General features: G+C 43.8%; 9 protein-coding genes across 15 annotated transcripts; 5 read left to right on the plus strand and 4 right to left on the minus strand.

The window, feature by feature from the left end:
- Positions 1 to 19052: 19052 nt before the first annotated feature.
- MAP4K3 (mitogen-activated protein kinase kinase kinase kinase 3) lies at positions 19053 to 84595 on the plus strand. Of its 3 annotated transcripts, none has more exons than XM_054290220.1 (34): positions 19053 to 19236; positions 27108 to 27165; positions 29328 to 29418; positions 32092 to 32156; positions 34404 to 34459; positions 37265 to 37312; positions 39409 to 39451; positions 40100 to 40172; positions 42506 to 42637; positions 42924 to 42986; positions 43068 to 43149; positions 43254 to 43364; positions 47314 to 47389; positions 48338 to 48396; positions 51036 to 51098; positions 58490 to 58548; positions 59686 to 59724; positions 60009 to 60062; positions 63099 to 63141; positions 63353 to 63515; positions 64506 to 64615; positions 65563 to 65604; positions 65836 to 65920; positions 66926 to 67005; positions 69500 to 69560; positions 69646 to 69763; positions 71601 to 71659; positions 73527 to 73630; positions 74389 to 74560; positions 76650 to 76718; positions 76832 to 76924; positions 78528 to 78598; positions 81063 to 81118; positions 83185 to 84595. In XM_054290220.1, exons 1-34 carry the CDS (start codon positions 19126 to 19128, stop codon positions 83270 to 83272), a joined length of 2697 nt encoding a protein of 898 aa, XP_054146195.1. In that variant the 5' UTR covers positions 19053 to 19125; the 3' UTR covers positions 83273 to 84595. The 3 variants fall into 3 exon arrangements, with proteins under 3 accessions (XP_054146195.1, XP_054146196.1, XP_054146197.1); XM_054290221.1 differs by having other exon boundaries at positions 69652 to 69763; XM_054290222.1 differs by lacking the exon at positions 51036 to 51098.
- GEMIN6 (gem nuclear organelle associated protein 6) lies at positions 48299 to 195289 on the minus strand. Of its 3 annotated transcripts, XM_054290229.1 has the most exons (4): positions 194301 to 194965; positions 192932 to 193077; positions 190739 to 191129; positions 48299 to 48309 (listed from the first exon to the last, which is right to left on the minus strand). In XM_054290229.1, the coding sequence occupies exons 2-3, from the start codon at positions 193057 to 193059 to the stop codon at positions 190754 to 190756; spliced, it is 504 nt and encodes a 167-aa protein (XP_054146204.1). In that variant the 5' UTR covers positions 193060 to 193077; positions 194301 to 194965; the 3' UTR covers positions 48299 to 48309; positions 190739 to 190753. The 3 variants fall into 3 exon arrangements, with proteins under 3 accessions (XP_054146204.1, XP_054146205.1, XP_054146202.1); XM_054290230.1 differs by lacking the exons at positions 48299 to 48309; positions 194301 to 194965 and adding an exon at positions 195128 to 195289 and having other exon boundaries at positions 190501 to 191129; XM_054290227.1 differs by lacking the exon at positions 48299 to 48309 and having other exon boundaries at positions 190501 to 191129.
- On the plus strand, positions 87820 to 131217 carry SOS1 (SOS Ras/Rac guanine nucleotide exchange factor 1). The gene is made up of 22 exons (XM_054290219.1): positions 87820 to 87906; positions 96484 to 96609; positions 98807 to 98938; positions 99487 to 99651; positions 101101 to 101310; positions 101746 to 101889; positions 103612 to 103722; positions 103832 to 103930; positions 114524 to 114651; positions 115433 to 116088; positions 120430 to 120511; positions 120741 to 120863; positions 121022 to 121125; positions 122309 to 122531; positions 123200 to 123319; positions 123630 to 123792; positions 124130 to 124247; positions 125481 to 125653; positions 126569 to 126685; positions 126845 to 127109; positions 128135 to 128253; positions 129482 to 131217. The coding sequence occupies exons 1-22, from the start codon at positions 87820 to 87822 to the stop codon at positions 129983 to 129985; spliced, it is 3969 nt and encodes a 1322-aa protein (XP_054146194.1). The 3' UTR covers positions 129986 to 131217.
- On the minus strand, positions 136841 to 159678 carry ARHGEF33 (Rho guanine nucleotide exchange factor 33). The gene is made up of 15 exons (XM_054290224.1): positions 159631 to 159678; positions 156339 to 156388; positions 150835 to 150999; positions 149112 to 149233; positions 148138 to 148280; positions 147069 to 147128; positions 146245 to 146460; positions 145501 to 145630; positions 144647 to 144779; positions 143813 to 143896; positions 143005 to 143088; positions 142124 to 142272; positions 141070 to 141228; positions 138617 to 139378; positions 136841 to 137059 (listed from the first exon to the last, which is right to left on the minus strand). The coding sequence occupies exons 1-15, from the start codon at positions 159650 to 159652 to the stop codon at positions 136921 to 136923; spliced, it is 2418 nt and encodes an 805-aa protein (XP_054146199.1). The 5' UTR covers positions 159653 to 159678; the 3' UTR covers positions 136841 to 136920.
- On the plus strand, positions 166105 to 182101 carry DHX57 (DExH-box helicase 57). 2 transcript variants are annotated; one of them, XM_054290217.1, is made up of 24 exons: positions 166105 to 166140; positions 167467 to 167665; positions 168378 to 168530; positions 168804 to 168968; positions 169284 to 170086; positions 171427 to 171617; positions 171748 to 171869; positions 172131 to 172326; positions 173065 to 173189; positions 174265 to 174398; positions 175253 to 175307; positions 175604 to 175800; positions 176234 to 176350; positions 176666 to 176762; positions 177187 to 177360; positions 177900 to 178100; positions 178568 to 178844; positions 179403 to 179498; positions 179598 to 179681; positions 179802 to 179939; positions 180368 to 180442; positions 180837 to 180971; positions 181302 to 181502; positions 181588 to 182101. In XM_054290217.1, exons 2-24 carry the CDS (start codon positions 167472 to 167474, stop codon positions 181729 to 181731), a joined length of 4074 nt encoding a protein of 1357 aa, XP_054146192.1. In that variant the 5' UTR covers positions 166105 to 166140; positions 167467 to 167471; the 3' UTR covers positions 181732 to 182101. The 2 variants fall into 2 exon arrangements, with proteins under 2 accessions (XP_054146192.1, XP_054146193.1); XM_054290218.1 differs by lacking the exons at positions 166105 to 166140; positions 167467 to 167665 and having other exon boundaries at positions 168442 to 168530; positions 168809 to 168968.
- LOC128946450 (serine/arginine-rich splicing factor 7-like) lies at positions 183581 to 189251 on the minus strand. Of its 2 annotated transcripts, XM_054290225.1 has the most exons (9): positions 189161 to 189251; positions 188631 to 188811; positions 188314 to 188490; positions 187281 to 187355; positions 187059 to 187160; positions 186474 to 186527; positions 185199 to 185243; positions 184544 to 184579; positions 183581 to 183882 (listed from the first exon to the last, which is right to left on the minus strand). In XM_054290225.1, exons 1-9 carry the CDS (start codon positions 189180 to 189182, stop codon positions 183858 to 183860), a joined length of 717 nt encoding a protein of 238 aa, XP_054146200.1. In that variant the 5' UTR covers positions 189183 to 189251; the 3' UTR covers positions 183581 to 183857. The 2 variants fall into 2 exon arrangements, with proteins under 2 accessions (XP_054146200.1, XP_054146201.1); XM_054290226.1 differs by lacking the exon at positions 185199 to 185243.
- Positions 195290 to 195435: 146 nt separating the features above from the next.
- Positions 195436 to 203204, plus strand: LOC128946465 (serine/arginine-rich splicing factor 7). The gene is made up of 9 exons (XM_054290248.1): positions 195436 to 195503; positions 195843 to 196023; positions 196156 to 196332; positions 197221 to 197295; positions 197386 to 197487; positions 197857 to 197910; positions 199936 to 199980; positions 200527 to 200562; positions 201485 to 203204. The coding sequence occupies exons 1-9, from the start codon at positions 195476 to 195478 to the stop codon at positions 201537 to 201539; spliced, it is 753 nt and encodes a 250-aa protein (XP_054146223.1). The 5' UTR covers positions 195436 to 195475; the 3' UTR covers positions 201540 to 203204.
- GALM (galactose mutarotase) lies at positions 200586 to 212020 on the minus strand. Its single transcript, XM_054290247.1, has 8 exons — positions 211647 to 212020; positions 211005 to 211159; positions 207995 to 208201; positions 206573 to 206654; positions 205494 to 205635; positions 205227 to 205401; positions 204721 to 204832; positions 200586 to 201522 (listed from the first exon to the last, which is right to left on the minus strand). The coding sequence occupies exons 1-7, from the start codon at positions 211840 to 211842 to the stop codon at positions 204755 to 204757; spliced, it is 1035 nt and encodes a 344-aa protein (XP_054146222.1). The 5' UTR covers positions 211843 to 212020; the 3' UTR covers positions 200586 to 201522; positions 204721 to 204754.
- A 13589-nt stretch (positions 212021 to 225609) lies between these two features.
- On the plus strand, positions 225610 to 250877 carry HNRNPLL (heterogeneous nuclear ribonucleoprotein L like). The gene is made up of 13 exons (XM_054290198.1): positions 225610 to 225928; positions 234738 to 234856; positions 234970 to 235207; positions 238684 to 238769; positions 240721 to 240817; positions 240909 to 240981; positions 244901 to 244972; positions 246479 to 246696; positions 246864 to 246985; positions 247622 to 247823; positions 248700 to 248757; positions 248871 to 248969; positions 250102 to 250877. Exons 1-13 carry the CDS (start codon positions 225719 to 225721, stop codon positions 250155 to 250157), a joined length of 1650 nt encoding a protein of 549 aa, XP_054146173.1. The 5' UTR covers positions 225610 to 225718; the 3' UTR covers positions 250158 to 250877.
- Positions 250878 to 282880: the final 32003 nt, after the last annotated feature.

The following is a 282880-nucleotide window of genomic DNA, read 5'->3' on the forward strand; positions in this document are numbered from 1 at the left end:
TAAAAGCTTAACAGCACTCCATCTTAACAGTGGTTAAACTGGAGCCTCCAGGAGTGGGGCTGTTGGCCCAGGATCCATTGCTGATCAGTGATCCTGCCAGTGCAGCAAACTTGAGAGCTCGCTGCCCCTGAGAGGCCCCACTCAGAGGGAGGTTGCTGCTGGCAACCACTGTGCTCCAGGAGAGCTCCAAGGGCCTCCTTTGCAGCGCTCTTTATGGGCCACAAGAGAGTGGGCCTCAGCCATAAAATGCTTCCTCATGGCCGCACTGGTGGTCAGCAACCTGTCTTGCAAAGTGGGAGAAGGAGAATGCCGTGCCATTCAGGCAAGAAAAGTGGTTTCCAAGGCTGTTCCCAGACACCCCAGGAGCTCGTTAGGCAGCACAGGTTCCTGAGAGCACTCCGTGTCCCTGATAAGCTCAGCAGGAGCTGAGCCCAGGGGCAGTTCAGCAAGGCCCAGGCCTGACTAGCGTTTCCCAGATCACCCTGGGGCCACACAAGACCGGGCCCATTCACCACCACAATCTGAAGCACCAAGTTTTGATGGAGGGTAAAAAGCCAAGGCCCAGTGGAAGTGGGCCCTGTCCTCAGGCCTGTGGGAGAATCACAATGCAGATCCTTGTGCTGCTGATTCCATCTCTCCCCTCTTTTCTAAGTTCTTGATGGCAAGTCACTTAGCTTAGACACACAGCTAATAAGCAGTGCTCCTGCAGCTTTCTGTTCAATGAATTAAAGTGACATCACACATCCCAGATCATGTTCTGTTATGGTTTAACTGACTGATTTGAGGAATTTCTGGAGCAGCAAACTTGCTTCCTCAAATATTTACTGTGTGTGGCACAGAGCACAGAAGAAAGATTTAATGTCAAAGCCATCACCTAGTCAATGTTCTTCTGACATGTTCTGCCCTGAGCTTTCCTTAGGAAGATCCAAAAGCTTCAATGTCACCAGCACAAGCTCCTGCAATGGCTGCTGGCCAGCAGAGCAGGGCTGTCAGCTGTGAAACAAGTGTTGCCACAAGCAGCAGCTCCCCCAGGGCAGCAAATCAAGAGCTGGGAAGGAGCTGATCTGAAGGCCAAAGCTCCTTAGCTCCTTCCAAGAGGGCTGCAACAGTTCTTCATTCCAATGAGCTGCAGTGCTGGACACCACAGCTCTGTGTGAGCACTGGACACAAGTTGCTCCCACTGAGGCCTGTGATGGTTTCTGCAGGAGCTCTGGGCTCTTGTCTGTGCCAGACACAATGAGGAGAGAAGGAGCCAAGTGCACTTCTCAAATTCCAAATGGCCAGGATCTCTCCCAGACCCAACCTGCTACCACCTACAATTCAGGCTGCCCTGACAGTACAAAATGCCTCCTGCAAACTGACAGCAAGAAACTAGTGTGGTGAGTTTTGTTTCCCATGGAAAAGGGCTGGTGTTCATGTTCAGGGGCCTGCACCCTGCCCAGCAGCCTGTGGCCCCAAGTGGCCTTCTGACTGCTAAAATTCTGAATGGCGCAGGATCTCTCCCAGACCAATGCTGCCACCACCCAGAACTCAGGCTGCCCTTAGAGTGCCAAATGCCTCCTCCAAACTGGCATCAACACACTGGGGAATGTGGTTATTTTAACACCGCAAAGGGCCAGCATTTGTATCCAGGGGCCTTTGGCCCCCAGTGGGCTGCCACATCCTCAAACTCCCACAGGATGACAGGAAGACAGCACAGGATGTCTCCCAGACCCCACCTGCCACCACCTACAACTCAGGCTGCCCTGGCAGTGCCAAATGCCTCCTGCAAACTGACAGCAGGAAACTGGGGTGTGAGTTTTGTTTCCCATAGAAAAGGGCCAGCGTTCGTGTCCAGGGGCCTGCCACAGGAGCTGTAATTGAATTTTTTAGGTTACTTTACCCCCCCTGCAAAATGCTATTTATGGCTGAGAAAGAACACAAAAGGATTACTCTGAAAGGAGGCAAAAGCTCAGAAAAATATGAAAGAAACACTCCAATGATGACAACAATACAATGATTTATTTTGGACAGCAAATGAACACCCACTGCCCTCCAGCCCTCCCAGACCGGCAGGCCGAGCAGTGCTGTATCCATGGCATGAGGTGCTGGCAGCCTGGAAAGAGAAACCAGAGAGCCATGGTCAGTCACAGAAGACTCCTGTCCCCCCTCTCCCACCACAGCCTGTTCCCAGGCCAGGCTGCTGGCTGTGCTCAGAGCCCAAACTTTCCAACCCATTCTCTGTTTTTAGAGGAGAGCAGTGTGGCATTCCACGTTCCACCCACTCCACTTCAGCGCAGCACAGCAAACTCCTCAGCTGCAAGAGCAGCTGCAAGAGCGGGATGATGCCCGTGTGCCCGCTGCCGTCTGCCCAGAGCCCTTCTGCCAGCCCAGCTGTGGAGCCAGGTACCCACGTCTGGAGACCTCCTGCCAGGAGAGGAGCTGATCCTGCAGGACATCCTTGTCCTTCTTGAAGGGGATGCGCCCCACAAGGGCAGCACTGGCACTGGACGTGCTCCACGGACAGTTCAGCTGCTTCCCCGTCTAGTCCGGTCACTAGGTGCAATCTTCCTGGAAAAGAAAAAAAGAACAATTGTGTGACAATCAATTCAAAACAAGACCTGGAAACAAGGAAATCTGTCAAAGGTTATCACTGTATCACAGGCCTAGGAAGGTTTGACCACTCCATGTGAGAATTAAACCTCTTCATGGGTGGAGAAAAATCCCACCTTTCCCTCCCATAAACCCACCCCTTCCTCAAGGGCCTGCAAAGCAGAGCAGCTGGGACATGGCTTCAGAACCCGTCCCCTCTGCTGCCCCCCATCCACATGGATGGATGCTTTTGTCAGGCTGGCTGCCCCTGCCCCAGGCTGGCTGGCAGAAGCTGTCAGCAAGGCCAGGAGCCAGTTCCCCTTCCACAACATCCAATCCCCTGTCCTGACAAAAAGCAGCTTGGGGACCAGCAGAAAAATTAATATTCCCCACCGCCACTGAGCAGGGAACCTCCAGCACATGATCCAGCCGAGCCCTGCCATGCCTGGAAGCACGAGCATCCCCCGTCCCTGCACCGGCTGGGGACTCATCTTGATTCCATCGGGGTGCAGAGCATGTCCTCCAGGCAGGGGCCGCAGCCAAAGCCAATCGGCTCTGCCCTGCCAGCAGCCAGCTCCAGGATGGTGTTCCCAGCTGCACGTCGTGCTCCAGAAGAACACGTCAGCTGTGCCTCGGCTTGTGGGGACATCACGATGCCATTGAGCTGCAGGGGGATGCTTCCCCTTTTCCAGTCTGTCGCAACTTCACCACTCTGCCACCAATTCTCCAACAGGACAGGGAGCACTGAGCTCCCTCCACACCTTGCCAGGGACGAGTGGAAGCATTTCCTAGGCTGCACTCTCTCCTTTGTGCCACAGCCACAGGGAAATGCTCCGGGGTTTTCATCCAGGGCCACGAGACACATGCAGCTGGTACTTGCTGCATCCTACCGTGCAGAGGGATGGATCTCTGCTGTCTCCTGGGCCACATGAGGGTCCTGCAGCCAAGAATGCTCAAAAAGGACTTCCAAGGATGGTCTGTCTGTGGGATCCATGGATCCCACCTGATGAGGTGCTGGCACTCTGCACAGACAAACCAGAAACCACTGGCCAGCGGGACAAGGCTCCTGTCCATGCTCTCCTGGATTCAGTAGTGCCCAGGCCACACTAGGAGGGCTCAGGGCTGCACACAAAGCTTCCCATCAATCCTCCCTTTCGGAAGAGAGCAGCACAGAGGCACACGTGCCACGTCCTCCAGCTAAGCCCAAGAGATCAACCTCCTCACTAGCTGCAACAGCAGGACGCTTATGTGCCAGCTGCCCTCTCCCAGTCCTGTCCTTCCTCCCATGCATTGAAGGCGCTGGGCTCACCTGACATCCGGGTGTAGAACGTGTCCTGGAGGATCGTGCCGCACCCGAAGTCGATGAGCTTCGCCTCGCCGGTGGCCAGGTCGACGAGGACGTTCTCCGCCTTGATGTGGCGGTGCAGGACGCCGCGGCTGCTGCAGTGAATGCCGCCCGGCCTCCAGCACCGGGCCGAACAGCCCCCGCGCCACGGGCTCCGTCAGCAACCCCCACTCGTGCAGGAAGTACCAGAGCTCCTGACAGCGCTCCGGACGCTCCATGACCAGCGCGAAGCCCTCGGGCACCTCGAACCAGTCCAGGAGCCGCACGACGCCGCAGAAGCCAGGCCACGCCACCATCCACAGCAACGCCAGCTCCAGGGGCACATGGGCGCCCTTGTGCTGCGGAGGGACCGCGATGCCGTCAGCGGGGCCGCTGCTGCGCCGCGCCCTCGGTACCCCTGCCCGGGACGCTGCGCGGTCCCCGTTCACCCTACGCCCGCTCCCCTCGCAGCGCCCCGGCTCCCAGCCTGCCGGGCCTCGCCTCAGCCCCACCCGGCACGCCCCGCCGGCTGCTCCCGCTGGCCCCGCTCACTCACCAGCCGCGCCCACTCCGAGATGCGCTCCCGGCACACTCGCTTGATGGCCCCCTGCGAGCCAAGGCGAGCGGCGCGCTAAGCTCGGACCTCGCCGCCCACTCCTGTCTACTGCCGCCCCCCTCCGACGCGGCCCCGTCTATTACCGGGATGCCGTCGGCGAGCCGGGTCCCGGAGTAAGGTGCCGGGCCCTTCCGCTAGAGCTGCTCCAGGGGAGGCTTCTCCGCCCGTGCGGGTGGCACCGCGCTCTCGCCATTCTGACCGGGCCACATGAACGCCCCGGGCACCGGCGGCTCGGGGCCGGCGGCTGAACTGACGAGCGGCGGAGCTCGGACCGGGGAAGCTCCTGGGGCAGCTCCCGGGGACGGGGCGGGAGCCGGGCGGCCGCGGGCGGAGCCGCGGGAGGGGCTTCGTTCGGCGCCGGGGCCGGGCCAGAACCCGCACCAGACAGAGCCAGAGAACGGTGCTGCCCCAGCACAGCCAGAGCGAGGAATTCTTCCAGAGACTCTTGCAGAGGCGCCGCGGCCAGTCCGGAGGGAGCCTGGCGGAGGCGAGATCGCGGCGGGCCGGGCAGGGCCGGGCAGGGGCCAGAGCCACCCACGGGCGCCTTGCGGGACGCGGCATGAGCCGGGCTGGGAAAGGCGGAACACGGACGGAACGGGATGGGACGGGACGGGAGTGGAGGGATTGTTAGACGGAGAAGGGGACGGAGAGGGAGCGAAAAGTCAAGCGGAAAACCGATCGAGAGAAGCGCTGCTGCTGCTCCTGCTGCTGCTGCGGAGCCGCCGGAACTCGCGGCCGTTCCTCCGCTGCCTCCGCAAACCCAGCGGAGGAGCCGCCGCGCGTCCCGCTGAACGAAAGAAAGAAAGAAACAGATAAAAACCCAAAGCAATTCCTATGGGAGAAGTAACCAGAGGTCCTGACAGCGGTGTTCCAGCACCTCAGCACCCTCACAATGAAGAGGTTTTTTTCTAAATATCTAGTTTAAACCTACTCTTTTGGTTCATTTTAAAGGCAGTGCTACTGCATATGCAGGTTTCCTTTCTTCAGCTGAGGGCGACAACTGAAGGGTACATGAGCTCCCCGTACCATTGTCCTCCTACCATCCTTTATGCAGAGAGCAGGCAGAGAAACAAGTGGTTGTAGTGAAAAAATTTGGTTTTTCCAACAGCAATGTGAGCTGTTCGTTATGCACACGCAGAACTAAGTGTTCATTGCAACTTGTAAATATCCTGCTCCACCAAGCGTCTGCAATTGGATCTGCAATTCTGGGACGGACACGAAGAGGTTTCGCTGTAATCCCCTCTGCCTGTGACTGCAAACGGATCGTGTCTTTCCCCATCCCGGTTCAGGTGGCAGGGGAACAAACTGCCTCAAGGTACCAAAGGAAAATTACTTGAAACATTTGGCTGCAGTGCTGGATGGTGTTCTGAGGAGAAAGATGGATGATATATTGACATAACGGGAATATGGCACCTACATACACCCTTCAAAAAACGCAGCTGGAGCACTAATGGAACTTGGCAATTTCAGGTTTTTCTTCTAAATCTTTCCTCAGTTCCATGATGGGGCACAAAATATTTTTTTCGTGATATTCCATAACGTTGTGATTGCTTACTTTTTATATACAAAAAGGTAGAACAGCTGTGGCAAAATAAGTATCCTCAAAAAAGTGTTCTCTGATTAAGATTTTCTGAAATATTGAAAATGTCAAAACACTATCATAGTATTTTCTTCTAATATTGAAGATCTTCCCCAGCAGAGCACAGTTATGTACAGATAGTGCAATATGTTCTCCATCCTCACACTGGGGAGGTTTTACACAGAAACCCCAAGACAGCTTTCACGCCATAAAAGACAGGAACTGTGTCTCTGATAAGGTTTTCTTGAGCTATGATAAAAATAATTTAAGCAAACATCTTCATTACCTGTGGTAAGTAATTTCTGTGAGAAAAACTATCATTACTGGTGCTTTAGTCATGATCCTATTTTCACTAGAGTCCTGTTCACATTAAGTCAAAATAACAACATTCATTTCCTGTGCATTACCTCATAGGCTGTATGTCATGATTATGTTTTGTATGGACTTCTAATAGAAGCTTTTGGGGAAAATGCAATAATATATAGGCAAATCTGGTGTTAATGAATGTATTTTGATAGTTAACATTGCTTTTATTTTTGGAGCCCCAGCATGGAGGAGCAAAAAGAGGAGAAAAATGCATCTGCCTCACCCACCTTGCTGGGCAGCTGAGAAAAGCAGCTGCCATAAGGCAGAGCTGATTCAAAGAACAAACTCTCAGGCTGAGAGTGGATCTGTCAACTCTTGCACAAAGTCATAAAGGGAGAAATGAAGAGATGTCCTTTCCTTGAAATTCCCAGGAAGGCTAAGAGAAGCGCTATAAATGGGCTTCTAACACTCAACCCACAAACACAGATGCAAAAGCAACTGCTGCAAACTTGCACCTGTACTTAAGAGGATAAATCAATGTAATTTTTTATCAGACACCACCATGAATTGGAAAAAAACCCTAAACCACTATTCAATTTTAAGCAAAATCTTTATTTTATTTTATTGGCTTGTTTGTATCAAAAGCAGTTATTTCCAAATCAAATTCACATAAAATTCAGCATGTAAATAGGCTGAAGTTGTCATTGGTTAAGACCCATCGCTGAAAGATGAGGGCTCTGAATGACATTTTAACAGCTTTGTGGGGGAACAAATAAAATGGTGAGGTATGTGATCCCATTTTGTGTCTTTCAGTTTTCATGCGGTTAATTAACTTAAGGTTATCTTGAGTGTGGCTTTACGCTCATCCTAGACCATAATGATAAACTTGTAAATATCACAAAAATACATATAATGAGAGGGGTTTTTTCTGTCTAATGAGACCACACACGAGGCAAACCCAGATAAAATGTTGTTTCTAACTTAAATGTACCACATGAGCTCATAAAGCTCGGTGTTGAACTGTTGATGTTTTGCAGTAAGAATACTTTAAGTGAAGAGACATTTCTCCTAAAGGTGGAATCTCTTTTCCTTCATGAGCTGGGTTTAAGGAAATCATTTTATTACCTCATTCTAGACCTTAAAGCCTGTGTCTAGGTGAGTCCTATATAGGAAATTCACAAAATTCAGACAAAAGCAAGGTGTTTTTCCCATGTGCATGGATGATGAAGTATGTGGGGGGTTTTTTGCTATGTTGCAATATTTATTTTTTTATAGGAATGGTAAGAAATATTATTTCCTATTAATAACAATATGTGTAACTTGATTTCTTACTTTAGAGATGTGATTTGCTTTGGTATCAAGGATCATGAGAGTTACTTTAATGTCAAGCTTTTCTAATATGCAACAAATACTTGGTGTCTCTATCACTGGTCAGAAGCTGTTATTTTCGTATGTTTTGAGAAGAACTGTAGGTTATTTGTCCTTCCTCTTGTGGATAAAATTGTTGTGTTGCGAGTGTTGATCCAAGAAGCATCTCTAGTTCTTGAAAGGCGGGCAGAGAATCCCATTGGGGTTTAGGTGAGAAGGGACTGCTGGAGATTTTTCATCCTGTCATCTGGGAGTGAGGCTAACTCCAAAGCTACATCAGGTTGCTCAGGGCCTTGTCCAGTCAGTTTTGAGCACCCAGAGGGATGCAGGACCTTTAATCTTGCCCTTTCCCATGCTGGTTACACTCTGGCCAGTACAGCCTAGCGTGTGACCAGCCTTCCTCATCACAAGGGTGCAGTGTAGCACCATTGTCAAGAGAACTGACAGTTCCCAGGATGCAGAAGCTCCTGGAAAATACATCAGAGACTCTGGCTCTGGCAGATGCCAAGTGGTTTGGGCTGTAGACAGATCCTTGGAAGGAGAAAAAGGGGATGAAGAGAAATTAACATGGGGTTCCTAGGCATTTGTCAGTGTGTATCTGAACATCTGTGCTACGTGCTCTGAAGATTAGCTCTTCATTTTGCATTTTGCTTGCAAAGATGTACTAAATGCAGCAATTAATTTGCAACCATGCAGCCCGCTGTTAGGAATCATACTCTCATAGCACTAATAACAGGGAACCTGCAAGCTAAACCGCGCTCAATGCATTTTTCACTTCCCAGTCTGCATTGGGTTTGTGGCTTTATAGTGTTGTTTGTGAGAATAAGTGAAGGAACGTGAACCTGGCTGTATAACCTATGGAAGAGCTGGCAGGCAGGTTTGCAAGGTGAGCAGGGGCACAGCTGCTGCTGGTTTCTCAGGGTGTCACAGGTAAAGACCTGCCTTTATTCTGCAGCATTGCCATTGCCTTCAGAAAGCTTTGGCTCTGTGACTTTGAATGTTCTATTGGAAAGAAGCTGAAGATCACAAAAGACATACAGCTCCTACTGCATATTGTCCAGGAAATGGAGAATTAAGTGTCACCTTTCACATGCTTGGGGTTTTGTGTAAATGCCATGATGGTCTGTAACATTCATCTATGCAGCTGGGGAAGTCTGAATCCTTTATTTGTCCCGTGGAGGTTGTTGTGGCTTGTCTTGCAAGCTGTAGAAGTGGCAGTGCAAGGTAACAAGAAATGAGCTTGTTGCGTGGGCTACACGCACAAATATTCTTTACAAGGCATGGTAACAACAGAAAGGAGAAAGAGGGAAGGATGACCTAGGCAAGCTTAAAGCATGGCCAGGAAAATAAAGCAATAATCTTTCTTGGCTGAGGTCTACAGAGGTCTTCCTTGCAGATTTACTAGCAGGCTTTCACCAACCCCCCTTGGCAGGAAGGATCTCAGACCAGAAAACAGCTGTCTGCGTTTTCCTTTCTGTTCCTGTATTTTGGAATATCCAGCTCACCACCTGATCTGCTTTTAGATGTTTCCTTTCAGCCCTCACTCTGTCCTTTTGCCTCAGAGTTGAGCCAAGCTAATAGTGTGCTGCTTCAATCGGGCACTTCAAACCATCTGCTCCTTTATTTCATTTCTTGGCTGAAGAGGAGCCCCTTCTGTAGGACTGGTCTTCAGTAAGTGTTGATCAATCTCACCCAGTGCAGGAATCTGATGGCAGTATGGTGAAGGTGAGGCAGCCCCACAGAATGGCAGGAGAATCTTATGTCATTTTGTACTTATCATCCTTCCCTTGGCCCATCCTTTTCTGGTCTTATTTACTCTGTTGGGCCATCCTAAGCAAAATATTTCCTTGTGAAGTTGGAGGTGAGGAAGGGAATTCATCACCATGAATAGCTGGCACCACCAGTAAGACTGTTCAATCCACTTGTCATCAACTGAGCCAGGCTACTCTTCTTTTCATTCCCCTCTTTCAAAGCCAAGTGTAATCCTTCCTCATATACTAGGAAGAGTGGATTGCAAAAAATGTCAATTTTCCCATTTTCTGAGTTTGAAAGCCATTAAGAATCAGTGGAACAGGGAAAGGACAGACCTTTTAAAGTTTCCAAAGCAAAAGCTCGCTTCAGAATTGCCTTTTCAACCTGGGAAATTTTTTCTGCCGTGGGAAGGGTTTTCATTTGCAGACTGGTGGGAGGCTCAAGCAACCCAAAAATGGGGGTTTTTTTGATCCATCTTCCATGGATCATATTGCCTTTGATCCATGGAAGAATACCAAGGCTGAAAAAGCTGGATCCATATTCCTTGCTAAACTGATGAAAAGAACTCCTTAGGTTAGAAATGTTGGGGAGTTAGGTTAGGGCCCATTTATGCCATTTAGGAAGTTATGAAGTTGGTGAGTTTAAATTCCATTTGGAGATTCAGGCTACTGAGTAGAGCCATGATGCGTGACATGCTTAGGTGTTTTATTATTTGCAGCTGGCATCTGAAGTGTCAGTGGTGTTGAGTTCTGCACAGACAGAACAGGCTGAACACCTAACCTTCATAATGTAAATCCTGATATACTCAAAAAGCAGTATGGCAGTGATCCAGTGAAACCCTGCTGATTGGAACAAATCATGTGCCATTTGTTAGCTCACCTGTTTTTCTTTGGGTGTCTTAAGGTACTGCTTTTCTCTCTTTCATTTTAAGGAGAGGTGGAAGATGCCTAAAAGTCTTTAAATTCTTTGTATTGTAAAATAGTGTTATGTGATAAGAGTCCCAAAATCCTTGTTTAGTCAAAGCCTCTTGGTATTGAGAGGAGATTCTTTGGTAAAGAAAGACTTTGCCAAAAGGTTTGTCAAGCATTGGAGTAGGCTGCTCAGGGAAGTGGTTGGGTCACCAGCCCTGGGGTGTTTAAAAGATGTAAAGATGTGGCACATAAGAACATGTTTTAGTGGTGGACTTGACAGTGTTAGATTAATGGTTGGGCTGGATGGTCTTAATGGTTTTTTTTCCAACCTAAATGATTCCACGAAACTGCAAAACCAAATGTGGTAATATTAAACGTAAATGTATTTTCACCTTCAGCAATATTTTTAGAAGCAGATCTAGCCTGATGCAGTTTCCTGCTCTTTTTGAGAACTGGATGTATGTTTTCCCATGTGTTTTGCAGCATTACTTTAAAGCTTATTTCTGGTGAGTTTGAGATGTGGTTATTGAGATCTCCTGGAGTGGAAAATAAACTATTTTCTGTGTTATTTTTTTGCAGCACTTGCATGTGTCTACTGGGTATGCTTTAGCTTTTTCATGTGAAGAGACTTCTAGCAAAAAGAATGTTTTTCCTCACTTGGTAATGTTACTCCAAGGGCACAGGGTGGAAGACAGAAAACTTGCCAAGTGGATGAACAACTAAGAATTATGTCTACCTCCAAAGAAACAGTTGGAAAAATTCTACCAAAAAGAGAGAGCTCTTAGCAGTTCTTTCAGTCTATACAAAAGGTATTTGTGGGGTAGGAGGGGGGTGGTCTAATTCAAGGCTGTCCTATTGCTGTTGGTCTGACAGTGAAGTATTTTAATAGAAAATTACTGCAAATTGCTTTCAGATGCTACATTGGATAAGCATTTGCAACTTGGCAAGCTGAGATGGACTCATGCATTGTGTTCCTCTGCTATGATTAGGATGGAGATACAATTAGTAGTGGTTTTGGGGCTTGGGCTGTTTGTTGCTTTCTTTTGTTTGTTTTTTCCCTTGATTCTGGCAAGGTGCTTTGGGTGGGTAAGTGAAGAGACTTTAAAGGCTAATTGTATTTCAGGAGACTAAAACTTCCTGTTGTTGAGATCTACTTCTGGACCTCCCAAGCTGCATTCTATGGTTGTGATTCCTGCTGCATTGCCTGATGCTGCAGGAGTTTTGCTCTCATGTCTGTCACTGCCTTTGCAGCAGTCACAGGCTCCTGGAAGATGTCCCCTCTGCCTTCTTCTCACCAAACTACACAAGACCAGCTCTCTCTCCTCAGAGGCACTGTGTTCCAGGTCTCTAACCATTTTTGTAGTCTCAGCTGGCTCCTCTCCTCTTTTGCCACATCCCTTCTGAACTGGAGGACCTAACACTGGAGGCAAATCCTGGAGAGGCCTCACCAGCTCTGGACAGAGTGGGTAGAAATCACTCTTCTGGCTGTGCTAGACATATGGCTGCTAGTGCAGCCTGTTTATCTTATCTGTGATGGGAACATATTTCTGGTTAATGGTCAGCCTGTTGTCTGCTGAAACCCCAAGTCCTTCTCAGAAGGGCTGTTGGGCAGATTGAATCTTCCAGCCTGGCTGAAGGCACAGAGTTGTGTCACCCCTTGTGCAGAGCTCTGCTCCTCTCCTCCTTGGACACCACAGGGTGCTACTTCTCATGTTGACTGAGGCCCCTCTGGGCAGCCATTTGTTAGGTGGCCACCCTCCCAGTTTAATATCACCTGTGGCTGTTCATGCTCTTCACCCAAAGTAGAACCAAGATAAACTTCATGTTGATCTGAATCTATAAACCCCCTGGAGGGAGTATTTCTGTCTTGACCTGCGTAGGACAAGACAACCACATAAACAGGAATGAGATGACTCCAACAGGACTTACCTGTTTGCTCAGTGCTCAGTGGTAAAGCCAAGCACAGAAGTCCAGGGAAGGCTGACCACAAAGCTCTGCTTAGTGCCGTTGCTGGTTTCTCCTACCATTGCTTCCAGGCATCTTGATTGTTCCCACATCAATTAATTGATCTGTTGGGTTTTAGTCTGCTTTGTATGGTAGTGCTTCCTAGCCTCATTTGGCAGTGACTTTTTCTGCTGTCGTCTAATAACCATCTAATTGATGGTTATTGCATTAAGGCAATACTTTAGTGTTCCATCACCCTTGCCTCTTACCTCCCCTTCTTTCTTCTCCCACCCCTTTGTCCTTCAACCAACCTTTCTCTCACACCTCCCTTCTTTTCTTCCCAGTCCTATGCTCACAGTGATCTGTACCTGACCCTTTCCCTCTGCCATTCCCTTTTGTGTTCACCTTGTACCATCCACCCTTACTGCTCAATGGACTTCTCTGTTCCATCAACAGAGCCTGCTCCATTCCTGACAGAGCTCATGCCCTCTGCAGGGCAGCCCAGGGCACCTTCCAGGGGCCTGTCCTACTCTTTCCCTGTGTTCCATAGGTGTGAAACACTGCTCCAGCAATGAATGTGTGGCTGCTGTGCATCATGGGCAACGCTGGTGCTTGTGTGATGGGGGGGGGATTGTAACCTTGGGTGAATTCTGACAGAATCTCCTCCCGTCGTGTTCAGTGAAATTTCTCAATGAGCCAGGGCTGAACCTCAAGGATTTTGGTCCTATTATCAGCTTCACATGAGGATTTGCTCGCTCTGAGAGACATCCTGTCCCGGGTAATGAAAAAAGGAGTGGAGTCTCTACCACTGTTGTCTCATTTTGAGACAATTTATGGAGTGGAGACTCCAAACTAAGTTGCCTCCTGACAGTTTTTAACCTCTCTCCCTTCTACCAATAAGACAAGTGCAAAGACATATAAATGAAAAAATAACAATTTACTAAAAGAAAACATAGCAATAACCACAAGATACAAAGGTAAATGGTTCAGCCTCAACCCACAAATGCAGAAAAGGTATTTCCAGTTTGTCTCCAAATAAGGGATGGCACTGTTCCCACTCTGGGCCATATGGCAAACGAGTCTCTGTAGTTTAAAAACTCCCTCCTCCAGACAAACAAATAACAGGGAATGGGGGGAAAACAACCTGGAAAAACTCTTTTTGTCTGAAAGAAGTCAATGTTGCTGAGGTCTCACACTCCCTCACCTCCCTGCTTTTGAGGGAAGAGCCCCTGAACTTCCAGGGGCTTTATGCTGGAAACCACATCCTCCAGCTGTGACATGGTGGCATTAAACACTAAACACTGAAGTTCTTCCCTCCCTATTCCTTTTTTCTTCTAACCATACCAACTGTTTGATTCCATACCACCCACAGCATGGCAGGGGCAGGGTTTTCAGCTCAAAGAGTCTCACTTAGGACCGATGTTTATAGGGTCACAAGGTGATTTGCTTTAGTTTGGCAAATTTCCATCCTGGCCACAATCCAGGTTGGCAGTTAATGGAATTTTCTGAAGCCCACCAAAAATTGTACCACTCCACTTGGGCAACAACTCAGGTAAGTAATATCCCAAGTCTGTAAGGGGATGAGTGATTATCCTGCTCTCACTCCCTGCCTTGGTCAGGCAATAGGAGTTCCTAGTACAGTCAGTGCAGCTCCACCTTTGCCATCAAGAGCTCCTGGTGTGGTCCATTGGATACTGTCCAACACAATACACAAAGGCCAAAGCCTAATGGGAGTTCTTGAGAGCTTAGAGTGGCCTAGAAGAGCAGGAGAAGAAACACCACAGTCAGGAAGAGCAGACCTGCCACACGCTGGATGAGGATTTGCTTCAAAAGAAGCTGTTGGCTGCCAGAACACACCTGCAAAGAACAGCTGCAGACAAGAAATCCAGCCATGATCCTTATCCAGTCTGTTTCTACCAAACCCAAGAAATTAAGAGTGGGCAGAGCAGGAGGAAGTGGAGGAACATCTAGAAATAGCCATGAGGGCAGCTGGCCCGTGCCAGGCAGACCTGCAGTAGGAGTGATCCCACACCTACGAGTGAGTACCTGTAAGTAGAAACTGCTGCTGCAGCAATGCTCCTACAAGCCAGCAGTTTTGTAGTTATGCTATGAACTTCCCACTATCATATGAACCACATAATCCTACAGCTTCAGCCATATGACCTTCAGGATGTGGGTGCAGCATGGTTTTGTGCAGTGATACACTCCTTGTTCTCTCTTTCCTTATAGAGTCCGAATCTAAAGTCATTTGGATGGAAAGAAATGCTCCAGTTTCTAAATTCTGTGGGGTTTCCATGCAGACAGGTCCTGCCATAATTATTTTTAGCATGTGGCTTCTGCTGTCAGTTTCTGACATGGATCCTGCTGGACCCTTCCCAGGGAAATCAGAATGTGGGGCTTCAAGCTGTTACCCTGGATCCACCAGCAGCAATGGCCAGTGCACAGATGGCCAGCAGCACTCATAAAACAAAACCTATTACATGGGAGCTGGATTTCTTCCCTTCACCTTGTCCTTTCCAAAAGGATACTGCTTCTCTCTGAAAGACAAATGAGTATTTCCCAGAAATGTAAAAACATGGGGAAATGCTTACTACTGGGCTTCTGGGCAAAAATGATCAGAGTGTTTCCTCTGACACTATACTTATGCCCCTCCTGGTACAGAAAAACCTTCCTAGACAGGGCTTGTGCTGCAGCAGAAGAAACAAGGCTCTGACTAATGCAAAATTGTGTGCAGGAACTCTGCCTGCTGGGAACTGGCTATTGCTAACTTCCCTCCAGCAGCCCATGCTGGCCACTGGCAGTGCTGGCTGAAACATGAACTTGCAGCAGAGAGAGAAGGAGGCAGGGATCAGGCTGGACCTCATGCAGGCTTTATTTTTGCAAGAGGGGAAGCGGGGCGGGTTAAGAAAAAAGAAGGAAAAAGTGATGCAGGGGTCTGGCTGGATTCCAGCTGCCACACGCTGCACCACCAGCTGGTGTCCCTGCCACCATCTGGCAAATGCCACAGAGATGTCACCTACCTTGCCCCTGCAGCCATTGCTGCCCTGGGGCACCATTTACCTCAAAAAAAGCCATTTTTGCCCTCCATGTTCTTGGCAGAACAAATGCTAGCATGAGCTCTCACTGCTGGCACCTCGCTCCTTAGCTTGACACCATGGAGGTGGCTTCTTTAAAAGGCTCTTAAAAGGCTGTGCAGTCACTTCACACATGAAGCAGGTACTCAGTGCAAAGGGTGCCATCCTGCAGGGTGCTCCTCCTGGAGCAAGGGTGCTGGCTGCTTTGGGAAGTGGAGCTGAGCTTGCTCAGATGAATTGGAAGCAACCAGCAAGAGGCATTTGGGAGCAGACAGGAGTGGACAAGGGATGCTGCAAGGAAAATGTACTGAGGAGGTGCTGTCTGAGGTCAGGAAGGGCTGGGGGTCAGACACTGCTCTGGGAACTGTTAAAACAGGAAGACAGCATAGAAGAAGCCAAGAATTCTGACTGTTGGCATCGTGCTGGAGAGATTTATTGTCTTTTTTTCTGTGAAGTACAACATAAAAGTCTTGTGTTTGAGGAGAGGGGGAAAATTACCCGGCTGTACTGTTGCTTTTTTACAGTCTTAGAGTCATCCCTGAAAGTGTGAGGCTTAGATCTTCCCTCTGGATATCACGAGTGACTGCACAGGGTTATATCAGTATAGGACTTGTATACACCCATCTTCCTTCCTTCCTTCCTTCCTTCCTTCCTTCCTTCCTTCCTTCCTTCCTCCCTTCCTCCCTTCCTTCCCTTCCTTCCCTTCCTTCCCTTCCCTCCCTCCCTCCCTCTCCTCCCTCCCTCCTTTACTTCCCTCACTCCCTCATACCTCTACATTGATTCTTTCCTACACTTTTTGAACCAACCTGCCCTGGCACTAGCTAAAATTCAGCTCTTCTCCTGACCAAGACAACCTTCAGCATTCCAGAAATAAGTTTCCAGCCTCAATGTTTGATCCCACCTGGTTCAAACAGGACCCTCTAAGGACACCTTCCCTCTCACAGCAGCTCCAGTCCCATAAACAAAAGGGACAGGCAGGCCAGTGGCCACTTTCCCTCTGCAGCACCATCAGATTAAAGGTGCCTTGCCCTTTAGTCTGTCATGGAAAGATGCCAGAGAGTTGCAAAGAGGCTTTCTACTGTGACAAATTGCGTTGGTGTCACCTGGCTGGAGCCAGGTGGAGTCTGCCAATGCATGCTGGCGAAAGAACCAGAGCTCCCACTTGAAGCAGTGGCCAGGACCTGGGGCTGTAGAGCACAAACCAGCATTTCAGATCAAAGCAGGAGCAGCAGCAGCAGGATGGATGGATTGTGAGCACAGCTGGAAACAACAAGGCATCCAGCAGGGTATTTTCTGTGGCTGTGGGGTGCCATGCCACTGAGTGCAGCTGGGGCTCGTGGTCCCCAAAGGCACTGAAACTCCTCAAGCTCTGGGCAGTGACTGAACTCTCACGATAATGTCCAATACCCAAATGCAGTTCTGTTGAGTTCATTTGACTTTCCTCAAAGCTACTGAAGAGGAGCCCAGCCTGCCTCTCTGCAGCATATGGCTTGACTATCCTACCACAGCCACATCCAAGGAATAGGAGGAAAAAGAGAAAGCAGGAGAAGTCTTCCCAAAGCGTGGGAAAGCAAATGACGCCTGATACTAATTTGATCTGACCTGTTTCCAAAGGCAGTGGAGGACACACCTCTCAGCTCCATCTGTCTCTTTTACTGAAGAGAAGGGACACAGACACTCCCAGAGAAACCTGTGGGTGTTTTTACAAGAGCAGAGAAGAACAGGCAGCTGTCATGGATAGAAAGCAGGATTTAAGAGGGGAAATAATCCTGCTTTCTTCATTCATAACCATTTCTACCAAAGCAGAACTTGGCAAGAACATAATATGGGAATAACTATAAGCCAGTTCCCCTCTAATGGGATACAAATGAAGACTGAGAGGCAGAAGGGTGACAAGGTTATCAGTGTTCCCCAGCAGGATATCTGTCAGCCTTTCTGGATGGAGCTCAAATTCCCTGGCATTTCCTTCTGTAACTCGGTCAGAGCTCCTGCTACTTCTGAACTTGTCACAGAGCCCAGTCCCCTTGGACTGCCTCTCAGAGCATCTGTGGCAGCCCTGCACAGCTAATCTGTGCCTATCCTGGTGCTTCCGCTGCAGAAAGCAGCAAAGTGTGCCGCAAAAACCTCGGTGATGCGCCAGGAAACATTACTGACCCCCGAATCTGAATCTGGCAGGTTTGAGACCATTTTGCTTGTGAGAGCAAAGGTCATAAAACCAAGCCAAGGACAGTAATGCATGGCCCAGGGTGGTTGGAAGGACAAACACAGCGACAGACAATATGCAATTTCACAGGCATCACCTGCCAGAGCTCAAGCTCATCTCTTCACAGTTTTGTTTCTGCTCTGATAATCACACATGGAAATGAGGCCAATCCCAGCCCCCTGTCCCAATCCTTTTCAGCAGAGAGGGAAGACCCCACACCGGTGTGTTTGGCAAGGCAGCAGGGTCAGTGAGCAGATGGCATATCCTATTGTCCAATGTTCCCCCTCATCCCTCTCTGTTTATTTCACCCATCAGTCACTGGCAGCAGAAGCGCGGTGGTTAAAGCTGTGCCTGATTCACTGGCACAGAGCCCAAGAGGTGCCCTAGCACCCACTCACCACACAACTTCAGGGGCTGCACATCTGGGGACAAGGGTTCCCACAGCTGTCTGGTGCTTGTTCTCCACACAGAGGGGGTTGGGAGCGCAGACAGGGATGGAGGCAAGCACCCCACATGCCTCCTCCGTGCTGGAAATCTCTGTGCAAGAGTGAAAATCTTACAGTGGCATCACTACTGTGAGAGGAGAGGGGGCCCATGCTGTATCCCGTGGGGACATGCACAGTGCTCCAAAAAGTCACAAAACCAGAGGAAGCCATCCCATGGACGAGAGGAAGATGTTGCCCAGACTGAGTGCATGGGATGGGTGTCCAAGAGCCTGTGGCAGGGACCTGGCACGTGCACAGATGTGGGGATATCTGTAACGTATGCCTCCCATATTCCACTGGGGAAAAGCGGATACCTCCCAAAAGCCAGCAAGGGCCTCTGGATCTCCCGCAGGATCCACCTGGGCAGGAGGATGTGGGCAACTGGACAACGCTGGGATTTCAGAGGTGTGCGCTAGGACAAGGAGCGCTGGGTTCCCTCACACCCAGCTGCGGGCAAATGCCCTGTCCCAAGCTGGAGAGCCGGGGATGGATACCAGGGAACAGGGAAGGTGGTCCCTGGTGCACGGGGTCAGCACCGCGGTGTCGTTGTGCTCCGGGGCACGGGGGTTGGTGAATTTGCGAGTCCTCAGCTGCACCCGCGGGCTCCCGCCGCATGAGGGCGGCTGCGGGGGGGGGGGGTGGGCCGGCTGCACGCTCGGGATCCGCCTTAGCGGGAGGGGCGCTGGGTTGCTGGGGCGGGGCGCGGGCGGTCCCGGGCCCGCGGTGCCGCTCCCCGTTGCGGGCGGGCCCGCGGTGCCGTGACGGGACCGGCTCCGCCACAGCCCGGGCCGGCCGCGCGCACGCGCAGGACGCGTCGCCCCGGGAAGAAGGGGGGGGCGGGCGCTGCCCCGCGCCTGCGCGGTGCGGCGGAGGGCGCCATGTTGGCGGGGCGGGCTGCGCGGTGGCGGTGAGTGCTCGGGGCCGCCGCGTTCGCTCCCCGTCTCCGCCCGGGGCCCGGGGGGTCGCGGCCGAGCGGGGCCTCCCCTGGCACCATGAGCGGCGGCGGAGGCGGGCGGGTGTGCGACCTTTCGCGGCGCAACCCCCAGGAGGACTTCGAGCTCATCCAGCGCATCGGTAGCGGCACCTACGGCGAGGTTTACAAGGTGGGCGCTGCACCACGACCCGGCGGGGTAGTCGCCTGTGTCCCCCTCTCCGCTGTCAGGCACCGGTCGTCCAAAATCTGGGAGGGCTTCCGTCGCCCGCCGGCGTGCCCTGGCCCTCCCGAGGGCAGCGAGGCCGCCCCGCTCCGGCGGGGTCTGCGCCGCCGCACCGGCACGGCCCCGGTGGGCGCCCGGCCCTGCCGCCCCCGCCCCGCCGCGTCCCCCGGGCGGCAGAGCCGGGCGAGGGGGCGACCCCCGGGGCCGGCGGGCGCTGCGGAACCGGCCCCGTCCCGGCTTCCGGCGGCCGGCTGTGGCCGCTGCTGCTGGGTGCCGGCTCGGGCGGCTCTGCCACGGGCGGAGCTTGGGGTCGGGTCTCCTCCAGGGCGAGCCGGGGGCTGTAGGGATGTGGGCAGCTTACTAGCTCCGTTCCAGCCCAAATGTCATCGTATTAGTCCCGGTCGCTGCTCTCGTCGCCGTCTTGAGTGGGAATGTCGGTGTATTGTGTTTGTGTCGGTGGGAGACGTGAGCGTGACCCTGCGGAGGGCGAACTGTTGTCGTTTGGATGAGAGTCTTTCAGAATTCCGACCTAACTTCAGCAAACGTAGGAGGATCAAAGCTAAAGCAAAAGCAGCTAAACATAATTTGTTTTTTTTTTTTTTTTTTCGGAGGGGCTCTATGATGCATTTTGTAATTTTTCTCTGCTCTGCCAGTGTATGTTGTTATTTGTGGCTGTTAGGATGTGGCAGGCTCTCCCTGGGATAGGATGACACTGGTTGTAACCTGCTCTTGTGTGGCCTTGGAGCAGAGCGGAGAGCTGAAGTTTGTCGTGAGCAGCCTGGTGGAAGTATTGTTGGAACTATGTACTTTCCAAGCATCTTCTTGGCCTGCTTTTGTCATCACAGGGTTTGTGTGAGGAAACTTGCTTTGGGAAGCAGGACTGTAGGGAAACATGCAGAGCCATTCCACAGTTTGAGTGTGCAGAACTGGTGCTAATGCTGCCTTTCACTTTATGTGAATGTGCCTAGAATGAAGTCTTGTTGGAGTTGGGCTGATTTTGGTTTAATCTCATCTCTTAAATGTCATGGTAGTTTCAGGACCTAAATCCTCTTGTTACTGCACTCTTGGTGTGCTAACTCACTGCTTTATTAATTGTTTAATTGAAAGGGTGTTTTGTGTTGTTTGCCCCACCTTGCTTGCTTTCTTTGAGTATTTGTGTACTGTGCTGACCTTTTACTTGTCCAGGTCTGCTTGCTGTATGCTCTGGGTTTTTGTTTTTCTGAAAACTGTTCTATGTTGTGTGTGTATCTTTCTGCTGCAGTTTTTAGCTGGGATATTGACCCTGATACCTTATCAATTGAATTTTTTTCAATGTTCTGTATGTGACTGAAGGATGTGAATTCACCAAGTCATCTGTCTTTTTGGTTTCATTTTAAGGACATTACCTTCAACCACAGAGTTTGGAATATTTACATATGCAATGCCACTGTGCATGTGAAACCTGTTAAAGATTTGTGAAGGTTTCCTTGATGTTTATCACACTTAGATTGCAGTAACCTTCAGTTTGGCACTGCTTGTGACTTTTTCTTGTTCGAGGCACAGAGTGGATTTGTTGATGCTTACAATGTGCCTGTACCAGCTGAGATAGATGGTGATACAGCAGGACCAGGATGCACTAGGCTGGTATTATAATTGTTTATTCTAGATGAGAGGTAAGTGTTTTCTGATTAGATTGTGGATCCTGGAGGGAAAATGAGAGATGCTTTTCTCTTGTGAGGGTTATTGCCTGTTTCATTCTGAGGTGAGGTCTTGCCAGAGGTGTCTTCAAAGTGAAGCATAAAAGTAGCCCAAAAACAACAATGAAAGCCAGTTACTTGTGGCAAGTAGTAATATTGTCTGAAGTATCATCCACATGTGAGCTTACTAATGCCTTATCTTCTGTTTGTGAGTGGTTTCATAAAGCTCCTTTCTTTTGTCTTCACCTGTCACCTGTAGGTGAACTTTGGGGTGGATGAAATAATTGTGTGGAGCTGAAATCAGCTGTGTGCCAACAGTGCTCATCAGTGGTGGGGTTTCAGCAGAGTGCTTGGGCAGCTCCAAGCTGCAATTTGTGGTTTTGCCCCCTTAGCAGAGAGAGCCACGTAGGAAAGTGTTTCTGCTGTTAGCAAACAGGGATTATTGCCTTAATAAGCTGACAATCTTGTTATGTTGAGTCTTGGTAAATGCTCATTTTCTGCAACCTTATTTCCTGGCAAAGCATTCAGGAGCTGAATGCAGAGCAGAGCGCCATCTACTTCTCTTACTCTGTTCTAGTTGAGCTGTGCTGGGGCAGGCCGTGGTTTAAATGTTTGCTTGTTTAGGAAAAATAATATATAATATTAAAGAGAGGCTGAGTTACTGGTCTGGAGTTTATTGAATTTGACCTGAAAGCTGATGGCGGGGACTGAACTACAAGGGTTGGAAGGAAAGGAGGATGTGGTCAGATGGATACAATCTTGCTGCTGTGATTCCTGCTCTCTAGGCTGGTATCTGGAAAGGGGCATGTCAGTGCCCTGCCAGTGCAGATTTTTGGCTCAAGCCAATATTTTACAGTTGTCTGCACTCCCACCAAAGTTCAGCTTTCAAAAGGGCCTTGGAGCAAATCATAATGGATTCATTGCAAGAAAGGTAATGGGTAACATGTCCTGCCATTAGCTCTCTATCAAATATTCACAGTCAACAATAATGTGTATATTCTAGCTAGCACCAGTGCAAATTTGTTGTAAGAGATGAAGTGTTATGTGTATTTCTTAGTTCTTCATGTATTCCTTGTGTGGGTCATTTCTGGTTTTTGTATTTCTATATTTAACTTTTGCACAGAGTTTAGTTGTATACAGTGGTCAGCAAAGTGTAAGAGAAGAGTTAGGGTTTATTGATTGTGAATCAGAGATAATGTCCTGTCCTGCTCAGTTTCAGGAAATATTCCTAAAGTGAGATGAGGTAGTTGCTTCATTTTGTTTGCTCTGCATTTATCCTTCTCACATTTAGGAAGACTTTTCTGTCTCTTGCTATGACATTGGCATTCCAACAATCTCTAGCCCCAGATACTCTGTAAGTTGTGCCTTTATTTTAAGGTTTGGGTCACAAATGTTTTCACAGAGTTTTCTGACAGAGACGGTCTTGTTAGGTTTCCTGTTTGTCCCTATCCCTGTATGTTTTATTTTGGTAGTAACTGCACAGAGATTGGAAGTATTTTTCTGAGATGATTGTAGGTCCATTTTGCTTGTGTCATTCATTTATATCACAGCATATCTTTTTAAAAAAAAATCATCACTTTGGTTTAGTAAAGGTTGAGCTTCATTTGTCATCTCACAGGTCATTTGTCTAGTGCAGGTGAACCCTTCCAAAGATTTTCAGCACCTTACTGCAAAAAAGGCCCTTCTTTTGCTGAATTTCAAACAGTTGTGACAATTAGTGAGATTATTGTTCCTGCAGAGGTGGTATATTATACTGTGTTTGTCTTCTTTCAGTTCTTTTTGGCATGTATGGCTTCAGCCAGATAATAAATGAAGACAGCACAACTCGTTGGGGTGCACATTGTTTGAGGTCTCATTTTTCAAGAAGGAAAGCCTGGTTTTTGTTCACCAGCCCTTGGGCAGGGAGGTTGGTTTTGGTGAGGGAAGTCGTGTATCCACCAGCTTAACTGCCTCATGCTGAAAACTTCAGGTTCTGTGGGTATCTGTGGGGAGCAGCTGGTGACTATTACTGCTTTCTGCTGCCATCCATATTTTGGGGTTTTTGGTTGCTGATGGAGCTTCTGTGTGTTGCTGGAGGAGAATGTGTCCACATCAGATGAACCTGAATTGTGATGAACTTCTAATTTTTGGTGTCCTCTTCTCTACATGTGTGTGCTCTTGCTCCTCTTTCTCGGGGTGATCCACTAGGGCATCAATTCTTCTTCAGTTTGCTGTTTCTGAAATGTTGAAACAATGCTTTTTGATAGGCATTTTAGTCTTCCATTCTTCCTGATTGACATTACAGCTCTTGAAAGCTTCTTCACTTTGTTAGGAATAAATGTCTATGTTTTGACATCTTTCTGTTCAGCTTTAATTGGTGTTTGAAGCTTGTCAGGCAGAGAGGGAGGTGGATGTTTTGCCATTCTGTTTTTACTGCACTGAATAAGTGCTATAGGGCTTTGTTTCTGGGACTGTGGTTTCCTTAACCAGTAATCTGTGCCTTGCACAGAGATTTTTGTTTAACATCAGCTTTATCAAAGCATTGCTTTCTAAAATTGTCACTCTGCTGGGTTGTGGTATTACACTTTCTACCAGAATGTGGAAGCTAATTATTTTTAGCTGGGGGAGGTGTGAGGGTTTGAGAGAGGCTGAAGAGAAGGACTCTAAGGGCTGGGGAGTTGCTTGGGTGCATTTTCCTGTAGAGTGGAGCTAATCAGGCTCAGGAAGCCTCTTTGTACACTGGGACCAGTTTTCCCATGGAGTGCTAACCTGTTTAGAAATCGTTTTGTTCAATAGTTCACACAGGAAGTGGTCAAAACCAGAAGCCTCTGTCTTAGACTTTTACTTTTTTGGCTTTGTTGCAGCATTATATGCTTTATATTATCAGTTTCCATTTGAAGGATAATCAAAGCCTGACAGTTTTTAGCTTTTATTTCTAGTTGATGATTTTTTATATAATTTTTTTTCTGATATCCTGCTGTTGTTAGAGAGTACACTAGTAATTATTTCCTGTTTAATTAGGTAGTGCTCCTTCAGCTTGGCCTAGCAGTTGAAACTGCTGCTCAATGGCAGTCTAAATCTCTGGAAGAGTATCATTCTTTCAGCTGCTGATAGAATTAGAGTTTCTATAGAGCAGACATTCTATAAATGCTGTATACATTTGGTAAAGTGTCTTTGGATGAAGGCATTGTAGGCCTATCTTTGCTCTGGAAAAAATTTCCATTGACACAGTGAAATGTGCATTTGAAGGATGCTACTCATGGAAATGGGTGATGCTGTAAACCCCAGCATCAGAAAGGCTGGGAATTAGAGCAGGTAAGAGTGTGAGTGGTAACAAAAAATGAGCCAGAGTTTTCTTACATGAGCCTCTTAAAAATTTTAGTTGCATTTTGTCAGCTCAGAAATACTTGTTTGGAATCATTCTTCACTCACCTGCTGCTTATTGATTTTCCAGTCTCAAAATCCATAAGGAACTGGCAATTTCAGTGGGATTTTCCTAAATAAAAGTCTAAGACAGTGTCCTCCACATTCTGAGGTGCTGTGTGGTACCTGCTTAGGCACCCCCAAATTCAGGGTCACAGCCAGCTCCAACATGTGGTGAAAAGCATAGGGTGCTTCAGTCATTCTCAGTCTCTCATTCAAGTGAGCTTGGAGGAGGAATTGCTTCGCAGCTGATTATTTGAAAGGTGTTTGGGATCTAGTAAAACCTGTCAGGGGTATCTTATTCCCATCCCTAGCCTTTAGAAGCTCTTGTGTCACTACAATCAGAATAATCTTTTTATTACTCAGATTAACAAAGACAATTCATATTCCTGCTGTTGATAACACCTTCAATGCTGATAACCCAAATGGAACAAGATGGAAAATTATAACTTATACAGGTTCTCAACTTGGAGTCATGTTTTTTAATCTATGCCCTTAAGCACAGGGCAGCCTGCTGTTGCTGAAGGTGTTGGTGGCCTGCATTAAATCAGATTTTCTTCCTCCTTTCTGGCTTTCATAAGCCCAGGAAAACTTTCTGTCCTGGTGTCTCCATAGGGACCTGTGGAGGCATAGTCAGTGACACAAACTCCTGACAGCTGGACATAGTATTTTTAAAAATAAATAGAACCAAAAAATCATGAGCAGGGGTTCTGAGGCCAGTGAAATGTTTTCATCCTGGCTTGTGCAGAGTGTGTAACTTCAGGATATTCTTACTTTATCCACTACAGTTGTATCTCATTGATCATACTATTAGTACAAGTTTGCCCTAAAACAAGACTGTAAGTGTTAACAAGCCCCCCTGATGATCACTGATCAGCTTTGTTAAAGCTTCAGTAACTTTTCTTCTTTGTCTTGGAGGTTAAAAAATGCTGATGTTTGATTAATGAACATTTTGCTTCTGTTTGTTTCTTGCTGTGAACAGAACATGTTAGGAAAAGAAATAAGGAGTAAAAATTCCAGCTCATGCTTCAGTGGTGGCACTTTCTCATGTGTTGCCTTTATTCTCTGGTACAGATGAAAGGAACTCATGGTTTTGCTGTTCTAAATGTCTGTGCATCTTTTCCACCATTGAGGGTTGGGGATATTGCTGCCATTGGTGGGGTGGATAAATACTGACTTACAGGGAAGGCTGCCAGAGAAAATTTATTTGTTAACTGTTTTTTTCCACAGTCAATCAGGTTTGGACTACTCCTTGAATTTCATAGGATTCCCACTGGTCTCAGAATCTCTCTGCCTGCAAATGATTTTCAAATGCCAGGGCTCCCAGCATTGCAACAGTGTTGCCCCACCAAAGAATGGTGAGAAGCTTGAGATAGCTGTCCAAGGAGTGAGCTGAGTAAATCTCTAAACACAGGAATACCCTCTGCAGTTATTTCCAGACTTTATTCTTGTTTACTTTTTATAGTCTTGGGGATATTTTCCCCTCCACTTTTGCTTCCACAACTAGGTCCCAAGCTGCCATGTAACAAACCTTGCACATACTTGGTGAGTCCATAAAGGCTCTGAGTCCTGACTTCCTGAAGTGACTTAAATGAGACTATTAGCAACTTACAAGGTGGATCCCTGGCTCTATGTGTTAGGTTCTGTAATTCTGGCCTTTGCAAAAGCAGGCTCTGAGCCCTGATTGCCTGGACACTGCAGTCTGTACTCCTACAGGTAGCAAGCCTCCCCTGGGGAGAGAAGAGGCTGTAGCTGGGCATCCTTTGGGAGCTGCTGCTGCTGCTTTAGTGGTGGGAAGCAGCTTTGCTGCCTTCTCTCCATGGCTGGGTGCAGGGGCCAGAAATGCTCTGAAAGCCCTGGGCAAATGGCTTCTTGGCTTTCAGTTAAAGTCAATGGTACAGTTGTAGAAGAGAAATAGTTTTTATAGTAATTTATGTTGCTTCTTAATGGCTTTTCAGAAATGTAGCTTCCTTGGTTGCTCAGTAGAACCAAGGCCTTAGCAGGACAGAGCTCTGTTGGTCAGAGCATGGTGCTGATGGCATCAGAGCTGTGGGTTTGATCCCCCTATGGACCATTCACTTAGGAACTGGACTTGATCCTTGTGGATCCCTTCCAATTCAGAACATTCCATGTGTGAAAATGCAGTGAAGCTCCTGAGTCATTGCTGCTGCAGTTGGCTGCTGTGTGTCTAAAGGGAATGTTTTGAGGGGAATGCTCCCTAACTCCTTCATTGCTGCCTTGCTTTGTTCAACCCTCTGCAGCAAGGGGAGGCTGTTGTTTTTGGGGAAGAAGGTTCAAGGGTTCTTGCACATAGCACAATGAAGAAGAAACATTGCATTGCTCATCTGAGAGTCTTGCAAGTGGTCCCACACACTGCAGAGCACAGCCCTTGGTGTGCCCTGGATCCCTTAGCTGCTGAGAGACCCACGGTGTTACAGCTGCTTTTCAGACTCTCAGTGGTTGGTTTGTTTATGGGTTTTCACACCTAAGCACAGCGCGGTTGAGGGCTTGCATAATTCAAGTGTTGTGTGGCATTGGAGCTTCCTGAGCAGACTTAAAGCTTCAGCTCTCAGGATAAATCAGCTGTTTAGTGTTCCCCAACAAGTGGTTCCACTGTGTTAAACCCTTGTGTGCCTCAGTTGCTCTTTTGACTACTGCTGTCAGAGAACATCAAGTCAAGAATGCAGAGGTGGGTGCTGCATTCTGCTTTCTAAATACTCCTTTTTTGTTTTTTTATAGGCTAGAAATGTCAACACGGGTGAGCTTGCAGCAATTAAAGTGATAAAACTAGAACCAGGTAAGTGGTTTCTTAACTTAAGTAGGACGCAGAAACTAAATATTTTTGTAGTTAAGATAACAATTGTACAAAATCAATCAAGTCCACTTATTGAAAGAAGGTGTAGGAAAAAGTACACTGTTTTAAAAAAAAGTACACTGTTCTTAAAAAAAAAATCATGGCGAACAAGATGTAAGAGGAAAAATGTAATTGGAGAAGAGTTAAGTGAAAGCTGATTAAAATTTCATTGAGAATTGTGGGATTTTTTGTCCTGTGTTCGACCCATGTGTTATAAAAATTTCTGGAACACAAGAAGACAGCAAGACAGAAAACTTGCCTGTTAAAGAGTAGAGGAAGAACTAAAAAGAAGGATGAAATAATAGCTGAACATTAGTATCTGGGAGATTGAGTACATTTCCTGAAAATCTTTTGGAGAGTGTGATTAGGACTTCACTGCTAGATTTATGCTTGCACTGTGCTTCTGTGGTGATTTCACAAAGCACATGTGCCCTACAGATCAGTTCTCAGCTTGCAGTCTGTTCTATTAATAAGAATAGGCCTGTTGAATAGGATTAATCTGGAGAATAAAACATCCAGACTTTTTGTCTAACTTCTAACTGCTGGTGTTCCATTTCTAGATTTAATGTTGGGGTGTGTGTAATATTTTAACTACCTGGTTTGATCCTTAAGGTCTGTTTGGGAAAGAAGGTATTAAGTTTTTTCCATTTTTCCCCTTACAATTCTGGATGGGGTTATAAATACTGTGTTTTCACAGTACATACACATTTAAAAGTTCAAGACAGGACAGTGTGTTACTAAGTAGTTCAAAAAGTGTGTGTTAATCCCACTTCTTTTCCTCACACTGAAAGTGTGATCTCAGATGCTCCTGTCTAGTTCTGCTTCTTTGTTTTTCTTACGTCAGTTCCCATTGCTGGAGTCCCTGGCTGTGCATGATATGAGTTATCAATCCAGCTAGGTGTGCTGTGGGCAGAGCATGGGGATGCCCTGGGGAAACCTGTCCCCATGCTGTGCTGATGGGTGACCAATTGGCATCTTGCACTTCAGTATTTTTTGGCAGCCTTTGGACACCTGAGGGGTGCTCAGAGAGTAAACTTCAGCTGCCCAGTTTTGGAAGTTTTGTAGATCAGTGTGCAGACTGAGGGCTAACAACGTTTAGGGACTTGTTTTAAGGCTTTATGGTACTTTTATTTTGAATGCAGTGAAAATGCTGGTCACACACTGGAGGAATTGTGTCCTTTCAGGGAGGTCCATGTGTGAAAATAAATTCTTCTGTTCTTTAGTGTGTGTGTGTGTGTTTAAAAGTCTAGCCAGGAAGCCATCAGCAACACACCACAGATAGATGTTAACTTGCAGCTTATGATTTGAAATTTGCTGTCAGTTAAATAAAATACATGGGAGTATCATATTTCTGGTTATAAATAACTCAATGGATAGGTCATCAGTATGTTAATGTACTGAAAAAACATAAAACATTCCCAAAAGAAAAACATCTCAGCTGTGTGTTAAGTTTCACACATGATTTTCTCAGTATACACATCTGGTAAGAACCTTTAATAGAAAGACTGGGACAGCCATGGTTGCAAACAGTGAGATTCAGGTAAATGTCACCCCTGTGTCAGTGTTTTCTGGATGTGAGTTACAGTCCATAAATTTACATTCTTGTGGAGTCTGCTGAAATGTTGCAGCAGCAGTCTACTAGTGACTGGTTTTAGGTTGGGTTTTTTTTGGGTTTTTTTTTTTGTGTGTGTGTGTTTTTGTTTGTTTTTTTTTTGCTTAGGAAGATGAGCTAACGAGAATGGGCATGTGGCCAAAAATAGCAAAGTTTTGTTGTGTTTTTAGGAACCCAGGCTATTGGCAGGGCTTATGCAGATGGACACAGTGGGGTCTCAGGGAAAATAAGGACTTGAGAAAGAGCTGTGGCCAGTATTGTAAGAGCTGTCAGCAGATGTGAGGTCCATCTGTCCCAGAATGAAACTTCAGAATATGGTTACTTACTGCTAAGCCCTTGCTAATAAATACTGATTTACAGCTGATTTATGTATGTGAAACTTGCAGATAATTAGTCTTAATTGCTAAGAATGTTTATTTTATAAACATGTGCTGAAAGTTAAGATGTGACTGTAACCCAGGCCAAAGAAAATACTTGTTCTACTGCATTTCAGGAGAAGATTTTGCTGTTGTGCAGCAGGAAATCATTATGATGAAAGACTGTAAACATCCGAACATTGTTGCTTATTTTGGCAGCTATCTCAGGTACAGTTTGTTTCTTTTGTTCACTTAAAAATGTGTCCCTGTCCCCTTGTAAAGGACAAATCTATAAGGTGACATAGGCAAAATATAATTTACCAAGTATTATCCACTTGTGTATTTTTTTCATTCACCTTCAAATCTCTTCTATTTACTACAGTCTCTCTCTAAATAATCTTTCTTCCAGCAAAATTGTTCAGTGACCACATAGTCATGTTTTCTTGCAAATAAGTTAATGCTTAAAAGCTTTGAATCTAATATGTAAGTGGAAAATTAAGCAGAAGTATGTCAAGTCTGTAGTGTATAGAGTATCTTTTAAATCTGTTTCAGTAGAATGTCTGTTTTTCTATGTGAACTTCACACGTGAAGTTCTACACGTGAACTTCTGACCAGAATGTGAAGGTTTTGTGTTTGTTTCTGGAAGTGAGGTTATTTGCATTGTAGAAACGTTGACAAATGTACTCAGCTGTCATACCAGATACTTCTTTTAACCAGTTGTAGTGGGAACAGATTGCTTAGCATAACTAATAAAAAGCTGCTTCTGGTGATATTTTAGATTTCATATGAAAACAGTGCAGAAACAATTACTATTGTTGCACTCAACTTTCCTGACCATTTTTGTATTGAAACACTCTCTCTTCTGTGCTCAAGCTGGAAGTGAGAGTGCTTCTTTTTTTGTCTGGGCAATCAAGTCACTGTCTTTGAGATCTTTTGCTGCCTGACCTTTTGTTTTCCAAGCATATTTCAATGCTAAGAAGAATAAGAAAAAAGACCATTGTCCAATACTTGCTAGTCATCAGCATATTGTTCCCCAAGGATTTCTTCTGTTTGTGTTGGGATTTTTCAGACAGTGACATTTCTGCCTTGCTGTTGGCCTGGGTGTTAAGTTGCAGACCCTCGATGGTGCTGTTGGTCTTCTCTCTGTTTTGCTTGCTGCTCAGGCCATATGCTCTGCAGAAAGACTCTACACTGTTACTCTTGGTTGGTACAGGGATCTTCACCTGTCTCAAAGTGCTTCAGCACAGTGATAAAAGGCTAGATTGAAACTAAGAAATGTAGTCACCTCTTCTGATCCTCTTATGTTCTTTTTCTGTTTTCTGTAGTGCTTTTGCACACTGCGAAGTGAATGCCCAGTAAGCAAGTGAGAATTTGCAACACTTTAATGCTTCTTGTCTCTTTCTTTGATGGGAGAGTTCTGGCTTCTTCCCACTTCCACAGTGCTGCTACTTTTGGCAGCAAACAGGATGCAGTCACATGGGCCCATGAGTGCCCCCAAAAGTGTCCCCGTCTTGAGTCCTGCATTGTGGGGAACAAAGAAGGGACTTGCAGATGTCTCTTCAGTGGTTCTTTCTTTCTCAGCTTTCTTCCATGGGTCATCACAGTGCTTCTGTGCCTGGCTTTGGTCAGCTATTTCAGTGGAAAGTTTTAATATTATTTCAAGCAAGGCTTTAATTGAGCCCTTGAAATGTATGGAGTTAACAGCCAGGGAATTCTACTGCTTAAAACTCCTGTAATGCTTGGACAATACCTTTCCCACTCCTAGAGGAAGCAGCTGGGAATGTAGCTTTGAGGACTATGTGCAGTCTGGGCATAAAAGGGGAGGACATCCAAGACAGACAGAATTCTCCCTGGAGCAGCAGCTATTCTAGCTGTCACCTGCTGCTGAGAGCACTTGCAGTTTGCAGCTCAGGAGATAAGCTCAGCACTTCCACCGTGGCCTTGCAAAAGCCCTGACACAAATGTCTCAGCTGTTCTAACAGAGCCTTATGAGTGCAGGACGTGCAAGGCCAGGTCATCAGGGAGCTGCAGAACAACCATCAGGCCTTCCTTTGGTTCTCCTGTGTTACTGTCTGCTCTGAGGTGGATGTATGGGGTTCTTTTTTTCCACCTGAGTGTTTTGTTGGCCAGGAATGACTAGGCAAGTCCCAGATTTTTTGCTCTGCACAATGCCTTTTTGTGGCCACATCTCACCAATGAAAATTACTGAGTGAAAATAGAGTTAATGGCCATGATAGAAGATACCTTTAAATCCTTCAGCCTGTTGTCTATTCTTGGAAAGCACCTTTTGTGGAGGTACAGTGAATCACACTGAATTGATTCCCTTAGTAAGGGAAGAAGAGCTAAGTAACTTCCCTTCTGACCCTGCCACCAAAAATATCCATGGGTTTTTTTGAAGGAAAAGACTTTATCTGAGCAGGTACTTACCCACAGCATGGGTTGTGCTCTGCCTAGCTTTGACTAAAGCACTACAGTTTCACTTAATTTGCTGTGAAAGAAATTTAGTTGAGACTCCTTGGGCTTTTTGATTTGTATTTTTTTCTTGTTTGTGTTAACTCCTATGCTATGAAAAAAGTGGAGAAGTGAAAATAAGGAAGAAATGAGAACCCACATGTGTTTTGTCTCTACTCTCAGAAAAATGTATTTCAACAAAAATCAGTGTGAATATTTCACTAATACTGTTTTTATTGCCTCATTAAAGTAGAATATTTTTGACTTTTTCATTAGTTATTGTTTAGACAGTGAAGTGTCACATAAGGACTAAATTATACTCATTATTTGACTTGTACTTTCTATAATACAGAGCATATTTGTGCTTTATAGTGTTTGAGTCCTCTGACTTATCTTTTACAAGTGCTCTGCAAATCTGACAGCTAATGAATGGTTTTATTCACTCTTTAGACGAGACAAGCTATGGATCTGCATGGAGTTCTGTGGAGGTGGCTCTCTACAGGATATTTATCATGGTATGTCAAGACTTTATTCCTTAAAATCTAAGTACAGCTTATTTTCAAAAATTGAAATGATTGCAGTGTTTTGGAATTAGAGGAGGAATTTTAGTATCCATAACAATTTATTGAAGGTCAATTTTAGCTTATCTTTTACTTAATTGCTTTGGGTTTTGTAAATAACATTAATGGGGTGGGGCATGGGGATGTGCAGCAGAAGTTATTTCCATCCTTCAGGGGCTCATATGCCCCCTCACTGCTTTTCGAAGGCTGTAAAATTTTTGGCAATATTTGTAAAATATTTTACAATCTTACATTATAAAAAGAATAAAATGTTGTCTTGATGTGCTGTCTTGCTTCATAGCCATTTTGTTTCTGAGCTTTTGACCTTTATTTTAGTGTAATCTATACCACTTCCTACAGAAACCTAGGTATGTGGATTGATTAGCATGGATGCTCTTGTCCTTTGTAAACTGTTTGGATGTTTGCATACCAGTATCGTATTCCATGAGGGTATTTTTAAATTTTTTCAGGGTTTTTTTAGGCTGGATGTGTGACATGTGAAAAGCAAAGGTGGTCTCTATATTTGCTTTAGGCTTGGCTTCAGTGAGCAGTCAAAGAAACAAGGGCTGTCTGTGAATCTGTTGGATAAAGACAGGATCAATCAACTGCTTGCTATTTTTCTAGAGACAAAATCACTTTTGAAGGACTTTATTGCACTGGAATTAAGACCTTTGTAGGAAAGGAGTATGCACTAAGTGAGTAATGGCTCTGGAGTTCTCAGGTGATGTTTTTTATTGAGGAAGTCTATCTATATTCTAACTTGTGAAGATTTTACGTGTGAGGGTCTCTTGTGCGTAAGCAGCTTTTTATGTTTACCTTGGGTGCAATTAAAAGCAGCACCAATTCACACGTTCCTGCCATGTTCCTGTCATAGTCGTTTGAGTGTGGCCTTGGTGATCCTTTAACTCTTTGCTAATTTTGAGAAAAGCATCGTGCTTAATAGGCTTTGTTTTGTGGAACACCTGTAGAGTAGGAAATGAGCTCATGCCACATAAATGCCTGAGCAGATGTCTACAGGAGTGGCTTCCCGTTGGGGCTGATTTTTGGCTTCTCTGCTGGTAGTTAGAATGGAAGGTTCTTTTCTGGTCTTTATTATGTTTTAGAGAGTCCTATTCCAGTTGAACTATAGGCCTCTGTAATCTCGAGTCATTTAAGTTAATCAGAATGAAATTTCTCAAAGCAGAAATAGGTGCCTAGATCCACCTGCTGTGGGTGCCAGTATATATAGTTTTGTGTGGGTTTGGAGCTTTTCTTTCAGAAAAGAGAAGTTGGGTGTAGACTTATTTGGAGATATGTTGTGTGATACTAATATTGTAGAAGCTAAGCAGTTAGATTCTTTAATCTAGATTTGTTCCTAACTTTCTACTCCTTCAGTGTCCTTCGAGAAACTCCATCCACCTTCTGTTTGTTTTCTGTGCAAAACCTGAAAAGCTTACAGTCAGGACTGCATTTCCTGGTCTTAAACCCCTTTAATTTCAGGATCAAAGTCCAGTGACTGGAACGAGTCACAGACCATTCCTTGCTTGCCACTCGCTGTTTTGTTTGCGTGTTTGTTCAGAATTTAATTGTTTTCCTCTAAGAGACTTGAGTGAAGTTGGACCCTCAAGGGAGAGGAAGATTCCTCCTTTCCTTGGGAAAGTGCTGAACCTGCTTACAGGGGGAGTTTGAGAAGGTGCTTGGTGTGGCAGGCCCAGGAGCAGCAGTGCTGCCAGCTGATTTCAGAGAAAGACTGAGAAGCTGGAGGGAGCAGTTTCTCTGGCAGTGGGGAGGATGGAAGGAGAGATCAGGTCACAAATGGTACAAAGAACTGCCCAGGGCTCAAAGAGGACTGAGCAGAGTTGGCTGCAGCTCTGAGTCACTGAGTTGAAAGTCCAGCCCTCTATAGAAGAACACAATGGGTTTGTTCAGGGGAAAGAGTTAGGCTTAAATCATTACTTGTGCTTCTTTTTCCTAAGTACTGGGAGATTTAAATACAGAAGAATTAGTAATTTCCATTCTAACCATACTGAACATTTTTGACTTTAAAAAATGCTGTGATCTTTAGAGTGCTCAGTCTGGGATAAAGACTAAGCATATTAACTTAGAGACTAGTAGTGTAAGGTCCTGTCAGTTTGAATGGAAGTAATCGAGGTATGAATTTGGAATGGGCAGTATCTTACCCAATTTTGAGATTTTTTTTTTTCTTTTTCCCTTCTATTTCAGTGACTGGACCACTATCAGAGCAACAGATTGCCTATGTTAGCAGAGAAACACTACAGGTAGTGTCTTCTCAGGTTCTTGTGGTTTTTTAATGTACTTTACTTTTAACGTAAAAGTATTAAAAGTTAAGAATAAAAGCTACAAATAATACGTGATGCCATGGAAATCTGGTAACTGGATGACACAGCACTTTTCTCAGACTTTTGAGGAGGTCCCATATTACAGCCTAGAAATTTATATAATTGCATAACCTCAATTACCCTGGATCATTTGAAGAAAGCTCTTGTCATCTTTCTGCTGTTACTTTTATTTTTTTTAAAGGGGGGAAGCAACGTGTTTTCTTAATCTGTATTTATGGTATAAATTAGTTACTGCATGTTTGAAGGAAAATTACAACACTCCATTTTGCATATCTAATAATTGATCTGTGCCAATAGGAAAAAAAATGCCTGTGTGCTTGAGAGGTTGAAGTCATTAGCCTCTCCTTGTGGGTTTGCTAGCTTTCATTTTTCTTTCCTAAGTTACAGGTTCAATACAGCAGTAAAACTTAAGCAGAGAGTGCTTTTTTGATGGATGTCTTGCTTCCCTCTGAGAGAGCAGTTCTTAAATTGTAGTGAAGTCAAACCTGTTGAATGCCATCAGCTGAGATCTGCTGCTGCCTCTCACTCTTTGAGGATGGCTCTGTTCCAAGCCATGTCCCTTGGTTGTCACTTAGCATCTCCCTGTGCTATGCCAGACACTGCTGCCTTCTGACTTGCAGGATGTGGCACTTTTTTCACTTACAGATCAGGCTTGTGTGACATCTGGGAGCATTAAGGGGTTTGAGTCTCTAAACCCTTTTGTTTTTAGACACTTGTAGAATGGTTTGCATTAGAAGGGGCCTTTAAAGACCCCCCTGCAATGAGCAGGGACATCTTTAACTAGAGGACGTTGCTCAGAGCCCTGTCCAACCTAACCCTGAATGTTTCCAGAGATGGGGCATCCACCACCTCTCTCTGCAACCTCTTCCAGTAGTTCATCAGCATCACAATAAAAGAATTCTTCCTTATATGTAATCTGAATCTACCCTCCTTTACTTGAAAACCATTACACCTTGTCCTGTCACAAGAGGCCCTGCTAAAAAGTTTCTCCCCATCTTTCTTATGAGACCTCTGCACATTGGCTGAGGATGCCCTTGATCCCACTGTCTTTATCAACAGTGGAGATACTAAAAAGTCTAGTGTGGGACCCTGAGGGACACCACTTGTCACTGTGGACACTGAGCTTGTTTACCACTGCTCTCTGGTTACAATCATTTAGCAATTCATTACCCACCAAATAGTCCATCAGTCAATTCCATAATCTTCTTAGATATGGAGGAGTGAGTAGTCTGGAATGGAATTTATGAAGCCATTTATTTGTATGGGAAGATATCTTGGTTAATATGTATAAATTGTATGTGAGAAAAAAGCTTACTGTTTTGTGTTTTCTAAATGTTATTCATTGACTCATTTTTCTATATTTTAAATTGTATGTAAATACATGTTTATAATACTCTGACCAAATATAATGCATGTAGTTTCAGATATCTTGTTGCAGCTTATAATGGAACACCATTTTCTCATGTAAGAAGTCTGAGAATATAGGCTATTGTCCATCCACTGAAGTAATTTGTCCAACATTAATTTTGCCACCAGTGTCCATGAATCCAGAGTCTCACTTGGATGCTGATGCTAACATTCAGTTTCTGTATTTAGGAGCCCATTGAATCCTCCATTTTCAAAATATACCTGCTGTCCATTTTGCTGGAATCTGTGAGATTTGATTCTGAAAAGATGGGTCTTTAAATATGACCTTTAAAGTAACTGTCTCCAGACATTCAGTTTTGAAAATGGTGACTTCACATTGTTCCAGGGCAGTACTGAAAGTGTGTGAATTAATGGCCTTTGTATGCCAGTAGCATCCAGAGATTTAAGGAGTGTACATGGGACTCTTCTGCCTAATGCCAGTTGTTGCAGTGGTTGGGTGGATGCTTTGATTAATTACAATTTAAATTTTGCAGTCAAATCTCTGATGTCTTGCATGAACTGGCAAGAAATATGAGTCTTCACATGGGTATTTCTCATGAACATGGAGCCTTGTGAAGGTTCATGCTCACAGAGCAAGGAAGATGTTTGTGTGTGATTTTACTTCTGGAAGAGAATTTTAGAGATAAGCTTGGAGTGTCCAAAGTGACACAGTCTCTGATTTGCCATGCAGGGATTTGGTTCTACAGAATTCTTCCAGAATTTAAACTTAATTTCTAATTTGTATTGAGTCTTAAAATGTTTAGGTATAAGACCCAGGGGCCAAATGCTTTTGCAGAAATCCATGAAATAGAGTTGAAGCCTGGTGTTCAACCCAAAGCACTGCCTACCAGCACTTCTAGGCTTGATTGAAAAATGTAATGATACAGGAGGTAGCTTTACTAGTGGTCCAGTGATCTGACTGCTGAGTAGAAGACTCCTAGGCCATTTGCCAGTAATTACTTTGGTCTAAAAAGGTGGCAGTCACCATGTCCAAAGAAAAACTTGTTTGGGGAATATTCTTCTTCCAGTAGGTGTGGTGAATGGTATTACTTCCATCTATCCTGTGTTTTAGAAAAATGTCTAAATATCTTTATACAAAGATGCTTAGGAATGCTGCTTTGTATAAAGATATTAGTTATGCTATATCTATTGAATCTGCAAATTTACAGCAAATTACACTGAAGTATAAAAATGTTCTTCAGTCAGTGAGTCATTTAGATGATAAAATTGGATCCTAAATATATGTGGTAATTAAATAAGAACTGTATGTCAAATGAAAAATGTTGGACTAAATTACTATTTAAATATTTTATGCAGGGACTATATTACCTTCACAGTAAAGGAAAAATGCACAGAGATATAAAGGTAAGTAAAAACTGAAGGTTTCTTTGGTGCTTTAAAAATAGGTTACATCACCTCCAGTGATCTTTACTGTTATGTATCAGTTTTCAGTACATTTCTGAATATGTAGGGATTTTTAATCTATTAGAATGAAATAAAAGTTTCTGCCCAAGGCAAAAAAAAAATCTTTCTTTAAAATATATGCAAGGAAATAGTTTGTTCTTTTCCTTGGAACCACACAAACTGTTTATGTGGACCAGGGCTTTGGAATTTAGCCACAAGCTGGTGTCCAGAGCCGTATGTGTTCAGATGGCTTCAGGCTGTGTGCTCTGTGCAAAAGAAAAGTTTGCTCTTCCCACAGCTTTTCCAGGGAGCTCCATATATCCTTCTTTTTGAACTAGCTAGTGAGAAGAGCTCTTGCTTTGGCTTCTTGCATGGTGGTGAGCAGATTGCAGGGCAGAGGCTGCTGTTCTGTGCGGTTCTTGGAGACTGCTTCTGTCCCCTCCCTCGCATGCTAAAAATAGAGAGGGTGCTGCAAATCAGGCTATTAGTACTGACTTACTTAAATCTCCATCTCAGCAAAGCTACATCAAAAGTGGCTTGTTCAGACTCTTATATTCTGTTATAGTTTCCTTCTGGTGTTTCCTGTTGACTTTTTGTTCCTGAAGTTTTACTACCTAGTCTTTCCAAAGCCCTTCCAAACCTGGCAGGCTTCCTCCTGGAAATTTGACAGTAAATCATCATATTCTTTTGTGGTGTTGTATGCTGGTTTTTTGGCTAGTTTTGGTTTCTTTTTTTCCCCAGCAGCTTTAACTGTACTTGCTTTCATGCAGCCTGATTCCAAGTTGTTCTCAATGACTGCAGAAGAATATGTGGGTTTTGAGCAATCACAAAAGTAATTTGGGTTTTGAGCAATCACAAAAGTAATTTCTGAATGAAAGATTACTTCAGGCACCAAAATTAAATGTTTTCCACTATACTTTATAGAATGCTTGTAAGGACACAGTCCATAGATACTTTTTCTAAGCAGAACTGTGCCAATAAATGCTTACAGTGCTTACATTGTGAAGATTTTTTTTTTTTTAATCTGTTCTCACGAGCATGGAAAAGTACTGTCTTCATCTGCAGATTGCCTGACTGCTGAACTGTGTTTGCTTCTCTCAGTAGCTAAGTTCCATGTTTAGAGTACCTGTCCTGTTAGCTTGAAAGGTGAACAAGGTCAAGAGCATGTCAGCAGGGCTGTTACACTGTTTGCCAAGCTCATTAACTGTGCTTGTGCAGCATGGACCAAGTTAGCTGCATTTTATTGCAGGCCTGACTTTTCCTGCTCTGGGAAAAGCCATAATCTGTAAAAACACACATCTTTGGAGGTTCATCTCTGCTGCCTTTCCATCTACCTGATGGGAGTGCAGTGCTGATGTTTGGAACTGTGTTTAGCCAGCTCTAATCTTCACTCAGCTCAACCTGTACCTGGGTTCAGTCTTCAAATCAGGTTTTTCTCAGTCCTTTTATCTTGAAATTTTGTAATGCAAGCCTCTGTTTGGGTTAATTTTGGTTATTGAGCTGAGTGGAACACACAGCCACACAAAAATGACCTCTCCAAGTCCAGCAGGAACAGAATCTCTGTTGCATAAGGACGGAAGTAGCTTTGCTAAATGCTTGATTATTGAGGCAGGTCCTTAAGGCTGTAATTATAAGCATGGCTCTCAAACAAGACAAAATGAGCTCCTACTTATGAAAAGAAAATGAAATTGTTTCCACTTTGACCTTTTGAGTTCCTGTTTCCTTTGAGTCATTGTAAATAGAAAAAAGTAAGAATTAATCAGCACAGGCAAATACTGTTTATTGAGAGGTTTGTGTGCAATGCAAACTCTGTAGTACTATAGGCTTAACTAAAAATTAATGAAAACCACTGTATGTCCAAGGAGATTTTTTAATAACAGACTGGCAGCTTGATAATTTCACAAGCATTTCCTTGATAAAGCTGCAGGTTTATTGAATGCAATTCTTGCTTTGTCTTCAGCCCCTAATTTGCTGTAAGATCCCACATATTTATTTTTTAATATTGGATTGGAGGAATTGGCATGTTTTAATTCAAGTAAACTTTTCTTTTTTTAAAGGGAGCAAACATTCTTTTAACGGATAATGGACATGTAAAATTAGGTGAGTTAATATACCTTAGTGTTTAAAAATTAATCTTTTTATGTGCTCAAAGAAGCAGCATGCTCTGTTTTGTTTAATGAGGTGATGGTTCATGTAAGGAATTACTGAATTTCAGAATTCTTTTTATCTTGCTGGTGATATCTAACTAAACCATCGAGTTAGTATCTGAGGATTAGTTGGAGTAATTTTGGAACGGTGAGGTAAAAGACCTGATATTGTAAAGGAATTATAAAAGTCAAATCACAGGGGTTTATAAATTTTTAATAACATCTACCATCCAGAGTCCTTAAATGTCAAATCTACCTTGAAAGCTTAGCTGAAAGAATCTCTTTGGTAACACAAAACGAGGTGCTCTGTCTTATCAAAACCTTTCATGTACCTGTTAGGTTTTTGTGTCGGCCTGCTCTTCCTTGTGTGTATGAGGGACATTGGTGTGCATATCTGGCAAGTGACTGAGGGGAGCTGACCAATGTTATCTGAGAAAGACCAAGTTTCTATTATTTGCTTTTGTTTTTTATTTTTTGTTAAATATTTCTAGTATATTTAAGGACCTCTTAACAGTGGGGGAACCAGACTTGTGTTCATTAACAATTAATTACATCAAATCATTTGTTAACTGTCATTTTGTTTTTGCTTTTTTTTTAATAGCTGATTTTGGAGTATCTGCACAGATAACAGCTACACTTGCCAAAAGGAAATCCTTCATTGGCACCCCATATTGGTAACTGTTTTTTACCTGACCATTAATATAATGGTAACACATATAATGCTGTTGAAAAATTGTGATAAAGGCATGCGCTGTCATTCCTGGGTAGACTAACCTCTAAAGGTTGTGTCAGACTTTCTGGTGATCATATCTGTGTTACTTATTCCAAACCCTGAATTAGTTGAGTGTCAGAGAAAAGGCTTTAATGCTCTGAAAAGTTGAAAGGCTTTGTAGTGCGATCACTGTTGACTAATTTGTCTTCATTTAGTAAAACCTAAAAACTAACAGCATTTTTGCTTGCTTTTAACTTAAAGCAAGTTTAAGCTTGCTTTTAATTTTACGTATTTTTTTATTCCCTGATTTTTCATTTTGGTATTTTATGTTATTTCCCCTCCAGCCTAGATGCAGCTTTTCTACTTGATGAGTTTCCTTTGTCCTCACAGATCCACAGACTTTTGCCGCTTGTGAACTGTTTCTCTAAGCCATTTTCTCCCTTTTTTACCTAAACTGATTGAATTCTGAGATACAGTTCTACCTGTGCTGCATCTCTATTCTTCCCCATGAAACTAGTGTGTGTAATTTTTCTTATCTGAAGTTCTGCCTTTCATTTAATCCTTTTCCTGCTGAAAGTGATTGTCCCCTTTCACTTTGAACTACATCAGATACATTCTCTTCTGTAAATCAGCACTTTTGTAATATGTTTCACAGACAAATACTAAAATTCTGTAGTCTGACAGCATAGTAGGTGCAAGATAAAAATACATTTAGTGAAAAAGCCCTATGTTCAAGTATTGACTAGAAATAGCCAAGCATAATATTTTTAGCATTTTTCTTCTCACCAAGGCTTCACTTCCCTTTCAGAATAGCACAAACACCCATCAGTCATGATTATGTGATTGGTTTGTGTCTCTTTCCCAAGAAGTCTGGGTGACCTCAGTGCTTGAAAGTCCTGTAACTTTCAAATCCTGCCAGGCTTCTCAAATGACCTTAAATAATGACTTTGAAAGTATTATATAGGTTAAATGCTGATGAAAAGCATCAGCTGTTCTTTGCAAAGCTTCTGAGAGATTTGAGAGTAGAAGCAAGGAAGCAAAATTTTTGAGATTGCAGAGAAGAAAATTTAGTTGAAACAGGCCATGTGAAGGTTTTAGTGGTCATTAGATCTACATGTGTCTCAGGGTAGGTGAACTGCAGTGCTAGTAACCCTTCCATTTCAATGTTTAACTCATGTTCCCCCTCTCCTGTGGTAACTCCCTCATTTTTGATTAAGAGTGATGGGATTTTAATGAACTCTGGAAGAAATGTATCTAAATATAGTTTAGTTATACAAACATGAAGTGAGTTCTACCAGCAAGCCTGCTGATGCTTTCAGATCTACAGATAAGGAGTGGAAAGGGCCCACAAGGGTCATTGAGTCCAACTCTTAGCCCTGTACAGGACATCTCCAAGTGTTACACCATGTGTGGGAGAGCATTGTCCAAACACTTTCTGAGCTCTGGCAGGCTCGGTGCTGTGACACAGGATATCTGTATTTGAATAGTTCATCAGTTGAGATGCTGCTTGATGATCTCCTGGAGCACTCTCTAAGTGACTTCATCTGTTTTACATTTATGAGTTACTTAGTGCTACTTTGCAGGTGATCAGGACTGATAAAGCTTAAAGCTAAGAAATGCTAACATGTTTGCCACCTTGTAGGGCTACATAGGACAATCAAATTCATAATTCACTTTGGCCATTAAAAACATGTGACAATTCCAAGCGAATAATTTCCTTTAAGTATTCCTATTTATGTGCCAGTTATGTTTGTTCATTTTTGCCACCTGAGAATGTGAAACCACTTTGTTGACATAAAGAGATTACCTGACAAAGTGAGACAGACTTTACAAACAGGGAGTGCTGTATACAGAGGTGACAATGAGTCCTATGTTTTCAGGGTACAAGAAAGCTGATATTTTATTGCTTTTCCTCTTGTTAGAATTCTTCTCTTCAAAGTCAGTGGATCACTTTTTGGGCAATATATAAATTTGGGTATTATTTGGATTTTATTGTAGTTGAATAATTATACTTCAGCTCTTTGGTTGTTGAGTAGTATTTAGTCTGAGACAGATTGATTTCATCCACTTACTCCTGAATGGCCGTTGTAGAAACTGCCTGTTAGTTATCAGAAGATGACTAAGGGAAACTTCAGGTGTACATTGCATAATTTCTTACACATTCACTTGTGTATGTATATCTGTAATATACTGTGACCTTATCAATTGAGATCTTTAAGGAAGAGAATACTATGTGTACAAAGAATGTTTGATTTGTGGTGAGAAGTTTACCTAAAAATGTCTCTTACTGTTCAGGATGGCACCAGAAGTTGCTGCAGTAGAAAGGAAAGGTGGCTATAACCAACTCTGTGATCTGTGGGCAGTTGGAATAACTGCAATAGAGCTTGCTGAACTTCAGCCTCCAATGTTTGACCTACATCCAATGAGGTTAGTGAAGGGTTAGAACTTGGTGGGTAAATGCAGATAATTAAATAATCCATTTGAAGAGATGGCTGTGTGTGCTTGTGGGTTTTGGGTGTGCTGCAAGGGCACTGGGCTGTGAGTGTTCTGAGTGAACAGAAATTGTAACAACTCCTTCTGGTGCATAAATGTATAAAGTCCTGGTTGAATCTCTCAAACTGATGTGGCTTCTTGTCTATTAAATAAAGTGTTTAATAATTTATCTCATGTATTGCAGCATACCCACAGAAATGGTGTTGTTCTTTTTTTTCAGAGCACTTTTTCTAATGACAAAAAGCAACTTCCAACCTCCTAAATTAAAGGACAAAATGAAATGGTAAGTGCTTTTTTGTTTCAGTAGATAGTGAATGTACTGTACTTGGAAATTGATTTTAATGTTTAGCACTTTGTTTTACAGGTCCAATAGTTTCCATCATTTTGTGAAAATGGCACTTACAAAAAATCCTAAAAAAAGACCTACAGCTGAAAAGTTGCTACAGGTATAAATTTATGTATGAGGGGTCTTTTCTAAAGTTATAAAATTAAAATATGCTTAGTGTGAGTGGCTGGAATTTTAATCTCTGTGTTTCCCTCTGTCTTTCAGCATCCCTTTGTTACCCAGCCATTAAATCGAAGTCTTGCCATTGAACTTCTGGATAAAATGAATAATCCTGATCATTCCACTTACCATGATTTTGATGATGATGATCCTGAGGTAGGAATATCTTCTAATCATAGAATCAGAATAAGTTTTTGTTTGCCAGCAAAATTAAATTAATGTGATTTATTGAGCCCCAGAACTTTTTGTGATCTGGTAATAGTCTCAGGGGTTGCTTTTACTTTTAGTTGTGCTGCTTTTTCAGTCATAGAGCCATTTAGCAAAAATAATTATATTTTTGGGAAGGAAAGATTGAAGAAAAAGAGATTTTACTGTTTCAAAATTGTTGAAGAACAGCAATGAACAAAATTTTCAAGCATTTATGTGACATGCTTCTCCAGTCCTGAGTTCTGTCATGCATTCTGCTGTTTCTTTGTGAAGTTATGTTTCCATCTGCAAAGAAAGCATTCATAAAACTGATTCATTAGCCTGTGTAAAGGAGAATGATCCTGTAGTTGATTTTGTTCAATAGTTTGATGTGTGCATTTTGCAGATTGTATTTTTCCATCTTAGAATACTCTGAAACTTGATTTCATGTATAGTTTTATCAGAGTTTCTGATTTTCTGCTCAAACAGCTGGGAAAAAGTAGTCTGCTTATGTAAGATGATAAACAGCACCGGACTGAAGTGTTTAATAAATAAAAGAGATAGATATTCTCTTACTCCATCCTGTCTTCATACTTTGCTGCACATTAGTGAATACTTTTCAAATGTTTACAATTCCCTAACTGATGGCCTTTTCTTTTAAAGAAAAAATCTAATCCTTTTAACACAAATGCCATTGATTCTTTAATTACATATTTTTGGTTCTCTTTAATGGGTAAACTAATCTAAAAATGCCTTCAGAGGAAAAGAAGCTTAAAAGAGGCAACTAATATAAGGAAGTAATTTTCAGATTTTACAAGTTAAAGGAGCTTTTACCCATTTGAACAGCAAAGACCAACTGACTTTCAGCAAGTCTTTCTTAAAAGCTAAAATAAGAAGTGTGGGAAGAAGCCAAAGTGAAATAGATAATTTTTTGTGTTATGGAGTGCAGTGCTTACACATTTTCCAAAAAGTAAAGAGATGAAGACATAAGGATTAAATAATTGTCAGTACTTCCAAAAGCAAATGTACATGGTGGGTGTGGGAGAAAAAATTAGCAGATTTTTCTGATTAAAAAAAATCAAAAGTCAAACACACAAGAACTCCCTTAACGTGGTTGACTTTCAGGTCACTTAAGAGAAAGGTGTCTGATTCCCCATGGAGTCTGACTGAGTAACTGGTTCTTCTCACTATAAGCTCTTTACTGTCCTTTAGTTCTCTCTCTGCTCAGTGATGAGTGAGAGCTGTGAGGCCCTTTAAGAGGTGTTTCTTAGCTTAAAAAATAGTGTTCACTCTTATATGTCCCTTGTGACTTAGCATTAAGAAATCTCTTCTGTTGTCTGCTGTATGATTTATCAACTATCCCATAATAAAGTGTGGTATCAGGAGAAAAGCTGTGCCTTTTCTGGGGAGAAGTTTAGCAAGTTTTGTATATCAGATGATAGGCAGGGCAATCTTGGCACTGTGGTCTTTCTGATAATAAAAACAAGTGAATTAAGAAGTGTATATGCTTCTTTATGCACAATTTAGCATTCTTCAAAACTCACCTGCTCACACAGGCAGCTGGAGATGTTAATTTAGGGATTGGCCAGTCCTGTGCTTGTCACAATTGCCTGAATGCACCCATCAAAAATCAAAAGTGAAAAAATGTGGTACAACATAACATATCCAAAACACTGTTGAGAATTGAGAGCTTCAAACCTACTCCCCAATTTGTTTACAGCTATGGATTTTTTTGGGTGGTGGTGTTTATGTTTTGAAGTTTTTTGGTGGCTTGTTTTTGTGTTTTGGAGATGAGAGAGCTTTTCTTCCTATCAGTGGTCTTTGAAGGCAGGTCTGCTGCCCACTGTGGTGACAGGTCTTTGCTTGGCCTGCGCTGTTTTTGGGAGGATGCAATCTGTTACTGCTTGGACAGTCTGCAGAACTGTGAAGTACATCTGAATTTGCCACCACTTTGAGTACCATGCTACATTTGTAAATAATTCAAAACTCAAAGGTGAAGCATTTAATGTGTGAAAACTAGAACTCATCCCATTATTTGGGTATAATTAAAAAGGTTCTTCTGTTCATGCAGCTGTTGTTCATTTAGCAACTGCATCTGAAACTGGCATTTCCAGTATTTTTCCCTACCCCAGCTCATGGAGGGCTTCACTTAATTTCCCATTCAGTCATGGGCAGGATTGCTGCTTTGGGACTCTGGGCCTAGGAGATGTTGGCAATTGCCTGTTCTCCCTATTTCTATGACAGTGATTCCAGGATGAATGTGATATTAGCTAAAGAGGTTGCAAAAAGGAAGGTGCTTATGTTTTATGCCTAGCACACTACAAATTTTGGGGATAAAATGCTTTTGAGATCTGTGCCATAATGGAAATTGTGCCCAAATGGCATCTGTGTCAGGAAGTTAACCTACATTCCTTTGTTCTCCTGCACAGCTCAGATGTCAGGTGTTTGTATCAGCCTGTTGTCAGTGCAGGTATTTCAAGCTGACTTGAGGACTTTGTCCTCATGACTGAGGGATGAAGATTTGATCCTGAGTGTAATTCTGTGGTCATGGAGAAGATGATAGAAGGACAGGCTCTGTCTGTAGTGCAACACAGGCATCTGTGTCAGGGTGCAAGTGCTCACACAGTATTGCTGCAAAGGTGAGAATACCTCCTAGCCCTGCTCCAGCTGGGCTCCTGGCACTGGAATTGCAGATGCACACACATCAGACATGACCAGACAGTGCCTCTTAATGAAAGATTATAAATGAGCAACCTTTCAGGACATGGTATCAGATCAAACCTTGACATGCTGTAGCCAACCATTTTCGAAGCCCAAAGAGTGCACAATAGACAAAATGGAACTGTGGAAAGGAAAGATTGACACAAGCTGTGAGAAACAAAAAAAAACCTGCTGGTGAGAGTGGAGAAAATGCACATCCACAGTCTGTAAATCTCTGCAGTTTCAAAGAAGAGCAAAGTGAACAAAAATGAGAGGTGAAATACCATGTACATGTGTTGCCTCCTAACAGGAATCAAGGAAGTAGTGTGTGATGAAAAGGGGAGAAGGGAAATCATGTTTGCAGATTGTATTTTGGGAATAAATAGAGTCTCTGAGCTATTCATGACTCTGTGAAAGTACAGCAACAATAGTATTAGCAACAAAAGGGTGATTCACATGCAAAGATGCTCACCACGGACCCTGAGGCAGTGACCAAGGGTGCAGAATGCCCCCACATTTCTAAGGGAGCTTGCAGTGGTGAATGTAGAAAGAAGAGGGAAAATCCAACAGAGGCAAAAAAAAAAAAAAAGCCAGGTCTTAAAGTGCAGAACACTTAATCCTTTAGGAGAAGTAAATGGAAGTTCAGGGAAAAAATAGAAGTGGAATATAAATATGAAGGTGAATTTGTAGAAATTTTGCTATCTCTTGCCACACAGCACAGGAGTACCAGAAATACTCCTTTCTAGTCAGCTTTGAAAACCTCAAGTAGATTTCTCATCTGCTTAAATAACATAAACTGATTTCTAAAATGTCATCAGTTAAGTTAAAAGCTGGGAAAATTATTTCAGTATCTCATGGAATAAAATCTGCCAGTAAGACAGATTTTGTCTTACTGCTTATTTTAAAAACTACCAATACCCTTAAACCGAATGGTGAAAAAAGAAAATGCTATATGAGCAAAGAGAAAAGCTGGCCAGCATTAGCTTTACTTGTTCAAATGCAGTGTTCTAAAATCCCTTATACTGAAAGCACTCAACAGTTAAAATGTCTCCAAATAATTCTAACTTAATATATTAAAAAATACATACCATTTTTACATTCAGCTTTCGCTTGATTTTTTTTTTATGTTATGCTAAAGAAACCTGCTAAAAAGTGTTACACAATACAAGGTTTCAAGTGAATATATTTTGGTATTAAATATTTTATTTTTCCCTTCTAGCCTCTCGTTGTGCCTCACAGAATTCATTCAACAAGTAGAAATGGGAGAGAAGAAAAGACACGCTCTGAAATAAACTGTAAGCATGTGTAATGTGACAATATGATGTATATAATCATTGATATTATTTCAGCTGGTATTTTGGGTATCTGACATACATAGAAAGATTTTTAGTGAAAATAAAAGCTTAGACTGTTTCACTTAAGGATGTAAGATGTGTAAAATATTTTTATACCTTTTGTCAGCACTTCAGCAGAGCTCACTGTTGTTTCATCTTAATTGAACAAGACACAGCCTGAGCTCTTCTGAGAGCTGATTGACATTGTTTTATATGTTACTCCAGGAAAGATATTCAGACCAATGCCAGATTCAGCTGGGTAACAGAATGGCAAAGGATTATCCTTTCTTTCTTAATTTGGTATCTTGGATTTGCTTTTGAATTTAAGCAATCACACAGAGGTCAGGAAGGGAGGATGTTGATCATTGGACATTAAAAGCAGACTCCATTCCCCAGGTTGTAGTAATTATTTTGCTTGAATTAAATACTTAGAGCTTTAGCTGTCTTTTCTTGAGGTAAAATCGAGAGTAGAGTGTTCAAGAAGTCCTGCCAAAGAGTTGTCCTGGAGGATGTGGTTAATTTTCACCCAGCTTCATTCAGTGCTCTTTAGTGCTGGGAAGTCTCTCAGAAGAACAGATCCAACAGTGAATTCACATAATGGATATTTTTTTCTGTAAAGTACAGCTGTATTGCCCCTCTGAAGAGGACACTTTGCTCAGTGGTTTTCCTGTTCCTTCTAGTCAGAAGGTGAGGCAAATGCCTATTGGGCTGCCTTTGTGATAAAAGGGTACTTTCTGTGCCCATTAGGTTTTCTAGCAGTCACAGGTTTGGTTATGACCATGTGTCACAAGTTTCTGTCAGTGGGGATATAATGCATTCATTAAACTGAATTTTTCTTTTTGTTAGCCTTTGGAGCTAAGTCTTTTCTAACTGGAGTCCAACTTCTTGTTTTCCTTTTCTCCTCTTTAGTTGGCCAAGTAAAGTTTGATCCACCATTGAGGAAAGAGACAGAGCCACATCATGAATTTGTGAGTAACAAGCAGCATGGGCTGTGCACTACGCATTATTCCCTGCAAATAGCTGTGGGGGAGGAGAAATCCAAGATGTGTAGCATGTTTTCTTGGTGCTACTGAACTTAGTGATTTTACTGACAAGTTCTAACATAGTGGGATTTTTGTGCCATTACATTCACTATAGGTAGCAAACATCCTTATTTGTAGTTTCTGCCAGGTGTGCTTTATGTGCTAAGCTGTGTTGCAGCTTTCCTCTATCCTTTATCCCTCACTGCCCAGTATACCATTCCCTTTTATTTGCAGAGTTATTTTTTTAATTGTAGAATTCCTCTGTGTACTCATCTGTTTCTCCCCCTTGTTCTTGTATTGACAATGGAAATAATAAAATTGAGAGCTTGGGGAAGAGATATGATGCATTTTAAAAGCCTTTCCTCTGCGAATAATCCTTCTGTGGCCCTGCATCACAGCTGAGCCATGCTGAGTGTGGCAGCTATTTTCTGTCAAGGTGTGGTGCCAATGGTTTTCTCCTGTGGACCCATCAGTACAAGGGGTGTGAGAACTCAGGCTGTGAGGGAAGAGGTGTCTGTGCAGTCTCACAATTGTAGCAGCTTCCTCTCTTCTATGGAGACTGTTGCTTTCCACATTTGTGCACTTGGGCAATTTCTTCAAGATAAAAAGACACTCCTTTGCCTCCTTACTGCAGACTTATGTGTTCTCTCTGTTTTTCTAAGGCAGGTGTTGGGGAGAAAAAGTTGGCTTAGTAAATATGTGGGAGGGACACTGACTTTGCTCAGAGTTGGTTTTTGGAAGGGTGTGTACTTAGGAATGTACTTCTGTAGTCTACAAACCACATGTGAGTTGGATTTCTGACACAGACTTCCTTGTGGTGCTCTGTGGTTGTACTGAAATAATCCTTCCAAGTGCTTTGCCCTTTGGTAGTGGGTCAGCAGACTCTGGGTGTAAGAGGTTGTATTTAATCTTGCTTGTCCTCAGAACTGGCTGGACAGGGAGCCTTAGTTTCTAGTGCCTGTTTGAGATGGAGGAGAGCAGCTTACCAAATGACATAGGATTTAGACAAGTATTTCAGATGTGTTACTTAAACCTTGGCATAACTGCAGAGCAGCATTATTTAGGAGCCCTGGTTATGTAAGTTTTTATTAAGTATGATAATGAAGGCAGTGCTTCCACTATGAACCCATCATTTAACTCAAAATTATTTTTGAACTGATTCCAAGTTACTTTGTCTTTGCTTCCCTGTTGTAAAGAAAATACGATTGGAAGCATTGTATAGTTGAAACTGTTATGGTTTTGCTCATTAAGAGTTTTATTTATACACACACAGAGTTATAATTGTAAAAAGATGTTAGTGGAGAGCTTGAAGTTTTAAAAATACTTTTCCCATTTCTTTCTTTTTATCAGTCACTGATGATACAGTGGATAACTCCATGGAGCAGTGGTGGATAAACCATAGTGGATTACTCCATGGAGCAGTGGTGGATAAACCATAGCGGATTACTCCATGGAGCAGTGGTGCTTTTATTGCACCTTAGGAATTTGACTTGCTAAACTGGAGAGAGATTTTCTAAGGGGTAGAAAGCACAGCTTTTGAGAGCAGTTGTTTGACAGGTGTTGTTGGAAGGGAGGAATTGAGCCTTTTCCTACACTGTGTGTTAGGAGTCAGGACCTTTGTACTTTGGAATCTCAGGAGTTCTTGCTGCTTGGTGAAGGGACTGGAACCATCCAGATGAATTCTGTGATAAGAAAATATCTTAACGTTGTTTGTTCTGGTCAGATGTTGCACATGTGAAACCTGTCCAAGGAACTTACCTCATCTCCCTGTCTATGCAGAACACCTGTAACTGTTAGTTTGAATCTTTTTGAAGAGGAAAATTTACTGCTCCATGCTTTATGTCAGAAAGAAGCATGCAGACCTGATATCAATGTGATGTTGGGTCCAGAGGCCGATTTTAAAACATAATTTATATTTTTTATTTATTATTTATTAATAATTTATATTTATTATTTATTAGCTGAGGAACCAATGGACAATTTAAATTGGCATGGCAAATTGCAAACAAGTGACCTATTCAAAGAATGAAAGCTTTAGCTAAGGGCCTCAGCACAAACCAGCCTGTGGGAGAAGTTTGTAACAATCTGCCCACTCTGGCAGAGGAAGTCTTTGAAATGGAAATGGGAGCAGGAGATTACTGTCTCTTCCTCCAGCAGTAACAGTGTGGATCTGTTTTCATTAAAGCAGTTCTGATGCTTTTGCTTCTGTCTCACTAAGCAGGCTTAAACTTACACTCAGTAACTTATGTGTGTGAGTACACAAAGCCCTGGACCCCTGCAGCATGAGAAGTTACTGTCAGTGCTGCACTGAGATGTTGAACTGGATTCTTGCTGGGACAGTTTGTCACACATTACCACAGCTCAGCTGATGAACAGTAATTCATCATTTTGGTATTTGATGATGTGACCATTCCTTAGCTGTGTTTTACCTCCATTGTGAGAACTGTCTTAACATGGTTTTGAGTTTCAACCAACTAACTTTCAGTATCTCTTTTTTTTTAGCAAGAAAAATTACCTTTATGTGCATCTGGCTTTCAGTCACAATATAAATAATTTGCTTTTCTTGATCTCTATCTAATGAACAGCCTGACAGTAGCGATTTTTTGGACAATTCAGAAGACATATACTACACTGCGAGATCTAACCTGGTATTTTTCGTCTTATACCTTTCTTTGTCAGTGTTAGTTTTGTCTTTGTTTTCCTTTTTCAAAGTTCATGTTTTGTCCTGTTGTTGTAGTAGTGGTGTTTTCATCTGTAAAAATTATTAAATGTAACTATTAGTCTGTATGTGTATTTCTGTAGTGTAGAAAGAAATTCTTATTATCTGCAGCATTGACAGTATTTAACCTGTACTCATGTTTACTTGAATCACTCTTATAGAAATGGCTCAGTGTTATGCATTCATTGTAATTTCTTTACTGCCATACTGTGTGTAGTTTGTTAGTTTTTTGGAGGGTGATTGAATATAGAAGAAACATTTTCTTTGTATTTCTGTCTGGTAGGGTTTTTTTTTTTTAATGATCCCATGCAAAACTATAAAATTATGTAAGTCTGTAAATTCTCCAGATGGTAATTGTGTTACAGAATGAATATACACTTAATAGAAATAACTGAAAACAGTTATGAGGCCAGTTTCTATGGCATTTGGCATCATTTAAAGTCTGATAAATTTTCCAAATTTTCTGTTGTTGCACTGCTAAAAAATTTGATTTGTTAGCATCACACTGTGGAAATTACTCTAGGAAGTAAGTTTTCTTATTTCTCTGCTCTTTGTGTAGTTAAACACAGACTGTTGAGAAAAGGAAGAAACATTCTGTAGTAAATTAAGAGCATAATCTGCTGACTTTCTTGGATTTGTGAGATGTTTAATATAAGTGCACTGAGAGGAAGATGGGAGGCTGGGGTATTTGAGAATGTCTTGGGTTTTTTGTGATGTTTTTTGTTCTTAGGGTTTTTTTGTTTGTTTGTTAGAGCATCTCTTGGCCTGGTGTGACTTGAATCTGCCAGAAACATAGTTAGTGAAAGCTTAGACTGTCTTTGCCTTTCTTGAAAAGAAATTTGTGTATTGCTTCCTTATAAGAACGTTTCACAAATTGTTTTGAGATGACTAACTTAGATTTCCCTACCTGGTGGCAACACCCCCATCCTGTGCAGTTCCTCTTGTTTTGAGAGTGTGGTTTTGGCTTTTCAGTTTGGTTTGCTTTTGGTTTACTCTTTGCAGTTTAACACTTTTTAATTTTTTGTTTGTTTGTTTAAGGCTGTTTTCAGTGTTGTCACATATCTTGCTAGCTATCTGTGAGTCTAAGAGAAGAATGAGAAGATGTCTCATAACTGGATGTTCTTTCCCATCCTTCTTCCTTTCTTCTTTCCTGTTCTTTCCCATCTTTCTTCTACCCCATGCTGTTCAATATTCTCTTCATTAATTGTGACTATTCTGAAACTTACCAAGTAATGTTGTTGTCACAATCGTGAGATGTGTTTTCAAAGTCACTCAACAGCACTTTCTCTGTATCACTGCTTTCTTCACATCCTCCTGTGCTAATTTTGAATCAAAGTGGAGAATTTAAAGTTGATGGTAGTGCATCACCTATTTGTGAGATTCTTCAGTAAGGTCTAACCCTTAGAGGAAATAATTATTAGTTGGTTCATTCTTCTGTAGGATGCATTAATCAGAGATTCTCTCTCTGTCTCCTTCCCCCACTCCTGCTCTGACAGTATTGGTTTCAGATATGTTCATTGAGAAGTGATATGTGAGATTTTCAAATGTTATCAAGAGGAAACAATTACACTTTTTCAGAAGCATGATGTATCACCTACTACTGTGGGGCTCTTTCTCTGCTGTTGTACTGGTTTTATAAAATACCTCGTAAGTAACAACTCCATTGCAGACCTAAGATCATTTAAAAAAATTCCCATAGATGGAGGTGTATTTTGGGCCACATACAGTTGATGTTGAAAGCAAAGTTGTACAGGATTTTGTACAGCTGGATTGATCTTATGGCAGTTTGTGCATATTACATTTCAAACATTTGATGCCTATGATGTGACTACCCTTAAAAATAATTTCTCTCTTTTTCTTCTTCCCCTCCTTCTGCCTGTGCTTTTCTGAGGCACCTACCTGGATCTGCCAAAAGAATGGAGAAATGGAGTACAGGTCTTGTTTGCAGGGAAAATTTTGGATCCAATCCCCAGTATCCCTTAATGCAAATTGCAATCAGAAAGGACGGGATAGTGCTTCTCTTTCATCTTATACAAATATACTCCTTTGATTCATAGCTAAATAAATAACAGACTATTTTGCTCTTCTCTCTTTCAGGATAGATATTTTTCTTTTTTTCTGCAACTAGGCAACAAGTTTCTCAGAAACTTTCTTGGGTACCTTCCATCTTTTGAGATTTTTTTGCACATACTACTTCCTGTCATTTAGAGTCCTTCATGTTCCTATTTTGTCTTCTTAGTCTTACGTGCACATTAGACTTTGCATAAGGTAGATCTTTTCACCATCTTTCTGTATATTTTAAAAGCAATTGTTTGGATCCTAGCTCAAATAAGTTGCAGAGCTGAGCATTGCATTTGCAGTGAGCTCAGGAAATGGTCTAAAGCAAAGTCAGCTTTAAAAATATGTGCTCCTTATTCTGGGACATTTTTAACCTATGCTATTGAACCTGAGTCACAAAAGCTTGTTTTTCTGACTTGAAACAAAATGTCATATTGAACCAAATGAATATATTTTCATTTAGCTTATCCTGGTCTGCAGTGAAATTCTGTGGCAAAGCATTTTTCTTCCCGTTTGTAGTGAGCTGAAAATAATTCTGGTTCATACGTGGAGAACTGTTCTGCGCAATTTAGGTGAGAAATACCATCAGAGAATTTCCCAAAAAATGATGAAGTGGGAAGGAACCCCTGGTGATCTCTGGCTGACTTCTGTTTAAACCAGGGGCCTGGAGTAATTTAACCTGAAGGATATAACACTCAGTAAAAAGTGTGCAATTCTACTGTTAAAGTGACAGAGGAGTTGAATAAAACTTGGCTTTGGTATCTCAGGTTCCAACCTATAATTGTTTTCAGTTGTTACAAGTGTAACATTCATTTAGGACTCCTTTAGCAAAGAATTCAGAGGTTTGCAGCTCCCATGCTGTCTGCACTGTTGTCCTTGCCAGGTGCATTTACACATTTGGTCCTATTTAAATACTTCTGTCATAGCTGGGTTTTGTTTTCTTTTGCCTCATAAATATGCTCTGAGTTTAATAATTTGTGATCATTTTTGGTAGCAGTTACTTTTAGGAATGTAATGTTTCTCATAGCTATTTTAATTAGTTGTGGCAGAAAAGCTAAAATATTGGTAGGAAACGACTGAACTAAAGAGATTGACATAGATAACAGAGAACCTTACCCAGGAGCATTTTTCTTTAATTTAAGTAATTTTTCTCCTCACTACAGATACATACATATGCTTTTTCTTTGCTGCAAGCCATGAAGACTCCTGTCCTACTTTAGCTAACCTAGCTCTAAAAACATGTTGCAGCTATCAGTATTGGATTTCAGAGAGTCTTCATACCTTTTCTAGCTTTAGGCAGTGAAATGGAGCATGCTCCTTGGATCAGAAGAAAATAAGTAGAAATGGTGGAAAAGTACCAGTGGTTTTTGCACTTTTTGTTTTCCTCCCCTGTATGTTTTGGGTATTTTCTGCTTGGAAAAAGTAATTAAGAAAATGAGATGCTCAGTTTTACTGCTAGGAGGCAAGGGGATGTTCACAGACAAAATGCATGGAGAACTGAAATGCAAAGGAAGAGGGGAACAGTGGTTGTGTAGCAGTAATGCACAGTAAAACCTCACTCAGCCACCAGGGAAGAATTATATTTAGCCTGTTCAAAAAAAAAAAATACATTCACTTTGGTTTTTCTGATGCATTAGGCTATCCAGAGAAATTCAAGAATGCACTTTTATTGAAATAAAGACATTAAAATATAGAATATGCCTTAGGTAGTGCTAGGCTCTTTTAAAAATTAACTTCCTCTTTGATGAAGCAATGAGATAGGAGTTGCTTTGTCGTTTTACTGAGATAGAGATGTGTATGTGCCTTCTTACTTGATATGTTAGTAGTCCAAAGGTGATTTGTGTTCTTTGAAATTCAGGTTTACTCCCACTGCATTTTGTATATTTCAAGTCTTAATTTTGCCACTTTGATTGGTCTTGTTAGATTTCAAGAACAGCAAATGTAGGAAGTAGCTGTGAATTCTTGGTTTGCTGTATACATTTTGTTTTTGAAGGCCTGAACACTGAAAAATAGATTTCCAGGACAGCCCAGCCCTATAGAACAAATTAGGATGAAAAGACTGTTAAAGATACAGTAGCAGTTAGCTTACAGTGACATTCTGCAGACATTAAATAGCAGTTTTTTGAACTTAAGCCACAGAAGCTATTGTAGATTTGATTATTCCTTGGGAATTTTTTTCATGGCATGGCCTTACCATCAAACGTTTTGTGGAAATCTCTGTACTGTTTTTAATACTCTATTTAGTCATTGCTTACTTTGCACATGTGATTTATCTAAGGGTATGATGTGGCTTTCTACATGGCAGCTTCCTTTAATGTTACCTAAGCTGTTGAGGAGAACTGGTGATTATTCCCTGTATTACCTTTTTTCCAAAGCAATCCCTACCAGCAAAGAGCACTCTGGTCTTGCACATGGATGAATTGTTTCAGGAATGAGCTGTTGGTAACCTGGGGTTGCATCTTTGATTCAATACCAAGATCATAGACCTGTTCTCATTGCTGCTGGCTGTAGATCTCAAGATCTATTGGAATATATCTGTCTAGTCACTCAGATTTATTCAGTGTCAATTTTGTCTGATCTAAAATCAGAGAATTTGAGTTAACTAACCAGCATTTATGTATGTGTGTTAAGTGACAATATTAATGTAGATTGATGAAGGTGATGGGTAACTTTGCATAAATTAGTAATTAATGCTAATGTGTTCTTCCCAGTAGAAATCCATAACTTACAAGATTTGATATCTTTATGTGTGGCTTTAAAGAAATCTATTTCTACTGGGTGTTTTGGTGCAGTGTAACAGCTCACTGGAGGCTTTGCTGGATACATGCAGTTTTATGAATGCCTCTGTATCAAATATGTAGCTAGAATAGATTTAGTTAATACATAATTATAAATTCTGTGTGTATTTAAAATAGAAGGTAGAAGAAAAATGTATTTCATTTTTAAAGCCTTTCCAGCTCTCAATATTTATCAAGAGATCAAAAGGAGAAATTTCTCTGGTAATGGAGTACTTGACCCTAGCTTTGGAGAGAAAACCAGCAGTATTTAAAGGGATTAGGAAGAGTATACATGTCCAATTAAAATCATAGTCAAATTTATCCTACACAACAGTAAATGGAACCAAAAGATAGATTTTGCCCTTTAAAGCATTTAGACATAAATAATTCTGGCAGATGTCATCTTTGATAAGGAAAATTCTAGTAACTCTTAAAAGATCTGGTGGCAGAGGAGGGCTCCTTTTGTTTTAGGTGAATTTATTTATTTTCTCTTAATATTTTCCTTGTCATTGCTGTACAGTGTATCTGTCTATCTGTATCCATACATTTACTGTGTGTTAATTCAGATGGACAGACATTTTGGGTCTGCCTAGCATTTTGCAACATTGAGGGCTTGTCTCTTCAAGGTGAAAATCTCAGATTTCTGTCACCTCTCAGTAACCCCACTGTTCCAGGGTTACTTTTCTCAACAGTTTCCCAGTCTTTGTTCTCTTACAGAGACTCACACAACCTGTGTAACCTATTTGCTTGTGACTCTGGTGACCCCTTATGTTTTCTAGTCTTGTGTTTTTCTGCTCTATAGCTTGAATCCTCAAAATATCTGTGCTTGCAGGTGGAAGTTTCTGAGATTGCTTAGAAGTAATAGAAATACTTGAAGCAAAGAAAGTTGAATCTGTTTCTTGCTGGTGGATTGTAGAACATCCACTGGTGGTGAGGAGTCAGATCAATAGACATAGATGAAGTTTGATGGTTTGGGGGGATCATTTAATTCTAGAATCAAGATGTATAATAAAGATGATACAGAGATTGAAAAGTCAGTCTCTCCATGGTTCGGGAAATGCCAGCACCAGGCTTGCATTTGCAGCTTTTATTCAGCCCTCTGATCTATATATTCTTTTACCTCATGGAATTATCAGTTACATAGTGTTTTTTCCACAGTATTTCACTTGTTTTGGGAAAATACACAAAGTCACTGAAGCAACCAAATGCTACTGACAGCTGTGGCAGACACACCCATGTGCAAACTACTACTTAGCTTTGCAGGGCAGACTAAAGGGTGCAGTAAACAACCTGAAACTCCTTGGCAAGCAAAAAACAATATTTACAGCTTTGTATTTATGTGATTGCCCTTCAGCCTGGAACTGAGGGCTGTAGTGGTTTCTACTCCATCAGCTTGGAACACTGGCAGATCTGGTGTGAGACTTTTCCTCTGATTTTTAAAAATACCCTTTTGAAAGATCATCCCCATCTAATCCAGATTTATTCCTCTTAAAGCTTGGATATCTGGGCCTCTTGCTGACATACTTTTTGATATGGGTTGCAGCTGAAAGGGGCCTTTTCAACAGAAGGTGTTTGGGAGACCTTTAAAATGTTTCCTGAGAAGGAAGAGTGTAGCTCCATTTATCACTAATTTCGGTGATCAATAATTTGTTTCTCCTGGTGAATACACTCACTATTTTGGGAGCAAATTTATGTTCATATTTCTCCTGTTGTGATCCACCTGAAGAAAAAAATAGACTGCAATTATAGCAGTGTTCTCCCAGCAGATATAGATTTGATTGTGCTTCAGTGGGGTTCCTGTATTCCATTAATGCATTAAATATTTATACCATTATGATTTTTATTTAAAAATAGTGTTGAAGGCCTATTATCACATCTTTTTCTGTGTAGCCTGCACTCCATGACTGCTGGAGCATTTGACTTTGTTAATTCTGTTTTGGCTATTTTTTCCAAAGAAAAGGTGTTCCTAACATATACACATATTGGTATAACCAGAGTAATAAAAACACTTACTGTCCTCTCTGCTTATTTTTTAAATGTTTTCATGTGCTAAAGGATTTCAGACTCCCCGCCAGAACAACTCCCGTTCTGAAATGGCTACTGAATGTTCCAGTGAGGGGTAGCTGGGTTCTCTGTGGAATTTGGTAGTTTGCAAAGTCTTGAATTTTTTTCTCTTACTGTTTATATTAGTTTTGTTGGGGTTTTTTTCCCTTTTATGCAGCTGACTTTATTTGAGCAGAGAATCTCTTGTGTGCAAGGAAGGGGCAAAGGTCAGAGTTAAAAGGAATTACAGGTGGAGCAAACTGGCAGAGAGGAGATTTTTGGGTGCAGTGGGCCTGAGAGTGGTGTTAGGGGGCAGGAAGGGCAGAGAATTCAGCTTATTTGGTATCTCAGGTGTTGCAGAGGGGATAACAGCAGCATGGCACAGGGTGTGTGTTGGTTGCTCACCTGTTTATCTTAAAAGATTCATTCTCTTATGTTTTAGGATCTACAGCTAGAATACGGTCATGGTCCTCAGTGTGGCTACTTTTTGGGTGCAAATAAGTGAGTAAGCAACTGCATTTTCTGTCTTCAATTCTTTCAAGACTATTTTAATATAAAGACTCATTAGCTGAAATGGATGTAGTAAAATAAGTCAAACTTGTTTCTATCAGTTAAAATTCCAAAATCATTTATTTATTTCTAAAATAATAGTAACTGTAATGATACAGAATTGCAGCACTTTGCAGTATGTGAGGCTGTATTAACCATATTGTCTTTGTGGTGGTATAGGCTTCCTTTTAAGAGCTGTTATCTTGGTCTACTTGTTTATGGAATATTCTGCATGATGGGCCCCACAGAGCACAAGTTTACCCCTTCTGGGAACTGCCAGTGCTGCTCTTTGACTTTACTTCATGCCCTTCTTTATCTTGAAGGCCACTAGAACATACAGTTATAAATGCTTTAAAAAATAAAACTTACTTTTCTTAGCAAGCCCTTAAACTTCATGCTTATACCTTTAATCATCTTGATGTATTAATCATATGAAATAATTCTCCATGTAATTTTCCCTTTGCACACAATTATTTAATTACATTTATGCATGCCAAAATTAGGATGCCTACTTTTGATTTGCTAAATTAAATCATACTAAAAATGCAGAAAACCTAAGCATAGAGCATGCTATTTTTGCATAGTCTTTAATTGGGGAAAAAATCAGTACTGATAATTTTTGAAATCCTCTTATTCCTTAGTCCTGTGATTCTTCTCTGTGTTTTCAGACAAAAACATGACTGTGAAGTCCAGAATGTTACAAAAAATTAACCAGGGAAGAATTAATTTATCCCAAGAGTAGTTTCATACTTGACAGTCTGTTTATTTTGTTTAGTGTTATGATTTTCTTATAGATTTCTTTTAAATTGGATTAAAGTAACACAGTCCTTGTTTTACAGTAAGAGGAAGAAGGACTGTTGCACTTAATGGCAATACATTAATAAACACACATGGAAGGGTGTTGTGTGAACAATAAATTTTAAAAATTTGCAGCTGTGTTGGTTTTTATATGGATACTGAATGAATATTCTGAAAGCCAGCTGAAATAACATACTTTGAATTATTTACTGAAGGAATCATAGGTGCTTTTGATAATCATGCTTGTGTACCACAATTAAATCATGTTCTTGTTCTTATTTAATGCTGAAGGAGTCTCTTAAAATCAGTTGAAGAAGAACTACATCAGCGGTAATTCTGTTTCCTTTTTTCCTCTCGTGTGTGTTTCAAAAGTAATTAATGCATTGATTTTATTGTCTGTCCCAACTGCTTCTTGTTTGTTCCTGTGCTTGCTGAGAGCCTGTGAGAGAGGCATAGTTGTCTAGATTGCAGCTGTACTTTAAAGAACAATAATGTTTCTAAAAAGACAGTAAAATTCTATAGAAGAGGTAGATTTTGAGCTCAGAATCCTTCACAACAGTCAAGGTAATTTTAATACAACTCACTCAACCATAGTACTTTGTTCATTTTCTCAGGGGGCATGTGGCACATTTAGAAGATGATGATGATGCAGACGATGATTCTAAACAGTAAGTCCTTCTTGTAAAAATAAATAAAATCACGTTCTTGAATAGATGAGTATTTTTAAAAAAAAAGGTTGAATCACATTCTGTAACAACTCAGGATTCTTTTTGCTGTGGCATTCTTAAAGATAGGTATTTTCATGTTGTTGCTAGATTACATCACCATAAGTCATCGCATTCTGCTGGTTGTTATAAATTGGGAGGAGGGGGAAATTGTGTTTCCTTGAGTGATACAGTTTTCTTTTTATTTTCTATTATGTAACAAAATTTTGGCATCATTATGCTGAGCCAGTAATAAGTCCAACTACAGTCCTAGTGTGCCTTCTTTACAACTGATAAGTGTATATCAAAACAAAGCTCATGAAAAATAGATGAAATATATATATTACAGGCTTCTCTAGATGATTGAGTTTGTTCTATATGTGTTCTCAACTAGGAGGATGCTTGTATGGGTGCTTGGTTTTTGGAATAGAGCTGACTTCCTTTACTCAGAGAGAGCAAATGTGACAGAGAGAACACATGTGACTGCAAAGGCATGTGTCAAATTAATGAGTTCATATTAAATCCCACTGGTATAAATCTTCTTGGGCTCTATTTGATTGATGGATGAGAGCTGAAACAATTTTAAAAGCAAAACCAGTGCATGTAGATTTGCATTCCTAAAGAAATCTGGTGTAAAGACCAAAAGGAATGATGTCATTGAGACATAATTTTTGTTTGCTTTCTGTTAATGGGTAATTTGGAAAGCTGTTGCTTCATACAAGAAACCTTTAAAGCATGTGTTATCTATTGCTGGCATCTCTCTCTTGCAGAGAACCAAACTATAACCTCTCTTTGTTTTTTTTCTTTGAGTCATTTTACTGCTTTTGTGAACCACCTCAGCTTGGTTCCTCCATCCGTATGAACCTCTGGATGGTTTTTTGTGTCCAGCTCTGTGTCTGTTCATTTTTGTTTAATGTTTCTTTTCCCTCCCACACTTCTTGCTCTATTTGCAGCCAGAACCATCAATTCAGTAATGTTCCAGGGCTTGGAGCCTCTTGATCCCTGCTGTCTTGAAGTGCTAGCACTGATTTCTTTGAGTGCTTTGAGATCTTTGTTCCTTGCACAAGCTCCATCAGAACTTTCAAACAGCATTGGCTTCAGCTGCTGTGTGGCTGTTGTGTTTCTGTAGATTTTCTTTTTTAGGTTAGGCAAGAAAGAACCTGAGATAGCTTCTGGAGAGGTTCTAATTCATCTGGCCCTGGGGACCAGTAGTCACTGATTGTCTGCCAGAGTTGTCTTGGTACTGTTTGTTTCTTCTGCTATATCATCCTAAGTACTTGTGCCCTACAGAGGGGGCCTGACAGTGTGTAAAAAGCTTGAATCCCTCAACCTTGGGTCAGACAGATTCTGCATCTGTGCCTTTCTCTTGGTATCTACTGGAGCCCAAAGATCTGCTGCAATTATTGGTTCATCTGCCTGGTCTTGAATACCTTTCTGTGGAATCCATTGAAGATTCAAGGCTTTGGTTTGATTTATATTCTTGAGGTGGAGCTGCAGTTGAGGAACACATGTGGCATCAGTTACGTCTCCCTTCAGATCCAGAATAAAACCAGTGAATCCAGTGTACCTCTTCCAGCCCAAACTGGTGCCACTGCATTAAATGGGTGATAGTAGCAGCAGAGAATCCATGTTTCGGAGAACAATATAAAATTATCACTCTTCATTTAATAATTTTGATGTTTTGATATTTCTGTTTCTCTCATATGCAGCAAGGCTGCCGATACTTGAATTTCCTGGTTATGGAAAGCAGCAATTACTGGGGCACTGCCCTGCATGAATAGCAGTGACAAACTGCACCTAAACCCTCTTGCTGAGACAAGGGCACATGGTCCTTTGTACACACATCTGTCACATGCATGCCAGATTGTTGCATTTTTGCTTTCTTTGGCTGCCCAGTAACATTGATTGTCTGAAATGCAGGAAGAATACAAAAGAAATGGAAATGGAGCTTGAACCTTCATGACTGAGGACTTAAAATTGGCCCCATATTACTAAGAGAAGATAATTTCTTCCACCAAAGCAGCTGTAATGTATGACACAGGGGAACTTGTTCTCAAAATCCCCTTCCAGCTTCTCTGAAATACAAACAACAGATAAGATGCCAGGACAGAAACTCCTGGAAAGAATGGAGCCAAGCAGACAAGTTGTTGGCCTGTAAACAAACAGGCAGATGTCTTACTACCTTGAACATAATTTAAAAATAAGGAAAATACTGTGGGAGAATATCAAATTTCCTAGTTTGTTTAGTGGAAATAATTTTCTGTTCCTGAAAGATTAGGAAACAGGACAGTGGAACCAATTTTTAATTGGTTTTTAAAACATGTAAAATTTCAGGGTTTAGCGTTTTCTTTTTAAATGCAGCATATTTTTTAAACCACAGAGCCAGGAGGGAAAGAGTGTTTGTGATGCTTCAGCTATGTTGTTTTCTGATAATATCTTGTACTGTAGGACCAAACTGCTCTAGCATGAAAAGTTGTGTTTCCCAAGATTTCCATAAAAAAAGAGACTCATCAACCAAAAATCAACCAACCAACCGAAACATGAGGGTAGCTGTCTACTGCAGATGGATTTTATTTTTATGTGTAAGGCTGGTTTAAGTCATCAGTGTAAATTTTCCAGGGAATGGTTTTCATTAGTTTTCTTGTTACTCCCCTTCAGCTCACTGATAGCCTTAACTTTCTCCTCTCAGCAGAGCAAATGTCAGGCCTGTTCTGTTTCTTCCTGCTTTGTTTTGCACAAATTTGTGCATCTTCAACAAATCAGTTCATGACACTCTCTGCTCTCTGGGGGGAAACATGTGATCCTGTTTTCATATTATTTGAGGTTTAACAAAATGTTTGAAAGTATTTGTGATGCAGCTACTTGGATATAATAATATAATAATTGCTCTTGACACAAGTTAATGGTATTTATTTGTATGGCATTTATAAAACCCTGTCTCTTCTTGAAGATTGCTATTTGAGTTTTCTCTCTGTTTTGTTTTGTTTCTTTTCTTTATAGTGCTACTATGAAACCTAAAGTGCCGCCTCCCTTACCACCAAAGGTAAGCGAGGGGGATTTGGTTGCTCAGCAGAAAAATGCACTTTAAATAAACAAATAAATGGAGAATATTTAAATTACTGTATTGGTGGCTCTTTACTTGTGAAAATTTAGAATCAAAATGCTGCATGTGTGTCTTTTTCGTCACTGATAAGTGGCATGGGTGCTTTGAATCTTTTTTTATTATGTTTTGATTATTATTATGTCTCTTTCAGCCTAAATCCATATTTATCCCCCAAGAAACTTACTCTTCTGAAAATGAAAACCAAGGGACAATCAAGAGATGCCCAACATCAGAGAGTCCAGCAAAATCTACATCTCATGTTCCACCCAGACCACCACCTCCTCGGTTACCCCCTCAGAAATCTAATCCTTTAGGTAATAAACATGACCCCAGGGAGTATACAAGTATTTCTTAAATAATCTAATGGGATTTTATTTCTGTGTTCTTAGCTGTGCACACATTAAAAGATATTGAGGCAATTTTTCTATGGTGAGCAAGTAACAAAAAGTGCATGAAAGCCAAAATTCATGAAAAAAGCATGCTTTAACTCTTAAAAGAGTCAAATGTACCTTCTGTCAAAGTCACTGATACAATTCCTGCTGATGCCATTGGTGATGCAATTGCTTTCCTAAGCAACAGGCTTATACTGTAGAGTATCAAGATTGGTAAAGAAGTGTGTTTGTAGGTTTCAGGTTGAGTGTGTCAGCTGTTATTTGTCATGTCAAGAACAGAGTTCTGCTTTCAAAGTTTGCTTTTGTAAGTAATGAACTGGGCTGGGGAGTATAGGAGGTAATTGTGCTTGTTTACTGCCTGCTCAGACTGTTCATTTTACGCCTTTGTCGGTCTGATGCCTTGAGAGAGCTGTCTTGGACAGGCTTCTCTTGAGCAAGCTCAATGTCTGCCTCTCAGTTGTTACTTTGGTAGCTTTTCCTTGCTTCATACTTAGTACTGCTGTTGGTTTGTTAAAGATTTGAGTCTAACAAGGCTGTGTTTCTAATGAATCAATAATTGAAGTGTTAGCTATTGACAAGTATTTCTTTAGGTATGGTCAACACATTTTCCCTCATAGCTGTGACTGCATCCCTTTCTGTGCTCCTGTTAGAGTTGTTAGATTTGAGTTATTATGTTAGGGTTGTTACATTAAATACCAAAAGTCATGGACTGAGTTTGAATGTGGCTTGATGGATATGTGCAGATGTAAGAACATGTATGCTTCAGAAATAAATTAGGGTATTTTACACTATACTGTATATAGTATATGTTCTGACTTAATTGGAAGTTCTGCCCCACTTAAGAGTTCTTAGGCTAGATTACTCTTTGAGGTGAAGGCAGAGGAACACATTCTTAACTATGAATCTTTCTAGGTAATGGAGTCACTTCTGTGCAGTTAAATGGTGAAAGAGAGGAACTGCCATATCAACAGAATGAAGCTAGAGACACTAACTTTTCAATGAAAGAAAAGAAGGAAATGCTGGTAGGTATTTAAGCTTCTGGGTGTCCTCTTAGAGTTGTCATGACTTTTCTGCATGTGCAAGGAAAAGGAGCAGGTGTGCTCTTTACCAAGGAAGTTAGGCTGGATGACATCTTGCTCACTTTGAATCGAAACAGTTTTCCTTGATTGTCTAGCTGTGATACAGCCTTAGTCTGAAGTGTTTAATTTTCCTTAGAGACAAACAATCACAAATATATGCAATTTTCTTGGTCTTTCACACACCTGAGTAACATAATGAGAGCCATGTCTTGGGCTGTACTAAGCAATTGTACAAAAGCGCTTGGACTGTTTAAGCAAACGGGGAAATGAGGGAATGGAAAATGCTGTAGTTAGACTAGATTAAACATAACATGAGACTGCCCTCTTTGAGGGCTCCTTCCTAGTGTGAGGCTGGAAATGTAATTTTTTTGTGAGAAGTGAAGAGGAAAGAGACTAGAAACATGGTAATGAGTCTTTGTTTTGTTTTAAGGAAGTACCAGTAATACTGGCAATACTTCAAAAAGTGGGATTACCTGGACAGCTTTGAACTTGTCATTTGAAATTGTGTGTTTGAAGTTTACCTGTGAAAGAGGTTTGATCAGAAGCTTGTTTGTGCTAGGAGAAATTGATACTGATACAGGAAAGTGCGTGTAGCACTGAGTGGTAACATTTAATGCTGTAATACTGAAGGGTTGAGCAATTGTTACAGTATTGCTTAAATTCTCTGGTACTGGAAATGGCATTCTTACAGGCACCACTGTAGTGTGAAAACGTTGCACAAGACTGTGCAAACATTCAATGAGGAGGTATTAGGGAATCACAGTGGAGATTTTAATGAAAAGAAAATTATGCTTTGTGTTTGTGGTTATGCTGTGTGTGGGGAGAGAATATACATATTCAAGCATAGTGTGCGTGTGAGTGTAAACATACTTTTCAATTTCATTTTCTAGAAACCAATTAGTAATGGCCTTCCTCCCACACCTAAAGTACATGTGAGTATTGCTGAGTCACACAAATGCATGTTGGGGGTGGGTTGAAAAAGCACATTTTTTGAATGTTTGTAGTATTTGCTTTTTAACTTAAAAACTCAATATGACTTAGCAATGCTAAGCCAGTGGTATGACTCTTAACCTTTTGTTACTACTTGAAGTAAAAATAATCCTTTTGGGAAGGTCACCTTTTAATTTTTCATATGTATGTTTTTAATATTTTTACTTCTACAGATGGGTGCTTGCTTTTCAAAGGTTTTCAATGGCTGTCCATTAAAAATTCATTGTGCAACATCTTGGATAAATCCAGATACAAGAGGTATTATATGATGAGTATTTTACCCATTTTGTCCTCTCCTTGAATTTCAAGAGTGCTTAGAAGAGCAGGACTATTCCTTTTAAAACAGACATATATTCATATAAGCAGGAGTCATTCTTTAATTATGCCACTGCTATCTAAAGGTGTGTTGCTTTTAAGATATATTGGATGGGATTTTTTGCTTTGATTAAAAAGAATTACATATTGAAGTTAAAGAGTCTTCTCAACATTTTAGTCCAAAAGATGACAATCCTAATTTATCTGTAAAAAATCTGACTTTTGGAGGTCTTAGCTGAGATTGATTTCTTAGCTGAGATCTTTCTGGCCTTACAGGATTCTGCAGCTTTTTTTTTGCATAAATTTTAGTGCTTTAATATCTAACCTGATATAAAGGAGTAGTTGGTACTATTGTACTCACTTTGCCTGCTATTACACTCTTTGATTATAAGCTATGTAGACATACTAGTGAGCTGGTCAGCAAGAAAATATTGGGGCTTTTTTAGAAACTGGAATTAGGGGAGGGTAAATCCTTAGGAGTTGACATCATCTCAATAGAAGATGTCTGCCTTGTTTGCATGCCTGTGTACAGTACTGGGATTTGATTATGTTCAAGAGGTGAGACACCCACAGGCTACTGAGAAAAGGTTCAGGTCATTACTGCTGTAGAAGTACTCTCAAAGAGGACAATGGATATTTCCATAATATATGGAAATGTCTAAGTAAGATATGCTGAAATTATTCACATGATCTCCTGCTTGTGCTTGAATTGCCTTTTTTTTTTATTAATTTCAATTATTACTCAAAAAACCCCCTGAGCTTTCCTAATGACTTAAAACAGCCCATTCATAATTTAAAGCTTCCTTATAAGGATTAATTTTCCATGCTTTCAAACGCCATAACTATTATAGTTTGATTTGTTTCCGTGTGTGTAGACATTGCTTTTTGGTGAAGGTGTACATACCTTCCTGAATCAAGGTTTCTACCTCTTTTTGTTTGTGTTTGCAGATCAGTACTTGATATTTGGAGCAGAAGAAGGTATTTACACACTGAACCTCAATGAGCTTCATGAAACGTCAATGGAGCAGGTATATTTCTGGTTTAAAAAAAATACGTCACATTTTTAACCCCCCAGATTAATGTTTTATAATCCTTGTAAAAATGGTTCTTACTATATTTACCTGGGCACTGACTACACTGAGAATTACCTTAAATATTTGCTGTTGAGGATACTTTTTAGTCATGTTTGTGTTTGTAGGCTGAACTGTGTTTATATAGGAGATCTTCATCTATCTGTGTTTTGAACTTCAACCTAGTGTGTTTTTCTGCAGTTAAATGATTAGGTAAATAGTGTGGAATTTCCCTGGTGCATTTTGGATGAAAGTTTGTACTTTCCTTAAAACTTCATTACAATGCAGAATTTTTACAACAAACATTGTGATTCAGCTGCAGGGAAGCAAGGAGATCCTTTATTCACAGGAGTCTGTTCTTGTGGTCTTCAAAGCAGCTTTGCTGATGATGCTCAGCTTACTGAATTCCACCTAAAACTCTGTCTTTGCAAAGTCTTACAATAAGAAATTTTTAAAAGGGTTGCTGGGGAGGGGAAAATGCAAGTTGCAGGCCTTTCTGTATTCTCCAGCTCTTTTGTTACTCTCTAAGAGACTTGTTTCTTTCTTGCCTTCTCCCTACCATCGGGAGCTGTGCACCTGCCATCAAGATGGAGGAATTTGCAAGGACAGCCTTCACACTGTAAGCTGGAGGCACTGGTGTTTGTTCATCCTCCATGGGCCCAGACATTTTAGAGATGTCTGTTTTGTTGAGAGGGAGGCCTAGTTGAACTGAGCTCAGTGTAACCCATAATCATACTGGCACTCAAGTTACCTGATTTAAACTTAGCTCAGGTACCACTCTGCTGCTGCACTGCAGTTGTAACAAGTACCCTGAGAAATATCACTAATGTAATAATAATTCTTATAGGCCAGGTAGACCAAGGAAAGGTTTGGATTTTTTCTTTACTGTTTGGGGTTTGGTTTTGGTTTGGTTTAACTGGCAAGGAAGGAGGAGAGCTGTAATGAAAATCATGTGGTGTGTTGCCTAGTGAGCTTTCAGGGAAATGTTTTAATAAGCACTTAGAGACAAGAAGAAATGCTTGCTAACACAGCCAGTCATGTGTGGAGCAAGGAATGATTGACAGGTAAATTAACCAGCTAATTTGAAGAATTGCTATTCTTTAATCCTCAGATCCAAACCTACTGAGTCACAGTATGCTCATGTACCTACAGAAGGTCAATCAACCTTGAATGTTAAATTTTGATACAAGCAGTGTGGTAGATTGTTACCATAGGTGTTTCTTACAGTGTGTTTAGGTTGCGAGAAGACTTCAGGAATAGAAGCGCACCTTCTGTGCTAACCATTTATTGCATCATTAATTATTATAACAGTCAGTAGGGCTTTAATAGCAGTTCAGAGTTTTGTGTTTTATGTCATTGTTCACTCTCACTCTGATACAACTCAGCATAAAAGCAAAAGTACTGTCCTTGATTATTTTTCTCTGTATTTCATTTCACCAGTGGACAAAGGAGACATAATACACATTTCCAGGAGTTAGAATAGCTTCAAGGTTAATATTTTAAATTTTTTTTGAAGAGTTGTGTTTTGTTTTCTTTTGTGGTTGGTTTCTGTGGGTTTTTTTCAAGAGCAAAACAGTTGTCCTCCTGAGTGGTCAATCTAGCCCAGTAGTCTCTTTCCTGAAGTGGCAGTGGGAAGTGTCAATGAGCTTGGTCTCCACTAGAGTCATTGAATCAGGGATGTTAGAGGATCCCTGCCTATTTTTTGTCCCCTTTTGGACCTCTTGAATATGAGTATGTCTAATCCCTTGTTTGTGTTGGTACTTTCCCACCTCCATGCCACCTTGTGTCAATAAGTTCTAGAAGTTAGGTGAGAGAGGGGGGAAAAAAGTATTTGTGGGTTTTCTGGGTTTTTTTAAGGGATGTCTTGTTGCGTTCAACCCCGTCTCTTTAGGAATTGCAGGATTTGACAAAAAACAGCTCCACCTTGAAAATTTGTTGCACTCATTCATTATTTAAGGAAAATATGTAATCATGCAGGTGAAGGTGAAGCATCCCTTCCAAGTGCCAGTTTTAATTGTTTCAAGAGATTTGGACTGTCACAGGCTTTAGGACAGTGTGGTTTGTTTAGAATGGGGTTTCTTGGCCACACTTGGTTTACTGAAGTTTGTTGTTGAGCTTTTCTTCTTTGAAGGAAAAAATTCAATGGTTTTTGAATTTTTTGAAAAAGGATTGATTGATCTTTATAATGACATCTTATGAAATATGACATGAGTATAAAATGTGCTAATTGTCTAAATATTAATTCATATATTAAACATAGTGTGTGTGCCTAAGATTTACTCTGAATTAACTCTGGAATCCAGGTAAACGTTACTTGGCTTAAACTTACTTCTGCTGCAAAAAGCAAGTCAATATTAGCTTTTTCCTGTCATCTAAACAAATATTATTGATAGTTGTCTTGTGATATAATCAAATTCAATGCTACTTCTTTGTTCTTCCTTCCATTTATTAGCTATTTCCTCGAAGATGTACCTGGTTATATGTCATGAACAATTGTTTGTTATCAATATCTGGTAAGTTACTGTGCTATCTTTCAGTGGTAGCACTGGTAAACACTTGGTTTCATATTTGAAGTGTGGTTTGTTTTCTAATTGCCAGGTAAAGCTTCTCAGCTTTATTCCCATAATCTACCAGGACTCTTTGATTATGCAAGGCAAATGCAAAAGTTACCTGTTGCTATTCCAGCACATAAACTCCCTGACCGAATACTTCCCAGGTAAATACACATCATTGGATATATCAGAATATCTTAACTCTGGGAGTTCAGGAGATGCTTGTGAAACTCTGGGAACACCAAATAGTGGGGGGCTCTGTTCACAGATTGCAGTGAATGACTCATGTGCATTGATCGGAGGGGTTGAGCCCTACATTTACACGCATCAGGATGTGAATTACTCTTGTTAGGGAAATGGATTTTGGTACACCTTTCCTTGTGTTTATGAAGGTTTCTTGTTTCTGGGCATAGCTCTCTTCAGGTATAGTCTAGTGTGGTAGATGCTGCTTGTACTTGATGCTGAACAAAAGCTATGGCCATGCCCCTCCTGGCTGCTGCAGAAAGTAACCCTGTCCTGGCCAGAACCAGGACACTGCCAAACAAGCCTTAGCAGTAGCCCATTCAAATCCCAGCAGAAGAAGGTAGTAACACCAATCTAGTTTGCAAAAAAGCCTTTGATTTTTAAAGTGCCTAGGGACACACTGGTTCTTCTAATAGAATAGGATTTCTGTTAGGAAATTGTATTATAAAAAATTTGATTCTCTGCTATCTTTGGTTCTATTAAAGGCCTATTAACATGTAATGCTTGGGTTCAGGAAAGGCTTCTTCTTGTTCAGTTACCTGCAAACATAATGGCGTAATACTTGTCTGAAAATTATGTTCTTCCTAGAGGGTAAATTCTAAATAACTAAGAGATAATTTGTGCTTTGAATTGTTACCTTCTGTGTACGTGCACTATTGTTCTGCTCCTTTCTTCCAAATTTGACTTTGGTGGGTGACTTTGGCTTGAGGACTGAATCAGCAGTGGATTAATAACCATAATTACCTTAAGGATCATGCTAGGAAAACCATACTACATTCTTCCTGGAATGGTACCTTACCTAAGTTGCAGAGGACTCAGAAAATTTCTTGTCCAGTCATGTCACTTCCCAGGAAAAATGCAGCACAACCCGAATGTGCGTGCCAAGCCAGTCATTCAAAGGCAGGAAAGATTAATTTAAATAATCTGTTTTCCTGTTTTACCTCTGGTTTGTAGGGTGTCAGGGTAGTCACATTTAGCCAGGCAGAAGACAGACATTTGAAGTATGTAGAACGTAATTTTTCCTGCCAGACCATAAAGGGTTCTTAAACATTTCTGGATACTGTGATGATGAGTGCTATATGTAAAATGGAAAAAGCAGAGGTTTTGGTAGAGAAAAGACAAAGCAAAATTGGATTTGAAGTAATTTGTGAGGTTTGTATATTCATTTGCAAAATGTTCTAACCTCAATTTATGATACTTGGTAGGCAGACATTCAGTAGCAGGAAATATGTCTGGGATAAGTCTCCTTTCCAGCTTCTTTCCCTGGAGTGTCCTTGAGCAGTTCCTTTCAAACCTCCCATGACTTGTTCCAATGAAAATTTGTGGCCAGTACTCAGTTTTCATGCAGCTCAGTCCTTTTGCATTATCAGTCACTTCTGGATTGTTCCATTTGAAATGTTACACAACTGTTTTCTCAATTCATAGCTTTGAGTGCAGCATCTGTCTATCAATCTATTTATTCCCATCTTTTCTACAGCATCAGATTACTTATTTTGTTAAGAGTACTGTGGCCAGTCTCAATAGTGCCTGTTGTCTTCTGATGCATGTAGAAACTCTGAGTCCTGCTACCAGCAAATAACATTTTGGCTTATCTGCTAAATTTTCACATTATTGTTTCCATGCTTTCACAACAAGTATACAAACTTGTATTTTTTTAGTTTTTTGATGTGGCAGATGTTTTTCTATCCGTGTATGTCTAAAAAGAAAATTCACTCAGTTGTTTTAGTCGATCAATAATTTTGTGTTTATCTTTTGTAGGAAGTTTGCGGTATCTACAAAAATTCCTGACACTAAATGGTGTCAAAAGTGTTGTGTTGGTAAGTGAAGGTCTGGAGAATAAATGTGAAGGGGCATCACAAATGGTGGCAATATTAAGATTATTGAGTCAAGTGTAGAAGGTAAAGGGAGAAGAGACTTTTGTCATTATTGTGAAGCTGTGTGTTTGCAGATGGTGAGCTCATTCAGATTAGTCCTTGGGTTTAAGCAGTAGAAACTTTCCTGTTTAGCTCTTTATATTTAGAGAGAATTTACAAGAAATGCAGAGAACCAGGGTGATGTCAAAATTCAAACCAGTTCTTAAGAAGAACCTAATCTTCCTGGATGGAGAAACTTAGGGAAGTTGCCATCATGATTAAGCCACTTGCATTCTTAGCAGAAGTTTCAGTTATCGATTTGGGTGGTAAAAAGCAAAGGAGTATTTTTAATTCTTTGAGGACAGTGTTGTCTCTGAAGCCTTTATAATGTGTTTAATAACATGCCAGCTACCAGAGTCTCAAAGCTGCAATGTGTTAAGATATGTTCTAGAAGGGAGGCAGATAGGTTAAAAAAAACCCAAACCACTGAGATTGTTAATGAATGCTGCAGGGAACACTCATGGTATGACGGAGGTGAAGTGATAGGGGTCAGAGTATGTAAATACTCTGATTTTCTGACAGAAAAATTAATTTTGGAATCCCTATGTTTCTAGGTTCATAAATTAAGAAGCCTTGTGGTGTGCTCCTCTGTGATTCTGTGATTGCTGTCCTGCCAGGCACAGAATTTAACAGGGGTGCTGGGGTACTTGACATTATGAGGGGAGTCTTCATATCCAGAGATAGCTCAGCCTCCTAAGCCTGGAGCCCTTTGTGCATGATAGGTGTGAGTGCTAATTTGTGAACACAGCAAGGATGGCTCTAAGATTCTTCCTTTTTGTGACTTGAGCCTCCATTCCTGCTGGCACATAAATCTGCTTTTGGCCTTGGGGCAGCAGGAGTGCCACAGGAGGCAGAAAAATACAAGAACTTCTGGTCTTCTTTCTGCACCTTACAGGTGTTGGTGATTGTTTTTTTGTTTCTATTGCTGAGTTCAGTCTTACTCAGGATCACACCAAGCATTATTTGCTGCACTTTGCAGTCAATCTGATGTTGAATGAGAAATTGGATTAATGAAATAAAGCACTGATGTTTAAGGTGCCAAGGGATTGCTGATGAGTTTCTGTGACAATGAGGTAGTGTGAGCATATTTCACTTCTGTGATAGTTCTGGATTATAGAAGCTTGTTATCTAAACTGTGTTGTTTATTGCCTGATGTCCCACAGTCACTTCACTGCACAGTAAAATCTGGTCTTTAGATGTATTTGTACAAAGTGCAAAATAACACTTGTTTGTCTTAAAGGAAATGTTGGCAGCGCTTAAGGAGTGAAATTCTGTCCGTATTGTAGAATTGAAGTTGTGAAACTTCACAGGGCCCGATTTTGCAACTGTATTGTTCTCTGCCAGTTTTTAATTGAGTTCTGACAATGGAAGAGCAACACTTCCTGCTTTTCTATTGTTCCTCAGTTTCAACTGGATTTCCTGATGGTCTAGAATTGTTAGTTAGAATTACAGAGCTCCTGGATTTCACACTGGCTGTGACAGTGCTTGAAAGGCAGCTGAGCTATTCACTGCCTGCTGGGTAACTGTGTATTGTAGAAAAAACCATTCTTTAACAGCTTGCTTGTGGTGATTTTGAGATAGCCTAGGCAAACCATCACAGGAGACCAAAGCACTCCAAATGTGTATGCAATCAGCTATTTTTTAAATACATAAAAAATTAGAGTGGAGGTGGTGAGTATTTTCCAAAAGTAAAGGGACTGTTACATAGTTGGAAATTGATTATAATTTGCATGTGGTTAATGCACTAATATTCTCTATCCTTTCTTGGCAGTGAGAAATCCCTACACAGGCCACAAGTACCTTTGTGGAGCACTACAGTCTAGCATTGTTTTGTTAGAATGGGTTGAACCAATGCAAAAATTTATGTTAATCAAGGTAAAGTTACAATTACTCTCATGTTGTCTTCTAGTTATCTTGTAGTGGCTTGTTAAGAATAAGTATTAGCCATTTCTTAATTTATTAGATTTTTCTCTTGTTTTCTGTTATATTGAAAGTAACTATTTAAATGTGTCATGTATTAACTGACTCAAAATAATTGTTCATGTTTTTGGGGTGCACTTTAGTTAGAGAACCAAGCCCTTTTCTCTATGAAGATTGCCCTTCAGTTGCACAATAGAAAACTGAGGCTGGCAGGCTGAAACATGGGTTAACAGTGGCCTTGCTCCCATACTAGAGGGAAGGTGACCATTTATTCTATGTTTTTTGACACTGAGGTGCCCAGAAATGCTTGTTATCTCCCCCTCTGACATCACCTGAAGAGACAGAGCCAGGGTGGGCTCATGTTTATAAAAAGGCAGCTGCTATAACTTCATCAGCCTGGAAGAGGAGGCTTAGAGGCTCAGTAGCCAGGGAGAGCAGTGATGAGCACTCTTGTCTGTGGGCAGCTGTGTCTTTGGGTAGCTGCAAAGGACACACATGATAAAAGACATGCTATTTTATTTTGACTGAATTGGCATGAGATGCTCCAAGCTTCTTAACTCAGGCCTTTTGTGTTTACCAATTCCTGTTATCTGAAGAAGTAAACCTAACATTACAAAGTATGTAACAAAATTTACCATGCAATTTGAATACCTAATAGCAACTCAGACTACATTTGTTTCCCTTCTAATATCTATTTTTGCTTATTCATCTAGCACATAGATTTTCCTGTACCTTGTCCACTGAGATTGTTTGAAATGCTGGTAGTCCCCGAGCAGGAATTCCCTTTAGTTTGTGTTGGTGTCAGTAGAGGAAGAGACTTCAACCAGGTGGTGAAGTTTGAGACTGTCAACCCAAATTCTACCTCTTCGTGGTTTACAGAAACAGGTTTGTGTGCTGTTGTCATTGCATTCCAAAATGTTCTTTGCTCTTCTGTTATAGCTGAAGCACTATAAGGCAGGTTTCTCTAAGGAAGCAAATGGTTAAATCATTAAGGCTGAGTGATAATTGCAAGTTCTCTGCTTAAAGGAGTGTCTGGTTGAACTACTTGCACATGCACTTCTTTTATTAATGGTTCTCTTTGTTGAACTGATTGGATTCCTTGAGATTTTTGGTATAAGAGGATGGAGTTATGGTTTCTTGCATTTCCATAAATTAGGCAGCACTTTATTATTCCCTGTGCTGTTTTGTGCTTTACCCTGGCACCATGACTTCTGATAATTTAATAGATTTTAGTAAAATTGCATTCTGAGCAATTCCTTTTGACATCTCTGGAAGATGTATTTTGGCTCTCCTGCTATGTCACTATGGTTAGAAATGGTGTTGTCACCTCCTGCTGAGATAGAGCATTGTTCTGGTGTTTATGGAAAGCAAAAAGGATCAGGACAACTGGTAGCAGAAAACCAAGTGCCTGCCTGTCACCAGTGCGGGCACTGTCAGTGAGATGGCCACCATCTGGGCAACAGCAGAAATTCTCTCATGGAAGTATGCTAAGAATTACTTTTTTACAGTTACAGGGTTGCCCCCTGAACCTAGATGCAGTAAGGAACCATTGCTAGTCATAGCTGGCAGGTTCAGCACAGTAAATAGCTTTGGTTTTGCCTGTCACAGATCCCTTGTTGGTTCATGGTGAATTTATACATAGCTCTGTGCTGGCATACACATGTGCATGAGTCCAGATGAATGTGTACTGTGGAATTCACTAGGTAGGACAGTTCCCTCCAGGAAGAGACCCACTGATCTTGCTGCTGCTGAAAAATGCATCAGATTTTGACAGAGTTTAAAGCATAGTTAGAATAACAAAGTGAGCAGTGAATGGCCAATTAACACACTTTACTACTTCAGACAAAGCATTTTATTCTCATCCCTTCCTACCTGTAACTGTGTGAATTTATAGCACAGCCCATAAAGGAAGCACCCTGAAGAGAAATGTCCTGTTCTCATTTCTCTCTTAACAGTTATCTGTATTGGTGCATGAATACAAGAGTACTAATCCCTTCTCTGTTCTTTTTTTGTATTATGCCTTCCACACTTGTTACAATTTCATTAAATTACTTGTGTGTTCTTACGTTGTGTCTGTGTTGTTGTTTTCTCCTATTTTTGTAGATCAAATTTAAACCCTTTTGTTGCATCAGCTTATTCCTGTCCCCTGCTGGCAGGAGAGCAATGATGCAAACAGATTTTTTTTTTTTCATAATTTTAACTGGAAGCTGCTTTTGTGTTCTATATGATGTGCTCTAATTTCTCATGTCTGATGGACTTACTGAGTTTCTCTTGGCTATATGAAACATGCCTACAGAATCTGGCAGTATTGTTGAATTAGTAAGAGTTGCTTTGTATGTAACTTTAATGTTAACAAACAAATGGACCAAAACTACACTTCTCTTTTGAGCTGACATGTCCACTAATCACCTGTGGGTCAAATTTCCATTTGCTGTGATGGAGACTGCTGCAGCTGTAACCCAGAAGAGAAAAAAATAGCCCTTCTTTTGAGGTTTTGGAGAAGGAAATAAGCCCCTATTTTTGGAATATCTGGGGTTGGAACATCTGCAAATAACAGCAAGAATTAAGTAATAATATATAAGTCCCTATCAGGATTTAGAAATAAAGACAGAGGAAAAGTGCAGTGAAACAGCATAGTGTGGACAGTCACATATATCTGGCTTTTTACACAGCAATATTCAATTGCACCAAGAGAGAATAAATGGAGAACAATGTAAATGTCAGTTTTCTTTTGTGACATGGCTCAGAAAAGGCTGAAGGAAATTCATACTTCAGTATTGCAGCTTCAGTTTTCCTGTCACGGCCAACATGTTGGATAAGTGGACATGCATCTCTTAAGAGTGATGTCACTGGTAAGATGATGATTTTAAGTAGATAAAACACACTAATCCATCAAAATGTCTCAATCTCTAGAACTTGAATTTCAAATTTCATGCTAATGTCTGTTATGAACTAAGGCTGTCATTTTTTACAGACACTACGGAGACGAGTGTTGTCCATGTAACACAGCTGGAGAGAGACACCATTTTGGTGTGTTTAGATTGTAAGTTTAATATCAACTAAATATGCCCACATATACATGCATACTGTCTGTCTTCAAATTATATTTTATATTGAAGATAATGCTTGGTTAACATACGCTTGTTTATTGTCTAGGCTGCATAAAAATAGTGAATCTGCAAGGCAGGTTAAAATCCAGCCGCAAACTGTCGTCAGAGCTCACGTTTGACTTTCAGATTGAATCAATAGGTAAGCTGGGTTTCATTATTAGTCTTGAATATCCCTGTAGGTCAAAGAGTTGGGCAATCACCATCTGGATGAAGTTTAACAAGATCAAGTGGTGGATTCTGCATCTGGGATGAGGTAGTCCCAGTTATGCATACAAACTGGGGGATGACAGGCTGGAGAGCATCTCTGCAGAAAGAGATCTGGGGGTTGGGATTGATAGCAAGCTGAAGATGAGTCAGCAGTGTGCTCTGGCAGCCAAAGGTCATGACCAGCAGTAAGGACATGGAATTTATGTGAAGTTCATATGAGAACGCAGGTTGGATATTAGGAGAATACATTTCACTCAGAGGGTGATGGATCACTAGACTGAGCTCCCCAGAGAAGTGGTCGCAGGACCAAGCCTGTTAGAGCTCATGCAACATCTGGATGATGTTCTAAGTGATCCTTATGAGTCCCTTCCAAGTTGAGATTTTCTATGATTAACTTTTTCAATATTACAGTAAATCATTAGGTATGCTACCTGTCTAGTCTGGCATTTGGAGCACTACCTCACTCATTTCATTTTGTGTGAGAAGACTCAGTGAAAGGTTCAGCATGTGCTTTCCTAGGAACAACTGGAATGGAGTAATAATCCTGGAGTCTTCTTAGATTAAGCTAAATATCTTGGAAGCATGATGAAGACTTCTAGCCTCCAAGGGAGTACCTTAACACAACCTACATAAACTCTGAATCACACATGCCTAACTCGTTTTGCATGTGTGTTTGTGCAGTCCATTTTTGTAAAGCAGCTCAAAGACTAAATTATATGATATATCACAAGTTGCATGAATTTTGTTTCCTTGTGTAGAATTTGAATAAGTTAAATTTGTGGAACAGAAAAAATAGATTATTTTGGCAATTGTCCAGTAATTACATACCTGGATTGCACCACCTGCTGTTGAAAGAGGGGTAGGAGAGATGTGTGCACACATGAAGGGTAGCAGCAGAAGAGGAGGAGCAATGGGTTCTAAAATCATCAGAAGTTGCAGGGAGTTTATTTCTGAGGAGAAACTTAAAAGTTTCAGACTGTCCAAAGATAACCTCCCACAGAGAAGAGGAAGAGAAAACGTGGCCACTGAAAACATTACTGTTATGGCTCTTGATGGTTGGCAATGGGGGCAAGGAAGGATTCAATGTACTGGAAGCTTCTCACTCTGGGACCTCTGCATGCACTGTGGTCCTCACCCTGCTTATCACAAAATGAGCTTCCAGTGGCCTTTCCTGTCCTGGCAGTGTCTCCAAAGACACTCCTAGAGCTTTTCTGTTAAAATTCCATATATATTGTCTGCAAGTATTAAAGGGATTTCCTGTTTGAAGAAAATTACACTTTTAGGACTAGACATTTAGAATATTTTCTGGTTAGGTGGAAATGTTTTTAAACCATTAAACAAATAAATGTATAAATGCAGCTACTTTTGAGGCAGGGTCAGTGATTTCTGGGAGACATTCTGGTGTCTGAGTGGGTGGATGTCATACAATGGAACATACATGTACAGATTTCAAAACTATCTTCTTGTGCTTTTGGCCTTAAAAGCAAGGGTTGAATTTATGCCTCAAAACTGATTCCAGTGTTCTTTCTTACCAGTCTGTCTACAAGACAGTGTGTTAGCATTCTGGAAACATGGCATGCAAGGAAGGAGCTTTAGATCAAATGAGGTGAGTACTACATTTTGCTTCAAATTCTGGCTCTAATGTAAGCCACATGGAGGAGAAATGCACAATGCTGTTGTCTGAAAAAGAGTCAAACATTTCAGTAACTTCCTAGGTTAGAGCTAGGAGCTGGCTTCTCATTCTAAGCTTGTTTCATAAGCTCTAAGGCATTGGTGGAGCTCTACAAGAACCCCCTCATATCTGACAAGCAAAGCAGAAACAAGGGACCAGGCCAGAATGCCATAGAAAATATCCAAGTCTAATTCTTGGTGATATTAATATTCACCTTAAATTGCTTTGAAGACCACTGTCAGTTCCTTAGCCTCTCACATATGGATGCAAAAATCTGGACTTTGCCAGTGGTTCCACTGCTAAACTGCAGCTTTTTGTCACAGTGTCAAATGAGTTGCCTGATGTTTTTTAGTCTCTTCCATGTTCTCTTGGTTTACAAATACTTTGAAGAATTGCCCAGCTTTCACAAGAAATATTTTCCCATCTTCAGTAGAAAAATACCAGGTTGACCTAACATGGTTGGCTTGTTTTTTTTTTCCTAAAATCTCCTTGTAGTCACTTTTTTAGCCCATTTGATGTGATTTTTAGACAGAGTTAAACCATTATAACTACCTTCCACAATAGTTTTTATTTTTCCTTGCTGCAAACGTTGTGTACCTGTTGGTGAAACTGCTGTACTTTGTAGGAATTTAATTCATTTGGTTATTAATAAATATTTACAAATATTACCAGTTGTTCCATCAGTGTTTCATTGGCTGAGAAATCGAGCTCATTATGACTAATTGTATTTTAAGGTACACCTGCAGTCACACCACACCAAGCTTAGATATCTCACGTTGTTCCAGCACTACATTGAATTGCACAAAGCCTCAGTTGTGAGACACACACATCCAGTCTGTGCTAACAGTGAGCCTGCTCTGTGTGAACCAAAGGCTGGAGTCAGACTCCTTATTTCCGAGGTGCAGATGTTTATTGTGGCATTTGTGCATTGCTCTAGCCATTGGTGGAGCACTCAGTGGCTCTGCTCCAGCTGGGAGAGGCCATGTCCCAGTGTGCTGCAACCCAAATGGATGCATTTTGTTGTTTATGTCAGGGACACGGCTTTGTTGCTGTCAAGCCAAAGCCAGAACCTAAATAAAGAACTGAAAGCAGAACTGGGCTGTTGACAGAAAAGCAAGCCATCTAGAACTTTTTTTCTGTAGAACACATCTAGGGTAAGCATTTGGGCCTTTTTAAATTCTTTATCTCTACTAGCTGTCCCACTAGCTGCAGCTAAAAGAAATAAATGTATTTTCTGCTGTAATATGGAAAGCCTTCAGTGCCAGGCTCAGGTCTTGACCGTATTTGTTACTTTGGGAGAAATTTTGTGCTACATAGTAAGTAGGAAGTTGTTGTCCCACAGCGTGGGACAAAAAGCTGACTGACTTTATTTGCAGCATTTCTTTCTTTGAGGACATCATTAGTTCAGACTCCCTATTCTAATACAGTTGGCCCAATTGGGGATGACTTGAGCTGCTAGCAAAGTTATTTCCTTCCACAGCTGTGACCTGCCACTGTGGTTTGATCAAGTGTGAAAAATGAAAGAGGGAACTATGAATTCTGACACAAGAAGTTCAAAATTTGGGCAAAGATTTTACAGCCTTAGCTTCACAGAAAGTAGAAATTAATTTTCTTGGAAAAGTGAAGGATATCATTGCTGTGAATTAAAATTCTCTTGCAAGTTCTCTGCACCAGAGGTGAATTCAGTAGGTCAACTAACATTACTAGGGTCTGGGAAGGAGATAAGAATGTCTATTTTCCCCAAGAGTGTGAAATCCAGCTGTGTAGAAGAGGAGCTTTGTAAACAGTGCTGCCTGATCACAAAGTGACTAAATACCCTTTGGAGTATGCACCAGGCTTTGGTTAACTTCATTAATGAACATGGTGATTTTCTGGGTGCTTTGATATTCATATGATCACAAAGATGTATCACACAAGGACAGTGACAACAGAACACACGGGTCTGTTGCACTCATCTGAAATGTCAGAAGATGAAGTTTTCTTTTTGCAGTGGGCATAAGTACCACAGATTAGATTGTTTCTCTGCTAAGGTTTTCAGAATGTGAACTTAATGCATTCTTACTATAATTCAGCATTTCAACAAAATGTGGTTTTTGTCATTTGCCTGACCCATTTTTGGATATAGACTCTAGAGTGACACTGGTAACTCAAGTACCAAGTGAGCCTTGCTGTTCTGCTTGCAGTGGCTACCAGAGGAATTCATGTAATATGAGAGGAATTACAGAAAACTTTTATATCTTAGTTAAAAGTGACAGTTGCATTATAATCTCTATTGGGTTTTAATTGGCAGTCATTTGTTAACATCAGTCACAGTCAGTTCTTTTCTCTTGACTAATGCTAAAAACAAAATGCAAACACTTGTTCTCTTAACATGTAAATATTTCTTTTTATTGTCTAGATCACACAAGAAATTTCTGATAATACAAGGATATTCAGGCTTCTGGGTTCTGACAGGTAAGATGAGAAGTAAACAGGACATACTAAAATAAATAAATAATGTGTTCTCCTACCTTGTAAAAGTTATTTTTGCATGTTTCTTGCAAATTCTTTTTTAGTCATCTTAGACTTTCCTTTGTATACATGTCTCCCTTCCAGTTCTTCACTTATACTTTTCTCTTTCTTAAATTTAAAAAAATAAAAACCTTTTAAAAATGTTTGTGAACTTCTGGAAGTACTCAGCCAGGCAAGAAGCTTTTCCTTGGCTGCAGTCACAATTTCCAGGAGTGTTTTTCTTTTTGTATTGTAATTCTTTTGTTTAGCTTGGTGAAATCTTTACTTTCAGATGTTCTGCAGCAGTAGCTCATCAAAATCTGCTTCTGGAGATAAGTGTGCAAAAAATCCTTAAAATTTTAAGTATCTCACTTTCACCCCAGAAAGGAAATTTACCAGTTCTTCTCCCAACATGACAGTTCAGGTCTTGTAGGAGCTCTTGATAGCTCCTGGTGTAGCTGTTCTGTGGCATCTGCTTTTGGGACCTGTCTGTGTGACCCAAGTGCTGTTTTAGGAGTGTCACTGACTTCCTCAACTTTCTCTGCCCTGGTGTTGAACTTTGTACTTCTGTAAGAGCCACAGAAGCAGCAGCTGTTTTGTCTTCAGGGGAGTGCATGCTGATCTGACAGCTTCACCAGTAATGAATTCACAAGAACTGCAAAGACAGGCTTTAACTTTTCTTTTGAGAATTGCCTCTGTTTACACTGCTTGCAGTAAACCCATGTGGCATCTTAGAATGACACTGCAAAAAATTGCCTTCTAAGAATGTCCTCTTCCCCAAATATGCTCCCATCTATTTCTGGCTTGCTCTGATAGTTTTCAGGTCTAAGACAATGTTTAAAGAGTTTGCTCTGCAACAAACATTAATTCCAATTTCTTCATACACCCTTTTCCTTGACACTCTGTCCTGTTTTGTGTTGAGTGTGAAGCCTTTTTCCAATAACAGGAGTCCTTTCCTAGGCAGTTCATAGGAGCTGGTGTTCTGAGAAGCAAAAGCCCTGATGTCAGTCTAATAAAAGCTTGTGTATTGCTTTTTCATGGGCAGGGAATTGCCTCATTTTGTGAGGTGTCATTCCCTTTGTGGAGCACATTGAGTAGAGGTCAGGTTTTTTTCAGGTTTTTTAGTTTTGCAGCAAGCAAATTTTCCTGTCTGAATCCACAAGAGGGATTTGAGTTTTCCACAATCTGCCTTCACTTCAGGATGTTTGTGGAGGAGAAGTCAATCATGAACCTCCTGGTCTGTTTAGTAGTTTTAGTGGTTCTTGCCTGATGGAAAAAAAATAAATAGTTTGTGGAACAAAATAATTTATCTTCTTTGAAGAGAAAGGTCTGGTCTAGGACACCCCTGATGATCTTTGCAGTTGCAGGCCCCTGTAACCCAGTCTCTTGTATCCAGTGATGGCCAAAAGTGGGTGGCAAGAAAAAGTAAGAGTAAAGACTCTTCACATAGTAGTCCTTTGCTTGAGGATTCTCTTTGCCTGCAAATTTTTGTCTCTGCAACTTTCAGAGCTGGAGGAAGTTTCTGTGGATTAGGTTACACAGGCTCAGAGATTAACTAGAGGTGCTCACAGAACAATCAGCTTTGTTAATCTGTGATTCCTGTGGCAAGAATTAAGCAGAAAAACAGCTCTCAGAAGTGGGGCCTGATGAATGGGTTCACTTTGCAAAGCTCCAGGAAAGTACAAGCCCAGTAGGGGAGTGATGGGCCCTCACTAAAAAGATGAAAGGCAACAGGGATACATTGCAGCAAGGGAATTTCCAGCTGCATAAAAGGGATAATCATGATTGTTGAGGATGGCTCAACACTGTAGCAGGAGCCCAGAGAGGCTCTGGGAGATCCTTGTCTGGATAAGATAAGGAGCTTGCTTTGAGGTTGGCATTGGTTTGAGGGGCTTTTGGACTAAAGGCATCCAGGGAAAGAGAAATAACAACTAATCAGATGGATCCTAGGAAAGAATATTTAATTAAACCTGGAGTTGTTTTTAAATGAAGGACACTTGACACTGTGGCTTTTTAAATTTCCACGTTAGGGTGGTGGTGCTGGAGAGCAGGCCGACGGACAACCCGACAGCCAACAGCAATTTGTACATCCTGGCAGGGCATGAGAACAGCTACTGAGGGCAGCACGTGGCACAGCTCACTGTGAGGAGAGCACTTCTGCTGCAGCAGCACTCGTGACTGGCTGGAATTGCACAAAAGCTGCAGTAACCCCACTTCAGTTACTTTATAATTTATTGTGGCATGAGAGGAAGATGAGAATTGTTTGTGGTATGGACACAGAAGCATTATGATACCACAGAAGTGCTTAATTTACTGTTATGTAATCTTTGTACATATGCAGTATTTTTCAGTGAAACTTCTTGCTGAAGCCCTACACTGACTTTCTGTAGATAGAGGTCCTCCTGTTAAGTACAAGTGTCTTACCTGTACAGATGTAAAAGTCACTGAGGATGCAGAAATTAAATCGGGGTACTATTATAAGGACGTCTCATGTGTTTATAATAAAGTGGGATTCTAGCAACAAATATAGTACATTTAGCAACACTATTGTATTTTATTATATGTAATTTACTAATACAAATAAATATTAACTTTTAGAAATTGTAACCAAGGCTGTAATCAGATTACAATCTTGTTTTAATTTCAATACAACACACTGGTGTTCATGTTTGCACAATGTATTGAGATGTGATGTATTTAGTCACAAAGGTAAGCTGTGACTTTGTGGATATGACTTGGGCTTCAAAGTTCCTTTTTTTATTTTTATTTGGGTAGATTCCTTTGTGAAACAAACCAGTTAAACACCTGTATTTTTATATTTAATTACAACTTTCCTTATGATTACTTCTCTATGCTTGAAAACAATACCTTATGGATGGGTGTCAGTCCCAGACTAGTGGTACCTGGCTGTAATTCTGCAATAGGTGTTTGAATTATTAGTGTATACAATGATAAAAAGTAGTTATTACTGTTTGTCTTACTAAATAGTTTCATATCACGATGAAAAGGAGCAACATTCCACATTGTGGAAATGGCTCAGAGATGTTGCCATTTTGACTTTTTTTTTTTTTTTGGCCTTATAACCATTTTCACACTTTTCTTGATTTTAGGATGTTAACACATGGCCAAAATTTAGTTACTACCTCATTGAAACAATACAATGGTTACTACGCATCACGGGAACTTAGTTTTGATCAGAAGTATTTTTGATTGCTATTTTCCAATGGAGTGTGTAAATGCCAAGTTTTAAGCAAAATGCACACATTTGACTCCTTTTTTTTGTATATGTTCTTTATATTTTATTGTGATAATATACACTAAAACCAAACTAAATTAAAAGTGATTTATGGCCTGCGTTATTGTTGTGATGGGTAATGCTTTGAAATATGTTCCCTAATGTATATAATGTAAAATAAATTTTTTTAACATGTTGTTGTACAATTAGATTATCACCTGCACTGATTTTCCACATAAGAACTAAAATGGAACATACTGAGTTTTCAATTCTGCTATTAAATGGTTGTGCCAAACACAGAAGCTGGGCGTCTCTGAATGTATGAGCAGAGGTTGCCAACTCAGTTTGGGTTGGCATCAATACCCTTTTGACCTTTGGGCAAAATGTAGAGACATGTAGATTTGAGCTAAGTCTTTCCAAATTCCACCTTGTGTGGTTTCTTCCCTCCATTTCCTGCTGTTCCACTTGCAAAACTGATGTTTTTCTTTTTCTTCAGCAGGTTTATTTTTGTGCTTGTGGGCCTCAAGCTCACTGCTTCTGCCAGCCCCATCATGGCTGTTCCTTGTCCTGAGTGTCACCTCACCCTGTGGGGGAAGAGGTGGTGGCACAAGCTTCACTGCTGAGCAGCTGAGTTCTCAGAAAAGCTGAGAAGTTGTGTGTGTTTCACAGCACCCTTGTGAAATCCCCAAGGGCGATTTCCATCCTGCCTCCTGTGGACTGTTCCTCACTTGGACATGCAGAAAGTCACTCAGATTTAGCAGAGTGCACTACAGCTGATGTGCTGTGAATGTGCTTCCTCCTGGGGGGTCCTGCAGCAGCTGGGGCCAGGTTCCCCAGGCCATTGCTGAATTATAGCCACCAGAGGCTAAGGGCTACTGGTTTTTACTCTGCTTGGGCATTTTTGGTACAAGCATGCATGCAGGGATGCAGCTGGAAGGGCTAAAGATAGAGGACAGAGCAGCAGCACGTGGGAAAACGGGAGAATTGTGCTAGGGCATGTTTCCAGTCTATTGGTATAATCAGAACAGCTTTGCTTTTCCCATGCTGTTCTCTAGCCTCGAAGATAAGAAGTGAAGAGTTCTTGCTTTTTTGAGGAATTGTCCTGTGGCAGGATTTGGGGTTTGTGCTACAAAACTGCCTTTCCCACATCTCAAGCTGCTTGCCTACTCTGCTGACAGCCCAGGAGCCTGGGTGTCTGGTAAATCAAAAGGTCTCCTTTGCTAGACCTGAAGCTGCCTTGAAGTAAAGTTCTCCTGAGCCATGCCTGGTAGGAGCTCATGACTGGAATCCTGGTGTAGGATTGGGATCGGGGTGTGGCTGATTGATGGGAGCCCAGTCAGAGCCAGGAAACCATCACAGGCACAATGAGGTTACAGCAAGGCCTCTGCCATGGATGATGGACACAGCTCCTCCAACCACCTCTGTGCTTCCCTTTTCCTCCTCCTGGTCCCTTCTACACTGGCTCCTAGCAATTGCAAGGAGCTGCTGTCAGGCAGGAGGGTTGATGTGACCACAGGATCAGGCACTCACCAGCCTGGCAGCCAAACCTGATCAGTGCAGGGGCTGAGCTTGGGCCTCAGCCCAAACTGAGCTTCCTTACAGGGAACAAAGGAAGCAGTGGCACTGTGTGTGTTACACAAGTGCTCCTGGAAGCTGGGATCACAGAGCAATGAACACTGCTTTTATCTTTTTCTTGCCCATCTCTCCATGAAGTGCTGCCTGCCTGTGTCAGAAACTGGATCTGGTGGCATAAAAAAGGGGGTTCAGATTAAAATTCTGCATCCCACAGCCCTTAACTGAAAGCAAGGGCTGTGCAAGGTGAAGCACAGTGCCTGCTGCCTGCAGCTTTGCCATGGGGAGCTTGCAGTGGGGCTGGGGGAGCCCAGCAATGCCCCACCATGAGCACTGGTGAGGGTGGATGTGTCCCCCAGGCAGGGGACATTCCTTACACCCCACAGGGTTCAGCTTTGGCAATAGCCCTGCTGGCTTTTGAAGGATTGCATGGGAAAATAGCTGGTAAAAATAGAGAATGTGTCCAAACCTCTTGCTTCCCTCCAAGGAAACACATCTAAAATACAGGAAGGCCTGTGTCACCAGTTCCAGACACCAGTTCCTTTAGGATGTGTGGATACATCTCATCAGGTCCCATGGGCTTGTGCACCTTCAGGTGCTTTAGATAGCCTTGAATCCGATCTTCTCCAGCAGGTGACTCTTCAGTGCCCCAGTCCCTGCCTTTCCCTTCTGCAGCTTGGGCAGTGAGGCTGGAGCACATCCTGGTGGAGACAGGGAAAAAAGTCATTGAGCACCTCAGCCTTTGCCACGTCTCAGGTAATCACATCTCCCCTTTCCTTCCAGAGAGGGTCCTCATTTTTCCTAGTGTTCCTTTTATCACCCACACACCTGCAGAAGCTTTTCTTCTTATCCTTGATGTCCCTGGCCACGTTTAATTCTCTCAGAGCTTCATCTCCTCTAACCTGATCCCTGGCTGCTGGGACAACCTCTCTGTATTCCTGCCAGGCTTCAGCTCCTGCTCTCACGCTCCATAGGCCTCCTTTCGGTGTCTGAGCTTGTCCAAGAGCTCCTTGTCTGTCCACACAAGGCCTCCTGGAATATTTGTCCAATTTCTTGTCTCAGTCGAATCCATCCCCGTGTGTCCCACACTGATCCATCCCCGCGTGTCCCACACCGATCCATCCGTGTCCCAGCAGACCAATCCATCTCCGTGTGCCCCACACCGATCCATCCCCGTGTGTCCCACACCGATCCATCCCCGCGTGTCCCACACCGATCCATCCCCGTGTGTCCCACACTGATCCATCCCCGTGTATCCCACACCGATCCATCCCCGTGTATCCCACACCGATCCATCCCGACTTGTCCCACACAGATCCATCCCAGCGTGTCCCACACCGATCCATCCTCGCGTGTCCCAGCCCGATCCATCCCCGTGTGTCCCACACCGATCCATCCCGCCCGTCCCGGCCACCGGCGGTTCCAGGATGGAATGGGCATTCGCCCTCCCGCCGGCAGGGGGCGCGCGCGCCCGGCCCGCCCCCGGCGTCACTTCCGCCAGGAAGGCCGCGGCCGCGCGTGGCGGGGCGCAAGCGCGGGGGGCGCGTCGCGCCGCCGCTCCGCGCATGCGCCGCGGCCGCCGACGGAGCGGGCGAGGACGGGACCGGGGAGGCGGCGGCGCTCGCGCTCCGACCCCGCCCCTCGCGGCCCGCGCGCGACCCCCGTCCCGCCGCGCGCCCCCCCCGCCGCCCCCGCGGCCTCCCCCGCGAGCCGGGGCGGGGAATGCGGCAGCCGCCGCCCCCCCCCGCCGCTGCGGGCCTGCCGCCCCCGCCGGCGGCGGGGGAGCGCCGGGGCTCCCGCTGAGCGCCGCCGGCCCTCCCGCGCGGTCCCGGCCCGCCCGGCCCGCCCCGGCGGCACCATGCAGGCGCAGGCGCTGCTCTACGAGTTCTTCAGCGAGGAGAACGCGCCCAAGTGGCGGGGGCTGCTGGTGCCCGCCCTCAAGAAGGTGAGGGGCGGCCGGGTGCCCGCGCCCCGGGGGCCCGGCCGCGGGGTCGGGCTGGGCGCCGGGCGGGCCGCGGGGCTCCCCGCGCTCCGGAAGCGGCTCCGGGGCTGCCGGGGGTCGGTGGGCGCCGTCCCGCAGCGCAGGCGGGTGCCTCGGTGGGTGCCCCGGCGCGGAGGGGCCCCGCAGCCGCCCCGGGCGATGCTCTGACAGACGGAGCCGTGCAGATAAAAACCGTGTGATGGACGCGGAGTCCTGTCCCCCTCGGCCCGGAGGGACGCGAGTGCTGCTGCCGCGGGTTGCTGCCGGTCTCCCTTGGTGACACGACTGGGAGTAGGGGGGGATTGTTTTGAGCAGCTCCTGAGAGAATTTTTGTTAATTAGTGTTCGTGTCTAATGGCTTTTAGTTAACCTTCTCGTAGTTTAAATACCTTTTTGCTGAGAAGGCTTAATCAGGACAAACTAGCAAGTCTTGCTCCCTCAGGACGGTGAGGCTTGTGCCTGTGGCGTGGAAAGAATTTATTCGGAAGAGAGGAAAAAATTGTGAGGGCTCCTCTTCCATCCTGAACCCAGAAAGTAGAAGGTTTAAGAAATAAGTTTTCTGACACTGTTACCTCAGCTGGCTTCAGATTGCAGAACTTCACATGGTTTCGTCCTGCACGGCAACACTTTCTGAGTTACTGTTTGGTTGCAGCGATTAACTGCAACTTTTGCCTGAGAGGCTCCTTCCTTGTGCTGCTTGAGAGCTCTCGGGCGCTGCAGTTGTACCCATGCAGTATTTCTTCCTAATTTCCCCTTGCAGTGTACTGCCTCTCTTCTCTGGGCATGCTCTTTGAGCTCTCCAGCATTGCGTGGCTTTGTCCAGTTCTTGGAAGTCTTTTTGCTTGTCTCATCCGTAGCACGTGCTGTTAATTTCTTATCCCTGGATAGTTGAGTTGCTTCCTTGAAACTTCAGCGCTAACCACACTCGTGGTGCTTGTGAGCACTTGGACACCCAACCAGCTGAAGCCTGCTTGGAAACTGGAGCTACCCAAGGTCCCAGCCACAGAGAGCTTGTTCCTTTGGAGGATGGTTTATTCCATGGTGCAGCAAATGTTTGGCAGATTTGGAAGGAGTCTGAGTGCTGACAACTGGAATACACAGAGTGAGGATTCAAAGCAAGCAAGCATTAAAACTTTGGGATAACTTGTGACATCTGAAGTGCCAGATTTCTTCCTAGTGGACAAGCCATTTGTGAAGTCACCCTGCTTTAAAGATGCTTGCTGAAGGAGTTGGATGAATTCTGCAGTGGGAAAAGGAATTCTGCAATCTGAGGAGAAGGCCAATGAGGACAAGCAACCAAGGATGATGAGCTGACCCTGCAAGGTACAGTTTGTCTTGGTTTGTCTGCTCTGTTTCTCTTTGTGGGTGCAGGGGTGACAGGAGGCAGGTGGAGTTAGTTCACACTGAAACTTGTGACTGTCTGGCAGGTGTTGGCTCTTTTGACCTCAGCTTTTCATGGGATCACCACCTGTTTCTTACCTTCTCTCAGGCTGCTTACTACTGCTGTTTTTGTAAAGATGGAAGTAAAGAATCTGTCCAGATTGTCACCAGCTTCACTGAGGAGCCAAATACTTGAGTTACAGCAAAACTAAATGACAGATGAAAATTTTAAATTATTATCTTACTGTGTTTTTCGTTAATGGACAAACCACATTGTATATTTTCCTAACATGACAGAGGTACAGATAGTTTTGAGTAGGGTGTTTTGCCCTGATAAAGGCCCCTAAAGTAGTGAAGGCTGGTGCTTGTAGAGGCAGAAGGCCTTGATCACAAGGCAGGTGCAGCACTGCAGTCAGTGACCCCTTGGGGAGCTCTCCAAGGACCTGAGCTGCACCTGCAGGCCAGCGCTGGCACTGGTGAAGTGGAGAGGGTGGCAGCAATTCCCGGTGGGATCAAAGGGCAGGACTGTCCTGGAGGGCAGCTGGTGCCTTGTGACTTTGCTGAATTGCCAGAGCATTGCAGTCTCAGGAGAGTCAGATTTTTGGAAGCTCACAGATGTCCCGTTGTTGCTAGAGGAGAACCTTTCCTTCACTTCTCCCTTAGCTGACCAGATGCTGACACTCATTCTCAGGTAGTGACAGCAGCTCAGCTCCACCTGAAACCAGGTGCTTGTAGAGGCAGAATTGTGATGATTTCACAGCTGGAAATTAGACTTAGCAGTGTGTGGAGACCTGTGTTGAGTTAATAGGTCCGTTGAGGAGAGTGGCGTTTAAGCTAAGGTTGTAAGAGCACATATACCAGGATGGAGTGTTTGCAGCTCTCAGGGAAAGCTACCACACGTGGACTGAATCATTAAAATGCCATTGCCCTTTTGTAACTGTGAGTTGGCTTCTAATGCAGTGCTCAAACTACAGCCTCGGGATTGCTTTCTTTAAAAATGGGTGCTGTTGAATCATTGCAAATAGCTTTCTTTTTCCCAGTGGATTATTTTGATTCTATTTTTTATCCAAGAATATAGAGTAAGGATAAGTCTCTTCCTACATCAGGCAATTCTTAGAGGGGACCATGCCTTGTGTTTCATTAGACATGAACCTTAGCAGTAGAGCTGCATTTGCTTTGAACAGCTGCACTTGCAAAGAGCAGCTCTTGTACCACTCTGATCTTAATGTAATCCCTTTTCTTCTGATTCTTCTTCAGATGCTGTCAAGATAGACTCCAGTGCACTCAATTAGGAAGAAAATTATGTCAGCTGAGATTCTTCTCTGCCTGGTCACAGTTATTTTGAAGCTGCAGAAGAGGAGTGTTGCAGGGATCTTTGTTTGCTGGTGAAAGGCAGTAATCATGGTGATGAGGTACAAGAAAAGGAGGGAAGAAAGAATAACAACAGGTGTCTGAAGTTGTAATTGCAAGGATGGACAGAAGGTGGGATGCTGGGAGATGCTGAAGATGAAGGATTCAAGACATTTGAAACACCAAAGGTCTCGGGTTCCTGGAGACAGACACACCTTGGACACAGCTTTTATTGCACCTTGGAAAACAGACTCAGGAGTGACACCTGCCATGTGATGCCTCTTCCAGCTCTGGTGTTCCTCTGCTAGTGAATTTGCACACTTTATTCTGGTCATAACCTTTTGGATAGTTTTTCTTCAACATCATTCTTCATGACTTCATCTCGTGGGTATAACTTGTTCATGGAATCAGAATTTCTCTGCACATGTATGATGCACTTGTTCCTGATCCATTGGTTTAGTAGGAAGAATGTCATCCTTACTGATGGATACCTTAAGCTATCTGATCATGGAGAAAAACTAAAGAAAGTTGTGCTCTTTGCATACCTCAAGTTGTTTTGAATCAGTTGAATTTGTTGTGGTCAGAATGATTGGACTGGTGTGGCTTGGGATTTGCTTCACAACTGAAGGGATTTGCTTCCAGGGACTCCATGTGTCATCTGGACCTCTCATGGAGCAAGAGACATGGGATTAACTGCTTCAGTCACTACAGAGTTCTGTTGACAAAGATATTTCTACCTGATTTTTAAATACCTGGCTCTTCAAATTGGTGACAAACCAGTTGCCGCTTGCTACTCAGAATGGCACTTCTCACTCTTAGCATTGCTTCACACAAGATGTTGAGCTTTCCTAATTTCTGGTCACTCTGGGTCATCTGTTCTTCTGATGGCTGTGGAGGATAAAACCAAGAACCTCCTGCAGCTGAAGTCTTCACTGCATGACTTTTCTCACCTGCTCAGTGGAGCAGTGTAATACTGCTGCCCTTTTGAGACATCAGCAGAAATGTTAGCAAAAATCTGAGTCCTGGTGAATTGTTGCTGAAGAGTGCATCCAAGACATTTGTATTTGTTTTAATTTCCTGTATTTTTAATTGATCAAGGTAACAAAACATGGTCAAGGTTACCAAATATCAGCAGAGATGTACAAGAATAGGAGAAAAAGCTTTTTAAGGAGTGCTGACTCTATAAAAACACTCATCCATGCAAGGTGTACATAAAGTATTTTGTCCTGGAGTGTTTAGTGGTAAGCCTCTCAGTGGTTTTTTAGTCAGTGAGGGAAAGTAAAGAAAGGATGTGTTGAGTGAAAATGAGAGGTACAGCATTAGTGAAGACTTTCAAAGATGCTGAATTGAAGAAAATTTTGCCAGAATGATCTGCTCTGTTGCCAAATTTGTTTCTACAATGGATTATGTCTACTAATAATCCATTTCCAAAGGTTTAGAAAATTTTCAGTTTAGAAAACTACTTGCAGTCAGTGAAGTGTTATCTTCTGTGATAATGCTTTGGAGGGTGGTGTGGCATGTTGTCTCATTGCAGAACTCCTTCCATGATCAGTATGATGTGGTAAATACAATGCTTTTTCCCTTTAGAGCCTTTTTTACAAGCCCTTCAGCTGCCACCAGGGCAGACTGGCAGCACAGCCCATGCTCAGCAGTGGAGTGCAGTGGTTCTTTAGCAGGAGTTGTTTTTTGATTATAATGTCACTTCTTGCAGTACAGGAGTAGTCTTGCCCAGTTAGAAAAAATTATCTGTAACCTGCAGTTGATGCTTCATTTTTATTTCAGTTTGTTATGTAGCTTTAGAATTACTTTCTTTATAATTCCTTTAGAATTGTTTCCTTTTGTATGCTGTTTTCTGAAGCTGCTGGAGCTTCTGCTGCTCCTGATGGGCTCAGGTCTGATATTGTTTTCTGAAGCTGCAGGATTTGCCTGGTGTGTTTTGTACTTAACAGAACACCTGTGAACCTGATTGTGTTGATTGTTAGTGATGATTTGGGAGCATAAAGCTGGTGTTTATTAATGTGAAGTTGCTTTAAGAAGTCTTGAGCCAGGATTTTTCATCCTGATTTGAAATTTTCCAGCTTACAAGCAACCTGTTAGGCTTTTTCTCATGGCCACTGAGGAAGAGGTAACTGAAAGCTGTTCCTGAGGATGTATCACTCAGATTGTTAAATTCACTGTGTCTTGCTTCCTTATCTATTATCAAACACCTCTTTCTAGTGCAGAACAAGCTGTTGAGTGTCACTCTGGGCTGGGGTTTGGGTCATCTTGTGACCAGCCTAGGAGTTACTGTCTTGGACCTGTTGGGAGACCAAGCCTCTGTCTGACCTGAAGCTGTTAGATCTGCAGTCCTTGAAATGAAACCTTTCTCAGGGTTTGGTTTAAAGTCCCTACTGCTCCCTGTGAGGCTTGTGGGAATGTTTATATTCTAATTTATTATGGAGAGTTTGAAAAAAATGGTTTGAGAGGACTTTATGTAAAATAAGCTGCCATGGATTATTAAGTAAAGATCAGCTATAGTTGTACTATACATTAATCACTTCCTTCTTTGTTGTTGATTTTGTTGAGTTTTTCTGCCAGTTTAGATTTATGGCTGCCTAATTTTTAAGGTTTTGCTGTTCCTTATAGAAATTCTTTGCTTTTGTGGATTTTAAGGGAAGAGGACAAAAAAGGTAGGGGGAAAAAAGCCGCGTGTTCATATTGTAGGATTTTCTTTAAGTGTTACAATTTATTTTTTTTAAGCAGGCACTGTTTGTCTCTGCTGATGTTCTTAAGCAGATCATGAAAAGCTGTTCAAGAAATGCTGGCTCTGCTTATCTTTAAATAAAGAAAACTCTGGCCATTTCTCTTTGGAGAATTAGGAAAGATTGATAAGATTGGATATTCAAAAACGTGAATACATGAGTTGAGTGAAAGCAGCCATGGTGGCAGGGATTTGGAGCTGATGTAGGTTGTATTTGCCCTTTGGAATTTATGGGATATTTTTAAGATTTGAAGCTTGTTTTAAAAGTTTTGAAACTGCTTTTTTAGTAATTTCCCTTATCATAAGTGTGTAGGAGGGAAGGGAATGGTTCTGTCATTATTTAAGGGAGAGGTTAAATGTTTAGATAAGAATCTGATCTAAACATCACAACACTTCAGAAGTTGTTAAGTGTGTTTTTATCATGTGTTTTCCTAAGTGGGATTGAAGGATCTGGTGGGATTCTAGCCATACTCCCCCTTTTCAAGGGTGATAAGGCAGGGTGGCCCAGGTTTTTTAATTTAAAATGTGAGATGACTTTATGAGAAAGATGGAAAGCCCCTGGTAATTCGATCTTCTCTTTTTTTTTTAACTAATCATGTGATGGTTTATGCTGACAGATGTTCCCATTTCTTGTCTTTTACTAAATCTTGCATCTTACCCAGTCTTGCATCATGTCTTAGATAATGGACTTGGGACTTGCACTGAGTACCCTCAGATAACACTCTGTCACTCTCAGCCTGAGCCTTTGGGTGCTACAGTAGTGCAGATACTGAAATGACACATTTCTGTGATAACTGTGCACCAAACCATGCTGTACTTTTCCTTGTTAGTCTGGTTGTTTTCTTTTGTTCACTTGCATGACTTTGAACCCCAGCTGATACTGTCACGTAGCAATGAAGGTTATTTACCATCTACTTAATACAGATAAGCTGTGTTGGCAAGCCACTGGCAACTCATGATGGTTTTCTTCTGCCAAGGTGGATGTTCTGTTCAAGTGGAGCTGGGCAGTGGCCTTTGGGAAGGATGTTGTCACTGTCCCCAGACAGAAATGCTTAGGGAAAATGAAACCTTTATCTCCTGAACTCAGAGTAGGTTATCATTGTTGACTCTGTTTTGGCTGACTGTGGATAATGTTTCAGGTTATGGCCTGATGTGGTATTTTTGTTTGTTTGTTCTTATTCTTGTAGGCTGTGTGTTACAGACCAAAGGAGTTGTAATGAGGTGATTAAAGTCTGGCCTGTTTTCTAAGTGAAGAAGAAAATCTCTTCATCACTCCAGTTCATCATGCTCTGTATTTATAGAGTATTTTTGTTACATTGACTTGGTAATTTAACACTTCTTGAAATACAGAGTGCTGGAGTATAATATAGGGACACTGTAATACAAATCTGTTCAGTTCTGCTTTAAGAAAAGCACACATTAAAGGCAGCATCTTCCAGACAGCTCAGATCAGCTCTGCTCTTTAAGAGAACACTTTGGCAAGTCTGTAATTTCTGGTGTTAAGGTGTTCCAAGCTGGTACAGTATTTCAGATGTCAGTGTTTGAATTGTAAATAATGTTTGGGACTGGCATGCTGTTATTCGTGTAGCTCCACAAACACACTCTAGCTGTGCATAGTGAAGTTCTTAGGAAAAGTGAAACTGTTGGCATAATCAGAATAGTTGTGTTAGCTAGTCAAATGGAGAGAAGTTCTTCTGTTCTATTTTTGCCAGACTGCTTTTAAGTTTAAAAAGCAGTGACTTCTGGAGGTGTTTTTTAAGACCTGCTGAATAAGGGTGTGCAGTCTGCAAGAAGCCAAACGCGTGATCCAGCGCATTTGAATCCCAGCAGCAGTTAAGTGAGCACCAGGACCATGCCCAGACATGAAGCTTTCAGACTAATGAGTGCCTTAGCAGGCAGGTGGATTTCTGTTTGAGGCTGTTGTGTGTTTGAACTTCATTACATTTAGTTCTTGCTATAACTGCAAACAGGAATTAAGACTCAGGTGTGAAATTAAATAATTATGGCAGCATTATTTGAATATGGACATGGATTTAACATTTGGATGAGGCAGATTGTTGGGTTTTGCTTCAGAGTTGTTAGGCTCTCGTGTGTGATTGAGAGAACTGAAGGCATTTTGAGTTGAGTGCAGGGGAACAGTAAAATGATGAAATTGGGGCTTGACAGATGCATTGCGAAAGTCAGCAGTCAGCTTGCTCTGGCATAATATTTGCCATCGGTGTAGAACTGAGATTAAAGTCTGTTTAGGCTCTGAAGCACTGAGCTTTGTGTACCTGAAATTTTGGGTGGTTAAAACTGTGCTAATTTGTGAACTACAGAAGTGCAAAGGAAAAGTATACCTCAGCTTTCAGAAGTTACATGACTGGAAAAAAAATTGAATGAGCAAGGGGGATTGTTCCTTGCTGAATTTGTACCAGTAAAAAATTGGACACACAGGTAAACATATTGGGACCAAATTCTCAAAATCTTTCAGCTGTTACTTAATGCCAGGACAACACTGTGGCCTTTTTGAAGTGGTTTTTTTTTTACTGTAGAGTCTGACATATTTTAAAAAACACTATAGAAACAAACTTCTGAGTGAATCTTATAAGTGCTTACTGAGAATGGATTCAATAATTTGAAATAATAAATGCTGCTGAAACCATTGTTTCTGTAGTGTGCTCTGTGAAAAATGTTCTGTATTTTGTTGTTATGGTTTGTGTCAAAGGGGGAAAACCCCCAGTGCTGAAACTTCTTGCAAAAACAGTGGTTAAAGAGCTAGTGGAGAGAGATAACTATATGCAAAGGCTTTAAAAGTTTTTCTAATTGCACTGTTAAGCACAGTTATTAATTAGCCATTTTCTTGACATTAAATGCAATTTATAGTGATTTGAGTATGTAAAGCATTTGAGATTTACATCTCTGTCAGGTGTGAGGGTTTCAGTCAGGTTTGTCTGATGGACCTTAACAGAGCTACATTATTGTTTTTCTGGGTTGTTTGGCTTGGGTTTTGTCATTTTTTTTTTTCCTGCAAGTAAAGCATGTGGTTTGGGGAAGAACAAAACTCAAATCTTGAATTCTTCTTTCCTTTAGGTTCAGGTGCAAGTCCATCCTAAGCTTTCCTCTACTGAAGATGCATTGCAGTATGTGGAGGAGTTAATTCTTCAGTTGTTAAATATGTTGTGTCAAGCTCAACCGAGAAGTTTTCTGGATGTAGAGGTATAGAGAACACTTATTACAAATGTTATTGCAAATAATTTGAACTATTGCATGAAAGCTACTATATTAACCATTTCACAATGCAAAAAGGAAACCAGTAATTATGTATCTTTATGTAGCACAGCCTTCTGCATAAAGCCTACTGAGTTCCCTAATAGCTCATTTTCATATCATTTTAATTTATTGTTCAATGCACAGCAAAACTGTGTGCTGTATTACTTTTTAGTAGATGGTGAGTGTAAGTTTTGTGTAAAAAGCTGACTGGTTCCTTTCAAAAAACCATTTTTTCCCCACTGATATTGTATGCAAACTACAGCTGCTTAGTCTGGGGCTCTGTGCTGCTTTCTCAGCATGGTAATTTAGGCTGATGTATCCCCTGCTGTCCCAGAAATTAAAACAAAAACAGTTCAGTCACTTTTTCAGAAAGAGTTTAGGAACACTTCTCTCCTCTGTACAGAGACCTCATCTCTTACCATTGCCTCTTCAAAGATCTGCAACCTCTGCTGCTGAGCAGAGCAGATTGATGTTTAAGGAGAGAGGTTGAGCTGAAGTTTTTCCATCTGAGGAACAAATTAGTGAAGCTGGATCACTTAAATTTGTAGGACCATGAATACCTTGGTAGCACTTGGTGCTTAACCATGACTAAAAGATTTTGGTGCCAGGCTACAGAGTCTGTGTGCCTGTTGGTTTCCAGTGCTTGGTGCCAGGGCCTGTGCCAAGGGACTTCCTCACGTTCTGAACAAAAAGTGGACTAATGGCACATAAAACCTCACTCACAAAAAACCCTTAAAAATGTGGCTGTCTTAGAGCTCAAGATTGATGAATTTCATTCTTCCTCTTGCCTTTTGAACACTGACACCTCCAGTGGTGTTCCAGTGTCCTCTTTAATGGCTGACCTGTTTTGCAGCATCATTCTGGTCTGGCAGCTCAAGAGACAAGATCTTTGGGGAAGGTTGTTTAATGCTGTTTTAAACAACAGTGACAAAAACCTCGACACAAAGTATTGTATTATGAGTCTTATGGCTGTGAAGGCAGGAGAAATGTGAAAAGTAGAGACAATCAAGCAACCACCATTCCTGTTCATGCACAGTGATGCTGTTTTTAATTATATGGTCAAACACATTCCTTTTTCCCCTGGGACATCTTCATTGTTCAGTCAACAGACTAGGAGTGTGAGATGGTATTGGATAGTGAATCAGACTTTTTTTTGGTAGGACCTCTGCTCTCCTTCTGCCAAAAATGTTGTGAAGGAAAAAAAAAGCCTGCACTTTGAAAAGTTGGGTATTACCTTTAGAGAATAGTATTGTGTCACTTTTTTTTTTTTGTTAGAAAGTTTTTGTTTGTGTATTTTTTCCTGTGCCAGCTCTCTGTAAGTGGTCATTAACTTCGTCTTCCTCATTTCATGGTTACTCAAACAGGAGCTGTATTTACGTAAGTGAGAACTTGCAACTGAAACAGTCAGTGGGAACTGTGGTCTGAAAAAACAAAATGTAAAGTTACGTGAGAAAATAAATTTCTGGCATCTGTGGGTACTAGGGCTACCAAAAAGAATGGTGATGCTTTCAGACCTCCAGAGACCTGTGTGTGAGTTCCAGCAGGAGAGTTGTTCAGTGCATGGGAGTGTGCAGGTGTCCTCAGGCACTGCTGGAAGGAGTAAATAAACTGGGCCATGTCTGGCCCACCTGTAGCATGAAACTGGTTTAGAACATGTGGGTGCTGTTGGACATTTTCTTCTCCTCTTGTGTTCATTGTCATCATCGGGACAGTTTGCATGTGTTCAGACTGGACCATGTGCTGATCAGTAAAGGCAAAACAAAAAGCCTGTTATCATTTCATTCAGTGATTATCCTGTGCAGGGAATAAAGTGTCAGGTATGTAGTCATATATTGAAATACTGAGTTATCAGGCATAGGCACACGGGAAGCAAACTGTCCCTTCAGTGGCAGCTTAATTCTTAAATTTTGAGCAGTAGATAATTTTCTGATAATGACACCCTGAAACAGCCTTATGCACATGGTGAGCAGCATGTTCCAAAATGATAACATTCGCACATCTTGTATAAGCTTTTATAGTTGAAATACAAATATTAGCAACCATTCCATTGTTAAGTAATAGAAAGCAGTTTGATAACACAGTTACATTGCTGAGATCATTCAGATGGTGCATTTACTCCTTGGTCATGTTTTCTTATCTTAAGGATCGTGTCCAAAAAAGTTTCCCCCATCCTATTGACAAGTGGGCAATAGCTGATGCCCAGTCTGCTATTGAGAAGAGGAAGCGAAGGAATCCGTTATCTCTTCCGGTAGAGAAAATCCATCCCTTGTTAAAGGTAAGCAGTGATGGAATCTTGAATTCAGAACACAGTTAGAGGTCAACTCCTTTGTTGTGTATAATGTCTGTGTGCTGCCTGAACTGTGAACTAAAAGACTTAAGAATATTTGTATTTGTTGTGTAGTTCTAAGTGTTCCACTTAATGGAATTTATTTATTTCTGAGTTAAAAATCACTCAATTATCTCTTGGACAAACAAGGCCAAGAACCCATTGTATAAGTTTGATTTTTTGTATTTCATTTTCCATGACTAAGAAAACACACAAGAAACTCGTGGAAATAGCCCTAAATGTTTAAGTGAGGTTTTTGGGACAGTTAGTTGGCTCTTGGCACTTCCACATTTAATAGAACAGCATCTCCAATGTGACTGTTTCTTGTCTAGGCCTACACACTCCTGTGTTTCTATTTCTAACATAGGCTGTGGGTATGTGCTGAATCTTTATTGAGCAGGGTTTTAAGCTTACTGACTGGTTTGAGTTGTAATCTACAGTGTCTGTTTCATCAATGGAGTAACAGTGGAATGCTTTTTTGTTTTTTTCCTTTTCAGGAAGTTCTAGGCTACAAAATTGACCACCAAGTGTCTGTTTACATAGTAGCAGTATTAGAATACATTTCTGCAGACATCTTAAAGCTGGTTGGGAATTATGTGCGGAATATAAGACATTATGAGATTACAAAACAAGATATTAAAGTAGCAATGTGTGCTGATAAGGTAAGCACAACTCTGGTTTGTCAACTTAACAAACAACTAAATCTATAGGTAATTTTGAGAGGACAATGTCTTTTTCTTAGTGAGTACATGGAATATTATATCTTCTAAGAAAAAATTAGTGTCATAAAATATGGTTCCAGTAATGGAAAAAAACTACCAGAAAGCTAACTGAGCTTATAAAGCTCCTGCTTGTGCTTGTTAAATCTCTCTTTCTCTTGAGTGTACCTGCCTAATGTCAGCAACATGTGAATACTTTAAAAATTACTGTGAAACAGCACTAACTTTAGACTGCATTGCATGTAAAAAGTAGTGTTTCAGTGGGTCAAACAAAACCACCATCTCCTTAGCATCTCAGCCCAATTTTCCTTAGTAGTGAGACAAGGGGCCTGGTGAATACAGCCTGGAATCTTCTAGCAGTGTGCTAGACCTGTATCTGTGAAGGAAAAGTTAGAAATGGTGGGGTCTCCTTGAATACTTGGATTATTCCATGTGATTTCCTACAGTGGTGATGCTGTAATGTCCCCTTCCCCAGAATTAGTTAGGATTCTCATTTTAACCCAAGTTCTGTGTACAGTCACTGACTCTGAAACATGAATCACCTTCTGTTCTTAGAGCTTCAGAACAGGGCTTCGTGCAAAATGTCCTGCATTTTTCTGCTTGCAGAGAGTCATTGTAGTGACTCCTGGCTCACAACCCACATTTGGAGGAAGTGTTCAGTGATCCACTTTTCTTGAGAACTTTAGGTTACTGATTGCTTGCTAAATCTTGCTTGGGTATGAATTGGGACTACTCTGGTAGTCCCAGTAAGTACTACCAGAGTAATTCTAAACTACTCTGGTAGTCAGAGTGTTTGGAATTCCTGTTGTGAGTGTAGTTCTGCAACAGGACTGCTTTCTGAAGCTCTGCCCTTCCTCAAGGGTTCATTTTAACAAGAGACTTCAGCAGTTAAGGACGGAAACTGGGCCATGTGCAGCCTGTGGACAGGCCAGTGTTCATTGCAGGTAGATCACAGGGCTCAGAGCATGATCATGTTTGAGTTCCTGGTGAAGCTAAAGCTGAAAAGCCAAAATACACACAACTTTTAACTTCAGACAGTATCTTCAGAAACTTAGATTGTGTACTGCTGATTCAGAGCAATAGGACACAGCTAAATGCTAATTGGTTTTGTGTACTTCACCTTTTAAAATTGCAATTGATTTTAGGACCATGTTCTTGGAGAGATGCCTGGATTGGTCTAAGTGACTGGGAGTCTTCAGAAATTGCCACTGCAAATAATGACTTGCAAATTCATAGCAATGGATGTTGTTTTTGTAATGCTCACCTGATTGCAGAGTGATAATACATCAATCTTACTGCTTATCAGTCTGATTTCATGGGAGTAAGTCTGCAACTTAACTAGTCAATCTTGAGAAGATTCTCATTTTGTGGATTTCCCTCTCTGCTTCCTAGGTATTAATGGATATGTTCCATCAAGATGTAGAAGATTTAAGTGCACTAACTTTATCTGATGAAGAACCCTCCACCTCAGGGGAGCAAACCTATTATGACCTAGTGAAGTCATTTATGGCAGAAGTTCGACAGTATATAAGGGAACTGAATCTCATTATCAGAGTTTTTAGAGAGCCATATGCCTCCAACTCCAAACTGTTTTCATCTCATGTAAGTATTGTACCAACCACAGACACAAAAGGCACCTACTATCATATCTATAAATATAGGTGGATACTTCCCAAACTTAACTGTTGTTGAGTTTAATGTATCATAGTAGAAAAAGCACTTTTCTTGAGTTCTGATATGGAAATAGTAAAAGAGCACTTGCAGGTTTTGTAGGGCTATGGAAGAAACCTTCCCATTTACTTATGTTCACTTACAGGCCTGTAATTTTAATATCTGTCACTTCTTTGTCATGTTTCAATAGTGTACATTTGATATTTTTCTATATATTCATTATTTTAAAAGTACATTTTATGATCTTATATAAATCACTATATTATAAAATTACTGTAAAATCTTGTTCTATTTAAGGAAGTTCTTGACTTTCACATCAGAACAGAGTAGCTTTGCACATTTGACTTCTGTCATGTTTTGTTGCAGGATGTGGAAAATATATTTAGTCGTATATCAGACATCCATGAACTTAGTGTGAAGTTACTGGGTCATATAGAAGACACTGTTGAAATGACAGATGAAGGTAGTCCTCACCCACTAGTAGGCAGCTGTTTTGAAGATATGGCAGAGGTAAGAGAATGGTGTTGTGTGTTTTGGTGGGGTTTTTTGCTATTCATATTTTAATACTTGCAATTAGATCTCTGTTCCAGCTGACTTTCTTCAGTTTCAAATCTTTTCTTACAACCCCACTGTGATGAAGGGACTGTCCATTTTTTAAAGTGCTCTTATCTTTTTAGTCTCTAAATCTCAGTTTTTAGAGTGGCAGTTTAAAGTTCAGAGAGTGGAGGTGAAAAAACCTCAACATTGATGATGCGGAGGTTCCTGTAAAAGTAGAGGCTGGTCAGCCTCTCCTCAGGGCCTGAGAAGATCAGCACATCTTCCTGGACTTCACATCCAGCCATGTGAAGGACTAGAAGGTGGTTGGCAGAATCCAGCACAGATTTCCTAAGGACAAACTGTAGCTGTCCAGCTGACTGCTTTCAGAGTGATGGCTGTGTCCATGGACAAAGGGAAAAGCAGTTATTATCTCTTATCTTACCTAAGCAGGGCCTTCAGCACAGTCTGTCATAGCATGGGGGAGATGCAGCCTGGATTGTAGAGCATGGGCAGTTGGCTGAGCTCTCAGGCTTTTAAAGGATTGTTATCAGCAGCACAAAGGTCACCAGCATTCCTCAGGGTTTGATACTGTTTAATGTCTGTATTGGTGTTGTAGAAGGAGCTAAGCCTTATCTAGTTGGTAGGTGCTGCCAAATTGTGGGGGGACACACAGGAGGACAGAGCTGCTGCTTGTGGGACCTGACAGGCTGGAGAAATGGACCTATGGGAGCCTCTTAGAGTTGAGTAAAGGCAAATGAAATTCTGCACCTGGGAACAAACCCCATGCAGTGTCTCAGCTGAGGAGCAGCACTGCTTGCCAGGGCTGGGAGATCCTTGGAGATTGGATGTGAAGGCTAGCTAGCTCCTGGGTTGTATCAGGGAATGTGTCACTGGCAGTTCTGTGTAGAACTTGAGACCAAATCTGGTGTACTGTGTCTGGTTTTGGGCTTTCTGGTACAGGATAGGCAAGATAGCCTTGTAGTTTAAGGTTGCATGGTGTGCATGATGATTAAGGAGTTGAGGCCCACAATGCAGAAAGAGGGTTGAGACTGCTAGGTTTGTTGATTCTTGAGAAGGCTGAAGCAGGAGATCTCACTGCTGTCTTTAGTTACCTGAAGGGAAGGTGTGAGGATGGCCAAAGCAGATTCTTCTCAGTTGTGAACTGCGAGATGAGTGAGAGAACATGAAAATGGCAAGAAGATTAATCCTGATTAGATACTGGGAGGAGAGGGGGAAATTTGCAATGAGAATAATTGAACATTGGGATAGGCTGTCCAGAGAGGTTTTGATGCCTCTGTTCTTAGAGTTAGAACTCAGCAGGATGAGAGACCCTGAGCATTGTCAGCCAGCTTGAATGATGGATCTGTCTTTGGCCCTGAGGTTGGCACTGCTTTGAGCAAAGAATTGGACCACTTGACTTCCAGAGATCTCTTTTAGGCTGATTTAATCCATGAGTAAAAGTATGGATTCTTCTCTATAGGTGTTTTGGAAAAAGTATGCAGAAAAGTCTCTCCTATATAGGATATGTATTGTCTATAAGAAATATGGAAGCTTATCTGTTAAACCAGTTTTGTAAACTGATGGCATGCCTGCCCCTGGGAGAGGGGGTTGGAACTAGAAGAGCTTTAAGGTCCCTTCCAACCCAAGCCATTCTGGGATTCTGTGATTGTAAAGTTATTCTGTGTCTCTTTTTAGGAACTAGCATTTGATCCATATGAATCATATGCACAAGATATTTTACGACCCGGGTTTCATGATCATTTTCTAAGTCAATTGTCAAAGCCAGGAGCAGCATTTTATTTACAGGTAACTTGCCTTTAAATAAGACATGTTGTTGATATTACTGTGTTAATTACATTGTCTTATTGCTTCAGTACATGTATTGCTTTAAGACTGAAACTTATTTTGTTTCTAGTCAATAGGTGAAGGCTTTAAGGAAGCTGTTCAGTATGTTCTACCCCGGCTCCTCCTCGCCCCTGTTTACCACTGTCTTCATTATTTTGAACTGCTAAAAGTAAGAATATTGTGTAAATCTGATGTGTTTGGGGATTTGGGGTTTTTTTTCATGGTTCTCAGTGTTAAGTGAGAGCTTTGGATACTCAGGTGTAAAATCTTTTACTAGAATGTGAATAATTAAACTGCTGTGTTGGGAGAAAAGCAGGCTGTGTGCTCTGCAGGTGGATGCTATAATTAACTGAATATCAGCTGATAATTATTTCTGTTAAATTATCTATCAGTCTAGAAAGTAGTAGAGATCTACACACTCATATTCTTGGAATGACTGTTTCAACAGTGCTAGGAGGTGATGGCACATGGCTGTATTATAGAAAATGTCAAGCTGTTACTTTGTAACAGCAAGATTCCCCTTCAGACTTCATTTAATTTTAATAAAAGCTTCAGTGTTCTTGCAGTGCACTTCCCACAGGATTGTAAAGGTGATATCTTTCCTTCAAAGGGAAGGCTTGGTTAATATTTATACTTGGGCTCTTTGTAATTAGACCTTGCATTGATAGGGTAACAATAACATACACATATAATAGCTGCAGAATGTTACTCTGGGTCACCTGTCAGTATTGCATAATGATCCTTAAGGACTGTAAAGCATTTTGAGGAAAATGTTCCCATAGGAGCTTCTTTTGGGCTTAATGGAAATTCATAAGGTATACAGTGTTCCAAAGAAGTAGTTATGAAAATTTGGATCAGAAGTAAACCAAAAAACTAGCAAACAAAAAACTAAAACAATTTTTAAGAAATGTGTTGTGTTTCCTTGAATTGTTTGGTTGTCTTTGGATAAGTCAGTAGTTCATCTTTGAGCATAAGTGTCTACAGTTGTAACTTCATTTTTAGTGATTTAGACCTACATGTACACCTTTGGCACGTAGCACATCTTGTATAACATGCTTTTTGAAAAATTTTGGGATGCATGCTTGATCTGTTTGTCTCATTCATGGGTTTGGTCTGACTTCAGACATCTTTAAAATATGAAGCATTTCCTTTTGTGGCAGTCCATTGGAAGGGAGGTTTGACACAGCTTGTTTGTGTTTTGTACAATAAAGACGTGCACAGACATAAGGTGTCTGCTCATGCTGTTATCTCACAGTGTCAAAATGCAGTACTGAAGGCTTTGCATACTTCCATGTGAACATGGCACTGTATTACCTAATGGACAAAGCATGAAGGATTAGTGCTGTGTGACATCCAGGCAACTGCCTTGCTTCTTGCCACTGGCAACTTCAGGGGGGAAAGGAGAACATGTGTGCCTATGGAATAGGGAGCAGCCTGTTTGCCTTTTCTAGGGCAGGCTGGAGTCTAAGCTGACCCCTCTCCTCCAAAGTTTATCAGTCTTCTTGCAGCTCATCACCTCTGCTGTGTGAAAAATTCTTCTTTTCACATTCATGCTCTACACACAGAAACACACAGAACTCCTGTACCCTGTGTCAGTCTGATGTTGTGCTGGATTTTATTCTGTATCTGATAACAAGCTCCCAGGTTTTCTTCCCACCATGTTGCTCATGTCACATTTTAGTTGGACACCTGTCACTGTGGTCTGTCAGCACACGCATGTCATGTGCACAGGGAGGGATAGAGGGGTACATGAAGAGAGAGGTGTCATCTCTGGTGGCAGCATCTTCAGCTCTCAATGAGTACATCAGTGTGCAATCTAATACGAATCCCTGCCTCAAATAGTCTATGCTAGCAGTTGCATTTTCTTCCTTATATCTGGAATCTTTGAACAGATTCCAGCTTGATTTTTATATGCCACAGAAGGATATTTGTGCAATTATATCATCCTGACAGTTCCACTGTTACAAGACATTGAATTCTCTTGTGTGATGAGAGGCCCGAGTTAGTGATTGCAAGCATGTCTATGAATAATCAAGTCAAAAATGCTATGATAATGGACCTCAGGTTATGAAGAGACAAAATGTTGGCAAAGTAGCATGTGGAAAAACATTTGATTCCTCTTGAATATAGATATACTTAAGGATAGAGAGGTTAGCATTTATCTTTGAGATGTGTTCTATAATGTTGCATATTTTGAAGTTATCTATTTAAAATGCATTTCAGTTACCTTCTAAAAAGTAAATTTCTATTCACTAAAGGTTATCCTATTTAGAAACTAAAGCCTTCCTGAAGTTGGACAGTGTACCAGGAATGCACAAATGCATGTTCTATTTTTAGCTGAATATTCTTGCTGTTACATTGTTGGGTAATTACCATAGGACTAAGAGCTGTGTTTTCCTTCAACCAACCTGAAAGTCCTCAAACTTTTATATAGGAACTATATAAAATAGCAGCTTTGTGTGAAGCTGCACTTTTCTGCAGATGTTCAGATAATAAATGAGCATAGAATCATTATTATGATATTTAGTAATTGAAAAATGAGATTTTCAAGACCTTTGAATTGGGCACTGTTTCAAATGCTGCACATATGTATGTATGTATGATACATACATTGAGTGAATTGATTACTTTAAAATTCTTTTTTTTTCCAGGTAGAAATGCTGCAAAGCATATATAAACTTTGCTTATATAAAACAATATATTTTGGGTAACAGGAGAACTTGGTAGGGGTTTTGTGTGGTTGGGGTTTTTTTAAGCCAAGTGCAGACTTGTGTCCCATGTCTTAGGAATGGTAACTATCATCTCTTTGCTAATATATTTTAATATTTTTAATTAATGCTAATGGGTTTTTTATATTTCTATTTTAATTGGAATTCTGTCTATAATATACTAAAAATCTCAGGATACTTTCATTTCACAGCAGCATCTATTATGTTTATTTATTTTTTCTCAAACTTTGTTCTTAGATGATAACTAACTTTTCAGATTTTACTGACTGGCAAATCAGCTGAAGTAGGAATACTCCTCACTTGAACATTTTTGTCTTCCTCTTCCACCATGCTAATGGTAAAAATAATAATTCTGCTTTGGCAAGGTCTTTCAAGATGATAACCTCTCAATTTCCCAACCTGTTGGTGTTAAATTTGTTACATGTTGCTGAAGGGGGCACAAGGTAGTACAGTGTTAGTTTAGGACTAGAGTATCTTGAGTTTGATGCCCTGAGTTTCTTGCTGTATGTTTTATTGGGCAGCACATCCCAAAATATTTTGGGCTTTGACTTCACTTTAATTCTCAGCCTTGTTTCACCGAGTGTTGTGTTCCAGAGTATAACAAATTGAGTGAATTCAGTTTGCAATGCCATCTGTAAGTGGTGTAACCCAGCCCAGGGTGGAGAATCAAAGTCTTAATTAGTTGAACTTTGTCAGTCTGCAAAGGTTTTACAATATCTGCAATTACAGATCATTGTCTCTCAACACTGTCTGGACTGCTTGTCTTCAGTACAAGCACTGTGATTAGCAGGTTCTGTTGCTTTAGTCAATTTGCAAAGTATCCTTTAATTACTGCTAAAACCAGTAAATCATGGACTTGAACTAGCTGTGAATTATTTCTAGAATATTCACTTAATATCAGCGCAAGATATTACTTCCTGAAATCACTTTTTCTTTAGTGCTTCTTTCCAAGGACAGTAACTTGTATGCACAGTACCATTTGAAATAAATAAAAAGCAGAAGTATTAAAGTTTTACATATCTTTGTGTATGTAGCTGCAGATGTGGATGACTTATTAGATCCACTGGAGATGATGTGTAGTTCTAAGTCTCTGTGACCAAACTGTTGCTGGTGTGTGATAAGGACTACCTGGTGTATTTGGGTGTTTCTAGGAGAAAAAGCTGGGGTGATGTAAAATTTGGACTGAAGTCTAAGAAGAGGTTTCCTAGAATGTGACAGTAGGTAAAAAATTTAAGAAACTTCATATTGTTAAGCTAAGAAGTCTTGTGTTACAACTGGAATGTTGTAAAGGTACAGGAGTTGTGTCATGGTAGAAGCCAGAGCTGGTACAGCCAGGTGAAATGAGGAAATGAGATTCTGTATTTACTTCTTGCTTGTGGGGTTTCATTGACAGTATTTTTATTTCTTTTCTCTTTTAAGTGCTAGTGAGTTTATGCCTTAAGTCTGTTGTGTGTTCATCAGCCAAAAGGGAGAAGCTGATAGGGAAAAATAAAACTTTGTCACACATTTGTGGATGTGTGTGCACTTTTCCCAGAAATTTGGTTATTGTTAATTGAATTAATTGGTCCTTAATTCTCTTTCTAGCTGTGACATTTATTGATGTGTTTCCTGTGTTTGTATCAGCTGAATCTGTGCACATGGGTGTCACTTCATTTGTCAGTGATTTGTGTCATCTGTTGTGGAGGTATAATGGGGCTGCATGTTTTGCTTCTTAGGGTTTTTTCCTTACACACAGGATGTATCTGGGATTTTGAGAAGCAGATGTCTCTTTCCAGGAAATTTTCTAATAATTTCTAATACTCTCCTTTCTAAATAGGTATCTCTGAGAATATTTTTTCTATTATCCCTCTAAAATTGCTTTTCTGCAAAACCTGGATAAAATATAACAAAAGTGAACATAAAATATTCCTTGTGACCCTTTGCCTTCCAGTCCTCAGTGGCACTTGAGCTGTGTCAGTCAATCCTGCTGGCCCTGTAACAGCAAAGGCTGTACTTTGATCCCTTGAGGCAGGAGTAGGATGTCACAGGGCCAGACTTCTCTGGGAAGTCAAATGAAGCATGTCCTGAACTCCAGACTTACGGCTTCACTTGCGTGTTTAACCGTAGGGTTCCAAAGTCCTGTTTTCCAATCAATTTTCCAGAGCCACCTGCATGGCAAATGCTCTGTAGTCCTGTGGGAGCTAGAAGAGCTGTATTAGCTGATTTGTTCCCACTTTTTAGTGGCTGCTGTTAGTGATGGTAGAGAGCACTTCAACTTCATGGCAGCAGCTTGTGCTGAACACCCAAGGCCAAGCTCTCATGAAAATGGATGGGTGGTACAGGAATTTGCACAAATTTTGTTCTTTTCTTTCCCTGCTAAATAAAAGTTTTGATAAAATCCATCGAGGACTGAATGTTAAGAAGCTTATTTTAGCTGGGATTTTCAACTCCCAGTCTTTCTGACTATGGCAGTCATGATACAGTCTCTGATACATTTGCATTGTTGCACAATCTTTTAAAAACCATCGTGTATTCCCCTGTCCTCTTCTCTTGCCACCTTGCGTACAAAAGGCAGATCCTTGGAGAGAGGTAGTGCAGTGGTTGAGACTTCCATATTTGCATCTCCTCACTGGAAATGCTTCTGGATTTAGTCCTACTACCAGCTTTCTTTGTTTCTCTTATAACAGTGCAGGTTTATGTTTTCTGTCAGTACTTCAAGATATTCAAGGGAAACACGAAGGAAATAACAAACAAGTGGAACAACAAACACCATTTATGGTTTGTTCTTGTCATTTGCTGTTTCATTTCACTTCACCTGCTGGTTTTTTTACTTAACCACCCGGGTTCCTCTTAAAATCAGCAGGATTTTACCCTTGCTTCTCAGAATGATCTCTGAAATTGTACATTCACCTTACATAGCATCGAAATATTCATACATTTCTGTTCAAGAATTCATACATTTCTGTCCAAACATAGAGGTGTCATCCAGTTTTGCTTACAGCCTTGCAAAATTTTCTGGCAAAGATTAGACTTGAATTGTTTTGAAGCAGAAAAAGTGGATTTTAATCTACTTTGGAATTACAAAAGAGAAAGGGAAGATGTTTTTAAATTGCGTTATCTTTACTTTGATGGAAAATTTGGGGGAAGAAAATGGAAGACCTCAATTACAAGTGTGGAAGCACGTAGGTAAATATTCTATGGTATTTCAAATACTGATCTAACTAAATGCTATAAACTAAATTATGAGTTTTAAATTTCTAATGTATTCTGCAGGTCTGCTAATAGTGATGAGACAAACCAAAGTGACATTAAGAGAGAAGAGAGTTTCAGAGCATGAACTCTCTGGAAGGATCTGTGTGAACTTGTACATTTGTTGCAGAAGGGTAATGATGCTGCTGTGGAGGAGACATCAGCACATGCAAAAAAAAAAAAAAAAACCAAAAAACCAAACCCCATATTTCTGAAAAATGCAGAGCAAATGGGTTTTCTGTACTTTGAGAAGCCAAGCCCTCCTATAGGCAAAGTAGCCATTCCCAGTAATGGAATGTAAAATGCATAAATGGCTGCTAGTAGCCTATAAAAATTCTGAATCTTTAGGAAATAGTTTTGTGAAAGCCTCAGAGAAGACATTTGAAAAAAAGACTTTGCTTTTCTATCCCTTCCTTGGTGAAAGAGATGCTGATGTGTAACCTAACATTGATTGCGTACATGAATCCCTTCCCAGCTGCAGAAACTGAGAGCAAACTTGCAGAAACTGAGAGCAAAATTTCACCTCTTCCTGCTGAGGAGACCCCAGGTAAAACACTTAGCAGGGTGCTGTAGCTCTGGAGCAAATCTGGAATATGGTCTTCCAACAGGCTGTACCCCTTTATGGGAATGCTAATGGCAAATTGGCCACATAAGAAACCTTTTGTACTGTTGAATTGGTAAAATATCAGCTGACAGACTTGTGTAGTGAACAGTTCTCAATGGGTCTTCCTGACTTCTCCTCAGTGTCCATCCTGATTTTCAAAATGGCACTTCCAAGAAATGTAATTGAATTCTAAAACATAATTATTTTAATTTCACATATACACACACATCCCTTCCCAAATAAGAACGTTCACATTGGATAATCAAAGTAACAATTCCTTAAATTCATATCTTTCTTTAGCCCAAATGTTTTTACCTTTTTTGGCCTCAGATGACATTTGATGTACTTGAATTTTCACCATATATTTAGGATCTATTTTAAGTCACATAGTAAAGAGGTGAAGGAACAAGGAATCTTGTACTAAAAGTTGAAATGCTTTTTGTTTTCCTCTGTTTTGATGCTTTACTTGTCCAGTATGTTTCCTAATGGGTTGATCATATTTTATATTATGAGTTAAACATAACATGAAATAAAAGATGAGGGCCTTTTGAAATGTACTTCCAAGAGAATGCATGAAGGCTTTTTGTAGCTAATTGTCTGATGTCTGAGGTTTGATATTTGATATGTGCTATTTTATGTAACTTTTAAAAATTAAACTGAGAAGATAGAGTTAAACTTTGAGTGGAGAAAAGGTTTTTATCATTGCTTCAGTAAGATACTAAGTTCTGTTCCACTGTCAATGCAACCAGCACTCCTGCTGCAATGTAGATCTAAATAAACATAACTGTGTAAATATTTTTACTGCACTGTGCTCAAGATTGTCTGAATTTATATGAGAACAAAATGACTTTTCAAATTTCAGTGCATTGAATGTATGTTCAGGAATATGGCATGTGGAGTTTCCTTCAAGGTTCAAGTGTGAGTTGCTTTTAGTCTGCTAGCATTTTCCAGAAGTGCATAGTGTTCCCTGCAGTTGTCCCCATTTACTGTCCCAGATGATTTCCTGATGCTTTCTAAAAATTCAAAGTTTCTAGATATGAGAACACTTTCTTTTGTCGCCAGTACTCTGCTGCTTTGGGCTGAGTTTTTTGGGTTTTTTTAGTAATTACAAAAAGTCAGAGGATGCTCTCAAGTATCTGTGCTGTTGAGCCACCCTCCAGGACTGGTTTGTGGCCAAGTGCCAGCAGACCTGCCTGCCTTGCTCAGAGAAGAAACCCTGTTGGTTTTTATTGTTGATTACAAAATAGCTCTGTCTTCTGTGTATTGAAGCTGTGGTCTTGATTCCCAGAGGAACTGGGGAACTTGCAGTTTGCAAATTTCAGTGGTTGGACTTCATCTTCTGGGAAGACAGAAGTCTAGGTTGTGATGCAAACCCTGAAGTACAAGACTTCCTATCTGTCATGACACCTGCTGCTATGGTTCTCCTCTGTATTTTCTATCACTGTATTTCCAGAGAGATGCTTCTCTGACAGTGTAAGAGGTTGACCACCACAGTCTAATTGTGCATTGCATGAGAAGGATTTCTTTTCTATCTCTTTGGAATTTATAAATATGTAATCCTTGTGGTATGCAACAGGTAGAACAAAATACCTTGTCTTCCACTTCTTGGTGTCTCTCCAGAAATTGTGGCCTAGAATGTAGAGTACTTTAGAGTACTTTCTTTTTATTAGAGACTTCCCTAGCAGTCTGTTTTTAAAGTTTTTTTCCTTGAATGAACAGTGTCGTGTGCCTGGAGTATTGTGAATCACATGAATGATAAGCTAATATTTTCTCATAAGATTGTTAAAACCCACAATCTCTATAATACTACTGATAATCAGAAGTCTGCACTTCCTTCACATAATATTATAATATTTTTTGTAGTATATAGTGCACTTTCTGTAAAAAACCAAACAGAAGCAAACAGCCCCAAAACAAAGCCCCCCTTACCACTTACTTAGCATCTCCCTGGTTTCTTCATTAGGGGGCACTGCACAGCTATAGAAGAATGAGTGAGATTTGCAGAGAAACTTTCTGGATGCTTTCCAGTTATGCCATTTCACTTTCCACCTTTTCTGAACTGTCCAGGGGCGTGTAAGATGAAATCATTGCTGTAATTTACACTGAGTTCTGGTTAAGTATGGTTTTAGTAACTGTACAGTACCATGCTGGAATATAAACTTCCAAATTCCTGTGTCCAGAGAAGTGTCTCCATAGTGATTCAGAGTATTGCTTGATTTGCCATTTGTGTTGGTGTTACACAGAATACAGCACAGATTTCTGCACAGCACTTTCTAAATGTTAAACCTGGAGCATAATTACACTTACTGGATTTTTATTTAGTTTCTAAGTATTAACTGCTTTCTCTATATGTAAATGTGTGTTTTGCTATGGGATGTGGATAAATACCAACATTTTTGCAACTGGAGAGAGGTTGCTGTGAAAAGCAACATAAGAGCAGATTGCTTTGCAGTAATGAATGTTAATCTTTATTAGTTTGTTTCTGAAGAGAATGTACAGTATATTGTAGGACCTAGTAAGGCATATTTTCAAGGAGACCTGGCTTAAACAATCTCTTCCACTGCTGAAGAGTAGTAACCCAGAAATTGTAGGAAATCCAGCCAGTGTTTTGATGGAAGCTTGTAAAAAGGCAGCACATAAGGCAAACAGCCTTCTCTGAATCCTTGGGCAGGAAAGATGCAAAGTCTTGGAGGTAGTTACAGCTTTTTCAAAGATTTCTTTCAAGACTTCTGCCAGTGGTGGACTTCCCTCCTTGGTCTGAAATCCTCTCTGAACCCAGATCTGCAAAACTGAAGCAAAGGGGAGATGATGCCTCCCTAAATCTGGAGAGTAGAGGAATATGAAGAGGGTAGTCTGTTTCTTCTTGGATGATGTCATCTCCCTAAGATCTTTTGGGGAGTAATGCTTGTTGTGGTGCATTCTCAGAGCTGTTTCAGTGGTTGTTACTCAAGTAGGCTCTCCCACCTAATGCTGCTTCGGTTGAGAGTACAACAGATGATGCTACATGAACCAAAGCTGCCTAGAATAAACTTTGTGGTCATCCTTGTGGCTGAAAACAAATGAAGTAGTCTTTGGCATTGACAGCTGTTGCATTGAATGATTAACTCTAGTTAGGGGGAAATTAGTGCTGTTCTCTGACCCATTGAAATATCAAACATGACTGTTGTACTCTGTTGGATTTTTAAGGACAATACCTATATTTTGCACTGGAACCAAACAGCACAATTTTACTTTTTGCAAGGGTGTCTCATTCTGGTTCATGCTGGCCTGCATTTCACTTCTACCACCAAAACAAATCCTTCAATCATGTGGAGCTAATTCTTGGTGTGTAATAGTCTAAAATGCTTGTCTGTTAATAATTCTGCAAATGTTGTTTCAGTTTGACATCTAAGCCACAACTGTAGTCACCTATTTTTTCTCTCACATGAAACATTTTAGTGCTTAAATGAAGATTTGAGATGCAAATCTTCAATTTAAGCAATCTTAAACATGGCAGATCTTGTTTTTTAAAATTTACCTGTCATAACAATAGCTAGACAGAAAATATTGTGTTAACCCTTCTTACCCATTTTTAGTTTAGTTTTTAGATTCAAAACTCATTGTGGCTCTGGGCAGCTTGATTTGTGTTGGCTCTGCAGTTGTGCTGGAGGTTGGCTTGAGATAATTTCCAAGGTCCCCTTTCACCTGATTTATTAATTAGGCTGTTATTCATGAGGTGAGAGTCCTTGTAATCTTCTATTTTTAGATGTGATGAAGGAATTCTGCTTAGCTTTGGGTCCAGCTTGCCTGTTCCAGGATGTTTATGTGTTATGGACTGATTTGATCTTGTCCTGTAGTATGGTGTGTATGGGGATCTCCTTCATTTCTTGTTCTTCTCAGGATTTAACACCTGAAATGGGTTCCAGTAAGGAGCTGTAAGGGAAGTCAGACCAGTTTGAGATAAATATTGTATCTCTGAGTGTGTTTGTATCTGGGGGACCTTAGTGACTGTGCTGGATTTTAATGAGATTAAGCTCTTAGCAGAGTGTTGTCTCTCACCTGTGTCAGTAACACACCTGGTTATTACCATTAACTTCTATAACAAGCAGGAGCATGGAAAATCAGCAGAAGGTTAGATTTCTTCTTCCTGGGTCAAACTTCTGTATTTGCACGTGCCAAAATGCTTGTAACACTTCCTGTCTTTGACTTTCGATGTTCACAGCAATTGGAAGAAAAAAGTGAGGATGAAGAGGATAAGGAGTGCTTGAAGCAAGCAATAACTGCCCTGCTAAATCTTCAAAGCAGTATGGAACGGATATGCTCCAAAAGCCTTGCAAAGCGAAGGCTTAGGTAAACGTTTCCGCTTTTTCTGCTCTCTGCTCTTAATGCTTTGCTATAAATCCAGGGCTCCCGGTTTCCTCTTTTAGTAAACAATGAACAAAATAGTTTGTGACAAGCCTGCTTTTTCAGAGGAAGTGACATCAAAGCCAAGATAATTTGTTATTGTTTTAAAACAGTTCTAATTTCTATGTGTCCTTGCAAACTGGTAGTTGAGACGTTCTGAGAATTCACTGGTAAGTAGAAAGTTGTGGCTTTGGTGGGTTAATTGTGCTCAGATAACAAATATCCACCTAAAAATATTCTAAAAGTACCTTTCTGTGTGGTTAGAAGGTAATGTTCTTGAATTTGAAACTACTCTTAAAATTGTTTCAGTATTTTTGTTGCCAGACAATTTTTGTGCTGCCAAGGGTAACCTTTAGGCTTGAACATGAATGCAGTTAGAGCTTTTTTTTTTCTGAATGTACTTGTTTCAAATTAATGCCATCTAGAGTTGTTCTGTTGGTTATGGAAGTGAGTGGCTTGTTGGGCTAAGGAGCACTCACAGCTTGCCTGCCTCTGGTTGTTTGTGTTTAGGTAAAACATCTATTGCTGAAGATAAGTAGAAAATGTATCAGATGAGATGCTTTAGTCAAGACTTTGCAGTGGTGCTGATATTGAATGATGAAATTGCATTCTCAGTGCAATCCTCACTTCTCAGAAGGATGATCTGGTGTTTTTGTGTTAGTGGTGGTTGTGTTTTTTTACAAACATGTGTACTAACAGGCTGCCTTTTTCCCATCCTCCACTGAAGTGAATCCGCATGCCGGTTCTATACTCAGCAGATGAAGGGGAAGCAGCTAGCAATTAAGAAAATGAATGAAATCCAGAAAAATATTGATGGTTGGGAGGGTAAAGACATTGGACAGTGCTGTAACGAGTTCATCATGGAAGGAACACTCACACGTGTAGGAGCAAAGCACGAGAGACACATATTCCTCTTTGATGGCTTGATGATTTGCTGTAAGTCAAATCATGGCCAGCCAAGACTCCCTGGTGCTAGCAATGCAGAATATCGACTCAAGGAGAAGTTCTTCATGCGAAAGGTACAAATCAATGATAAAGATGACACTAATGAGTATAGACATGCTTTTGAAATCATCTTAAAAGATGAGAACAGTGTTATTTTTGCTGCTAAATCAGCTGAAGAGAAAAACAACTGGATGGCAGCATTGATATCTTTGCAATATAGAAGCACGCTGGAAAGGATGTTGGATGTAACAATGTTACAGGAAGAAAAAGAGGAGCAGATGAGATTTCCAAATCCTGAGCTTTATAGATTTGCAGAACCCGACTCTGAAGAGAATATTGTGTTTGAAGAGAACATGCAGCCCAAATCTGGAATCCCCATCATCAAGGCAGGAACTGTTGTGAAGCTCATCGAGAGGCTGACATACCACATGTATGCAGGTGAGGCACTTGGTTTGTGCAGCCAAAACTCAAGGTAGTAACTAGTTCATGCTTCTCTCTCTGTGTTAAATACATGCAGCAAAATACATAAAATGAGTAAAAAGTGAATATGTTTGGCAGTTCACATGGGATATTACATGTGCATGAGATTGTTCTCATGCAAGGGAGGGGGTGGGAGCCTGCAGCAATTGAGCTCCAGACAATACTTTTTCCTTTGTGCCCCAGGCTACAAGAACTGCCTTCCCTCCAGACTTTTAAAGCTGGATGACACAGGAAGGGCCAGCATTGTGGGAGAGAATTATGGGCTCAGTGTTTTCAGTTCAGGATTGTACTCTATCAGCTGTGTCCATGCTGGCGTGCCATGGAAAGACCAATATCAACTTGATAGATGCAGTCACTTGCATACTTTGTCCTCAGAACTTTGCCTAAATCAGAACTTCAGTGAGGATTTGATTTAAGGACTTTTGACTTAAGGTTTCTGTTTGTGTTGAAGTCATGTTAAAGACATTCATGTGGTTATCCAGGCTGACCTCAGTGTGTGGGGTTCTTCTTGATGGTAGCCCAGGATTTTCATAAGCTGTGCTGCAAAGCATGGGCTTGTGTTTGGGGTTTGGATTTTTTTTGTCCTGTTTCTGTCTGTATGTCAGTTATTCTGAAACTTCATGCATCTTGATATTAGTGCTTTTCATATTCAACAGTTTTTTTTTCTTCCTTTTTACACTCTTAATTGTAGATTGTTCTTCTGCATCTCAGTCCTAGATACCCGGCATAGATCAGGAATATTTGTTTGAAAGAAGTGAGCAGTAAGCAGAATATAATTTCTATAGTTTAGTACTCTGTTTACTTTTTAAAATACTTATATTTAATCTCTTCATTACTATTCTTGCTCTTCTTTTAATTTTCCTAATGTTTACTATAAAGCCAAATGCAATTTTGTGCTGGCAGTTTTTATCTGAGCAGTTTTGTAGCTGTCTTCATTTTCTTGTAACTTTTCAAACTTCTAGCTCTTGGCTTTGTATTTTATAGGCATGATTTATGACATAATTTATGTTGTAACTCTTGAAAGTTAAATCAAACAACTCAGCCTTAGAGAAAGGGAGACAATTTTCTATTATTATTTTTAAATCTAGTATTGCCTTTGCAAAAGAATTAGCAAAAAATATTGTATGAGAAAACTGAGAATATAGGTTCTGAGAGGTGGCCTGAAAGACTTTGACCAAAAGGATAAAAATAGTTGTCTTATTATGTATGTAGCTTGTCTTTGTAGCCTTAATCATCTTAGTGGATGTGATGCTGCATTGCTACATTGTGCATAATTTCTCAACACTCTTATCTTCTATACCTTCTGTTTTATAATTGGTTATCTGTGAGGAAAAACATCATTGTTCTCACCATTCTGTGCAGTCTTTTCCAGGGCAGCAAAGAAATAAAAGATAGAGTGACTCAACCAAAAATGCTCTGTTGTACAGGAAACGTGATCCATTGGTGATGTAAATCATTGAGGGGTTTGTTGCATCTTGTGAGATGCAGTGAGAAGGGCAGCAATTCTCCAGAGTACCAGGTTAGCTCTTTCACACGTGTATCAGCTGAGTGCAAGGCTCCTCCTCTGCTTGGAGACCTGGGAAGATGAGTGCTTTGGTGATATGTAACCAAACAGCTACAGACTGTAGAAATGCTTTTCTTGCCCCACACAGGATTGTGTATCTGTGATGGTGATCTTTAAAGTCTTTATTGGCTTTATATTCAGATGCCAGGACAGCAAGTGTTTACCTTTCTGAGTCAGTTTTTCTGAAATTCAGTGTGACTGGTTATGGCAGCCCTTGATCTGCCAGTTTAAAGACAGTATTTACTATAGCTGTGGCTTTTCTCTAGGTTTTTATTTTTGTAGGTCAAGTGGTGTAAGAAATAATTACAGATATACTTTGCAAAGGTCATACAAATTTGTTGCAGTTTAGTTGTTGCTGTAGTCAAATCAGGTCTCAATTTTTTGTAATATATGAAGACCCACACAGTCCACCTCATTTGTAGATATGGATGTTGGACCTTTTATTTGTCATCCCTCACCCTCTTGACAAATGAGAAACCATTTTATCAGCCACAATTTCTTTGTTGTGCAACAGGGAAAGCTCTAAGGAAACAATTCTGCCAGGGGTGGGAGGCATCCAGCTTCTGCAGCAGCTCAGACAGGGGGACAGCCCTGATGGCCACCTGGTCATAAGGTGTGGCAGACTCTCCAAACTATCCTGTGGTGGAGCAGCAAAACACAGAGAAATCCCCTCTGCAAAAGCAACTTTCCATGCATTTTTACATGAGAGAAATTGCCCTGCAATTAGAAGTTCAGGTTCTGACCCTATCTGCATATTGTGGTGGGTTTTCCTTGCTTTAATGTGTTTTTGCATTCATTATCTCCTCTTGCCCAATTCTTGATTCAGAGCAGCTGGATTAGGTGGTACCAACATTTTAAAGTCATGGCATTTTTTTATCTATAGGGCAGCACTCTTCTATTTTTAAAGCTTAGATATGTTGAGAGTGCTTGTGCGTCATCATAGTGTCCGTTTCCTTTCTTAAGGAATTCAAGGGTGATTATTTATAAATCCTCGTAGAACAGTTATTGTTCTTTTTTAGCTTTCAAATTGGCTGCATTGAAGAGAGAATTATCACATGAGCAGACATCCTGGCTAACTGGTGTTGTCTGTATTTTTTTAACACTTACTCATATATTGTACACTATTTTGAGTCACAGTCGTTGCTAGTAAGATAACAAAGTTAGATTTGATTTTCTGATCTACTTGGTTTGAAATTCAATGTGTATTGTGGATTTATCTGCTGACCCTACCTGTAAATAACAATAGCTACAACTCAGAGCTTGCAGTGATCTGAAGGTCTTAATTGCTATGGAAGCTCTTTTTTTCATGTAGACAAAATCTTTTATTTAGAGTAGATGCTGTGTACAGATTGCAAGCTGTGAAAGCATGAGTACTTCTTTAGCACTGCAGAATTTGTGTATTTGCATGATGAAGATGATGTGAACAGGGATGACCTTTTTTGTGCAAAAAGTATGGGAGTTCTGCCTTTGAAAATAATTTTGGACTGTACAGTTTCAAGGACTGGTGGGAAAGGGGTTATGATTAGGAAAATGGGGTAATGGAGGACATGTGAGAAGCAGAATAGCTAATTGTTTAAGGAATAAGAATTATCATGCAACAAAATTGCAAGGAAATGCTGTGTTACATGGCAGAATTAAGGTGTGATGCACATCACAGTAAATGAACTGTTTGGGCAATGAACTGTTGCCCAAATGAACAACTCAGTGGGATCTAAGGAAGTTGGAATGTTCATTCAAATGGACAAGATCCTGGTAAAGAGTTAAGGAGGATTTTAAAGCAGCTCTTAAAAATCCATATTCCAGGAAACAAATCCAGTAGAGCATTAGGTCAAATAATGCAGTCTTTTTATCCTACATGTTATAGCCTACAGGAATTCTTGCTTCAAGTCCTGTGAGCTCCTCTTCAGCCACTCTTATGTTAGGACAATTACCAGCTGGGGTTTGGTTTTCAAATCTGGATATGGATTTAATATGCAAAGCTGTTGCAATGTGCTCATTAATTCTGTTCAGTGATAACAGTGTTAGCCTTGTTTCTAGTCAGCTCAGTGCAGTGCCAGTGAACTGTCACTGCATTTCCTCATATTTGAAAACAAATGGGTTTGCTTTTGTAATTATGAGAGACACTTTGGTTTTCTGATTGTTTTGATTGTTTTTAAGACACATTTTCATATTTTAAATGAATTGATATGTAATTAGTCAATTTAAATGAAATCAGTTGATTTTCTAGAGGTGAAATAAATATAATCTCTAACATAGCTGTCAGGTGAAAAAATATCTAGGCTGCCTTAACCATGAGTAGTTATCAGTTGTGCCTGTTTAGGGAAAGTATTCTCCCCTGGAAGAGGCCATTTCTATCCAGTGCAGAGTGATTTGATGTGTTTTTTGAACTCTCATGTCCCAGTCACTGTCAAAAGCAAAGTTGTTTACTCATAAATAAAACCATCTATTCATTAATTTCAAAGTCATTGGAGAAGACTCCTGTCTTTTAACAATCGGGGGAGGGGGAAATTATTGTTGTGAACCTTCAACAGAATGAAAATTGGTTTGAAGTTCTACTTTGTATTACTGTTTTAGGAGGTTTTGAACTGTTACCAAAGCCATTTTGGTTTACATCATCTTCTCTGTAAGTTGATAGGGTGACATCCTTAATTTTAACAGATAATTGAAGTTATTGTAAAAGAAAAAAAAAAAACAGGTAATTGCTGACATAAGTGTAAAATTATTCTTTGTCTTAGATCCCAACTTTGTTCGGACTTTTCTCACAACATATAGATCCTTCTGTAGACCTCAAGAGTTGCTGAGTTTGCTAATAGAAAGGTATGCCACTGTTAAAAATACTGTTCTTATGAAGTGCATTTTTTTTTTCTTTTTACTTGGAGTGTGTAAGATTTTGGCTTTCCAGTTGGTTTTGAGTCACTTCAAACACCTTTTTAAAAAGTTGTCCAATTCAAGGATTGCCAGTAAAATGTACCAGTTTATATCCAGAAGCTTGTGCCCAAGACTGGTGTAACAGAGGCCTAGTGCTTACACCCATCTTCTGTGCTAGGTTTGAAATTCCAGAGCCTGAGCCCACGGAAGCCGACCGTATTGCCATGGAGAACGGAGACCAGCCCCTCAGTGCAGAGCTGAAAAGGTTTAGGAAAGAGTACATTCAGCCTGTGCAGCTGAGGTGAGTGCTGCATCCCTGGGAGCCACCCTGAATTCCTTCTGGAGTGCCACCTGTTGGCTGCCCTGGCTCCTGGTGCTGCCAGTGGCCTTTCTTGCAGCTGCTTTGACAGGGAAGATAGACTGGGCTCTGGAGTGATTCTTTATTCTTTGCTCTTGCAGAGTATTAAATGTGTGTCGACACTGGGTAGAGCACCACTTCTATGACTTTGAAAGAGACGCTGACCTTCTGAAACGTTTGGAGGAGTTCATTGGAACAGTAAGAGGTATTTACAGTTCCTTAAGTGCTGACATTTATCCTAAAGCATCCCATTTCAGAGGTACAGAGTGTGATCAATTTTGCTTTCAGGAAAAACAGGACATTCTTAAATACTTATTAAATAGTAAATACTATTATTATTAAATACTTATTAAATACTTCATAAAGAGCGTGAAATAGACTTTCATTAAGCCCACACACACACTATTATACAAAATCTGGCTCTTGCTCAGAATAATGATTGTTTACATAAATTGAGTTTTGTTGTAGAGGGACTGGAATAAAATTTACATAATGTTAAATATGTTGATTACATAAATGAGTTTTGCTGTAGAGGGATTGAAATAATGAAAAATAAGAACTGAGTCATGATCAGGACAGAATAATTGCTTTGATTGTCATTTTAAACTTAACATAGGGGTAATTTTTGTAAAGTTGGATGGTGGAAACCATTATTTCTTTGAAACAAGAGTTTCCAGCTACTTCACAGTGCATATTAGAACTGTAGGCCACCTTGCTGTTGTCATTGTACAGACTTTTCCTGTTTCCTTTTAAATAAAGCCAAGACAGACACAGGAGCAATTTGTAGGAAAAGACTGTGTCAGAGAAGCACTTAGTGGTTATTTAGCCACTAAAAAGAGGGGAGAATGAGGCAGCTAATTCAGTGGGTGTTACTGGTAAATTTTCAATGGACTGGTGCATGAAATTCTTATGATGCAGAGCTAAAAAGGCTTTTGGCCTTTCCATTTTATTCTCAGCTTTGATGGCAAATGCAGTACAGGAAGAAGCTTCTCCCTGTTTGTTATTTTGACTTTCTAGGTTATCTGAGGTAATCACGTGCTTTTGCCCATACTAGAAAGTTCAAGGTGTTTGCAGAAGTGCATTTTGGGCAAAACAAGGTTTGTTCCCAAAAACCCACTGTAAACTCAGAAAAGAAAGAAAAGCACCTAAATCAGGGCAGGAGTCTAATTTGGGTGTTCTCATTTGTGCTTGGGCAAAGTCGTGCTCAGCATTGGCTGTTGAGGAATTCTTTCTGTCTTTGAATACTTCTACATTTGTGTAGAGAATACCAATCCTAAGAATATATGATTGCTTTAATTTAGTAGGTTTTGGGGTTACTGATTACTGAATTTTACTGATGTCTTAGGAAAAACAGTATTAACTAAATAGTCATTTTCTCTGTGTGCCAGGCAAAGCCATGAAGAAGTGGGTTGAATCCATCACAAAGATAATCAACAGGAAAAAGCAGGCACAAGCCATTGGGCCGAGCCACAACATCACTTTTGAGAGCCCCCCTCCAGCAATTGAGTGGCACATCAGCAAACCAGGCCACACAGAGACTTTTGACTTGCTCACTCTGCATCCCATAGAAATCGCTCGGCAGCTCACTTTGCTGGAGTCAGATTTTTACAGGTAACTTTCCTCCCCTGAGAAACACGTGGCACAAACCAAAATATTCTCCATGCCTGAAATTGTTTCTGTGGGCCTCTGATGTGAAGCCCCACAGAAATTAAGGGACTTCACCAGTGGTGTGTATTAATTTCCATTTTTCAGTGGAAGCTCCCTTAAATACAATATTTGTTTTATCCTCCCCAGTCCCCAGTATGTGTGACTGTTGCATACTGTTAATTGTCTTGTGCTCCAGCTTTCTCTTGGTATTTTCTGAGTAGATCAAACTTTGAAAAGTATGAACAGTTATTAAATCAGTTTTCTTCACATCCTGCTTTGTGTAGCAAATTAAGGAATGTGTCAGATCTCATCAGCTAAGATGATTTTTAGCCTGAAATTATTCAGGCTTTGGAAGCTCACATTTTGTTATGGTGAATGAAATGGAGATTTCATTCTTCATTTAGATGAACAGAGATGGTTGAGAGTGACATACATGAAGAAATACCTAGAGTCTAAAAAAGAAGCGTAGAAATAACATTTAGTCATGAGGACAGCCTAATATTTTAGAAGGGATACCTTAAGAATTTATTTCTAAATTTGAATTCCAAATTCATTGAAAATCAAGAGGGTTTGGAAAAATAATACCTTCCTGCTTTTAGTTACATTTTTTGATAAAACATCTACTTTTCCAGAGCTGTGCAGCCATCAGAACTAGTTGGAAGTGTGTGGACAAAGGAAGATAAAGAAATTAATTCTCCCAACCTTCTCAAAATGATAAGGCATACAACTAACCTAACTCTGTGGTTTGAAAAGTAAGTGACTTTCCAGAATCTGCACCTACTCCATACTGAGACATTTACAGACCATTCACAAGTATACTGTGAAAAATTCTCTTCTAGGAGAATTCCTGTTTTGGTGTTTAGATGCTAAAACTGGTCCCTGTGAGAAATTTAACATAGTGGTCTCAAGCTTTGTATTCTTAGAATATTTTCAAATCTCCAAAACATTTTCAGAACTCAAGTAATTTGATAAAATTGTATTTGTTTGTGTTACAAGTTAATATTTGACTTTGGAAACCTCATCAGTGCTTTAATACAAACCCCAATGTTCTTGTGTGTTTAGATGCATTGTAGAAACAGAAAACCTAGAGGAGAGAGTAATTGTAGTGAGCCGGATAATTGAGATCCTGCAAGTTTTTCAAGAGCTAAACAACTTTAATGGTGTCCTTGAGATTGTCAGTGCTATGAACTCCGCAGCAGTTTATCGGTTGGATCACACATTTGAGGTACAGTGAAATATTTTCCACTTTTGCTATGGCAGTGTCATGCAGGGTACCTTGGCTGCACTGAAAGCCTGTCTTGTCAGTAGGCTTTTGATTCCAAGGAGCAAGGAAAGTAAAACCCCCAAGAAATGAATCAACCAGGGTGTAAGAGAGAGGGTTTTTCCTTGGTTTCAGAAGCAAGAAATCTATCCCCACTTAAGAAGGGTATCTCAGGATGGTGGGGCAGTGTCCTCATGGTCCCTGATTCAAGTGCCAGTGGGAGACCATTACTCTCAGTAGTGTTGCTGGGCCATGCCTTTATCTTCTCTTTCCAAATCACCTGTTTGATTTCTCTTTTAAGCAAATTCCAAGTCGCCAGAAGAAGATCTTAGAAGAAGCTTATGAGCTGAGTGAGGACCATTATAAGAAATACTTGGCAAAACTCAGGTCCATTAATCCTCCTTGTGTGCCTTTTTTTGGTGAGTACCTGTGATTTGGATGAACCATGTCCCACATTAACATTTGGAAATTATTGAGCTAAGGGACTAAACAGAGTATGAACAATAGAGAGAAAAGTCCATTTTAACAGGACAGGTGGGTTGGAATTTCAGGTGCCCAGACACGAATATATGAAAAAACCCTAAAGTGACTATTCATGGAAGATATTATTTGGAGTAAAAATAAGTATATTTGCAATATCCTATTTTATGCAATATCCATATTTGCTGATTTTTACTTTGAGTGTGGTTTGAACTGTTACAACCATATATACTCTCAATAGAAGGTGGTCACATTAGAAATATTATTGCCATTGACTGGGAGAAAAAGAAAGATCCTCTTCCTCATCAGGTGTTCCAAGAAATACAGCTAGAGTCTCATTTCTATTAAAAAGTCTCATTTCTGTAGAAACAGAGTTTGGAAAGCAAAATCCTCTTTATCATCAGATTTAACAGTTCTTTTTTGAAGTGGATTGCTGACATTTAGCAGATTGTGATGCTGAGCACATGTCACTCCTTTTCTTAAGCATCCACTTAAATGTTTGCTACTGATCAGTTCCAAGTCTGGACAGTGCACTTGTCCAACATAGGCTTCAGGCCAAAACTGGAAGAAAATAGTGTTGATGGCTTTTTTGGCCTTTTACAGATTGGGGAAAGATATACTCCAGAGCTCTGCAAAGAAAGATAAGATCAACTAAGAAACCTGTCCTGCTTCAGAGATGAGTAGAGGTTAGCAGGATCACATGTGAATAGCTTCAGTTATTTCTGTCAAGTCATAATGACAATTCCAGACACATGATCTGTGAAACGGAGAGCACTTTTTACTTACTAATCTTCAAATTATTTGATGCAATTATGAAGCCAGGATAAAACTTGAAAATCATTCTTGGACTTTAGCTGGGGTGTCTAATGGAGAAGAGGAGTTAAGAGAAAGCACTTCTGTCCAGTGTCCTCTTATAGTGTTCAGTTGTGTGAGCTTCCTAAACCACAGAAAGATGCACAGACTTTGGGACATTGATGCAACAAGGCATGTTAAAATATTTAAATTGTTGCCCTTATTGGAAGCTGAGGTGCAATTCTCTTGTTGACCCTAACAAAGGATTTTCTAAATAATTGCAGTGCACAAATTAAATTTTTAAGAAGTCCTTGTATTCCAGTCATGACTTCCTCCTTGTTTTGTACTCTCTGTTGAAAACCTCTTCTGTTGCTGTTTAGGGATTTACTTAACCAACATTTTGAAAACAGAAGAAGGCAATCCTGAATTTCTCAAGCGCCATGGGAAAGACCTTATCAACTTCAGCAAGAGAAGGAAGGTAGCTGAGATAACAGGGGAGATCCAGCAGTACCAGAACCAGCCATATTGTTTAAGAGTGGAATTTGACATCAGGGTAAGTGACACAATTTCCTTCTGTGGTGATTCTGTCAGCTGACAAACCATAAGGACAGACTGAATTCACATAGATTTGGTCGACTGGATCAGAGATGAGCAGAGGACCTGTCATAAAACCTGTCTTGGGTCTCAGTGTAAGAAAAGGCAGAAAGCTCAATGCTTGCAATTTCTTGGGTTTGTTTCATTTTTTTCTCAGCTGTTGGGACATTGGTAGATATTCTTATTGATCAGTGTTAGACAGGAACTGAAATGGGCAGATTCTCATTGTCCTTCACTCAGTGGCAATTACTTGCCCAGTTGTCTTTTCCTCCTCTGTTACACTGCCTTTATGTTCCATGTTTACCTGATAGCACTGTGTTTATATCATGTGTTTGTTGATGGAGATGATACATCTTTCTTCCTCCTGATGCTTGTTTTCCTTGGTCTGAGGTGTTGTCTAAGCAGTGTTCTCTCTGGTTGCTTTTCTTTCTTCCCTTTTTTTTTTTACCATCTTTTGAGCTGTGTCCTTTCAGAGAGTCACAGGACAGGTTATCTTAAGAGATTGTGCAAGGGTTTTTTTGATTTGTTCTCCTCAGGCTTTCACAGAATGCACTGTGGGAGCAGTCTTCCCTGCATCAGTGTAAAGATGGATTGTTTGCAACTTTTTCTGGAAGTGTTTGGGCAAACCTGGTTCGACTTTGCACTGCAGAAAGCATTTAGGGTACTTGCACAGCTCGTTTTCAGGCCAAGCATAGCAATATCAGTGTCCAGAAAAGGCCTGGTGACAAGCAGATTTAATGTCTTAAGTCTGTCATTACCTCTGACTCCAGCATTCTCTCTCTTCTCTTGAACAGCTGGGATCATTTGTGCTGTAGAAACAAGCAGTGTTAAAAAGCATCTTAGCTGACAAGTTGTCTGCCTTCATGTATTGCAGAGATTTTTTGAAAACCTGAATCCAATGGGAAACAGCGTGGAGACAGAATTTACAGATTATCTCTTCAACAAGTCACTGGAGATAGAGCCACGAAATGTCAAGCCTCCTCCAAGATTTGTTAGTATTCCATTTTTGCATTTATTTTTTAAAAAGTGCTTACATTTGTTTTTCATAGATGGCAGAAGTCATTTCAGATCTCTTACTTCATAACTACAAAGGTACATTTAGGTTATCCCAAAGCCTTTTGATTTTGGTTGATATTTTGTGTCGTTTCAGCCCAAGAAGTACAGCTACCCTCTCAAGTCCCCGGGTGTTCGTCCCTCCAACCCAAGGCCGGGTACCATGAGGCATCCCACGCCCCTGCAGCAGGAGCCCAGGAAGATCAGCTACAGCCGCATCCCCGAGAGCGAGACGGAGGCGACGGCGTCGGCGCCCAACTCGCCGCGGACGCCGCTGACGCCGCCGCCCGCCTCCGCCACCTCCAGCACCACCGACGCCTGCAGCGTCTTCGACTCGGACCCCTCCAGCCCCTTCCATACACGTAGGTGCTCGCACACAGCACATGCCTCTCACATGTGTGGTGGCAGGCGGGGGAAATGAGGTTTAGCCTTCTCTAGTGACTGTAAAAATCATTGCTTTTGTCTGCTTCATCAAAAACCTTCAATATTTCTTACTCACTTCTTCTTTAAAAAGTTTTTATTGTAAAGGAGAAACTGAACAGGATTAGATGTGTTACCTAGGGGCTGTTACAAGTCTTTGGAGGATCTTCAAAACTGAAGGCAGAGGTAATCTCTAGGGCCCATAAATGTCCCAAACTTGTGGGATTTGGTGCCATACGTATTTGTGTGAATGTATTTGTTGAATATCTGATGGTGAACACTGAGAATAAAAAATTAATTGTTTGTAGGTGCCTTATTCTGCTGCCTGCAATTCATAACTGATTTCAGTGTACATGGATGGTTTTCCTGCAAGAACTTAAAATGAGTATTTGCTTGCTTTAAATCCATCAGTACCTATCCACACCTCTTTTTCTTCTGTCTTTCCTGACATAAAAGGAAGCTCATATTTTATAGTGTGCCCTCAGTATTTAATAATGGATATAGGCTCCTTTCACTTGCAGGGGTTTTCAGAGGTTACTCCTGTGTTCAACTGGTTGCCATAAAGAGGTGAAATGACTTCTAAAGGCAGAAGTTCCTTAGCAGAGCTGTGCCATTGCTGAATGTCCAAGCCAGGTCTTTGGAAAGCCTCTGGAGAAGGGATTTCTTTGTTGTTGGTCCATTGACTGCAGGTTCAGGATATTATTTTAGTGCTGTTGTGGTGTGGTTTTGGTCTCAAGGATTACTTAAGAAAGTTCAGGAGCTGATGGCCACAAAGATCTCTGCAGTTCAGAAAAGCAGTTTCTCTGGCAGCTGCAAGTTAGAGGCTTGTTTTATTGTCATTATTTGCCACTTCCTTGATTCATTATGCTTTTTATGAGCAATTGCTTTATTATTTATGTCACCTCTGTCGGCAGCAATATTGAGCCAAAAGTTCATCATTATCAATGGGTTTTTTTATGTCCCTTAGGATCTGCTTCTGTGTCATCCATAAACTTTACCAAAACTTCAGATGATGCTCCTGTCCCTCCTCCTGTTCCTCCACGAAGAAGACCGGAATCTGCCCCAGCTGAATCCTCCCCATCAAAAGTAAGTAAGCAGAAAAAAGGTCATTTGTTTTTCAGGGATAAGAGGGGAAGGGTATGATAGAAAAGTAACTCTCAAAGACAGTATATTTATTTTTTGAAGAACTGTATGTGAAAGATAAAGCAGCCATGTATTTCAGGCCTTCAGAGCTCTACCTCACTATGCCTTGATCTCAAACAAAAGAAAATATATGGGACCTAAATTTAGGGTTAGGAATGTCTCATCTACTGATGTGCTGTGCTCTGGCCCCTTGCATTGCCTGTGAGAACTTAAGGCTCCAGGCAGGTGTTTCTATCTGGGATTAATTGTTTCAGAGTATTGATTTAGGAAATATGAATAAGAGTAAGAACTGATGAACAGTAATGATGGAAAGTACTGTACACAACTCAGTCCTCTGGAAAGTTTCACCAGAATATTTGATCCTGATGCTGTGGTGCTCGAGTGCTTGCTTACCCATCCTGTCTGCCTGCCTGCTTAAGCCATTGTTACATTTTCCTTTTGCATTTGTCTGGCAACTGGGATCTGAGCCAGCCTTTGTTGCAGACACTGTCAAATTTCACCTAATTTCAGTGGAAGCTTGTTTGTGACTTCAGATTTGAAAATCCCACACAAAATTACTTCAGAGCAGATAGGTCTTTGAAGAGAGCTTATAAGTGGCTCTTCAGCAGTTATTTTCAGACTACAGGCAACTGTTTTGCCAGTCAGCAGAACTTGACACATCACCAAAATGTATCTGAAATCCTACCAAAATGTATTTGAAAACATTGTGTATGTGATATGGTGTTGGAGATATCCTGTCACTGTGGTCTGCAACTTGGGAACTGTTCACTTCCATAATTCTGACTACTTAACTCCATCTTCTGAGCATAGTTTATTTTTTCTCTGTTCAGCATCATCAACTTCTTCCTTTTTCTATTTTTTTTTAAGAAATTCCTGGTGTGTTAACCCATTCCAAGTGCTTTTTACTGGGGAGGTGGTGGAAGATATCCAAACCTCCCCAGCAAGCAGACCTGGAACTAGCATGGAAATTGTTCCTTTGGCCATTCTTTGCCTTGCCCTTGTCCCTCTCTGTGCATCTTCATTCCATCCATCCTTGGCTGTTCATTCATGTGCTGCTGCAGCCCTGCTAAGAGCAGTCTGCAGTGCAGGAGGGGGCTTCTGTTTGACAGCAGGGTCCTGGGCTTTGCTGCCACTCTGGAGTTTTACTGACTGAAGTGTTTGTGTACCTCAGATCACTTCTGCACACCTGGACAACCCACCAGCAATCCCTCCTAGGCAACCCACCTCTAAAGTGTATTCTCCAAGGTACTCGGTGCCTGATCGGACCTGCATCTCTGACTCCTGTGTTACCCCTGCCAACCCCCCCGAGTTACCGCCACGGGAACCTGTGCGAACTCCAGATGTTTTCTCTAGCTCACCACTACACCTCCAGCCTCCACCCCTGGGCAGAAAAAGCGAACTTGGTAACACCTTCTTCCCAAACAGCCCCTCTCCCTTCACACCCCCTCCCCCCCAGACACCTTCTCCACATGTAGCACGGAGGCACCTGCCGTCGCCGCCTTTGATACCGCAGGATGTGGACCTCCCTTCTGTCGCTGGACCACCCATTCCTCCACGACAAAGCACTTCTCAACATATCCCAAAGCTTCCTCCAAAAACTTACAAAAGGGAGCACACGCACCCCTCGATGCATCGGGATGGGCCGCCCTTGCTGGAGAACGCCCCCTCCTCCTGAACTGTCCCTCGCGCTGGGAGTCGCATTTTCCTGGTGCTATGTCTGTTGCTGGCAATGGATGCACTGAACCTGGTGGTGTCAAGGAGTCGGGACGTGGATGCCAAACACTAAGAACTCTCCAATGCGTTGGAAATGTAGTGTACAGAAATGGAATTGCAAAAACAGACTTTCTAGTGGAAAACCCGGTTAACTTGCTATTCTTGTTTTAGTATGCAGGACTTTGTTCTAAAGTAATTGGACAGCTGATTGTACCAGAAAACAGTCTGGAGAGACTTCTTTGGCCAATGAGCAGAGACTGTGTTTGTGTAATGATCAATAATGTCCAGTACAGGAAGGAAAAACAGTCTTGTATCCATCAGTTCCATACAGTGGCACAGTTTTCGGAATGAAAACATTATGCACTTTTTTTAAATCTCAAACAGGGAACTTTATATCCTTCTTAATTTTCCTTTGCTTTACTTACTCCCTGCTTTAAAATACCTTCCTAAAATTATGAGAAGGACTGTGAGGAAGATCTGTGGTACCTAACCGAGCTAGAATTAAGGCAAAGCACTGTATTGCGGTCCTGTTTACAAGTTGTTACAATGAGTAGTAGGGGGTACCTAGGCTTCACCAAAGAGGTACTTTATTATTATTTTCTGAAATACTGTGGTGCCAGTTCAAAAATAAATTTTTGCCAGGAAGCATAATGTCTAATTATTGCTTTCTTTAGATAGAGCTGATGAAAGTCTTACATCATTAAGGTGACAGCAAGTTTTTTTTTTTTAAAAGCAGCACTATCATCTGAAGCAAATATACTACATTTAGAAGACTGTTAATCTCTGCTAGGTTATGTCATGTTCTTTTTAAGGTTTACTGATAATCCATTTCATGGCTAGTAGCTATTCTTTTTCAGTCATGCCATGAAAACAGTCACTTGTCAACTTCCATAGCTATTGTCATGTTTTACTAACAATAGATTAATCAGCATACATAGGATTGCCTTGCAGTTGCATAAATCGTGTGTATATAGTGAATGTTGCATAAATATACTTGCAGATTGTTTTTAATTTAATTGAAATAAAGATAAAGATATGTTTGGCTGACATACGTTAAATTATTAATGGACAAATGTTCAACTTAGTTTTTCAGTTAAGCACTGAGGGGGATAAAAGCCCATCTTGTGGTACATATTTTTCCTAATTCAGTGTATGTATTTTAGTAATGAGAGACTAAAGAGGTGTTTCTGGCATGTTACAAATAATAATTCAGTAATATTTTGAGGGGCTGGGTTACTCCCAAAGTGAATTATTATACCTTATGAAATGTTTCCCACGTCCTGTATGACACGTTAGAAAAATCAAACTTCTATTAGTCTTTACAGTGGCTTTTTCTGTCCAAAACACACATGACAAAGCAGGTATGTTGTAAGTATTCTGACATGGTTTATCCATAAACCTGCATGCTGCTCTTCGACTCCAGACCAGACTGGGACAGTAATGGATGGCAGTTGTTGAAGAAAAGGAGCTCTGTAATGTCCTGCAGTAGGTATGTGAAGCATCAAGTGTCTCATCTTCAGTTCACGTGGCTCATGGGGCAAGTAAAATTCCCTCACATATCCTCTTTGGAAGAAGAACACATCTCAGGATCTTGGAAAGCTGAGTCTCTTACAGATAGTGTCAGTTGAATGATGGCAGAAATCACCTTTTTTAATGCTGTCAGCCCTGCCATTGATCAGGGCACTTTGATCCTTTGGTGTGGTCATTACATTGGGAAAGCATTTCATCAACAGGAATGGCAGTTTTCACCAAAGTCAGATCTTGGAATTGTCAGTTGTATTCCTTCTTAGATGTCTTTAACAATGTTGTTTTGAAACATTTTTTTTCTGGCAAAAGAAAAAGTGAAGATCTCAAAACCTTGGCTTCAGAGGACAACATTATATGGGAGCTTTATAAAAACTGTCCAGCCTCAGGAGATGTAGTCTGGGTTATGGATTCTTTGGATAAAAACACTTTGATGAGCATATACTGTTGGCAGTGTTACCTAAATTATTAGTTCCTCAGTGGGTTACCAGGACAACTCCATAAATTGAGACTTTCTGATCTGTGTTTCTTCTTCAGCACGTTTTTGTCTGTGCTGTTGGGCAGCCAAGGCAGAGCAGGCCACCCAGTGGTCAGGGTGCTCAGTCAGGAGGGATCTTGCATGGCTCCCACTAATCAGCAGATTTCTTAAATGTCAGTAGGTTTCTGCTTTCCTTTGTGAAATGGGAAATGCTGTTCCCTGTTTGTGGGGGAGGATAAAAGTGCTTTCCTGGTGAGATACTTGGACAACAGGTGACAATGGCCACCATGCTAGAACCTAAAGTAAACATTCTTTGGAGCCCAGGGGTCAGTCACAGTGCACAAATCATGGTGTTGACCTAGCTGCAAATAGGAAGGACAGGGTCAGAATCAAACCTGTAGCATTTAGGAGTTGAATAGAACTGCTAAGCCACTGGTTTGTGTCATGGCAGCTGTGTGTTAATATATTATTTCTGATCTGAGTGGCTTCTTGGATCATGTTTGCATTAGTGACAATACTTTTCACATAAAAATGAAACTGTTTTAATTATGTTCTTTGTCTCCTTGGTAAAATGACCCTGATTTGGTCTGGTGTGGCCTGGACAGTGAAATGTGCTGGTGTGGAGGCCTGGAGAGTTGCTGTATTACTGTAGAGAGCTGATATATGGCTAAAAGTCAGCCAGAACCACTGCAAGCTATGTAGGCAGGGTTATGTAGCAGAACTGCATGGGTTTATAAGAAAGTTGGGGACAACCCTTTTTTGGCAGGGCCTCTTGCAATAGGACAGAGAGTAATGGCTTTAAACTAAAGGAGGGTAGATTTAGACAAAGTGTAAGGAGGAAGTTTTTTACAGTGGGTGTGGTGAACCACTGGAACAGGTAGCCCAGAGGTGGAAGATGCCCCATCCCTGGCAACATTCAGGATCAGGCTGGGAGAGCTCTCAGCAGCCAGCTCTAGGTGAAGATGTCCATGCTCATTGCAGGGGGTTGGACTAGATGGTCTTTTAAGGTTCTTTTCCAACCCAGACTGTTCCATGATTCTGTGGTGATTTTGCAGGTGCTGAGCATTTGCTTCTGTCCAGCTGCTGTGTGGGAAGCCACTGTTGTGCTGCCTGGGGACCCCATGGTGACATGTTATTGTCATGGCATTCAGCAGCCCCTGCAGCAAACTTGTCTAATGGGGAATGTTGTCCTCCTTCAGGGCTGATGCCATGGAAGCACCACTGGAGTGCTCCATCCTCAAGAAGCCATTTCCAGTGTGGGCTAACCTGCTGCTCTAATATGCCTCTCTTAAATCAGGGAGGGAGAGGTCTGTCTCAGTAAGAGCAGGCTAATACACTGGATTTTAAATCCTTCTAGATGTTTCAGAGTGACATTGTGGCATTATTTAATAATTTTTCTTTTGTATGTGTTTTAAATTAGATTTTCCCAGTGATATCACTGGAGGTACCACTGTTGAACATAGTAGATTATTGTGCTTCATTGAAAAGATTGTTGAATTGTCGTTTCTAAATCCATACAGTGCATAGGTGAAGGCTTTCTTTGGGAGACAAACCTGTGGCCTAATACAGGTGTAAAGAAAAAAATGCTCTTTAATTATTTTGTAAATCCCATTCCTTATTTTCTATTAAAAAAAACACCCTTGAATACATTTTTCTGCACACTGAGAGCAAATTTACTTTCTGTATTCAGTGGAAAATAGTGCATTATGAGGGAAATGAAGTAAAGAGTAAGGTTTTTTTCTTATTTTCTAGCCAGCAAGTGTGAAATCCTGTACTGGGTGGCTGAACAGTTGAAAGGGAGAAATAAAATAAAAACCCTTTTGCCAGATGCATGACAATTTAGCTTCTAAATGTGGAGAACATCTGTAATATTTTTAAAAGGAAGGTAACCAAAGGTAGGTGATCAAGGGCACATGTTACTGGAATTGCTTTGGACAAGTTTGTTACATCTGTTTCAGAGTAAACCTTTTTTTGTTTTGAGTCTAGGATGGCTGACTTAAACAGGGAGTGTAGCTATGGAGAGGTGTGGTCTAGAGGAGTCTTAAGGAGATGAAGATGTGTCACAGTGAGCTACACCAACCACAGGATCTTGACCAGAAGCCTTGAGAGTGAATCAGCTGGGTTCTGAATAGGAGCCTTAGAACTTCGTGTAGGGAACAGTTTGCTTGCACAGCTGGACTTGCAAGGATAGAGGATTGTGTAAGTAATGCTGCCTCAGAAAGGGACCAGAGAAACAACTTAATGGATGCACCCTTCTGGCTGATTCAGTGCAAGAGGCAACAGCAGTATTTAAAGGCAACGTTTATTTGGCAAAGGAAAAAAAAATAATCCAGAGCACACATGTACACTAAAGATGGATTTGAAATGGACCCTGTGACAGGTTGTGTGTGTGTGGTGCTGAGCATCATTCATTCATACTATTTACATTTGCAGCAGGTATAAGGACATCTCAAGTGGTAAGTATAGGCCTGGAAGTAAGAACTCATAGAGAATCAAAAAGAAATAACCGTCAGTTCTGACTGTGCCTTAAATCACTAAAATAGAAGCTGAAATCCATATGCATTTTACAAGCAAGGGTCTGCCACTTTGGAAGGATTTCCTCACCCAGGAGATGTTAGCAGGTAGGGTTTTTTTCCTTTGTCCTGTTTCTGTCCTGGTATTTTGCTTGGCAAATATGAAAAGCAGGTTTGTTTTGTGAGATTAAAGTGTCATTACATAGCACAAAAATCAGAGCCCTTGACAGCATCAGTGCCTTACAATGGACACTTGTCCATAATGATACAGTTCTCATTCCATGGACAAACAAACAGTTCTGTCTGTGGCTGATTCCTGTGCAGAACAAACAGGCTTTGCTGATGCTTCAGTTACAAGTATCTGGCTCTTCCTGCATAATTTCTATCCTGGCCCTGCACAATCAGACTAAAAGCTGCCAACTCTTAGGAACTGTCTTTGTGAATCAGTGGCTGGTCAGCATGAAGCAGTCCTGACTGGAAACGGACATGGAATTTGTAATTTTATGAGGATGTGAGGGAAAGGGAAGGAGATGGAAGGGGATTTTTTTTTGCCATTAAAAGCCTTACATTAAAAAAGTTTAATTGAGTTTTCAGAGTAGTTTCCAAAAGCTAGGGGAGGAAAGTATGGTACTTCTTTCCTTTTTGTAATGAGGAGAAGTGGATATTTGTTTCATTAAAATCTATGAGAGAGTGACCAGCTGAAACATTTTAATCTTTGGGGTTTTGCTTGGTCACATTCTTGAAATGTTGGGAAAACCTTGATTGCAGTAAAGGATGGGTTTTGTCTGTCTGGATAGCCCTTTTCACACACACCCCTCTGCCTCCAGCAGAGGAGGAAAAGCAGGTGGTAGGTGCAGGTCAGTCAGCACTGGAGAGCTCTGGGCCCTGCATCTGCAGCAGGTATTGGCCACTGCATCCATGGATACCTGCTCTGGGCTCCCTGTCCTGCTGCCACAGCCAGGAGAGCCCTGCAGCATGGTGGGTGCTCTTCTCTTGGCCCCAAAACCAACCACCCTTGTGCTGATGTGGGGAGTCCCAAGCCCCCAGTCTCACAGGATTTCCCCCAAGGCATTGCTGTTGGCCCCATGGAGACAATTCACAAATTTTAAGGTGAAGCTGTCCTTTGGACAGATCAGAGTCCCAGCTGTGTCAAAGCAAGGTGATAAAACCACAGCTGCTCTTGAAACTGCCCTCAGAAGGTCCCAGCTTTGGGTGACACCAGAGCTCACCAGGACTGCACTGTAACCCACTGAGCCCGTGGTGCTCTCGCTGCTGGTATGTGACACAGGTGTCACAGCAGAGCTTCTCTCAGTCCTCTGCAGAGATCAGGAGCTGAAGGTTTGTCACATCCAGGTGTCAGGAGGGTGGCCTGTGCCTGGCCTCGTTGATCTGTCCTTGCACAAGAAGGAGGGCTATGGCTCTGAACATGGTGCACCATCAACTTTCCTGCCCTAGTGCCTCAATTTTTAGCTGGAAGAACCTTTCCAAAGCTGCACGTGATGGTGTCAGGCCAAAGAGTGAGCAAAGTGTATTCCAGGTGTGTTACAGACCAGGAGCCAGGACACTGTTTGGCACTACCAGTGTCTGCACTGATCCACACTGCGGATAAGGTGGAGAAGAGTCTCTCTTGTGGCAGGCCCTGGGCCCAGCCTGCATCACCTGCCTGGAGACATGGGTCATTCTGAGAGCAGAAGCAGTGATTCCCACAGCAGGACACAATTCAGGAAAACAGCATTGACATAAAAGGTGAAATAGGATTTTGATGAGTGATGGAAGTCCAAAAGAAAGGATGTTGCTGATTAGGCAGTGCAATGCTCAGGTGCTTCAGCTGATGCTTCTTAGACCTTCTCAAACCACCTGGGTAATGCGAGCTGGCCTCCTGGAATGCATCTTTGATGGTAGGTTTTTTTTTAAAGTAGAGGAAAGAAGGGAATTTTAGACTTCTGGCCAGGATGCCAGGGTTGCAAAGGTAACCTTTCTGTTGTGGTTGAGGCCAGATAAGACCTGCCTTGAGTTTGGAAGAGCAAAGATGTACAGCAAATCAAGCAGTTTTGGGGGGATGAGGGGGAGGAGAAGATATAAGGGTTCAGCCAAAGCTTTCCAAAACTGAGGGAAGTTCAGTCAGGTAGAGATGAAAGCTAGCAAGTTCCTGTGCTTATTGGACCTGCTGGTTGAGCTCCACTGCAACCCAAAGCCTGGCCCTGCCCTGTGCTAGGAAGAGCAGGATGCATTTGTAAGGCAGTTGTGAGAGTCTCCTCTCCCCCACCCTCCACCCTCTGTGTTAGCCAGGGGGATCCTGGGGCCTTGCTCTCTGTCTCCACCCCCGGGGACCTGGGGAAGCACTGCTGTGCTTTGGCTGTGGCCTGCCTCTCTTGGGGCTGCTTATTTCTTTTTGAAGAGCTTGCGGAAGGAGCTCCGGAACCCCCCCTTGGGCTCGTGCCGCGGGTTGTGGTCGCTGAAGGATGTTTGCTCATTGTCATCCTTCTGGCAGAACCTGGTGTTGTCTTCTGCATGGAGCTCCTAAAAGGGAAAAGACAATTTAACCAGCATTTGCAACCTCACATTCTTGTTCCCTTCTCTCTATTTCTCTCTTTCTGTGCTAGGAGGGACCTGGTGGGTGAGGAGGTGCTAATAAGGCTGGGAAGCAACACTGGTACCTCTGCAGAGAGCTTGTTGCTGGCTTTAGGGCTGAGGCAGGGACAGAGGAATAGAAGGATAAGCATTGTTAGAGGGAACTGGAGCTTTTCTTGCTAAGTTTTTTGTTTAGGGGAAGCTCATTAGCTTCTTTTGCCAGTGAGGGAGCAAGCCAGCTTGGGCAGTTGGAAGAACTTCCCACCCTCTCCTTTCTCCCCTAGAGCAGGGAGGCATCAGGCTTTGGAGCAGTGATGAAATGTGAAAAACTCTTCTACTGGCTCTGCTGCTGCATGGTTTCATATCTCTGGGGCAAAAGACTTCATTAGCACACACACCTTGTGGTAAATGTGCCACTAAAAGAGCTGTCCCTCTTTTGGGAGAGTGCCAAGCTCCTCTCAGCAAGACTCTGGACAAGACCCTTTTCTCCAATTCTGCCCACCACTGCCATGGTGATTTCCTTTGCACTGGGCGGAGAACATATCCTGCAGTTCTGGACGAGCTCCTCATCTGCACCCTGCTGTGGGCCTTAGTTCTGTGCAGGTGAGTGCCAAAGAGCTCATCAGCCCCTTTCCCTGGGGTGCCTGTCCCCCCATGGCTCTTCCCTCTGCCTCATCTCCCCTCTTCAACCTTCTACCACCTCCTTCACTCACTAGGCTTTGCTTTTTTTTTTTCTTTTCTTTTCTTTTGAAGTTTCCTTGCTACCTTTTCAGTCAGGCTGTTGGAACCTATCTCCCATCATCATCTGTATCTAAGCACCTCAGAGCACCCTTGGCCTCCTCTTCCTTGGCTGTGACAGCTCAAAGCTGACTCTGTTCAGTCACTGCAAGCTACAGAAACATTGCTCCTGCAGGACTTGGTGTCCCTGAAGGGTTACAGAGCTCTGACATGTCCCACCTGAGGGACACAGTTGTGGGCTCTGACTGTTCTCACACAGAGTTTGGCATAGGTCTGTACAATCCAGGCAACAAATACAGGTGAAACAAAACCTATGGACCAGATCCCTGCTGGTGTAAATGGGCTGAGCTTGGCCAAGCCATGCTGGTTTACACTGGCAGGACTTATCCAGCACTTACCCAGCACTCCTCACAGCAGGTGGAAAGGCACCTGTTTAACTGGGTGCCAACCACAGCACTAATTTTGAACAGCTTTGTGTAAACTTCGTGACCTGCTCAGAACATTCACCTGGGGGGGAAGCTCAGTGACAGTGGAGACACACAAGAGGCTCCCTTGTCTCAAAGGTGTTCTAGCTCGGCCAGCTGTGCACCTTAACCCATGCTTTTCCCTGGGGAAGATGTGTGTGAAAAGGAGCAGTTGAGGTCTTGGAATGTGTGGGCTTGAAAGCTGTTTTGGCATGTTCTACTCTAACTGTATCTCACATCTTTCTCCTGCTGCTGCTCCTGCTGCACCACCATGTGCCTCCTTTTTTTCCTCCTCCTATTTAAGCCTCCTTACTTCCAAAAAGCTCGGTTTTTCACCCGCTCCTCTCTGTGGGGGGAAGTAGCTCCTTTGGGAGCTTCGGGATGAGGCTGAGATCATGTGAGGCTGAACATTCCTGTCCTGCTTCTGCTGCAGACGGCTCCCACTGCTGCTCCGTGTGCTGTAGAGTCTGGTGCTCACGCCCTCCGCGCTGCGCGGCAGCTCCTTCAGGGACCTGCTCAGCTGCTTCCCTTTGCTGTGGAACATCTCACGCTTGTAGGTGCTGCTGCTCACGGGAGTGCAGCTCTTAGGCAGGGGCTGCAAGGCATGGTCTGTCCTCTCTGGTTCTGAGGTGAAGTTCACAGGCCTAAGGAAGCAAATATCCAAGCTGGACTCGGAAGAGGCCGGGGAGCAGTTCTCAAAGAGAGCAAGGTTTTGGAAGGTGTCGTCTTCGTAGGGGCCTGGCATGGTGAAAACCTCCCCAGGGTAGTCAAACTCTTCGTAGCTTGGTGCAAAGTTCCTGGCATCCTGCAGCAGCTCCACGGAGGTTCTGATGGCTCTCTCGGTGTTCCCCACCGCGTCAGCCGGCGGCGCTTCGTACTCCATTTCGGGGATGGATTGCAAGGGGGCTGTCAAGGCCTTGAGTTCCTGCTCTGTCAGCTGAGAAGAGGCAAGGATGTTCTCTGGCCTCTCGTGTTTTCTGCTTTCCATCTCCCAGTCAGGGGGCTTTACAGCCTGGATGTTCTCCATCACTGTCGGCTGCGGTTTCTTCATCTGCGGCATCAAATGCCTTAGAAATAAAAACCGAAGCAAAACAAAAAACAGACAGAAGTGGAATACTAAAGGATGACAGAGACAGCATGACAAATTCCCCCCACCCCTTCACTCCCCCAGCCCTGTTGTGTTGATTTGATGGCCAAAAGGTACTCTCCTGTCTTGGAGAACAGTAACAGAGGTGTTTCTTACAGAAATGGCCTGGCTGGTTAGGAGGATCAGACTTGGAGAGACAGAACTGCTTATCCAGTAGCTTTGTCTGACTTTTGTATTCTACAGCATGAAATGAATAGCAACTGAGATGAGAAGCCAACTGCTCCATCTCTCTCCTGCTCATCTGCATTTTAGATTCTAACTTTCCTTCTCTTTCTGTAATGAAGGAGCTGTGCCTCACTTTCCTGTGGTCTGGTTGTCTTTTCAGGTGGACTGGGTTTCTCTCTTGGGTAAGGTGACTCTGTCCCCAGAATGTGTCAGGAGTATACTTGGAGGGCTCCTACCCTCCATGTATTCCAGCTGAGTCTTCAGCTCAGGAGCAATGTGGGGGTGGTGCCAGCTGAGGCTGCCAAGGTGGAGGCTGGAGCAATCTGTCTGTGAGAGGAAGGAGATTGGCTTGGGCAGTCTGGGGAGAAGGAGGCTTAGGACTGATCTGTAACACTGCTAACAGAGGGGGACTGGGAATGATGCAGCCAAACTCCTGTTAGTATCAAATGAGATAAGAAAGCACAATAGCCACAAATTGCTGGCATAAGAATAAATGTAAGTCTAGAATGCTTCTCTGGTCATCATCTCATTTGGCACCTGTCAGGCTGGAAATTGCCAAAGGGGAACTGTATTAGGAGTGGCTGAGGGCACTTGGTCTGTTCAGCCTGGAGGAGACTGAGGAGAGACCTCACTGCAGCTTGCAGCTTCCTCATAAGGGACAGCAGAGGGGCAGGCACTCATCTCTTCTCTCTGGTGACCAGTGACAGGACCTGAAGGAATGGCTTGGAGTTATGTCAGGGGAGGTTTAGGTTGGATATTAGGAAAAGTTTTTTCACCCAGCGGGTAGTTGGGCACTGAACAGGCTCCCTAGGGCAGTGGTCACAGCACCAGCCTGACAGGGTTCAAGAGGTGTTTGCACAAAGCTCTAAGGCACACTGTGTGACTCTTGAGGATGGTTCTGTGCAGGGTGAGGAGTTGGACTCAATGATCCTTGTCCTTTCCAACTCAGAATATTTTGTGATTCTGTGAAGATTTCCAGGTGTTACCAATAGCCCTGTCTGTCTTGACTTAGTCTTGTATCTTTTTGAACCCATTTCGTACTTGTATCTTGTGATAGCAAATCACATCATTCAGTTATGTGCTGTGTGGAAGAGTATTATTTTCCCTGCTCTGAGACCCTGGTCCTGTTTCCCAGCTCTTGTAATGTTGACAGTGAATACTGCAGAGTGTTATTGTGCACACCACTGTCAGGCCTAAACAAATTCACATCCTCCCTGACATGCTGCCTTAGCAGGCAGCCCTGGCTAGAGCTCTGAAACATCCCCTGCTTGTAAACCACACAGTGGGGGATAGCAGGATGGAGCCAGCCCTTCATCTCTCTATCCATGGACAGGGAGTGGTTTTGGAAATTACAGCCTGTAGCTGCTTGGTGTCACTGGCATGCTGTGGGTGAGGAGAGAATTTTCAGCCTACTTTGAAAGCTGCCCACAAGGACAACAGGCTTACGGGGTGGTTGTGCCAGAGGAAGGTGCTGCTGGGAATGACTGGATGGCCTCTTCAGTGTGGATGCCACTGTCCCGCATTGATGCTGCACTGGGTGTTGGAGAAACCTCCTGGCTTGTGCACTGGGAGGTGAGACCTTTGTACAGCTTCACCAGGGATGACCTGAGGGAGGAGAAATCCATCGTCGGGCTAAGAAATAAGGCAGGGAATGAGCACGAGCGTGTAGAATCACAGAAAACAGGACTGGGAGGGACCTTAATATTCCTGTTCACCTCTGCCCACCCCAAGGAAAAGCCTGTTCCACCTAGTCTGCTCCAGCCAGCAGGGCATCCTGCTTTCTGTGCTGTTCTTAACACCTCTCCTGATTGCAGTCCCTCCCCAGCAATCTGCTCCAGCCCTTTACCACCCTCCATACTTGGAAGATTCCCTTGAAATTTGACCTTGTTCTACTCCTTGGGTAAATCATCACAAAGAGCAAAGGCAATCAGATTCTGATTTTAGTAAAAAGTCTTGATTTCAAGGAATTGTTCTGAACTGTAACTTGAGAATCTACATTCAGGGTAATTTCTGTCATAGTGCAACTCAAACAGGTTATGGGAGGCTTTTGTTTCTCCTACCTCCTCCCCCAGTAAAATAAAATAATGCCATTCTTTTGGAGTCTCAGTCCATAAGGGAAACAGTCCTCACCCTCACCAGGGCCTGGAGCTGCCAGAGCTAAATCCCCATGTGTTTTCCCACTGGGGAGTGACTTTGTCACTAACTTAAGGAATCAAATGATTCCATGAAACATGTGGCTGCTTTATTTAGAAGGACTTAGAAGTGATTTTTCTTTCACTCTCAGAATTAGGCAGAAGGGCCCACCCCAAGTCTGACCTCAGCTTGGAGGTCAAATACCAATAGTGGTTCTTCTCCAGCATTTGGATGCAAAGGGCTTTGTTTTATTTCAACAGAGCAATGTGCCTGTTGATCTAGCCTGGACTTAAACCCCCTGTTTGCCAGGCTTCCCCCACCCCTCCTTTCCCTGGTGGCAGAGACAATGAGTAGATGTTGTGCTTACTTCTTCAGCTTTTTCCTCTTCTGTATCAGCAGGTCTTCATTGCACTGGAAGAGGAGGCTGTAGTGTGAGATGAAGACGCGGAGGCGCTGCACGCACACCAGCAGCAGGTAATAGTCAGGGTGCTCTTGCTCCGTGAACTTCAGGACATTCTGAGGCACAGAGGAGAGCAGGCTGTTGGGAGGCTGTCCTGACCCTTTCTGGGGAGAAGGCACTACTGGAACCATGGATTAGGGCTCTGGAGTGCTCATGGCAGTGCCCTGAGGGAGCTTTGCTAGGCACCATGAGTTTCTGAGGGATTTGGATGGGGCCTGCCTCCCACTAGCCCAGTGCAATTGCACAAGGAACCACTGTAAATGTAATCACAGGATGGGTGGGTGATGCACTGGTTGAGTTTAGCTTAGAGTGAGTAAACCAATGTTTTGATTTTCTAGGGGTTGCTTTCTGTGTATTCGCCTTATCTGAAATGTTTCAGTACAATTCAGATAAGCCTTCTGTGAACCAGAACTCTTTTTATCAGCCATCTCTCTGTAGGACAGGTGTTGGGCCCTAGGAGGCCTCTCAGATGTGTCCCATCTCTGGCCTCCTGTTTTCCCAGAGCAGCAGACAACAGAGCCTTTGGCTTCCCAGGGGACAAAAGCTGCTCCTGTCAGGCCAGTTGGAGAAACTGGCAAATATAAGCAAGCTTCATGTGAAAAAGATTAAACTTAACCTATTGTTAGCTGGCTTTCCCTTCAGAAGTTTGTTGGTTTTTTTTTTTCTTCAAAGAACCTGCTGAGTTTGTCAGGTCCCTGTACCTGTACAGGCCCAAATACCAGCTCTGAGTTAAAAGTCACCTGATGTGATTAGAGTTCAACAACAGAATTTCCATCCTGGGGCCCTACCTGTAAATGAATAAGGTATTCAGGGATTCGCTGGACTATATGAAAGAACAGAATGTAGAGATCAGACTTGATTTCTTCTTCTACCTGAAATAGAGAAAGTGACTTAAGAGTCTTTCCCACCCATAAAACACATCTCCTTCCAGATGGTTCTGTGGTTTAATGAGTAGTTGTGCTGTAAGGAGTTGCAACAGTTCACAGGGGCACACCAGGCATTTAGGCTGGGGATTATCTACTAAGGACACTCAGCCTAATAAAGTAGGGAGGCACACTGAAACTGCACTAGTTAAGTTTCAGTGAAACTCCAAGAAAAGTGTTGCTCAGAATGAAGTTCTTAGTTTAGGCTCAAATTAATTGAACAAAATGAGATTGACTTCTAAATTAAAATATCTTGGAAGCAAGCAAATGGGGTTAGGTTACTGCACTTTAAACTACCTTTATATTTAACTTTCTAAGTTTAAACCAAGAATCCAGACCCATATAGATGAAGCTGAAAGTGAAGACTCTTTTCTCTCTAAAGGACTCAATCCCTCTGTTTGGGTGAGTCCTCCATTTTCCAGGAGACAGTTCCTGGAAAAGATCTGGATAGCATGTGCATAGGCAAGCTTTTGGGAGGTTTAATCTGAGACATTGTTTCCTGGCACAGCAGAAAAGCTGCTTTGGTTTCAGACAGTGAGGAAGGTGTCAAAGCTGCCTTTTGTAGGTGCCAGTCAGCCACAGCAACCTCCAGGAAACAGGACAAGTGGATTGGCAGGAGAGATCCAGGCTTGCATGTTGCCATTACATGCTGGGAAGCAGGCAGGATGTTTACCTCCTTCAGGATCACCACGTGGATCAGAGAGATGCATTCTGGCAGGTCCCTCAGGTAAGCAACGTAGTAGTCCAGAAAATTATTCTTACAAAAGAGAAAGAGAAAAGAACACACAAATTTAACAGAGGCTTTTGGTCACAGAGCCAGCCAAACTGTTAATACCCCACCATCACTGCTGGAAGGTCACCAGTGCAGCAGAGCTGCTGTTTCACTCCTTCAGGGCTTGGAACTTCTCAGGAAAGTCTGTTTTATAAAATGTGTTCAGCTGTTGAGCACAGTGTGTAAAGCTTTACTGCAGATGGGGAGGGTAGAGAGGCCAGGCAGTAAGAAGCTCTTCTAATCTAAGATTGTTAAAATTTATAAAGTATCAGATGAGTTTTTACACATCCCTGCTGCTCACCAGGGCAACAGAAGTGAGTACAACAAACCATGTGGGCCTCTGCCTGCCCTCCTGCTTGTCAGAACTCTGAGCAAGGTGTATTGGGGCAGGGGAGCATCAGAACCCCCCTCTTTTCACACCCTCACTGGAAATACAGCCATTCAAGCTCTCAAGGCTCATGTGTGGCTCCTGCAAGCAGGTCTGGGTCTCATGTAGTTTATGGAGCTGTGCTATGGGGCTGCTTGCCCACAGGTGGGTCTGGCATGTGGGATCCCTGAACACCAGAGGGGCTGCCATGCCCCAGGACTGTGCTCCAAGGGGGTTTCTGAAAGGCCTTTCCCTTCAGGCCACAGCTGCACAGCACAGCCCCTCTGTTCAAGGTGTCTTGGTCCACCTGCACCTCAATAAAATGTCATAAAACATGACAGAAGATTCTGGAGAGGTCTTTACCATACCTCATCATTTGTCAGCTTCAGGAAGATGTCTCCTAGGATCCCTTGTCGTGGCCAGCTCAGGACTCTCTCCTGGAGAGCGTGCAGTAAATCCACGTGCTGCTGCACCAGGAACCGCAAAGAGTTGGGGAAAAAGCTGATGGGACACCAAACCAGACTGGTTACACAGAGCAAAACCTTATCCCTAATAAGTGAAATCTGCTGAAGTGGGCATTCCTGAGTGGCCAGCACAGCCTTGCACGTGTAATATTGACTGCACTATTATTGCTGCAATAGCACAGGTGTTACTGACTCCTGTGGCAGGAGCCCTGGCTGCATTGGGGGGTCTTGTTTTGGCTGCTGTGTACATGCAAGTATCCTCTCCAGCTGGCCATTAATGAAGTGTTTTTAAAGCTCCTTAGGCTTTCCTTGCAATGCCTTGAGTAGCTCACCAGAATTGGCAGCTCTAAAAAGCCCCAGGCAATGCTGCAGTGGCTGATGATGCAGGGCCATGGCCCTGAGCCACTGAGAGCTTGGAGGAGAGCTCCCCAACTTTCTGTCTTGTCTCATTTGTCAGGCCCTTTCACAAGACAACCCACTGGTGCAGAGCTGGTCAAAATGTGCTACTGCCTTTCTGCCACTTCACATTGATTTCACCCAGAATCAGAAAGAAGATGGTGGACAAGATGCAAGGGACAGGTAGGAATGTCTTTAATGACTGCAAAAACCTCCCAGTGCCTCCAGTTTTCAACTAGAAATAAACTAAGTGTTCAAAGATCTCTGTGTGGATGTAAGAAAAGTTTGTGAGGTGATAATGCAGAAGTAATATTGACTGAAGAAAACTCCCCAAAAGACAGAGAGCACATTACATCAAATACCTTCTCTCTTTGGTGCTTCTTTTCACATCTGGCCCTTGCAGTGTGGCCTTGATCTTCAGGATGAGGGAAAGGTTGATGACATACTTTCTTTCTGACTCCAGCAGCTCCAAGGCGATGTTCTGCCTTTTGGCTTCCAGAAGACAAGGGTTAAGTTTTAAAATAAGAAAGTACTGACCTCAAGGACAGCTGCATGTTAGACTGGTGAGGGGATCATGAAAGGAGAAACTTGTTTAAAAATTACATCAATGCCTCATCTTTTTCTGTGTTCTTTACCCAGAATGTAAAACTCCACCCTGATGCTACAGCATGCCCCAGCCATGACCAGTGCCTCAGTTTGCTAAGAAAGCTCCAAAGCAGATGTATTTCCCCCTATGAATACAAAATTTTCTAAGAATAACAAAACAAGCAATCAAAGGCAAAACAACTCATATCAGGGTTTCCCATCCTGAAGAAACCCTGCAGAATGAGTAGTTGTATTTTTCACCCACTTAAGCACCTACTCTGCTGCAATCCCATTAGTACTCTGAATCTGGCAGGTCTTGGAAAGGAGAAGGGCTGTCCTGGGTACAGAGTGGTTCTGTCAGTCACACAGCCCAACAAATACTCCAGAGGTCTTGGAGTGTGAGGCCCTGAGAGATTCCCCCAGCAGCAGAAACTGGCCTGTGTGTCTCCTCCATGGATGCTGATCACCAGCCAGCTCACACCAGCTTTGAGCCTCTCTAGCCAGAGTTTTCTACTCCTTACCAGCCAAAGAGGGTTCACATATTATGTTGTCTGCTGAGCTGTATCTGCTCTGGCCCATGTCCTTCCCTCTCTCTGGTTGCTCTTTGGAAATGTATTCATCTCCCCAGTCCTTGGTGTCCTTGGGCTGCTTCCACACTGTTGATGGCAGATGCATTTTTGACTGTCCCTCTGTTGCCAGGGAAGGCTTGAGGCTGTCATCTGTCTCTATGGCTGCTCCTGCAATGACAGACAGCTCCATGGACTCTGACATCTCAGCATCTCTCTGACAGGTTATGCTGCAGCAAGCAGCTGTGTTCCCATCCATTTGAAGCACTGGAAGGTGAATTTGGAGCATTCTTTGTGCTTCACAAGGGCTGTAGCCTTGTGGAGTTAATTTACAAAGGAAGTGAAGTTGGTGAGCTCTTCAGCAGAACAAGGTTTGCACTCTTCCAGCATTTATTTTCAAGCCAAATAAGATCCAAAATTAGACATATGTTGGAGAAGCAGAAACACCTTCTCTTCCCAAGTGGGAAAAGTGGTGTTCTCACTATTCTTTGTCACATCAGGAAGCTTCAATTCTTCCTTTCTGAAAAGCATGTAGAATCTAAGAAAGCAACAGCAGAAAAGCTTTCTCTGCCAAATCCTTGGCACTGACCACCAGAGACACTTCAGGGACACAGGTTTGCCCTCATATCTCAGCTGCAAGTAGGAAAATGGAGGTACAGGGCAGAGTGAAAGACATCCCTGTGAAATGCCTTCCCTGAAAGCATTTTTTCAGAGCAGTAAAGCCAGCACTCTAATAGAATCATTGTCTTGCTGTCTTTTGATGCTTGATATTTTATTACCTGGGCCTGCTATGACCTTCACACCTCCTTCTCCCATGGGCATGATCCTGGTGTCAGACACTGTTGAGGAACAAAGGGAACTTTAGCAACAGAAGGCAACTGTAGAGTTTGCTTCTTCCTGCCAAGCCCTGTCAATAGGGTAAAATCCTTCAGTCTTTCACAGTTTTGCTATGAAAACATCCCTGTTGGACTCTCCTGTCAGGAGGATCTTTTCTGCTGGGCTCTTGTCACAAGTCTGTGTTTCAGTAGCCTCTGCAGACAGATAATGTGGGGTCCCTGCTGTGCTCAGTGCTGTGTGACTGCAGAGGAATGTGAGCAGTCTTGGCTTCTCCTGGCATGCAGGTGCAGGTTGGTAGAGGATACTCCACACAGAACAAAGAGGATGGAGACCTGACAAAGAGACAGGACTGATGTTTTGAGTGGAAAGGAGCTAATTGAAGAGCAGAGGGATGAGACTGGAAAGAAAGGAGCAGTGGAGAAGTGAGTGAGAAAGGTGGTTGTGCAAGAGGGATGTGAGGGAGATGGCTGACATGCCACCTCAGAGCATGGGGCAGAGAAGGGCCACAACTGACAGGTTCTGAGTGAAACAGAGTAGAAAACAGCACATGATTTTCATCTAATCTCTGCCTTTGTTGACATTTTTAATGAATATGTTTTTATTGTCTTCCTATCTGAACAGCAAGAGAGTGATAGACCAGCTTAGACCCCCAGACTTAATTATAGAATAAAAGGTTCTGATCCATCTCCTTTTCTTTGATTCCAACTTCCAAGTGTTTAGCAGTTGACAGTGTTTTCTTCATCAAGGTGGGATCCTCCTTCCTGTGCCCTGTTCCCTCACACAGAACCAAAACCAGAATTTTTATCAAGAGCCCCCATTTGGTTCTGTATCTGTGCCACTGGCACTACAGAATGAAGATCCAGCCTGTATCCCTCTCCTTGGAGGAAGCAAGAAATGGATGTTGAGACAGTTTTTGCAAAGCAAATACTTCCTGAACCCAGGTTACCCCAGTGATCTTTTTTTGATTTTTTTCCTGAGGAAGGCACTGCATTTGCCTATTCTGTTTCCTACCTTTTTCATAAGTCACATTGTGTAAAAGACTTGTAAAATCTTCATTGATCAGCACAGGTTCTGGGAGGTTGATGGATCGGAACGGGCTGCCCTGGAGAGGTGTTGGCACTGTCTGTGACCCGTGGTCATCCTTCTGTGCTCTCCTGTACAAACACAAAGAATGAGGTGCTTGGAAAGGCTGAATGCTACAGGTGAAGCTCCTACACTACATTTGTGGCCAATACTGTCAGAAATAGGACAACTCTAGCAGAGACCAGGAAAGGAGCTGGCTTTGATGGAATTGGCAGTTCATGAACAATGTTCTGGAAATAACTTCCACTGGCTACAGGAGAAGGTTATTTCAGATCTATTATTTTGCAGAGCATATTTCATCTAATTAAATAGCTTAATTAGCTAAGGGGCTAGCCTAGATTTGCAAAGTGTTTGCATCAAGGCAGCTGTATAGACTCATGATCAAAACTCTGTTTTCAGAAGAAGGCTAATTAGGACCAAGCTGGACAAGTGTCTGCTTCATCCCAGCATCAGTGTGAGAACATTCCCTGACTCTGCTCAGAGGAGAAAAGGCTGGTGACAGGAAAGCAGAGCAGGCCTGCACCATCAGGAGCCCATTGAGTCCTGCAAGCCTGGAAGGGGAAATTTCAGTGCTGTTGTCTGAATGGTGGAGGCTTCTGACTTTCAGCAGCCCCAGCACGTCTTTAGTGGGTCTTTGTTCTGCCAGGCCCTGGTTCTCCAGGGAGCTGCTGGGGGCTGTTTTTCTGTTGGAATCACAGTGAGGTGAGCATTTTCCTTCTGTCTTTGCTCTGTGGGGTGTGTGTCTTGGAGTCTGGGGTGAACTGAAGCATTTCTAGTCATAAACAGTGTTGATACACACTTCCAGCCAGGAAAAAAATTAGGAAATTATGCTCTACAGAAAGGAACAAAATGGATACCACTGCTAATTAGCATTTTCAGGACCCTGGAGTTTGGGCCCTTACTTAGCTTTCATTTTCCGTGATTCCCGCCGCTTCTCTTGCTGCAGCTGCTCAATTTTCTGTTGCATTTCCTCTTGCTTGGCACTGATTTCTTCAATCATTGACTTTGCATCGCTGAGCTCCTCCTGAGAAACAGGCAAAAGCACAGCATTCCCATCAGCCCTACGTGGCACAGCTCTGAGTGCTGGCTGGTGTGCACAGAAGGTGCTGCAGGGTGCTCTGGGGAGTGGCTCTGTGATTAGACACTCCTCCTTTGCAAGGCCAGCATGTGTGACACCTGCTGTGCACAACGTGATGATCCTTGATCCTTAATCCTACAGGCCACTCACCCAAGCCAGCATGGAGCCCCATGACCAAGGCACTGGTGGGAGATGAGACTCAGGGCTTCATCCACCACCAGCTGAAAGCACTGGGAGGACTCCTGCCCTTAATGGCATTTGGAGGTGGGCCTTAGGGAGCACATTTCCCTCTGCAGTTTTCCAGCATGTGTATTCACATGCTGCACCTGGTTCAGATCCCAGTGTGAGCACTCACATGTATAAGCTTTTGCCAATCAGGTCATGGATCTGCCCTTTTAGCCTGGTTTCCTAAGGAAATGAGGCCCTCCATATCTTCCCTGTCCATCCTCCCTCAAGCAGTTTCAGCCAAGCCCTTACTCAGATGTAGAGCTCTGATGCATAAAGTTCCTGCAGGTTCCATGAACATGAGCAGCAGGATTGAGGAGAAATACTCAAGAGTTTCATGTAAACCAAAGGACTTCCCCCAGGCAAGGAGGTGACTTTAGTGGGAGCTCAGTGTTTGAATAGCCAACATGGGCATGAGGCAGAGGGAGAGCAGCCTTTGCCCCTTCTGTTGCTTGCATAATTCTTTGTGTCTGCATTTTAAATCCCCTTTTCCCCTATGACAATGTCCTGGGTAACCCTGTGTCTGGTTGCTCTGAGACCTCTCCCATGTGCCCTTGCCCTTTTGTTGTCTTCCTTGCTCATCTGGCACCAAGGGCTCCTCTTGCCTGGTGCCATCTGTCTCCTTGTCACAGGGTTAGTAATGGGCTTTGTCAGTAAGCAGCCCTCTTTAGCTTCACAAGGTTTTATTGACTCAGCAAACCCCCTGGGGAAAATTTGCAATAAAAACTATAAAAAAGTTCCTCTGCCTGTCTCATCATCCACTTTCTGCATGGAGATACTGGCTGGTCTAAAGTGTACATCAAGCCTTCTTGCTAGGCTGTCTCTCCAGCCCTTTGTCTTTATCCTCTTGGGCCAGATCAAACCAGGCTGCACTTCCTCCCAGCCATGTGGAAATGCGACTTCAAAAGGCTTTAGGGTTTTGTATTAATTTGCTGCTCCCCAGTGGCTTTGGTTCCTGCAGGAAATGCAGGAGACCCGACCCAGGGAGAGGTGTGGGACAGTGGCCCAGCAATAGCCTGTGAGCAGGCCATAAATCCATGGCATGTGCAGCCTTTGTGCCCAGGCTGCTTTGTGCCCAGGCAAATCTCAGCACTGCCTCATGGCCAGTCAAGAAGGCTAAATGGGCCAGAGTGTGGGATACTTGTGAGTTGGAGCAGTGAGGGGACACCCAAAGCCAAAGGAAGTACCCCAGGTGTATCCAAAACAATTGCTCACTCATTTCCTTTGCAAACAGGGAGCATTGATAGAGGCAGGGGAATGCTTCCCTCTGCCAGGCAAGCTCACATGGAAAGCATGCAGCCCCCCACAGGTCACACTCCTACCTTGAACGTGTTGAGGGAATTCTTCATCTCGGCCACCTTCTCTTCCATGGCACAGCGGCAGCTCTTGACCTTCTCCTCCAGGGCATACTCTCCATGCTGGATGCGTGACAGCTCCTGCATTGCTTCTGTGAAACCAGCCTTCAGCTCAGAGGCCAATGCCTGCAACTACAGCAACCACAAACAGGGGGGTTCAGTCCCTCCTCCCAGGATCAGGTGTTTGTGTCCCCGAGGGTCACAAAGGCTGGGTGTAACCCATCCTGTAAGGTGCTGTCCTCTTTCTCCTCCTCCTTTCATGGCTGGGAAACATGGGGAGAGGTTTGGCCCCTGCTGCAGTCTTGGTACAGAGTAGGAGGTGTTTGTCTTGGGCAATCAATGTGCCCTTTTCCAGACTTTTTTAAAAAACTTTTTGGAGTTTTTCCAGGCTCCCTGGCAGTTTGCAGCCTGTCAGCCTGTAGTAGGAGAGGACAGTCTGAAACATGCCAAGAAGGTTTGCAATACAGCAGCCAGATTATTAATCTCCAAAGCAGCTGAGCAATCAAGAACGTGTCCGGTTTTGAGCAAGTCCTCCTCCCACACGTGGAGCTGGAATTCTCCCCACACAGGTCTAACCCCTCGCTCTCCAAGGGCTGTGGAGAAGCTCTGTCCTTTGCCATGGGCCCTTTCCATGGAAGGAGGCAGCTCTAACTTGTGCTGGGGAGGGAACAGGAGGTTTTCCCCTGGCATACAGTGACACTGTGCCCACTCTCTCTGTTTTCTGTCCCTAGATGCCCTGTGCTCACCACCTAAGTTGGAGGCAGGCAGTGATAGCTGGGTGAAGCAGGAGATGGACTGGGGCAAGCCAGGCTGGCAGAGCAAGCAGACAAGGCGGGTGTGGAGGTGGGCAGTGAGGGGGATCAGCGGCTGGCACAGAGCTAAGCAGGGAATTCCCTCTCGGGAGCAGCTGGGGCTGGTGAGCCTGACTCTGCCCCAGTGCTGTGAGCGAGGCTCGTGCTGCCTGCACAAAGCCCTCAGCGAGGTCGCGGCCCAAGGCGCTTCGGCACAGAGGTTTTTACCTTTACAACAGAAATGCGGCCTAACATCTGGTTATAAACTGAGTCCAAAACGGGAGCACTGCTGGTAAGCGGAGAGCCACCCCGGGAACTCAGGCGCTTGAGTCCTGCAAATGGAGCAGAGATGGCTTCCGATACCTCGGGGCACTGGCACGCACCAGCCTCCTCTGGTCAAGGCTGGCAGTGTCTTTCCAGAGGATGTCTGCCTGCCATCCCCAGCACTCACCCCACAGCCCCCACTCTGAGCTGCCTGGACACACATTTCCAGAGTGCCTGGGTAGGAGGAGCGGGACTGACAGGAACCACAGGCGCTGGGACCATGCAGAGGGGAGCAGGAGGCTGAGGACATCTTCCTTCATCAGGATGAAACCCCGAGTCCCCAGGCCAGCTGGAGCTCCAGACTCCTTGGCTGAACACTTTCCCCCTCCCCTCCTGGCCACAGTGTCACCCTGTGACCTGTGCATGTAGTCTGAAGGGTCAGAGGGGCTGCTTAGGGCAGACAATGACCACACTGCTTCTGATATCTCAGCCCAGATGGTCATGGCATCATCAGACATCCTAACATATGTGCCTGGAGAAGGGGGAGGAAGGGAGGGTTATAAAGTACTGTGACTGTGCAAAATGTTAATATTCCCATCCCTGCTCGCAGGTGCTTAAGGACACACTTTCCCCCTGAGCTGACCTGGCCAAGGCACAGTCTGTCTGCCAGCCTGCATCAGGGCTGGGCATCGCACACTGCCCTCCAAGTGACAAGGGTTCATTTGCAAGATCTGTCCCTTCCAACTGGAATATGCTATTCCATTCTAATCTATGCTATCCATTTTAGAGATCTGCTTCAGGATGGAGGTATTTCAGCCCCAAGTCTTGCTAGCAGTGGAGCAGTCCTGGAGCTGGCCCTGGACATAACATGGTCTGGGGAGAATAAGCTGAGAATGAAATGTTTCTGCCCACAAGCCTGGCCATCTCCTTCTCAGATGCTTCCAGAAAGGGGGTAAACTACACAGATCCTTTGAAGGGTATAGGGGTGGGAATCATTGCTGATCTTGAGGTTTCAGAGTAAGAAAAGCTGCAAAGCATCAGCAAAAGTGGACCACTGCAGAGAATTTGTTGTCCATGTGCACTGAAACACTCTATGAAAGCAGAGTTCAGCCAACAGAGTTCAACAAAAGGAAAGACTTGGATTAGAGCCTGGACAAAATATCCTCTGCATCTAAGAGCAGACAGTGACCTGTTATTTTGGTATTTGCTTTTGGCCAATCTCTGCTTTTGTGGTGACAGTGCTAGCTTAGTTTCTTTGTGTGTCCATCTCAGTGCTCCAGAGCCCAGACTGAGTCTGTCCTGCCCCCATATATCCTTCCTCAGCCCCATGCAGCTTGCAGTGGCTGTTTCAGACACTGAAATGCATCCTTGTGTTGCTGCTTGAGGGATGAATGCAGCCAAAAACACCAACCAGCCACAGAGCTTGTCTGATAGAACAAGAAGTGCTGAAACCCTGAGCAGGTCAGGGTTAGCATAGAGGGAAATACATTCTTGTTACATTGGATGCAGAGTTGATCCAAAATCAAGTGAAGTGATACAGGAACAGCACATTGTCTTTAAACTCTTGCCAAGCATGGTGTAGCTATGGATTTTAGTTAGAGCTCATTTCTAAAAGCAAGCCGTAGAAAACCATCCTTTAATCCCATAAGCTGTTAAAACAGATGGAAGCCACTGAGGCTATCAGGCCCTGCCCATGTCTTGGCCAAGTGACAGGGCTCTGTCTCCACAGGGATGGCCTATGCCTACAGGACCAGAGAGGTACTTCACAGGTTTGTGACCCTCTGGAAAGTCAAGCCAAGTCTGTGTTTCCAAAGTTTCTAAGTGCAACACATACCAAAAAAGACAGATTGTGTAATACAGCAACAGTTAAACCATAATGTGTTGCCCTGGCTCACTAATTCATGGGACTAAAGATGTAATTTAACATTTAAGTTGTGGAATTTAGGAAACAATAACTTAAATTGAACTAATGCCTAGAGGATAAATTAATCTGCACAGTCACAGGGAGTCCTTCAAACCTGTCCAACAGCTGTTCAAAAAAAGCATTTAGGCATGTAAATAATTTAGTACCAGGTACAGACTTCATCTGCCTTTGGACTGTGGCCCTCAAATCTGACAAAGCAGAGCAGTGAGGCATCCAGTGCCTTGTGTTTGTAGGTATGTCTTTCTTGGGACCCATGACTCCTATTTCACCTGCTGCCCTGATGATTTTCAGCTCTGTGTGGAAAAACCATGCTGTTCACAAAGGGTGCACAGGACTGATGCTGCTTCCTGGAGCCGAGGCAGCAAAACTGCAGAGTCTCCCCTCTCTCTCTTGGTGGGTGCCAGCAATTTGAGACATTTGTAAAATATAACAACAGTCCTTGCAGCCTAAAGATTTGTTCAGGCTTTGAGGCAGCCCAGGGAGGATGGTTCTGCACAGCAGATGGGGATGGTTTATGGAAGGAGGGAGTGGGATGGAAAGAGGGCAGCAGAGCCTTGGTGAGCTGGGCCACTGTCCTGGCTGCCACTGAAAGGGTGAGAGGGAGCCCTGCCTTCTCTGAGTAGCTGTGTCCCCACAGGTTCCCTCAGCACTGGCCAGGCTGTCCAGGGCCCTGTCTCCACAGGGATGGCCATTTGCACCTGCACCCGTGGCAGCTGCCTCAGTCCTACACTAGAACAGGACCTGCTGTCTGGGACCTTGAGCTGGAGCCTGTCAAAGGCAGGAGAAAACAGGCTCATGATATAGAAATACTGCACAGAACAATTCTGCTATTATAAATATATCCTTGAAAAGAGCAGAACCTTCTGTGGCCATGAAGGAGTACTGTCTGTGGTGCTTCCCCAGCTTATCCACTGTCCATCACTGCACATCTTTTGGGGCTGCTCTGAAGAAGTAAACAGACGTATTTCAAAAGAGGGCTGCCTGAGGACACTGCTTGAAACCAATCTGGCACAAAATCCAGTGTTTGACACAAGCCCTGGATCTGATTTTTCACAGTTGCATGATGCATGCTTTTACCAGGAAACAACTAATTTTTAGAACAGCTACTAACTCCTGTGCTTAAGGGCAGCACTCCTACAGCCAAGCATTAGGAAGGCTTGCAGTGCCTCACAGCAGGGGAGCAGCAGTGGTTTACAGTGGTAAAGAAGCTGGTCCTAGGAGTATATCCAGCATACATATTCCTAGGCAAGGATGGTAGGCATACAGTCAGAGCAGCAAAGTACAGAAGAGAAGGATGACTTAAAGATGAGTTGCAAGTACTCATCAGTCCTTGCTCCACATCTGTGCAGTCCCTTTTGGTAACTGCATCATCCACAGGGCCTTTGCTGAAGCAGAAGGGAGGAGCCAGCTGGTGACTGACATGTAAGGACTCGGGAGGGTACCCACACGTCAGCTGGAAAACAACATGTGTGCTTGGTGTTTCCAGCACACAGTCCATGTGCATGTTGGATGCACTGTGCTGGACCCCTGGAGCTCTCTGGATGGAAAAAGAGGATGAGATGACAGAAGTGCTGGGTAGCTCATGGAAAGCAGTGCCTTCCCCACTTGCCATGGTGCACTTGCAAGCAATTATGGACATTAGTGTTGCAATGGTGGCAAGGGAGATCTCAAATAGTCTGCATTTCCACTTCAGGGGTATGTTTCCTCTCTCAGATTATGGTTCCATATTGAACCAGACCAGGGATTAAACTGCTTAAAACTCTGTCACATTTCCTGCAGACTGGAAATGAGTAGGAAACATCATGTGGAAAGGCTGAAACTGCATCTTGCAGGACGGATATTCCTTGGGCTGTGGTCATAGACAACCTGTGGTATCCAATTGCAGCAAAAATGTTAGCCCAAAGACAAGGCACAGAGCTCAGGAGGAACTGATCACCAGGGTTTCTAGCTGGGAGGCCAGACAAAGACATGCAGAAAGACTCAACACTCTGGCTGCTCTGGATTATCAGGCAAGAGCACTCCATGGTCTGAGGAGCTGGGAGGCTGCCAGGATAACCCAAAGCCCCACAGAAGACCTGGGCCCCAGCTGCATAAGACACCCCTGCCCCATGTCAGTCAACAGATCATTGCTCCTGGGACAGTTCAGCAGGTTTGCTGAAAGCTCATCAAAGCTCAGTCATTAAATCTCCCCCAGCCCAGTGAATTGACATTCTCTAGTTGGTGCTAATGATGTCAGTTGCTTAATTAGCTGAGCTCACAAATCACCTGTCTAAATACAACTGGTTGTGAGCAGAGAAATTTTACTGAAAGGTCTTTTAAGATGAGGCCCAAGATGTGTGATATTTATTCATGCAGTGTGCACGTTTTGGTTGCCATGTTTCTTGTAAATGCCTACATTTTTCCTTCAACTTAATTTAGCTTTTAACTACTGTTTATATATTAGTAACTCTTTAAACTCTTGGAGTTATTTAGGGCATTTTGCTCATCTTTACCTGGGAAATCTGTGTTGCAGGGGTACTCACAGGCACACTTTCAGTCCCTCCTGTGGGAATAAAGAACTTCAGTCAATTAAAATGACTTATAATGGCTGCTATTAATAACTGGAACAGAGGGTTTGAAGTCCCTCTTGAGGAACAAATCAGTTTTAAAGGATTCAAGTCTCACTTTAGGAGGTCTGAACACCATATCTTTTGTAAAATAAACTGCAATTATAAAATGGGAATGACTCACCTAAATTCAGATGTTAAATTCACCTTATTTGCTGTCCTTTGTCTGGCCAGAGTTGATCCATGCAAGGAAGTGAGAAAGCTTGTATGTGCAATTAGGACTAAATTGCTCCCTGTGAAGTGTAGTTCTGTGTACCAGCCTTAGATAACACTATTTTTTGGGTTTTTTTTTTTTTGACCTAAAGCATTACTGATCTGTGTCTCTACTGAAAGAGTCAATTTTGTCCTCTACTATATCTGTACATATTTCAATTACCTCTGCAAAAGGCAAAATACCTTATCTGTATATTTTAAATTTTATTTTGTCACAATGCAATCCAAGCAGTAATGATGTCTTTTCTAACCTCCCAAAAGTACACCTTTTCATTGGTTTTGTCATTCCTGGGGGTTTGTGGTATGGTGATCCCAGCTGATCTTGTACAACTTAACATTGCTGAAACAGACTTAGCTGATGGAGGAGATTATATCTATTTTGCAGAAGTATTTGGACACTGCAGAGACATTATCTCTAGGCATTAATCCTAGAATCATGGAATCATTTGAGTTGGAAGGGACCTTTTAGAGGTCATGTAGTCCAACTGTCTTGTGCAGAGACCTTCAGTTGTCCAACAGAAATCACCTCTGGCTGTGCTGCCGTTGCCCTTTGAGGCAATTGCAGTCCAATGGCCTTGGTGTTATTCCCTCCATCAGGCTGGATCTCACTCCCAGAAAACACCATGCTACTCTGTTCCTCATCTGGATTGCCTCCCCTTGGGAATGCCACTTCACCAGATGGGTTTTCCCTTGCCTCCAAGGATTTGCCTCTGCTGTTAAGTCACAGACATGACCAATAACCCCATGCCCAACTCCAGGAGAAGCCAAGCTCCTCTTTTCCATGCTGGCTACAGATGCTTGGTGCTTTTCCAACCTGGGCCTTTAAGATAACAGAAATGCAGTCCTGCAGAGGCTGGAAAAGCATGCAGGGAGGACTCTGCACAGTCAGCCAGTGGAAAGTTGAAGCCTGGAAGTCAGAGCTATACAAGGCATAGCTCCATTCTGATTTTCTTTACCCCTGAGGGGGAATGTGGGTTACCAGCAAGGACACCTATGAAATGGCCCTGTTCTGGTCTCCAGGATTTGTCCTGATTCAGAGGAACTTGAGCAAATTCCCCCATGAATTGCAGAAGGGAGAGGCAGAGAGGCTGTGTGCTCCTCTCTGCCCATGTGCCACTTCCTGCCTGTGCTGGTGGCTCTCTCAGCTGTGGGGCTGAGTAGCTGGGTCAGACACTGAGCCTCTGGGGGATATCCTCTCATGCTCCCTCCTAGGAAACAAGAAGCAGCAGGCTGACTGGGAGAAGTGACTATGACTGCACGCTGCCAGCTGTTTGGGGTCAGAACTCATCAGCCAGCCTGCACCAAGTCCCATGTTTCAATTTTTAAATTACAGGTTGTTTTCATCTTCAGCTTTGGCCTTTCTGGTTCTTTTTTCCAGATTTTCTCTGCAACCACATGAATTAGGAACTGACCTTTGGCCAGAAGTTTCTCCTGATGCCTGGAGCTGGGGCTGTGTGTACAGTGACTCTCCTGAATCATGGAAACTGAGGCCCATGCCAGGTCTGTTGGGCTCCTGCTGTGGGACAGTAAGGACTGACTCAAAGAGAGCAAGAGGACACGTTTCTGAATTAATAGTACAACACAAACCAGGTGCTGGCAGGACAAGGAGATGCTGTTTTTACAACATGGATGGGTGTATTGAGTGCAGAGCTCTGTGAAGGACTGGAGGTGTCAGGTAGAAGCATAGCACAGCAAAGAAGAGCCTCCTCAAATTTTCTTTGGGTGTCTTTCAATCTGATACAGAGGGCCTGAGTCATGTCCTGCAGAGATCTGTAGGGATCTTTCATGTAGATTTGATTGTGCATCAGTCTGTAATGTCCTTGGATTTACTAAAAGTGAGGAACTGCTCCTGAGTGAGACCAGAATTGGGGAGAGGATCACTGCTACTGTGACTTTACTTCCACCTTTGCCATGAGCACTCTCTGAATGTAGCCAGTCAAAACCCAGATCATTTCTATAAAGTCACTGTAAAGAGCTGAAGCAGAGGAAACTCTTCACAGTCTCACTGTGGGAAACAAGGGACTTTGTGCATCTCCCAGTTTCTGCACTGAACATCCGCAGCCCATGAGGGCACAACAATTAATTGGAAAAAATCCCTGAGATAATTTCCTTTTCAGCCTGCTGTAGTGTAAGGGCCTAGGTACATAGACCTAATTTCATCAAATTAGAATAATCATCATAATAATAGAGAAATTAACTTTTCTGATAACTATGCCATGAATAGTGGCACCACCAAGCACCTTCTAAGAGGGAAAGAGGTGGTCCAGTCTCCCTCCTGAGCTGACAGCTGTGGACACTTCTAGAGCTGCTCCCCCTGCTCACAGTTCCAAGAGTTCCTCACCATATGGACACAGTGCCTCTGAGGTGGCAAGGCAAAGCACAATGCAAGGGGTTTGGGTGGAAAGCAAGCACCACATTCCTCTGAAAGAAGTCAGTAACCACTAAAACCCTGGATTTGAGCTTTTCAGACTTTCTAGAATGCAGCCAGCCTTACAAGGACTGATTGCATGCAAGCAATGTGGCCTGGATACATCTTGGTGCTTGCAAGACTGGGATTGGTGCAGATATATGTGTTGTAGCGCTGATATGAACAAGAACCCCTCTCTACAAAGGGGGAGCGAAGCAGATCCTCATCACAGCACCCTCATGTAAAACACAACTTTGGACAGCCAGAAGTCTCTCTACATCCTAAGGCAAGAAGAGGAATGACTTCCCACATTGGACATTACATATGCCACAGGAGTATTTTCCAGAGAGGAGAGGGAGATGATTCTAAAATAAGAAATAAAATGTCAACCCCCAGATATTTCTAAGAACTGAAAGTACTGAACATTTGCCCACAGCTGCCATGGTTGAGAGGTGCTCTCAGGGCCTGGCTGGTGGCCAGCAGACAGCTCCTATGAGAGCATGTTTCTCTCTTGCTGTCTTTCATTCTAGCAAGAAGCGAAATAAGAGGCTGCTTTACCTTCGTGTTTGTTTGTGTCCATGGCTGCTATGGGGAGTGCGGCCTCGCAGGGACTCGTGTCCTCACTCGGGAGGGCTCTGGCTGGTCACTGGGAACATCCCATGGCTTACAGCTGCCCACATGGGAGCCCTGGGCTGGGGCAGCTCATCTGAACCCTGAGTGCAGAAAGATGCAGAAAGGGTTTATTGAGCAGAGCTGCTCAAAGTTCAGGCAACAGAGAAAGGAGGAGGGATTTGAGAGAGAAGGAAGCATCCTAAAGATCTGTTTGGGTTCACAGAGTGGATGCTGGTACAAACACTTCCCTCCCAGCCCAAGGCCATTTGTGCTTCCATGGACAGGTGACTAAAAGGTTCTATGTAGTCCCACAGAGACTGTTTTCTCAGCAAGGTACTTCCTGTGTGAACACTGAATCAAAACATGCTGTAGTTTGAACAGCACATGAACACCTTGCACAGGTGTTCTGCATCCAAGAGCCAGCTTTTTGCTAGACAACCACCCACCCAAAATCTGCTTCAGACCTGTGTTTGGGCCACAGAAGTCCTGCCTTCAGAATGCTGCTGCACAGTTCTGCCAGCACTTTAGGAGGCACTTGTCCTGCTGTACCTGCTCTCTCTGCCCACAGCCTCCCTGACTGGGAGACACAGGAGTGCTGCAAGGCACCTCAGTGTGCAGAGGTGTGGCCTCTGTGGGAGCCAGGGACAACAGGGCATGATGCTGTGCCCAAGCCAATCCCATGGTTAAAAACATTCTTTTTTGGTATTAGGTTATTCTAGAGAATTACAAGACTGCAAGTTGTTTTTAAAGTAGCTAAATCTCTCTAGAAGTTTTGAGGACCAGGTATTTAAGTGTGTGTCTCTGAGCAAAACAGATTTATAAATTCAACTTGTTAAAACTTTGCTCCCAATTTAAGTTAGTCAGCACCACAGAAAATTCCTGAGACTGGGCTGTTGAACTAGAACCAGTGTGCTTAACAGAGAACTGTTAGGTTCTGTTAGTTTAAAAATTCAGAAACTGTTAGTTTTAAAATTCAGAATTGCTTTTGCAATGCTGGGGGAAGAGGAACAAGTAGGAAAGACAAAACAGATATGTAAGAAACATGAACCTCCTCTGTTTTCACTGAAAACAAAGAAAACAGCATTTTGCTGGAAAATAATGGATTTCATTTTTGCATATTTTTGCCTATTCTATTAAGGACATGTTTAAGCACAGTCTGTATCCTCTGCAGAGCTCAGGATTGAGTCTTTGAAACTGGGACACTGGGGATGCCACCATCCCCTCCTGCTCCAGGCAAACCAGGAGTTTTGCTATCTGACTGCACTGTAAAGTAGGTTGACCTTGGTTAAGTGGGTCCAGAAAATCTTATCTGTTTTACCAGAGTAACTGTCTTTGTGTGTCCTCTATCTGCAGCCTGCAATTTCCTGAGTTACCCCTTGGTTCTTTGTTATGTTAAATAATTGAATTAACATTGGCTACTTTCCAGAATTTAGGGCTCACTGCTGTACCTGGTGAATGTGTAACATTGCCTCTCTCTCCCTGGTTCTCCTGAATTGCTGAATATAAGAAGCAAAACTAATCAGTCCTTCCTCACCACTGGAACAGAACCTGAGCCTTGCCCTGGTTTCCAGTGAAAGTTTGTCCTCTGTTCCCCACAGCTGTGCTGGGGAAGCTGTTAAATTGTCCTCAGCAGGGACAGGATTTCAGGGAGCCTGAGCTGGCTGAACAGTGTCTGGCTTGTGCCTAAAGGGTGCAAAAATGGGTTGGAGAATAGGATTGTATTTGGCCCTAAGACCCTGGATGGGGCTGCTTGGTCAAACCATGCCTCTGCTGGCAGTGGACAAGTCCTAAACTCACAACAGAATCAAGGTGAGCAGGAGCCCTGGCATGGCTCTGGTTCAGCTTCCTGCTCAAATCAAGAGTAATGTCAAACTTCCTCAGCACTCAGTCCAGCTCTGGTCTGGACAGTTCCCACACTGGAGTCCTCACAGCCTCTCTGGGCCCTCCAGTACCCTGAAGAAGAATATTTTTCCTTACATCCAGTCAGGGTTTCCCTTAGCTGCAGCTTGTACCCAGTGCCTTTCACTGTGCACCTCTGGGAAGATTCTGGACTCCATCTTTTACATCCCCCTTGAGGCAGTTAAAAGCTGGAGAGGATCCCCCCTTTGTGTTTTTGTCTCAGTCCTGAGCAAGTCTCTCCCTGTACACACAGACATGATTCCCTGTGCACATCAGCAGCAAGTGCAAGCCCTCCATGAAGCTCCTTTCCTAAACCACTACCAGGCCTCCAGCTGTGGCAAATCCAAGGTTTGTCTGACATGCCAGCCCCCACAGGGTAGTTCCCTCATCTACCAGGAGATGTTATGGCTCCTCTGCAAGCTCCCCACTGGCCAGGCTCAGTACTCAGTCACAGGGAGCCATTCCCAGGCTCCCATTCAAGCCCAGGTCCCCTGCTTTAGGGACAAGAAAAGGCAAAGATGTGATTGTTTCTTCAGAGCTGAGCACTAAAACTCATTTACACTCCTGCAGTTCTCATCTAGTCAGAATAATATCTCCAGAGCAAAGGCCAGAGAATAATTTGAAGGTGTTAAAGCCACCAGATTCCTCCATCAGGGCAAAAAGATGTATTGTCCCCTTCTGTTTCTATCTCTCCTCCAGCAGTCAAATCTGCTGGAACCAAAGAACTTCTGCAGTTTGTGACTGCCATGCTGCTGGCCACTGGTGGCCAGCAAAGATCCCTGCCCTGGTGCCTTGCACGAGCAGCTGGCACTGCAGCCAACCTGTCAACAGAGCCTGGGCCAGCACCCACTTCCCATGAGATCCCTGAGGGAGAAGGAAGGGAGGGAGGGATGGATGGATGGATGGATGGATGGATGGATGGATGGATGGATGGATGGATGGATGGGGCCCCAGTGAGTTGTGCCCTTGAGGCAGCACAGGAGTGGGGTTCCTGCACAAAGCCATGCACGGTGCAGAGAGGGGAGGCAGCTCCTGCAGCCCAAACTGCAACTGTGTGACTGTGCTCCCCCTGCCAGCACTCCCCCACACGGAATGGCACAGCTGGGGGAGAGAATCAGCTGTGCAGAGGATCACAGATCAAAAAGACTGAGGGATACACCAAACTACACCATGCAAGCAGGCAGGGTTCAGTAAAGCATTCACAGCCTAGCTTGGAGCAGAACTGTTACTGTTTGCCTGGCTTCCTGCCTCATTCTGCTTCTGAAATCATGACATGGGTAACAGTGCAGGAATCCATGTGCACTTTTGCTGCTTCAGTTATTATCATCCACAGTTTTCCTAAATAAATGCTTGGGATCTTCCTGGCGACTGTGTCAATGCTGCTGGCTGAGTTTGCTGGCTGTTTTAAATATCCCACTCAGAGAACAACCCCCAGTCCTCTAAAGAGAACAAAAAATCAGTTATTTACTCTCATCACTCTTGCACTTTGTGTCCAACTAACTCCAATGCAGCTGTCATCCAAATAAGTCAATTCAGCATGATAATTCAATTTAGCTTGTAAATGATGAGAGAAAAAAAAAAAAGCCTTTTTAAACTGTTTTAGAAACCTCACTATAAATGCAGCCTAATAGGATTGTCCAGCACACTAAGAAGCTAGATCTCCATTCAGAATCTTAGAAGAAATCAGCTGAAAATAACTGTGGGCACTGAAGATGCAAAACACTTTAAATATCATTTGATGTGTAGCACACACAATATAATTAGTTATGGCTCTAGCTTTATCCATAATATGAAAATGGCATAATTAACCCCACTCTTCATCCCAAGCCAAGTACATTTAAAACTTACCCCAGGCTAGCTGAAGATCCTTCAGCACTGGTGGTTGCTAGAGCTGGGAATTAGCAGTGAGCAAGAAAGGAGAGAGAGAGAGAGAGAGAGAGAGAGAGAGAGAGAGCAATGGTGGCTTGACGTTTCCCAGGATGGGACTGTCACATGCTAATCACTGATTTGAGATGCAAGCATAACAAAAACCTTCTAATTATATAATCTTCAGGTCACATCCTCATGTGCCCATGCGAAAACCAGGACTGTGCACTTGGAGGAAGGCGTTGCAGAATTTCTGACTTTTTAATTAGCACTGCACAGGGCTGGGGAGGGAGGGAGGGCGAGGAGCCCTGGGAAGTGACGGCAGCGGGGCCATGTGGGGCCATGTGGGGCCATGTGGGGCTGTGCTCTGGCTGCTGTGGCCCTGCTGCTTTGCCAGGCTCAGGACCTCCTGTGGCACCCAAAAAAGACAACCTCCAGTTGGGGACAGGGAAATGGGACCAGGTCCTCCCTGTCTGCTGGCACCCTGGCTTTCCTAAGGATGCCAGGGCCAAGAAGGCGCAGGGGCCAAGGGCAAGGCTGCCAAAGTAGCCATGGCAGGGGAGCAGCAACATGAACCAGCACTTGAGTATTTTCTGTTTCTTCCCAGATGATGAAAAAATTTCTTTTGAGTAAAAATAAATAAGGGCTTGGAGGGAGCAGCAGCCTCCACACCTGCTCAGTTTCTTCCCTAAGGAGGATCAGCCCTTCACTGGAGGGCTCTTTGCTCCAAAGGGAGCATGTGGAGATTGCAAGTAACCCAAGGGCAGGGCTGTCAGGGCAGTGCTTGGGCCAGCCCACCGAGCTACTCTGAAGCATAAGAATAGGGAGACATAAAGGAGGAGGCACAGTAACAAAAGGCAGACTTAATTTCTCCCCGAAAGGCAAAGATCTGCTTCAAAGATACCCTCCAGGCAGAAAATGTGAAATGTGAAACTGCACAGCCTAAATCAGTATAATTGCTGTGCAGCTGAGATAAATGTGGAGCCCTAGCAAAGGAGCTGAAAGGACAGGCTCCTAAATTAACAGAAGCTCTCTGGAAGATGTTGCTACCTATGAAGTCAAGGTCTAGGGACAGAGGACGCAGTATTTCTTTTTTAGGTTTTTTTATTTGGTGGTTTTTTGTTTGGTTGGTTTTTGGGGTTTTTTTGGTTTTTTGTTGTTGTTGGTTTTGTTGTTGCTTAGGTTTAGGTTGTTACTTAGGTTGCTTAGGGGTTTTTTTGTTTGGTTTTTTGTTTGTTTGTTTGTGTTTGTTTTTGAGCTGGCTATTTCAGAAGCAAAACTAAGAAAGTTTTCAGTCTACCTCTAGAAAAGGAGAATGGTGTATGTATGTATGAGAATAGAAGTATTTTCACTTCAAGACAAGAAGGCAGAGGCTATTTCAGAGGCAAAACCTCATGAGACCATGCAACGCATTTGTAGAGAGCCGCTTCTCCCAGAGCTGACTCTCCATCTCCTGTGGACAGGCTGCTCCCAGAGGTGGGTCCATGGAGCACACAAGCCCTGCTGGAGCAGGCACTTTTGGGTGGCACAGTATGTGAGTCAGCAGCGTTGCTATGAACCATTCTTCCCCGTGTGGGGGTGGTGGGGAAGGAATGGAAGACCCAAACGGACCATCAGACTGGTGGCTGTGGCCACCATCTTCAGAAGGCCCCTGAGGAAACATCCTCATGGCAGGTGTTGTCTCTGGGTTGGGGGCTGTGGTGGTTCTTAAACAGACAAACCAGTGTGTAAATTTTCTTTTTATTTTTGTGGTAGTTTTTTTTTCTTTAAACTCCAACCTGATACAGGTTGCCTGGGAGGGTTGTGGAGTCTCCATCCATAGAGTCAAGACCTGACTGGATGTGCTGCAGGGCAGCTGTCATGGGTGACCCTGTGTGTGCAGGGACCTGCAGCAAGGCCTTCCCCATCTCAGTGGCACAGCTTTGGGGTCTCTTGTCACTTATGTCACCCTCACCCTGAAACTGGTATCACTTTTCTCCCTTTTAGTCCCACACACTGGGTTTTGCAGTGAAGGCTGGAGAAGACCTCCATGATCACTGAGTACAGCCATCAACCCAACACTGCCAGGCCCACCAACAACCCATGACTGTCCCCAGGTGCCACATCCCGGGGTTAACACTTCCAAGGATGGTGCTTCCCTGGGCTGCCTGCCCCAGTGCTTGGCCACCCTTTCTAGGAATACATTTCCTAATATACAATCTAAACCTTCCCTGGCACAACTTGAGGCCCTTTCCTCTCATCCTGTCGCTTGTAACCTGGGAGAAGAGCCTGATCCCCACCTGGCTGCTCCTGTCGGGGAATTGCGGAGAGTGATGAAGACCCCCTGAGCCTCCTTTTCCCCAGGCCGAGCCCCCTCAGCTCCCTCAGGAACTTGTGGGCTGGCGCAGCGAGCACCTAGCAAGATTTTCAAGCATCGTTCTCGTCTTCACTCGAGAATACGAGAGCTACTTTAAAAACCAGCATGCCTGCTGAGGAACAAACAGCGGTGTCACTGTTCCAGCCCCACACACAGAGATATTCAAACGCACGGCAGCCGAAAGCCACACGCAACTCCCAGCGCCGGGCCCTGTGCGAGGGGAGCGGGGCGGGGCGGCAGCAGCGGGGCGGGCCGGGGCGGGCGGAGGCGCCGTGGCCCGGAAGGGAAACACCGCGGATCCGGATCGGGGAGTGCAGGAGGTACCGGGCAGGAAGGTGGGAACGCTGGGGAAAAGGAGTGGTGGAGTGCTGGGGGTGTCACGATTCCGCGGAGAGCGGAGGTGAAGGGGAAGGGGCTGCGCGGGGGCTCGGCTGAGGGGAGGTGGGCAGGGGATGGGGTCCGGGAAAGCGGGGCTGGGAGAGGATGGAGGTCCCCAGACAGCCGGGATGGGGAAAGGTGCCGTGGGGAAGGGCGGGACGAGCCAGCGGAGCTGCTCCGTGCCCGGGGCTCTGTGCTCTGAGCTGAGAGGAAGGAGACGGAACCGTGTGTGAGAGGCCTCGGGGCACCTGCCACGGTCTCCCTTCTCCCTCCCTCGGGACACCTGCCCCGGTCTCCCTTCTCCCTCCCTCGGGGCGCCTGCCACGGTCTCGCTTCTCCCTCCCTCGGGGCACCTGCCACGGTTTCCCTTCTCCCTCCCTCGGGACACCTGCCATGGTCTCCCTTCTCCGTCCCTCACTTCTGCCGAACTGCCCCGGGCAGGGTCAGCTTGGCTCTGAGCTCCTGTGCCGCCCCAGTGGAGCTAGGGTGGGGAGAGCAGCCACAAAAGGGGAACTTGCTTCTTTCCCAAGCCCTCCTTTGGGCTGTTACTTGTGTGCGGCCACATCAGGTCTTGTCCTGGCTGTGGAGGTGCCAGTGCAACGATCCAGGGAATAAATTCTTGCCGGGCTGCCCACAGCTGCTCACTGTCCCCTGCAATAGCTTCCCATTAGCAGGAGGTGCCGCAGGAGGATGTGTTAATGCTGGGCAGTGCTGATGGGCTGTCAGTGCTGGGAAAGACACTGCTGAGAGAAGGGGAAGACAAGTCCAGTCCCTCCCCTGGCCAGGCTCTGCAGCATGTGCAGCTCCCTGCAGAAGGGAGCCCAGTGTGAGATACTGTGAAAAAACCCATTGTATCTTGGGCTTTAGCTCCCCTCCCACCTTTTAGTCTCAGCCCTGCACACACTGCTGAGTTCAAAAGTGATGGGGCAGAGGCTTCTGTGAAATCTCCCTTGAAGTTTTGTCCTGTGGGCTTCCATGTCCAAGAGGGTTCCATCAGAGTGATAGGAACATGCTTTTGACAGAGAGTTTTGTCAAACTTGCAGCTTATGGCTGAGGAACATTACTTTTATTTTCTAAAGCCACAGAACTCACTAAACAATGTTCCAGAAGAATACTTTTTGCTCCAGGTGCATACAGACACACCAACATGCAGACGATCAACATTGGTTTGAGAGGGTGCCTTGTCACATCGAAAAACAAATAATGTGTGCTCAGACATCCACATGGTGATGGGCTTAATCACCTTCACAACTAAGGACTGTTTTTTCCTCTTCTTCCCCAAGGAAACATGAGTTGGTTAGCGAGGAAAAAAGGGAAGCCCAACAGAGGAGGAGGACGAGGCAAAGGAGGCGGTGGAAAACGAGGAGGGGGCAGTGGCCATTCAAACAAGCCTCAGCTTGGTGGAAGTAGGAAATGTTCAACCAAAATGTGGGACGATGGAGATGATTTTTGTCTCTTTGAGGAACCAAGGCTAGAATCCAGGTATTTCTGTTGGTTTGGGGGGAATTGGCATAGAGGTGTTTGGGATACTTTGGACCATTTGAGATACTTTTTGTATGTTGACATACATAGACATTTGGGGCTGGTTTTTGGATGTGTTTGAATATAAAAAAGAGTGAAAGAGTGATGAAAGTGTTTCAGTATGAAGCAGTTTTTACATGTCTGTTTTGAATAATGTTTTATAGATTTGATACCTAGCTAAGTGTTTTATTTTTTAAAGACTATAACCTCTGATATTCTTCTTTGGTCATAAAGTAATTTCAGGACACTTTTGGTCAGAACACATTAATAAACGCAGGATATTGTTATTTGTATATTACAAAACAGAAGCTGGGCCACAGAAAATCAGCAATTTAGAATTATTTTAGTATCTTGTGTATGTTCCAACCCATCTAGCTTAGAAATATGTGGTTGTATTGTAATCTAAGAACAGCTTTACCTAGCAAAGTGTTCAGTAAATCATTTTGGATTTGACACAGAATACAATACATGTATGCACATGTGTGTGCAGATAAAGACTTACAAATCATGGTCACATAAGAGTGATTCCAGCTAAATAATCCTTAGGTGATGAATTTATCTTATTTTGATTTTCCTCTTTTGAATTATAAGTTTGGGGCCCAACATCCCAATTCAGTCAAGAACATTTGAGCCAGGCAGGTAACTCATGATTGTGTCCTATTTTAATTTTCAGATCAAGTGCCCCTGCCAGAAGAGGAGGGCAAATGAAGCAGAGACCTGAAGCAAGAATGCCTCTGCAGACCATACACATGACATCAGAGAACCAGAGAAGAGTGAAAGAACTCCTTCAAGAGCTGCAAGGGCAGGAGCTGGCACCTGAACCAGAGTTAGTTTACATGGAGGCACTACTTCCAGCTTCTCTGCATGAGCATGCTTTAGCAGGCATGCTGTTAGAAACAGTATTTTTCCCCTTAACTTTTAATTATATCTCAAATCCTATGGTTTTGACTCTGTCTTGTTCTTCTACAGCATTAACTCTGGGAAAAGGGTAGCCAAATCTACCATTTAAATGAAGGATTTAAAACTGCAGAGGCAGAGTTTTCTGTCTACTCAACATTTTAATTTTGTTCCATTTTAACTTGATAACTCTTTTTATCAGTGTAGCTGGAGAAGATGATGATGAGCCCGATTACCTGGATGATGAACAGTGCTGGTCAACAGAACAGGAAGCTTCTGATGCAATGCCAAGGCTGTCTGCTGAGCCAGCTGAGCACAGAATTGTGGACAGTGAAGTGTCTTCATTTGCTGTGCACAAACTCTCCAGGTGATGCTTTACTGAACAATTTGTATCATCAAGAGGTAGATCCCTGGTCTCAATACTCTGTAAGCCCTCCTCGTGTTCTTCATCCATTTTGCTCAGATGTTAATAGTTATTCAGTACTTTTGCTTGTTTTGGGAGCTTTTTATATGTGACAGCTTTTTCTGAGGAGTTTAATTTCTGTAGTGGAGTGGGGAAATCTACTGTGAAGTGCTGCATTCTGAGGTGTGAGGCAGTGCCATGCATGCTCCCTTGCTGTGGTTATTTTGCTTCACACAAGCCTCTCACTCACTTGTTGCCCTGTTTTCTGTTTTGGTGCAGGTATGGTTTTGACTGTGAGCGCTGCAGGGCGGTGCTGAGATCCTGCAATGGTAATATTGGGGCATCACTGGAGGATTTGCTATTGCAGTGCTTCTCTGAAAGGTATGGAGACAAGATGCAGGTTTCTGCAGCAGCTGCTGAAGCCAGTCAAGAGGAGTGTTTGGAGCAGAGACAAGAAGAAGCTTTTGCCCTCCAGTCAATTTATGGAGAAAAGTTTGTAGAAAGGATTAAAAATCGTGTTTGGACTTTCAGTTTGGAATTGGACTACCTGGCACACAGGTTCAGTAAATCTAAACAAAAAAGTACAAGGGACACAGCAAAACAGACTTCAAAGGAAATATGTAAATTTTACCTCCAAGGAGGCTGCAGGTTTGGTTCAAAATGCAGATTTAGACATGAATTCCCTCCAAACCATCCACTAAACACATCCAAGAACTCTGTAGACGATGCTCATCTCAGACATAATGATGGTCCCATCTATGAACTTGAAGTGAGATTTCCTGATGAGAACAAGTATCCTCTCCAAGCACCTCTTGTGGCTTTTTACTCTACTGATGAGAATCTGCCTCTTGCTTGTCGTCTGCACATTGCTGAATTCCTCTTTGGAAAGGCCTTGGCAGCTGCAGAGTCTCATGAGCCAGTGGTGTACACCATGGTGACTTGTTTGGAAGATGAACACGAGGTCAGTGAGCTGCTGAGCAATACTCACCACAAGTTCAGTGTTCCTCCTGTCCCCCTGCTGGCAGCACCTCCTGTAAAGCCACAGACAGAGAGTGCACCTGCTTCAAATCAACAGGCTGAAGGTACACCAAATCTCCTTTATGGTTTCTGGGCTAAGAACAGTCAGAAAGATTCAAAAGGAAAAAAGAGAGATAAGGCAGAGCCCCCAGTTCAGCCATCTGTTCCAAATCTATTTCTGGAGATTGAAGTCATGTGGTGAGCCAGATCCATGATCTGTCTGTGCCTCAGGAAGTTCCTTCTGTAATCAAGCTGCAGCAGAGAGGTTTTGTGCTGCCCAGAACTGAGTTCTGGGAGCAGAGTTTGTTTTGGCAGAGTGAGAGATGCCCATTGCCACACAGTCCATGGAAGGCACTGAGGGATGTGAACTCAGAATGGACCAGAGAAGTGTGCTGGGAAGGGAACAGGGAGGGTTGTTTGCAAGCTTTGCTGCATCTCATCAATTCAGAAAGCTCTTTTTTAGATTACTTAAAATTACCAGCAGCTCCTCAAAATTAACTTACAAAGGTGGATTTAAAGCTGAGCAAATGTGGAAAGTGGTTATAGAATGTTGTTCAAGTATCATCCCTTTCTGTTTATGCTGGTGCAGACAGGTTGATTTCACAGGGGGAGAGTTGAGTCTGTGTCACTTGTGGCAGGGTGACTTTCCAGCTCTCAGTTCCAAACCTACTTTTATCTAAGGCAAGCTTTTTTCAAGACAGTGTTCAATTGCATTGTGTTGTAGAGCTCTTAAATAGTGGCAAACTGTGGTTTTTCTGCAGTAAGACAAAGTATTCATTTTTTGAACACCTCTGCAGAAAGACAGCTTTGTTCCAGAAACTAAGATCCCAAATAATTTTCTTTAGTTATAAAATATTCCTTATGCTATAAAATACCTCTTTTTTTTTTTTTTTTTAGTAAAGGTAGCCTTAAAACTTTCAAGGGCTGGCTGACAGTCTGAGCAAATCCTGCTTCAGTTGATAGGCAAAGGCACTGAAGTACCTGGTCCAGTTTCAGCTTTGGTTTAAAAGTATTAGTCAGTGACTTAACACGTAATTAATTAAAACTACCCTAATTTATAAGCATTTGGTGCTGCATAGAAGGGGTTGTGTGTTGGAGAAGTGAGCTGAGACACATGGAAAATGTGCAGGAAGGCAAACCATGTAACCATGTGTGGCCACCCAGACCCTGGTGCAGGGGTAGCAACAACTTGGATGGAGCTGGAGAAGCTGTGGGTGATTTGGTGAGGTGAGGGGAGGTTTGCTGAGGGTGTTGAACTAAATGCATGTCAGAAACAGTCCTGCAGACCCTCAGGCCCAGTCTAACAAGGTTCTTTGTTGGAAATGCTGCTGGAACATGTCCCTCTTTCCTTCATTGCCCGTTCCTTAGTAATAACAATATTTAACTGTACACTCTCTGTCTCAAGCCTCAACAGTGTCAGAGCCTCAGGAGGAAGAGGTGGTGGCAGAAGAGGAAGAGGAAGACCCTGAACAAGTTGTTGTGGAGAATGAGAGTTATGTGAACTTGAAGAAGAAGCTTTCCAAAAAGTATGATGTGCAGGCAAAGTCTCTGTATAATGAAAATGTCAAAATCTGCGCGCAGTTTCGGCAGAAAAAGGTACAGTGTGCTGAGCACAGTTTTGTTGCCTACTTTAGAGAAATAAACATTGCAGAGACAAGCTGTTGTTTCAGATGGTTCTGTTCCATCCCAGTGGTGTTCTTACAGCTGTGCTGTCTTTGTCCATCAGTCTTCCAGGCACTTTCAGTCCATGCTGTATGAAAGACAGAAGCTCCCTGCTTGGCAAGAGAGAGAAAACATTCTGGGCTTGCTTGAGAGCCACCAAGTTCTTGTTGTGAGTGGCATGACAGGGTAAGAGTGTGATTGCACATACAGACTTTATGTATCGAAGTATACGAAGAATAACATGAAATATGATCCATGTTCTGGGAAGGATGAGGTGGTGGCTCATCTGTGACCAATGTAACCAGTGACAGCAGTCCTAGGCGAACTGCATGTGAAGGATCACACTAATGAAATAAAGCAAATTTCCAGTGGAATGCAGTCAGTTTATGTGGGTGGAAGGTGTTGCATTTGTGGGGTTTTTAATTAACTCCTGATTTTGTTGTGCAGATGTGGGAAAACCACTCAGATTCCTCAGTTTATCTTGGATGCTTCATTGCAAGGCTCTCCAAGCAGAGTTGCAAACATCATCTGCACTCAGCCTCGCAGGATCTCTGCCATTTCTGTGGCTGAACGTGTAGCCAAGGAAAGAACAGAAAGGATTGGACTCACTGTTGGATATCAGATCCGTCTGGAAAGTGTCAAGGTACATATGCTTTGCTTGCTGGTTTTCATTTACTGCTATTAAAATGTGCTTAGTGCTTCTTTAGTGTACAGAATCTCTGCCCTTAACCTGCCATGCAGTGAGATAAGCAAGTTTGTATCATCTATATTCATAAAATACTGTGAAACATGTTCTGTATTTTATTTCATCTCAAGTTGCACAGCTCACTTTACAGAATGAGAGTGCAGTGCTGTGGCTTGTGGGTTTGCTTTCTGTTGAGTGAGGTGAAGGGGTTTGAGAATGAGTAATCCTGTGTCCTTTGGAAGGCTGCTGGCTGCTTTTCTGCCTGTTGCCATCCCCATGTGTCTCCCAAGTGGAGACTGAGGGTGCAGCTACAGCCAGACAGAAACTGCTGTGTTGGGAGTGAAGTTTTGTCTGTGTTGCAGCTGATTGCCTTTTCCAAGAAGTATGCTAAAAAAGAGACTCACCAAATCTTCCTAGGAAGAGAGATCTGAGTTGTTTATCAGAAAACTGTATCCACAGGAAAAGCAGTTCATATTTTTTGATAGGTATCAATGCCCCTTGGTAATGAGCAGGTGTTGTCAGTGTCAGTCAAGAAATAAAAATCCATCTCCAGCAGGGCTTGCTTGTTCTCTCTCATTCAAACCTGGCCCTGAGCTGAAACCAAATGCTTTACAGCAGAACATACTCTCTGTATGTTCTAACTGCACTGTGTTAATTTGCCCAGAGTGAACTGAATGCTTTGTCTTACCCTTCAAGTCCTCAGCTACCAGGCTTTTGTACTGCACTACTGGTGTGCTGTTGAGAAGGCTGGAAGGAGATCTGACTTTGCAGGGAGTCACTCATGTTATTGTTGATGAAGTTCACGAAAGAACAGAAGAAAGGTAAATAATCTCTTATCCTGTAAGCAAAATGAAGAAACACAGTCAAAGGTGGCTAAGGTGCCAGTAGCTGATCCTGTGGCAGTGGTATGGGATGGTGGAAGGAGTCTGGGTTTAGGTTCTTGTCTTTGGGCAGTAGGAAATTGTGCTGCAGCAGCTTGTGAGAAAGCACATTTCTCAGAAATTGCTGTGCCTCCAAAGTGCCCTCACATTGCAGCAGTGTTGCAAAGAGGTTTTGGATAGGGCTGGAGGGTTAAGTAACTTTTTAACCAAAGCTGTTCCTTACAGTTTCCTTGTTTCAGCTTTTATCAAATACCATAATTCTTCACATGCAGGCTTCATCAGAGCAAGGGACAAATGCTCCCATTTCCTTCCAGTCTATATATTTTACTAGACAGTCTCATCCTATCCTGCTCTAGCCTCCTGCAGTTTTACCTCACCTTTCTGCTGATCACAGGCAAAAGATGATGTCTGTCAGTATCTCTGTAAATTAAGTGGCAAGCATCCTTTTCTTTGTTTTCCTTGTCAAACACTGCAGTGCAGTGGGTTTCTGAGAGGCTTTGTCTCTTACCCATTATTCTGCAGCTCAAGTGGTATTTTAGCCCCTTAGAAGTGCTTGTATCTCTGAAGGATTCCTCTTCCTTCTCATTTACAATCACTTCAAGCCAGTCTTCTAGTCATGCCACAAAAGCTATAAATATAGAGGGAAAAATACAGTGAGCAGGGAAGAGTGGGTAAGTTTGAGTGACTCTTCCAGTGAAAAAGAGGAGCAAAAAGGACTCATTTGTTACTTTGAGTTAGTTTCTTATCTGATGTTCCTGTGTTGACATTAATGTAAGTCATTTGTAAAACTTTTGTTTAAATGGTTTTGCTAAGTAATCCTGACACTCCAGTAAGGGACAACCAGAAAAGAGTCAGATTTGCAGATTGGTTTTCTGGGCCATTCCAACAAGCTCCTGCTTCTGTGATGGTGTTGCTGTGCTCTTGAAAACACCAGGAAGGTGGACAGAAGGGAAGAAAAATAACCTGAAAGTTAATGCTGAAGACACTCAAATGTTCTTTTGCCTGCTTTCTTCAGTGACTTCCTGCTGCTGGTTTTGAAGGATATAATGGTTCAGAGGCCAGACCTGCGCATTATACTGATGAGTGCCACCCTGAATGCTGAGCTTTTCTCTCAGTACTTCCACTCCTGTCCAATCATCAACATACCAGGTGAAAACCATTCATTTTTATTGTCATTCATCATTTTAGAAATTTGTTTTCACTATTTCTTCTTGCAAAGTGTTTCTCAATTCATGATTAGGATGTATGCCAGAAATTTGATGCTGAAGACTTAGAGGGAGAGACTGATGAGATTTAGGAGAGAAAGGACTTGGAAATGTTGACATTTTTGTGCTGTCTGTATACCAGCAGAATTTCCCTCCTCAGAAGACAATCATTATATGGTGTGTGCATGACATGGTTTCCTGGGTTAGTTTCACCACAGCTGAAGACTCTCCTGTGTCCTTGTGAGAAAAGGATCAGTGGGAGGGTCCAGCTGGATGTGTACACATTTAGTCCAATGTACACATTTAGCCCTTTTAAATTGCTGAGTTATCATGTGGAGCTGGTGGGGAATATGGGTGTGTTCCCCCAGGTGTATCTGCCATTCTCTACCTCTGTGAGTGCATTGTGCATGTTACCCTGGAATCCTAGATTGGTTTGGGATGGAAGAGACCTTAGAGATCCTCTAGTTTCACCCTCTGCCTTGGGCAGGGATGTCCTGTCTCTAGACCAGGTTGATAAAACCCCATCCAACCTGGCCTTGAACACTCCATGCTTGGAAGACACCCACTGTTTGTCCTAGTCAGAAATTGTGTTGAAGAGTGCAGTGTAGATGAGAGCTGTGCAGCCAGTGTATGTCATAATATCCTGTATAAAATTACAATAATCTTTGGTATTTTCCCTCTTTTCTCCGTGCTATTGTGCAGATAGATTTAATGTGGAGACAGATTTATTGTGGAGACAGATTTATTGTGCAGATAGATTTATTGTGCAGATAGATTTATTCTCGTGTTTTCTTTCAGGGCGAACGTTTCCTGTGGACCAGTTTTTTCTGGAAGATGTGATTGCGATGACAAGGTGTGAAATTCACACATTCTCAGATGTGTTTGGGTGGTGAGGTTGAGGTTACACTTTTGACCTTGAGACTGCAGTAGTTCTGGGCATTTATTTTAAATGTAAATCCTCTCAGATCTCCCTCATCACCTGCACTCTTGAGGCTCTACTAAAGCACCTTGACCTTCATATTATCTATGATTTGTACAAAGTTCTTATCAGACTTAAAAATATTTTAGATACCCTATCTGTGTAGTTAATTATTAGAAGGAGACTGTTAGGCTTCTTTCCACACTACCAAATGTTCTTTTGCTGCCCAGGTATGTTTTAGAGGACAGCAGTCCCTACAGGAGGAAGGTAAAGCAAGAACAGAATGGGAGGCACAAAAGAACTGCATTTGAAGAGGTAGAGGAGGACCTGAGGCGTGCTGGCCTTCTGGAAAGCACTGACACCGTGGTCAGAGATTCAGACCCAGACCAGAAATTAACTCTGAAGCAGCTCCTTACACGATATAAAGGTGAACTCCTTCTTAAATTTAATAAATTGGCACACAGACAACGTGGGATATTATCACTGTAGGCTGAATGCTTATCTACAATTCAGAGTTTTGCACTTGTGAAGTTCTAGATGAGAAGCTTTCTGCTAGTTTAAAAAAAATAAAAGAGAGCCCATTGTTCTCTTCAACTACAAGCAAAGATCTTGGCTGAAACTAGCTCCTAGCATCTGAAAATGAACAATTTTCAGCTACTGTCTCTTTCCATCCCTTTTCAGATGCTTTGTTAGTCCCACTTTGCTCTCTGTATCTGTTCTTGCTGCAGCAGCTTTGCTTGAGGCACAGCATGGATCTGCCCTCTTCAGTTCTTTAAACAAAGCTGTAACTGCTCCCATGCATCCACAGATGTTTTTTCCAAGACATGGATTTACTGCATCTTTTATTTCTTTTTTCCCAGGGGTTAGCAAGGCAGTGTTGAAAACAATGTCTGTCATGGACTTGGACAAAGTTAATCTAGAATTAATTGAAGCCTTGCTGGAATGGATAGTTGCTGGCAGACATTCATACCCCCCAGGTAATTTTATTGTCCTTGGGAGATAAATGAAAGAAGATTCTTGGAAGTTTCTTGGAAAGCCCAAAGCTAATGATTTTCATGCAGAGGTTCTGTAGCTACTGACTATTTTTGAAAAAAAAAAAATTCCTAGTTGAGTTTCAAAGCTTGTGATATACATGGGAGGGGAAAGGTGAGAAAATTATCTACCTTGAGAAGTCTTTTGTGAAGGACTGTTACAGCCTGTGTGCTTTTTTAGTACAGTAATTGCACATTAATAAAATATTGTGCTGTCCTTTTTGTTGAGTGATTTTTAATTTTTTTTATCTTTATACATAGGTGCTGTGTTGGTATTTTTGCCTGGCCTAGCAGAAATCAAGATGCTTTATGAGCAGCTTCAGACTAATGCTCTTTTTAATAACAGGCACAGCAAGAGGTAAGGCAGAAAAGCTCCAAAACTGTCAGTCTGTACCCATAAATAAAGAGTCATTTCCTGCACAAAGCCTGCAGGGATAAATTAGCTTGATTAAATGTGTGAGCTGACTCCAGTCAGGGTAACTCCTTTTCTATCTTGTTGGCTCCCTTCTTTTGTTTTTCTCCTCAGCTCAGGAGGGTCACTTGTTGAAGTTCTCAGAGACCCTAGTGAGGAGTGGTTTCCATTTTGTGCTCTGCATGATCCAGGCTGCTGAAATCTCAGAATGTTTGCTGAGTTATTTTAGTTGTGGTTATGTTTGGCCTTGGATGGTTACAAGAAGTAACACTCACAGTATCCAGTGAGGCAAAAGTGTGTGCAGGCAGATTGTTCCCAAGAGGGAAGAGGCTGGAGATGCCCTGAGCATCTTGTCCTGTTGTCCTTGCAGGTGTGTGGTTTATCCACTTCATTCCTCACTGTCCAGTGAAGAACAGCAGTCTGTGTTCCTCAGGCCTCCTGCAGGAGTTACCAAAATCATCATTTCCACCAACATTGCAGAGACATCTGTCACCATCGATGACGTGGTCTATGTGATTGACTCTGGAAAAATGAAAGAGAAAAGGTGCTGGCGTTCATTCCTTGGGGTTTGGTAAACTGTGTCAAGCCTTGAGTTTTCCAAAGAGCTGGGAAAAACTGGAAGGAAACTTGGGCTGTAGAAAGCTGCTATGAGTTGTAGAAAGCCAGTCTAACTCAGCTCCAAGTGCAGGGGTGGGAATTGTATCCATACAGAAGTTGGCAGCATCTGCCTGCTCAGCCTCCAGCCTGTTCTCTGTGCACTCTTTACAAAGGTGGGTGACAGGACAAGGGGTGAAATGGCTTCAGACTGAAAGAGGGCAGGTTTAGATTGAGTGTTAGGAAGATGTTAGGAAGAAATTCCTCACTGTGGGGAGGCACTGGCACAGGTTTTCCAGAGAAGCTGTGGCTGCCCCATCCCTGGAAGGTTCAAGGCCAGGCTGGAGAGGGCTCTGAGCAACCTGGTCTAGTGGAAACTGTCCCTGCATGTGGCAGAGGAAGTTGAAATTGGATGATCTTTAAGGTCCCTGCCAAGCCAAGCCATTCTGTGGCTGTGTGGATACAAGCCTGTCTCTTGCTCTCCTGTAGATACGACCCAAGCAAAGGAATGGAAAGTCTGGAGGACACCTTTGTGTCCAAGGCCAATGCTCTGCAGAGGAAAGGGCGGGCAGGACGTGTGGCCTCGGGCGTCTGCTTCCACCTCTTCAGCAGCCACCACTACAACCACCAGCTTGTAAAGCAGCAGCTGCCAGAAATACAGAGAGTGCCCCTGGAGCAGCTCTGTCTGAGGTGAGCTCTTGTGTTTCCTGAAGAAGCCAGCATGCAGAATGTCCTTCCTTTGCTGCAGGGAGCACCTGCCTCAACCACAGCAAGCACCCTCATCATGCAAACGTTAAAGGAAGAGGCCTTCCTGTCCCTGCTGCACACTGCACACCTCTTTGTACTGAAGGGAACCAGAGCAGCACCAATTACAGTTTTGCAGTAAAAACTTTCTTTCAAACCTCAGTGTAGTAAATAGAAATCTGTTCTTACAGACTCACTACTCCACATTGCTCCCTGATTCAGCTTTGTGTTACAAGTCCTCTTCTAGGGAGTATGTGCTTCAATGCATGTTTTCTATTTGCTTTTTTCAAGCTGTTTTTACAAAAGCTTGGGTTTTTTATCCATAAACTACTCCATAAAGTAGTTTATGGAACTAAGCTGCTTTTTTTCTTTCTTCCTTTTGTCTTTTTAACTTTCCCTCCTCTCCTCTTAAGAATTAAGATCCTGGAGATGTTTTCTGAGCAGAGTCTTCACTCTGTCCTGTCACGGCTGATCGAGCCCCCAAGGACTGAGTCCTTGCAGGCATCAAAGGTGCGGCTGCGGGACCTGGGAGCGTTAACTCCGGAGGAGAAGCTCACTCCTCTGGGATACCACCTGGCCTCGCTGCCTGTGGATGTCAGGATTGGCAAGCTCATGCTGTTTGGCACCATCTTCCGCTGCCTGGATCCTGCACTGACCATAGCAGCCAGCCTGGCCTTTAAGTCACCTTTTGTAAGTATTCTTAACCTAAGAGTGTTTTTGTGTGGCAGCAAAATGCTATTGGGACTTGCAGCACGCTACACTTGATATTTTAATTCTTCTTTTAAGCCTAAAGTGTTTATGTGTTAGTGCAGTGCTTGTTAAAACAGTCCAGTTATAAGCAGAAGTTCAAAACCATGTGGTAGCAGCAAGAGTGGTATTTATATACAGTAGAAAAAGTGAATATTATTTTTGATATTCTTTTAGCTAAGAAGTGCACACATTTTGTCTGAATTTGGTGTGAAAACTACTGGTAATATAAATTGTGAAATAGTGACAATGGATGGAGCTGGCACATCTGAGCTGTGAATGCAGAGCTCAGTTTGGATCTCTGTGTCTTCAATGTCACTTTGGCTTTTTGAATCAGGTGCTCTTTTGAATGCCTCGTATTTTCTGTTATCCACAGGGAAAATTTGCATTCTGACCTGTGAGGTGCTGTGAAAATGCCAAAGAGAATGTGCCATGTAGCTCTAGAATGGCTCATCCAAGTGGTGAGGGGAAGAACACACTAACCTGTTACTGCCTGTCTAGGTGTCACCGTGGGATAAAAGGGAAGAAGCAAACAAAAAGAAGCTGGAGTTTGCAGTAGGAAACAGTGACTACCTGGCTCTTCTCCAGGCCTATAAGGTGAGTTAAAACTCAGTAGCCTCTCTTGGGGTTTTGTGATGTGTCTGATATCCAAGCAGAAATATTTTATTAAAGGCTTCCTCCCATCCTCTCAATCAGGGATGGCGTTTAAGTATCAAAGAGGGCTCTCAAGCAAGCTACAACTACTGCAGGGAGAACTTTCTGTCAGGAAGAGTTCTTCAGGTAGGTCAGTGTTTGTGGCCTGGCACAGGGACTGGCAGAATCCCAGTGACAGAAATGGGCCACTGGGGAAGCCTCTCCCTGCTGGGTGTGGCAGCCATCACAGAGCTCTGTGTGTTGCAGGAAATTGCCAGTCTGAAGAGGCAGTTTGCAGAGCTGCTTTCTGACATTGGCTTTGTGAAGGAGGGATTGAGAGCCAGGGACATTGAGAAGAGGTGGTCCCAAGGAGGTGATGGCGTGTTGGATGCCACAGGAGAGGAGGTAACTCACAGCATTTCATCCATGCAGTTTTCATGTGGGCTGCCTTCAGAAGGACTGGGGCCAGACATGTCCTGGGGGCGTTCCATGATGATCAGGGTGATCAGGGTTTGGTATTGTAGGATTCCTGTGCTTTGGGACAGATTGTGCTTGCTTTCTCTAGGGTGCAAGCCACTTTGTAGCCACATGTCAGAGAACAATTCAGCTGGGCACCAGGACAGTGGTGGCCAATTTGTTCCATTGATAGTGGGTGAAACACAGCCCAGGTTCAACCTGAGGCTGCAGGAGCAGTGACTCATCCTACTCTATAAAGCACAGGAGTGCAGCAGTAAAAGCAAAGCAGTTTCAGGAATTCAGTCATTCCTGGAGCAGGGTTTTACCTTTACAGACTGAACTGCAGGATCCCTAATGATCCCCTATTGATTTCACAGGCAAATTCCAATGCAGAGAACATCAAGCTGATCTCAGCTATGCTGTGTGCTGCACTGTATCCCAATGTTGTCCAGGTAAAAGAATGCTTTTTCATTTTCCCTTCTTTGGTCTAGCATATCCACACACCCTGCTTTCATTTGGGCTCAGTGTGGCAGCCTTGAGCCTGGCTTAGGTTGCCAAAATTTGCTGCTTATGGTGTCAGAGCTCCAGTTTGTAGTGCCTGACTGTTGCTGTTCCTACAGGCTGATTTCAGTGTCACACAGAAGCCAGCAAGAAATGTGAATTTACTTAAAATTACACCTTTTTAGAAGGCTGAGGTTACAAAGGAAGTCAGGGTTGGACAGCACGTGTCTCCAGTGACTTGACATGTTGCTACTATAGAATTTCTGATTTTGAAAAATGTAAAACTGGAAGTTAAAAGGCTTTCCGGTGCAGCAGATTTTTATAACCTTTTTTCTTACCATACAGGTGAAAAAGCCAGAGGGTAAATACCAGAAGACCAGTACAGGAGCTGTCAAAATGCAACCAAAAGCAGAAGAGCTGAAGTTTGTGACTAAAAATGATGGTTATGTTCATATTCATCCTTCGTCTGTGAATTATCAGGTCAGGATGCTTTTTTCTGCAAAGCATGCTCTCTTTTTATCAATCACTTTTGCTTGAGTGTTTAAAATTACGGTGAGGATCCCTCTTGATGTTTAAAATAAAAAATCTTAATGATTGAACAGTCCTGTGTTAGGACTGTAAATAATGGTGCATCCCTGAGTTAGGAGTGTGCTCCTGGGCACAGAGTTAAACTGCAGCCAACAGTTGTTGGCAGCTCTTTTGGGTCTCCAGGAGGGTCTGTCAGTGCTGCAGAAGAGGCAGAGCTGGCCCGTGTGGCAGAGGCAGGAAGAGCAGTGTCACTCTGACCGGGCTGCTGTGTCCCTGTCCCAGACCAGGCACTTTGAGAGCCCGTACCTGGTGTACCACGAGAAGATCAAGACGAGCCGCGTGTTCATCCGGGATTGCAGCATGGTGTCCGTGTACCCGCTGGTGCTGCTGGGCGGCGGCCAGGTGCACATGCAGCTGCTCAAGGGCGACTTTGTCATCTCCCTGGACGACGGCTGGATCCGCTTCGTGGCTGCCTCTCACCAGGTGAGGAGGAGGGGCTGTGCTGGGAGAGCTGCAGGGCTGGGCTGCAGCTGAGCCTTACCCCTGTCTCTGCCTTACCGTGTGCCAGGTGGCTGAGCTGGTGAAGGAGCTGCGCTGCGAGCTGGACCAGCTGCTGCAGGATAAAATCAAGAATCCCAGCATGGATTTGTGCATGTGCCCCCGAGGCTCCCGGATCATCGGGATGATTGTCAAGCTTGTGACCACGCAGTGACATCAGAACAGTTTGCTGTAAGGATCACCCATGGCTGCTGCCTGAGAACAGACCAAGTAACATCGGTGTCCTGACGTATTATTGGTCCAAACTGTGGCACTGACCTCTGGAAAAACAAGTTGGCAACTGTACTGTTGAGTTTTGGGTTTTTGTTTGTTGGCTTGTTGAAATTAAGGTGGCTTACACTATATTCTGGGAAAAAGGCAGCTCTTCCAGAAGGAATAGAAACCTGAGTGTTTTTTATGGGACTGTGCCCTAGTAGTAGAGCAGTGTTTTCTGGTCACACAAACACCTGCTAGCCAGCTGTTTCTTGTAATAGTCACAGCTGGAGGCAGCATGTGGCATAGGGAGCTGCTCCCAAATTGGTTTAAACTCACTTCTGGCATTTAGACTTAACTGAGGCAGTTTTGGCTGACCAGGAATCCTGTTTACAGTTCAACCCAAAGGCCTTGTACAAGTGAGCACCTTTAGATTTGCATTGAGATCTGCAATTCAGACAATGTCTGTGGTAAGGAGATGTACTGGATCAGTCAGTGTGGCTTTGGATCAGTGCAGGTTGCTCTGGTGACAAGATTAAACTCCAAGACAGTGTGGACATTTTCCCTGAAAAGAGGCTGTTCCAGCCCTTCCTGCACTGGGAATAAGTAAAACAGCTGAGATGGGACTGCTGTAGTGCATTAATATGAATTCTTGGCAGATGCCATTGTTAATTGCTGACATGTTCTGGGATGGGGTATCCTCCTGCCACCCTGCACAGCTGGAATGAAGTCCCACTTTTGGAAGCTTTTAACCAAACTCCTGCTCTGAGGAGTGGGCTGCTGTAGCAATAATGAATTATTTCCTCCCTTTGGCCTTGCTTTTAATTGCAGTGCTGAGCATTGCTGCAGCCAAGCTGCTCAAATACCAAATGCTTTAAGTGACAGGACTGGGCTGTCACCTTTGTGTCACCAGAGCCAACACTGCCTCCAGCACCAGTCTGATCTACAACCTTCAGCCTGAGGCATGATGAGTGGAGGGAGGGACATTGTTAGGAGTTTGGTTTCTTAAAAAATACACGACTTGTTTGTAGGAGTTTCACACTAACACAGGCTCCTGTGAGGAAGATGGCAGCAGTATCAAGCCCAACATGGCCACTGCAGCTCTGCTGGGATGGATGAGCCCCAGCTGCCTCCACTCCCTTTTCTTTCCCACCTCCATGAGCTGGCATTGGGAGGAGGGAGAAGCATGGCATGTGAGAAATTCACACACTGAGACAGTTTAATAAAACAAAAGCAAAAGAATTTATTTCCCACTTCCCTTGGGCAGGCAGGTGTGCAGCCACTCCAGCAAAACAGCATGCTGTCCCCTTCCCACCATTCCTAAAATTACCCAATACTGCAAAATTTCCCTGCTATTCTGGTAACAGCCATTATCAACTGCAAAGATAAAGCAAATTGGCAAAAGTGCTGAACTATTTTATTAATTCAGTACCCTATGCCTGGTGAGATGGGGTCAGTCTGGTTTCCCACAGCAACCACAGATCAGCACAGCAGCAAGGCCTTCCCTGGGTACACTTCACTGCCAGGATGGAACCAGGCAGACACGAGGACCTGGAGCTCTCCATTCCCCACAGATCCTCCTGCTTGAACACAACCTGCAGGTTGTGCTTAGGACCTGTGATCTCCACACAACCCCTCAAACTTCCTAAAAAAGGCATACAGACATAGGCAAATAGTATACAAACAACAGACTGGTACCTTTTCCCCCAGCTGGTGCTGCCTGTCCCAACCTGGCTGCTGTTTTTCACCCCAGGGGCACACACTGCCTGCTTCCCCATCCCAACTGTGAACAGCAGGCTTTTCACAACTGATTTTCTTAGTTAGAAATGCAGTTTATTTCAATGCACCAATAATAAAAAAAAAAAGCCCAACATTTTCAGATCACAGAACACAAACACAACAGAAGAGTTTTGTATTAGTCTGCTAACAAGACTTTTAGAAGATAGAGGTTCATGCCAATTGCTAGTCAATAGAAACAGCCTTCTAGGACTAAGCCCTTGCATCACAATATCCCTTATAATGTAAACAAAATAACTTTTTTACTAAACTTCTTAAATTTGAACCCATTCTTTTAGGGCTTCCATTCCTTCAAGGGCTTCCTGATGGTGAGTGACTGAAAGGAAAAAAAGACAACAAACCATTAAGAACAACTCCTACAGCAAAACCAACAGAAACTGTGCATGCCACCCCCGGCTTCCTCTGGACTTCTGCCCCTATTTTCATTTACAGTTCTCAAATAATAAAAGAAGTGTTGTATTTTACACTCTAAAACTGCTTTAAGCTTGAAAGCTGAAGACTAATTAAGAGAGTTGAGACATCAAGCCTGCTCAGAAATCTCAATTCCAGCACATACTTCGCTCTGGTAACACAGGAAAACATTTTCCTTTGTGGAGCACATTAATGGGCAAGGATAAAAGCCCAAAGCCAAAACTGCAACTCCTGGGCCTGCAGGAGTCACCAGCAGGAATTTAATCCCACACCACTTCATTGGCTTGCTCCACACCTTACATTACTCACTTGTTCCCTAGATTCTAAATTCCTCAGAAACATTTCATTAGAGGTTTCCTTAGCAGCAGCATTCTTATTGCTTAGCTGTGTCATGACATTCTGACTGCCAGCAGCAGGAAATGCCCATGAACAATTCATCTTCTCATAGTTCAGATTTAGGCAAGTAAAAATCCCGAGCTTTTATACTTGTCCAATTTCTCTAGGAACTGCTCCAGCTCAAGTGCTACTGAACCCCAGGACAGACTCCAGTTTTAAGACATTCCTACCTTCTCTTTGGAGATGGTGATCTGGACTTTGAGCGGCTGTTTAAAAACAAACAGACAGACCAGTCAGTGTGGTTGGCACACCTGGGTGCTCTCAGTACCCACTTCTGACCATTTTACACCAGAACAATTTGGTGTTGTTAAATGCACTGACACTGCTGGTATCAAGTGTACCCAGGTACTTTAAGCAAGAAGCTGCAGGTGAGAAGGAAAAATGCTGGAAGCTGGAGCCCTCAGGAAAAGAGCAACACACAGCTCCAAAGCTGCTGTAATCACAGTGACCCTGCAAAGCAGGAGCAGTGAATCGAGCAGAGTTAGGGACAGGGAGAACTACAGACACTTAATTAAGAACAAAGGTAGGAGAAAACATGCCCCAAATCCTGCAAAAGTATTTTTTGTAATAATGAGTGTATAACATCTGTATGCAAAATCCTGGAAGAATTGCCTACTGTCCCACAAAAAAATCAGCTGTTAAAAAAAACCCATAATGTATGAAAAATGCTTTTGAAATCAGTTATAAAAGTAAAAAAAACAACCCTGCAACTGAAATACCAGTCCAAACAGAGATTTTGAATCATGAGAGAAAGAACAACCCCACAAAAAACCCCACCAACCAAACCAAAAACCAACTGAGTGGTACTTGTATTTGAACGCTCACCTTTTAGCAGGTAAGCCAGATTTAGATCTACCATGAGACTCAGACCTACAACAGGAGAAAAATAAAGCTCAGCAAAGCAGCCAGTGGGCATGCAACACACGGAGAGTTAGCTACACCAGCAACAGCAAATTCGCCCCAGGCAGTAGCACCAGGCACAGGGAAGGCTCTGCTGCTGCAGGCCCTCCCCAGGACCTTCCAGGGGCTCCCACTGCACAGACCCCACTCATCACAAGGCAGAGTGCAAGCACAGGAAGCTCCCCAGCAAAGCTTCAGCTGCCAGCTCCACAAAACACCAGAGCAGACTCCCACACCTCCTTCCTACCTGCAAGTATCCCTTCTAGAAAGGCAAGAATAGTTTCAAGGATCATCTTAGAAAGTATTTTAACAGCACATTAAGAGCCTGGAATCAGCCACAAGTAAGTGTGTGTGCTGATGGGCTGGTGCATTCTACAGCTCAAGTTCCCAATGCCAATTTTATTCAGCATAATAGAGATTTTGCACCAATATCTGGCTACTAATGAGTAAACTATTCCCAGTTTATCTCAGGAATTAAAATCCTCCCACATTTATTATGTTACTTTATCAACTCAAATATTTGTTTACTTAAAAAATGTCTTGCTAGAGTGTCAGAATTCAAGCTATCGCTTTGGTATCAGAATGCAACATGCTTGGCAAAAAAAGCAGAATACTTTTGCTCTATTTCTGCTCAGAACTGTATTTGAAGGGTAATCAATATTCACCTTTACCTGGCCTGTTAACTCACAAAAATACTACAAGGACACTGCTGGCACCTGTTAAACAAAACATTACGTGCCCCTGCTGTGAAACCTTCCTGGTCTCTATCCTGAGCCACTGTCTGGTAACAAGCAACTTCCTACTGGGTCAGTTACTGAGGATGGGAATGCTCACAAGCACCCAGAACTGGTACTCAGCAGCATGAGCATCTCTTCCACTGCTAAGGCAGCACAGCACACAAAACCATCCTCAATTTACTACATACCTAAGAATTAACTTTTTAAAAAAAATTCTCTCCACAGACCTTAAATTCTCTCCACAGACCTTAAATTGTACACCACTACTTTTGCCTGTGAAAAGGCATAAATTATTGAGTGCAAATATTGCTCTGCTGGACAGCCTGCTAAGTGCTTCCAGACAAATTCCCCCAGGGAAGGAAAAAAAAATTAACAAAACGACAAAAAATAAGAAACAACACACCATCACAACCAAACAACACACCAAATCCATCACTGGTTTGAATCAAAACGAGTGTCTCACCTGCTTCGAGGCCATACAACAGACCGGGACCTGGAGCGTGACCTGGACCTAGACCTGGAAAGAAAACAAAGGAAGCTCTAGTCCCACATGCTTCATACAGGTGAGACAGAAACCAGGTACTGTAAATGTCCCAGAAGACTGAGAACTTTGTTGATCTGTTGGTTTTACAGAAGTAATTGTTATTATTAGAAGGCTGTAGCATCTTTGGTCAGTACTGCCATGCAGTTAAAATGAGCTCCACTGTCTTACTGGACTAAGCAATTACACCCTGTACACTTGTAGGTGAATTTGGAAACCTTAACCACAGAGCGAGGCAGTAACTTTGGTAAAATGTTAAAAAGAAAAAAGTAACATCTCAGAAAGAGCAGTTCCAAAATTATATGCTTAAATTTTAAACAAAGTATTCAGAATAGCTCGTTTGCATGTAACACCACAAAAGTTCCTATCAACACATGAACTGAAAAACACACTTACTGATTATGATTACATTATAAATCCTATAAATTTATATCTAGATACTTGATATTTCAGCTCCACATTTATGTGCCCCTCAACAATGCTGTGGGTTTAACAGCAACCACATACCTTGACCTTCTTAAAGAACCAGAACGGGACCTGCGGGGGGAGAAGGATCTGTATCTGCGAGGAGACATCGACCGGGACCGGCGGTAGGAAGCTGACCTGGATCTGCGAAACAAAGCAAACACCAAGCCATCACTGCAAGGGACTTTTCACAACAAATACAGAAAAGGAAGGAAGGACTCACAGAGGAAAGAGGGAATGAAAACACAGAAGGCAGAGCCCTACCTCCTACCACGGCTGCGGCTGCGTGACCGGGAATACCTTCTCCCTCGGGACCTCGAGCGCGATCTAGAGCGGGACCTGGGTTTAGGTTAGAAAAAACAGGTATCAGCAGACAGCTGCAGCAACCCACACGTGTGAGGCCCTGCTGAAGTCAAAACTTTTTTTCAGACAACTAAAAAGAGGATTTAAAAATAAATCAAAAAAAGAAAAACCAAAAACCAAACCAAACAAAACAACAAAAACACACCACTAGCATCTGTCAGTTGGAAAAATGTCTGGGCCTACTTGTCTTGAGCATTTTTACTACCTAGAAAAATGTTAAAAGCTGAATTACATTGCAGAATTACATTAGAATAGAAAACACTGTAATGCGTATTTAAAATAAACCTTGCAAGTTTGCAGGTCGACCCTCTTTGGCCCAAGGTCTAGCAGATCTAGACGATCTAGAAGTATCTATAGGCGAGCGCTGCATCTAGGTAGGTGTTCTCTTCAATCTAACGACGATCAAACTGACAGCCCAATGAGCCAGGGTGAGGCTTGATTGACGCAAGAAGATTTTTCTAGGTGGGAATGTGGTCAATCTGGTGTTCCTCTTTCTAAACCGGAGGGGGGCCCCAATTGAAAGCCAAATTTACTGTTACGGCGGTCACCGTCTCAAATTTTCTGCCCTTAAAGAATAAGGTGAAGCTACGTGTAGATGGCTCGAGGGGATCTGGCCTCTTATGCTGATCACCTCAAGGTCTAGGAGGATCTTAAGTGTCGGATTTGCAAGGCGCCTCAGCATGAAATCTTAAGGCTCGTGACATTCTGAATCAAGGCGACTGACTCAAACGAAGAAACCTGAAAGGTTTTGACCAGGTTGATTATTAAAATAGTAACATTTTATATGTATTAGCAAAAAAAAAAAATCGTGATATACACCTGTTGACTTACGACAGTTAGAGTTAAAACTGGTGTAACATTGTGTTCTTTGCTAACAAGAACTACACAAAAGCGAGCTGGCGAAGCAACGCGGCCGCCCCGGGCCCGCACGTACCTGCTCCTCCTTCGCCGGCTATAGCGGTGACAGTCATAGGCATAGTGGCCTTTCTCACCACACTCGTAGCATCTGTCGTTGGGGTCGAAGGGGCGCCGGGCGGGGGGCCGGTCGTAGCGGGAGCGGCGCGGCATCCCCGTGGATACTTCCACTCTGACCCTGGAGCCGCATATTATCCTGCAAGACACAGCAGATATTAACGAAAGGAATATTTTCCTCTGACGCGCTCAAGCAACGAGCATGAGAAATCCCCGATTAGTGTGGCATAGGGAGATCGAGGGCTGCGGCCCTCAAAGGAGTTCCAGACAAGCACGTACTTCCCATCGAGGCCAAGCACAGCATCTTCGGCATCCCGGGGGTCTTCGAACTCCACGAAGGCGAACCCCGGCGGGTTCCTGGCGATCCACACGGTTCTCAGCGGTCCATAGTAGCTGAAGGCTCTCTCCAGCTCGCCTTTGCCGGCGCCCGTGCCCAGGTTGCCCACGTACACCTTGGTCTCTGAGGGGACAAGCGGCCGCCATGTCAGTGCCGCGCGCGGCGCCGGGCACGCGGCCGCCCCTCCCCCGCTCCCTCCCTGCCGCCATCTTTGACGCCGCGTCCATCTTAGAGCGCTCCCGCCGGGCCGCGCCCGCCTCGCACAGACCCCGCGGCCGCGGCGGCCGCCCCCAGCCTACCCCGGCCCTCCGCCATCGTCCCTCTCCGCGGCCGCCTGAGGGAACGATCACCTTCTCCCACCGCCGGAGAGGCACGAACGCCGCCGCTCCCGCCACCTTTCCCCTCGCCCCCCTGCCCACAGTGGAAGCCCAGACACGATTCTGAGGCGCCCCAGGGTCCCCGCCGTGCCCACCGTATCGCCCGTATCGCGACATCCTCCCGATGACAGCGCGAGCCCGGGCAGGCGCGACCCTTATATAGAGGAACCGCCGCTGCGCCTGCGCGCCGCGCGGGGGGCGGGGCGGGGCGGGGCGTACCTCGGCGCGCGCGGGCCTCGCGAGAGGCGGTTCGCGCGCGGCGGCCACGGCGGCCCCGCGGGGCCGTGAGGGGCCACGGGCTGCCCCCGCTCCTCCCGGGCACACGCTCGACCCCGGCAGCCCCAGTGAGAGCTCCTGTCTGGCTCTGAGGGGGCAGACTGGTGGGGAACCACTTGTTGCGTTTTGCACCCCTCGTGCGTGACCCATCATGGCTGCTGCCTGTGCTGAGGGTGAAGGAGCTGACGCCATGGTCCTTATTCCACGGCCAGGAGCGGTGCCCTCCTTGGAACAAGGCATCCCCAAGTTGCTCCAAATCTCTCTCACACCTTGGGTCCCTCCCAAGCAGCCTTGGGAGGTTGGGCCCTGGTTTATCCCCTTGTATCTGACATGCAGCTGGAGCTGTTGTATGTTGGCATCTCCCAACCTTTCCAGGGAGACACACACAGTAATGGATGGCCAGCAGACATTTTTTGATAAAAAATCAACACAAACCTGACAGATGAAAAGTAATTCTAGGTAAATCCCAGCACCATTGAGGAGAGTCTTTTAGGAATAAGGCTTAGGCCGACTTCCCAGCTGTATTTGAGCATACCAATGTGCTTATCTCCTAATAAAGCAGAACAAATACACTGAGATAAATAAGGGCTCTAATGTTCCTCAGTGCATTAATAATCTCAGGAATAATCACATAATGATTCCTGCATCATGTGTTGGCATAAACTAGAAACAGAGCATTAAAAACCACAAACTTACTGTATTGCAACACATTTTCCTTCTACAGAACACAGGCTTTCCAAGCACTGCTGTTCTAATATCACAAATATAGACAGGTAATGGTTTTAAAACCTGCTATTTGCCTGCTAACCTTCCCTAATAATTCTACAAACCTGGACATACATTGTAGTTTACGTTCTAAACTAGGAGAACAGTAATGGGAAAAACAACCAACCAACCAGCCAGGAAAACAAAAGAAAACATTTTTCTGAATATTTTTTAAGTTGGTTTGGGAAGTCTAGGCGTCATAATTCTCTTTCTTAAAGAGAAAAAGGAAAGAACCTGGTAAGCAGTTCAAATAAACATGCCTTCAGCACTAGATAATTAAACTAGTTTTAAAGGGAAAACATTTAACATTTAAATACATTTAAAGGGAAAAGTTTAAATGTGTGATATATCATCTTTTACAATACTGTTACAAAAACTCTGAACTGACAAACTGACAAATCAGTTTAATACATCAGCATTATCCAACAGTTTGCTTCTAATAAAAGTAGCACATGAAAAAATGCTTGTGCTTTGAGTTTATTCTTTATTATTCCTTCCTTTGCATACAAAAAAATCATGACGAAAGTACCCAAAACGCAGCATTTCTGCAAACAGTGAATATTGACACCCAGGAGAGCTCCTAAAAGAGGTGGGTTCCTAAACCAGGAGAGCTCCTGGAGATGAAAGGTGACAGGAGCAGCCCTGGCTCAGCGCTGCTGTTGCAGGAAGCCCTGCAGCAGGCCCTGCACGCGGGCCAGGATGATCTCGTTGGTGCTGCTGCACTGCTCGGGGCCGTACGGGGGCTCGATGCTCAGCACCCCCGCCACGCTCAGCGTCCTGCCCAGCTCGCCCTGCTCGCCCACGGGGATGTGGTTGCTCTCCAGCCACGTCTTCAAGGCGATCTTCCTCCTCTCCAGCTCCTCGGCGCTGTAGGCTTGGCTTTCCTCGGGCGCGAGGATGCGGGCGAGGCGCTGCTCCATGTCACTGTCCCCTTCCTGCAGGATCTCCACCTCCTGGACAGCGTGGCCCATAATGAACGATATAGATCCTTTCTCGTTCTCTGTGAATGTTGCGAGGACAATGCTGTCAAGGAAAGAAGATTGTGTAAGCTCCTGTTCTTGAGTGAAGACTGAGAAGCAGCCTCCAAGGTTTTGGAGATAAGAGCTCATTAGCATCAGCCTAGGCCAGGTATTTAAGCAATACCCAGTGCCCAGCATTTTCCTTAGAAAAGCATACTGCTAATACCCTTAAAATACTAAAAATGTGGGGCTCTGCAGGGAATTGCTGGTCTTGAATTTGAAACTACTCTAGACATTATCAAGCAGAATATTAATGTACACTTTTCTTCAGAAAAAATAAAGTCTGGAAATCTAAATATTTTTGTGCAGCTTTCCAACACTGCTACAGAACCTAAAACAATTCAACAATCAGAAACAGTGATACCTTCATACATACAGCACTTTGAATGCTGAAGGCAGCTGACAACACCAGAACCTTTTAATGAAGAAAGTCATATTTATTGATCATTGCCAAAATAATATTTTTTTAATGACTGTTGCCAATTTATGAAATGAAAATACAACAGAACACACTACAGAAGGCTCAGGCTCACATTGTAGAAGCCTGGTGTTATCCCAAGGGCACTTGCATCCCAGAAGTCCTAAAATGCAAGTAGGAAGGCAGCTGGTTATATTTCTAGGACCACTCCCTCATATATCAACAAAGAGCATTAGAAACCATTTTCTTCCTCTTGTGGGAAGCAAAATTCCAGAACTTGGTGCCAGCACTTCACTAGCCTATTACTGCTACCATTAGTGGAAGTAATGACTTTTTGAGGGGGATGTATCCAGTGAGATATGCCTTGATTTCAGCCTGGACCATCACCAGAATCACTCACAGCTCCATGCCCTTCCTTACCAAAATGATAGGAAACTTCAGGAGATTACTGGAGCTACTTCAGAGCTGAAACAGCAACCAGTTCTTCTAAAACACTTCAGAAGCTGAATGTTTTAGTTTTCAGCCTCCAGCCTGTGTTCATGTGGGACAAGCTCACATCCAATAAGGTATGAAAGAGCTCTGGCAGCAAGGAGACAAATTTCTGCCCATTCCCTGGTGCATTTTGCCTTTCAAACCCTGTTTTCAAGTTACTCACTTGGGATACCAGAGATGTGTGGTACTTTCTGTCCAGTGCCCCTGATTTTCCCTGCTTGCTCTCCAAAAAAGCCTCAACACCTTCCTGCGTGTCTGGCTGGAGTGGAAAGCCAGGCATCAATGCAAGAACTCTGGACAAAGGCTAAGGATTTCAACATCTAAAGCACTGAAAACACTCCAACACTCTTCATGAAACAGGGTCTAGTATATTACCAAAAACAATCTTTAACACGTGGATTGTTGAGAGGTAATAGTATAGCTTATATATAAGTTTTAAATTAGAGTAAGTCACTTGGAATTATAATACTGTGTGATTTAATATGCTGTTCACTTAGCTTTACTTGGTTAGCATGAGTAGCTGGGTTTGCTGGAGCCTTGGCTGCAAGCTCTGAACTTTCACCTTGAACATGCATGGTAGAGAGCTGATTTTTGAGCAATTCTCCTAGAAGCTGGCACAGTGGTGAGTTTTGAATTTACAGGGAGAATAACATTCCTAGCACACTGATATTTTAGTTGTTGCTAAGCAGTGCTTATTCTAAATCAAGGGCTTTTTAGTTTCCCATACTCAGTCAGAGATGAGGTGTGCAGGAGTACAAACCAGAAAGAGGCTGCAGCCATCAGCAGAAACTGCAGGTTAACAACATGCCATTTTTGCTCCAAATAAGTTTGCTTCAGCCTTGGAATCTTTTCTCCTTCTAAAAAATCTTGCTTTACATAAAAGCTTTGGTACTTACGTGGCAGAAACTGGGTCAACTGTTAAAACCCATCCTTCATATTCATGTTTCTCAACTGCAACAACTTTCACCAATTTGTTCACATATGTTTCCCAGTCTAGAGGGCTTTTTCTCTGCCAGTCATTCATACTTCCTACATCCAGGACCTAGAAAACAACCAGATCAGCCAGGAGATGCAGTCAATCTTTTTGGTTTGCTCTTTGTGAAAAACGGCAATCACTTGTTTTTAAAATTTTAAAAGTTTAATAGAAATAAAATGGTTATAAAAATAGCAATATAATTAGAGTAATAAAATTTTTGAACTATTTGGATTAGGACAATATAAGACAATAGAAACAAAAGAGTTATGGAGGTCCAGGTACCTTTTCTGGGTAGCATAAGCCCGGAAAAAGGACACATGTTAACAGAGGATTAACCCTTAAAAACAATAGCCTGTTGCATATTCATACACCTCATACATTATGCATAAATTCCATTCAAACAAAGGATTCTCTCTGGCCTCATCAACTTCTTCCTCTTAATTCTACCAGCATCTTCATAGATGAACGAGGCAGGAAGAATTTCGTTTTTTCTGATAATGGGGCAATAAATTCTCTTTCTCTGAAAGATTTAGGTGTCCTGTGGCTGCTGTCTCGGTGCGACTCCTTTCCTTAGAAAAAAAGTATCCTACATAGCATAGTTTCTTTTTTAACCTTATGTTATAACCTAAAACTATATTTAACACACTACTTAAGAAAATTAATACAGCATAACTTTCTAACATAACACATATTCATTTTAATATTTGCGAAAAGCCAATCATAAAATACGCATTTTTCACACTCTTCACGTCAGGACTGGGTTTGCCTCCATGTAAAGCTTTGTCTTTAAAAAAAAAAAGGCAAATTTTGCTTTTTTTTTAGAAACAGACATTCACACAAGTGGTTTGTATAAAGCTGCACTTCCGTAATTCCCCATGGAGTCCGCTTGTTTTTAAAGGCACACAGCAAAGCCTCAAAGCCCACTGTTCTGGTAACCTTAAGCTTTCCCGTTGCATCCAACACTCCATCTATTTGCTCTGCTTTGTTACAAAACCTTGGAGGTGAGAGTTCAGCGCTTTGTTTCGTGCACTGGCGCACCCCTGGTGCCCGAGCCGTTCCACCACCTTGGACAAGCGCTATCCTACCCTCTGCTCCTGATCCCCTGCCCTGGAGCACCAGCGAGCGCTGTTCCACCCCTGTCCCCCCCTGCAGCATTCCCAGCCCAGCAACCCCCCCGAGCGGGGCCGCAGCGCGGCTCGGGCAGCACAAAGGCCTGGAGGGCGCTTTGTTCCCCGGGAATGCCTTCCCGGCAGGAAGAGCCCCGCTCCCCATCCCGCTTTCCCGCTCACCGGCCCCAGTTCCCGTTCCCGTTCCCGCCGAGGACTCCCGGGAGCTGCCCCGGGCGGCACCGCCGCTTCCTGGCGCCGCCGCCGCCGCCTTCCCCCGGCCCGGGTTAGCACCAAACGCTGCCTTGAGGGGTTTCACAGCTGCGGGGGGCACACAAATGACACACAAGCTTGCACGCATCAGGCCGGGTCGCAAAACAAGGAGCCCGGGGGCGTGTGGCCCTTCAATGCCGCTGCCTTCTGCCCCTCTGGAGCTGGATTTGTTCCTGGGATGCTCCTGCTGGCGCGGGGAGATTGCAGCCTGCACATGCCAGGCCGTGCCTCGTCCGTGTGCGTTAATAGGGGGTAGATGCACGCTCTGTGCATCTGCTACATAAAAATAAGGTATTTTTGCTGCCTGATTAATGGGTTGCTTTTAGCAGGCTTTGCCGTGCCGCCGTGAAGGTGGGAAGCTTGATTCCAACACCCACCCCACGCCTGCAGTATTTCAGCAGCACTCAGGCAGAGCTTCCTGGGGATGAACCAAGTCACTGATTCTGTGATTTGTCAGGAATTTGTGAACGCAAACATGCAATGGTTTTGTGAGTGCTAACACAAAATAATATAAAGGGTGTAAAATGAGACAGTCATATTTTGGAAGCTTAAAGGAGCTATTTCCTTTTTTTCTTTCTTTTTGGAGCTCTCAATTCAGCCTCTCCAGTACTACAGCGATTGTGTATGAATGGCTTGGGCCACTGCATTCAGCTACTGCTTTCTTTCAGCCACAGCTCGTTTATTAGAAAGCAGGGAGAACAAATCTAATAGTTTTTACTCTAAGAATAAGCACTGGCCTGCACTCCAGCGGCGGCTACGCATCAGCTGATGGGGATATCACCTCCAATACTGGATGCGTCCAAGGATTGCTCCCACCCAGGAGATGCCAGGACAGAAAGGCCCCGCTGGCTTTACTTCCATCGGGCAGATGGTCACCTGCAGCACCAGCAGCACGACGGAGAATCGACCTTCCCAGGACAAGGCTCTCCCGCTCACGCCTCCAATTCCTATTTCAGGCCCCAAGTCCCATTCGAAGCCCGCCCCTGGCGCATGCGCGCCTCCGCGCAGCGCGGGGGAGGCGGGGGAGCAGGCCAGGGGGCAGGCGCGTGCGGCGGCGCGTGCGCGCGGGCGGCGGAGCCGTCGGGATGTCGCGTTACGGCCGCTATGGAGGCGGTGAGAGCTCGCGGGGGCTGCGGGGGGCGGGCGGCTGCGCGGGCGGGAAGGCGAGACGTGTCTGAGAGAGAGGCGATTGCCGCGGGGAGCTTAAGGACTGGCGGGCGCCGGTGGGGAGGGGAGGAAGGCGATGCGGCCGCCGCCGCCGCCGTTGTCGCCGCCGCCATTTTGCGTCAGCGGCCGTGGGGGAGGACGCGCGGCGGGGCGCGCGGCGCTCGCGGTGAAGGCGGGAAGCGGCCGCGCGGACAAGATGGCGGCGGCCGGGGGAGGGCGGGGCGGGGGCTGAGCCCGAGTCCGCTCCCGGCCCCGCGCTGAGCCCCGGCCCGCTTGTCCCCGCAGAGACCAAGGTGTACGTGGGCAACCTGGGCACGGGCGCCGGCAAAGGCGAGCTGGAGAGAGCCTTCAGCTATTACGGACCGCTGAGAACCGTGTGGATCGCCAGGAACCCGCCGGGGTTCGCCTTCGTGGAGTTCGAAGACCCCCGGGATGCCGAAGATGCTGTCCGTGGACTGGACGGGAAGTACGTGTCCATTCCGCCTGTTTGCCGAGGCTACGGAGAGAGAAGCGGGGTTTATCTCGCTGGTCCCTGTGTTTCTGTAGTTCTGTCATGGACTGAAAGGTTTAACCCAGACCCTTCGTGGACTCGTTGCAGGGTGATCTGCGGCTCCAGGGTCAGAGTGGAAGTATCCACGGGGATGCCGCGCCGCTCCCGCTACGACCGGCCCCCCGCCCGGCGCCCCTTCGACCCCAACGACAGATGCTACGAGTGTGGTGAGAAAGGCCACTATGCCTATGACTGTCACCGCTATAGCCGGCGAAGGAGGAGCAGGTACGTGCGGGCCTGGGGCGGCCGCGTTGCTTCGCCAGCTCGCTTTTGTGTAGTTCTTGTTAGCAAAGAACACAATGTTACACCAGTTTTCTTTAAACTTTAACGCTAGAATAAATGTATAGGTGTATATTACAATTTGTTGCTATTTCTATCAAATGTTACTATTTTAATAATCAACCTGGTCAAAACCTTTCAGGTTTCTTCGTTTGAGTCAGTCGCCTTGATTCAGAATGTCACGAGCCTTAAGATTTCATGCTGAGGCGCCTTGCAAATCCGACACTTAAGATCCTCCTAGACCTTGAGGTGATCAGCATAAGAGGCCAGATCCCCTCGAGCCATCTACACGTAGCTTCACCTTATTCTTTAAGGGCAGAAAATTTGAGACGGTGACCGCCGTAACAGTAAATTTGGCTTTCAATTGGGGCCCCCCTCCGGTTTAGAAAGAGGAACACCAGATTGACCACATTCCCACCTAGAAAAATCTTCTTGCGTCAATCAAGCCTCACCCTGGCTCATTGGGCTGTCAGTTTGATCGTCGTTAGATTGAAGAGAACACCTACCTAGATGCAGCGCTCGCCTATAGATACTTCTAGATCGTCTAGATCTGCTAGACCTTGGGCCAAAGAGGGTCGACCTGCAAACTTGCAAGGTTTATTTTAAATACGCATTACAGTGTTTTCTATTCTAATGTAATTCTGCAATGTAATTCAGCTTTTAACATTTTTCTAGGTAGTAAAAATGCTCAAGACAAGTAGGCCCAGACATTTTTCCAGCTGACAGATGCTAGTTCTTTAGTTGTCTGAAAAAAGTTTTGACTTCAGCAGGGCCTCACACGTGTGGGTTGCTGCAGCTGTCTGCTGATACCTGTTTTTTCTAACCTAAACCCAGGTCCCGCTCTAGATCGCGCTCGAGGTCCCGAGGGAGAAGGTATTCCCGGTCACGCAGCCGCAGCCGTGGTAGGAGGTGTGTTTGAGTTTGTCTTTTACTCCTGTTGCCTTCTTTTGCCTAGAAAAAGCTGCACATGTACGACTCTTGGAATTGCTTTCTGTGCAGGTCCAGGTCAGCTTCCTATCGCAGGTCCAGGTCCGTGTCTCCTCGTAGGTCTAGGTCTGTGTCTCCCCGCCGGTCCCGGTCGGGTTCCTTGAAGAGATCAAGGTAATTAGTACTGATTTTTACTGTGTGATTTATTTTTATTGGTGTTTTCTTGTTTTAATTAGATTCCAAAAGGTATTGTATAGCAGGTTGCAAAAGATGCTGTGACCTGTAGAAGTCAGCATGCTTTTAAAAGTTTCTGATAATCCTAGTTAAATTCACAGGAGTGCTAATGAGTTTTGAGACCTTACCCTGAGACAGTGGCATCTACCTCGATTGAATTTCTTTGGCTAAAATGTCTAATGGTCATGTAGGTCTGTGATCATGTAGGTCTTAATTTCACATGTACGTACTAATTTATATAGTACTGTAATTGTCATCACTTCTTCTTGAGTTTATTTATTTTTAATTTATCTCAATTTTTAATTTCAGGTCTAGATCAAGATCCAGATCTAGATCCAGATCTGTTACATGGCCCCGAAGCAGGTATGTGACTATGGGTAGTTGGCAAAACTTGTTTAGAAGTCTCATTAGGCTCTCTAACAATTGTTAAGGTTTTTTTCCAGGAAAAAATGTGTTTTCCCTTCACTAACCTAGAGGTCTGTAGTTTTAAAAAGCAGTGCAGAAGATTGTTCTCTCTCTTTTTATTCTTTTGCACACCACTAGGTCACCATAGTCATCAGAAATACTGATTTGATCGGGTTGCATTAACAGCTAACAAATGTAGAATTAATATCAAAAGTTTCTGTGTGTACCACACACAGGATTGGGATTCTTCCCACTATTTTTCTGAGAAAGCAGGATGCCCCTTTAGTAGTGTGTTAATTTTTTATTGTCTGCAGCCAGGCAGGTCTGGAAGGGCTTGCTGATGTAGTGTTACAGCTGCAATTCCAGCTCTGTTGAATATCAGTGTCAATCTGCAGGAGCTGATTTTTATTTGAGATAAACACCTGTCAGAATTATTTTGTACCAATTAAATGTGTCACAAGAGTAACAGTCAGGTTCTAAAGGAACACAGGATGTTATTTGTTCCCTTAAACTTTACTTGATAGTAAGAGCAGCCTGTGCTTCATGGAGCCTTGTCCTGGCAGCAGGGCTGACTGGGTGTCCTCGACAAGAACAAGAGTAAATGGAAATTCTGCTCTGGATATGGAATTGCTGATGGCCCAGCCTATCCCTGTGCCTGCTGTCCTGGTTTTAATGGCTGCTCTTGGAAACAAGGAACAGTCAACCATAAAGAAACACAGGGAAATAGAGGATGGCTTCAAATAAAGGGAGCAGGTGGAAAAGCCCACAGCTGAAGGTGGCATTTTCTGAGGATGGACAGCAAGCAGTGATGGGATTTTTAAGGGAAAGGAGAGATGAAGACCAGATCATCATGGCTTAGTTAAGAGCAGAAACTCACACAGGTAGTCCAGAATCTGGACTAAAGAGAGAAGAAGGTTGCCCAAGGCAGTAGTGCAGTGCTTTTCTCTGGCTGGGTACACCTGTGGCTAAACCATGTTGAATCTTAGTACTGTTCTTCCAATATGACTTAATCATGGCTCACCTCTGTTCACTGTCAGTGATGAGCCAGAAACAGCCACAGTCAGCAGACTCTCTAAGAGGAAAACATCTTGATTTTAGCACCATTATTTTCTCTTTCTGGTACCATGCTGGATTTCTGCAGGGTTAAGGATACTTGTAGTGACACTTCTGGACTGTTGTGTGACACTTGTAAGTAGGGATTAAGTGACTGAGACATAGGAAGTTACAGATGTACAACCAGCCAGAAGTGGCAGAAGAATTGTGCTTATGTAATTGAAGGATTATTTCTTTACAGAAAAGCCCAGGGAATGCATTGCACCCAGATACAGGCTCTGGGTTCATAAGGGAGACTGACTGAATGAGTACATGGCATTTGTTGGTTTGACAGTGTCACAACACACATCTGGAAATTGTTGTGGAAAGCCTTGGATGTGGAATTAGAACACTTGTTGGGGGACCTCAAAATTTCAGTGAGGCTTTCTGGCAGTATTAGTGTTCCTGTGGTGCAGCAGCCTCAAAGGTGTCCACATTTTCCACATTTTTTTCATAAGGATTAAGTTCAAACATTAAAAAAAACACTTGAAGTAAGTGGATATAGAAGATGAAATTCACAGGGAAAATACTTCTAGGAATGAGCTGTCTGCAACTGCAGTGGCAGATGTTGCTCAAGTCTAATAAAACCTGCAAGTTTAGAGCATGGCTTTTTATCAGCTCTGAAAATACTGGTCAGGATTTGAGTTGTTCCTGCCACCTGCATCAGCAAACACTGCTCATCAGCTAGGGACCAAACCAAAGTACAGAGCAACATGTGCAGCATCCATGTAAAAAGACTTCTTTGGAAACTTAGCAGGCAAAACCCTGGAAACTTGCAGGATTCTGTGCACTCAGCATGACAGTGCTCATCCACTGGGTGTGAATCCTGCTGTCCCAAACATGGGAACCTGCATGTTGTGTTTCCCTGCTGAGCTGTGTTTTTTCTTGCAGGTCTAGGTCTCATGGCAGATCAAAGTCTGGCTCGCCAGCTAAGAGGTGAGCACACACACAGAGCCTGCAGTAGCATCTCAAATTTAGGTTTGCATGATTAACAGAGCCTGGTCCTTTAGAAAAATATCCCCCTAACATGGGTCCCAGCTAATCTCTTTGTGATATGACAGAAATTACAGCATTTCCTCTGCAGCTCTTTGCACTGTCTTCCTTACCTGTCTGGGTTTTCATTAACTCTTGGTAGTTTCCAAGAGTTCCACAGCACTAATTTTTTGTGCCTTTGTGCTCAGTTCTGTTACATTTTTCTATCCATCAGATAAAAACCTTGAGCTCTGTTAATGCTTTCCATAAAACAGCAGTCTGGTGATGTTGCTTTTCTCAAAGCCTCACCTTAGTACCACCCCTTGCTTAGAATGCATCTCCATGCTAAATAAATGGAGAATCCCTCTCAAAGTAAAAGTTGATCTGAAAGCTACCATTGGAAAGACCTGGCTAGATTCCTATAATTCACTTTCTGATAGGTTGGGGGGTTTTTTAACATAAAAGTTGATTTGACATTGAAACTGCATTGGTGCTGTTGTGTTTTGGCAGCCGGTCCAAGTCCCGGTCAGCGTCTCCAAAGAGAAGGTATGTTGGTCTCCTACCAATAGCATAGACTCCATAGAGCTGGCATTGTAGTGTGTGCACTGATCTCTGCTGAGGAGTTTGCTGCTTGTAGGAAAGCACTGGAAAGGTATTTTGCTGAGATCTCTTTCACAGCAATAATGTTGTGATTGTGGCTTTCTATATGGTAATATGTACATGTGGTGATAAATGCTCAGGGTTATATAGCAGTGTCTTGTTGCCTGCTCCTCTGCTCCTTTTGTTTCACTGACAGTTTTATTGCACAGGGACTGATGAGCTTAAAGCATAGAACAGATGTAGGAAATCAGCTTTCAGTCTCATTAAAAGCTACACTGACATTGGGGAAGGTAGAGTGGAGTACCCTGGTACAGCAGTCAGGAATGGAAGATCAGGCCTGTTACGTTCACTGCTGTTAGATTATATTTTTCTTTCACATAAGTCAGTAAATAGTTTTCTCTCTCTGTTTATATGCACAGAGTAATGTGTAGAATATGTGGAGTGACAGAATCAGCAGCAATTTTTTCCCTCATTAGGATTCTTTAATAGTTCATTTTTACAAGTTTAGTGTCAAACAATCACAAGGGCATGAAAAAGTGCTCCTAAATGCTGAGTGATCACCATGATAGGTTTTGACAAGCTGCTGTATCAGAACAGCGAAGAAGTATCTTGCCCCTTTGGAGGTCACTATAAGTAATACCTTTTGGATGGCCTTACAGAGATCTCATTTTAAAAATAACAGTAAAAAAAAAAAAGTGTTATCTCCAGATCATCAGCCTGTTAATTTTTGTCAGTAGTGATTGGTTATTTTATTTAAGAAGTGCTTCAAGGGAGCCAGAGTCTGGGTATACTCCTGTTGCTTTTTCCTGTATTTGTGATTCCCAAGCATTTCTACTGAAATGTTAATTGTGGATTGTTTTCCTTTCAGCCGTTCACCATCAGGAAGCCCTCAACGAAGTGCAAGTCCTGAAAGAATGGATTAAAGTTATGAAGTTAATCTTTTAGGAAGAAAGTTATTTTGCTTACATTATTATAAGGGATTTTGTGGTGTCTTTGTAAATGTAAGAATGTAGATAGAAGAGTATATCAACTAAAATTTGGCATGATCTGGGTCTTCTGAGTTAGTCACACCAATAGACTAGCACAGGTCTCTTTTTATTGTATGAATTAACTTCCTGTGATATGAAAATGTGGGACTTTTTTATTGGCACATTGAAATAAAATGTGTATTTTTAACTAAAACTTCTCTGTAGTAACCCTGCTGCTTCTGTTAACGTTTGGGTAATTTTAGCTGGGTGCCATGTAACGTGGATGAAAAATGTCTCAAATGGGAATCATTAATCCCAGCTGGTGTCTTCTCAAGGTAGTCACTTTTCACACCTACTGTTGAATGGTCTTCAGTGAAAGGATCAGTTCCTGTTCTCCTTGAAATGGAATTTAAATACCATCTCTGTCTGCAGATGGATAAAAATTTGCATACGCCCTTTTCATTCCTTGATGTTTAGTGGGCATTCATTTTTCTGCAAAGCTCATTCTCTGGTGTTAGACTGTTGATACCAGATGCCTCAAAAATCTAAGGATAAACCTTCCTCCAAAACACATCTTTTAAGCAAATAACATCTGCAGAAACCTTTAGAGGTAATAGAAATGATTAATAACTTCACAATTGCTACTTTCACTTGTTGCATATTTTAGTTCTTTGGGCTATTGATGTAAAGAAAACACTTTAAAATACCTCAAGGTGTGTTTTCCTTTTTTGAGGGAAGATCCTTAAAATTAAAGATTATCAGCTGCCTTCAGGAGTTCTAACCTGCTTCACAGAAACTGGTATGGTTGTCAAGCAGCCCTTATCCTGGAGATGGCTTTGTTGAGTGATCCCAATTTCTTACAGCAAATACACAACCTGCAGGAATCATTGTTTGTGTATAGGGGTGTCAAATTGTCCTCATTCTGTATGAATGAATTGCATGACAAAGCACTGCAACACAGATCACAGCAAGGGACTGGCAACAATGTTGGGCTGTGAACAAAAAGCTGCTAGGCAGAGGGGTGAAAAGCATCTTTTCTTCTTGCTGGATTGGCTATCTAGCAGAAATAAAGGCCAGTTTCAGCAGCAAGTAAGCACTGAAATGGAAAGCCAGGCCTGTTAGGGCTTCCAATGAACTCTACCAGCAGTTTGCTTCCACTGTGTAAACCACAGCAAAACAGCTTAAATAAAGTTACAAGATGGTTTTGTTACACGTGGGGTAACACATGGTTTTCAAGAAACAGATTTCCTGCTAATGACTGCTTGGAGCTTTTCTGGGGGATGAGTCAACAGTCCAGATCCTGAAGGCGCTGTTCTGCTGCAGCATCCTCTGGCCTTCATTCCTGGTCCTCACTGTGCCTGGATCCTGTCTGGCTCACCATGGCCATTGGTGTTCCAGGTGGATTCTGGCCATACTCACCAAATCCCACTGTGGCAGAGCTGACACAAATGTTACCCTGCAGTGATTTAGCTCAAATGCCTGAAGCCTGTGATACATGTTTGGAATATTTTACTGGTTGTGCATTGTGTACCTGCTGAGAGGCACACGTACGCCACTGCTCTGGAATTTCATCACCTTTTCTTTTCTGTACTCTCAAGGCAAACCTGCTCCACAATAAACCTGCAGACTGACACAACAGCTCTACTGGTACCTGTTTTTCAGTACCCAGAGACACTGGAAGACTGAGCAGAAGAGCCTGGGGTCTCTCTGCGGGGGCTGGGGTTCCTCCAAAGCCACCTGTGAGAACCTGAGCAAGGAGCGGGGCTGTGCTGGTGCGGGCAGCCGCTCCGAAGGACAGCCAGCACTGAGTAAGGTGCAGAGGGGGAGCTGTGACAAAGATGGTATCTGTGCTTCTGTGCAGCTGTGCTGTCCAAAACTGAGTTCTGGCCTGAGTTTGGAAGGATTTCACCACAAATTCCATGCAGTGTTTGTGAGCAGTTGGAAGAGATGCCGTGACACAGGGGTGTGTTGTGGGACAGGTGCTGCTGTGACCCTGTGCCTCTGGGCAGGATGTGCACACCCCACACAGGCTGGCTGGGGGTGGGGGCGAGGGAAGTGTATCCAAGGTCTCCAGTGTGGTGGGCAAACCCCACTCTCAGGGAAAATGGGGTTCCCCTGGTTTCCAACCTGGTGTTCCCTGTTGGTGGGCTTTGTTCTGCAAGGGATACCAGCCCTCACAGACAATGTGACCTGTGCACGCAGGGCGGTAGTGGGGCCCTCTTTCGGTGTCAGGGTGGCAGAACTGACTGTGACAGCGCTGCCACATTTGCAAGCCCCATGGCCAGGCACTTCCCCGGGGGGCAAGGGCATTCCTGCATCTCTGCAGCTGAGGAGGCTTGGTGAAGTGCTGCAGGCCCTGGGTGCAGCAGCATGGCAGGAGAAGGTGGCACGCAGTGCCTAATGCAAGGATGTCTGCCTGTTTCCCTGGGGAGTGGGCTATCAGCTCCCTAATAAGACAGTCCTGTCATCCCCTGGCTTATGCCAATTTTTCTGAACCCTCAGAAACATGGAGGTTTTCATCACATAGTTCCCTGATAAAAGATTTTGGAGATTTCATGTGGAAACACAGTGTTAGGATGATGGGTTTTCTCCTGCAGTTGTATATTCAGGAGTAAATGGGTGTGGCCACTTCACTTCAGCAACCAAAACAGAGCATAGGAGTTTAACCAGAGCATCCAGGGCAGCCAGCTTGGATAATCCCAGCACTCTGTCCTCCTCAAAGCTGTCCTGCATGAGCACTGCACACCACTTGGAAAGAGCACTTTGATGGAAGGAGCAGATGTTGTAACAAACAACCACAACTGCATCAGCCTTCCCACATGTTCCACATGAATATTACTAGATATTCCCCTGCTGTGGTTGGAGCTGTGATGTCGTGCCCCTAAAGGTGTTTTCAGTGCATTTTTATTGCAAAAAAACCCCAATGCCCAGGGTGAGAGGCTGGACAGAGTGTGAGACTTTTGCACAGACCAGACAGCAGCAGAGGTGGTGACAGGAACTAAAGCCAGCAGAAACCACATGTGAAAACCAGAGAGGAGGATAAAGGCTCCCAGATCAGATGCATTCACCCAGGGTAGTTGGAAAGCTCTGTTTGGCACCTGGCAGGATTTCTGGCTCAGCTGCTGGAGGCACTTACCCCTCTTAGTGCTGGGAGTCAGCAGCCCTTCTCCTCAAGCAGTGTTGAACACGAGCCACGTGGTGTGGTTGTATTCCTCACCCGGATGGAGCAGGGCATTGGGGAAGTGAGGCTGGGGAGAAGCAGCAGCACATCAGTGACTGTGAACACATTCCATGGGACCAGCAAGCATGGCTGCACTCCTCTGTTCTTCCCAAGGCATATTCCCACAGCTCCCCCAGCCATTTCCAGCAGCAGTGTGTAACCACCCACCATTGCCAGTGGGCTGTGGGTGAGTCCCACCGCTGGTTGAATCCAGGCCGTGAGGAATGACTCAGATATGAAGGATGTGGCAAGGCCCCTGTGGGGCCCTCTGCTCATGACCCCACACCTTTGGGAAGCTGGGCTGCACAGGGCCAGTCCCTGCTGGGCTGACACGTGTCTAAAGCCACTACATGGAGGGTGGTGGGGCCATGTCCCCTGCCACAGGAGCCAGGTAACCCATGCGAGGGGAATGGACAGCTCACCTTGTTCACAGCATCAGGCCAGTTCTGGGTTTCCAGGCAGAAAGCCGAGTGCTTGGGGTACGTGGCACCACCTTTGCCCTTCAGGGAACCATCCAGGAAGTTCCCAGTGTAAAACTGGATGCCAGGCTGGGTGGTGTGAACCTCCATGGTCCTGCCGGTGGGCGGGTGGAAAACCCTGCGGAGATGCCAGTGGAGAATGACACAGGACTGGCTGAATGGGCACCCCCTGGCTCCAGGGATGGGGATCCTGCCAAGGTCCCAGCCTACCTGGCCACAAGGCGTCGATCCTGCCCCTGGTGCAGGCAGAAGTTGTGGTCAAAGCCACCCAGGTGAAACTTCTGCAAGTGCTTGCCCAGCTCCACAGGCTGCCGGAGATCAAATCCAGTGCCCTGCACGGCGGCCACCTCCCCTAAGCAAGGGGAACAGCAGGCTCAGCCACTCAGCCACATGCCAGCAAGGCTATTTGTCCCCCAGCATAGCTGGCAGCTCCTGGGGACACTGCTGCACTTAGCAGGGACAAAGCACAGCCAAGGAGCAAGAAAACACATGAAAGTTTGTATATATACAAACCCAGCATTTTCTCCCTTGTCCTTGTTAAGACTGCTGTGGGCATACAGTGTCCTGTGATAAAGCAGCACAAACAACCCCAGGACATACTAAGCACACTGCAAAACCAACCCAAAGGTGAGAGTTTTGCATGGAGGGCAGAATAAATGCCTTGAAAAAAAAATGAAACTGTTCCAATTCAGGCTCTTACATAAAATACAGCAGGTATTGCACACAAGGGGTCTGTCTTTAATAATTGCACAAGTCTTATTTTCACCCCAAGACTAAGACTACCCACACAAGAAGGAACTGCAAAAGGCAGGGGTAGCAAGTAGCCACAACTAAGATGTGAAACAGCTCCATGGTGAAAGCAGCAGGGAGAAGTGGGGCACAGGATTGGGTATGGCCTTAAGCTCTTGCCCTATTTGTCCACAAGCATGGCTCACCAAGCTGAGCAGAAGCCACCTGGACCAAAGAATCCACTCCTCCAGGTGCCACAGGGAGCTTGTCTCCTGGATGGACCCACAAAACAGCCTCACATCCCACGTGCCTCTGGCCCCATTTGCAGCTGCTCCTGCCTGCTCCCTGGAGTGGGTGTTGGACCTGGTTGCCAGCACCTGGCTCTGCCCACCCTGCCCATGTGCAGTGGCACTGCACCCAAACTGAGGGCCCCGCTGTGCCTGGGGTCCCCTGGCTGCTGGTGTGTCCCCCTTGCCAGGCAGAGCTGCTCCTCACACCCACCAACATTGCTCAGAAAGATCACTTCTTCCACCTGGTGCCACAAGTGCTGCACCACCTACCAGTAGGGATCTGGGTGTCATCCACAGGCAGGTAGGAATCTGCTTCAATGGAGATCTCGTGGTCATAGACATCCCGGGAGCCCTGCAGGAGGATGGGAAATGCTGGGATTTCTGTTTAAGCAGCCCTAAGCACAGCTCTGAAGTGACAGCCCACAGTGGTGCCCCAGCTGATCTGGTAGTGCCTGGCGCACCTCCTGGCCCCCATTCCATCTTGATCTTGGGCACAAAACAAAGGTACTAGCCTGGGCAAAAACCTTCATGGGCCCTAGGAGCTGTAAATCCCACAGGGATGAGGCCATCAATCTGTACTTGTACCTCACTGAGGGCTACCACCCTGCAGACTGACTAGCCAGAACATGCTGGGTACTGAGCACACAGCAGCAGGGAGAAGGGGAAGGAAGCAAGCAAGGGGAAATGCAACCCATCCTCTTGTCTCATCACTGCAGGGGTGTGCTCCTCCTCCACAGCCTCAGGAATGCTGGCAGGGAACCTGCTGGGCAGGCTCAAAGCTGAGCCTTCAGGTCACTATCTAATCTGAGCAGCAATTTCATGCCCAAAGGTCTCCTGTTCCCCTGGAACACGCCTGGGTTGCACAGTGCAAGTGTTGGTGTTACTGCACCCCTGGGAGCACCAGCACCAACAACTGCACAGCCATTCTCAGGGCAGCAGCCTGGGCATGGCTCCTGCTCAGAGGGGCTGAGTTGTCTCTCACAAACACTTTTAAGGGCCTTTGTCTCACACCCAAGTGTGACTGCACTGTATTATCCTATGGCTCTGCCCAGCAACACTTTATTTCTCAGATCCTTTTCCTCCAGACCCAGTTATAAACTGTGAGATTAAAACACAGCTGCAATTCACTGTCCATGTGGTTGACATGACCCTGTACAGGTGTGTGGGAACCCTCTGTATCCTGCTGCTGCAACCTTGCTAGTCTGCAGTCCTGGCCATCTCACACCCCCTCTCTGTGATGTTTCTTCTGCCCATTTTGACCTGGGTATTTTGGTGCTGCCACTCCAGGCCCTGATTTCAACCTGCATCACTCTCTCAGAAATGCCAACAGAACACAACTAAGAAATGCCAGGCCACCATTAGGGCATGCCAGCTCTACACCTCCTCCTTAGTCTTCCCAAGGGACGAGGAGAGAGCAAAATTCCCCAGTTACACACAAAAGGAGAACCAACATGCTCAGCTGGACGTCTCTGTTCAAAAAGCCCCTGAGACGTGTCCTCAGCCGAGATCCATGTGATTCAGTCCTGTTCCTGCATGCGGCCCATGATGCACAGAGAGAACCCTCATTGTTGTGTCCCCAAAACCATGATGTGTCCCCAGACCAGCACATTGGTTCCAATGACCATCCCACAGGTCCCCAGGCTGTCTTCCCCTGCACAGTGTGTCTCCATGGGCCCATCTCCCCACACTTACCTGCCCTGCCAGGTTGAAGTAGGAGTGGTTTGTCAGGCTGATGGGGGTTGTCTTGCTGGTCTGGGCCTGGTAGTTGATGGCCAGCTCCCTGCCATTAAGGGTGTAGGTGACCCAGACTTTGAGGTCACCAGGGTAGCCTTCCTCGCCGTCGGGGCTGAGCCGGAAGAAGCGGACGCCATTCGGGAGCACCTCGGCGCTCCAGAGCACCTGCACAGAGCATGGCCTTGGTGGGACAGGAATGGGAGCACATGCCCTTCCCTCCTGCCCCAGGCTGCCCTTGGTGGGACAGGAATGGGAGCACAGTGCCCTTCCCTCCTGCCCCAGGCTGCCCTTGGTGGGACAGGAATGGGAGCACAGTGCCCTTCCCTCCTGCCCCAGGCTGGGCTAGAAACACAGACAAAATGCACACAAGGGATGCTGCACTGAAACAAAGGCCTTTTCAATCACCTTTCCAAAGAAAACACAAGCACTTGGTAGCCAGGACCACCAGCAGGGAACAAGCTTTCCACTGAGCACCAGACAAAGGAGGCAATTTGGCAGTCTGAGGGGGTCTGTTCCAGCCTGTGTTATGCCATGCCTGAGAGTCCACGTTTGATTTTTGCCCTGCAGCTGGACTTATCCCCCTTTCCATAGATTTTCTCATGTGCAACACCACTTCAACAAGCTGCCACCCAGCACTGGCACTAGGACAGTGTAAGAACACACTGGGGGCTCCTGCCCAGGGGCTGGAGTTGGGTTAAATGGTACCAGATATGCTGTCAGACACATCCAGAGAGCTGGGACCTCTCTGGTTCTTGTCCCTGCCAGCACCCAGCACCAGTGCTCAGCTTGGAGCCAAACATGCTGGAAGGGAAGCCAGCCAGCACACTGTACACAGCTGCCCAGACAGCCTGTTTGGCCCTGGCCATGGGCCTCATGCTGGGAGGGTGGATGTGCAACAAGAGGCTCTCTGAAGCTTCACACTTCCCTGAGGAATAGCTCCTGTCTAATCAAAGGGGACAGATTTAGGAACAGGGGCCAGTTCAACACTGCTGAGTTGATCCCTCTCGTGTCCCACACAGAGATCACCAACATGGGGCATGGTCAAAAGCCAGCATTTTCACCAAACACAGAACTTGGGGGTGACAAATACACCTGGCTGCAGAGTAGGCCCTCCTCCACAGCGTGCAGTTTGACTGCAGCTCCCATGGCTACAGTAAGGATGCTGCGGCTTTTAAGTACGAGTTTCTATTTAAGTCCTTTGAAAAAAAAGCTATTAAAGTCCAGAAAATGTACAGGTATCACTATTTTTTTCTAAGATAAGAGAGTTATTTTCAAAAATCCCCCAGCAGTGTGGTCACACACTGCAGCCCTGTAAGTGCAGCTGCAAGATGCTCTCATCAGACCACATGCTGACCGCAGCACTGATGTCTGCAAAATCAGGAAAAGCTCAGAAGATGACCATGATAATTACAGCCAAATGCCAGTATGTGGTCTTTGTTGGGGTTGACCAGTTAGGGCTCACTGTCTCTGAACAGTGACTGTTTCCTGGCTGGAGGGGGTCTTGGGCAGGCGTCCAAGCATGCCCTGTGGGCCAGAGGACACAAAGCTCCAGCTGGGAGATGTCACTACCTTGTCCCCAGCAAGCTGGTGAGACTTCAGCAAGCAAGCAAGGTGAAGAAGCAGAAGAAGAGACCACATCCCCTGCCTGCAGAAGACAGCCTGGAAGCCCTGGGTGTGAGGAAATGCATGCTTTCAGCTGCAGATCACAGGTGGCAGGGCGCAGAAAGAAACTTTAAACAAACCAAACTGTCTTCTTTGGGGGTACAACAGCCAAGCTATCCCCAGTACTCCCTTTTTTCTAAGGCTGCTGAGGAGCATTTCATCCCAACCTGATGCCAGTTCACACTGTGATTTTTTTTTTTCAGGGACCCTGGCTTTTTTCTCATCAGCCTGGATTCCTTTCACAAAAAAATCCCATTAACCCCATGAAAGCAGTTGCACCAGCACATTCATGAGCTCTTAGGGGGAAATGGTGGATGATCTACTTGCTGGTTACAAATGCATTTGATCCAACAAAACCCAAGGCTTCAGGAAAGCAGGGACTTCTGAGCCTGCTCTGCAATGGAGCAGGGTTATCAGCAAGGCTTTCAAGAGAAGAGATCCTCCACTGCTCTTACCATCTGTACACAAATACCTGACTTGAGCAGCAGCTCTTGGGAGGACAGAGAAAAAGCTGAGTGCCCTGGGGCCCAGGAAAGGTTATTTCATCTCAGGAGGTCATAGGGGAGGGCTGGGAAGGAGAGACAGTGATCCTGGATCCTGGGGCATTTTGCAGGCCTGAGCTAATCCCCCTCTGCTGTGAGTCAGAGTGAGAGCCTGGGGGACCTGTTGCAGGATGAAAGCAGCACCAAAGAGGGCAATGCACCCTGCTCTCACCTTACTTGGGAGTGTTGTCACAGGCAAGCAACAACGATAAGTTTCTGCAGACTCATGTCCTTCTGACTCTGGGAGGAGCTATGGGCAGGTAACAGCCGAGAAACTGCAGGTGGAAATGAGTCTGCATGGACAGACCCTGTTCCCCAGGAAACTTTCTTTGGGCACTTGCACAACTCCATGATGCACTCCAGGTGGTGCAGCTGGTGCCTGGGGAGCCTCCATTGCTCCTGAGGGTAGGTTCTCACTGCTATGTCCCAACCTAGGCTGTGCAGAAGCAGCACTTGCCCAGAACAGCCCTGTCAGAACTCAGGGCTCATGAGGCTCAGGGCTGCAGTGACACAGAGGAAGTACAGCAACTCTCTACTCAGCACCCAAGGATGACATAAGTGAGTCCTGCAAACTCAGGCAAAGACAAGCCAACCCAGCAGCTCGCAGGATCTGTCTCACTTCCCCCTGTTTCTGCACTCACAGCACTTTCTGAGCTGATTAACTCAATAACACCAGAAAATGCTACAGGGTTCAGGGGTGCAGACATCACACATCTTGCCACAGCCCCACAGGTTGTATGCTGACAGGGCACTGGGATTTTCACCTTGTCAAACCCCTTGGCTCCTCCGTGCAGGCTGTTGGGCCCGTTGTTGATGAACAGCTGATACTGCTTCCCGTCCACACTGAACTTCCCATTTGCAATCCTGTTGGCAACACGGCCCACGACAGTACCGAAGTACGGGTGCTTCACCATGTAACCTGGCCAGAGAAACAGCACACAGTTAAATAGAACCCCTGGAAAAGGATGGGCAGTCTCCAGGACCTTATGGACTTATGGACTCAGAGTGTCTCTCTCTGCTTCTCTCCAGCACTAAATAGGTGGCTGCAGTCCCAGCGTTTCACAGGACACGCAGCTCATTAGTCGTGAGCATCTTTGATTAACACAGCCTGATGGGACCTTGTATTCTTTGCAGATTTGAAGAAAAGGCCTCTGTCACTGCCCGTTAAGGAATGACCCAGAGCTGCCCCAACAGAGTAGCATACTGCCACCAGTGTCCCCGTTCCACATCCACCACAGAGCCCAGGAGAGGCAGCAGAAACTGTATCTCTTCAGCCCGTGATTGGAGGGGGGGGGGCGCCTTACAAGCAGGTCAGGCAGTGTGGCAATAAACCAGTAAGTGCTGGTTAAACTGCCTGATTGTGGGTTTTTAATTTTTTTTTTTCAAAGAAACTTATTAAGACCCACCTTCTAAAGTGTCAAATCCTAGGACAATATCTGAAAACTGCCCATCCTTGTCTTTTGTCTCCAGCCTGGTGATAATGCACCCAAAAGACAGGATCTCCACTCTCACGCTGTCCGACTGTAGGACGAACTTCTCCACCTCTCCGCCTCCCTCCTCCGGGGGCATCCGCCCGAACGCCTCTTTCCGCACCGTCGTCATCGCTCCCTAAAAGCCGGCCACCGGCACCTCCGGCGGGAGCTGCAGCCCTGCCCGGGAAGGACTCTCAGGACGAAGAAGCAATGGCGGCGGGAGAGGAGCACTCCCAGCTCCAAAGGGCAGCCAGAACAATCCTTGTTCGCTTCCCGTGCGGGGCGGAGCCGCGCCGTGTCCGGCGGAGCGGAGCGCGGAACTGTTGTGACCGTTCAACGTCGGTCACCGCGGGGCAGCGGCCAGCGGGACGGGGCCGGGGACAGCGGAAAGGGGCCGGGGACAGCGGGAAGGATGCCGGGGTCAGAGGGAAGGATGCCGGGGGCAGAGGGAAGGGGCCGGGGTCAGAGGGAAGGATGCCGAGGGGCAGCGGGAAGGATGCCGGGGGCAGCGGGAAGGATGCCGGGGGCAGAGGGAAGGATGCCGAGGGTCAGCGGGAAGGATGCCGGGGACAGCGGAAAGGATGCCGGGGTCAGAGGGAAGAATGCCGGGGTCAGAGGGAAGGATGCCGGGGTCAGAGGGAAGGATGCCGGGGGCAGAGGGAAGGGGCCGGGGGCAGCGGGAAGGATGCCGAGGGGCAGAGGGAAGGATGCCGGGAGCAGAGGGAAGGGGCCGGGGGCAGCGGGAAGGATGCCGAGGGAGGGAGCGAGGCTGCGGGCGCTGCCAGGCCGGGCAGCCCAGCCGCCACCTCGCAAATTCGGGGGCCGGAGCATCTCTGCCAGCAGCTTCTCTCTCCCATTTGCATCACACCGGCACGGCTCTCACGGCCCGTGCAAAGCGTGGCACAACAAAAAGCTGTTTCCTCCCCTTGTGCCCTCCCTTAGCCCCTCCACAAGAGGCACAAGGCAGCGACTGCTGATGCTGCTGGAAATCAGGCTCAGGGCATTTGCTGGCCGGGGTGCTGTTATTATCAAAGCTGTGGCTCTGACCCAGACTCCATTAAAAACCATCATCTTCTGAAATGCCAACTTCTGCCTGTCTTTGCATGTATTTGCAGTCTGCAAGGGAAAACCTAGGCAACATTTAAGTGATGTATGTGCACATCTTTGATCTCTCTAGTGCAAGGCACAAGAGTATCTCACTACAATTTGGTAAGCTTGTGTTTCTATGAGGGCCCATTTTCAAAATTTGTTCAAAGAACCCATAACTCCCACCAAAAAAACTCCGTTGGTCAACCTGATTTTGCTAAATATTAATTTCCAACACAGCCATCATCTTTTGACAAGACCATCTACAAATTCCAAGCAAACACAGCAACCAAACCTCCCACGCGGGGCTGGGCAGAGATGGTTTGGAAATCTGCATTTCTTTGTTAGCAAAGGCAGTTCCTGTGTTTCCTTCTGCACCATCACAACCCGTGCTCTCTCCACAAACAACATTTGAAACAAACATACCTTTTTTCTGCTCATCCACAGCACCTCCCATATGAGACAGGATAGGGAGCAGCCCAAATTTTTAAGTGAGGAATGCGATGGATGGATGGATGGATGGATGGATGGATGGATGGATGGATTGATGGATGGATGGATGAATGGATGGATAGATGGATGAGAGGTCAGTCTCATTCATAACTGATTCATGGAGTGTTTTCATGTGCAGAGCATTCCCAGAAGTTCACTCCTTAGCACTTCAGCTTCCTCAGCACCTCTCTCTTAATGTACTTCTCTAGACACAGGAAGCATTTCTGCTCTGCAAAGACAATATTTCATTAAGCTGTGGGGGTTTTAACACAAGAGGAGGTGCCATTTTGATTTGCTTCTCTGATTCACACCAGAAAAGGTCCAGATCCATCTCTTTGTCTGATGTAACAGTCATGAACACTGATTTTCTCACCTTCCTTCACAGATGCAAGACCACTCGAGCCCCAGTGACCATCTAAGTGTGTGCTTGGAAAAGAAATACCACAGACCAATCTGTTCATGAACCAGCCACACGATTTTCAGGCTGGCAGATAAACTTGAAACCAGCTTGCACAAGCCTGAATCCTGCAGGGAACAGTAAGGAGCAATGTCAGCTTCAGGATCTGAGCAAGGTATTCCAAGAATCCTGCTTCATGACTTTGAGGATTTCTCGTGGCTGACCTTCGCATTCATCCTGCCCCTCTGCCCCTGGTGACTGGGGGAGGTGAGCAAGGGGGAGGGCAGGATACAAGCAAGTCGTGTTCAACATCTCACCACACTGGATTTTCTTTTTAGTCATTCCTACTTTTAAAAAGCAGGGGTTTAGGGCCTTGTTCACTGTGACACTGAGTTTTGCTTAGACTGATGGTCAAATGCAAGCTCCTTTCATTTTCTCCTCTTCCTTTCCAGAAGAAAACTGCAGTACTGGGGCTGAACACACCTGGCATTGGCAGCAGGGCACTTCCACAGCCAGGGAGTGCTCAGAAGAGCTCGCTATTCATCTCTCAGACTTTGGTTTCACTTCTCTGCACAAACAGCTGGGAAGTGCATCAGCTCTCCAGTCCTTATCTGCCCTCTCTCACACTTGGAAATGCAGCAGCCTTTCCCAAGCCAAAATGCAAAATGCTGGTGAGGAACAAGGATTTATCTGCTCTATCACAGCAGGTATAGAAAAAGAGTGACATGAAGGCAGGTTATGTGCCTGGTTCCACTGCTCCCAGCTCCTCCACACCAGGCAAGATATTTCTGTTTTTACAAAAGGCAAGCTGGGAAGTCAGCCTGTGAGTGATCCTGTCTTTCCCCCACCACAAAGCTGGTAAAAAGGCACACTGTGAAAAGGAAATTTGTTATTGTTGTTGCTTGTTTGGGGTTTTTTTTTGTTTTGTTTTGTTTTGTTTTTTTAAAGGGAGCCATTTAACATATAGTCAACTCCTATGACAAAATAAAGTTGTTATGAGAAAAAATACAGAGGAGAATTTCTTTACCTGGGACCAGAAGCCTGGAAATTCCAGGTGTCTGCAGGGCAGCTACCATTTTGCACAAGAGAAGTGAAGCATTGTATATTATACATCCTTATGCTATTTTTGTAGGAATAGTTTATTTTTTCAATATATTTTTCAAAATACTTTGCTTTTTTCCCCCATGATTTCCTTTAATCCAAAATAAAGTAACTTTGCTTAAAAGGCTACAGTCAAACAAAACTCTGTCTCTATGAGATCTCTTTTTATTTGGTCATCAGGCACTTGTGTAATAAATTACATCACTACATTTCCTTCCTTCATTTTGCCTTTATGTTAAATCCAGCTGTGATTTTCAGTTTATTCTGGACACAGAGCGAGACTTGAGGACTCATCTGACTAAGAAAATAATTTTAAAGGGCATTTCAGGTTTCTGATGTGTTATGCTCACTTATAGGATCCAACTCTGTTCTGAATTACCCAGACCCATAACCTCCATTTTCATCACAGCTGCCTTCTGCAATGGAACAGGAGAGGGATGTTAATGCCACTCACCATCCTCGAGACAGGTGACAGGGTGTGTGTGTCCTGTGAGGAAACTTTGGACAATACTCCTGGACCAGGTTTTTTGGACCAGATCTCTTGTTCTGGGGAACCCACAGTGTTTGTCTCGGCACCACGAAGTGGTGCAGCTTTGCAGGCAGAGGCCAGGAGCTCTTCAGCTGTTATCACACCAGTGGCATTTTGATTTGAATGTGACAGGGACACTCCAAACACTGTAATACTTAAGCAATGCCAATGGTTACAGCTTGCTGTTGCTCAAGAAACTTCCTTGTTCAGTAAGAGCAGCAGTGCTGTGCCCAGCACTGCAGCTGGAGATGTGATCCGTTGCTGCACAGACACCGAAAGGAACACAGACATTGCTTCTCACACTTTCCAGCATTACAAGGCTGTAATTAATTCCCTTTTTCCAACACTCTCTGCACAAGCTCGAGGGGATGAGCTGGCACGTGAAGCCTGCAGGGAATTGGAATCAGCAATCAGCGGGCAGAACAAAAGCAGAGACGTTCCCCCACCATTTTATTGTCTGTTTGTTGAATGTATCTTCAGCTCTGCTGGGAACTTCCCGGCACACAGGCTTAAAATGGAGCCTCTGCTTTTTTTTTTTTTTTTTGCCTCATCTCTTCAGGGGCAAATATACCGAGCCATTGATTAGGTTATTTTGGGCTTGTGGCACGGCACAATTGCTCGCTGTCGTTCTGGCAGTCATTTCTCAGAAGCCTGTTACGCACACTTTACAGAGCTCTGGAAAACACAGAGCTACTCGAGAACATTTGACACAGCATGTTTCTGATGTGCCTTTGTGTGCAAGTTGTTTGTGTCTCGGCAGCAGCCAAAGAGCCATTCGGATCTGTTGGTTGCTATAGTAATTACTTTTCTTGGGAACTAAAATAATAGCTTAGAGCTCCTGCAGCTCGCTGCCGTGTAGGCTGCCTTCAACCAGAGAGGCTTCCATTTCGTTTTGGAGGGGGCTGGGGACTCTCAAGTATGCTGAGAAACAGACTCTCCTCACTATGCCTGTGCAGCAAATTTTGAATTTAATCTTTGCAGAGGATGTGCCACAGGTCTGAAGGCTCAAAAATAAAAGTAGCTTATGAAACAATAGGACAGCTTTGCAGCTGCGGTTTCTGATGGGGCAAAGATTTGGATTTGCTTTCAATTTATTGTTACTGAAAGCTGATAGGAGAGGGACTGAGGCTCATGCTGAGACTGATTTTCAGTGCTAAGAACCCTACAAAACACTGTGTGGGGGGCTCAGAGGAGTTTCAAAAATGCTTAAGCAAGCCAAGAAGGAATGTGACAAGGGGGGCAGCTCTGCATCATTCAACGTTTTTCTCTCTGGTGAGGCAACTCTTGTATGGACCTGAATCTCTGGAGAGGGCAAGGGGGTCTCACAGTGGGCAAAACAGCCTTTCAGGGCAACCCAGCAGCTGCAGATGCCACCTCCCCCCTTCCATCTGCAGGCACAGAGCATTTCTGAGTGACATTTCAAACTGCAGCTCTGGATGTCTGCTTGAAAGGACACTGTGCAGAAGCATTTCCCAGCAGTAAGACAAACCCCATGCTGGGGGCTCTGGAAAGGTCTTTCAGTTGCTTTGGCCTCCTGGACTGACAAACCAGGGACTTCTGTGCAGCTTGCAGCCAAGTGGGCTGGCACAGCATGGCCCTTCTGGATCTGCCAAGGAAGCAGAGGAGAGGCAGGGCAAGTGGCACAAGAAGGGGTAAGCCCAATAACCCTCCTGCACCATGGAGCAGCTGCAGGCTGACTGCAGCTCAGAGTGTTGACTCACAGGGGCTGACCTATATAAGCACCCAGCACCAGCAACAAGTACCAGTTTGCTTTTGCAGTCAGAGGCCAGCAAAAGGTGGGGAAGGGTATAAAAAGGGGTCAGAGAAGGGAGCAGGAGGAGCTAGGATGGAAGCAGAAAGAAAACAAATAGGGAAAGCATTTTACCTCCCAGTGCTGTCCTAGAAAATTTGCTCTCAGATGTGCACATGGCTGCATTGACAACTGGCAGGGAGATGCCAAAGGGAGATTAAAGCATCATCTGCTAAAGGCTGTGAAGGCAAAACAGTTCCTGTTTGAGCAACAGCTACACAGAGATGCAGGGAGGGGGGTGTTTGGGGAAACCACAGGGCAAAACTGGGCCTTCATGTGTGAGGGGGACGTGCTTGGCTTGCAGGCTGCAGGTGATAAGAACTTGCTTCCCACGTGTAGATGTGCAGATCTGCCCCCCACCCCCTCCCCAATTTAGGCACAGCACACACCCAGGCTTGTGCCTGCACAGCTCTGCAGCTGAAGCACAGTGCTGTACCAAAAGAGCTCAAGCAGCAGGGAGCTACACGAGCATCCTCACCCTCCCCAGGTAATGCTGGATAAAGGACCCTTTGCCATGCCCACCTGTTTCTTCTGTTTGAGGCTTGAATTAAACAATACTGCTGCAACTAAAGCTGGGTTTCCCATGGCCTTTTCATAAACCTCTTGGGCTGTTTTCTGCTTTTGTATCAGAAATTTTAGCTTCATCTTTAGTCCTGGTGGATTGTGGCATACAAGAACTTAAATTTTTCCTGAAGCACAGCAGTAGAAAAAATATTTAAGATGCAAAATCTTAATGCAAAGGGGGGAAGAGAGTATTTATCTGGCAAAATGCTTTAGGAAACAAAAAAGTAACTCAAAAGCACGTGAAGATAAAATTTCACAATCAGTCCAGTGTGTTACTTGATTCTGTAGATTACTGTTTGTCTTTGAAACATACCACCTGTATTCACAGCAGCCAACACCTGCACTTTTAGCAAAGTAACAAAATTCATTTCTTTGCCCACAATGGGTCAGGTGTGGGAGAATCTTGGCTTTCCTTAAACAGGAAATATTCATTTGTTGTGGGGACTTCATAATTGAAAACATGATCCAACTATGAGATACAGACTCAAGTTACCACAAAGTGAACAAAATAATTCAGAATTATTTAACCACAAAAATATGACTTCTGATTTTTAAGCTGTGGCTTAGGGGAGGAACAGGACAGGGCTGATTTATGACTTTTGATTTCTACTGGCCTACAGAATGATTAATGAGAGTATTTCTGGACCATTACATTTTTCTTTAATTTGGGAGTAAATTTTGTTATTAATCATTTGATATTTGGCATTTGCAATGAGCTGCTAGTGACTTAGAACATGTACTTCAGGAAGCTTTGTTATATTAAGAGCAAAAGCTGTAGCTACGTTAAAAATTCACACAGGCTGCAAAAACTTTTCACTACTGGAGAAACTGTTTGTGCTAGACAAGTATTATTGCTGGCATAATAAGGTTTTCTTTTCAGCAGCAACTCTTCTTCAGCAAAGACACCAAAAGATGAAAAAAAAATCTCAAAAGTTTGCTCTCTCATATATCATTAAAATGACTTATCTTTGGCAGGTAGCCTGTCTAAATGCGTGGCAACAGCTGGACAATGCCTGAATGCTCCTGGAGTGTGAAAAGCTCAAGTGGCACCCAAGTAAGTGTGCAAATGGCACTTTAGGGACATGCTTCATCAAATGCAACTTCCTAGCCAGGCCACTGGAGCTCTGAAGGGGCAGCAAAGATGCTCCACAGCCCTTATTCATATAAACAGCACTTCCTGAGGTAGGGAGGTTGTGCCAGCTGAATGAGTAGTCCTGCACAGCTCAGGTGGTGAATTTCCTTGCAATTGCACAAGAGAAAGCTGAGTGCACAGAGATACCTTCCATGAACTCACTGAGCCTGATGCTCCACCCCCACCAGAGCGCTGTCAGCTGTGGCTGCCAGCAGCAGCCACGTCATTGGCACAGGTTTAGATGCTGTCAGTTAGGGCAAAGCACAAGTGGGAATTTATTTTATTTTATTTTATTTTATTTTATTTTATTTTATTTTATTTTAATCTCCCCCTCGTGAAGCAATACTTGGTGAACTCACCCCTTTTGTAACAGTCAAAATCCCTGTGCTTAGTGTCAGGCTCAGGGAGTCCAGGAACATGGCAAAAGTAATGCCATAGGGAAATCACAAGGGATTTACATCAAGGCTATTGCAGCTACCTGGGTGGAATGGTACAAAATGTTTTGTTTGGCTTTAGTCAGCAGAACCTTCTTTGGTATAGGAAAAAATAGGCAGAGACAACATTTTAGTGCTAATCAATAGAACCAATCCTCATGTAGCACATCAAGTACATCAGTAAGCAGAGCTGCTTTGGTCTTACAAAGGATTCATGCTGTGTAATGTGCATTAAATCACTCTGGGAACCCAAGCAAAGACAAGTTTTTGCTCTGGGGTGGTGCATATCCAGCCAGCACAAAAGTGGGGAAACCCCTGTATTGTAACCAGCCTCACCCTGTAGACATCCTTGTGTACCAGTCAGATCAAAATCCATCACCTGTTTGTGTTCCTACCACAGCAAACAAAGTAGTCCAGTGCTGCTGCTTCATCCTGAATGGAAAGAGACAAAGGAAATCAAGATTAGAAATATGAAAAACTCATAGGAAAGCATCTGGGTCCCAGAAATTCTCTTGCTTTGACACTGAGCTTTATGCTTGTTAAATTTTCACCATCAAAGACCAAAATTAAAAGACAAAGACATCAATTAATTTACTATTTTAGTCTATCATATCCTTTCTGGTAGCTCTTCACAGATGCTTACCAAATGGTGAGTCTGAGAAGCAACCCCTGCTTCACTAATTGAGCACTGATAATTTTTAGGAACTGTTGCCTAATGCAGGTACAGAATTGTTACACCTTCCTCCTCTGGGGGTGCAATACTCAGGAACAAAAAAACGTTTCCAAAATCTCTTTAAAATGGAGCAGCTGTTTTAAGATAGGGAGGACAGTCTGGGTGTCTGGATACAACTGTCCCCACAGGTGACAGTTCAGGGTGTAAGCAAAGGTCAGAGCTGGCTAAGGGCATGGTTTGTGTCCATGGGACAAAAAGGATTTTGGCTTCCTCAGCAAGACAAGGTGCCCCAGGGTTATTTTGTGTGAGCAGTCCTGAGAGCATTACAGTGACAGGTAGCCAGGGCCTCTTACCCCTGCAGGCCATGTGGGTCAGTCCTCTTTTCTCTCCATCACCCCAATGTCCTGCTCACTCTGTGTCCACATTTCCTGAGCCAGCAAGCTGTTTGGGCTCCTTTCCAAGCACTTGACCTTGCAGAGGGCACAGGCAACGTGTGCAGCACATCCATGTCACTGGAGGTGTCCAACTGATGCTGACAATTCAGCAACCTACCTGCCAGCAAAAGGAAGGCATTTCAGAACTGCAGTAATTCTATTCTACAGCTCCAAAGAAGCAAAGCCATCCCCGGATGGAGAAGTGAAAGTGCTATTGCAGTGTCTTGAGCAACAAAGGGTGTCTAGTGTTTATGCAGAGAAAAGTGGCATGAACCAGAGAGAGGAAGTCCTGACTAGACTGAGTGGTTGCACTGCCCATCCAAGCAGGAATGCCATAACCAAAGAAACCATAAAGATAAAAAACAACCACCCCCACCGAGGGGCCCCATACCTGGGTAAAGCTGTGACAGAGGGACTTTTATCTCTGCTGTGGCTGCACTAGGGCGAACAAGTGTAGTGGCTCTTATCTGCTGCTGTATCTCTGCTGCATTCACATGTGAAAAATCCCACAGGATAACCCGCCAGGTTGCCCTTTTATCCTTTTAACAGAGGTTAATCACACACCCTGTATGTAACAAAGAAAAAGAACACAGCATGCAAAGTCAAAAAATGTACATAATGGAAAATGCCAAGATGAAAGTTGCAAAAGCAGACTGATTTTGTCCCCTCGTGCCTCACTTGGTGTGACAAGGACTCTTTCATTTTACAGCCATTGGTTCATTTTCTGGCGGGGCCTCAGCCTCCCTCGGTGTGCTGAGCAGGCTGGGCCCAGGTAGCAAAGAGGAGCTCAGGCTCTGCTTTCCTCCCAGTCAGCCAGCGGCTCCTCAGCTCTTCCCTCCTCGGGTAGAGCTGCCTTGTTTCCTTCTGAGTACTTTTCATCGCCTCGGGGAAAGTGCAGCGCTGCCATGCGAGGTGAGCAGCTGCCGTGCTGCGCTGCAGGGGCAGAGCAGCGATGTGCACACAGCTTTTGGCCAGATCTGTTCCAGCCATGTACTTATTTAGGGACCATTTAGAATGCTTACGGCCTCATTTCACAGATAATGCAATTTTATTTGGCACTCGGTTCTGGTTTTGGGAATTTATGGACCGTGTACTTGGACTGATTGAAGCTGGGTTTCCCCTGGCATGGGAGCATTTAAAAATCATGTTTTTCAGTTGCAATCAAAGGATTTTTTTTTTTTTCCAGAAGTACTCACTAGACTAAATTTACTTAGAGAATTAAACTCAGAGTTATTTGGAGTCTGATGCCAAGTGGCAAGCAGCAAGGAGCATTAAGTGCTGTCCAGCCTAGAGGAGAGCATGGACAAACTGAAAAGAAAATAATAAAAAAATTGGAACTGAGAAAAAATTTCTAGTTCAGTGTGAAAAATGTGTATTTTATGACTGGCTTTTCGCAAATATTAAAATGAATATTATATGTGTTGTGTTAGAAAGTAATGCTGTATTAATTCTCTTAAGTAGTGTGGTAAATATAGCTTTAGGTTATAAAAAATGTTAAAATAGAAACTATGCTATGTAGGATACTTTTTCTAAAGAAAGGACTTGCAGCAAGATAGCAGCCCCAGGACACCTAAATCTTTCAGAGAAAGAGAATTTATTGCTCTCTTATCAGAAGAAATTAATTTCTTCCTGCCTTGAAGGCGCCGTCAGGATTCAGAGGAAGAAGCTGACACTGACCAGACAGAATCCTGTGTTTGAATGGAATTTATGCATCATGTATGAGCTGTATGAATATGCAACAGGCTGTTGTTTTTAAGGGTTAATCCTCTGTTAACGTGGGTCCTTTTTTGGGCTGCCCAGAAAAAGGTACCGGTCTGTAACTCTTTGTCTCTATTGTCTCATATTGTCCTAATTCAAATTGTCCAAATTATTATTACTCTAACTGTATTACTGTTTTCACAACCATTTTATTACTATTAAACTTTTAAGATTTTAAAAACAAATTATTGCCATTTTTCACATTCAGTTTGTCCAGGCATGCTGGTGTTTTCACCATCCCTCTGCAACTGAGGTAGAGTTACCTTCCAATAGGTAGGATGATCAGTGCACTGCTTTTTTAAACTGCTGAGACTAAATTCCAAAGAAGGAACAAAAACTCTGCATGTGTAATGCTTTAGCATTGAAAGACACATTCCCTGCCACAGTGAACTAATAATGTAATTTAAATTACAGGCACAAAAGGAAGAGGAGATAAAAATGTCCTAGTAACAACATGTTCTTCCAAACTATGAGCATAATCATGTGATTTAAATTCCCCAGATTTGGGGAATTTTTTTCATGTCATTGTTCTCCTCTTTCTGCAATTATGTGGTTGTATTTGACTGCGTGGTAGTAAGCAAATAACACTAATTGTTATTCTTATTGGAGGGTAGTGGACTGAAACCATGAATTCTGTTTATCACTCCAGGTAATAAAAATTGTATGAAAAGATCTATTTCAGGCAGTTTTAGCATCTTTCTTCTCTCTCTCTTTTTACACAAAAGAAGCAGGTCTGACAAGCAACATGACAGTGAAATCCTTCTGCTGAGTCTGCTGCTCAGTTTCAAACTTACATAATTGGGGTGTATTTCCATATTCCTTCCCTCCTTTGCTGTGCTCCAGGCACAGACAGAGGGAATGTCTGCTCCAAGCAGCTGAAAGTGGAAGCCTCAATGTTTCAACTTAAATATTTAAAATATCATAACATCTCCACAGCAGGATAATGAAACACTGCACTAAGTCAGCACAGCAGGGTCTGCTGCCCAGTGACACTGGAGCCCTGCACAGGAGCAGGTGAAACCTTTCTGTTCCAGGGAACACTGAGTAAATGAGAATTTGGTCAAACTGTAGGTCATTTCCTCATTTTCACAAAAGCAGTTCTAAAAACACGCAGGAAAGAAAATGTAATTATTCAAGAAAATCTGATTATTGCAGTGCTCCAATGCAATTTTCTGACTCTGGTACATTCTGTGATTTCTCAGGCTGTTATTTTTTGCAGTGTTATGGTGAAACTGTTTGCTAAAATCCCAGGGCCCTATCACACAAAACTAATTTACTAGAAATGTCATCTGGCACGTAAGCATTTTTGTCCATAGCAGAAATTTCAGTGGTGTATTTGGAAAGAAGTGCCAAGAAAAGAAAGCTTCGTGCTCACAGATGGCATGTTCCTCATTGACTGTTTCAACCACAAGAGATGTGTGCACAGCTCCAGCCCTGTGGGCTGTGTGCTCTCAGAGTTGCAAGGGTTTGTGTTTTTTTGTTGGGTTTTTTTTTGTTAAAAATAAAAATAGGTACAAGTATAAGAAATACTGAAAGGAAAATACAAACTAAAAAACAAAGACCAAAGAGAAAACAAGAAGGTGAGAAACACAGCAAGCTGAGTTAGATCAGATGTATGTGCTTGCAGAGGAGAGGATGAGATGAGCTATCTGAGAGATGCAAATTCAGATCATGCCAGGCAGAAATGGGAAACTGAACCTCCTCCAATTTCTTGGAGAAGTGCCTTTATTACTGTGTTTCAGGATAACTGAAAATGAGTAAACAGCACACCATTTGCTTTCCTTCCTAGCTCAGAAAACTCACAAGCACCATTTCAGACTGAACAATGTTATATCTGATACAGGTGGGGAGGGTTTACTTTTTCCCCACACACACAGCAAAGGAAGAAGAAAATAATATTTTTTTTGGCTGTCCTCTGAATTATTTCCCTCCCTCTTATTTGGCTGCTCGACTGAAAAAGCAATCCTATACTCACTCTCCATTGATCTACTTCCAGCAGGGTTCCACTCCACATCCCTCTGGCTTTGGCAGCCACAGAAATGAATTCAGCTAGGAAGTCCTGTAAGCCACTTACTACACTGTAAGTCTTCTCACTCTGCTTCCACCAAAGAGGAAGCCTTCCTTCTCTTGGACTAAGTGGCAACACACAGACTGTATTTTGCAAGGTGGCTTGGGTAGAAAATTGGCCAAGATGGGTAGAAAATTGGCCAAGAGGCTGCACTCAGAGGGTCGTGACCAATGTTCTTGTAACTCAGGGTGGCAGCCTGTTGCAAGTGGGGTCTCCCTGAGATTGCCACTGGGCTCCACACTGTCCATCTTCACAAGGATTTGGGTGATGGATTTGAAAGTACCTTCACCCAGGGTGCTGATACCAATAAATGGAGGGAGGTGAGGACAATCTGCCCTGTGAGGGAAGACCGAAGGAGTTACATCTTATCTCCGGGAGGAGAGAAGGCTTGGAGGCTAATCTCAATATACCAGCGTGCTACAAAAGGGTAGAGGCTCTCCTCACAAAGGACCACATGGAGAAAACAAGGCACCATATAAATTTTCTTATGGTGAGAATAACCAATGACTGAAACACGGGGATGTGCTGGTATGGTCCCTGTCACCCTAGGGAGGTTTCCAAGCTGTCAGGGTGCTCTATAATCCCATCTAGTCTCCCTCCCACAGAAGTCGGACCAATGATCTTGCCAGCTCCCTTCCAGCCCGGGCTGTTCCATGGTTCCATGATTCTGTGCAGACAGGCAGGGGCTCCTGTGGTCACCTTCACCAACACCGCCCTGAGGAAGGAACCAGCCCAGCCCCACCATTTGCCAGCAAACAGACCCGCATGCACTACAGTGCCAGCTGCGCAGACAGGGCTCCAGCCCACCGAGCTCGCAAGGGCCACACCGCGGCCGCTGCTGCTTCCAGCCCCCTGGACACCGGCCCCCATCGGCCCACGTGAACCAGCACCGGCTCCTTGCTCGGGGCCGAGGGCAGGTGTGGGTGGTGAGGAGCGGTCCCACGGCTCACCGAGGCCTCCGTGACCTTGCTAACTCACGGCTGCCGTGGCCCTCGCAGCCGGGACACACCGGCCGCGCCGCTCGAGCGGACCGCAGCGCCGGGGTCCGCGTCCCGCGCTGCCCCATCAGCCGGTGGCTCTAGGAAGGAGACAAAGGCGACGGGGACAGCCGGAGGCGGTGATCGGCAAGGAAGAGGCCCCGGGGCCGGGGGCGCAGGGCGGGCGCTACGGGACCCTCCGAGCGTCTCCCGCCGCTCCCCCCGACCGAGCCCTCAGGCACCGCTGCGGGGAGGCGGGGCCGAGGCGGCCCCATAGCGCGGTGACGGGCACGCTCCCCGCCCAATAGAACCGCGTTGTTGCCTGATGGACACGCATAATAACCAATCATCGTGGCGCACCCGGTCCCTCCTCGGCTTAGAGCCAATCGCGACGCCTGCGGCGGGGCGGGGAGGCGGGGCCGTGTGCGGCGCGGGGCGGGCCGCGAGCGGGGGCCGGGGCTCAGAGCATCGCTCGGGCTCGGTGCCGTCGCCGGCTCCGTCCCTGCTCCCGCGTCGCCTCCCCCGCCGGCAGCCCCTTCCCTCCCGCGGACATGTCGTCGCCGTCGTCGGGAGAGCGGTACGAGGAGGAAGAGGAGGAGGAGGAGGAAGACGGCGCCTACGAGAGCCAGGCCAAGCGGCTGAAGCCCAGCGCCGCTGCCGAGGAAGGCGAGATCGAGTACAGCGGCGCGGAGGAGAGCGAGGGCCGGCGGGACAAGCCCCCCGCATCGCGCGGCGGCGGCGGCGGCGGCTTCTCGGGCGGGGTGAGGGACGCGGGGCTGGCGGGCAGGGGGCGGCTCCCCTCAGGCTGCCGGCGGGGGGAGGGGACCCGTCCCGCCCCGCCCCTACCGCGGGCGAGGCCGCGACCGCCCCCGCCGCTGCTCCGGGCAGGGGGCCGTGCTCGGAGGGCCGGGGGGCTTCCCACGGCCGCGAGGCCTTCCCGGGGTCGGGGCTCTGTGCCCGCTTCCCAGGCATGGAGGCGCTTCCGGCGGGTGGGAATGGCGAGGGCTCGGGGCCGGGACCGGGTCTGCGCTGCCGCCGCTGCCGGTGTGCGCTCGTTCCTCACGGGCCGCCGGCAGCCCGAGGGAGCGATGGGGGTGAGGGCTGCGGGGTCGGGATTGCCCCCGGTCCGCGGGCGGCTGGGCGCCTCTCGGGGGATCGCCGCTGCAAGTTTGGTGGCGGCCCTGTTGCTGAGCGTAACTATAGAAACGGCGAGCGGGGGGGCGGCGGCGGCGGGGGCTGAAAGCGCGGCCGAGCGATCCTTTCATCCCCCGTTCCACCTTTGTGTCTGGCACCGCGCGGCGATAAGGCTGATCTTAAACCATCGCCTCCTTTTAAAATTAATTTCCAATTCTACTTTCTCCCTCCCCACTGCTATGAGCGCGATGGTTCGCTTCGGGTTTGGGTTTTTTTTTTTTTTTTTTGCTACGTACCTTTTTCTCTTGAATTTGCATCAACGTAGTCCTTGACCCATAAATTTGAGCTAACGAGACTTTTCTGTCTACTGTTTGATGCCTTATCTAACTAATTGTCCGTCTGATTACAACCATTTTTCTCCTTGATGGCTCTTTCTGTTTCCTACTTGAATAAGCCAAATCAAGAAAACATTGATTTAATGTCAAAGCTTGTTTTGTGATAGGTTAAAATGAACTTGCTTATCACTGGGATGAGTTAATGAGGGAGCATTTGCTGTTACCATTTCTCCATCATTTAAATCTACTGATAGAGAAGGTGCCTGCTAAATGTATTGTCGTGGTTTAACCCTCTCCTGCAGCCAAGCACTGCGCTGCTGACTCCTGCCCGGCTCATGGGGGAGGGAATCAAAAGGGTACAAGTGAGGAAAATCCTGCTTTCCTTTCTTTTCCCCCCCACTTTATAAGCTGAGTGGGATTTCATAGGCTCTGGGATATCCCTTAGGTCACTTGGGGTCACTGTCTCGGCTGTGCTCACGTGTGGAGCCACAGGAGAAGCAGAGAAAGCCTCGAAGGAAAACCTCTGTATTATCAACACTGTTTCGAGCACGTATCCAAAGTATTGCCCATACCACTGTGGAGAAATTAATTTTACCTTAGCCCAAAGCAGCACATTATTACAAAAGTTTCCTGATAAACTGTAACAGAATAAATTTCTGGAGAGAACTGTTTTAACTCTCGAGTTTCTTGTGACAGAGCATCATCTCTGTTGCAGTCAAGACTTGGTAATGTGCTCTGTCTTAAAGGGCAGTGCTGAAAGAAATCCTTACACTTGCTTAAATTATGTGGGAAATTTGTCATGCAGGAGAGCTGAACGCCATTCAGAGAGTGTTTCAAGTAGAAAGGAAATTCTCCTTTTGCCTTTCCTCTTTTCTGCACCTTTATGAAACCAGCTAGTTCTTACATGTCTCCTTTTCCTTCTTCCTGGGCTCTGGCTCAGTGTCTTCATGATGTCTCAATGTCTCAGTTTATTCAAGTTTACCCTTCATGGTAATGACACCATGGGGAATCTGATTTCACCTTTTGCATCTCAAGTATGGCATGTGCTGAGGCTTGTGAGTAAAGAAACTGAAACAAATGTGCAGCAAGTGGAGAACATGAGGGGTTTTCAGCAGCTGGTTGTGTCAGTGGCAGCGTCATTGACAATTTATTGGCAAAACTGCATTCACAGGTTCAGTGTTGGGGAGGCAGGAGTTGTCTTGAGGCTGGAGATGGAACTGGTTTCTCGAACATAAGCTGTAACATCAAATGGAGACATGGAAAGTGAATGACCAAGTGCTTTTGTTAGTGGTTTTATGTGAAGCTTTTAATAGCAAAATGCCAAATTCCATGAAGTTGAGTTAGTTAATGTGAATTTTCATGTTTTTTTCTCTCTAACAGATACAAAAATGTGCAGGAATTTATGTATTCTGTGAGGTATCTTACTGATTCCTCTGCAGGGAAATGTTCTCAGCTTATAAAAGTTGTATGTGGTTCAGACATACAAGATGAAGGTAGGCTGAGAGGAGGGAAGAGGTGTCAGTGTCCTGGATTCCTCAGAAGAGAGCAGAAAAATAAGTAGGAGGAACTACAGCTAATGGGGAATTAGGAGGAGAAATGGGAAATGATGGTGAAATGATGATAGGGAGTGGATGATCAGGGTAAGCAGTGATGTGAGTCTGGCAGCCATATGATTTGTTGGGTGGGGTTTTTTTTCTAATTATTTTTTGTTTTATTTTAATTTATTTTTCCCTCACATATGCACTGAAATATCAGTCAACTGTACACTCATATGGGTCATATGCCCTTGTATAAAAGCTCTTTTGTGCTGGGACTCCTCTGGCAGGTTGGTGGGGTCACCCTCCTGGGCTGTATTTATTATTGTGGCAGTTTCCTGTTCTGGGATTGTTGCATTTGGCTGAAGAAGCCCTTCATGCCTCTGGTTTTTTTTTGTTTTGTGTCTCTTGTTGTTGTGGGGCTTGGTTTGGTTTGATTTTTTTGAAAAGGGTGCCTGGAAATCTCTATGTGAGATCCAGAGGGAATCCAACATTTATTTTGCTCTTTGATTTTCTGTTTCCCACTTGTGGGGAGACTTCTCATAAGCCAGAGGTGTCCCCTCTCCTTCATGGCTCATCTCCAGGCTGAGGAGCCAGGAGCAGACCAGGATGTTGACCAGGGATGGAGCAGGATGTGTTCTGCAGCAGTATTCAGTGGGAGAGAGTGTGGTTTGGAAGAATGACCTTTACAGAAGCAGTGTTGAGTGGTGGTGAAGCCCTGTCAGGGGAATCTGAATTGCAGTGTAGCAGAGGGTCAGGACACTGGGATAATGTGGGCTGAGAGCTGTGTTTCAGGGAATTTTGAGGCCCTTTCAGCTCCATCCACCATCCTCCCTTAAATGCAGGTTCTATGGATTAATGTCATATTTGTACCACTGGAGCACTTACCTCCCTCACTGTCTCTGACATACTCCTGAGCATTCTTGTGAAGTCAGGAAGATCTGTTATCTCTGTTCTTGCAGCTGGGGAAGTGAGAGGTGGTGTCTGAATACACAGACAGAGCCATCAGCTGCTGCAAGGTAAAACAGGGATGTGATCTTGCAGCTTCTCAGCCACTGTTGAAAGCTGGGTGCTGAATGGAAAGCAGCTCTCTGTGCAACTGTGGAAAACGCCAATCACTTGTTTTTAAAATTTTAAAAGTTTTATAATAATAAAATTGTTATAAAAATAGCAATATAATTAGAGTAATAATAATTTGGACAATTTGGATTAGGACAATATGAGACAATAGAAACAAAGAGTTACTGACGTCTGGGTTCCTCTTTCTGGGTAAAACAAGCCTGAAAAAGGACACACGTTAACAGAGGATTAACCCTTAAAAACAACAGCCTGTTGCATATTCATACAGCTCATACATGATGCATAAATTCCATTCAAACACAGGCATCCTGCCTGAGCGAGGCAGGAAGAAGTTCATTTCTTCTGATAATGCAGCAATAAATTCTCTTTCTCTGAAAGATTCAGGTGTTCTGTGGCTGCTATCTTGGTGTGAGTCCTTTCTTTAGAAAAAGTATCCTACATAGCATAGTTTCTATTTTAACATTATGTTATAACCTAAAACTATATTTAACACACTACTTAAGAAAAGTATTACAGCATAACTTATTAACATAACACATACAATATTCATTTTAATATTTGCGAAAAGCCAATCATAAAATACACATTTTTCACACAACTCAGTTGCTTTGTGTCTAACACAGGCAGTGTGGTAGCAGCAGCTAAATGCTGCGAGTTCAGATCTTCACCTACTTTGCAGTGGCTTGTCCATTTCTTCAATGAACTCCATCTTAGAAGCTGGTTTTGAGTAAATGTAAATAATTTTCCCTCATTTGTCCTCCCTGAAAAAAAATCCAAACTATTACTTTCAAGCTGCTTCTTCTTCCAGTATCTCAGGCTGAATCTCCAGATGTTGTGTTGTGTAGGGTTTTGGTTTGGGATGATGTTTGCTTGGTTTTATTTATTTATATTTTTTAAAGATATTCAGATTGTCATGAGGAGAGAGGTAAACAAAATAGAATGTTTCAGTTGGAAGGGATTTGGACAATGATATGCTCCAAATACCTGAGCATTTCAGGTCAAATTCAGAGTTAACAGGAGGGGTCATAGTGCAATTGTTGAAATTGTTGAAAGGACACAGTGGTAGAGAACAAAGGGAAATGATACCTAAACTCCTCATCCAAAACAAAACTAAATTGCCAGGTAACTTTCCAGAGTATGGGTGTGATTAATCTTAACCCCCTTCTGTGTAGCCCTGCCCCCCAGGCCCCTAAACCAACCAACAACAATTTAAAAAGCAGAAATCCAGGATATACAAAACCAATAGATTCTTCCACTGTTGTGGAACCTTAACTTAGTCTGCTTGGTTCTTCTGGGACACCTTCCCCCCACCCACCACCATTTCTGTTGTATCTGTAAAACAAATTTCAGACCAGTTAAGAGGGATGCAGAGAGAGGAGAAAGTTGAGAATGAATAAGATAATCTAAAAGGTGAGAAACTAAATATAGGTACTTGGCAGAGGGAATATGAAGGAGAAGTGCCATCCTTTTGCAGCAAGGGGAAAAAAGAGAGATAGAGGAGGTGAAAGACAAAAAAATAGTGAAAGACAAGCAGATGCTCAATAAAAAGTAGTACAAATTAATAGGGCTATTATGAGTGTACTGACTGGAGAAAGGGTAAGGGACACATTTTTGTGCAAACAGTTGGTGAGAAAGTTCTAATCTGGAGTTGATGAGCAAGACAGGCATCATCCTACAGCCCATGATGATTTTCTTCCTCTTTGGAATGGCAAACTGTAATTAGTTGGCAAGGAACCATTGATACATTTCAAATGTTGTCTAGAGGTATGTAGGTCACAAAAAATGGATGTTAAAATGCCACAACCATTCTTTGAAGCTACTTCTGTTGCAGTCTTAGGGATGTGAAGTCACTTGTTTGTACTTCATCTGCTTGGATATGTCAGTGCTTCCCTTTGTGCCTCAGCTTTGCTTCAGGGTAAGGATTTTTATGCTCCTGGTTTCTTTCTTGAGGGAAACCTTTTCTGTCCTTGTTACTGGTCTTGATCAAGCAGTCTGTTCCATTATTTATTTAAATTACCTGCATTTTCTGTCCAGCCTAATGATTCTGCAATAAATCATTATTGAGGTTTCAGATCCCCTTAAGATACATACATATATACATATATACATATACACATATATACACATACACATATACACATATATACATATATACATACATATATATATATATATATATATATAAATATATATAAATGGTACAGTTGTAACATTGGCTACTCTGTTCTCCTGGCTTTGGTGGAGTGCAAGTGTGATGTTGGAGTTTTGCATGGGGCTTTTGTGCTCTGCTGGGAGCTGAGTTACTGAAAGACTCCTTTGTAGGCAGAGAAATACTGGTGGTTGTTAGTCAGTGTGTGAGCAGATGCTTTGATGTAACCTTTGTCTGTGTGCCAGCAGTAGCACATGTAGCTTTCAAGATACAGTAGCTGTGAGATCTTGCTCAGAATCCTGCATTGTTCTTCTCTGGGGAGAAATTCCAGCAGCACTTGGATGAGCTGTGAATGTTCTGACCTTAGCTGTGCACTTTACACTCTGCAGACACTTTGGATTTTTCATGTGGTCTGGTGGTTTTATTTCTCCTCATAGAGGAAATCCAGGGTCATTCTAGATTTGCTTGATGCTGCAGCTTTGTAGCTGCAAAACTTGTTTGACAATAAGATGTGAGTCTGCCCCTTGTGAAGACTTTCCTTGCACCTGTGTCCCCATCCTTCACCAGCCCATGTGCTCTGTGAATGTTGGTTTGAGGCTTCCTGGCTGATTTGTGCTTGGTTCTTGTGCTGCTGTTCACTGCTGCTGGCTAGAAACTGTTTGGAGTAAAGCAGAGACCCTGTGATTTGGCCACCTCAGTGGTTTTATGTGAATAAAAGTCGTTCTGAAATTCTCTGCAGGTAAGAGAAGTTCATGTCAAGTGGCCAAGATATCACTTGTTTGTGTTTGGGTTTTTTTGGGGGGTGGGTGGGTTGTTTTTCTGTTGTTTGTTTTTTAGGGGAGTTTTTTGGTTTTTTTTTAAATTCCATGCTTCTCAAGCTTCTGCACAGGTTACTATAATGGCAGGTTTTGGTTCTTCCTAAATCTCTTGCTAAACCTTGCTAAAAGAAAGTCTTCTCTATGGTGTTCTGGAAGAAGAAAATTTTGTTTGGAAAGCCAAATATTGCTTTAACAATAACAGAAAGCAACATTTGTATTTGTTGATATTCTGCAGAAGTGCAGATGCCAGTACATGTTCATGTAACTCATGGATAAAGGATTTGGAAATGCAAGTGTAAAAGTCTTAATTTTTGAGAGAATTTGCACTATTAGAAAGATTTGTATCTACTGGTACCTGCTAGTAGATAAAAATACAAAGGGATGTGCATAACAAAGAAACATGAACTGAAACTAAACCAGAAGTTTGAGCTGGGAAGGGGAGGGAGAGAGAAATGCTTTTCTGAGTATCCATTCTCTGAAAAGCTTGATGTGATTTCTGGAGATATTAGTTCAAAAAGGCAGTAAGTAGCAAATACTAAGTTGCTAGTAACTATTCCTTGTGGTGAGTCTGCTTCAATGAGTAAGTCATTGCTTGTATTTACCATGTGATTAGACACATAATATTGGATGGGATTTCTTGAGTGTATTAAAGGAACCTAAAAGGGAAATGCATCCCCCTAGCACTAACTGGGTTCTTAATATAGTAGCAAGTATGCAGGGCAATGAATAATTGATGTAATAATTTTTGATTGTTCTGTAGACTGTAAATAAATAAAGGTGCCTGTTATTTCAACATCTTAGAGTAATAGGCTTTGCAGAATAGAGTGGTAGTTATTGTTAGTTTTCTCTTGAAGATTTCCTCAGGTGCTTTTTTCAGCTTTGAAAGGTGTGTATGTGGGTTACGAACATACAATCTGAAAATAAAATCTCTCTGTAGTTCTGTTCCTTCTGCAATTGCCTAAGCATTTGCAGTTCAAAGTATTAACCTTTCCTGGCTACTTTGATCACTGCTTCTGCTGTACACCAGAGCTGATTGATTCAGGATACAAGGTAACTTATACAAATATCACAGTGGAGTTCTCCCAGCATTGCCACTGTTCTTATTCAAAGAAATGTGTTGCTACTTAAAATTCTTTCCTACTGCAAACAAATAAAATGTAAGGCAAGCTTAAAATACTACACAACTGATTGTTCTGACATCTTAGGAAGCCTGAAGTGCTGGCTTTTGATTCAAACAGAATGGTCAAATCCTTGATTTAAAGAAAAAATCTGTAATTGTTGAGTGACAACTCTGCATGGAACCACAGGAGTTAAACACCAAGACTCAATTTGTAGTTATCTGGAATGGTTTTTCCTGGCATCTGTAGTTCAAATGAACAGAGAAGAGAGGAATGTCTAACAGTAATAGCAATCATTGTGGCTACTTAATTATTGGAGCTCAATGCTCCTTTGTGCTACAAATGAGAATCTCTCTCATGTTCCAGAAAATGTTGTGCTGATGCCTAAGTGAAAAATCAACAAGACTTGATCTGTTAGATGGGAACACATTGATGTAGCCACTAAATTTGAGTACATCAACTTCACATGTTGTTATGAATATAAAATTTGGGTGCTGGGTATTTGCAGTACATTTTAGCATGCCCTTTATTATCTCTAATCTTTTTTTGATAATCTCTCATTATTGGCTTACTTTTTTTTTTTTTTTTTCTTTTACCCTTTGTGTCCTAGAATATTTAAGGTAAATTTCATCCTTAGTTCAGGGTTTTCATGGAAAGATAAGCTGATTCCAGCCCAAATTCTTCAGCTGCACAGAATTGAGCCTGTCTGAAAGTAGCTCTGAAAAATATTTATGGTGGGAGCTCTGTGTGCTAATGTATGATGTCTGGATCCATTAATAGTAGTCAGCCTTGGGGTGAAAAGAGCCCCATATGTACAGAAATTGTGAGTTTTTAAAAATGTGTGTTCAGAATTAGAAGGGAGATTGGGTTTATTTCAACTGTAATCCAGAGCTGGCATTTTCTTCCATTGTGGAGCATTGGAAAAATTCTCAATTTGTGTTCAGTTTACAATGAGGGGATGGCCCTTGTTTGTTCTTGCTTCTTTATTCTCCCAACCTGTCTCAAAAAAATATCAACATCAGCAAGCAGAGTTTCAGAAATATTTTAGCTGTTGGACATGTCCTAATTTTTTTTTTAATGCTTCTAATGAATAGGGTGTGTGTAAGACCTCCTGCAATTCAATCAGTGTTAAATGGCTGCTTTTTTTTAATCCAAGAAAAATCCAGTGTGTGCAAACAGATTAATTAGGTCTGAAAAGCTTTTTATTTTAAGTAGACTTCAGCAACTGAACTTGGCAATCCGTTTGGAAAGAAAAGTTAAATTATTTAACACTTGCTTAGACTGTGCATTTAGATGGCTGCTTCTGGGCCCAGTGTAGTGTCTACCAAGTATTTAATTTTAATTAATGATAGAAGTGTTCCTTGCTCTGTGTTGAATTTTAAAATGTCATTTTGTTGCTAGGATGCCGGGGGAAGTCATCACAAAGTCTCCGTTTCTCCTGTCGTCCATGTCCGAGGGCTGTGTGAGTCTGTGGTGGAAGCAGATCTCGTGGAAGCTCTTGAGAAGTTTGGAACCATATGGTATGTCTTTGTTAGGAATGGTTTGGAGAAAAACATGTCATAAATGACCATCATGGGGCCTGGGAGCTGTTTTGGGTGAGCAGGAAACCTTAGTGTGATGTTTCCCTCACCAGCTATGTCATGATGATGCCGTTCAAGCGCCAGGCTCTGGTGGAGTTTGAAAACGTGGAGAGTGCAAAGAAATGTGTGACCTTTGCAGCAGATGAGCCTGTGTACATTGCTGGGCAGCAGGCCTTCTTCAACTACTCCACCAGCAAGAGGATCACTCGGCCAGGGAACACTGATGACCCATCTGGAGGGAATAAAGTTCTCCTGTTGTCAATTCAGAATCCTCTCTACCCAATTACAGTGGTATGTTTTGTCGTCTTCTTTTGTTTATTTTTTGTATATTCACATAGGTAGCACACATATTCTTAAATAAAGACAATTCAGTCTCATACAGATGTTTTGCACTACGTTTGAAGACTTTGGAAGTGAGGATTTTGAAATGTTTAAGTTGCTGCATGCTTCTGGAATACCTTCAAGTGTGTTGCCACAACATCAAGATTGTTATTGAGCCTTTAGGCTCTGAGTGGTGTATGTTTAAAGAGCAAGGATTTTTTACAGTAGGGAGGGGTTATTTTATTGCAGTCCTTCTTAAGTGTTTCCTTTGCAGAAAGGTGAAACCTTTGTCTTCTGATTATCAACTCCAGTTTGATGGAATCTTCCTCACTTTTATTTGGGCCAACATATTTTCCTTTTTAGTGTTTCAAGTTGTATCATTTATACAGTTGCATCCTAATTTATTGCCATTTATTAATAGCACCTGTACATGGTTTTTTAAGACACAAGGGTTTTTTGCTGTTGAGTGGTGTATGTTTAAAGAGCAAGGATTTTTTACAGTAGGGAGGGGTTATTTTATTGCAGTCCTTCTTAAGTGTTTCCTTTGCAGAAAGATGAAACCTTTATCTTCTGCTGATCAGCTCCAGCTTGATGGAATCTTCCTCACTTTTATTTGGGCCAACATATTTTCCTTTTTAGTATTTCAGGTAGTACCATTTATACAGTTGCATCCTAATTTATTGCCATTTATTAATGGCACGTGTACATGGTTTTTTAAGACAAAGGGTTTGTTGTTGTTGTTGTTATTTAAGCATTTATGTTTTATCATGCATTAAATGCTTATATTATTCATAGGAGATTTTATAGTAGGTGTTAAATTGCACAGAAATATTTCAGGAAAAAAATTAATTTGCATACTATGATACAAGTAGGAGTCACTTTTCTTAGGGATGTAGGATGGTATGGATCAGTCAGAGTGTTTGGGGTTTGTGGAACCAAGTAAATTAAAGCAAGTATTAAGTTTTATTTAATGTGCTGTATGTTATGAGAGCAAGTTGACTGCAACTTAGTATTCCTGAAATTACCTCAAGTAGTCAGTTCCACATCATGCTTTCTCCTTCACTGTCTTGAGAGTATTTGTTGCTTTTTGTCTGTTGATCAGTGAGTGATGAATTTTGTTTTTCCTGTCAATTTTCTTTATAGAAAAGCATGCCATGGTATGAATTGCTTTTTAGTGTTTAAAAACAAACCTGCTCTGAGCTGTGTGAACAAATCCACTGACTGAGTTAAAGTATTCTTTGCACATGACTGTAATACAAATTTTGGAAACTCTGTTTCATTCACGCATTTTAAATTTGCCTTGCATGAGCTGCTCAGTTAAAGGTGGATGCTTGAAGAAACTGGGAACAGAGGCCTGGTTCTGGGCTAGGAGAATTCCATGGGAATTCTGTGGATGAAGCCTCTGGCACAGTAGCTCTCTTTTAAAAACAAACAACCCACCCCTAACCTCTTCCTTCCCACTGCCCCCAGCTGTTTCTTTAGCATATACAAATGAGTGCTGGGAGCAGGCAGATTTCCAGAATTACTGGCAAGCAGCAGAGCTCATTGAAGGCAGCATAGTCACAGCAACTGGGGAGAGAAGCTGTGCCCATAACAGCTAAAAATGGGATGAGAAAAATACAAATTTTGCACTTGTCCAGTGGGTTAAAAACGAGTTAATTTAAGAATGCCTCAGGCAAAGTCTGCATTATTTAAAAAACTCGCCCCCAACAAAAGAAAACAAAAATGAACAAAACATCCTTCCCTCTCAAAAAAAAAAAAAAAAACAACAAAAAGAAGACACAAAGCCCCAGTACTGCTTCTTTCTCTTCAACACTCTTCTTAAATTTGAACTACAGTTAGAAAAACAAGATGAAAAATTGCAACCAGTTTTAAGTGGCAAGTCTGAATATCTGCAGTAAACTGTTGTAAAGTTTTTAAGAGCTTTACTTTCAAAACAAGATTGAGTTTTTGGAGAGAAATTGGTCTGTTTAAAGGCCTCTTATGGCAGAAGCAAAATTCTCCTAAAATTACAATTGTGATCAGCTTTTCTCTCTCACAGAACATCTTTGTTTTTTTTGAGCTGTAACAGCAAAGGGCAAGAAGGGAAAATTAACTGTATTTAATTCCTAATTGCCTTTCATCCCTATGTGATAGGGGGTGTTGGTGTTTTGAAGAGTTTTGCCCAAGATGTTATGTACAGGTCTTTGAAGTTGAGTTTCCTTGTTTCCTTACCTGGGGGCAGAAGTTTTTCAGGGATTTGTCTGTTCAAAGAGGCTTTCCCACGTGCTTGAGGAGGGTGTGATGTACCTTGGCAACTGAATTATGATATTCTAGTGTGTATATAATACAAGTGCTTAAATTCTTAATAAATAGCCCTCATTACTGTGTCTGGTGAACCACTTGATTGATTTGGTAATATAAAGTAGCTGAATTATGAAACATAATTAAAAAATCCAGCTCTGTGTGTGACTGCTGGCTAATGACACTGATAGGGTTTTGAGTAGACCTTATGTTTTGAAAGACAATTTTTTTTGTTTTAATTAAGTGGCTATGAAGAATTTTTTTTTGAGGGACAAATTATGAAGGAAAGTCATATGAAAATTAATGTCACCTGGAGCTGGTGACATTAAGTTTCTAAGAATCTTTTCTCCCAAACAGGAGAGATGGTGGGTAGCCGTTTGTGCTGCCAAGCATGCTGTAAGTGATCTCACAGGTCTTATTTTTTATGGGTTCAGGCTGTGTGGGCTGCGTTTGTTTTAGTTTTAAGAAATCCACATGCCCCCTACTCCTTTGCCTCCCAATTTCTCCTCTACTCTGCAAAACATAATAATAAATATTATACCTACTTCCTTTGCCACTTCTCCCTCTTGACCCCCAAATAAACCTGAGGATGTACACCAAAATCTTGGAATGATTATTCTGGAGGTATTTGGGTTAGATAAAAAGAAAGGAAGGAGCATAGTACCCACTTGCTTCAGGTCGATGAAAACTGTTGAAATTCTCATTTTGATAAGCTAAGTTTACATTTTGAACTATTTCTGGTTACTCCCTGAAAAAGAACACGAACTCAGCTGCTGGAAGCCTAGGAAATGTGTTACAACTACAAGTGTCACTTTGTCTCTTTGCTGTGGTAGAACAGGGCAGTGCTTCAAAGGTAGCAGAGCTTGAGACATGGATGCAGTTACTGGTTTTAACACAGTTGTAGATACTTGTTAAACCAGTATTTGCTGGAGTACCTCTTATAGAGGTCTTTTCCTGGTTTTCAGATTTGATTGCCTGTAGTATGATTGATAAAAATGCCAATCATGAATGTATTAATTGTAGAGGGGAAAATAAGAAATGGAAAGTTAACAAGCCTTTTCTTTGCTCTTTGGCACTTAAATGCCACTGCAGGAGAATGTTCTGTGGACCATAAGTGATTGGAATTTCAAATCTGACTAAATTTTTTTTTCCTTCTTCCTTAGGATGTTTTGTACACTGTGTGCAACCCTGTTGGGAAAGTTCAGCGCATTGTTATATTCAAGAGAAATGGAATACAAGCCATGGTTGAATATCCTTTTTGAGTTTTTTTTTTGCTTGTTTGTTTGGGTTTTTTGGGGGTTTTGTTTTGTTTTTTGTGGGGTTTTTTTGTTTGTTTGGTTGGTTTGGTTTGGTTTTTTTTGTTTGCTTTTTTTCTGTAGATTCACGACTCCAAATGGTTTAACAAGCAAATATCAGAAAAATACCATGTGATTTTGAGACCAAATTATTTCTGTCTAAGACATGGTATGGTAGCTTCTAATTTTTGTATGTCTGTTAGACAAAATAGTACTTGCACATAGCATCTTTTTAGGAAAATGGCATTGTCAACAGTGGTTGATAACCATGTTTATAGTCCCTCATGCCTAATGATTGCAGACATGAATTATATCATAAATTGGACAACCCCTTATATGCACCTTTCTACACAAAAGTTTCATGGCTTCTGCCTGTGTTGACACTCAAGAAGTGGATAGGGGATTGCAGAGGTGCATTTTGTCCTCTTCAGACTCTTCTAAAACAGTCCCAGTATGTACTGCTTCTCTTGCTATTTTGACTTCATAAAGCAAATGCCGGCTTAGGCATCCTTGACCTTGATTCTTGGGCATCATATGTTGAAGAAATTCCCTGCTCTCTTATCCTAATGTTTACTCTATTTGCAGTCTTAAGTAATTCTTGGATTGAATGTTCAGAATTGTGGTGTGTTGCTGTGATTTGTGAAGTCCAAAGTCTGATATGATTAGGCCTTAATTTATGAAACTCTGTCAGCCCTCTTCCTAAAGCTTTATTTGCATCCATTTGGGAACTGTTATCTGGACAAAATTTGCCAAATTATTTGGCATTATTTTGTGCTTTCAGATGCTATCAATGTGATGGCTGCCTTGATGATTTTCCAGGCAAAGGGAATTACCTAACTTCTATTAAATCAAACTAATTGCTATTTATCTATGTAGAAAACTTAAACTGTGTGGCCTAAAAGGCAATAATTTGACTTACTGTATGTGTTAAGTTTGTCATAAGTGGAATTGTCTCATCAGATGACTTGCACAATTGAGGGTTATTCTTCATCTTGTGAGAGATTAGGGAAGTTGTGGGGAGGGTCCTGCATGCACTCAAAAACTATGACATAAGGACATCCTTATGTCCTGTGAATTAAATCCTGTAACATGCCTTTTATTGAAAATGAAACCAGCCAGCAATTGAAAGAAACCTCACAAATGGGAGTGAAGTAATGCAGCAGCAAGGTAAACAGTTGGGGGTGGTAAGGAAAGTGAGCTTCATGACAAGCCTTATCTGAAAAGTTCAAAAATTTGCTCAAATTTAAATGCTACTTGAAGTACCCATTATTTCTCCAGTTCTGGCCAGTGTCAGTTCCTTATAGGTCTGGGAAGCTTAAATTTCCTAAGTTTTAAGTTCCCCAGTGAACCTGCGTCACTTTGGAAGAAGTTGGGCTGCAGGAATGTGGTAAAACCAAGGCACATCCTGTTGTTTCAGACTTTTTCTAAAATGTCACAAAATGATATCAAGACATGGTGCTGAAGGTCTGTTCTGCTGCAAAGTTCAGCCTTTCTGACACCATATGTTATTGAGTATGGGTGAGGTCATGGGTTGTGATGTGCCAAGGCTCAGGCACATTTTTCTGCTAATCACAAAACTAATCTTGGAGTATGAGCAGCATGTGAAATAACCTGGGTGCTGGAGCCTGGTACATGCATCTGCCTGTTGTATTTTTTTAGGCAAGATGGGTATTTGTTCACTCCAAGTCTCTCTTTTAGTAATGTTGGGTTTTTGGGCTAATGAGCTAAAAAGGGTGTACACTTAATCCTTTTGATGTAAAGTAACTTCTGTGATGAGCCTCTGTGGAGTTCTTGTAGTGTATTCAATAGTGAAATACCTGCAGGCTACGAAAGTAAAAAGGCCCTATCAGATAAAAGGGAGTGAATGAGACACCTGGGGAATAAGATCCTTAACATGATGTGTATGTTTGAATCAGTGTTTTGTGCCCAGAAGGCGAAGGCTGCGCTCAATGGAGCAGATATCTATGCAGGATGCTGCACTCTAAAAATTGAATATGCAAGGGTAATGCTTGGACCTTCTCTTTTAATTTTACTCATAAAAAAATACATTTAGTCAAGGCTTAACCTCTTTCACTTTTACTTTATTTGAACAGCCAACTCGACTTAATGTCATTAGGAACGACAACGATAGTTGGGACTACACTAAGCCATATCTGGGCCGCCGAGGTAGGTTCTGATCCATTCTCGCTGTAGCTCTTTGACTGTACTAATGCCAGCCCTTGACACTGGTCAGGCCGTGTGGCAGCAGTCCCTCCAAAGCAGGCCAGTGCTGCTGGAGGCTGTGCCACGGCAGGGAATTAACCCTGAGCCCTAGTGCCCCCTACTGCCGTGTGCTTGAGCCACTTAGTGCGACAAGGAGCCCACACCTCCAAGCACCTTCGCAGTTCTCAAGGACTTGCATTTCTCCAAGCAGCTCTCTCTCTTTGGAGGAGAGGAAACCTGGCACAGACTATTCCTTATAAACTACAAACTTGCACACTGCTTCTCCTTCGAAAGGACTCTTTTCCCCTATGTTGGACAAGGCATTAAGAAGGATAGAGGACTTCAGCAGGCTGACTCTACACTTCATCATGCACCACATCGGCATCAGCAAAAAAACCCCAAACAAACAAAAAAACCCTCTGAAAAACCTCAGACTTGCAGTTCACCTTGTCTGCATACTGCATGCACCACCACCACAAGTTTTTAAAGGAGGACATTTTCAGTACTTCAGATTTGTGTGGGATGAATAACATGATAGACTGTACCCATTCTGTTCAAGTTTGTATGTATGCTGGTCTTATTTCCCTTAAAATTACTGAAAAATTGAGAACCTACAACATTAAGAACCTTTTGTTGATATCATTGACATTGTAATCTTTTTATTGCTGTATGTGAGAATTGCATTCAGACTTAACAATGTAAATATTGTTTAGTAGTAGGGAAGTTCAATCCTTATATGCAGATAATTGGAACTGAGCAGTGCAATACAGTAAGTCCCCTCAGCTATACTTAAGTAATAAAATAGGGAGATTCATAATTGGTACAGGCATACTGTCTCTTGAGTACTCAGCTGTAAAATTCTCAGGGCTTAACTCATGTCAGTGGAAACTATGATTATATATGTACAGTCAAACTGCTGTCTAGCCTAACTCCTGTGAAGTGTTTATTTAAAAATAACCAAAGATTTGTAACTATTGAGTGCAGTGTTCAGTAACCTATGTACAATAATATGTTCAATGTAAAGTTAGAAAAGTGAAGACAATGTGACCAAGATAGAATATCTACTTATCAAAGGCTACATGAGAACCAGGGCTTTGGCTGTCTCAAGAGATTTGCACTTTCAGAGTAATTCTGCAGAGACACTGGGCTTGTGAAACTGTTGTACAACTAAAAACTTAGGGCTTGGAATTCAAAATGAAGTTCTTGTAAAAAGTTAACAAGGGAGCTACAGTATTGGTTGCAGCTTGTAGGTTATGACTATTTGTATTGGGATTCAATTTTTTTTATCAAATTCTTGAGTCAAAGAAAAGGGATTCTGAAGAAACCCAAGGGCAAGAAAAAAAATCTAAGGGTTTGAATTTGAAAAATTGAAAGGATTAATTTGACCCTTGTATCTTGGGACCATTGCAGTGTTTGGAGGCTGACTTGTAACACTGTGCATCTAAATGCATTATGTAATTGGCCTGCAGATAGGTATGACTGTATGAACTGAAACTTCCCCAAACTTGAGCAAACAGTGGAAAATGAAAAACTTAGGATAGGTGTGGCTTGCTCATTTCAAGAACTCTGCTCTTTTGTTTTTCTTTTATTACTGTCTCTATTCTCTATACATAGGCACCCTACTACACATAAGAGAAAAAAAATTAGACTTGTATTTCATATATATATCTATCTCAATCATTACATATTATATGTAGTATGATTTTTCATTTACTATGATCCACATCCATTTATGTGGACAATGGGAATACAAATTGTTGAATGAACAGTAAAATGTACTTGACAAAACAGGCATCTAGAGCAGTTTTGCTCATAAAGTAATCCAGGAGTTGGGGTTTTCTTTGAAAGAGTTTATGTAGTTGTCCTTCAACTCACTCTTGCAACAGCACTATTTGGGTTTTGAGCATAGTGTGACCTGAGATGTAGGGCTCTCACTGCAGCAAAGATCTTATCCCAAAGGAATTTCATTCCAAGGACAGACATGCCAATAAATCCTTTCAGAATTTCACACCTGCCCTTCAAATGTTAGGAAGGAAATGCATTTTGCTAATGATTTCTTTTAAGAACTGTTTTTAGTTCTTTATGGTAATAAATTGCTCATAGTCTTTCTTCACTAAAGTAAACTTCCTAATAAGTGCCTGCTGCTATGAACTCATATTGCATTGGATTGAATAAAATAAACCCACCTGACTTAGTATTCTACTGGCCTTTAGCCAGAAATCTCTAATTGTCATTTGCAGCATTTCTTTTGGTGGTAATACCAGCTTGCTCAGTGACTCAAGGACCTGATGTAAAAACAAAACTAAAACTCAAGGAATCAAAGCTTAAAGAAGATCATAAAGAACCTTTTCTTTCAGAATTATTTTTAACACAGGTTGGTTCTTGTGTTTCAGTGCTTGTTTACACAAGTATTTGTACTGGCACAATCCAGTGGCTTTGTTCAAGGAAGGAATAAGCATGGGGCAAGGAGAGACTTGCACCACCATGAGGGGGAAATACTTGTCAAACTTTTCTCACAGAATTCTTTATTTGAAGAATGTGATTCTTGACTATATTTTACTGTGGGCAGTTTCAAAGCATTTAGTTCCACAGACTGGAATTACAAAACTGATTTTTCTGAAAGATGATGACTGCATACAGTTTAAATGCTCAAAATACTTGATCTGACTGCTCATTTGCTTTTTAGAGCCAAGGACCAGAGCTGTTACCCTGAAAAGGGAGTGGAAAAGTAAACTTGACAACAGTAATCTTTCTTCTCTATATTTGAAAGTATTCAGGTCTGCTCTCTCTTCAGATTTTACTGCCAAAGTAAATATCTGACTTGGAACCTGGCCTCAAACTCCTGAGCAGAAAGAGCCACATGTGTTTTCATCTACCACTGTTGTGTAATCAAATAGTTCCTGTTTTTTGGGGAAAATACCTCCAACTGCATTGGGCTGGAGTTACTCTTTTCAGCAGTCATACTTAACTTTCCTGAGAATTGTTGCAAACTGATAAATGCCTTGCCCCATCTTTTCAATGTGGCTTTTTTCTCTTTTTTTTTAATTGTAAGAAAAGAATTGTTGCTTACCACAAAGAAATCTGGAAGTTTAGATTTTTTTTTTGTTGTTGTGCAGCATGGATCTGATTGAAAAATCCAGCTTTGGCTGTGAGGCATTGCTTCCCTCCATTAATGTAGACCCCTTGCTTAACTTTATATCCTAGAGAACTGGGTTTTCTTAAAGGATTGACTGTTGTGTGAGTGCATTACTCAGTGATGCTTTCCCTCAGTTGAACTGTTATGTGCTGCTGGTAATGCCACAATGTACAATCCTTTCAGCACGCCCATAAATCAGTAGGTGTTCTGTAAATATATATGTACACATATGTAATGCTCTCTGTTTACTGATTATGAAACCATGTAATACAGGTTGTTGTTGGCTTATGCTGAAACTTCTTGAAAGAAGCCCACTTTGAAAATGTGTTGCTGTTGAAGCTAATATTATGATTCAGGTACTGTCTTTCAAAAGTACTGCATTTCAAATTTGTTTTAAGAGACACATGGGTAAATCCTGCTGTATGGTGTTTTCTATACTAATGTGTGATGTCTGTTTAGGAGAACTATTGGGTATCTCCATAAACCTTAAATGTCTGCATCTCCTCATTGGCCACTGCCCCCAATCAACTTAAGTGCAATTTGTTATACAGATGGCAGTCTTTTAATTTTGGTGTCCCAGGGCTACAGCTTGTATTTTTAGACATAGACTGAATGAGAAATTGTTTATAAAATTAACAAGGACTCAAATTACTTTTCACTTCTTAACTAGAAGCTTTGTGTCTTAACTGGAGAAATCAAGTGCCTGGTTGTGCATACTAAACTGATTTCTTTCCCTTCCCACGTCAGACAGAGGGAAGGGCCGGCAGAGACAAGCTATTTTGGGAGAGCACCCATCATCCTTTAGACATGATGGCTATGGTAAGTAACATGGGGTGACAGCTGGTTATGATTTCTTACATGCTCTGTGGAATTGTAAATATTTAATCTATGCTTGGCTGTGGTTCCCTTCAGCATGAGCAGTTCACCTGCAGTGCTGTCAGTCTGCCTACTGAAACGCTGCTGGTTCAGTGAAATCCATGTGCACTCATTGCCTCACCCCTTCCTGTCACCCAAAGCATTCAGCTCTACAGGTTTATTCCTTGGAAGAAAGTTTCCTTTCAGTTGCCATCAGCCTGGCAATGGGTAGAAAATGATATCTGGATTGGGAAAGCAGTTTTCTTCTAGAAAATGGCAACATAGTGCGACCAGTGGTTTGGTACAACAGAGAGCTCGGATGTTTTTGCATGCAAAGCTATGAATTATTGGCATCTGCACTTCTCATTTAGGTGGTTCAGAAAAGGTACAGCTATGTGATGTAGAGGAATGATGTTTTGGAATCAGTGCTATAAGGTGCTGTGTTTGTTACCAGTGCTCTCTGTAAGGCAAGATCTGCTGTCACTTTCATGTGCTGAGCCAAGACCTCAGGGTGGAGAAACAAATGTCCCCACTCACATGTGACTTTTCCAGTTAGTTACTCTCAGCTGTCAGGTGCAATCTTATTTGTCTTGCCTCTTTCTTTGGAAAGGTATTTATGATATTTTACAATGTAGGTTGACATCCTACCTACTCCTTCCAAAGGTTCTTCAAATCTCCAGCATTTCCAAGTCCCACCTTGATTCAGTGATGTTCTTTTTTCATTCTTCTGATACATCCTTCTACCTTAAGTAATGTGTCCATCTCTTCCTATACCACTCTTTCCCTGTCATTACTGCTTTTTGCTGGGAAAAAAACAGACAAAAGGTTCCTTTTAGACTTGGCTTATGTGAGTTTCACATTATTTTTGTCTCGGAAAAACAGAGATCCTTCCCTTGGTCTGTAATACTGACATTGTCTATGAACAGAGGTATTGCTTACTAGTAGTGCCTCATCACTAAAAGGAAAAAAAAAAAAAGAAATTGTCTATTTCAATGAAACTTGTCACTTTATCTATAGTAGAAAATAGGACCACTTCATTTTGCATTAGTGTGGAGGTTTAAGTGTTCCTGTTTCTTCCAAATGAGCATTTTGTAGAAAGGCAGGCTTCTGACTTAATCTCATGTCTCTGGGAAAAAGAGCTGTGTCATCTCCTGACCTCTGTCTCATTCCTTTTGGTTTGTTATCCTGACTTTGTAATATTCCTTCTTGGTGCCATGTAGCTCTGTAACTAGATGGGAATATTTCTGAATGTTGATTTGAATTATTTCCTCTGATGCGTTTATGTTGAAATATTTTGCATGCTGCAGGGAAGATAATGATTTTTGTAATTAGTGGAAGGTCTTTTTTCAGCAATTGCTGTAACCTTCTACCCCTCCTTTAAATATACATTATGTGTGCAGGCTTTGATGCATGATTAAGTAGTGCAAATGATTTCAAACAACATGAAAACATGGTTTCTCATCTCCTCAGGCTCCCATGGTCCTTTGTTGCCCTTGCCAAGCCGGTACCGAATGGGATCTCGGGACACTCCCGAACTCGTGGCTTACCCATTGCCACAGGCATCCTCCTCCTACATGCACGGTGGGAATCCTTCTGGGTCAGTTGTCATGGTTAGTGGCTTGCATCAGCTCAAGATGAACTGCTCAAGGGTATTCAACCTGTTCTGCTTGTATGGAAACATTGAGAAGGTAAGGCATAATGGATTAGAAATTTGGAAACTGCTATTGTTCTTTCAAATGCTTTGGAAAAAGCCTGCCTGAGGTTGTCTAAAAATATATCATAATGTTTTTTAAAACTATTGGTTGAGTTCTTTGTTGCAATGTATATATATATTTTTTTACCTTATCTGTCTTAGGTGAAATTTATGAAGACTATTCCAGGCACAGCACTGGTTGAAATGGGTGATGAATATGCTGTAGAAAGAGCGGTCACACATCTCAATAATGTCAAGTTATTTGGAAAGAGACTCAATGTCTGGTAAATATTTTTATCAGATTAAAAGTCCACCAGTGGGCAGATGGAATGAGGTTTCAAAGGGACAATATCACACTACTCTGTTAGCGTTGTTGGAGTAATGATTTCCAATTTGCAACTGTTTATTTTGGCTTTCAGCTGAAGGAGGGTGAAGTTAGGTCAGATATTAGGAAGAAATTCTTTACTGTGAGGGTGGTGAGGCACTGGCACAGATTGTCCAGAGAAGCTGAGGATGTACCATCCCTGGAAGTGCTCAAGGCCAGGTTGGAGGGGGATTTGATCAACCTGCTCTAGTAGAAGCTGTTCCTGCTCATGGCAGGGGAGTTGGAAGGAGTTCATCTTTAGGGTCCCTTTCAACCCCAACCACTCTAAGATTTATTACTATTTAAAATTTTATTTATTTACATTAAGAAAGCATATTGTCATTGTATGGATTGGCCGCTGATAAACTGTATTCCCTAATGTGTCTTACCCATTCTTTCTGCATTTTTTAAGGAAGGTGTCAAATCCAACCCATCATGTTCTTACTTTATTTATTTCAAATTATTATAAAGAAACATCAGGTCTTTTCTAGTTAGATAATAACCTGCAAAGTATGATAGCCCTAATGATTTAAGAAATTTTATTCTTAAATTCCAGTGTTTCCAAGCAGCACTCAGTAGTTCCAAGCCAGATATTTGAACTGGAGGATGGCACGAGTAGTTACAAGGATTTTGCCATGAGCAAGAACAATCGTTTCACCAGTGCTGGCCAAGCATCCAAGAACATCATCCAGCCACCCTCCTGTGTGCTGCATTATTACAATGTTCCCCTGTGTGTGACTGAGGAAACATTTGTAAAGGTAAGCACTTGGAGTGGCTGACATGCAGTGCTCTCTGGGCCCTGTCCTGTTTTTTCCTGGTGCTGCTTTTAAAAACAAGTAACTGGGAGGCTTGTAGCAGAGCCACTGGAAGAGATCTGTTCCTTAAAATATATTTATAGCCCATCTGGATATGTTTACAATTCTGGAGTTACTGTCTCAATTTTATTTATTTACATTTTTTTAATGGAGAAACAAAATTTTGAAAATAAAGTTGAGGAGCTTAATGTGGGGGGTTTTTGGAGGAAAGGGAAAAGACACAAAGCCAAATACATGAAAGTTAGGATTATCACTCACAAAGGATTTACTGACTTCCTTAATGACTGCTAGGATGTTTTGGAATGGAGACAAGCATGCACCTGGGACCCTTGGCACAGTTGCATCCTAAATGAACTCTGTATGGTAAAACATGCAATACTGGGCCTCTTTATGTGGAGGCAGTGGCAAGATTGCTGACAGTTCAGTGAGTTCTTTTTCAGTTCCATGAAATATATTTTTGCAACTCTATCTGAAAGTGAACTCTGGTTCCCAAGTGGTGTCCTTGTATGAACAACTTCAGAGCTACTGTATTGGAGTAGGAATGCCAAAAAGGAGAACTTGTTATTATATTGGTATGTTTTTGGAGATAGCAGTGATATCACAGATACAGGGGCCTTGTTTTACATACTACAGAATGGTATTCTAAAGAGTTACCAATCTAAACATATTTTTTAATGATTTGCTGTAAATTCTTGCAAACTCTCTTAAAAAGTCAGAATCTTCCTTTTTGTGTGTCTCTTCCAGGAACTTGGAATTTTTGCTAATTTGTTTATGTGCACTTTTGCTGAAGTTTTATCTCTTATTTTATTTTTGTGACAGTTATGTGAGGATCATGAAGTTCTCAGCTTTATTAAATACAAAGTGTTTGACCCAAAACGTAAGTAAAATTTGACCTTTTTGGGAAGTGCCTTGATTCTAGTTTTGATCTGAGTATCCACTGTCAGATGTTACTGATCCCCTCCTTTCCCTTTTTGTTTCTCATTTTGACAGCTTCTGCCAAAACACTGTCTGGTCTGTTGGAATGGGAATGTAAGACAGATGCAGTGGAAGCTCTCACTGTACTTAATCACTACCAGATAAGAGTCCCAAGTAAGTAAATTTTCCTGATCTTACTGCTGGAATTTTTTTTCTGTGGAGAAGGAGTTGATGGTTCTGGTAGCCATGACAATGATCAGAGGGCTGGAGCACCTCTCCTGTGAGGAAAGGCTGAGAGAGCTGGGGCTGTTCATCCTGGAGAAGAGAAGGCTCCAGGATAACCTTATGGTGGCCTTTCAGTGTTTTAAAAGTGGGCCTATAAAAAGAGGGAGAGTGAATTTTGACATGAGCAAATAGTGATAGGAGAAGGGGTAAGGGTTTTAAACTCAGAGAGATTTAGGTTTTAGATGTTAGGAAGGTGTTCCTGACTGTGAGCTGGTGAGGCACTGGCACAGGTTGTCCAGAGAAGCTGTGGATGCCCCATCCCTGGAAGTGTTCAGGCTGGATGGGGCTCTGAGCAGCCTGGTCTAGTGTGTGGCATCCCTGCCCAAGGCAGGAGGTTGGAATGGGGTGATCCAATGAGATGATCCCTTCCAACCAAACCCTTCTGTGATTCTTTCACAATAAATACAGAGAAATCTGCAATGTCTTGAACAGAGGATCCTTTAAGTTACTCAGCTCATTGCTCTCAATTTACTGCTCCTGTAGCACGTTCCCTTTGAAGCCAGAAATTGTGAAGCCAAGCTGAATTTAGCTCCAAACTAGCAAGAATAGAGTGGGGTGAGTTCACCTGCTAAACAAGTACACAATAGGCCAGATCTGCACTGAACAATTAAGATAGTTTACTGAATTAAATGGAATCTTTCCAGGTGCTCCCAGATATAATATTGAATCCAGGCCAGTGTCTAATATTATTTTAAACTACCTCCTCCTAACTGTTATGAGTTTGTCTGCCTGATTAAATCTTTTCTATTCCCCCACACCTTTGGTCCACTTTATTAATAATGGACCTTAGGGACAGGATATTTTTGAAGACAGTATGGATAACACACTGTTCACAATTTCAGTTTTATCTCAGTTTGGAGAGCTGGTAGCAGCAGAAAAGCTTTCTCTTTCAATGTGAAAAGGCAAAGCCCAGTGGATGTGTGAGCGTGCAACACACAGAGCTGGTGAACGTGCCAGGGTATGGAAGGTGGATCAGCAGGAGAGCTGTGCCCATGGTGTGTTCTGTGTTGTCTCCTCACAGATGGCTCCAACCCTTACACCTTGAAGCTTTGCTTCTCTACTTCATCCCATTTATAGAGAAGAGGACAGCATGTTAAGAGCTACGTTCACCTGGATTTGCAAGTTAAAAACTACACTTCGTTCACAAAGCTCTAAAGTGGTTCTAATGTTGCCTTGTTTCAACTTAATTCTAATATCTTTTATCTTGTTTTATAATAAATGGATGTTCCTTCATAAATACAAACTAGATTTTTTTTTTATTTTTGCCTCTGAGAATTACATGTTGTAAGCTTACTACAAAGTTTGTATTTTGTTAGTGTAGTATCTTCAAATGTCTAAAGAAGCACCAGTAGGATAAACAAGATTGTTTCTTTTCAAAAAATGAAATATATTTGCATTTTCAAAATGTTAAAGATTAGCAAGTATTTTTCCATTTGTAGTCTTAATTGGCAGATAGAATTATTCTAGCAGATTTTTAAATGTAGAACTTGTTTTTCAGTATGTTAAGTAGTGAAGTATGTTGCAATACTAAAAAGGAGCTTGTATTTATAAAATGCTTTGATTGGGTTAATGTTGCACATACTGAACTTTTAGTAGTACAGACTTGATTTATAGTTTCAAACAGAGCTAATGTAGAAAATTATTAAGTATGTACACGTGTATGGTATGAATTCATACTTATTTAAAGTGGTTTTGTTTGGTTTTTTTTAATCCTATTTTCCATTTGCATTAGCATGATGCCATCTACAGCTAGTCCCACCATAGGGGCCTTTTAAAAATTAAAATTGCAAGCCTGTATCAATGTCTTCATCCTCATTTTCCATGATTTAAACTTAAATCTTTGGTGTTTAACATATCCTTCTGACTCTTTTTTTAAAGCAGTGGTTATGACATACTAAATGGTAAAAGTCATGGGGGAGGTGACAACATGGATCACAATAGAAAACAAGGTGGTAAAAATATTTAAACAAAAAGAAAACCCTCAACATTATCCTTTCATACCTGGACAGTTAATTCAACGTTTTCTTCTGTCTGATTTACCTTAAACATCTATTATGACCATGAAAGAATTCATTGAGTGAATAGTCTTGGCTTGTCTGTAGCTTAAGATGAAGTAATCTCAGTGGGATTCAGGTAAAGTAACTGACTGTGTGATGTGAAATTAATGAAGTGAGAAATCTTTCACTTTGGAGAAGATGATTTGTTTTGTCCTAGTCCTTTGAAACCTCTCTTGTGGAACTGGAGTTGTGTCTTGTTTGGGCTAAGCCCCAGAAAGAGGAATCCAAGCAGTGGAGTCTGGGAGCTGTTGTCCTAGGCTCTGTGTGTGTTCTCCTTTCTGAATTTGCAGTGGATTGCTGAGGACTTCTTTCAGGTCTGTTCTTAGTCATTGCAGAGAAGTTACTTTATCAGCTATTTTATGCTTTCTCCTCATACAAGTTCTTTGTTCTGTCTTTATGGATTTTATCTATATCCATCCTTTATGCCAAATGATTTGTGCAGAGTGCTTGTCCTTGAGAGGTTATGTTGTAGGATGTTTACAGGCTGTGAGCATTGCACATCTTTCAATAGACTGGATTTTCCCCATTCTTAATTTCAAGGCAAATATTCCTTATCATACAAGGGAAAATGTGTCAGATGTCTTTCGGGTTTTCTCATCAACACTGATTCATTTTTGCCCTGTGTACCTCCATGTTGTTCATGTTTTAGGTATTCCCATCAGGCTTTTCATATGTCTGAACTGGGAACTGAAAACCAGCTGCCCTTTGGCAGGTCTTCCAGCACAGGGTTTGGAACAATCCCACCCTCCTGTCTGTGAGGCAGCAATGAGACTTTCATTCTAGGGGCACTGCTGAGACTCTTTCAGCCTCAGTGCTCTTTCCCCAGAAATTGCTTCCAGACAGCTCCAGCACAGAATTCCACGTGCCATATCTTGCTGCTGGTGAAATGCTCTGTGCTGCTTAGTGTTTTAACTGTAAAAGATCTCTCCTAATCTCTCATTTCTCTTTTATCACTTTGAATGTTGTGTGGAACTCTGTTTCTTCTGTCACAATTTCCATTGCTGGTTGTGTTAATGTAGTTCCAGAAGTTGTTTGTAATTGAGCATTAAAAATAATCTGTTTTCAAATTGCTGTGTGGGATGAGTGACCCTTAAAGCATTCAGATTTCATTAAACAAAAAAAAAAAAAAAAAAAAAAAAGAAAAAGAAATGCACTTTAATGTTTTGGTTTCCTCAGTGGATCACAGCATTCAGTACCTAAGATGTTCAGGTGAAAGGCATCTTTCCTGTGTCTTCCCAGATTAAATGGAGCATGGTTCTGGGTGCATCACAGAGGACTTGATAGCAGCTGGAAGGCCCATGTGCAAAATGAGTAGCCTGTGACATGTAAGGCAGAAAAGAGAGGAGAATGAAGAATTGTGCAAGCTTCTTTCTCCACAAAATAATCATCTTATTCATGTCTTCATGAGAACAGGAAAGATGTTTTGTTGGTGTTTTGCTGTTACAAGAAAATAATGTTTTCTCTTGGGCCTACAAGAGTGGATGCTTGTCCTCAGGAAGGAATGAGGTTGGTCTTCTTCCACACATGAGGTCTGTGTTCACCTTTAATCTTGCTCTAGACCAGAGCCCAAACAGTGGGGAATCAGTTGCTCTATAGGGAATGAAGTTTGTCTCTCATATGGCAGTGGTATTACCATACTTGTTAGATTGAAATTAAACCTTCAAGGTCCCTTAATGCAGGGCTTTTTCCTGTCTCTTTTGCCTAAGTCACACAAGCAAAACATTGAACATGGCTATGCACATTCCCTGCTTGTAAGCAGCTGTCATTCACAATGTAATATCTTCATGTCTGTCCCACTGTTTGTTTTGTTGGGTTTTGTTTTTTGATGATGTTTGGTTTGTTTTTCCAATTGATCACCTTTCATTGGGGGTAAAGGTGTGTTCAGGTGAAGATATGTTCTTCTTCTCACCATACTCTAATTCTTGTTTATATTTATTTTTCCTTATGTGCAAGAAGTGTGAAGAGTTGTTTTTTGACTTTCTATACCACCACAGCAAGATAGAGTGTACTGCTAGGGTCATGAAAGAGAAGAGTTATAAGAAAACATGGAGGTTATGTTTGGGTGTCCTGTTTTGTGAAAGGAATGATACAACTGGATGTGGTGTCACTAAGTCTGTCTTTTAGAAAGGGGTAATGTTTGGGGCAAGCTGGCTTGTTACTGGCTGAAACCCTTTTGATTTAATTAAATGCAACTTGCTCCTTTTCCTGCTGTGTGTTTTCTTGTGAACAGCTCTTGGACTTGTTTGAATGTGCTGGTGGCTTAGCAGGACATATTCAGTCTCTTCTGTTCAATAATGCATCAAGGTCTGGGACATGAACACTTTTTGCTCAATAATTTTTTTCATCTCAGGGATATGTTTAAACATATTTGGGATTCTTTTTTGTGTGTTCCTTTTTTTTTTCTGAAAATACCTTGCATTTCTACATTTGTAGCTACATGTGGGTTTTTTAGCCATTCCAGGGGTTTGTGTCTATTTTATGTCAAACCAGTCAGAGAGAAGTATGCTGCCTGATTTGTTGTGAAATTCAAATATCTTCTCAGTTGCACCATTAATACTGACACTTGTGGGGAGAGGTGATCAGATGTGCTTGCTCCTGTGATAATGTGATGTTTCTAGGCTGCCATTTGGTTTCCTTAAAACCAGAGTCAGATAAAAATAACCTGAACCAAATAGGTGTTCAGGGGTTTTGGAATGATGAGGCCCCCGAATTCTACTGGTAAAGCATCTGATTTGATAAAGGGTCAATCCATTTCTAGACAGCTGCATGATCAAGTTAAAAGAACAAAATACTTGTGTTCTGTTTCGTCTCCTAATGCATAATGGCCTTTCCCTGTTAAAAATAGAGGATTTCTTCCTCCAAGGACTGTAATTCTCACAGGATGTGGAGGAACCTAATGCAGCCAGATTACTTGTGCTGTGCTTTGACCATGGCTCTCTGAAGGAAGTAACCTCAGTCCCTTTTCTTGTATTCAGAAAGCTTTATCTGCCCTGTGCCAAGCCTTCCTGTCCTGGCCTTTCCCAGGCAGCTCCCTGGGCTGGAGCCACACATGAATTCTGATGAGTTCTCTGCTCTTCCTTCTCACTGTTGCAGCTGCTGAAGCGTGGTCTTAATTTCTGGCATGATTTATTTAACTTTTCCTTCTCTGGTGTTCATGGAGCAGCTGCAGCCTGAGTGGGTCTTCAGGCAAGGGAGTGAGTCCTGCAGGAATGTGCCAGGAAGCCAGCAACTATGGCAAGATAATTAACCCTCTTTTCCAAAGCATCTGGGATCCAGGAAAACAAATTAATCCTGGCAGGGGCAGTATAGCAATATTCAGAATTAAACACTGGAATGGGATTGTAGGATGGGGCATGGCTGAGGATGGCAGTTGAAGCACAATGCAGGATGTAATTACTCAATTTCATATAAGCCATTATCTGTTTATTTTCTCTTGCCATCTTTTCTTTCCATTTGTGGTTTCATCTTTCTTCAAGCTACTAAAAGAATGAAATTGCTTGTGCTCCATTCAAAATTCAAGTGGGTAGTAGTCAAATAAACCTCCAGAAGTTATTAGAGTGCTTCTTACTGAAAATCCAAAATTTTCTGTCTCTTAGGCTGTTAATACAATACACTTTGGATGTGTCAGGAAGCACAGTTTGTATTTTGGTGATGCTCTCTCTATCAGCAAAGTGCAAACTTCTGGCCATTTTAAACTCAATGGCATGGATGCTGGGATTTGCATGTAATATAGATTATGCTTCTATTTTCTCTTCTGTTAACCACAGCACTGTAACTGCTAAATCAGATTAAATCAGTGAGCTTTAGATAAGCATCCTGTCAAAAGGCTTCAGAAGTGTCTAAGAAATAGCCTGGTCAGACAGTGACCTAGTAATCTTTTTTGAAGTTGCTGCATGGCTTCTGATTGAACCACAGTAACCTAAAACTTCAGTAGCTGAAGGTGGGAATCCCACTTACTGAACTTCTTGTTCTCTTATCTTTTTGGGGTGCACTTTAAATCCAAAACAAACTCCTGAGTTCTGAGGACAGAGCTCAAACTGGAGTATTTTATTATACTTAAATATGTTTCCCTTGCCCAAGATTTCTGTGGTGTTTTATCCATCTCTTTATTGCTGTATGGGCAAAGATCTGTCTGTGCTTCATAAGGATCTTTTATCTGCCCCTAACTCCTCCTTTTTGTGTCCTTTTAACAGGAAGCAATGAGAGCTAGCCAGAGGATTCCAGATTAGGACTAAGCTATCAATTTATTTCAAAGTAACATGTTCTCTAGTCTTGCTTTTTTCAGCTCTTTCATGTAGTAGTAGTAGTAGTAGTAGTAATAATAATAATAATAATAATAATAAACAACCCTACCTGAAGTAGTCTGAAGGGCAGGCTTCTCTCATGAGGAGAAAAAAGGTGATAACACTTCACCAGGTCTTCAACTATGTGGACCCCAAGTTCACAGCTTAGTGCAACTCTGCTCTATTTACTTTCTTCACCACAGGACAATAACACATCATTCATGTTTGGGTGCTGCTTCAATCTGCCCCTGCCATTACCTCCAGTGCTCCTACCTTTGATGACCCTGGCATTGCAGAAAAATAAAAAAAAAAAAAAAGGAAGAAGAAATGAAGAAATTGCGGCTTTCCTCCTTTCCTCTTTATCTCCCATAGCTTCCAAACAGAGCTTGTTCTGTCTTCTGCACAATTTGAAAATTCCCAAGAAATAGGGCAAGGATATTCAAGGATGCAAGGACAACAGAAGCTAATCTTACTCTTTGAAACTGGCAGGAAGAAATGAGTTGGAGCTCCTGGCCTGAGACTGTCAGCACAGCCTCCATTTTATTTTGTTTTATTTTATTTTGTTTTATTTTATTTTATTTTACTTTTTTAAAAAAAATTAATTTAATTTCATTTTTATTTTAATTTTATTTTATTTTTTATTTTATTTTATTTTTGTTTTCTAAAATTTATTTTATTTTGGTTTATTTTATTAATTTTTCTATTTTTATTTTATTTTTTATTTATTTTTAAAAATGTTTTAATTTTTAAAATTTTTCTTTTATTTTTTATTTTTTATTTTTTAAAATTTTAAATTTTAAAAATTTTTATTTTTAAAATTTTATTTTTATTTTATTTTTTAATTTTTAATTTTTTCTTTTATCTTTTTTATTTTTTACTTTTTTAAAAATTATTTTATTTTTAATTGTTTTTTTTTTTTTAATTTTTTTTGTTTGTTTTTTAAATTTTATTTCTGAAAGCAGACTCAGCTTTCCAGGAACTCTGCTTTGTGGACCTTTCCGGAGAACATCCGGCCAAGGACAAGGCTCCTTTCACAGGGAGGACAGAGCGGCTCCGAGGCCAGCATGGCACGCGTTCATGGCTGGAATGTGTGGGGTGAGGCTCCCTGCTCCAAGGGGACGCTTGTTTCTCTCTGTGGCATGCTGCCATCCCAGCAGTCTTGGCAGGAGCCCTTCCTGCACTAAGCTGCTCATAGCTGACCAATGTTTGAGAGGGGCTCGTCTTTAAACTGCTTAAGCAGCAGTCACTTTCCATGTGAAGCTGCTCTTAAGCCATTTTGCAAGCACTTAAGCTGCTTCTCTCTTGTAGTCCTCTTGAGATGCTGATATTCCCCATTTCCCCAGTCACTGTGTGGCTGCCTGTACCCTGCATCAGCCTGGTTCCTGTTAAGGACTCTGGAGATCAGTATTCCAAAGAGTCACTCACTGGAGTGCCTGCTTTGAGTTGTGTGTCTGTGGTTTGAGCTTAGGCTTGCCAGCTGTGAGGTTGGCTGCTGAGCCAAGGAGGGTGGGAGTTTGCTCTTACATTTTAGGGCAAAAGAGCCCTAAAAACACATGGCCCAGTGCTCCAGGTTTCACTGGGAGCTCAGACACTTGTCCACACTTGTCCTGCAGCTCGCTGAGGAGTCTGCCTTTAGCCAAGCACCCTGCCAATAACCCTGAATCAGCCTTGTACCCAGGGCTGTGCAACACAGAGGCCAAGCTGATAACAATTGCATTTTGCTTTGTGTCCTTTCCAAACCCAGACCAAGTTTCCCTCCTGAGATCTGGGGGAAGGGTGGGTGGAGAGGCTGAGCTGTGTTCACCTGGGAGATAACATTTTTATCTGCTCTGAACAGGGAGCTGAGCAAAGGAGCAGGGGGAACATGAGCACACCTTTGGCTCTTGGTTGTGGCAGCAGCACAGAACAGACAACAGTGCCTGTGCTGCTGGCCTGTAAAGCAGAGAAGCTTTCAGAGCCAGGCTGGTTGAGTTTACACACAGGTAAAGTCTGGTAGATTGATTGTGGCAAAATGAATTTTATTTCTGCAGTTTAGATAGCTTTGGGCTCGGTACAAGGTAGCTCTCTGGCACCTGGCTTGCACATGATGAATACATGAGGCTCAGGATCTTTGAGTTCCCTGTTTTCTTGCCATTTCCTCCTGGTTTCCTAATGAAATGGAGCAGCTTGCTTGACCTTGGAGATTGCATTGGTCCTCACAGGTACACAGCCAAGTGCCTGTCCTTGTCCTCCCACAAGTCCAGACTTTGCTGGGGAATGTCACTGGACTGGTTGTGCATTGAGTGGAGGTGACACTGAACAACCTACCTGTGCCTGGGTTTTGCCTGCAGGGCTTTGTAAAGCCAGGGGGGGCCAGTTTCTGCCAGGAATCTGGTGAGAGTGAGGATGTGAGCTCAGTGAAGTATAAGGCAGCTATTGCCACAAAGACATTTATCAGCTACATCTCCACAGACCTTTCACAACAGACTTCTGCCTCTCCTCCCTCTCTTGGTTCCTTTCATGGCCTATAGTTCTGCCTAGAAATAAATTATATAATATTTTAAAAAAGAATGAAAAAATTGCCTTAGATGATGTGTAGTCACAAATTCCTTTTATGCCAGGCACAGCCCAGGTGATAAAATCCTGGGTTGCCCTGTTTATCTGAAATACAGAAAGCTGCTGTGGAGGAAAGGGCAGGGTCCTTCAGGACCAAGCACCTACAGCTCTGCTGTTGTCAGGTTTCTGCAGCATTTTACCTGATTTGCATCGCTGGACCATACAGCTGATCATCCAAAACGTGTCCTGGCATCCACTCAACTTACTTTTCTGTCAGTTGAAGCAGGAAACTTACTATCTCAAAGTAGCAGACTTAGATTATGTTGTTGTTGTTGCTATTGTTATTATTATTTCTTCCATGTCTGCAGCTGTCACGTTCCCTCCCTCGCTGTGAGGGGCTGAGTTAGCAGGGAGAAGCTCCCCTGTGGGCCTGTCCTGGCTAAGAGCAAAGGTAGGCCACTATTCCCCAGGTCTGTGTCCTCCAGGGAGACAATCAGGCACAGCTGTAGTTTTGGTGTTCTTGTAACCAGGAGAATCAGGACACAGAGATCACTGCTTTTGTGTTTCTGTTCATATCCAGCCTTTGGGTCTGCCTAGTGCTTCCCAGGGAACAGGGCCTGGGGGACAGGGTCAGGGGGTCCTGCTGTTTCCTCCCTGGATCCAGGCAGGGCTCTGGGGCAGAGCTGGCAGGGAGCAGGGCAGCGCCTGCCCTGCTGATAGGGGACAGCAGGTGGCAGCAAGAAATCCACGTCCCTTGGGTCTCAGTTCAGCACGGGCACTGCTGTGCTGGCTTCTGCTGAACTGGGGACAGTGAAATCTTAGACAAACTCTCTGAAGTAGATCTGACACGTGCTCGAGGGCTGTGTGAGGTCATGGGATGCTGTCCTGTACTGGATCACCCTCAAGGACCTGCCAAGATATGCAGAAGGACTCCCAGGTGCTTGAGTTTGGACTGTCATTGGCCACTCCAGAATGGCCACTCCAGAACTTGCTGAGCTGTCTGTGGGTGAGGAGAGAGACTATGTAGGGCACAGCCAAGGGCAGCAAGCACATATGTGGCTAAACATATCTGTGCTTTGGAGAGGGCAGCATGTAAGATTGTTTCTGCAGAAACCCATCCTTGATGTTGGAATCTCCTCTGGGTCACCAAGAGGCAGCCAAGGTGGAAAACTCCATGTCTGAATGTCTCCTGCAGTCTTACCAGCTATGGGGTGTGAGCTGACATCTCTACAACCCTGTTCCTAAGAGGAGCATTGCAAAAGAATCCCACTGGATAATCCAGAAACCTGGGTTTGGTTCCACTTGTGTAAGCAATTTATCAGGCAAGAGGTGATATTTCATCCCTCCTCCTTGAGGGAGCTGGTGTGCTTCTGAACATGTGCAAATGCCTTTGATACTTCAATAATAATGGATAAATGGCAGCCTGGCTTAGCAGGAACAGATCTTGCAAGACAAGTGTGATTGCTTCCACTGGGGGGGACAGAATGGAAAAGGATCCAACAGCCAAAGATGTGAGCAATGCTGCTCCTGAGGAGTAGTAATTAAATAAATGCAATGAGGCAGTGAAAGGCATGAAAAAGTGACTGCCACAGCAGCATAGGTGGAGCTTGGAGTGTCCCCTGTGGCGTGAGACATCTGCCTCAAAGGGCTCACAAAACAGATGAGGGAGAGGGTGGGACTGGGTCCCGTCCCTTTCCTCCTGATTTTCCTTTGGGCTCTGCTTCTCCCACTTCTCACGGTGGGGGCATCAGGGAAATAATGGCAGGGGTGGGGCTGTGTCTCCCTGGCTCCTGCCTGGCTGCTGGATGGTGCCACTCCTGAGCCATGCCCTGCAGGCTCTGTCTGGAGCTCACCCCCACGCAGGGAGCAGCAAGCCCGGCCTACCTGATGAGCTCTCTGGTGGCTTTTTCCAAGGAGGAGCCTGTTTTCAGGTGGTCACGGGGTAGAGACACCCCCTCTCACCATGCACACAGCAGGAGGTGAGAGCTGGGTTGGAAGGATGCTGAGACCACAGAGTGTGTGTGTGTGTGGGGGGGGGGGGGGCCTTTCAGGGACTTTACTGCCACTGACACATTGGTGAAACAAGTGGGAGATTCAAGAGGGAGACTGGGGTGGGAGGGAGAGGCTGTGGGCACATAATCCCATAATGATGAGCTGCAGAAGGAAGACAAAGGTGAAGGAGAAGCCCTAACACTGGTGGAGGCTGCCATGGGCCAAAGCAGGAGCTGGGCAAAGTCTTGGTCCTGCCAGCCGTGTGCTGTCAAGCTCTGGCTGTTCTCTGGACTCCCTGGTGTTACCTTAACTCCTGGGAGAGGGTGGGGGCAGCTTCCAACTTGGAGACAGTCCACTTCTACCCAGAGCAAAACAGTTGTTTTGATACCACATTAACCTTGCTGGTTATTTTGGGAATTTTCCACCTTCTTTTTGTTTTCTCTCCTCATTTCATGTAAGAAAAATTTGCTTTAGATGGCGTTTCAGAACAGGAATGTTGCAAGAGTCATAGAGCAGCTGCATGGTTGTACCTAAAGCTGTTCCTTTGCCCTCCCCTCTTGGCTTCAGCTGGGCTTGTTCCTGCAATGCTTTCCTTCTGGATTTGCTCCTTTTGGGTTCTTCTATTGTTTATGCTCCTTTCTTTCAGGCTGAGGCACATGTTTCCAAGGGTCTGCCTAGAGCCAGAGGTCACAGTCTCTTTGATGTTTAAACTCAGCCATAGATTTTGTAACACTTGTGGGGAGAAGAACCAACCTTGGTTTGGTGTTTTTGGCAGCCCTCTGTCTCCAGACTCTGGGCTGCTCTCTGTGCCATCCCTGCTGCCTTGCTGGGGACAGGAGTAGCCTGAAAGTGCAGGGCAGCTGCTGGCATTCCCACTCCCACAGCTGTGTCAGGCAGTGAACTCCATGGTACTTGTCCTGCTGGCCTGGGAGAGACCCGGGGCCCGGGATCTCATCCCGTTCCATTCCAGGACAACCCCTGATCTTTGTGACATGGGGAACACACAGCGTGGCCAGCTTTCCTTGGGCACTGCTGGATCCATGTGATCAGATGGCAAAATCCACTGTGAGCCCCTGCCCTTTGAGCAGGGTAGAAACTCCAGCTGACAGGCAGCTGGAGCAGCAGCCTGGTAAACACAGCCCCGTGAGTGTGTGATAAGGGAGCACTTGCCCCCAGGCACTTCTTGGGCAAACCCTTTGCCCAGAGCTGTCACCCACCCTGCCGTGGGCACCGAGCTCTGGTCCTTCACCCCCAGCCTCCTGCGCTCCTCCAGGGCGGGTTTGCTGCCAGCTCTGCTTTCCTACTAAGGCAAAGTGCAAAGGCATCTCTTGCATCACTCCCGGGGGGTGGGGGCCAGGCAGGGCTGTCCCTGCCAGCAGCAGCACTGCAGGCACCAGGCAGGCACAGGAGGCTTGAAAGATCCACAGAGCTGCTCCCATCCAGTTCCCCATTGCCTGTAAATGAAATAGACCAGCTTTGAAAAATAAAAATACTCCTAGGAAATGGAAGCCACTGCTTCCAGCTGAGATTAGTCTCCTCCAAGGGGAGGACAATTTGCCTTTGAGACAACCAAAATGTTTCCTGCATGAAAGGCCTGGCTCTCCTCTCTGTGGAAGCACTGGTATCTTGTGTCACCTGTTTGCAAGGCAGCTTGGAATGTAACTGTTTATGTAACCCATACATTAATGTGCCTTCTTATTCTTTTCTTCCCTGCCAAGGAGTTGGTCAGACACAAGGAGTTGGTCAGACACGGTTTCAGGTGAGTTCTGAGAGCTGGTTGCTGCTGAAGAGTGCAGAGGGGTCAGACATGGAAGCAGTTTCCAGACCCAGAGTGGGCTCTGCAGGAACATCCCTGTGCCCTGCTGCACACCCTCTCCCAGTGCTGGCACACACAGACCTCAGGCACAGCACCGTTTTTCAGAGAGCATCGCATCTCTCTAGCCCCCTGGTTAATGGTTAGACCCACATTGCAGCAGCTGCCTCCCTGGCCCAGCTGTGGAATGAGTCATGGATTTTAAATATTGGATTTTCTGATCTTGCCCTTTGGACTTATTTTTGCTGTGGCTGTTGGTAAACTGTGTGCTTCTAACCTCAGGCTGCTGTGAAATCCTCTGTACTGCTGCACCACTGAGCAGGTACATTTCGGTAGGTTGTACAGGAGCAGTGTCTGATGGAAGCTGCACAAATGGCTCAAGGCAGGAGGCTGATTTTGGCTCAGTTTGGTGTAGAATTGCCTCTCAAAGTGCTGGTGAGAAGGGGCCTGTGGCAGTCTCAGATTCAGCCAGCCTTTGCAGCAGGATTGTTGCCAAAGCTGGGTCAGAGCAGCTAAGGCTGGAAAATTTGAAAGGATGGGAACCCCTCCACTCTGGGTCTGTGTCCCAGGGCTGCCTCACCCTTCTAGGGAAGGAGTTTTTCCTAACACCCTGAACCAGCCAGGCTGACTTACCTCCTGGAAAGGCTTCAGCTTCATCCTCCTTTCTAGCTGCCAAGTCACTGTAGACTTCTGCTAAATCACCCCAACCTCCTCTCCTTCCCAACTTACACCTCTCCCTGTAGGCAATGTTCCCTGACCTCAGCCAGCCTGGTGGCCCTGGTAGTCCTCTCCAGCTTCTAGCAGATCCATGCTCATCCTGGAGGGGCTGTTCACACCCACCCAGTCCTGCTGAAAGGGAATGCCTAGAGCCAGGACATGCTGAAGTCAAGCTCAGAAACAAGCTCCTTGTGTCTGCTCCAGTGAGGCTTCAGGAGAAGCTGGTTTTAATGGATTTCTGGATGAGATGGATATGAGCCACCGGGCACATGCCCAGCACTGATAAGCAAGGCCTGCCTGTGCCCATCTCCACAGCATCCTCCTGGCCACTGAGGGCTACAGGCTACTGCCTTGAACTGTCTCCTCAGCCCCATGGAAGAGCAACACACTCTGGGGATATCACCAGCACAAGGCTGGCATGTTCTGAGTTCTGGACTATTCAGAGCAGCAGGCACCTCTCCACTGGCTCCTGGGCACTGTCCACCCCTACTGGAGTAGGTCCAAGGGGTTCAGCTGCTCCCAGATTCCAGAGGCTGTGTGGCTGGAACCCAGGGGAGCTGGTGGAGCTGGCTTGCCCTGCTAAAGGCCAGCTCATCCATCTTCACCTTGCTGAAACAGCTCACTATGAATGGAGAAGTGAGTGTAGTGCTTCATTTAGATGGATAGCAGGGAGCAGAGGAACTTTGCAGGGTCATGTTGGGCATTTCAGCAGGGTCTGGGCTCCAAACCTGAGCCTCTGTGGGAGAAGGGAGCCTCCAAACCTGAGGCTCCCTTCTCGTTTTTCTCGTTTCCCTTCTGTGGGACTGAGAGGTGCTGGGCAGCCCATTCCTGCCCAGAGCTACCTGGTCCCCACTGGTCACTCCTCTCTGAAGGATGGTGTCACATGCCTAAGTCTGTTCCTCTGAGGTCTGAAAGATTAGACTGGAAGTTTTATGGGTGGGAGATGTCCCAGGGCTGAGGTCAGAGACAGAAATGTAATGTCTGCCCTGCTCTGTTATACAATCTGCTATTAAATAATCACTCGGGGCCACTGCGCCTGCCAGGCCACTGCAGCTGGCAGTGGGGCTGCTGGAAAAACAGGATCACTGTCCACTGGACAAGAAGGACAAGGAAAAGCAGTAACACACTTCTGGGCAGCCCCATGCTCAGACCCTTCCCAGCCTTGGGGTTCCTCATTGCAAGGTGCTTTTCAGTGGTAGAGGCACTCCGTGAGGACACAGCCTGTTTGTAGGATGGTGGCAGTGGGGAGGTGGCTGTGGCTGGTGTTTGTCTGTGGGATGCTGTGGCTGAAGTGTGCTAGGAAGGAACTGTGCCTGTCACAGGGACACTGATTCTCCACTGAATCTGGGCAAGGGGAACACCCAGCCTCCATCCAGCTCAGCTCTGTGCCCCTCAGCCCGTGACTGCTCTCTGCATTTCCTACACCTGCAGTGGAGCCAAGGCTGGGGCAGAGCCATGGCCTGCCACAAGCTGCCAACCAGCACCCAGGGGCTGGGCCAGTGCCACAGTGCCAGGTTGTGCTGCCCACCTGGGACTGACACAATTTAACAGCGCTGTGTTAATGATTTCCAAGGTGCTGCAGAAGAAAGAAGCTGAACTGGACACTTGGAGGACATCAGGGAACCTGTGGGAATGGCTGCTGATGATCTGTGTTGGCTGCAAGTGAGCTGGATGATTTTCCCTGGGAGATACAGGCCAAGTCCAGGAAAAGAAACCATGCTGCTGGGGGAAGCTCACAAAGCAAAGCTGGGCAGCAGCCACACTGCACTCAGAGCCTGAGCATTGCTGTCCTGGGATTCCTGTCCTCCAGCATGCATTTACAGCCAGCTAGCCTACTTCTGCTGGGTAATCTCTTCCTAATAAGGGGTTTTGGCAGGTGGCTGTGCTCCCCTGAGGGTGAGGGAGAGCAGCTCAATACAAGCAACAAACTGGTGTGGAGCAGGGCGAGTTCTTTTTGATTTAACTCACAGGGTGGCATTGAAATAGGAACGCTGGGGGATGACTGGATGGTGCTGAGGAAGATTGAGGTATCCCTTACTTGGATTTGCTGCCTGTGATCAGGGAGGCATTCTGGCTTAATGCAGCTGTTTTGTTATTTAATGCCACTTGATTTTCCTTTACACTTTCCCAAATGTTTTAAGCTATTCTTTGTTGTGCTTATCCACTTTTTAATCTGAGGTCAAATGATTGGATCTTAATCCCTGGATCTCAAATGAATTTGCCTTTTGGTTTCCAGCCCTGTGCTACAGCCAGGCTTGCTGTCCCCTTTTCCTCCTCTCATTGTATCTCTATTTCTTGCAAGTTAGCATCACTTGAGAAGAACAAAACTGGTGATATTCCCCTGATTAATATTTCCAAACAATTTTATGTTTTTCCTTGTGATGAGTCCCTGGAGCCTTTTTTTGTCAAACTACCTAAATGTGATCATAGCCAGTGCAATACTGTGCTTTTTGTGGCTGACTGGGTACAGAGACAGCTGTCATGGAGTAATCCTACAGGACAGTACCTAAATCAATTTTACAGTCTTCCTGGAGGAGAGGGGGCAGGACAGCCTCTGAATCAGATTCACAAATCCAAAGATGACAGGATGCTGATCTCAGCCCCACCCTCTGGGTTGTGCTAAAACTTGGTTTCTCATTCCATTGCAATTGCCCTGCGCTGCAAGTTTCTTGCTCAAATGTATGCAAAAAGTCTTGGAGGGAGATTAAATACAATTTTTCAACAGCATGTTCTAGATTTTATTGAGACGAGATCTAATTAAATTCACACATTAATCCAGCCAGATTAAATGGCACATTCTGCTTTGTGTCCTTAGCTTGGCCCAGGGGCCAGACTGAACTGACAAACACAGAGCACAGAACTGGTTTTGCCCTTCATGTCTAGACTCAGACCCAGACTTTGCTTCAATACCTGAGACTAGATCCAGACAGTTTCATCGGAGTGTTAAGGATCACAAGCTACATCCAGGCCTGACTGGCAGCACAGGAGTGATCCCAGCCCTGAGGGGTGCTGCTGCCCCAGGTACCCTCTCATAAGCCCATGGTGCTGCTGGGGGAAGGTCAGGTGCCCATCTCACCTGGCTTTCCTGGGTGCTGCCCTCACTGGGTCCTATGCCAGCTCCTGCTGGCAGCTATCCTCTCTTTGAGGCACCCAAGTCCTTGTCAAGGCAGCCTGCACTAGTCCAAAACTTCTCCTGAGATGGGTACAGTGAGCTGTGACCATGTGGTTTAATTACACCCAAACTCATCCTGTCCTGACAGACCCTCATCCAAGGGTGTGTGCATGGTCCTGTACTGGAAAGATTTGCCTTCCAGAAAAGGATAATGAGAGCTGCAGGTGAGATTCTGCTGTGGGAATTCAGCAGGACTCTCTGAAGCACAACTCATCTCTATGCAGCCAGTCTGGACTTGTATGGAAAACAAGCATGTGAAACCCTGGAAATAAACCACCCACTTCCTCGTGAGGACCTGTAAGTCTCACCCAGCAAGCCAGTCATGTAGCTGCAAAGGATGCAAATAAACTCTGCTGTGTAATTAGCACCCTTTGTATGCCAGGGCAATCATTCCTAACCCCACATGCAACCAGGAGCCAGGTCTGCCTGCACAGGCCTCAATCCCAAACACCCTCCCCAGGTGTAAAGCTGCGCTGCTTCCCTCAAATCAGGATCACATGGTGATGCTTTGCCCCACATGGGAGGAGCTGCCCTGTGGTATGAGAGATCAGTTGTGCTGCAAGGACAAATATCCTCTTCCAAAGCCCACAGCCACTGCTGATAGGAGTGTTTGCTGATAACACCTGCAGCACACTGAGCTAATTAGTCTGATTTTATTACATTAACGAATGAAATGTCTATGCAGCATTTTTCCTGGTGAGACTCTGAACTGCCACTGAGGCTTCTGTGATGGTGGAGTACTTTCCATCCCAAATTGTCACTTGTAGCCTGATTTTTGCATTCTGCACCATGCAAAGCACTGGCAGTATGAGCTGAAGCATAGCCACTGATCATATGGGGACTCCTCCTCCCTTGAGCCTTGCTGTTTGTACCAGAAAAACAGACACAGCTCTTGGAAGGAGGCTGTGTGACTTCAGGTGCTGGTGTGATTGTCCCTGCAAGACATTTGATGGGTGCCACAGTGACAGCTGGAGCAATGCTTCTTTTCCTAGGATGAGAAGTTTGGAAAATGGAGTCTGGGGGTGTGGGAAAGCTCTTTCTCTGTGCTGTCCTTGAAGGCCTAAAGGGTCATTGGGAAATGACACCAAAGGCATCCAAACCCAAGAGGTGCTTCTTATTTTTAGAGCTGCAGAGCAGGCAGCAGGTGGGTAAGCAGAGCTGGCCTCCAGATGAGGCTGGGGGCAGCATGCTGGCTGTAGACAGAGGCATCTCTGCAGTGTGGCAGCCCTGGGGTTTGCAGGCACACTGGCACTCCAAGCAGCACTGCAGCCTTCACAGGAGTCAGTATCTAAGCCAGACTTTAAAAACAGCCTCATCTTGTGCTGTTGCTTAAGAGTGAGATGGAAATCTCACTGTGTTTATAGAAACTGAAATGATAGGACACCACTTGAGCAAATGCTTGCAATGAAAGATTCAGCTGGCAATGGAGCTTTGCTTCCAGGAGCAGAAGAAAACCACTTAGCCATTTAATCCTTTGAAGATTTCAGTCACCCTGATAAGATGTAGACAGGGCAGGACAAGGGAGATGGCTGTCATGTGCCCTGCAAGACTGTCACCTCCCCGGGCAGGCTGCATCCCACCACCCCAGGGAGCCACATAGGCCAGCATGGCTCCTGAGCCTGCCCCCTGCCCTTTCCCCGGCTGTGACACAGTCCCTCGATTTAAACCCTTAATCCTGGGAAGATTGTGCAATAGCTCCTTCAGGCTGAGAATGGATTATGCCCGTTTCAAAGGTATTTGGCACTCTGGCTGCACCATGAGAGCCCAATCTACCGGCCCAACCTCTCCTGCAAGAGCACCTGCAGGCAATTCTTGCAGCTGGTGCCTAGCAACTTGCTCTGAGCTGCTCTCACTGCTAAAATTCAATGTTATTTCCACCTTCCTCCCCAGAGGAGCACCTCCTGGGTCAGCATCAGGGAAGAATGAGACGTTTCCCACTCAGCTTGCTATAAATTAGTGGTATGGGAGGGGCTGCTTTCTCTCTCTCAAGTGCGTGTCCTGTAGCCAGCTAAAAAGGCATCTCCTCTCAGCATGTGAGACAGGTTGAGGTGATTAAGTAAAATGTTTTTTCCCCTTCCTCCCCAATTTGTTTTCTGCTGCCAAATGCCTCTCCCTTCTTGCAATTGTCTGCAGAAGAAGCAGGCATGGATTCATGCTGTGTCTCCCCTTGGCTTTGCTTGGGTGAGCCCCAGGTTATGCCAACACACACAGGTAGCTGCAAGCCCGGGGCTGTGCTGAGCACTTTCTAATGATGCACAGCAACTTTCAGATCACCGGTGTGACAAATGAAGGCAGCCCTGAATCTGAGAGAGATACCCCTGGGAAATGGCAAGCACCAGAAAAAAAATGCATAGGGAACCAAGACTGCCTGTTTATGGGACTGAGATGTTTGCCGAGGTAGTGAGGCAAACATCAGCCAGCCTGGGCAGGACCGAGCAGCGTGTTCCCGCTTGTGGGCAGGGCACAGGAATGGGCGCTGGGAAGAGGGAGCCAAAGGGAGGATCCAGCTGCAGAGTGGGCAGGGGCTCGGGGAGCAGCACATCCTGCAGCGCCTGCTGGCACGGTGCAGAGGGAGGAGCGCTCCAGCTGGGAGAGTTGGGAAGCTGTGAGTAGAGAAGTCCATAAGTAGCAGGGCTGTGGTACGGCAGCCTGGGTGTTTTTCAGAGAAAAGCAAGACGAGGTGCCTTGTAGGGCATTTCCAGTCCCTGGGAGGGCACGTGTTTGCCTCTGGCAACAAGGCCGAGATCCAGGCGGATTTCCCAGTGGGAGTCTGTTAGGACATCTCAGACTTGCCTGAATGACACAGCTCCCTTGGTGGGGTCTGGTGGGAGGGCAGCTGAGCACTGCCTGCCCTGGCTGTTCCCAGTGCTAGCGCTGGTTCACCACTGCAGAGCTGACCTCTCCTTGCCTCCCCAGTTTTATTCCTTGGGAAGCCCTGGGTGGTCCTAGCCACTGCAGCCAGAGGGTTGGAGGTGCCTTATTGCTGTGCACAGGGTGGTGTTCAGAAGAGCCACCTTTATCTCACAGCTGTCTGTCCTCAGCTCCTGACTGCCTGCAGCACGGCACAGTCTGGGAGGAGGAGTGGGAATCTCCTGGTCACTCGTTTGGACTCGGCAGCCTGAAGCAGATGAAGAGAGAGGTTCGTAAGCGCAGAAGCACCAATGGAGACGTCTCCAGCTCATCCCAGGACCCTCAGCCCTCCAAGGTGGGAGATGGCCCTGTTCCCCAGCCCAGCAGTGGTGCTCAGCATGCTTCAGGTAGGTGTTTAACTTAAGGATTTGTCATCATGCAGATTTCTTTAAACAAGCCCAACTGCATTGCACAGGCTGGCTGATGAGGATTGAGAAACACTTTATATGGAAAGGCATAAAAGACCCAAGTCTGATTCAGCCTTTCCTGGTGTCCAGTGGGTGCCTGTGGCCTGCATGGCTCAGGGACTGGCCAGTCCCCTGCTAGGCTGGGATGCCTGAAGGCCAGGAGACACTGTGGTGGCTCTTCCAGCTGCAGGAAGGGACCGCTCTCCAAGCAGCATGGCTGAGCAGCCTTTGTCTCACTGCGTGGGTGACACTGGTGGTGTTTGTTGGCTGGCCCAAAGTGGGTTTGGGACAAGCTTGGGACAGCAGAGTTTTCAGAACAGCATGGCCAAATCCAGTGCCTGTAGTACAAAACTGTGACTCTGGTGGCTGAAGGGACTACTGGCCCAGCCAGCACTCGTGGGTCAGGAATCCTGCTGCTCCAGCAATCCCTTCCCACCACAGCCTGCCTGTGCTTTGGACAGTTGTTCCCAAGCTCCTTCCAGCCCAAATCCACAGCCAGCTTAAGCAGTGTCAGTCCTAACTCCTTTCCTAGCCTGGCTCAGAGGAATGTAGCTGGGAGCGCAGTGGAGATGGGGACCTTGCAACCAGGAGAAGACACGTTGATAGCAAAATCTGCAGCTCAGAAAATGTCTCCTTCCTCCCTGCAAACATAAGGGGACAGAATTAAAGCTGAGCTTTCTGACCTCCAAGTTCTTGACTTCTGCTCTCACGTTACAGCAGCAGCAAATCCTGTTGCATGAAGCAGAAATCTATCTGTCTGAACACGCACTATTTCAAACTCTTCTCTGCGTAAACTGTTCCAGACTTGACCAGGAACAAGGCTGTTCACTAACAGCAGAATTAGGAAACTTCTTTAGTATTGTGGTGTTTTCTCCCCTGTTTTTTTAGTTTGCATATTGAGCCACTGAAGCTTAAATTTGGCAGCTAACAGTGTCAATGTGTTTTATTTCAAGTTGTTGCCCTTTGCCTGATTGCTTGAATATCTCTGCAATTCCTCTGTGTACAGAGTGTGCTCTGCCTTCCTTCCAATGGAAAGAAGGTTTTTCCTTCCCTTGTATGAGATTTGAAGGACAAGCAATGATACACTCATTTTCAGTAAATAAATAGAGGATGTTAAACTGCAAAAGGCTCATGGCAGTATTTTTGGGGTTTTTTACAAAAACCCCAAAAATGCTTCCATTTATGCTGACATAAATCTACAATAAAAAAGTTCTTTTACAGAACTGCATATTTTATTAATCGAAGTGTCATTCAACTAGAATTGAATATGTGATAATAATTTGATCATTGTATCCTTCTGCAGTTCTCACTTGTTGGATTGCAGCATCTTTTGGACATTTTACTTTCTTTTTCATGTGTTGTAGATATTAAACTTTCTGACACAAGGGCTGCCTGCATAAACACAGCAGGAGGTGTCATGAACCCCTGTGTTAGAAAACCCCTTATGTGCTGCTTTGATAGTAAAGGAAAGCAAAGTTTGGGAAGCAGTTGTAGGTGCTTCTATGATAGTTGGTTTTTACTTTGAAAATCTCTTCTGAGCTTTCCCTCCACTTCTGTTTTGGCAGAACCAAACTCTGTTTGCTTTTAGGATTGCTGTCATTCACAAGCTGCCTCTCCAGGACTAAGTTGGTATAGCTAAAAACTGAGAAAAATGGTTTCTACAGAGAGCATTGCCACGGTGAAGTGGGGTTTTGCAAGTCTGTTGCTCACTTCACATGATTTATTGGACATTGTGTTCTTCTAACAAGTGACAAGGTCATACTGACCAATTTGCCTGAGAAGGTTTACACAACCTTTAGCAATAGGAAGCCTCACAGACTTAAAAACTTCATGCAGTAAGGGCAGCTCACTTTCACAGCTGGCCTTTTGAAAAGGATGAAGCAAGGTCAGTTCGGATGGAGAGGAGCAAGACTCCTGCAAACCGCAGACACAGCAGGAATGTTTGGTTCCTTGAAAACTTGTATGGCTTGTATTTAGAGCTCTCCTGCGTGTTTCCAGCGCCAATGCAGCAGCAATGCTATAGTGAGGAGCGAGGAGCTGGATTTAGGGCTGGAAATGCAGAGCGGTCCTGTCCCTCTCCCGGCTGTCCCCAGGGCCCAGCAGGGTGAGGGCGCAGGGGGACACCACACACGGGTGACGCTCCGGCTGTGAGCTCTACAGGAGGGAGCTGTGGCCGAGGGAGGGAGGGAGCCCTGAAGGACGCGCTGCCTGAGGCGGTGTTTGTACGGCCTGGGGGCCTCCTCACCCTGCGCCCCTCTGGAGCCCCGCTGCTCCACCTCAGCGCACGCGGGTGCCGTGAGGGAGGTACCCAGCCCGAGGGGCGGGCCGGGCAGCTGGGCCTGTGTGCATGCCGTGTCTCTGTGTCTATGTGTCTGTTTGTTTGTGTGTCTGTTTGTCTGTCTCGCTCTCTCTATCCGCTGCCCTCCCGCCGCCCGCCCCTCAGCGCTTCCCCCGTCCCACTGCAGCCCCCGGGGGCTCCGCTCCGGCTCCGGCTCCGGCCCCGCCCCTCCCGGCGCGAGGCCCCGCCCCACGCGCCGCCGGCGGGCGATAAAGGTCTCGCGGCGGAGCTCTGACGTCACGGGGAGTTAATTTTAAACCCGGACAAGATGGCGGCGAGGGACGCGGCGCGGCGCGCGGGCCCGGCCCGCCACCGGCCCGCCCCGGCAGGTAACGAGGCCCGGGGGCGGCGGCGGGGCTGCGCTCGCGGGCTCGGTCCGGAGCGCGGGGCTGGGCGGCCTGGCGGCTCCGCGCGGCGCCGCGGAAAAGGCCCCCGTGTCTCCCCCCTCCTCAAAATGGCGTGGGCGGCCGCCCGCCCCCGAGGGGCGGCGGGGAAATCGCGGCAGCGGCCCCCGCGCCCGGCCCGCGGTCGCTCCTCGGCGGGGTCACCGTGCTTTCTCCGCTCCGCTGCCGGGGCTTCTCCCCCGCTGGGGTCGGAGGCCCGTGCCGGAGCGGGGGCGGCCGGGGGGCCGCTGTCGGTGACCTTATTCCCCGCTGCGGAGCGGCCGGGCCGCACCGGGGGTGCCTCGGCCCCGGGAGCAGCGGGGGCTGTGCCCCGGGGCCTCGGGGCGCTGGCGTTGGACAGTGCCGGGAGCGGAGCCAGGCAGCCCCGAGGGCGCCGACTTTCCCCGGGCCGCGTCCGTTGGCGGCGGGAGCAGCTCGAGGAAGGAGGTGACCGATCCCTGGCGGCCCGGCCCCCACATGGAGCTGGTGCGCTCCGCTGTCAGCGCTGCTCCCGCTGTAATCTATCCCCCGGTGGGGATGGGACACGGCGCTGGCTGGGTGCTCAGCCTCGGTGTGCTGGAGCCTGCGCACTGTGCTTCCTAAAGTATGGTTATTGCTCGGGAACGGCTTAAAATCTCAGAGCTCATAGCAGCCTCCCTGCCGTACGCTTGGCGAGGGGGCACCTGGGACTTGTGAGGCTTGTACTGCCTCGAACGCTGAGTTTGGATCATGTGCGGTTTTCAGGGCTGCACTGGAACGCTGAACTATTTTAACATCTTTGTTGTGTAACTCTCACTTAATTTGGAAGCTGAAAGATTGGACTGGGCACAGTTAAACAAAACCTAGCAGATGCCATGTGCCACGATTGGTTTCAATTGCTTGATTTGCAAGCCAGCTAGAGATAGGGAAATCTAGCTGCACTGTAAACTGGGAGATACAGAATGACAACTCACCTGGCTCGATTTACAGGGAGGAAAAGGCAGTGCTTCTGAGCATCAGGAAAAGTTTGATTGTATTTGGCAGCATTGCAATTTGAATAATTTAAAAGAGCCCAAGAGATTGAAGTTGAGGATATGATACTGCTTTACTGCTCAAGGGCTGGTCTCTCTCCCTCCCAGCACTGCTCAGTTTTGTTTGATTTCAGTTTTCTGTGTTTTTGCCACTGTGTCATTTAATTATCTCAAAGCATTAGATTATTGCATAGTTTTCTCAAGGTCATAAAAGTGCCAGCACACCTGTAATAAATGGCCTTTAATTAGCTATGTCATCATTAGCAGTGGAAACATGCACATGTCACATCTGAACTTTAGTCATGGGACAGCTTAGGTGATAGGGTCTGTGGGGATGGCCTGTGCCTGCCTGCAGAAGGGATTTCTGCACATGAAATTAAGCAGAGGGATAGGCTGGAATAGTTACAGAGCAGCAGTGAAACAGGAGAGGCCTTTAACTCCCCCTGTACCATTACTGAGTGTTGCTTAACAGCTGTTATGTCCTAGCTTACCCTAAAATCAATAATCCTGTTACAGCACCTCCTCAATAATAGCAGTAGTGCTAGTTCTTTGTTTTTTCAGCTGGAATTATTTTGAAAGCAGGGAGTGGAGTTGAGGAGGGCTGTATTATTTCCTTTTCATGTTCACTTGCCTGCAGCTCAGAACCTAGCAGAGAAATAGTTCCAGCACAGAAGAAGAGTTTTACTTGAATTGTTGTGAAAGCATTGTTTTTAAACATGACAGTCTGTCCTGGTTTGGGAGGCTGGGCAGCTCTTGTTTGTGTTGGGTGCACAGGAATGCTTGAGCCACGTCTTACAAGAGCCCCAATATTTCTTAGGTACCTTGTGTCAACTGCAGTCCCTGTGGTTTGCTTGAATATCAGTGATTAATATTTGCTTACTGGCTGTACTAATAAAGTAGCCCTGACTGGAGTGAGGTGCTGTGATAGATGAGGAGTTGTTTTCTCTTCCTGCCCTAATAATGGAAGGTACCTCATGCTGGCTAGCCTGGACAGGAGCAGGGATTTTCCTCCAGTGTAATAGAGGAGCACTTCTCTCCTGGTGGCTGCATCACATTGTCCCCAGCTTTGAGCTTCCCAAGTTCCAAGCCAGATGAAATGGGCAGGTGGGAATGCAGGTGGGTGTGAGTTGTGTGTCCCTGTTGGTTTGGTGGTGAAGCACAGTGGTGTTGGTCTGCAGCACCAGCACCATCACAGGCTTCACTTCAGTGCTGCAATAAAAGTACTTTTAACTTTGTGCCTGTTGTTAGCAGACTGTTGTACATCTTATCACAGTCCATGGGAGTTTCAAGGACATTCATGAGGGAAACTACCAAATTTCACTCAAATGTTACCTTACATAAGTTAGCTTTGAATTGGCTTTTGTTCTTGTATTGTGATTATGAACAGACCCCATCCCTGGGATGATTTTTATATTCAAGGCAGTCTTTGAATGGGAAGTTTTAAACTTTAAAATCAGGCTGAGTTGTTGCCTTGTCTTTTAATTTACTTAATTTCTTTTTCTACTGTTGCTGCGTGCTGTGCCTACAGTGTGGTCTGTGAGCTGCCTGAGTGCATTTTTTCAACTTTTTGCTGAAGGCTGCATTTACTTCTTAAACTTACTATACTAGTTGTCAGTTTTTAGATTTTTTCTTTAACCTCAACTATGTAAGATGAGCAAGGCATAAAAAATATTTTCTAAGTTTCTGCAGTATTTGCCATTGGTCAACAACTGAAAAAAGTCAGAAATACTTATGTATGGTGGTTCTTTAGACTTTACCCTTGCTGAAGTATGACTGGGTTTCTTTTTTTAAAACATTGTCAGCTACTTGATCTTCCTAAGATGTCCTGGAGGAAAGATAGAAGTAGCTTTCCTTGGTTTTGGAGGCTTGTTCTTGATGTGATACAAAGAATTGTTATCTCATGCTGTAGCTGATTTTAAGGTCATGGTGCTGCGTAGGGAGTTCATTTACGTGAATGCATTTCTGGGCTTGGGATTGGTGTCTGAAAGACCAGAGCCAGAGTTTTAGATACATGTGGAAACATGGCTCACATTGATGTCTGCTGTTGCAGTTAACTGCAAAGGAATGACTGATAGGAAATAAGTGATGTCTTTGAGGATAAGAATTATAATCAAGGCATTTCTAGGAGCAAATTAATACATAATAGGAACTTGTGTTTTGAGAGCATTGGTAACTAACTTGCCTGACCTTTAGCTTGTGTTCATTTCTGAAATAATATGTTCTGTATAGTGTTCATTGCCAGGAAAACAAGACTTTGTTTGCTTGCCAAGCTTTTTGAAACATTTGAATATCAAACTTGGAAGGACTGTTGAAGTTCCTTCCTTCAACTCCCCAGGCTGGTGTTTAACTGGAGTTCCTGCTCTGCAGCAAAGCAAGGAGCTCCCTGTCCCCTTTTGTGTTTGGGAGGGAGCCCACATCCCTGTTCTAGGGCCATAATTATCTCTGCAGGATGTGTAAGCATCTGAGCATCCTCCTAAAGTTATCTGTTCAGTTTGTCTGGAATCTGTCACTGAGAATTTTGGCTGCTCCATGGCAGTGTTACTCCTTGAAGTAACAAGACTGCTTTATATCTCAGTGTGAGAGTAGTAGATCTTTGAAGCTGTACAAGTATCTCCTTCAATTAACTAGACAGGGAAAAAAGAGAAAAGCTATGCTAATTTAATTATGGTTTGTAGCTGGCTTCTCTTTAAGGTTGGAAAAACTTACAGTGGGATGTTTGCCACCCAAGATGGCACTACTGAGCATCCAAGGCAGTCCAGAGGAACTTAGATGAGTAAATGCAGGTAAGATAGATGTTGGAATTCCTGTTTGATGCCCACTTATGAGCAGGACTAATAGGAAATCAAGTATAAGGTGAAAGAGAAGTCCATTTGGGCCTTTGCAGAAATGATTTATGAAAAATACAGCTTATTTTAAGAGTGGCCCTGCTCTTGTTTCTCATGGATGAATAGGTGAGAGGACTGGCAAAAGTCTATGTAAAAGACTGTGTAAAGTGTCTTTTAGGGAAGGGTTTTTTGTTCACAGCTTGGTTACTTGGCCTCTCTTTACCCTTTGTATGGGGGAAATTCTGATATGCTTTACTAGGATGAGAGATGTCTCACATAGTTTGTTATGGTTTTTTTCCTAAATGTATTTTCAGCTTTATTTTCAGTGCAGATGATGAGCAAATGGTGATTGCATTTCCAGCCCTAGGTATTGCTGATTTTTGCATGGCAAGGTGGGATTTGCTACTGCAGGTCATAGCAGGTTTCTTTTAAAGGACTGGAATAGAAGCCAAAATGTTGAAGAATTGAACTGCTGAGATGTTGTACAGATTGCAGTCATGGAATGTAGAATGCAATTCCCACTGAATTGCTATTTGAGAGTAGAAGCTAATTTGCTATTACACAGTTGTTGTTCCAGTGACATCAGAATCAGGTTCCACTCTGTAGTTTGTGTCAAATTATAATGCATTTATTTTCCCACCCTCACCTCAGAGATAAGCATGTTGAATTTACAAATTCTTATTGGTCTCAGTAAAATATTTGGAATGTCTTTTTGAGCAATGTATTGGATAATGCCTCCAGTATAACAAGGTGCCTTTTTTTTTTCACTTGGATTGAAAATTACAGAAACTTGTTGGAGAACATGTGTCAGCTGCTTGTACTGAGGTGTTAGCACTGCTTTCCCTGTGTTGTGCATACTTGGAAAAGTTGTTCTCACCTCTTATCTCCTCCAGCAGGGTGGTACTGCTGAGTGGAAGACTAAGTGCTGTTATTTTAGCTGTTTCTTTAAACCCAATCCTGTGATAATACTGCCTGCAAATTTGCTGTCTTTTCCCCTCCTCAGCCTCTTCTGCATGAAAGAAAGGGTCTTCTGGCTTTTCCTTGTAGGTGTTCATTTGCCTTGGTCTGTGTGGTGTGATCTACTTGGGGAGCTGTAACTTCTGGGCAATTAAAGGTTCAATCTGTCAATCTTTTGCCTAATATGGGAATCATCACAGCCCTGATTTCAGGGGAGGAACAGTCACTTGAAGTATGTGAACTCCTGGGCATGGAGACAGAAGCTTGGCCTCCTTTAATGTATTGCTTAGACATAAAATAATAGTGAAAATAACTGCTGTAGAAAATGAGGTTAAAGCTCTTGATGCAATCAAATCACTTTCTTAAAGCAAGAAGTCATCTTGCTTTTAAGAGAATTAAGTTGCTTAAATACTTTGTAATCCCGAACTAAGGAACTGTGTTTAAGATTTTAAACATTGCCTTGAAGCTGCCCTCAAAGCAGTTAACACTTATCTTTCAGGGAGCAAAGTCTTGAGCTTGTCATTAGGATAGGAAGGGAGAGCAGTTCAAAATTCTTAAAAGGAAATCTTTCCAACAGCTGCTGTGTCAGGCTTTCTGCTAATAAATTGTTTGGAAAAGTGCAGTAAGTAATGATTTTGAGAGTTAGGACATAGAACTGAAGTATTTTCTAAAGCTCATAGTACTATGGAAATAGCTGCTGAAGACCTACATGTTATGTGTTGAGATTTAAAAGGCAAAACCCCTTTCAAAATATAATATTGCTGGTACAAACATTCAGAAATGTGACTTATGCTTTTAAACTTAGTTTTTTTCAATAGAAGAATGAACATACTGTGAACATTTGGATAGCAAATGTGGTTAATGCTTGTAGAACCTTCAGATGCTATAAGAAATCTTGCTTGTTTGAGAAGACCCTCAGAATGCAATTTGGTGCCTTTGAAGAGGTTGGAAGTTGGCTTGTGAAAATACTGAATATTATTCTTAGAGTCTTGCTCCAAGTACTTTGAGTTGCAGACATATCACTGTGTCATTAATCAAATATCAAACTGAGTTGTTCTTTAGTCTAATCTTTTGTTGATTTATTTCTGTGGTGCATTAGGACTAGATTAAGCTTTAGTGAGCTTTGAAGAGGAGCACACTGCTGACTTTCTCTGTTTCAGTTCATCTTATAATCCCAGCCTTTCCTCCCCAGAGCTTACTCTGTGTACTGTAAGGAAAAATTTCATGGATCCACCAAATGAGGACATTAAGTGTGATCTACAGAGACTGCACTGTTGGTTGGAGGGTTGTGCTAAAACAGACTTTGTAGAGTTGTGTTTGCCTCTTTCTTCTTCACCTAAGTGAAAGACGTATGTTAAACCATTGTGGTCTCAGCATAGGATAGTCCTGCAGAAAAGCAGTTTGATTGTCCAGATGTATTTAGACAAGTTTGAGAGCTTGATGAGGAGTAGTGAGCAGCCCCCTCTGTGTTTGTTCTGGTTGGGATGGTAAGTGTGGCTTGCCTTACCCCTGAGGTTGCTGACTTCTTTCACCTCTATACCTCTAGGCTTGCCTGGCCAGCAGCCATCAATGTACACATGGCCATGGCATTTCCTGTCTCAGGAAAATGTGTTTAAAAATCAAAAATGCTTCAGTTGTTGAGACTTGTTTTGTAGCAGTGGCTGATGTTTCTGTGGTGACAAGAGTTGTGAATATGTTAAAAATTGTTAGGTAAGTGGGTGAGCCTTGAGCCCTTTGAACATAGGTGCTTGTATGGAGCTGGGCTGCTGGAGTGTGTGTTATAATGTCCTTGGGACAACTTCACGAGTGATACTGAAATTAACATTTTTCTAATCTCCTCTGTAGTGGGCCCAGCTCTCAGAAGGTGCAGTGCATTCCCTAGGAGTGTTCAGGGGAATATTCCTCCTGTGCAGGAAGGAATGTGCCAAGCTTGAGGTCTTCCTACCAATCACTCATTCTGTAATGCTGACAAACTGAAACCTGTGGCAGCCTCCATTTGTAAGGGAAGGAAACCTTGTTCTTAAGTGAAGGTTAACAAATGTGTTGGCTACCCCAGCCTAAATCTGGACTTTATTCAGATAGAGACAAATCTTTGGCAACACACAGTCAGATCCAGTTACAGCCCAGTTGTCTACCCATCTTTGCAGTGTTATCACATATCACCAAGTCAGTTCCTACATGAATATGCTTCTTAACTGTACTTGTGAGTTTTGGGAGTCTGGAGACATTTTCCAGCTGAACTGGGTTGTAGTTACAGAGCTGAACTTTTCTTTTGGCACCAGTGCCCAGTGAAGCAGCGTGTGCCTCCCCCTCAGCGGTGCTGTGTGCCTGTTTCAGAGGCTGTGGGGGGCAGAGCACATCTCTTGGTGTCCAGGATAAGCTGGTGCTGGACCTGGGACAGCAGTGCCAGCACAGAGGGCAGCAGCCCTGGGCTGTTCAGCAGTGCAGCTGAACTGTGCCCTGCAGAGGAGGCTGTGTGCGTCTGCTGTTTGTTTGTCTTCAGTTCTAGTGCTGGTTGGATTCCTATTTGAGGTGATACAGTCTGTAGGAAACTGCTTGTATTGGGTTGCTTTTTCTGCTGGTTTGGCTTGGGTAGCTGACTTGACTCTGAGCAGTGTTGGATGAGTGGCAGAATTAGCAGGAAAGGCAGTGTGGTGCTGCATGGTGCTGGAAATGGGAAAGAGTGGGAGAGCCCCTGTGAGTGGGTGGTTCAGACTCAGCTGTGCTATTGAAACAGGCTTGAAGAGGCAACGGGGACAGGGGAGGAGGCAGCTGCTGGCACTGTCCTGTTGGCAGAATTAATGTACTTTGAGCTGTTGCCTTAACAAGGGATTTGTGTGTAGCAGCAGCAATGATGCCTGGCAGAGACTCAGCAGTTGTGGCAGTACGTGTGGGGCTTTGAAGTGTATGGACTTAGGTACTGTATCAGTTATTGTGGGTTAATTGCAGGAAAGGCATATGGCAGCCCAGGCCTGTTTCTCTGCATGCTTAGTAGCAGGGACCCTGATAAAAACTATTTTTGTTGTAGCTGTGTGAGAAAATCTCTTCCTTCAGTGGAGATAAAGTGAAGACATGCAAAATGTGATTTTTGAAATTCTTTGTTTGTTTGTTTCAATTCTCTTCAGCTGTGCCTTGTGTGGAACATTTTTCCTGGTTTGATTCCTATTGTTGATCTGGGTGTTAATTGTGTTGATGCATGTCGTTTGCCCTGTTATGCTTCCCTTTCATCTGATGGGTGTCAGTGGCCCTACCAAGTTAAGAACAGTTAAGAAGGGAGAAGAAGCAGCTGAAATACTTCATGGAGTTGTCTGCAGGTAGTTACTGTATCAGTTTTGCAAACTGTGTGATCTAGAGAGGACAGGTTTTTAAAGAAACCTACACTCTCTCTGTTTGGCCCTTTGTTCTTTGAAATGAAATGTAGGATTCTGGGGTTCAGTGCTGGAAAAACTGGCTGGAAAGCTCTCTTAGCTGCAGGAACTGAGAGATGGGAAGCTGAGTGTGAACTGAGGTTGGGCTGAAAGAGCACCTTTAGTTGGAAGCCACGTTGAATTGTTAAGGTTGGAAAATATCTCTAAGATCAGAGTCCAGCTGTTATCCTGGTGCTGCCTGTTCACCACTAACAGCATGTCCCCAAGTGCCACATCCACTTGTTTTTTGAACACTTCCAGGTATGGTGATTCCACCACTTTCTGGGCCAGCCTGTTCCAGTGCCTGACTACCCTTCCCATGAAGAATTGTTTCCCAATATCCAGCCTAAACCTTCCTTGGCACCATTTGAGGCCATTTCTTCTCATCTTGTCACTTGTTACCTGGGAGAAGAGGCCACCCCCCACCTCACTACAACCTCCTTTAAGGGCGTTTTCAAGGGTGCTGAGGTCACCTGGAGCCTCCTTTACTCCAGGCCAAACTCTCCCAGCTCCCTCAGCTGCTCCTGATCAGACCTGTGCTCTGACCCTTCCCCAGCACCTCGGGGTCTTTCTTGCAGTGAGGGGCTCAAAGCTGAACCCAGTACTTGGGGTGTGGCCTCTCCAGTGCGGAGTACAGGAGGTTGATCACCACCCTCATCCTGCTGGCCTCACTGCTGCTGCCATTCAGCTTGCTAAAAGCAAAAATGGAAGGTTTGAGCTGCTTTGGCTTGCTGTGTTTCCTTTCACTGGTGTTTGTGAGTGACAACTTGTTTATGCTGGAAATGAGTAGGACACCTGACCCTCTGGCATCTCTTCCCTACAGCCTAAGGAAGCACTCACTGCTTTCTGCTGAGCTCCTCTGTGGCTGTGGTGCAGATGCCCCTCGGTAACTAAAGCACCTCTGACTGGCAATGAAGACACCAAACATGGGGTAATTGCAGTTGGTGTCTCTCACTTCATTCTTTTCTCCCTATGCTAGCTCAAAATACCAATTTAGGTTAGCTGCTCATTGTTTAAATTACTGGCTGCTGACATGAGGGTACATACAAGGTACATAGAACACAGTTATGGCCTTAACCAATTAGAAAATACTGACTCCTTGAGTGAGCAACAACCTTGAATAAAATCACTCTGAAATGCAAGCAGAAATCTGCCTGGTTTAAATGTGTGTGGCCTGCAAGGATCCAGTTAGCTTTCAGTGTTCATGAGGAACTGTCACTTGCCATTTCCAGAGTTCACGGTGAACTAGGGCACTGTCAGATCTGGAGTATTCTCATTCCCACCCTCAAGACCCTGCCTGATGGGTAAGAAAGGGGAGAAAAAGTGAGCAAGAGGACTTTTAATGCTTTAATCTGCCCTTAGTGTTTTAGTACAGCTTTCTTTGAGGGGGCTGGAAAAGCACTGGTGAATCTTACTGTGGGGTCCTGTTAGGTCCTTCAGTGAGTGTGCTATTAATAGCTGTGATTTTTGGGCAGAGGAGAAGAAGGATGAGAGGCATGTTTTGCCACTGTCCTTACCCTGCATGATTTTTCTTGTAGCTATGGAGAAACATCTTTCTTAGCAAGTTCATAATGTGCTTTCTAAAAAGCAGTCATTTTATATACATTTTTTTAAAATTTACTGGGTTTGTACTGCTTCTGTCTTAGCCTCTGCTTATTGGCATTCTCTTACTTATATTGGTTGAGAAGAGCAGAATTTGAGGGTTGACTTTTTTTGCTGCACACTTTTGTTACATGAAGTTTCCTTCTTGCTTTTTTGTCCCCCTAAAGGGAGAACACAAAATGCCATCTTATCAGTACTTTGTGCAGGGGGGAGCTGTCTGCTCCTGTGTGCCGACCATTCAGCAGAGGAGCAATTTAAGGCACTTAGGAGTAGACAAGCCCATTGTTTGATTAGTTGTGGTGCTTCAGAGGTATCTAGGCCATCAGAATATCATCTTTTTCCTCTTTCCTGACAGAATTGTAGCTTCAGGTGCTTCTCGCTTCAGCTCACAGTTATGTAACAGTTCTAGATCTGTCCCGTTAACATCCCATTGCCCCGAAGGAACACAGAGAGTTAAATGTGGCTTTCCCCCTGTACCCTGCCCCTACTCCTCTATTGGGTTTATTGGATGTCCAAACAAGTCTTTGGAAGTTAGATCATCAGTCCTATTTATAGCTGAAATATTTGAAACATTTAATTATTTCTGGCCTTAAAATGAGCTGCTTGGCACTATTTACTAGTCAGCAATAGGAAAGCAGCGATGCATTAAGGTCTGTGTTAGTTTCATGTGAGTTTATTGCATGGAGTAGCACTGCTGCAAAAACGGGAGGACAATTTTGTGGCTTAAATCTAGTGACTTTTTTTTTTCCAAAAGATGTGTCCAAATAAGGTTTGAAGGTTAACATATTTTCTTTCTGTGCTCTGGAAGTCGCTTCACACATGCCTACACTTTCCTTCGTTCACTACATCAAAACAAGAAATGTTTAAGCAATTTGTCTCCCTTCTCTCCAAGGAAAATTTCCTACGTGGAGCACTGAGAGAATGCCTTACTTTGCAATGCAGTGCAGCAGTTTCCTCATGATAAATTATTTTAAGCTTTTGATTCAAGCCATGAACTCCCTCAGCGTGTGGAGGTTGAACAAAATTTCAAGCAGGATGGCTTGAGCTTAGTGTAGCTCACTTCATTTTTCTTTTCACCGTTCAGGTGATGGTGGGGGAGCCTGTCAAGCATCTGTATTGAAATGTGAGCAGGAGACTTGAGCTGCTGTTGTGTGGAGGCAAATGGGTTGTGCTGTAGAGCACCAGGAAAAAGAGTTCAGGGATGCTCAAAGCTGAAGGGTCTGCGGGTGCTGGAAGTCTTGATTTGAAGTTGACTTCTCGCAAAGTGCAGGTTTCTGTGCAGGCAATATAAGACTACCAGCCAGAAGATTTACTGCTTTATGCTCTTTAAACTCCTTGTTGTGGATAGAGCAAATGGAAGTACTGATGAGGGACAGCTACACTGATGAAAGT

The sequence above is a fragment of the Melozone crissalis genome, unplaced genomic scaffold (genome assembly GCF_028551555.1).
Source record: "Melozone crissalis strain CALT ecotype California unplaced genomic scaffold, PUWL_Pcris_2 ptg000081l_1, whole genome shotgun sequence".
Lineage (NCBI taxonomy): Eukaryota > Metazoa > Chordata > Aves > Passeriformes > Passerellidae > Melozone > Melozone crissalis.

What these genes read in the sequence shown, in the direction of transcription:
- MAP4K3 (XM_054290220.1), top strand. Translation starts at nt 19,126, where the DNA reads ATGAGCGGCGGCGGAGGCGGGCGGGTGTGCGACCTTTCGCGGCGCAAC. An exon ending in TCTACAGGATATTTATCATG is followed by an intron (nt 32,157 to 34,403) that starts GTATGTCAAGAC and finishes CTTCTATTTCAG; the next exon opens with TGACTGGACCACTATCAGAG. An exon ending in GCAGACGATGATTCTAAACA is followed by an intron (nt 60,063 to 63,098) that starts GTAAGTCCTTCT and finishes TTTTCTTTATAG; the next exon opens with TGCTACTATGAAACCTAAAG.
- SOS1 (XM_054290219.1), top strand. Translation starts at nt 87,820, where the DNA reads ATGCAGGCGCAGGCGCTGCTCTACGAGTTCTTCAGCGAGGAGAACGCG. An exon ending in CTTGCAAAGCGAAGGCTTAG is followed by an intron (nt 114,652 to 115,432) that starts GTAAACGTTTCC and finishes CCTCCACTGAAG; the next exon opens with TGAATCCGCATGCCGGTTCT. An exon ending in CTGAGTTTGCTAATAGAAAG is followed by an intron (nt 120,512 to 120,740) that starts GTATGCCACTGT and finishes CTTCTGTGCTAG; the next exon opens with GTTTGAAATTCCAGAGCCTG.
- ARHGEF33 (XM_054290224.1), bottom strand. Translation starts at nt 159,652, where the DNA reads ATGGACACAAACAAACACGAAG. An exon ending in CTGCAACACAGATTTCCCAG is followed by an intron (nt 151,000 to 156,338) that starts GTAAAGATGAGC and finishes TGGTTGCTGTAG; the next exon opens with TTGCAGGCATTGGCCTCTGA. An exon ending in ATGTGAACCCTCTTTGGCTG is followed by an intron (nt 145,631 to 146,244) that starts GTAAGGAGTAGA and finishes GTCTTCTGGAAG; the next exon opens with CCAAAAGGCAGAACATCGCC.
- DHX57 (XM_054290217.1), top strand. Translation starts at nt 167,472, where the DNA reads ATGAGTTGGTTAGCGAGGAAAAAAGGGAAGCCCAACAGAGGAGGAGGA. An exon ending in GCTGTGCACAAACTCTCCAG is followed by an intron (nt 168,969 to 169,283) that starts GTGATGCTTTAC and finishes GTTTTGGTGCAG; the next exon opens with GTATGGTTTTGACTGTGAGC. An exon ending in TGGCCTTTAAGTCACCTTTT is followed by an intron (nt 178,845 to 179,402) that starts GTAAGTATTCTT and finishes CTGCCTGTCTAG; the next exon opens with GTGTCACCGTGGGATAAAAG.
- LOC128946450 (XM_054290225.1), bottom strand. Translation starts at nt 189,182, where the DNA reads ATGTCGCGATACGGGCGATACG. An exon ending in GTCGCGATACGGGCGATACG is followed by an intron (nt 188,812 to 189,160) that starts GTGGGCACGGCG and finishes TTGTCCCCTCAG; the next exon opens with AGACCAAGGTGTACGTGGGC. An exon ending in AGCCGCAGCCGTGGTAGGAG is followed by an intron (nt 187,161 to 187,280) that starts GTAGGGCTCTGC and finishes TTTGTTTCGCAG; the next exon opens with ATCCAGGTCAGCTTCCTACC.
- GEMIN6 (XM_054290229.1), bottom strand. Translation starts at nt 193,059, where the DNA reads ATGAATGACTGGCAGAGAAAAAGCCCTCTAGACTGGGAAACATATGTG. An exon ending in GTTGACCCAGTTTCTGCCAC is followed by an intron (nt 191,130 to 192,931) that starts GTAAGTACCAAA and finishes TTTCCTTGACAG; the next exon opens with CATTGTCCTCGCAACATTCA.
- LOC128946465 (XM_054290248.1), top strand. Translation starts at nt 195,476, where the DNA reads ATGTCGCGTTACGGCCGCTATGGAGGCG. An exon ending in AGCCGGCGAAGGAGGAGCAG is followed by an intron (nt 196,333 to 197,220) that starts GTACGTGCGGGC and finishes ACCTAAACCCAG; the next exon opens with GTCCCGCTCTAGATCGCGCT. An exon ending in TCAGCGTCTCCAAAGAGAAG is followed by an intron (nt 200,563 to 201,484) that starts GTATGTTGGTCT and finishes TTTTCCTTTCAG; the next exon opens with CCGTTCACCATCAGGAAGCC.
- GALM (XM_054290247.1), bottom strand. Translation starts at nt 211,842, where the DNA reads ATGACGACGGTGCGGAAAGAGGCGTTCGGGCGGATGCCCCCGGAGGAG. An exon ending in GATCGACGCCTTGTGGCCAG is followed by an intron (nt 205,402 to 205,493) that starts GTAGGCTGGGAC and finishes GCATCTCCGCAG; the next exon opens with GGTTTTCCACCCGCCCACCG. An exon ending in GGCCTGATGCTGTGAACAAG is followed by an intron (nt 204,833 to 205,226) that starts GTGAGCTGTCCA and finishes GCTTCTCCCCAG; the next exon opens with CCTCACTTCCCCAATGCCCT.
- HNRNPLL (XM_054290198.1), top strand. Translation starts at nt 225,719, where the DNA reads ATGTCGTCGCCGTCGTCGGGAGAGCGGTACGAGGAGGAAGAGGAGGAG. An exon ending in GAGAAGTTTGGAACCATATG is followed by an intron (nt 234,857 to 234,969) that starts GTATGTCTTTGT and finishes TTCCCTCACCAG; the next exon opens with CTATGTCATGATGATGCCGT. An exon ending in GCCATATCTGGGCCGCCGAG is followed by an intron (nt 240,982 to 244,900) that starts GTAGGTTCTGAT and finishes TTCCCACGTCAG; the next exon opens with ACAGAGGGAAGGGCCGGCAG.